The sequence below is a fragment of the Mercenaria mercenaria genome, chromosome 1 (assembly GCF_021730395.1).
Source record: "Mercenaria mercenaria strain notata chromosome 1, MADL_Memer_1, whole genome shotgun sequence".
Taxonomy (NCBI): Eukaryota; Metazoa; Mollusca; class Bivalvia; order Venerida; family Veneridae; genus Mercenaria; species Mercenaria mercenaria.
Genome location: NC_069361.1, coordinates 120,375,055 through 120,663,412, shown reverse-complemented (window position 1 = coordinate 120,663,412; position 288,358 = coordinate 120,375,055). Strand labels below are relative to the sequence as shown.

Below are 288,358 nucleotides of genomic sequence, written 5' to 3'. Positions count from 1 at the left end.
TTGTGTCCTTTGGGGCCGTAAATAAAATATAATAAAAAATATATACCAAATTGTCTCTACTGATCAGTCGTCATAATGCCATTTAATGTCGAATCCCCGTGCAATACATGTACTAATCAATTGGGTGTGTCTGTGTTCATGTGTGTTGGAGGGTGGGGGGTAGTGGAAGGGGGGGGGGGGTGAGTCTGTGACTCGCTATCCTAGCTAATTATATAATAAACTGAATGCTTCAAAATCGTTTACATGCAAGTATTCCGTGTTGGTTTTACAGACATATACTAACACGAAATACAGAATACGAAACTGAAAGTATGAACAGGGTCCCTGCTATGTCATGAAAGAAATTAACCGTCTGGCGATTTTCTATGGAAGTCACGCAAAATAATGCTGCTTGAAGACTTCAAAATGTCACATGAGACAGGAGGGGACTATAGGTTGGCCCCCGTCCGTGTGTCTGTCCGTCTGCCAACAAAATGATTTTCCAATTTAAAAAAAAAAATATTGCACCCACAAGTACGCTGCGGCTGGACATACCGGGGTGTATACTACCTCGTGATTTGACCATTATTTCTCATGTTTGAGATAATTTAAATTTGACAGTGATCACGCTTGCTCAGGCCGGGAATGTGTGCTTGCGGATTTAGTCGTTTTCACTGCTAAGCCTGTCTCAATACACTTCCGTTGGTCTAAAAATGACGAGTTCTACCTCGTCTTTGTTTTGATATCATTGGTAAATTCAGAATAGTTTAAAGAAACATTTAAATCGAAAGTTGTGTGCTATCTGGTACTTATAAATATGTCAAATCGCAGCGGGTAGTCAACAAGGCTGTTGTATATCCATTTGCCCCCTCCCAACTGTTGGGCTGCTTGTTACTCTCCTACTGGTTGAAAACCAGTTTCGGGGATTAAAGAAATGCGCTTTTCCGTCCCCTGCAATCCGCCTAAAATCATATCCTAAATCATCGTATGGCAAGAAGATTGTGCACATTAGTCAGATTGTATCACAGACCCGTTAAAATACCCATGAATTACAGTAAACGCATTAATAATGGCACAAAGATTTCAGGAAATGGGCCCCTTTAGGTTATAATGTAGTAATTCATCGTAATTACCTCCGTTGAAAGAAGTACCTTGAAAACCCTAAATTGTTCTTCTTTTTTGCATTTCTGCATATAAAGTGAGACTTATGACATTCGCAGAATGAATTTCCAGTAAAATAAGACAAGTTTCACGTTAAATTTCGTTTATTTAAGGCAAAGACAAAACTAAAATAGAGGTTTTTACTGTGCGACGCTGTCAAGAGCGACCAACACAGTGTTACTGGATTCAGTCTGAGGCCGTTTCACTACAAATCATCCCATTTACAGTTCATAATGTGACAGTTTATCAATTGTAGTTTGCCATGATAAATCGGTTTCAATAGTTTGAAATTATACAAAGTATACACTTGTGCACGACACATCGTCTCATGATGGTGAACATTTGTGCCAAGTTATTTCAGAATCCCTTAATGCATGAAGAAGTTATGGCACGGACACGAAAAATAGACGCTGTTTTACATTTGTTTGTCACATTAAACAGTAAAGGAAAACAATAAGACGGACATTTACTACATATTGCCGATGTTTGTGTGTAAAGTTTGAGAGAGGTAGGTGTAATAGTACTCAAGTAATTGCACGACTAAATTTATGAGGTCTCACATACAAACAGACCGAACAGAGAGACCTGATGGTGACTCCTATATACCAACCTCCTTCAAACTTCCTTTGCGGGTTATAATTATGAAAAAAATACTACAAGAATATAGGAGAAGCCAATATTATATAAATTAGTTAGTTGCAAACAGGCATGCAGTCTCTTTGACGAAAATCGCAAACCTTCGTAAAGTACTCAAGCAAACATGGTTACAGTTAGGAAATCAAACCGAATCTTCTTTCGTTGGCGGTAATAAACACATTCTAGATTTTAGCAATGATTTTATTTGATTTTACCATACTAGTTCGTTTCTTCATCCATGAAATAGTAGGATTTACATGCAGATCATTCTTCAAGCAAGAAAATATGTACTTCTGACGCCGACAATGTACAATGTCTGGACAAAATCATTGATCAATCGAATATTTGATATAATTTTATCTGTAATTAGACTAAATGCCATGAAAGCATATCAGTCACTTTAAAATGGTCTTTTTCAACTTTTAGCTGTCAGTTTATTGTTTTGATTGGTCGCAACAGGAAGAGTAGGAATACAGTCGTTTATAGGGTGTGGCTATTCTTAGCGCACACCACATAATACAGACTATTGACTATGCCACTCTATTTTATTCTTTGCAGTAATTAAAGTTTGCTCGATCGATATAAGAATTTTATCGGCTAGATTTTTGTATGATTTTTGAATTTTGGTATAATTCAGTATTTCTTTGTTCTTTCTACAGAATGTTGTAAAATGTTCACTTTTCGGCAAGATATTAGCTAGTTTGTCAGGCTAATTTATTACAATTTTCTGACTTTATTATTATTTATCGAAAGAAAATTCAAAAGTGTTTCTTTTGTTGAAATTGTGAAACTTGAAAATTAGCATGTAATTTTTGTCATAAAAACTATTTGTCAATCTGTTTGTGTAAATTATGGAATGCCGGTACTGCACTGTATTGTATTGCATGCTATACTATAAATGTATGGTTTTCCCAGTATAGTACGTATATTAAACTGCGGAGGTAAGTTGTACCTAAAGGAGCAGTTGTGTGCTTTTATTTGTATTTATTTTGGTGCTTACCATATGTTATATATTTTAGCTTCCTCCACCAGACGACATTTCCCTAGTGATGTCACGACCGGAAATGAAATACCCGTTTGCTTAACTCGTCTGGATAACCGTACCAATGACATTCTATAAGTAGTCTGAGAATGGAACATCTTATCTATAAAACATCAGCTATTGAGCTGAGTTTGTTCTTTTCTTCTACTTTTTTTTCTTATTTATTTATCTTATTTTTTCTGTAAATAAATTCGTTAGTATTGTATTTAGTGTTAAATTGTTCGTACAGTGTTTCTCCCCGGTTTGACTATCCTGTCACAACAATGTCTAAAAGGTGTCCTTTCAAATGCTTGTCCAAAGGATCACTGATCCCTGGAGCACTGGTCGACAAAAACTGAACTGTTGATAGATCATACAAAAATTCATATCTTGAGACACAAATTGAGATAGACATAGAAAAAGAATAAGTATTATAGAGAAAGAAATGTGCATCATGCATGAAGAACCTGTCCAACTTTTTTGAAATCTCAATTTTGTTTTTCATTTTCTGAGCATAATGTTATATACCTAAAACATGTAACATGGCTATAAGGATTTATACATAATTATATTATTCCAAATACAAATTTGGAGAAGTAGAACAAAAAAATGTGAATTAGGAAAAATGAAATACACTTCATACATGAAGAACCGGCTTTAGATCATGAAATTTGTTACTTCGTTACTGTGACAGGATGAACGAACCAAGGACAATAACTACCAGAACAACTTAACAACCATTACACTATTTATAAGTTTATTTACAGAAAATGATTATTTAAAATGAACGAAGCAAAAAATCTTATTATAAGAAAAGAACGAACAAAAAATAAAAAAAAATAATCTGAGCTCAGTATCTATTTTTAAAAGGTCCTGAAAAATACAGTTCCTTTCTATTTTGACGTATCACAGGTGTTTCCTTTTACTTCAAACTTAAAGTAGCACTTACTAAGAACTAAACGTAAAATAATGTCCCACTAAACCATGAAACGGTGACTCCTTTTTGGCTTCCTATGTTAGTAGGTGTTTATATCCCTGAGCTGTCTCAGTTGACTACAAAAAATCATCGTCTTAGCGGTTAAGGCACAGCCTTGGGACGAAAGCTCTGCGCTGGGAAATCACATTCAGGCGAGTACACTAAAGCGAAACGCGGGTATCGAACTTCCCGGTTTTGACATCAACACCAGGTAAAAAGTCGTCTAGTGGAAAAAGCTAAAATATATAACATATGGTAAGCACCATAACAACAAACAAATAAGGGCATAAATCTGCTCTTTTGGGTACACCATACCTCCGTAGTCTCCCGTAAATAATACGTCGTACTGATACAAAATATATGTGCTACTAAGTTCATACGTCATGTGATTACAATACGTCACTTATTACTTCCATTATGTCTCAAAAAAATTACTTACAAGTCTAAAGTTAAAGTATGAAAACAGATATGAAAAGTTTATGAAAAATTAAAGATAAGGAAATGATAAACTTCAGCTATTATTTACAACCACTAAATTAACACAATGCAATGCAAATTAAACGTTGTACAATAGCTGGTATGAATATAACATCAACATACAACAAACAACAAAACGGACAATGTATTTATAAGCTATAGACTGGCACACAATAATCTCAAATTATAATTACATATTAAATACACGGTACTATCCTTGCCAACATATACATTTATACATAACAATGTAATGCAGTACCGGCGTTCCATAGTTTACAATGAAAAGATTGACATATACGATTTATGACAAAGATAATCTTCTAATAATCATGTTCCACACATTTCAATATAAATTGTACATATTATGCTTAAGAAATATTTCAGAATCCTCTTTCGAATAAATGATTTAGAAAAGTCTGAAAAATTTAATAAATTAGCCTGACATATCGAAACTAGCTAATCTCTTGCACATAAGTAAACGTTTTACAAAACCCTGTAAAGGTAGAGTGATAAAATTTTCCACATTGTAATACATATAAAATTATTTAACTAAAATTATTTAACTCTTGGTTTCATATTTACGTATATCTGCACATAAGCACATCGGAAGCTACTTATTTCGTTCAGTGTATTTCATGATTTATTTTGTTTTAAGTTCATAGTTTTACGCTTCATACACTTTTATACCCAGTCTTTATACTGATTTGATACTGATTATACTATAAATCGGTATTTCAAGCACAAAACTTGTTCCACATTTCTATTAGTTTGTCGACTTTTTTTGGTATTTCTGTTTAATGTGTTGGTGGATCTTGTTAGTTTTATGTTACAAAAGCTTCTAGTTATTCTACTTGACGCATTGTATTTCATGGTCTATCAAACATTTTATATAAGCAATACTTTAGCTTTAAACGCCTTTTTTTAAAAAAGTATCTCTGCACTTAGATTCAGTGTTACTTTTTCAGGTCCTTTGGGACCACGGAGTCCATTCATTTAACTTTAATAGAATTCCGCTTAAGGGCATGAGAGGTGTTGCACATGAACAGACTCAAACAAACAAGTTTTGCTATTAATTTGATTGTTTCCGTTCTATGCTTCCGAAGAAGCTTCCTGCCGATTTTATTTATTTCATGACGTATTTACTACTTAGAGTTATCACGTAAAACCGACAAATAAGCTGAAATACTAAAAAATCTGGCATCTCAGTGAATGATCAAAGAGAAAATGTCACCAATATCCAACGGCCGCTGATTACGTGTATTTGATGGCAAGTAACTTTAAGACACTTGCTCTCAAAATTAAAACGATTGATAGATAGACAGATATATAGATTTATTTGCATATATGATATCATATGTTATCCCTACATTTCAAACATATCAAATAACATATCACATAGAATATATCACACAAATACTATAACCAGTTAATTGACAGATACCTATGGCTACATAAAACCGAGCCAATTTTAGTCTGTCTTGGAAAGAAAAAAAGAAGTGTACTGAGGAAGATGTATATATGCATTTAGTCCATGGAAGTCCAAGACCTATTTACAATTGGTTCCTCTTAAATTTATTATTATAGAATTGTTCTAAAAAATTTAAAAATATTATGAAAAAGTTGTTTATCATCAATTATCGGTCATAAAATTTGACCGTAAATAGAATACGAGAGTTTTTCATACAATTCTGTGTGGTACTTAGAAGCTTGTACATTTTTCGACGGCTTATTTATAAAAAAAGTAAAAAGAAATCAACTCTTATTTATTTCTATCTTTAATGTGCCCGGGTAGAGAATTTTAGGGCATTTGTGCTACAATGCATGTTACTGACAACATTTACTAAATAAAAATCATAATTCAAAAATTATACCAAAAATTTAATGATGAAATTTTTTACCACGATCGACCAAATTTTCTACTTAAAAAAATCAAAGAGATATAAATTCGTCGGTCTCTCAAAAAATGTTGTGCCCTATAGATATTTAGTCCAGTCTAATTTTAGGGTTTTGTCCCGCCAAATATTAGATTCACGGGACTCAACGACATAATCGTGAACTCTGACTATATACATTTCCACGGGAATCCCGTTATAGCCTGGAAATCCGACTTCTTTGGCGCGGATATGAATTTGACAATTTAAAGCCCGTGATAGTGGTTTTGGGGTTAAAAACATAAATTACTGAGGTTTACAAAATATCAACTTTCTTATTACTGAACCGAATTTAATAAATTTACATTGGAATTTAAGTTATAAAATACAGAAAAAAAAACATGAGAGGTATTTTATGCGTAAAATCTGATATTCACCTAAATAACTAAAAAATTTACAAAAAGATGATGCAATACCTGCATTTAAACTACAGATACATTGAGGCCAGTATTTCAGTTTGTGACACACGTCCCCCTTTGAAAGAAAATTTATAATTTTATTATATGAAAACAAAATGACATACTGTTAAGAACAAAAATATCACTGTCACTGTCTGTACACCATATAATATATGTCTACACTCTACTCAAATAATCTGCACCCACATTTTCACTACCAGGAATTGCACTTATTCTGATCCCATATGGCAATGCCAATGCCCATCTCATCGACCTGGAATTGCTAAGTTTAGCTTTATTCAAATAAGTGAGCGGCTGATGATCTGTTTCTAAGACAAAGGTCTTACCGAACAAATACCGGTGAAACATAGCCAATGCCTATACTATCGCTAAACATTTTTCTCTATCACTGAGTACTTTTGTTCTCTAGGTACCAATTTCCTACTAGCATATACTACAGGTAATTTCTCTCCGTCACGTTCCTGAAGCAATACAGAGTCCAAACCTACATCTGAAGCATCTACTCTTAGTATAAAAGTCTAATCTAAATCTGGCAACTTCAAGATTGGCGGATCAATTAGCTAGTTTTCAAAGTCTAGAAAGCCTTTTCATGACTTTCAACCCACTCTACAATATTTGGCTGACCCTTTTTCGTCAAATCTGTGAGTGTAACTGCAATGGCGGCAAAATTTGGGATAAACTTTCTATAAAATCCAACTACACCTAAGAACGAACGTATTGCCTTCTTAGTTTTTGGTCTCTCGGCATTCTGTATGACATGTACCTTATTTGAAACTGGTTCAAGGGTCTGGACATCTCTTATTATATGCCCTAAACATTCTAACTTCTGAAACCCTATAAAACACTTAGTCGGTTTTGCAGTTAACTTAGCCTCTATTAGTCTGTGTAACAACTCAGTAAGCGCAACAAGGTCCTTTAAAACCTTCCACATCAGTCTGCAAAACGTTGCAGGTGCGTAAACTATGGCATCATACGGATTTGGAACAAACCTTTCGGGGTTTCAAAAGCAGCCATGTTTTTTTCCCTTTTCAGACAAAGGAACATGCCAATAACCTTGGCTCAAGTCCCGCCACTTGCCGGCGGGTGGTGGGGGGATAGTAAATGCCGGCTGTATCTCCATTCAAAGGAGTATGACTCCCCCAAAAATGGAGCCACCCGTTTGCCGTGGGTGGCGTCCCGTAAGCCGGAGAGGAGGGTCCTGGATGTTGAGGTGCCCCATAGCACCCCGGGGAGGTGATGCATGCTCATTAATGTGTGCATCCTCTTTTCGGGGTGTGGGTACCAACACACATTTTTGGCCTCTAATTCGGTCTAGACGTTTTTGGCGGTCGTATTGGCCCGATACGATCAATCGGCTGGTCATGGCAAGCTCTAGGAAATTTCACTTTAATTACCCTTACATCTTCTTATTCGTCATATCAAATTGCATCTGTTTTTGTTTTTCCTTTTGACAATGCACAGTTATCCATCTTTTTGGGGGGAGCAAATTAACGTCACACACAATCAAATGCACTTTCCTTCAATCGTCATATTTTACTGCGTTAAGCAAATTTCATAGTACGTTCACACAAAATTATTGAACACGTCATTGCAATATGTATTATAATTTCTATTTCCTAGAAGGCGGTGGCTTAGGGTCAATTGGTTGGGTAAAGTAGCAATCCCTTGAATCCCCTTATTGCATTTCTGCAATACAGCTGATAAAAACAAGATTGTAAAATACCTGGCCGAGTTTATCACTACAGTATCCCTAACATGTTTGAGCTTGATATCCGTTCTGCTTACATGTTCCCTTGTGTGACTCCGCGGTGGGTGGGGCTGCGAATGACGAATCTTAACAATTACTTCATGGGAAATCAAAATAAAAACAAATGACCAAATACCGAAACAGACTCAGACGGCACGGAAGGTACGAATCCCTCTCACCGACCAAACAAATCCAACATGTCATTCCCAAGATTTCTCTTAATCCAGTCAACTGATGAAACTTTTAAAATGACAAGTCTTTCTCCATTCGTAACTGAAAAAAAAAACACTTCAAAGTATAGCTGGTGTACCGAAGTCCGTTGAAGTAGAAAAAGCAGCACATGCTCACAATTTACTTAAATGAACATCCTTCTTCAACCAACCATGTAAGTGCATTGCACGCCGCACTCTGAATTCCTCAAAGGGTGGGGGTGTCATCCGCTGTCCAGATCTTGCTTGAGTTTCAGAGTCGGAAATTGTGCACGGCCTTACTGATCAACATGTCATGGCTGCTAGACTATTCAAAATTAAACGAATAGGAAAAGAAATTAACACAAACACTATCATTCTTACTTTCGGCATACATTTCCTTCCTTCAATCATAAAAGTTGGATACCTCATGACAAAAGTTACAACCTATATTCCTAATCCACTTCAATGCTACTGCATTGGACACAACGAGAGAAACTGCAAAAAGGATCACATTTGCCCAAAGTGCTGTCGAGATGGCCATTCCCATGACAAGGACAAGTGCAGTTATCCAGTGCGTTGTGTGAATTGCAGCGAGCCACATTCAGCCAGGTCTCGCGATTGCAAGACATGGAAACTCGAGAAGGAGGTTCTTCATGTCAAATTCACATAAGGCATTGGATTTCTTTTCAGAAGCCAGGAAAATTGCCAATGCTAGATTTACATCTCCATCACTCGCACAAACTTATTCATCAATAACTAAATCTGTCGCTAACAAAACAGCACAGTGTATTGATGCTTTTACTCAAAAAGATTCAGTGACCGTTTCTCAAAATCCAGTCTCAAAATCCAGTAAACAACAATCAAATGTACAGAAAATTTTCAAGTTAAAGCTCCAGCCGCAATACAAAACATCCCTAATTACAAGCCGCAACAAAAACGAACAAGCAATTATATCTAACATTTCAACAAGTAATTCATCATCAGCAAAGGTGAATAAAACACCTAGTCAAAGAATTAAACAAAATACCAGTGGAGTGGGGAAGGGATCTAATGATCCCATTAACCACTACAACCGGTTTCAACATCTAGCGGTAGATGAAGATATGGAGGATGACGTTCGTCTAAGCCTCCTGTCATTTCTCCTAAATCTTTGACGGAGAAACATATTACTAAAATCCCTTCTCCTGAAAAGACTGAATATTGCGAATACCATGTTTCCAGACAGAACATACTTATGTCGAATAAAATAATCCAGTGGAATTGTCGTGTACTTAAAGCTAATTATAATGAAATTCTCCTTCTTCTGTCAAAATATAATTCCTCTTTGATATGTCTATGTGAAACGTTTTTGAAAGAAAGTGATAACATATCCTTTAAAAATTATTCAACGTATAACTTTATAAATAAAAGTTCAGAAAAGGATTCTGGTGGCGCATCAATTTTAATAAATAATGCATGTCCGCATAGAGAACTTGTTTTGAATACTACTATTCAGTCAGTTGCATTACATGTAACTATGGATCGACCTATTAGATTTAGTTCAATGTATATACCTCCTAAATATACACTTAATCTTGAAGACCTTGACAACCTAACTATTCAGCTACCGTAACATTTTATTCTGTTGGGAGATTTTAATGGTCATCACAAGTTTTGGGGCTGTTCTGGCAGCGATACTAGAAGTAAAATTATTGAAACCTTTATTGAAAGAAACTCTCTCTGCTTACTGAATGATAAATCCAGAACATATCTACGTCCTGCTACAGGACACTACTCTTCTCTTGATTTGTCAATGTGCCAACCAAGCCTTTTTCTTGACTTCGAATGGAGGGTGTTAGATGACCTACATGGGAGTGATCATTTCTCGATTATCTTATCAAGTATTAAATTTAATAAAGTTGACTGGCAGAAATATCAGTCTTTATGCAAAAGTGATCTTTCTTTGGATAATTTCACCATTTTTTTTATCCTATTCGGCCGACAAAAGACAATCTACAATCAGTTAAGATTCTTAGAGCAAAAGCTCACAGAACTATAAAACAAGTAAAGAAAAGGTCCTGGCATTCATACGTTTCTAAACTTAATTCTAGGTCATTGGTTAAAAATGTCTGGGAAATGATTCGTAAAATAAGTGGAAAAGAAAAACATTGCAAATGTTTCTCATCTTAAACAATCAGACCAGTCTATTGCATCTACCAAAGAGGACATTGCTAATACTCTTGGTGAAGCTCTTTTAAAAAAAAATCCTCATCACATAATTATGACCAAAGTTTCCAAAACATTAAATTAACTAAAGAAAGAAAATCTCTGAATTTTGATTCAAATAATGAGGAAGATTATAATAAACCTTTTTTGATCACAGAGTTACTTGACTCTCTAGACAAATGCCATGATACTGCAGCTGGTCCAGACCAAACACATTACCAACTTTTAAATCACTTACCACAAGAATCATTAGACCTTCTCTTTGAAATCTACAATATTACATTGAAAACTGGTATTTTTCCAGACTCCTTGAGAGAAGCTATTGTTATTCCCATACAAAAACCAGGAAAAGATAGCACGAACCCAAATAATTATAGACCGATAGCCCTTACTAGTTGTTTATGTAAAATTCTAGAACGTATGATCAATTCTAGACTAGTTTGGTATCTCGAATCGCAAGGATTAATTACAAACTTTAAAAGCGGCCTTCGCAAACAACGCAGCACAACTGATCATCTTGTTCGACTGGAACAGTTTATTCGTGATGCATTTATTAAATAAGAGCATCTGACAATACATGGAAATATGGTATTATGAGTGATCTTAACGGCATAGGTTTAAAAGGTCGTCTGCCAACATTTATATCACAATTTTTATCTGATCGAAGTTTTAAAGTACGTGTTGGTGATACCCTTTCTGACTCTTTTGAGCAAGAACAGGGAGTTCCGCAAGGTTCTATTTTATCTGTCACACTTTTTAGCATCAAAATTGTTAATATTGTGACATGTTTATTACCAGGGACAGACTGTTCATTATATGTTGACGATTTTTTGATATGTTATCGTTCAAAAAATATGTGTACGATTGAACGCCAATTACAATAGTGTTTGAATAAAGTTCAAACTTGGGCCATGGAAAATGTGTTTAAAATTTCCCAATCGAAAACCCAGTGTGTTCACTTTTGTCAATTACTGAAACATCATTGTGACCCTGAGCTTTTTCTAAATGGTGCAAAAATACCCTTTGTCGACGAAGCAAAATTTCTTAGTGTTATCTTTGATAAAAAGCTTTCCTTTGTGCCGCATATAAAATACTTGAAAGCCAAATGTCTGAAGTCATTGAATCTTTTAAAGATAATTTCAAATACTGATTGGGGAGCCGATCGCAAGGTTTTATTAAGACTTTATAGGGTTTTAATTAGATCTAAGCTAGATTACGGTTGTGTTGATTATGGTTCAGCAAGAAAATCTTATTTACAAATGTTTAATACCATCCATAATCAAGGTCTTCGAATTGCTCTTGGTGCATTCCAAACATCGCCAGTTGAAAGCTGATATGCTGAAGCAAACGAACCCTCTATTTACACACGCCGAGAAAAACTTTCAGTTAAGAGTGACTGCCAACAGATCTAATCCTGCTCATAAAATTATATTTAAACCAAAGCACACCGATTCATATGAGAAAAAAAACAAACAAATCAAACCGTTTGGCTTTCGCATAAAATCGTCTATGAATGAAACTGACTTTGAATTCGACGGTATTAAAGAAAATTCAATTCTAGATACACCACCATGGACCCTTCATGCCCCTACAGTTCTTTTCGATTTGAAAACTGCCTTTAGAAAGTCTGAAACAAACCCTGAAATATTCAAGTCCAAATATCATATAATCAAGTCAACTTTCAAGGACTGTTTTGCAATTTACACAGACGGTTCAAAAGATTAATCAAAGGTTGCCTGTGCTGCTGTCAGCCTCCTTCATCAGTCAAAATTACGTTTGCTAAATAATGCAACAATATTTTCAGCCGAAGCCAAAGCTATTGATTTAGATCTAAATTTTATATAAAAAATAGTGAAGATAAATTTATTATTTTTTCCAACTCGCTTTCTGTTTTACAGTCAATTCATAACCGAAATATGGAAAATCCATTCATTCAAAATATTCTTCTCAGGGTTCATGAACTATCTGTAAAAAGTCTATCATATATCGTTGGATTCCCAATTATGTTGGTGTTCCTGGAAACGAGGATGCTGATATTGCAGCAAAGAAATCCCTTTCATTTTCACAATCCAATTTGAAATTACCACATACCGATTTTTGGCCTAATATAAACATTTTATCTAAATGGCAATTGTCATGAAACAATGCTTCATTCAATAAACTTCATGATATCAAACCTACTTTAGGGGAATGGCACCAAAGGAACAGATTTGTTCGCAGGCAGGAATTTGTTCTTTCTCGCTGTCGAATAGGTCATATATGTTTGACTCATTCTTATCTTTTGAATAAAGAAGATCAGCCCGAATGTGTACCAGGTCAAATACCGCTAACTAGTAAACATATTTTAATCGACTGTGTGGACTTTGCTACACAACGCAGTACATATTATGACGTTCAATCAATGAAAGAGTTATTTGTAAACGTTTCAGTCGGAAATATTTTATCGTTTTTACAGCAGATAGGAATTTATCAAAAAATCTAACATTTCATTTTTTATTTACTTATTTTGCAATATTATTATGTATGCATCTGATATTTTAACACATACGTATATACATTTTACATAACTGCTTTTAGATATGCTTTACATTTGTACGTGGATGATTTTAGATATGCTTTACATTATGCAACGTGCTTTATATTTTTATATGGATGTTTTGGGTACGTTTTACATGTTTACATAAATGTTTATGCTTTACAGTTGGCGTTCCCAATATGGCTTCTTCTCGGCGATATATGACCATTTTGTGTCGATTCGCCGTAAAACTCAACTCACTCACTCACTTTGCTCAAGTCTAGTTTAGAAAAATATCTATATTTAGATAATTTGGAAAAAATCTCCTCCATGTTTAGATAGGTTCAGCTTCGAAAACTGTCAGTTTGTTGACCTGGTGAAAATCAATGTTGACCTGGCGAAAATCAATACAGAACCTGATACTGTTATCTTTTTTTCCTAATGAGGACAATTGGGGAGGAATATGGAGCATTTGATGGTTCGATTACTCCCAACTCCAACATTTTATCTACTTCCTCTTTTACTACTGGTTGCGAATGAAAAGGAATAGGATAACCCTTTACTCTTATCGGATCTTTAAATGACAACTGAATATCATGTTAACTCATTAATACCTGCAGCCATATCGCCGCTTAATTACTGGCATCAATTTTCCGATACATTCCTGAGACATTTATCAATTTATCTGCTTTGTATGCCTGTGAATTTTCACTGATAATCATGCAATAAACGATAAGATCTGGGCATCCTTTGATCGATATTAGGAACACACATCTGTTTATAACAGATGAATAAAACTGAAATTTTTACATCTGATACTACAAATTATGACCTATTCAATAATTTAAAATTTACTATTATTTTAATCTGCAAAATTGTTTCACTGGCATACTGAAGTAACACGAATATGGAAAACTGCAATATTCAAGAAAGATTTGACATAGAAAAACAGCCATTATTTGATTATTTGATATTTATTCAGATATCATTTATTGCTAAACTTTAAAGCAAATGACATTATAAAAGAACAGAATTATGCTTTAGTAAATAAAATTAAAAATACTGAATCAAAAAGAAAGAGTCTGCAGTATAATAGAATGAGAAGATAAAACAGGCAATACATAGAAATAACTTTCTAGTTTCGATATTTAGTGATAAGTATATTGAAAATACATGCTTAAATAATAAATATTTTTATTGTTTCGATCGCTTCCGGGTTTTATAAATCTTTAGTGTAAAATATTTCATTGGTTGACTTTGACAGCAGTCCAATCGTTAGTACTCTTACAAAGGTATCAGGCAGATAGCGCATTTATGCGATCCTCAGCATACACGCCTGTTATCTTTTGACGGATAAATACGACATGCGGTACTCGATAAGAGTTAAAATGAACGCATAACTGCGGTCTGCGTCCTTAATGAGTAAAGCTTAGTTGGTGTTTCCAGGAATATCTGAGAATGTTTCTAACAAATCTACTATTTCCTGCTTACATTCTAACGGTAACTCTGGATTTATCTCTACTTCTTTGTACGTTTCTGTACCCTGTTTTATAGGATATAAAACTATATCCTTTTCTACTCTACCCGAAAACTCATCAATACTTTCATTCGGATCTAATCTCTCGTAATCTCTTTGATCCTCGTCTACAATAGCTGTTCCAACCTTGCCTAATATACCCTTATCTGGTATAGACTTACTATCATCCTTCCGTTCACAGTACTTTTTCAGCATGTTTGCGTGAAAAGTTCTCAACTTTCCGTCTACATCTATGCTGTGATCTAGTCTATTCACTATCTCTACTACTACGAAGTAATGACCTTTCCAATGTAACAACAACTTATTATGTTTCGTAGGTAACAATACAAATACCTCACTACTGCCTTAAACCTCCTATTTCTAGCCTTCTATTGTAATACTTCTTGTACCTAGCACTACTTTTCACTAACTGTTGCTGAGCTATCTTACACGTATCCTCCAACTTTTCTTGCAAATTCATAACATACTCATAGGTGGTTTTCACCTCATCATTCTCCGTCTTACCAGCTCATAACTCTTTTTGAACAGTTATCGGTCCACGGATTGTTCTGCCGTTAAGTAAGACAAAGGGAGAAAAATCCCAAACTTTCTTGCGGAACTTTACGGTAAGCAAACAACATAGCATTCAAATACCTATCCCAATCTCTAGGTCTAACACATATGCTTCAACGTTTGCTTCAAACTACCGTTAAATTTCTCTACTAACCCGTTTCACATAGGGTGATACGGTGTTGTAGTTAACTGCCTTAATGACAATAACCTAATAGCTTCTGCCATAAGGTCTAAAGTAAACTGCAATCCACAGTCGGTAAGCATTTCCTCTGGCACTCCTATTTTACTATACATATCTAATAATGCTTCTGCTACACTCTCAGTTTTAATACTAGGTAGTGCTATGGCTTCCGGATATCCAGTAGCATAATCTACCATAGTCAAAATATATCTGTTTTTCCTATCAGTCAGAGGTTCGATCGGACCAACTATGTCGACAGCAACTCTCTTAAACGGAGTATCAATCAAAGGCATTTTTTCTGAAGGAACTTTGCTTACTCTACCCCTAGCTATAGTACGTTGACATATACTACATGTCTGATAATATCTCCTAACCTCTGCCATTACTCCTGGCCAGTAAAAATCACCTAATTACCTATCACTAGTTTTCCTTACAGTGACGAATCATGTGCAAGTTTCAGCACAGTTTCTCTAAGACATTTAGGTACAACCAACTGTGTACTTTTCTCTACATTTTGGGCATTATACTCTACATAACAACTTATTCATAACCTCAAATTTCACTGAACCTTTACCTCTACACTGCATACACGTACCTTCCTCGGCCTTCTTTCTACATAAATCTAAAATGCTATCTTTCTGTTGTTTTGTCCGAACATTCCTCTCTAGATATATCTAAAATCTGAGACGGAACTTTAAGCCGAACTTGCTTCTTAACTTTGGCTTGCTCTAGCTACATCTAACCTGTGTTCACTCCCATCTATGTACTTACATCTACAGGTTTTCTCTACAAACTGACTTGTTTCAACTAAGTCCCGTTTCACTATCACACATGTACAACCTGTATCTCGCATAGCGATTATATCCCTACCATTACAAGATTCGGCTTTTGTAGGACATGAACTTAAACTAAGCATACCTAACTCCTTAACATCACTGAGTTCTGTAATACAATTTCCACTCTCCGACCTATTAGACTACTCCTATCTCTACCTCTATTTCTATTTTCCTTACTATCTCTATTCTCCGCTTTACTACTCTCCTGTTCCTGCTCTACCTCTACTCTGCCGCTGCATTAGCACTATCTCCGAACAGTCCGCTTCACAGTAACATGAGCTATGCCCTAAACGATCACAATTAGTACACTTTAGTACACTAAAGGGTGGATAACCTCTACCTCTATTCACACAATTACTACTACCTCTATTAGCAGTGCCTGCATTTCTATTACTAGGAAAATGTCTCTGAGGCATTTCATACGGTTTATTTCCTCGGTGCTTATTGGTTCGATTTACGACATACCAGGGACCTTCACGAGTCTTCGCAAACAAATCTGCATCTTCTGCTACATCCCTAGCTTTAGCTAATCTCTTACTACTCAAATTCTGATACAGTTCTTTGTTACATACATCTAAGAATTGTCCACTAAGCATAAAATCTAACAACCCTTCGTACGTTTTGTCTACCTTACTTAACCTAATCCAACCATCTAAATACCTAATTATTCTAGCTAAAACATCAGAAACGTCTCATTATCACGGGGCCTTTCAGTTCTAAACTTTTTCTTATAGCCATCGTCAGTGTGTTCGAACTGACGAAACACAGCGGTTTTCAGTCTATCATTGTCCTTTCGATCTTTTAACGGAAGCCTATCAAAGACCTTTCTCGCCGTACCCTTAAAAGGAACGGTAATTTAAGAGGCCATATCTCTTTATCCCAATCCTGCAGAACAGCGTTCGTTTCGTACACATTCAAGTACGCATCCATGGAATCAATTTTCTCATCAAAATGAGACATCTACTATAGACTTGCACACAATAATTTCAAATTGCACTTACATATAATTAATCGGCACTATACTTGCCAACATATACATTTATGCATAAAAATGAATTGCAGTACCGGCGTTCCGTAGTTTACAATGACAATGAAAAGATTGACATATACGATTAATGACACAGATAATTTTTCGATAATCATGTTCCTCAAATTTCAATATAATTTGTACAAAATTAATTATACTAACGAAATATTTCAGATTCCTCCTTCGAAATAAATAATTTAAAAAAGTCTGAAAAATTTAATAAATTAGCCTTACATACCGAAAGTAGCTACTCTCTTGCCGAAAAGTAAACGTTTTTCAAAACTCTGTAGAATGAACAAAAATTTACTAAATAAAAATCGTAATTTAAAAATTATACCAAATATCTAACAATTAAATTTCTTACCTCGATCGAGCAAATTTTCTACTTAAAAAAAATCAAAGTGATATAAATTCGTCTGTCTCTCAAAAACTGCTGTGCCCTAAAGATATTTAGTCCAGTCTAAATGTAGGGTTATGTCCCGCCAAATATTAGATTCACGGGACCCAACGACCTAGGCGTGAACTCTGACTATTTACATTTCTACGGGAATCCAGTTATAGACGGGAAATCCAACTGCTTTGGCGCGGATATGAATTTGACAATTTGAGGCCCGTTATAGTGGTTTTGGGGATAAAAACATAAATTACTGACGTTTACAAAATATCAACTTTCTTATTGCTGAACCGACTTTTATAAAATGTGTATGGAAATTTAAGTTATAAAATATAGAAGAACATGAGAAGTATTTTATACGTAAAATCTGACATTCACCTCAATATCTCAAACATTTACAAAAAAGATGATGCAATATCTGCATTTAAACTACAGATACATTGAGGCCCATATGTCAGTTTGTGACAGTTACCTCAATGTAATAACCTAGTAGGTATGAGAGCCTTTTCTTCGGAATATACGTTTGCGGTTTGTCTGTCTTTATGTTTGCGGCTTATCAGTTGTGCCAGACAAAAAAATTGTATTAAACTAGGAAACACATATATCGTTTATTGGACAGTTTTTATCATTCTGTATCTGTATAATTATTACATATTTACGTTTTAAAAATACAGTAAATACTCCGAAAACCGGATCCACCAAAAACCGGAATCCTCTGAAAATCGGACGATTTTCAAAGTCCAAAGTTTTTCTCTTACAAGTTCAATTAAAAAAACACTCTGAATACCGGAAACGCTGAATTCTGAAAACCGGACGGTTTTTCATGGCAACACAGGAATATTATATAAAAAATCCTCTGAAAACCGGACAGTAAGTGTCAAAACATCTGCGTATTATCACCTCGAACTGATTTAAAAAACATAATTTCAAGCAGGTGACAATGTATTTACCAAAAAGCAGTCACAAACTAAGTAGGTGTGAAAATTTTTTATATGTGTGTTTTGTTTAATAAGTATAAAATATAAGCCTATAAACAGCAAAACATTTTAATCTTATAAGGAGAAGTTATATCGCCACAATAAGCAAAACATTCTTATATCATTTTAAGAAATGATTCTCTGTTAGAAATAATTGAGTTTTAATATTATAACAGAGAAATTCAATGCAAATTTTGGAAAAGAAAAAAATCTCATATAACATTGAAAATGATACAGTCAAATGAAATAAATAAGAATATACATACATAAATCCTCGCAGAAATTTGTGCAAAATCCTCTGAAAACCGGAATCCTCTGAAAACTGGACTTTTGACTTGGTACGGACAGGATCCGGTTTTCGGAGTTTCTACTGTAGTAGTATCTAAAATATCTTCTTTTAAAACTGTCCATGATATTTTCAATGAACTATTGCTTTTAGCATGTACTTATGACTAGAAGTAACCATAGTGGTTGGAAATGTGATTAAAATAAATTTGTTCTCATCGTCAACTTTTCCATAATTGAATGGTTTCAAATTACTTGGTACAGTAAATGAACATTACTAAATATATTGCTCAGATTTTTTTATTTTATAAACAAACATGTACTTTTCAGCGAAACATATGTAGTTTTGATATTCTGAATTCAAGACTTTTAAATGTTTGATTTCTAACGTATATATCATCTAAGGAAAATGAATATTCACAGAAAGTGACTACATCAAAACATGTGTAAGCTTAGTTTAAAAAATCTTCCTTTTTGCTAAAACTTTTGACTTTACACCACCGTCAAAAGTTAGCTGTACAGCCAGTGAAATTAACTAATTCTGGACGCAATCTAAGCTCTGCAAGCATCGGTTTGATATGTTTGCTCTCGCCAGATTCAACTTCGGCATTTCCAGTTTGGCTTGGAGTTTGATTTTCCTTTCGTCACGTTAATAACACTTCGACTGCACTAAGTAGTTTCCATATCGATTCATGTTGCCAGGTTTATATCATATCATATATTTTCATACATCTCTGACATGTGATGTGATGTCACCATACATCTGACATGTGATGTGATGTCACCATACATCTATGACATGTGATGAGAAAAATGTAATAGAATTAATAGGAATAATATAAATATATTATCAATTTTACTTTTCAATTTTTCGTTGGGTGCTTTTATTTACGCTTCGTTTCTTTGTAAATAAATATGTTATTTTTAACGACAATTCAATAAAATATCTAAATTGAAAACGATGGATACATCTTCCAAACATATATACTTTATCCTAATGCGTAATTTTCAAAATTCATGTTTTAAGCTGTACGATTTACTTTCTTCTGAAATGCACGTTATAACATTTGGATAAGTTTGTGCCGTAAGTTTGAAAAATTTTCCATTGATTTGTCAATTTTCATTTTATCAAGATTACCTTAGAAATTTCGTGCGTGGTAATTGTTAGACACATGCATTGGAAACATCGATTTGATATTATTTAAACACTAAAACTACACAGAATTTTTATTTTCACTGTGTCAAATTTTGATAATTTTGAAAACTACTAATTTTTAATCCGAGTAGGAAGCGGTTGCATTTCATCAGTTCGTCATTTGCCCTATAGCTCCGTCTTCAGCATTATCTTTCACTGATAGCAAGATGCGTACAGATTGATACAGGTAAGCATAGAATAACAGTGTGTTTCCCTAACTGACAAGCCTTTGACAGATATTTTCTATGATTGTAGTTGTGGCTACCATACCTTAACTGGCTCCATTTCTATTTTCTGATGGTCGCGTCATTGATCCGTTATAGCATATTAACATCTCTCTGAAGCTGAGATTTTTTAACTAATACGATTAAAGCAAAATTGATATTAGGAATCAGCGACTATTAAGGAACTATTCAGTTGACAGAATATCAAAACGTAAAATCTAGGTGACTTGTTTTGATCCAAGTTTGCCTACAACATTTTTAAATACAAATTTACAGACCTACCTGGCTTACGATAATGTTTGATGTATTTGTTCGTCAGAGGCATTTGCCTTAGTCCCAAATCATTTTATTATTTTCAGTTATTTTTCATCCCCGAATGTAGTTTAATATAATATGAGAAGCAGCGAAACAATATTCAAAAAGGAGGAAGATATTTAAACCTCCTTCTGTCCCTGTCAATAACTCACTATATTTGGCTTTTCTGTGTGAAATTTAGGTCTAAAAATACCACAATGAGTTTTATATATATATATAACTATATTTTCTACATACATTAGCGTTACATGAGTTAAAAAAAAAGAGCGTTTGTAATAAAGTTAAGTGATTCCTTATAGTCTTCGCTGACATGTGCTACCGATATAAATATAAAAACAGACGAGAGTGACAATAATAAAATGAGATTGGCATTAGGGGCCTCCGTGGCCGAGTTGTTAAGGTCGATGACTTCAAATCACTTGCCCCTCATCGATGTGGGTTCGAGCCGCACTTGGGGCGTTGGATTCTTTATGTGAGGAAGCCATCCAGCTGCCTTACGGAAGGTCGGTGGTTCAACCCAGGTGCCCGCTCGTGATGAAATAATGTACGGAGGGGCACCTGGGTTCTTCCTCCACCATCAAAGCTGGAAAGTCGCCACATGACCTATAAATGTGTCGGTGTGACGTAAAATCAAACAAAAAATGAGACTGGCATTTTTATCAAGAATGGAGAAATGTAAAATTAGTCCTCCTGATACAAAAAATCAACAACTATACTTATGACTGTTTCCTGACATTTATTATATATGTTAAGGTTTTGAATGTTTTTTGTATGTCAGTAATTGGTTCTTACCATTTAGCCAAAAAGGAACTTCGCTATAATAAAGCAATAATGGTCTCTTCTGTCATTAAATATGATTTTAATATGATGTGATATTCACAAGAAAGAAAGCCAATACTGACTGAGACGATGAAGGTATGTTATTTTATGTTATGAAATTTCTCCGCACGTTTCTGTCCTTATGTTGTGGCCGATCCCGTAAGTGTAAAAAGGGGTATTGTTAATTAACAAACAAAACTCTTAACACAGCTTGAGCAAATATTTCTAAAAACATTGTATGTTCAGGGTATCATGTACATATACTACAAATACAAGCATCGGGCGCTAACTAGCCTGAAACGTGAAGCTTGAAACTGTTTTATTTGATTAAACGCCTATTTTTTTACGTAAAACATGTTCAATGACGTTTTACAAACACATAAAAAACGTCCAATAATTAAGACATTTTAAAGATGTATGAAAGAAATGAGCATAAATATCATTGTGAGTAAACTATTAAGTAAGTATTAAACTAAATATCAGGCATCAGATAAGATTAATAAAATATTAGAATCTTAGGATACAGTAAGATTGGAGTTTTGTTGGTGAGTACGTTAAAGTGAGATATTGTTATATGTCCATAATTTATTACAAACAGCTGTATTTTATTTGTGATAAAATTGTTCATATTTGAATGTTTTTACACAGTAAAAATCATCCAGTTCATGTTACTATAATATCTTAGAAATCACAGTAACAGTCTGTAAAAGAGTGCAAAGTAATCTCCAAAAGTAGTTTAGAAAATACCGAAATTAGCGCGGTTTGACCTCATTTGACCTCTAACCCTTGGCCCAAACTGACCAACGCTGCCCAATTCAAAAACCCACAGGTTTTAACAAACTACTGTAAAAAACCTTTGGTTTGATAGACATGAGTTTCTGGAAGCTGGAAGCTCACACAATGTTAAAAACCACAGATTTTTTAACGAGAGCTTTATGCCCGGACTAAAAACAATTTACAAAATAGTTTAAGCCTCCAGTTTAAAACCAATATTGACTTTACTAGGTAGTTTTGTAATCATATCAGCAAGCGTGAACAAATATCGGTTTTTCCAGCATTTAAATATCGGTTTTCCAGCATTTAGATATAGCATTTACGAGAAGGATTTAAATATAGATTACTACACCGGGTTTCCCTGTATTTCATAAGAACTTATCTCTTTAGTTGATTAACAGCGTCGGAACATTGCTTGCATTAATAAACTACGGCTACTTTGTACGACGGGAAGAAGAAGAATTTAAACAACCTAAATGTAAGTTTTATTTTTGGTTCTTTTCACTAACTTCAGAAATATTATTTTGTGTTTTTAGAGATAAATTTTACTTTATCCTGCTTATGCTAATGCAATTGTTTTTTTTTTTTTTTTTTTTTTTTTTTTTTTTCAGGTATAACATTACAACAACAGAACTTTTAGGAGATTTGATAAATTTGACCGCCCATCTCGGGGATAATTACCAACAAGATCAAGCATATACAAAATGGACTGAAACATTTTAAACAAAATATTACTGCAAACTAGCGGATGCAATTCAACCTTGACCTAAGCGTGAAAGACAAGGGGAAGGTATAAAACAAATTTAATGTAGATACTTTAAACAAGGAGAAATGTGTCAAAAGTATTCAAAATTTAGATCAACAAATATGCAGGAAAAAATGACATATAGCTTTTTGTACATATAACATTGGATTCATAATTAAAGCAATAAAATTAACATGCCCAAATGATTGTGCTATAGGAGTTTCTGGAAGCTGGAAGCTCACACAATGTTAAAAACCACAGATTTTTTAACGAGAGCTTTATGCCCGGACTAAAAACAATTTACAGAATAGTTTAAGCCTCCAGTTTAAAACCAATATTGACTTTACTAGGTAGTTTTGTAATCATATCAGCAAGCGTGAACAAATATCGGTTTTTCCAGCATTTAAATATCGGTTTTCCAGCATTTAGATATAGCATTTACGAGAAGGATTTAAATATAGATTACTACACCGGGTTTCCCTGTATTTCATAAGAACTTATCTCTTTAGTTGATTAACAGCGTCGGAACATTGCTTGCATTAATAAACTACGGCTACTTTGTACGACGGGAAGAAGAAGAATTTAAACAACCTAAATGTAAGTTTTATTTTTGGTTCTTTTCACTAACTTCAGAAATATTATTTTGTGTTTTTAGAGATAAATTTTACTTTTACCTGCTTATGCTAATGCAATTGTTTTTTGTTTTTTTGTTTTTCTTTCAGGTTTAACATTACAACAACAGAACTTTTAGGAGATTTGATAAATTTGACCGCCCATCTCGGGGATAATTACCAACAAGATCAAGCATATACAAAATGGACTGAAACATTTTAAACAAAATATTACTCCAAACTAGCGGATGCAATTCAACCTTGACCTAAGCGTGAAAGACAAGGGGAAGGTATAAAACAAATTTAATGTAGATACTTTAAACAAGGAGAAATGTGTCAAAAGTATTCAAAATTTAGATCAACAAATATGCAGGAAAAAATGACATATAGCTTTTTGTACATATAACATTGGATTCATAATTAAAGCAATAAAATTAACATGCCCAAATGATTGTACTATAGGACTTTATCTTTATGACAAAGGTATACCTTACACAGATTTATATTGTCGGCACCTTGTTCTAGTTTATGATTTAATTGGAAAAACATCAAAACTTACTAAAATGTAATATAAATATTGGAGCTTTAATCAAAACAAGGAACCTGACTGAAGAAATATGTACAGAGTTGAATTGGTAACAAAATCAGATTTTAACAGTAGGAATTTGTATAAGGATTCCATGTACTACGTTTACGTTTATTCTTAGTAACGTTTACAGTGTAAACGCTTATTTTTAGATTTTAAATTCCATGTACTACGTTTACGTTTATTTTTAAAATTAATGGAATTTTTATGTATTCGTCACTTCCATGTACAATGTTCACTTTTATTTATAGTAACGTTTACAGTGTAAACGCTTATTTTTAGATTACTTGTTGTATTGAGATGTGAAATAGGAAATAATTGTTTGTTCATTTGCCTTTTGATTGTTCACTCTCAGTATTTTATACAATAAATTATAAATGTTTATACCATCTTGTAACATTTTTATGACAAATAAACAATAATAACCACACAATACACTTGTTTTGTCTTGATATTGTATGCTGTTATACTTTACTCCAGGTATATATTTGATTACGTCTTTCGGCGGAGGAAGTCCAAATGGGTCAAGGTATATTTTATTTACATAACATACCCAGTGTGTTCCGGATCCGACAGAGTTATCTAAATTGATAATTCCGCATTCAACCGAAGACTTTGTCTTTGATCCTTTTGTTTTTGGTAAATTATTTCTACTAAATACACCCCTAAAGTTTTTAATTTTTAATTGTTTTACCCATTGTTCAATTTCAAAGTTAGAAATTGGTTTGTTTATAAATTGTACTTTTTTTTACAATAGGAATTCGTCTGTAAGGTCTTTTTTAAGAGTCAATTTGTATGCCCTGGCCTTGTCGGTTGCTTGCAACACCCTTACCACTTAACAAAGATGTAATCAAAGGTATCCCGAGACTAACAAGAAGACTCAAGAATCCGCCGTCTTGTTTTCGTTTTTGTGTTGATTTCATTACACCAGTTCCCCTTAATTGTTTTCTTTGATCAGGTGTAAGATATGGTGATATCATATTTCTTTTATCATTAGCTACCGAAATCATACCATTTCCAAGTAACTTACTGACACCAGTACTGGCAAGACCAAACAGAGCTCCGAAGCCTTATATTTTTGGAGCTATTTTTGCAGCTATCGGAAGTACTGTCCGACCTAACAGACCAGCCAAAGCTCCTAAAAATCCGCCATTTTGACCTTGACTGACCATTTGTTTTGTTTTATGAAACTGTAATTTCTAATCCCTTCTTATTCCTAATAGACTTTTCAATTTGATTAATCTGTGTTTTTGTTAAAAGTAAAGGAAAGTTTCCACGCAATTGTTCATATTTTAATCTAAAAGTATGTGGAATTTTATTATTATAGGCTTGTGCCAAATTTTTGTTTCTGTCCATCTGTTAAATTTACTTTATATTCAATATAATTTGATGTCATTATATATTTTATATATATTTTATTTACACAATAACAAGTTCATTTCCAATAGTATTTTTTTCAACTGTTTCTTCATACAATACAAGTGCGTAAAAACGGATATTAGATGCTGGCGGAATATTTAATTGAGCTGTTAATGTAATATGCTTAGGATCTTCTGTTATTCCTTCCTTTTTAAATTCTAAGTTAAACTGAACAAATCCAAACAAGTTTTTAAAATTCGATAAATTTAAGAGACTTCCAGTGGTTTTGTTAATTTGTTTATGCAAATGATTAAGAGCATCATCATAAATTCTTGATATTCTCTTGTATATTCCGTTTCGGGATAAAAAAACACCATTACCAACTTCAAAACGGCAAGATTCCAGCCTTCAATTATCATTTGCTGCATTAATTTTAACTGTATCTAATAAATGTTGATTATGTTCTTGCGAATTACTTTTATCAGGTCGTTGTAAATAAACAAACACATGTTCGGTTTTTTTTTTACACCGGCTGTTATTCTAAAAGTTATGTTAGTCTGTTGTGTATCTGTTGATTGTGTTATCATTTCTCGAAGGTATTTCCAACTTGTTTCTTTCATATAGATTTCAGAAATTAAATTAATTCCATATATATTAAAAATTAAACGTGGAACCCACAAAATTAATTTAGTTACAATTACCCTACCTGCATCAGCAGCATTAGCTCTGTAAATTAATTCATCATCATTTGTTAATTGAAGCGTTATTTGGACTTGACTTGTTGGTAACATGTTTTGTTCCAAACCCTGAAAAAATGAATAATTATTTAACGGAATTTTAGCATTTACCTCATTACAACCCTGGATTAATAGCTTTCTAGGAGCAAAATCTTTATTATATCCAGCTTGGCCATCCCTGCTTTCAGCACGAGCGGTATCATCTACATAAATAAATTCATTTGTTCCAGTTGATTCTGCATAATCCTTAGACAGTTCAACTAAATGTTTTACATTTATTACCTTATATAAATTATTACAATCATACACAATTTTTCCATTTTGTTTAATTATTAGCTGATCAGTTAATGAAGCCGCATTATTAATTAAAGCAATGTGATCTACATCAGCATAATTATTGCTATTAGCAAGTTTATTAACTTTAAAACTTACTTGAAAATAACCATTAAACCAATCAAAATATGAACTTCTATCATTAATTGTAAAGTGATACCCACCTTTTTGCTTTTTAACATTATTTCCCAAGACAGAAATTAAAGGTGTATGTAATTGAATAGGAGTTAGTTCGTATCTTTCACTATACTGTTTTGTTCTAAACATGTATGTTATATATATATATATATATTTCTTATAAATTAATCTGTTAATACGTTTACGCCGAGCTGAAGTCTCAGATCCTGACAATAATTTATTTATTCTAATATCAATATCCTCCTCATTATTTTTACTATTATTTGTTTTTTGTAATTCCTTAGCAATTAAATTACCAACAGCAGGTGTTACAGGTTTTTTAAAACTTTTATTTTTTTTTCTTTAATTTTATCAGCAGCTAAATTTCCGACTTCCGTTCCAGTCTTTTTTGTACCATTTTCAAGTGCAGATTTTCCTGCAGTTTCCAGGGCTTTTTTTCCCAGCACTATCAATTGAAGATGCAACAGAAGATGAAAAATATTTTGTTAAAGTGTCAAAGATACCTGAACCTTGTATAATTTCTTCTCCGTTCCAAAGATTAACATAAATAAATATTCCTTTATTTTTGTCATAAACTTTTTTGTACATTATATATATATATATATATATATATATATATATATATATATATATATATATATATATATATATATATATTTTAATTAGTGTAAAACTTGTTTCAACTCCATTAAAATTAAATATTCTACCAAATACATCTGTATTCTGATTGAATTTATAATATTTTTTATTAATTTCAGAATATCCGACTCTGTTTGGCTCTTTTGTAAATTGATAAGCATAGATTATATCACTAAAATTACCATCAACAAGTGAATTATCAATTTGATCACAATGAATGTAAATTGTATCCACAGAGTTAGTTATATTTGGTGTTGTAGTTCCCTATTCAGTATTTTTCAAAGCTTTTTTCTCAAATCCAAGCAATATATGAAAATTTGACATTCTCAAATCCAACATAAAATATCATGAATTGAAATTAGGATTTTTAAACTACTTAAATCCAATTCCAAACTTGTTGGAACAATGTCTGATTTATCAAATTCAAAATCACCATTACTTATTAATGTTTCTCTGATATAATTATTGATGTCCGTATAACTGTAAGAACCATTTGTAAATATAAAATGTTTCCAATCTTCTGTACCATTATTATAACGAATTCTTTTATTATCGTATTCATCACTAATATTATGCCAAGAGTAAGTCATAGTGTTAATACTATCCAAACCGACAGCATACGTTTTATTTTTATCTAAAATTAAGGAACGGCTGAATTTGACTGTAAAATCGCTTGGAGTATTTTTATTATCGTTTTTAACTGCTTCAGAACATAAAACTATTTTTTGTTCCATTTATATATTCAAGAAAAATAATTTTTATATAACTTTTCATGTTGTTCTGGTAAAAATTTATTTATTTTTAATAGTTCATAAATTATTCTAATACCTTCATTTTTCAGTTCTTCATTATTATTTAAAGCATCAATTGAACCACAAATAAGCTCTAAGTTATTAACCAGTTCTTCTGAATTACACGGACAAACGTCATAAACTTGACCCCTGATAACTTTTTAAAATTTCATAGATCTTTTATTGATAGGTAATCCTGATTTTTCTGTTAACTCTTTAAATATTTTTCTAGAAAGTATTGAATGTGTTTTATTATTGTTATATCTTTTATTAATTAAATCAATTAAATCATTATCTACCTTAACGTTAATAACTTCTTTTCCAGTTCTTTGACCCTTAGCAATCAATTTGTTTTGACCATAAAGTTTATTAAGATCAATCAATAAATTACCATATTATCCATTTCGTGAAACTTTATATGTATTGTGTTGTCGTATTCCTTTTCCCTTTTTCTTATACTTTTTTATTTTAGTACTAATATCACTGAGCGAATCTTTATAACTCGACATATTATCTGCTTTATTTCTTAAATCTTTTATTTCTTCTAGATCAGCTTTTGTTAAGATTTTTCTTATTTTGTTTTCCAGTAGCTTTAGCGTTTAGATTTTTTTTTGTCTTCTTCTGCTTTTTCTATAATGTCTTTTATACCTTTCTCAGTTATTTCTTCTCTGCGAAATAAGTCAAAAACTTCTTGCGGCGTGAGATATTTTTTATCTAATAAGTTCAAATTAACACCTCCATCTGGGTCCAACTCATATACCCCCAGTTCTTCAGGACATTTTTAGCTTCTTCATACTCATCCCAATTAAGCTTACTTTCTAATTCATCTATTCATGTATTAACAATTGCTTTTTTTATCATCTTTTTCTTTATAATATGCTTCTTCTATTTTTATTTTATTTTTTTTTTTTGAATTTTTTTATGTATTTCTTCTTTTTCTTTTTCAGTTAATTTTCTTGTTGGTGGCTATAACGGTTCTTCGGCATATTCATCTCCCCAATCTTCCGAATGGAAATAGGGAGCCGGTTTTAAAGCTTGTTGCTTTTTATATTCATCCTGCATTCCTTTAGTTAATTCAGTAATACCTTGTGTCAGATCTTCTGATTTACTTTTCGGAATTAACGCTTATTGTTATTTGATTCCAGGTAATGCTTTTAACTGACTTGACAATTCTTCTTTTTGACTTTCTATTCCTTCTGTAATTGGTTTATAAATTTCACTATACATTTCTTGACCAGTGGCTTTTCTTATTTTTTCTCTCATTATTTCTTCTCTTTTAGCTCTTACTTTTTGTCCAACTAGGTTGTTTATTTCTCTCATTTCTTAAAGTTTTGCTAGCATTTAAATAATAATGTAAGATAATGTAAGATCTTGTAAGATAATGTAAGATATTGTAATATTATTATATAATGGAAATTCCTAATTATGATACTAAAAGTGATATATCTAATAACTTTAAGCAACATTATTCTTTTATGCCAGATTCATGTTTTAAAATGTTAATATGTGGATCTTCCGGATCAGGAAAAACAAATACATTAATGCATATGCTTCGAAAACCTCTTATATATTATGATAAATTATACCTGTATTCTAAAAATCTAGAACAATCAAATTATCAGGATTTAATAAACCACTTAAATGAAATTGCAAAAAGAATTAAAGTAGATCCAAATGAAATACTTGAATATTCTAATAATGAAATTGAACCTTGTAAGAATCTTTAATCAGAAAAACAAAAAGTAGTAATATTTGATGATTTTATATGTGAAGAAAAAAAGATTCAAAATGAAATAACAAAGAAACTTTATTCAAGGACGTCACAAAAACTGTTCTGTTATTTATTTAAGTCAGTCTTACTATAAAACACCAAAAGATATCCGAATTAATTGTTCACACTATATTTTATTTGAAAGTCCAGGTAAATAGGAAAATGATATGATTTGTAATGAACAAAATATCAATCGTGATTCTTTTGCTAATGCAACAAAACAAAAATATGATTTCTTACATGTTGACAAACCAAGGAAGTGTTTAAGGAAAAACTTTATATAATAATTGTATAATGGGAGTTTTTAATGATGTAAAACAAATAAGTGAACCCGACAGTATAAGTAAAGTTAGTATGATTAAACATGAAGAATTAAAAGACAAGATTATTAAAGCTGAGAAAAAGTTACAAAATATGTATCAGATAGAAGTCAGAACAGAAATAAACTAAACACTGACTTTACCAAAAGGTATCAAGATTTGTTGGATACATTTTCAAATAAATTTGCAAAATATAAATCTGAACTCAAAAAAGGCAGCTTCACAAAGAGGTGATTATCATGACACAGTATTAGATAAACTTAGAAAAGAGTTTAATTCTGACTTAAATTCGAACTAAGAAATTTTGAAGAAACAACTTCAAAACTTGATAAGTAATGTCGACGTACGTCACAATTTAAAGTACGCGGACTTAAGTACACTTACAGAAATATTACAAAAAGATATTAACGAATTTAATGCTAAAATTGAAAAAAATAAAAATGATCTGGACTTTGTAGTTGAAAAGTCAGTTAAACAAGGAGAATTAATTACCTCTAATGCTGAAGCAATTACCACTAATGCAGAAGAAATTACAAAAGTAAGAAATGCTTTTTTAAAACAAGAAACACGATTAGCTAAAACAAAAAATACTGTTGACAATTTGTCTGCTTCTGAAGTTGCTACAACAAAACGAGTTGATGATTTGGCTGAAGTAATTCTTGAACATGAAAATAAATATAAAGCAATAGAAGAAGAACTAGAAAAAGTAAAACGTGAAGTATTTCTTTTTGAATATTACAATAGCAGGCAACTACATGTAACGGCTTCTAGTGTATTATTATTTGATATTGAAGATAAACAGTTCCAACAAAAGGCATTAGGGGTTGAAAACTTGTTTGCATTATTTGGAATTCGGGTTAATAAGATTATAGATTATAAAAGTTCTATTAAAAAAGAAAAACATGGTGAATTTATAATTCAACAAGATGGGGATTATATAATTGAAATAAATATTATCATTGAACACTCTGCAAGAGAATTAGTTCGTTTTACTTTTTGGTGGGAGGGCGATCACACAAACGGACATGAGTATATAATACCTGAGGTTAAAAGTACAACAATGGGTTTTAAGACAAAAAATGAAATCAATTTAAGCAAAGGAGTGGCGTGTAGAATTTATCCAGTATTTAAACAAGGTGCTAAATTTACTATAGAACCAGGAAGTCCTGTTAGATTTTATCTGTTTAATCTAGTCAATTGATTTATTTCCATTTATTTCCATTTTATGTAATGGGAATATTCAATAATATAAATGAAAAAGTAAATAAAATAGAAAGACAAATAGTAAGAAAACCTCCTTTGTTTTTAACATCTGCAACAGAAGATGTTGCTGGATTATTTCAATGGAATGTTGATAATGCTAGTCCTGGTTTAGTTCAAGATGGTAATAATGTAACAATCAAACAAAATTGCATTTTAATTATTCTTATAGATGCAATTAAATTAGATAAAGGAGAAGCTAAATTGGAATTAAAAAACAATGCAATAAATAACAGAAAAAATGAATCTATTTCTATTAATTATGCTAATCAATTTCAAGCAAATTCAGTTATTTATATAGATGGTTTAAACGTTATAAATATTCAATTAACAACTTATCGTCCTGTAACTGGGCTGTAAGCTAATGTATTAATACCATTACCAAGAATATATCTTTTATCGTCATAACATGATAAAGATATTTTATTAATAACATAACTAGAAAGATTGTGCTTATCAGAACGAATAACTTTAAAGGTGTGATTACTTTGGGTTGAATTAGGTGTCTTTGTAATTTTCAAGAACTATTGTTTTCTTTACAACATGCTTTTTAATTCCTTTATGTTTTTAAATGTTAACTTCATTTTCTAATAAATATGAATACATTTTACTTCTCAATCCAGCAAATTCATCAATAGGAGTACCGGCAGCCTCATCTTTGAATTTTCCAGTTACCTTTATGTTGTAATCAAAATAAAATTCTGAATTACTATCATAATCACTATTATCAAACAGTTCTGAATCTTCATAAAAATCCTCATATGCATCTTCAGTATTTATTTCATAACATAATGAATCATTGTCAGTGAATAGTAATTTACAATTACCCTCATACTTTCCTTAATGTAATTATAATGAAAATCATACATTAAATATTTTGATAAATCTAGCATGCACATTCCGACATAACAAGGTCTGTTTAATAAAAAACTTTCTTTTATTCTGTGAATGCCAAACAAATTCTTATCAAACATTGTTGAACTAAGAAATGAAGGTTTTGCTATACTTCAATAAAAGATTTTCATCATGTGTTAATTTAATATTGACTCTTTTGCGAAAATTCTCCATCGTCTTACCGAATACAGAGTTCTTCATGAGTTTAAGTAAAAGTCTTTTTCAAATGAATTCTTTGCTTTAGATCTTTTCTTGAGTATTAAAATCAATATACATTTTTTAACCAAGGACTTTCGTCAAAAGTTAATATTCTGTGTATTTTTGTTATTTTTAATCCTAATTGTGTATAAAGTTCAAGATTTTTAAAATGGACAACATAGTTTTGTTTTTTCATTAAAGTTGGAACTATTCTTTTACATTACTTTTTCCTATTTCAAATTCTTTTTTAATATTTTTACTATAATTTGAAAGCCATTGATCTTGAATGAATATCTTTTCAGGAGTTAAGGGAAAATCATTGTGAATATCATGTAATTCTTTTGGATACTCAAGATCACATTCAATTAAAAAGTTAGTTTTACCTTTTGCAATTAATTTCTTATATGGTTTTAAAGTGACCCATTTCCAGAGGGTAAAGGTCGGCACATGGACCAGCCGTTAAGATTATTGGCGTCGAGGTACATAACATATTTAGATTTAAATTTTGGACCATAATCTTTCATATATTTATTGTTTGCTTTACTGTAACGACTAGCTATATAACTTATTCCTCCTCTCAGTCCCTTTTCAATAAAAAACATATCAATATCAGTTATTAAATCCAGATTTATTCTAGTCATATTTTACATTGCATCCTAAGCTAAACCAGGACTACTAAAGTTATGGCAAGGGTCAAGTTTATAATATTCCATACATAGTCTTCTAAAATTTTCAAAAACATCAGCTAAACGTCAGTTTTTAAATATAGATCATGAAATTCTCCCATTGTTTTAATTTTAAATTTATTCCAAACATTTTAGCATGCTCATATTCATTTTCAGATATATGCGTTTCGTTTAAAATTGAATCAAACTCTTCTTTAGGAGGTAATTCTGTTTCTTTGAATTTTTCAAATGTATCCATGTAATCATAAGGACAAATACCTTTTGTTTTTAATTAATCATGTTTTTTGTGAGCTTCCAGCTCCCAGGGATTTACGTACAGCTTTTTAATTTTTAAATTCTTGAGATGTGTACTTAAATTCTGGAATATTTTTACAAAGTTATCTAATGATTGAGACATAAATTGAAAACTATCTATAAAACTCAAATCACTTACCATAAATGCCATATATCTTTCCATATTATTAGGAATAACATCAATTTCCTTTTTAAATTTTCCAATTTGTTGCATAATAAAATGACCATCATAACCTCTTAAATTATGAAAAATTACAGGACTTTTGTATGTTAGTCTAAAATTAATATTACAGTCTTGATGAGCACTTCCTCTAAATTTTCCTGTTATATGACAGTGATCTCGAACCTTTGGTCCTTTCGAAAAACTTTGTTTTTCCATCTCTTACTTTGGTTTCATTTTTCTTATATTCTTTTCCACAAATATGACAAGAGGTTTGTTTTTGAAATAAAGCTTAATCTTTTTTAGACATTTTCAAGTCTTTGTTAAAGTTTTCATTAAATATTTCCTTACAATACTCTACTTCCTCAAGCAATTTTTCAATAAACTTATAAACTACATTAGGACCTCTGTAAACTTTTGTTGGTTTAGTATATTTATCATCATAACAACAAACAACTTTATAACTGTAACCACAATCTATATGTTTTTGATAAGGTTCAGTAATTGAAAATTCAGGTGACGGTAAAGCAGTTGATACTTTCTTAGTTATTGATTCAAAATCAGCATAAATTACAAAAGGTACTGCTAAGCCTTTATGATAATTTTTAAAATGTATTTTACTTCCCTCTTTTGGCATTTTCACAGCTTGAACGCCATTAATATGTAAACAATTTGGAATATGGTCATTTAATAATCTTTCTTGAGATAAATTTTGTAAACATGATTTGCCAAAAAGTTTTTATGTTGATCTTTGGTTTTGTTACACATTAATCGATTAAAGACTTTTATCCCAACATAATGGTTTATCTTATCTTTATTAATTAGCAATATGTCACAGTGTTCTTCATATTGATATTTTGAAATGTACAATGGATAAACATTATTATCTTCATTACCAAATATATTACATGAAATATCATTCTGAGTTTCTATTTCAGGTATTTGATTTATTGTAACAGGAAATTTTTTTCCTTTATAATTGAGTTCTTCTGTATGCATTTTATATTTTGTTACTCTTTGAGGGTCTTTTTAATAGAAAATTTGTAAGCTAAATGACACCATCTAAAACATTCATTATCATGCTCATTCTTTATATTTATTAATCCTTTCATTGGATGTTTTAATTGCTTTGGTAATTCTAAATAACTAGAAGCAGCTAATGGGTTATATTTATATCTATTTATATAATGAGCATCAACTGACTCTATTCTCCAGCCACTTTCTTCTGAAATCCTACTACCAATCCTATTTATTATTTCATCAAAAGCTTGACGTAAAGTGTTTTTTATTTCGTTTGTGTTAATAAAAATTAAAGCATTTGATTGAAAATAAGCTAATTTATATATTGCATCTGTTTTTCTAATTTTTGCAAAAGTAATTTTTAAATCAACATTTATTTTTATACCTTTTAAAGTTTTAAGTTCATATTTAAGAATATCAAATGAGTCTTCTATATTTAAATATAATTGATTTTTTGGATCTTGTCTATATGTAATTTTAATTTCAAATTTCTTAATATATTGATTTAAAGACCTCTCAATTTCTCTTACAGCCATCTATATATTATATTAAGAAAAAAAATAATCTTTAAGCAAACCAATTAAAAAATAAGTTTATGAAGAAATAAAATATCTAAATTGATATCTTTTTCCATTGGTTTTTGATATTCCACTTTTTAACTCTATTTTTCCCTTCACAGCATATTTTTATTAACCCAGAATTAATATCAAGGTCTTTAGATGCTGCGTAAATACTTTTATATGTTTTTTCATCATTAGTGTCACAATCGGTGGCAATTATCTTTTTATGATTGTTTCGATGATTATTCGTCTTCGTCTGGGGCAATCGCATAATATTTCATTATTTTGCTTTTCTGTTAATAAACAACCACAATCCCATTCAAATCTTTATTCTTTTCAAAAAGATAAGGATCTATAACATTTTCCAATCTATCAATTACATTATTTTTAAACTTTTCACTGGTTAATTGATTAAGCTTTGATTAAATAACGTTTCTATTTTTCCTTATTTTTAAAATTTTCACTGGTTAATTGATTAAGTTTTGATTTAATAACGTTTCTATTTTTCCTAACATTTTTATATAATTTTTTTCTTGTATTATTCCTTCATTCCATATTCTTCCTAAAGTACAAGCTAGTTTTATTGAAATATTATTATCTATATTTCTATTAGCCATTTATATAATATACTCATAGAAAAAAAATCTTTAAAAAAAACACGAATAAATAAATTCAGCAATGTAAACTTAAATCAACTCTTCTTCTTTTTTATTTTTATATCCGTTAAGTTTAAATTCCTTCATATACATTTCAAGAGGCGTTGAATAGTTTCTTTCTTTCTGCATTTCTAACATTATTGTAAAAATATCTTGAATACCTTTTTCTCAACTTCTTTATTTACCTTTCCTATTCATGCTTTTGTTATTAGTTGTTTTAATTTTTATGATGTAATTTTAAAATAACCTTTTTGTCTTCAACATTGAAACCTTTAATAAATATTGTAATTACTGATGGAACAGCGCCAGCAAATGCCACAAATATAGTTATAGCAGGAACAACCAAAGATACCTGCTGTAATTTGTAATCCTGTATGTACTCTTCCACAAAACTTGTAACTTTTTCTGTAAGCAGCAGCAAGTTTAGTCAAGTGATCTATTAATTGATCTATTGTTTCTATTCCGTTAGAAACTAAATTTGTATTACTCATTTATATAATATTTTTTTTTTAATTTAATTTAATATATTAAATTTCTTCCAATTCACTAAATGGTATCCAACTATTAAATTGTTCACTTTACAAAAGCTTGTTTTTTCTTATAGTCTCGTCTAAGAACTTTTTCTATTCTAAAAACCTCTTGTTTAGTAGGTAAAAGTTCTTGCTCATAAAATGAACCCTAAATTATTTCATTATTCAAATCTTTTATAGTGTATGTTCTGGGATTTGTGTTATTGATTCCATAAGTTATAAATATTTCCTCTGTCCAGTTTGGTGTATATCCTTTTTCAAACTGCCGTTTAAGTTTGCTTAAGCGAACTCCATCACCAATTTTAAACTTTGGTTTACTCTTTGGTATCTTTGAATTACCATATAAATTAAAGTAAACAGTACTTTTATTTTTACTGGCTTCTGTTGGTGTCAGTTTTATACTAGAATGTTTTGTTTTGTTATATTTATCAACCATTTCCTGTAAATTATTTAAATAAGTGTAAGTATTATTTGCTGTAAAGTATTTCCACATTATTCTTTTTAAACTTCTATTAAATCTTTCAATTACTACAGTTTTTCCATCGTTAAATGAATGATATATGTTAATCTCATTTTTATTCAAAAATGATTCAAACTTTTTATTATAAAATTATTTCCCTTCATCTACCCATAAATTTGTAGGTGTTCTACCTTTAGGCCGAGCGTGAAGCTCATCAGGAGCTGAAGCTCCAAAAAAGTATTTTTTCAAATGCTTCAGTAACAGATTCTCCAGTTTTATTCTTTAATGGAATAACCCAAGCATAATTATTTGCTAAACACGTCAATAACGGTTAACAAGTACTTTACACCTTTTATTATATTTTGAAAAAGCTTGCATATCAACTAAATCAGCAGACCAAGTATCATCAATATCACTAACTATCAGTCTTCGTTTCAAACATTTTCGTTTAATTGGTTTATGTAATTCTGCTAATTCTTCACTCCATGTTATTTTGGGGGCCTTTTTGAGTGAGCTTGTATTTACCCCCTTTTTCCGTTTTTTGAGTTTTTTCCAAGTGAGCTTCTAGCTCCCGAGGACCTACGTGCAAGTCCAAGTTTGCATTTCGTTTTAATTGCTGGTTTTACAACTAAATGTTTTGTAATCTTTTCTCCAAATGTTTTTGATTGAGTGTTATTTAAGTTGGAAAGCATTTTGCTTGTCACATATACCTTTTTGTACACCACTGTCGTAGCAAAAGTCATGGTCCATGTATACTGCGTCCAGTTCATTAACAGGAGGTCCATAATCTAAAGGATTTCCTGGTCAACAACAGTTATATCCTGGGAGTGTTAAACCTTTCTTAGGTAATAAAGGTAACATTGCTTTATGAATATCTAAATTACCTTCTGTACTTTTAACAAACTTTGATATCATTCTTCCACAAGATGAACAGGTAGCCATTATCATTTTTCTCCCGTTTTTTTGCTGTAATATAATGAGGCTTTATATTATCAGTAAATTTTCTTTCTTGCAAACAATATATTTTATTCTGTAAACTCATTTATATTATATGTATTTAAACCTTTTTATTTTTTTCACTGGGTTCAAAACCTGTGGGTTTTTGAATTGTGTAAGCTTCCAGTTCTCGGGGACTTACGTCCATCAAACCGGAGGTTTTTTTAATTCGTCAGCATTTGTCAGTTTTGGGCCAAGGGTTAGAGGTCAAATGAGTTCAAACCGCGCTAATTTCGGTCATTTCTAAACTACTTCCAAAATAATGAGTTTTCAACTTCCAAAGTCAAACTTTATCTGTATCTTATAATGTTACACCCATGTACCAAAACAAAAAAATCTGTCACTGGAGTGTTTTATGACTCCAATGGTGTATGAATATTGCACGATACCTTGAGTCTGCGTCAAAAAATATCAAATAATAAGAGACGTAGAGATAAAGTGTATCTAAACACAACCCCTAAGTATAATTCTAAGCAAAAAGGGGACATAATTCAGGGAATATTGGTGAGAGACTTTTTCATCTTGTGTCGTTTGATGTAAGTGATGATGTGGAACATCTACTTCAAGATTTAAACAAATGCATTTCGTAATAACTGAGATATAGTGTAAATACATCAAAATTAACTTTAAGTTCTAAGTAAAAGAACAATTGGTGTCAAAAGTATGCACCTTGTGTCACATGATGTGGTTAATAAGGCTGAACATATATATTTAGTCTGAATCAAATCATTTTGTAAATTGAGATATAGATTTCGGGACGCGACGGGAAACGACGGAACATGACGTGACAAAACTGACTCCTTTGTAGCCCCAGGGCACCCACCCGCCCCCACTCCCATTCCCAAAAGATTTGGTAGGGTGTATCAATTTTGCATTAAATGGAAAATTGATATACTAGTTACATCTTTTTCTTAACATTAAGTTGGTAATAAAATTCTGATAAGAAAATACCAGTTTAACCTGCAATTTTCACGAAATGCGAGTTTTTATGCATAGGTTAGAATGTGTCTGCTACTATTTTTATGGTTTAACGATAATGAATAGCATTTTCCTGTCAGAATTTTCGGCCTTTCACTTCTTGCGAGATTCATTCTCTTGAAGTTCTCTCCGTAAACCATAAATAAATAACAAAAATAATATTTGGTTTCCCATAATGAAAACAAAGAAAAATATCCAACAGGGAATGCCACGCACCAAAAGCGCAGCCTCCTCAAAACGAACCCCCCAGCACGCAAACGCGTGCACCACACACACAAAGCTTACACATCAGGACAAAACGAACAACACACACTCAAAGCCAACACATAAGGACAAGACGAACAATAAGCATACACACACGCGTGCACACAAAGTCAACACACAAGGACAAAACGAACAAACAAAGGAACACAGTGGGGCACCGCCTTGGAACGGTCAGTGGCAAAAACACCACTGGGGAGCTTAAACCGGTTTATGGTGCGCACCCAACCTCACTCTTACCCCCACCATGTTCCAAAGACATGGGAAAGTGTAAATAAAAGTAATCCCCTCCAGGTGAATCTCTAACACACGTAATTGAAACAAAAAGGCATGGCATGTAAAAACCATGCCCACGTCACTAATATACATGATAAAAACTATATAAACAGTACGTAGGAAGACATAAGCAGGAACCTACATTCACTTTTATTCTACCCAGCAGTTCTACACAAACTTGGAACAATAAAACGTTACGTAGCTTTTAATCATCCTTACAATAAAGTATCAATGCAACTTATATCTGGCTACCGAAGGGGAAAATTGAACTTTATACTAATATGGGCTACCTTTGGTGTGACCACATAGGTATAACCGGTGAATTACTACCTTCGTTTATTATTTGAATATTTCCTCAAAAATCTCCACTCTTTTCTTTAGTGCAGTGAATTGTTTCGTTGTAACAAAGACGTCAAACTCGCTTTGACGCTTTGCCTCATTTCATTTGTACGTCTTTTTGGTTATCATCTGCGTGTTTCTTTTTATTTATTTTTTCAAAAATATTGTTCAATATTTGCAAATGATTACGTGCAAAGTAGCAATGAATACAATTTGTCACGGTCCAGATGTTTTTTCCAAAAGCTCAAACATATTTTATGAGAAAAATGGCAATGGAAGTTTCATCTGAAAAGTTTCAGAAATTTCTATTTATGCCAACCTTAACATTTTATCAACTTTTATGTACAATGCTAGTTGGCACGGCTTCAACTTGTTTACAAAACATGTCAATGTTTAAATGTTTTACATGCAGAATTGCTCAATAAAGTTCGACACAAACAAATATTTGTATCGCGGCGGCATTTAAAAGACAATAAAATGTACAAACTATTGTTAACCTTAGCAAAAATAAAATGTTCTGACAAGTACTATTAATATCTCCACTGGTAAAGTTTCGTCAAAGTCGGCCTTATTTTGTTTATCCAAGAATCATACAAAATAATAACTCTTCTAATAGTGCACAGTCTTACGGCCTATTACCTACACTAAAAGTAGGGTTCAGGAAATAGGCAGACGATGTACACATTTCATTTGTCAGCAATCAGTGCCCAAGATTTTTATTTCAATGATTACTAAAATATATGATTATTTGTCAAGTTCGTTCTCAAAATAATCAGATCCAGACTTGCCTGGGTGAGAAAATGTGAAATGAGTAATATAATCATAATAGCCGGTAACCAAACGTTTTTTGACGTAAAAATTTGAACAATTTGGCAAGCATTTCGTATTTTCTGATTACAAATAAACTGTCTTCCAGATAATTTTCTTACTTATATATGTGTGTATTTAATTGCACGAGCATATCATATATACATTTTGTACATCCGGGGGACGAGAAAGTCGAAATATTATAACTGGATCTTGTTCAAATGCAGTTACCTATCCGTATGGGAAAATCAATTATGTAAATAAAATGACGAAAAGGTTATAAGAAAACAAAATCTAGGGAAATAAAGTCCATTATTTATTCTTTTGTGGTTGTGTTTAACAACATACGTCACTCCTTCTTTAGATTTAAAACAAAAATTGTGTTTGTTGGATTCTTATATGTGTATGAATGACAACTCAATTGTGTTTTGAATATAAGATTTACTGATAAAAGTTTTATGGGATGTTAAACAACCTAGATAATGAAATTTCGACATAAAATATTTTCTTCGGGTTTTAGTGCAGTGTCAGCAACTAGCTGCATTATTTCTGCTTCATGTGTTTTATTCATTTTTGTTACACTTATTTATCTATAACAAAGGAAGATTTCCCTGATTACTTTAGACAGATTACGAAGTCATTTAAGATATGAATAAATAAAAATGAAAATTTGCGAGTATTTCAATACTTTATTAACACATTTTTCAAAGGTTAACAAGTTTCTCCCCTGTGGTTACTTAGACTGTCAGTTTAAAGACAGTTTTTGGCATAAAAACTCTGACTGGCGCAGGTGAGAACTGTTTAGTGGTGATGGAATAGTCTTTCACAATATTACCTATGTCGCGGCATAAAAAATCACAGACACTGCAACAGTATTACAGAAACTTAAAATTGTCATTACTGTAAGTATTCCTGAACACGAAGTAATTAATGAACTTAAGATAAAACATTTGGTAGTGACTCGCACCCTTAATATTCCGACATCCGAAATCTGACAGGTTCTGCTTTAAGCTTAGTTAAATAATATTTTATTGTATTTGTTATCAAGACATATATTCAATTTATACCAATAGGTTGGGTCAAGAGTTATATCAATATCAACAAACGGCCCGTGAATTAACGGATATGTAAACAAAGTGACAGCTCATATGTCAATGAATAACCTATGAATGAGAGTACATGAATGGTTTTTAAAAGTTCATAATTCATGATCGGAAAAGGGTAAATAGAGAGAAAGATAAAAATAGTTTTGAATTGAGATTAGATACACACCATCAGTTCATTAAAAGCGAGAAAGCCAGTATTTTTATCCCCCGACGAAAGTCGGAGGGATATAGTTTTGGCGTTGTCCGTCCGTCCGTCCGTCCTTCCGTGCCCGCGAAATGATGGTTAAGTGACTGCATAACGGTACTTTCTCTTTGATGTCATTCATTCCGTTCTGTTTATGTGACTATTTTTCTTTTTATGTGACTGTTAGAACAATAGAGAGAACAATGGGGGAGTCACATAAAGACCGTTTCGTTAGAACTTCCGTCCGTCCGTCCGTGCCCGCGAAATGATGGTTAAGTGACTGCATAACTGTACTTTCTCTTTGATGTCATTCATTCCGTTCTGTTTATGTGACCTTTTTCTTTTTATGTGACTGTTAGAACAATAGAGAGAACAATGGGGGTGTCACATAAATACCGTTTCGTTAGAACTTCCGTCCTTCCGTCCGTCCGTCCGTCCGTCCGGAGCCATATCTAGGAAATGGTTGGGAATATTTATTTAAAACTTCATATACATGTTCACCACTATGAGTTCTTGTGGCCCGTCAAGTTTCAGTCAGATTGCCCAAGTAACACCAGAGTTATGGCCCTTAGAAGTTTCTAGTGTTAACTATATAGGGTACTATAAATATGGCAATTTCAGCATCATAACTTTTGATATATTTGATATAGAACTATGAGACTTAAACAGAATTTAGATCACCATAATGTGGTTGTGTACACACAATTTCGTTTGGATTTATTTGTAAATTAAGAGTTATTGCCCTTTAATTGTATAAAAATCCACATATTTGTACATAAACTTACCATTTGGTAGAATTTCATTAAATTTCTTTCATTTTTTTCCATGAACATTTATTGTAAACATGTGAAGTTGTGTACCAACACTGGTCACCCCCTTACCTTGATCGCACCCCTCCCCCTCCCGATCCCCCGACGCCCCCACCCCCCGGCCGCCCGGCCCCCCGGCCCCCAAAAATATAAATATTTTAAAAAAAAATTCATTCCTTATTTTAGATTTTTTTCAAACGAACTTCATATACATGTTCATCAATATGAGGTTATGGGGCCCATCAAGTTTCAGACAGATTGCCCAAGTAACACCAGAGTTATGGCCCTCAGATGTTTCTAGTGTTATCTATTTAGGGTACTGTAGATATGGCAATTTCTGCATCATAACTTTTGATAAATTTGACCTTGATCTATGAAACTTTAACAGAATTTAGAGCACTATAATGTGGTTGTGCACACACAATTTCGTATGGATTTCTTTTGTAACTTCAGAGTTATTGCCCTTTAATTGTCTAAAAATCCACATATTTGTACATAACAAACTTACCATTTTGCAGAATTTCATTAAATTTCTTTCATTCTTTTCTGTGAACATTTATTATAAACATGTGAAGTTGCGCTCCCACACCTGGTCACCCACTTGCCATGGTCACACCCCCCCCCCTCCCAACCCACTTCCCCGCCCAACCCCCCCCCCCCCCCCCCCCCCAAAAAAAAAAAAAAAAAACATAATTCATTTCTTATTTTAGATTTTTTTCAAACCTTCCATGATTATTTATCAACATACAAGTTGTACCATTCCCCCACCTCACTCCTCCACCAAGTCATGCCCCCACCCCCTAAAAAAATAAATATATATACATATAAATATTTCCAATCGTTTTTTTTTTTTTTTTTAAATGTTCAAACCTTCAACATGTTAAGTTGTGACTGCACAAACCTTGCCCTCAGTCATGTTTAAGATATCTTACCTGTGTTCTCTTAAGGACATCTGTTCTTTTAAGTTCAAATGTACATGTTAAACAGCAACACCTGGTGCCAAACCACTCAAAGACAATATTTCGTTCCAGTTAAACTTCAAGCTCATATTTCAATTAACTGCATTTAATTTTAAAAGCTAAGCTTATTACAGTAAGCATATCTCATTCAAAATAAATTCTGTAGTCAGGATCAAAGTATCATACATTTATTATGTACTCTTTAATTAAACATTTGTTTTCTGTTAAATTGATTTTGACTAATGAAATTATTTGCTTCTTATTAACATCCTTAACTTTTTGCCGGATATATTTTTTGCCATTCCTCACCACAAAACCTTTCGGCGGGGGATACCAATTCATCGAATTTGCTTGGGTTTTTTTTTCTTTTTTTTTTCGTTTTTTTTTTATTTGACCGCCAGCACCTTCATCAACGCACACACGTCATAAGCGATCATCATCTACATTGACTATAACATAAGAAACGGACGGAAGTCGTTAAAAAATTTAAAGTAGTAGAACGGTTTAGTATTCTTTTTAAAGTTTTGAAGTTTTGTTAATAGTGCAACATCTTATTCATTCGTACATTTACTTATTCCAAATAGTTAACGCGATTTAGCTCTGAAGCTAATTTGTGCCTATAAACTCTATAGCATATATTCAACGTATAGTAATAGATATTATACAGAAAAGCCTGACACTGAATTTCTTTTCGAGCTGTTGTGAAACTCGATGTATTTCCATAATTAGTTGATTTTAAAATTTTAGTGATCAGTGTATTGCATGCCGCACCAGATTATCTTGTTTTCATATCAGCTTGTCTTCGAAAAGTCGACAAAGTAACAACTTATTCAAATGCCGTCAAAATATAAAGCACGATTTCATAATTTTAGATAACAAGGGCTGGATGACACTGTTTTATTTGCCAAAATTTTTAGAGGAAACATCGGCAGATAAAGGGTATTCTTAAAAGTAGAATTTAATAAAGAAAATTTAATAAAGCTTTCCGAGGCGAGGATTCTTTACTTTTAAAAAATGTTTCTTAACCTTGTAAAAAACGACAAATATCCCTTACATAACATTGCTTTGCTTCTTTGGATGGAGACACTCAAGTGTTACGATTGTTCTTCGTTACATGATATAAGGGGGTTTGGAAGATGACTAAGGATATTTAGAGTGCAAATTACTGTTTGATTCAATGTAAATTCTTATGTTTAATGAACGGGCCTTGTGGCTTATGTACGTTTTTATCAAACAACACAAGGCGTAGTAAACTTGATCCAATGTCATCTGAAATTAATTTTGCTATTCCGTCTAGAAATAATTTTTGTCGAAAACAAACAATCAGAAAAACCCTGAATAATCCTCCAAGCTATCTAATCGATTGGTAAGGGTACATTAACCAAAGTAAATATGATGTGTTAGACGGGAAAAAATTCACCGCTGATATTGACAATGAATATGGTGATGTTGACATGTTTAGCCTAGAAGAGTCTCCAACATTGTCCGAACAGGAAGAAAGGCTGTATAAAGAGAAAACACTTATAAAGGACCTCTATTAAGAAGCCAATAAAGAAGTTGATCAAAATGACTAAGCTTACAAAAAGAATGATTTTTTATATGTTAAAGGCGCTGCTTTTTATTTTAATTGTAGGACTCAGAAAATCTAGAACTTTGAAATGGAATCAAGAATATGGACTTGATAAATTATAGGAAAGAGCTGGGTCTGTATGGAAAACTTCAAGATATATCTTTCCTATAAGTAGTATTCAGGCATTTTTATACAGAGTAAAACAGTTCATTTCACGCACTCTGTCAAATATAGATAGATATGGGATTGAAATACAAAAACATACATAAGGGGTTGGAAGTTTCATCGACCGATTGCGCATTTGAAAATGGGAATTGGAAAAGGAGAAAATGATTAACTTGTTATGTGAATTATTCCGAAACGGTACAACTGTATCTCTTTAATTGAGGATGATGAGGATACCCAGGGAAATGGGAGAAAAAGTGTAAGGCAGTAAATCTGTTCCTGAACAGGTATTAGATATTGCATATGGCAATATATATATCCTGTGAGGTTAAAACAGTGGCAGTCTAAAATTCCTTTCGCACCATGCTGTAACTTGAAGATTGACAATTACGACTTTCAAATTGAATGATATTCATTTCTGGAATTTAACCGAGCTACAAATGATCTATTGTGCAAGAACCTTGACTCACATCATTAACTCACAAACTTAGAAACAGAACAAGCACAACTGGGCTTTGAAATATATCTGCAAACACTTGGAAAAAATCTCGCTTCGTCATTTACCACTTATCATGCTCCTGCAATGGTAGGCAATCGACAGATATACAGAGCAAAGCATTTGCAAGAACACACTTTTCAAAAGAAGACGAGGATTAAATGATGAAAAATGAGAATATAAATGAAGCAGAATTATGTAGTTTGATTCACCGCTGGTATGAAATAGAAGATGAACCAGCTTTATCTGCAAGTGAAAGAGTCGTCAGGTGGCTTGTCTTACGGGAATACATATTGAAAGATGTTGATTTCGCAGTTTTCCCACCTGCTTCTTTATAAATTAAAGAATATTCTCTGATCGGATTTGAGTATTCTTTAGTTGGAGTTGGTACCAAGATGCAATTATTTCATATGTGTGGTTCTTTTTTGTGTCAGAACTGTGAGCAGCCTAACAGCAGAAACTGCTGTTGGAGGGATACAGGATATGAACTTCAACAAATCTATGTCGGTGAAAGCTAAAGATATTCCTAAACTTGTGTCTGCTTTGACAGAAGTCAAGGTCAAAGTTAAAAACTCAATCAATGAATTACGTGACTTTTTATACAGCATAATCATCCACGTGAAATTGTTGATAGAGCTGTTGAAAAAGTATCTAAGTTAAGCCAAAAAGAGGCACTAAATACTTCTGAAAATCTTATAAACTCTTTGATACCATTTGTTATTGAATACAACCCATCTTCACATGATATAGGAGCCATATTACACAAGTCCTTGGACTTGTTATGCCTAACAAAAACGGAAAGTGTCACATTTTTACATTCTTTCAAACCAGTTCTAGCATATAAATGTGCAAAAAATGTTTGAGACTTTCTAGTACGTTCTGCTTTCAGATCTTAAGAAGACAGTGATGAAAATTCCGCACAGACGTATAACAGGCGGAGGTGTACACACTGTAAAAATATTGTTACTGATAGCCAGTTTCATAGTGTTAATACAAACGAGTCATTTCCTCTAAAATGCTCAACAGATTGTACTAAGTGTACTACGAAAGAGGTTATGTATATATTATAACTTGTTAAAAAATGTCACAAACAGTATGTGCGACAATCAGCCCTCAGTTTTCAAAACGTAAGAATAGCCACGGTCATGACTTTAGAAGTTATTATGATTAATCTATTTCAAGCTATTTTCCATTGTCGCTGTTCACTTAAATGAAAATGATCATTGTCTTGAGAAATTTTCATTTTTGCCGGTTGATGTTATTCATGATGGTATAAAGAGACTATGCAAGGACGCGTTCTGGATACATAAACTTAAAACATTATATCCAGATGGTATGAATGCAAAAGTGATTTATCATGCTTAACTACTATTATGTAACAATATTATCGTTAGTCTCTATTTATCAGTTTTAGATCAATTTTATAGAAACATTTCGTATCTTGCTGACCCGATAGCCTGATATTACAACTGTACCTTTTGTTGTATTTTTCTTAAATGCGTTTTGCCGCTTATGTATGTAATGTTGTTAAGCGCGTTTGCGCTATTTTACACGCTGACGTTTCGTCAGTTCAGCTATTTATATATTGCCTTGATAAAACCTTTCGGCGAAACGTCGGTATATTACAATTGTAAAAGGTTTTCGTGTTTGGTGGAATTTTTCTACTGTATTGACAGAAGTCATGACATAAAAATGTAATCAAAACAGGTAAGTTTTTACTTCTTCATTACTTCAGTTTCTCATTATCAGCCACGTGCTCAAAATCCATCGGTACTTATCAGTCAAGTCTATAAGTAGATTCTACGAATCCGTAAAAAGGATTTTTTCATTGTGGATTTATTTTGCAGATCCAGATACAATAATACAATATTCTACATCCTTGTTTTTTTTTTCTTTTTTTTTTCAAAGAAAACAATTTAGTTTTCTCTATGTGCATTTACAAATTATAATATCATTTTAGAAAATTTACACAGAAATGTTGCTCTTACGCTGAATAAAATATCCTTAACGTTTTGATATTGCGGACAGTGTAGATCGTGATCAGACTACACTTCCATGCAGTCTGATCAAGATCTGCACTGTTTGCCATTCATTCAGTATCTTTTTTGTATGTAACCCCTTTTAACAGTTAATGGTACTGTCCAAATTGGAAGATGGACAATTGCATACTAGAAATTTGGCAAGGCAAGGGTTAAAAAGGTTCTAATTTCTTCATTCGAATGCTAATTATAATAAAAGAAAGAAGAAGAAGAACAACAACAACAATATTAACTATAATGATAATGTGAAGCTGATATATATAAACAAGTAACTAAAGTATGTGAAAATATTTACATGTATACAAGTACTCTTGGGAATTTATATTGATTGATGTTCATTATCACTGAGAATTTTCCGTGAAAACAGCTCGGTCCTCTGTATACCATGTAGTGGTTGGTAACAGCCCTGGTAATCTTCACGACAACTCAGATAATTTGGATAAACCAACGAAACAACTGGTACTCACAGCATCTACGTCACATGAAGATGAGGTGTTAAGAACAACAGATCCAAAGTGAGTATGACCTACATATAACTACAATCAATTCGGCTGTAGATCTATATAATAGCAGGTAAGCAAACAGTATGCGACTATTGGAGCAAAACTCTTCAATTTCAGTCTATCAAACGTTTCCGTAACAGTATACAAGCTATCGCGAGCATTTTGTTTTACACGCTTCTGTTATTGACTACATAAGCAACATGATTATATACCGAAACTATACTATACAAACTGTTAATAAACGGGTTTCCTTTATTTTTATCAGAGAATGAAACACACAAGTAGACATTCAAAATTAGTCAACCATTTTACATGGGAGAAAAACTCACATAAATCCGTGGTATCAACACCGACAAAAACATGTCGGATTACAGGAAAAATATCAAAAAATAAACGTAACAGACGAAATTATTTCATGATGCAATCAACAGGAAGTTGCCACGCACGAACATTTAGTATTCGATTAACCAAGACCATCGCCAGTACTCCAAAACTCCGTACGAAAAGCGCCAGATCACGATGAAAAAGCACGAAAATCAAGACCGCAAATCGCAAGATACTGGACCCATCCTGATCGCCAAATAATATCGCGTTCTCTATCGTGATCTCGTGACACATCATCTCGCGTGTCGCGAACTGTACAGACGAACACCATAGACTTGAAATGTCATCGTGAACGCGTTGAAATTGGCGTAGATAAGGAACATAGCGGAATTGTTCACATTAAATGGTTATAAATTATTATGATAATATTAGGAACAGTTTATTACCGCTCCTCAGTTCTGCGGCGAATAAGTCTCAGCATTGATTTAAGACACAGTATACGCATGTGGTTTTCTGTTCACACTGATGATTGAAAAATATTTGATGATAACAGATTCTGAACTAGCAACCCGACACAGTTCTATAACTAGCGCGCATAAAAACTCAATGTTTATCTATATTAAACTGGAACTAAGGGAAGGTTTTATGTCCGCTATTTACAGAAATGTGTCAGGCCAAGTATATTATTGAAAGTAGTCCGGCGGCATACACATCGGAAGGTACGATACGGAATTCAAAAGGTGCAATACGTTTTTGTTTTGTCAGTTCATATCCAATTGTGAAATACAAGCAGCATAATTTTACAAAATTAATATAGGTATGTAATAAAATACAGCATTCCAAATTTAGCTATTGTTATATTAACTCTATTATATGGTCCAGAATAGCACAAATTCGTGAAGAAAAATTATTATACGAAAATATATATTACATTTCTTTTTGAGTTATGTCCGTTCATCTGCATTTATTTTTTTTGTAATACATTTCTGGTCAAAATCTTATTCTCTGGAGTAGAAAGTACAATGCAGCAACCCGCTTGTTAATTGTATTTTCTTACATAACGGACAATATGGCGATTTTCATCTCTACGTTTGGTATATTGCTAATTCAAAGTCGGTCCTTGATATATATATTATGTTGAACAACAAAATAAATTGATACAGTGTGTCTTGTATTTAATATTACAATAAAACAAACGAAACTTTGAATTGAATAACTTCCCGTCATTTTTACTTTAGGCGTAAAAATGTTACCGGTATACCGACCTGCACTAAATATTTGGCCTGACCCTGAATGTTTTTTGGCCTTGGAGAATATTTGTTTCAACTTTTTTACAAAAAAAAAGCTGCAAAACTGCACTTTTATGCTTTAAACACTAATGTTTAAAATCAACTTAAGGATGCTTTAAAAGCATAACCTCCTCATTAGTATTCATTTTTGACACAAAAATATTTTCCAAAAATTCTCACTTAATAAAAAGAATAAAAAATAATTTCTACCTACCCTATTTTTTTTGCATGTTACCGGAAACAAAGAAATTTATAGACCTTATGAGAAATAATGATGCATTTCTGCTATTGCCAATTTAGAAAACAGGCATCAATATTTAAATCAGTAGAAACACAAACTGATCCGATATTGTCGATTTTAAAAGACAATGACAATGACAAATTTCATTTGCTCTAAGGCCAGCCCATGCAAAAGACGCTGTTGTGTACATGTATATGTGATCGTTCTGCACGCTTAACACACCGGAAGAGATGGCGTAAAGTAGAATAAAACCTTGATTCGGCTGAGGGAAATGAAAATAATTTTATGAATTTATGGCAAGCGGTGAGTTAATGTGTTACAACGGCAACACTATTATCTTTCTAGGTAATAATATTATATTAAAAGGTATAGCATGTTAAATAATTCAAAAATGCGTCTTAAATTCGGCTTGAGATGCGCGGATAAATTTAATCATAGGCAAATATCTCAGAAGATAGCTAGTATAGCGCACGGACCTAGTCTTTGAAAGGTTTCATTGAAATCTACACTCTATGGATTTTGCTCTCTGAACGGGAAACAAGTAACTACATCTACAAACACTATTCCCGTTTTGGAAATAGGACACGGTTAAATGATTTCTCAATTGACAGTTTCAACTGTAGCAAACGTTTCTCATTAAAAATATATGTTTGTAAAATTTAGTATTATTTTTTAATAAACTTTCTAATAGTACATGAAGATTAGTTATTTTGTTTGACAATATGATAATTTTCTTCGTTATAAGGTCTGAGAGATGAAAATTAAAGTGCTTTTTTCCTAAAAAGAGTACATACGAGAAAAAAATGGCGACTAACATATATTTATGTAAACACAGCATGTGTAACTTTGGTCAGCAGGTTATTTAAGTCCACCAATCAGTACTACAATTATAGAAGTCAAAGCCAAAGGGTAGATAGAACTAATGAAATCGCCTTTTCGCCATCTTGCGGCATGATTAAATCGTCAGTGCAGCGTTTCTTGTGGTAGTGCAGTGAAGCCCTTGGGCTGTATTTGTTTCCACATTTCTGACATTCCTACTAATTCGGGTTGTTGCGCACACATCTAATATGCTGCGCCTTTGCTTGAACTTTTTCCAGCATATGTCACATGTAAAGTAACTGGAATCATTCTAAAATTTTCTGACGTGATGTCTAGGTGAAAGAATGACTTTTTACATGTTTGACACTCCCTCTTTTCCTCGTGTGTTCTTGAATGTTTCCTTTGATGGTAATACCTTATGTTGCATGCATTGCATTCGTGCATTTTCTCAGGTTGGTGAGAATTTTGTATCGATCTAGGATCTAGGACTTACCCCTATGAAGATATAGCTGACATACAGCAATTAGAAAACATATGTAGCAACAACAGCCTACAGCTTGATTAGGAGTTTTTAATGTTGCTTCCAGTATGTTAAGACTTTATACTTGCTTTATCTAGACCTTTTATCAGACATAGGTGACTCAAAAAAATGTCATTGTCTTAAAGGAAGCATCCATAAAAAAGCAATTAGAGGATTTGAGTATTGGCATTGTGTCTCTCCTTTAACATCCACAACCCAGTTACTCTTGGTTACCTTGTGTAGTAATATTATTGCACTTTTTTCTGCGCAAATATTTTTTGTATTGATTACAGGAGTTAAAAACTTATCCCCAGTATGACATTATTTCTAACTGCGATTTGATAAATATTTGCCAGATTTCTCCATAATTCTCTCATATACTCTGCGTATAAAGTGAAGTGGAGGATTTCAAGCATATTGTCTTAACTTCTGTTGGCTATTTTTTCCTGATTGTTGGTAATAACAGTAGTTTGCAATTATTTTAAACAAGATCATAAGCAACTTGCATTCATAACTGATTTACTACTTCTATAAGAAAGAAAAAATGTATATAAAATAGATTTATAAGCTGAACGTGTTCTTGTTGTAGTATCCATCGTGCAGTATGTTATAATGTAATATATCTAAGCTTTGTCCGGTCCAGTCAGTCTATACAGATATCCTTTCGAAACTACTGGTAGAACCTTGCCTCAACTGAGTTTAACATCTGGACGTACAATTTTGGTACAGGGAATCAAAAGGTTATTCTGGGAAATTATTTCAAAATCGGGAGAGCAGTGTCAGAAAAGACTTTTTTAAATCAACCATAAGTATAATAAATTATGTCTTTAGACAAATAAAAACTTAATTTTGCAGGTCAAACAAAAGACTTTGCTACACAAATAGGGCAAGCAATTATTCTGTAGAAAATTTTCAAAACTCAAGAAACACTTGTGAACTTGAAGATTTTCCTGTTTAAGCTTGTCTTACATTTCTTAAAGACACAACCTGACAAAATTTTATGAAGATAAGCAAAGGATGTGGCCTAGAGATAGTTAAGATTCCTTTTTTAAACTAGTATTTAGAACTAATATTGGCCACTTGTAACCCAGTTCCGAATTTTACCTACAGTTCACAGATGAAAATTCTGACAAAAATGTATAATGATGTAATAAAAAATGCGGCCTCTAAATGTAAACAAGAGCTTTCTATGATTTGACTAAGTGTCTTGACCCCTATATCACGAAGAAACTAGAGTACTTGCTTAGCAAAAGCTGATGGTTTTGTCCTTTATAAGTCTTGAATGTTAACTTTTTCATCTACATCAGAACCTTGTATCATTATTTACCTGCAGTGTCATTATAACTGTTAATTTCTATCTGTTACATTTTTCAACTGAGGAAGAGGCGTGGCTATGAACAATAAAATGATTGATAAATAACACAAACATATTGTTCAGAGGCACTGGAGCCCGGATGGGTTAAAAAGAATTGCATCAGAATTGTTGAGCGTCCACATGCCTGACATAATATTTGGGCAACTGGAAAGACATGATAATTATGAGCTACAGTAACAGTGCAAAGTGTTCATATACTACCTAGACCGGGACCAAACTCTGCAAATATTTAGTTATTACAATAGTGCAGACATCTGGAATTTCGGAGTCAGAAGTGCCTGATCATCGATTTATCCTGATGAAAACCAGATGTATTTTTCGTGGTCTTAAACAAAATTAAAAGCTAAATTATTTGACTTTGGGCTATATCAAATTTTTGATGATTTCCAACACATTTCCTGTAAACTTTCAATTGTCAACACTATGTGCAATCATAAATTGTTTTACCTGCAGGGTTCGAATAAAGCACGGATACGCAAGGAACGAGTAAGTTACCGTTACCTAAACTCACATAAATTTGCGAATTCATACTCAGATGGAAGTGACGGCTAGTTTTCATGCATTTTGACATAGTGTGCGGACTGGCTACACGATAACGGTTTGTTCGCGTCTACAGGCGTATTGTGGAGTAAGTATGAAGTGTTTCTACAGTGGTAGTGTGGAGTAAGTTTGAAGTACGACTACAATTTTTTATGAAGTATGTATTTATTAAGTGTGTCTGCAGTTGTATGTTGTATGCTGTAGTAAGAATAAAGGAGATCTGCGTTTGCGTCTTAGAATCAATCAGAATGAAGGGCTTTGTCATATAGTAAGTATGAAGTGTGTTCATATTTTTGTCATGGAAAATGTATCAAGTATGAACACACTTGTATCATGGAATAAGTTTGAAGCATTTTATCATTGAGTAAGTATGAAATGTGTCTACAGGTGTTTGTTGAGATAAGTATGAAGTTTGACTATAGTTATATAGCATAGTATTTATAAAGTATTACAGCAAGTGTGAGGTATGTCTCAAGTTGTGTCTTAGAGTATGTGTGAAATATATCGCCGAGTAAGTATACAGTATCTGAACAGTGGCTTTAAAGTACGTATGAAGGAAATCCACAGTTTTGTCGCGGAATATCAAGTACGTCAACAGTCAAGTCAAGGAGTAAGTGAGAAGTAAGTCCACAGTTGAGTCATTGAGTAAGTTTAGAAAGAGCCTATAGTTGTGTTGCTGAGTAAGTATCCACAATTTGATTGTTGAGTAAGTATAAAATGTGTTGAAAAGTGGTATCATGAATGTTTTATACTCGCAAAAATTTGAAAGTACAAAAAAAACCCCCTTAAATTCTATCCACGACATGCACATTTGTATTAAGCTGTGGCATTTTAGTTTGTTGTGTCTGTGTTTGCAGAGCTGGTTTATTTCAGAAGACCTGTATCTGGATAGTGTGAAACACTTAAAATAATGTGTTAATTAATCGTACCTGTAGGATATAATTCCCCACACATATTTTTAATAAAGTTACATTTCAGTTTTTATCATTACATATGGTTACAGGTTTACGAGTCTTTGAATGTTACGATACAGTTACTGTTGTTTATGTTTCTAATACACACTCATATTTGACTTTTGTTTCAGACAAACATCTATGGATATTGGAACCATCAATTTGATTTACTATGTTTGAAAGGATATATCGTTGAAATCTCTTATTGATTTTTATCATTTACCACTTATCATGCTCCTGCAATGGTAGACAATCGGCAGATATACAGAGCAATGCATTTGCAAGAACACACTTTTCAAAAGAAGACGAGGATAAAATGATGAAAAATGAGGATATAAAGGAAGCAGAATTATGTAGTTTGATTCACCGCTGGTATGAAGCAGAAGATGAACCAGCTTTATCTGCAAGTGAAAGAGTCGTCAGGTGACTTGACTTACGGGAATACCTATTGAAAGATGTTGATTTCGCAGTTTTCCCACCTGCTTCTCTAGAAATTAAAGATCGATATTGGAACCATCAATTTGATTTATTATGTTTGAAAGGATATATCGTTGAAATCTCTTATTGATTTTTATCATACATAACTTGATTGGCCAGAAAGTGCTATTAGCATGACTTAACCAGGTTTTGTACAATTTCGTATCCCGAATACCAATATAGAGGTTTATGAGTGCTACAACAACGAAAGGAAAGCCAATTTTGGTTTAATGAGTCGTCTGTTATAAACCTTAACACAATATCAATTACTCTCTTGTTTGAATCAGTTAATCCTATAGAATGTCAACGTTATTGAAAGTTTTATGGACATGACACAGTTAGCTTAAATATCATGCTTCTGTTTATTTGACATGGGCTACAGGATTCCGTGTTATTCAGTTTATTCACTATTTAAAGTAACGTGTAAAGTGTGTTTAATACTCCCATATATCTTATATTTACTTGCATCGGGGATATCCATTAGTCCACTCCATATCTTAAACTAAAGGGCAAGGAATACCTGACAATCAGTTAATATGATAGCCATTCTCGAGGCTTTAATAACGCTGAAAGACTTTTTTTAAATCGGACAAGTGCTGAAAAGGATATGGTTACATGATTTTTTTTTTTAAAAATGCTGATCATGGAGGCAGCTATGTTAGTGTGTTTAGTGACGTCATTTACTCACTTCTGAATTCTTTATTTAGCAAATAACCTTTTAAATAGATTAGTCATATGTTTCAAATTCTTGAGTGTAAGATGTAAAACATGGCAACTTTATTTCATAATAGCTGGAACATACAAGAAACTCTTTTTCAGTGACAAGTAAATACAGTTCAAAAATGTATCCGCGCAATATGCTCTTGCTTTTTCATTTTCAAGCCGATTTTGAAAAAAATATCTTTCACTTCTTTAAGTTAGAACGTAGGCTAAGAAAAAAATAAGTAAGAAATGGAAAAGCAGATGTTATTGATAGCTGGGGAGTTAGAAAAAAACAGAAAGAAGAAGCAGATTGTAAGAAGTAAGAGATAGAATATAAGTTTAAGAGAGACATAGAAACAAAACAATGTGTAAGAAAAAAGGTAAAGGTTAAGATGCCCGCCCCACTCCACTTGAAAAGATTGATTCCATGGATGCGTACTTGAATGTGTACGAAACTTACGCTGTTAAGCAGGATTCGGAAAAAGATATATGGTCTTTGACAGTACCGTTCCTCCTGAAAGGTACGACGAGAGAGGTCTTTGATAGGCTTTCGTTAGAAAATCAGAATAGCTACGATAAATAAAAAGCTTGCCGTAAATCGATCCGACAAGGACAGGGGCAATAAACCATACGAAATCCCTCAGAGGCATTTTCCTAAAAGTCGAAATGCAGACACTTCTAATAGAGGTAGTGGTTATGATGTGAATAAAGGTAGAGGTTATTAACCTTTTTGTGTACTGAAATGTACAAATAAGAGTCGGAGAGTTGAAATAGTATAATAGAACTCAGTAATACTGAGGAGCTGGATATGCTTAGTGTAGTTTCATGTCCTACAAAAGCCGGTACTTGTAATATTAGGAATACAATCGCTATGAGACATACAGGTTGTACATGTGTGATAGTGAAACGGGATTTAGTAGAAACAAATCATATTTTAGAGAAAATCCGTAGATGTAAGTACATTTATAGGAGTGAACACAGGCTAAATGTAGCTTGAATAAATATTGACTGTCCGTATTTCAAGTGTACAGCTGAGGCGTTGGTTTTAGATAATTCTACTAATGATGCTATAATTTGCAATGTAGAGGGAACTGTATAGCCTCAATGTAGTAGCTTAGCATCAGCAGTAGAAACTAGGCCGCATGAAAAAAGTTTAGACGCAAGTTAAACTCACAAATTCTAGATAATTCTAGAGAGGAATTTCTGGAAAAGCAACAGAAAGATAGTTTTTTAGATTTGGATAGAAAGATGGCTGATGAAGGTACGAGTAAGCAATGAAGAGGTTAGGGTTTAGTACAGTTTGAGGTTAGAAATAAGCTGTTGAGAATACAGCGTCCAAAATGCAAAGAAAATAAAAAATAAACATTTGTTTGCACCTAACTGTCTTAAAGAAATTGTGCTGAAAGTTTCGCATGGTAGGTTACTGTCAGGTTTAGAAGTAAGAAAGACTAGTGATAGAATAAATCGTGAATTTTATTGGCCAGGCGTAATGGCGTAATGGCAGAGGTAAGGAGATATTGTCAGTCATGTAATATATGTCAACGTACCATAGCTATCGGAATAATAAGCAAAATTCCTTTAGGCAAGATGTCAATGGTTGATACTCCGTTTAAGAGAGTCGTCTTTGTTGGCCCGATCGAACCTATGACTGATAGGAAAAACATATATATTTTGACAATCTAACGGTAGTTTGAAGCAAATGTTGAGGTGTATGTGTAGTGAGAGACCTAGAGATTGGGATAGGTATTTGAATGCTATGCTGTTTGCCTGTCGTGAACTTCCGCAAGAGTGTTTGGGTTTTCTCCCTTTGAGTTGCTTTACGGCAGAACAATTCGTGGACCGATAACTGTTCTAAGAGACCATCCTGTCACAATTATGTAAATTAAAAGAATACTCCGCCTGTTGGTCATTTGAAAAAGGTAAACATAGCATTATCTACTTATAGAACCTATACACTTTATTCCAGTAGAGTGACGCTGTATAGATGTAAAAATTACCACATCATAAATCCATGCACACTTTCGAAATGACAAATGACAGTTTATGTAATAGTATTGTAAAATTACACTAAATTTGTTAAGTCTTAGGTGTTATTTTACAATAAACACATCAAATAGAACTGAAAGGGCAACGGTATTAAGACAATTTTGTTTTCTATAAACTCTTACTAAAACAATATGTCATTTTAAAAAAAGAAGCAATTGCTTTTGTAAATAAACATAAATTTGAAATATAATGGCGACCACAATGACGACCATCTTTAAAAATGATTCTGTCCGCTTTGGCAACTACGACATTGATGTCCTGGAAGTTCATATCATTGACTATTAAATAAAAGTTTTTTTAAAAATGTTTACTTTTGCTCTAAAAAGTATATCAAATTGCCCTATCCCTTGCAGAAGAATTTTTGTAGGGATTAATATTATGCTAAAATATGGTTTTTAAAGGGGCTATACAAGTTTTTCTTTCTACTATTGTACTTCACACTGACATACTTATAAATCACTCTCCTGCTTTTCATGTAGAAAAATGACCACAGGTGCCTCTCCGTGCATTTTGTATCACTGGCGTGTACCTGGATAAAGCCACCAGCCTCCTCTCCTGTTAAATTCAACGCTCCGAGGCTCGAATACACATCGGTGAAGGGAAAGTTATTCGAAATCTACGATCTTAGTCACTCGGTCAGAGAGACCTCTTTTTATACTGTAGAAAGCTCTTTTTATACAGTAGAAAAAGACGAGAACGGTTCTTGTAAATGTAGTATTTTAGATACTGAATATGATATAAACTATGGTTTAATTCCCGCTTCATTTCTACAATGTTCCCTCAGTTACCTTTGCCTTAGATTAGGTTCCCAGACTGTTGATTATCAAAATTATAAAAAGCACACTTACAAAATGTTGCAAGTATATTTAACCACATTTGAGTAACTATCATGCTGATTAAATCCAATTGATTTGTAGCTGAAAGTGTTTCTTATTACTAACAACTTTGGCATCGCTGATAGAGTGTCATAGCGCATATGCGAATATGCATTTGATTTTTGTTAATTTCGATCGTGTTATCCTTTTTTATTTTACATCAAAGTTCAAAGTTAAAATATCTCTCATGGTATAGGTTTATTATACACTCAATGTTCAACCGTGATAAACAGAAGTCAGTTTAGAACTGAACTATGGAAACAATTACCCCGAAAGAATATCTTATTTGAAAAAAAGAAATCATTGGTCGTATCCTAGCTTTGTATCCCATTTTATGCTGGCCATTTGCGATCAATTTCGACGATAGATAAAGCTTACATATAGAGTTCCCCTTCATAATTTTTATATTTACTACAAACACTCAGCAAAGAAAGTACTAGATCACATCATGTTTACTTTTTGTTAACATCATAAACAAATGAAAATACTTTCCACATTTAAATTCTTAAAGTGGTAGACACTTTTTGGACTTGTTCTGTAATTGTGTTAATATTTGACAGTGCTTTGACAGATTCATAGCGTACTTTGGAAAATGTGCCACATGTTGCCTTAATGGTTTCAATCTTCCCATTTTTGTATTTTTTTATTGGTGAACTGCTGTTCCACTGTGGTCTACATGTTCGGAAATGATGGAGCAATATTTTATCCGGATCAATGAATTCTCTACAAATTAGAAAAAAATAAGTAATACATAAATGAAATAACTGAGGAAACAAGTACGTAAAACAATGAGCCGATGATTAGTCCAAATCTATTGTGATCGTAACTTGGTTAATTTGTAGATTAAATTATAATAACTTCCATTGAAAACTTCATATGTCTACATAACGACAAATTACCTAGCTATAAACATATCGATACATGTGACTATGTAACAATATAAATGAAAGGTATGTTATTATTTGATATAAGAATGAGAGTTTCTAAATGACAGGTTATGCCTTTGTGAAATACCACAAAAATAACACACACACACTACTTTCCTTCGTTTTGTTAAAAAGCTTCTAATCGTTAATCAAAATACTGAACATATATGGGAACATATTTAATAAAACCATCGCAGACATTCGGACACTAACGTTTTTTTAAATTTTTGGACATCATGGTTAATGTCCATTTTAATTTACTAAACACGCTTCGATGTTAGGAAGTATACCCTATTTTGATATCTCAGAACATATGCTAGCAATTTGAAGAACGGAAACAAATATTATACAGCATACAGCACGTACTTTTGTAAACATCTCTTTTCTGATAAAACGTTTAATAAATCTACCAAAAACCAACTTGAAAAATGCTATGACCCAAAACTTTGCAAAGTTTGTAAATTAAATTACTAATTAATAATATAAGTATTTACGCAATATACGGGGCCCTGCTGCAGCGTCTTATTTGCATTTTATTTATAACGTTAATTGAAATCCTTAACACGACTACATATCGTTGGAAACCGATCTTTTTAGAAATATATATCCCATAGGATGATGCCTGATATCCCAGTCTAAGCTGGGAAATTCACAATATAAAATTCTTGTCATATGTCGTGTATGATATTATTATAGATAGAGAAATGCAAATCTAAATATAAATTGTTTTATCGAATCGAATTTTATTTAACTTTAGTTCCTGGGGATAAATTGTATCGACCAACAGAACAAAAAGCGTATTATTTGTTTTATGTTATCACCCAGATAGCATGATGTATTATTAAATTTAGTTATAATGTACTCTGCTTTTCTGGTGAAAATCTCAAAATAGAATCTCTTTCTAAGCAATATTGAACGAATCTGCCAAAAGGGATATACAATTTGTTTAAATGTGAACACCACTTACTTTAAGGAAAATTTGCATTTAAAAACCTGACGTAAATATTTATTTTTTTCATTATAAACGAAAGAGCTTTACAAACTTTGTTATATGTCCAAATAATCTTGTTTACAAAATGCAACAATTGAAAAGCAAATTTATCAAAATTGCAAACGAGAAATGTAGCTTACTTCCTGGCAATAGGGCAATTATGCGGTGTATAGAAGAAAAGACGAATGCAATGACTGTGAAGACATGTAATCATTAATTTCAAACATATCCAGATATTTACCAGAAAATATTACTGACCATAATAAGTGTTTACCGGGGTTCCTTACAATTTATTTCTGTATATTTTCACGTGCACTTTTACAGCAGTAAGACATGGTATAAATGGTCGAAATACTAGTAGTGGTAAAAGAGCTTGAATCGGCGATGAAGCGATCCTTAAATGGTTGTTAGTACAATTTAGGAATCCAATGCAAAGTTGGAAGTTTAATTTGCTGATCATCTATGCTAACTTTCAAATTTGAAAGAGCAGTGATTTGATCAGTGATAAAAAAATTTCCACAGAAGATCTCAATATATAAGTACAATCTAATTTGTTGCATAAACAGTTAATATAATGTATCGTCAAATCAGGTGTTTGATTTGTTGGCCGCCTTCTATGCCGGAACTTACTTTGAAATTCTTGGATTTAGTTTTTTAAGATGTCTTAAATTAAATTTCGATTTAGGCGGAAATAGGTGTTCATTTGTTCCAAAAAATGTGATACGAGAAGCAAAAATGTTTTAAAAAAAAGAGTTAATAAAATTTTTAGGTTTCCTAGACGTTAACGCATGAAGATAAGAATTCTCACGACAGCATCATTTAACTCGAAATGTTTCAAATAAAACAACATTTTGTCCCTTATGTTCAGGATAAGCTACATCAATTATTTCATTAATCGAATTTTCAATCATGTCAACAAAGTCTACTTTGATAGAATTTGCAAATTTTATTTAAATGATATATTAAGTTCTGATATTGAGGTTGTTCTAAATTTTAGCATAGATGTATACTTTATCATATGTAACACATGTATCAGATTATCTGTTAACAATCTTAGACACGAATCTGGCATTGAATCATATTACCTATATTTTTGCATATCATTAGGTTTATTGTTTTCTGTATGAATATCTCTATTCGTGGCCGAGAGGTTAAGGTCACTGACTTCAAATCAAGCTGGCCTACGGAAGTTCAGTGGTTCTAACCAGATGACCGCTCGTGATGAAATAATGCACGGAGGGGCACCTGTGGTCTTCCTCCCCCGTCAAAGCTGAAAAGTCGCATTATGACCTAAAATCTCATTCGGTATATCCCATGTTCCCGTAGAGGGATCAAACCCGATTTTCATCGCTACGCATGGGATCGATTCCCTATCAAATTAATGGTAGATTTTGGAATAAAAACAACACTTCCCATACTGTATTGCATTTTATGTTATTTCTACCTCTTGGATAGGAGGTATATTTATTTATGTGAACTGCGCTCATAGGTGATTCTATTTATAAGTGCACACTACGTATATACTGCATTTATATCATATATCTATATTCATACTAATGCGCAAGACGTTGCTATTGGAACATATTATGCGGACGCTTATTCGGCTCAAGGAAAAGGCGTACTTTTCAAAAATATCCGAAGTCAGACGATTTTTGCACATGCCGGAAGTACACATTTTCTTTTCATTTGATAGTATATATCTCATTAGGTATATTGCGTGTTACCGTAGAGGAATCGATCGACGCGACAAAAATCGGTAAGATCTATTCCCTATAATAGTGTCAATGCGACGTTAACCCAACAAAAATTTATGTTTATACAGTTGTCTTAACTTAAATTACGAAATGTCATTATTAAGGTAGAATACATTAGCTGATATATATAAAATGGCTGCAAAATTGATAATTTCAAAATCAGCACGAAGACACTGGAACGACAAACAGAATAATTATAAAAAAGCATTACCTGAGATAAAAGAACAACTAAACGTACTACCTAAGCGAAAAGAACAACTGAAGTTGCATTCAGAAAGTATTTGAACAAATGATTCCACGGAGTATTTCTGATTTGACCACAGGTTGGCAAGACACAGAGTTCGAGCAGATAACATTAGCAAAGAAACTTAGTCACGCATGCAGTAATGCTTGATTATGGCGTTGGCAGTGATGATGAATCTATTCCTAGATCCTAACGCCTTTTTTATGTTATGAATAATAATAATTTACCAGTAAAGAACGTAATATTTACAAAATGTCTCGGACTTAGACATAGAGCTGTTGCAGAACTTGTAGCCAAGTTGTTAACGTCGCGGAATTCAAATTACTTTCGATCAATGACTTTGGCTCGGATTTCACTCAGGTCATAGAATTCTTCATGTTAGGACCCATCTAGCTGGCTTCGGGAAGTTGGGCGATCTAACAAGGTGCCTGTCTATGATAACAAAATGCACGAAGGGGAACCTGGGGTCATCCTTTTCGATCAAAACTGAAAATCCACCATATGACCTTAAATTGTGTAGATGCGACTTTGAACCGAGCAAAACAAACAAACGCTTGTTATTGTAATGTTTCTTATCACTGTTATCGACAGGCCGGTCACATAATTACGGATAGTTTAAAAACAGTTAATGATAAATAAAATCTAAAGGTACAAAAGATAGAATTCCTTTGTGATCCAAAGAGATCCCAAGTTCTCACTTCGAAACCTACACAAAACTATGTCTAAGTTTCAAACGAATTTTGTCTTAACTCCTGCAGACATAGCTTCAAATACAATTATCATTATATGACGCTTTAACTGCAAAGAGAATATATAAGGGTAGATTTTTGGAAGCACATAGCACTAAAAACACAGCACAGAGCCACTCATTTGCAAAGTAGACCCACAACAAAAGTAAGCTGTAACTGAAAATATTATAGACTGGTTGCTTCAAAGATCTAAAAAGTACATACAAATTACGCAAAATATAGATAGAGGGGTGAGGGGGAGGGGGGGGGGGGTGTGGTAAGGGATAAAAAGGGGGAGGAGGTAGAAGGGGAAAGTATAACTAGGATGAATATGCAAAGGGAATGCTACGTTCCTTAATACCAGTTACACTACAACGTAAACCAAAAATAGCGTAGACATGAATGTACCAAAGATAAACGTACCACCATATTCAACTATCTAACATAGAAAAGCAGACAAGTAAGCAGCCAAAATAAAGGGGTGGGGGCAAGAAAACTAACTCATAGTAAAGGAAAAATAAACAGGGAAGCGCAAATGCAAGGGAAAAGGAGTGGGCGATAGGGGAAGTAGAAAAAAGAAAACGCTTACAACATACAAGAGAATATACGCAACAGAAAATAAGAAAAGACATAAAAAATGGAAATCAATTAATATATATGAAAACGTATAGCCACAAGATGAGAAAAAATGTAAAATGTCACGTAGATCAATATATAAATTTTTAGGTCAGACCTGATAACAATCAGTTGAAGCTCCCCATTTTGTTATTGGATCCCTATTTTACATAAAACCCTATATATAGCTCGATTTATTGCAGATAAACCTTATGCACTATAGATATATATCTACTGACATCTTGTCTGACCAAGTACAGATGTACTGCTCTAAGAAACATGAGTCGGGCGTTGATTTGTTTTGTTTCATCAAGAAATAAAGAATCAAAAGCCATAAAACAAACACTACATATGTTCGACTATTAGTACTCATAACTTTTGCAATATCTATAGTAGTTTTAACACTAAATCTCATAAAAGAAAGACTAGTAGCTTTACTTGGGGGAAACATTTGCAGGAGAAAACAAAAGTTAATTATTTTGCATGTAAGCATACTACAGCAATTTTTATAGTATTTTCACAAATACACCCTGTGGAATGCTGTGTTTTTGAAGCGGTAAGATTTGTTTAGATAACATATTTATTCAATTTGGCAATAAAGCTTATAGACAAGTAATTGGTATTCCTAGGTTGACTTACTGCGAACCTTTTCTTTACATTTTTACATGGATGTTTTTAGGTATGCTTTACATTTTTACATCAATGGTTAAGCTTTACAGTTGCCGTTTGCAATATGACTTCTTCTCGGCGATATATGACCATTTTGTGTCGATTCGCCGTAAAACCCAACTCACTCACTCACTCCTTGCTGATTTACTCTAAAAGTATTATAAATGCCACTTCCTGCTCACTTTGTCCCCTGAGACGCTGTGCTCTAGAGTTATATCTTAAGGAGTTAATATGCACGTTAGTATTACGTGACGTCTTTAAAGTAACATCTATGTATATAAATGTCAACGTCATATTTGTTTGCATGTTTTGATTTATATATAATTAAATCTCAGAAGCGTTAGTAGCTCTTGTTTTGAGTCTTAACACTTGCGACGAGGACATACGGCAATAAGATGACGAAAGAACATATAAATAAGATGTAAACATAGAGATATACTTGATAATCACCAGAGTACAGTTTATTATCAAGAAAGAAAGATATTGCAAAAGAATACCGAGGACACAGATTCCCGTAGAGAAGATTCCAGATTATTGTCCATGATTATTGTCGGCAAGATACTGGATTATTGTCGACTATTGATTCAAGAAACAGAAGAATAGACGATCGAATTAAAATTGCGACGGAAAACAGAAATTTGAGAACATTGCAGTTCATTCCTGACAGCGATCAACTTTCAACGTAAAAACAGCGGGTAGAATGGCTAGAAAGAAATGAAAGATAATTCAGTTTCTTTCTAGATTACGGAGCCACACAGGACAGCATAGACGCTTTGATTATTTACGGAGGAAAAAAATGAAAGGAAATCCTGATGACGGCGAAAAACATCAACTGAATGAATACCAAAAAATACGAAAAACTGAAAGAGAAGTTGAGTAATCATTATGCACCAAAGAAGAATAAACATTATTCAAGATGAATATTTCTGAAAGTGAGACCGATACACGAAGACACAACAACCGCTTATGCCGCCAAACTGCGTGACGGATGTGAATTTCCGAATGAAGACGACAGAATATTGGAACATATTATCTAAACAACGGACATTCAATCGCTTATTAAGAAAACAATCATCCAAACATAGTCTCCCCAGTGGTGGTTTTGCCACTGACCGTTCCAAGGCGGTGCCCCACCGTGTTCCTGTATTTGTTTGTTTTGTCCTTGTGTGCGAGTGTTGTTCGTGTGTGTCTTGTGGTGGGGGGGGGGGGGGGGGGGGGGGGCGGCTGCGTTTTTTAGAGCGTGGCTTTCCCTGTTGGATGTTCTTTCTTGTTTTTGTGTGTGTGCGCGCGCGTGTGTGTGTGTGTTTGTGGTGTGCACGTCTGCGTGCTGTGGGTTTCGTTTTTTTTTTTTTGTTGTTTTTTGGGTGGGAGGGGGTGTGGGGGGCGCTGTCGTGCGTGGCATTCCCTGTTTGTTATTTGTCTTTGTTTTTTAAGTGATATATTACAAAACGTACACCAGTTAGAAGATGCTTCAATACAAGTAAATGCTATTGCGAAAATCAACCGACGTTTAGACCAATGGAGAAAGTAAAGATCAAAACAAATAGACATCTTTCAAAATAGAAGTGAAAATAAGAAATTCTGCACATATTGCAGAAATTTTCATTCGAGCCGACGCCGTGAAGAGTGTCCAATCCGACATAATACTCTCTCACCGGTCATCAACTGTTGTTTCTCATAAAATGTAAAGAGCTCGAACTTCTTCTTTGTTTAACTGGCATTCAAATCTAGCCATATAAGAATATGGATTTAACGTCGATTTTCTTCAGTATCTCAGTTGCGAAACGGTGTGCAGCTTACCTTACCAATTTTTCTTGATTCCATACCAGTTGAAACTTGTTCTCCGCAAGTAACTGTTACGATCCCCCACTTTAATCAAGTAATTTAGAAACAAATATGAACAAAAAAGAGACGATTTTAAATTTGAAATTGTCAATCAAAAGGCGTCTTTATTTCAAAGCTCATTTGCTCAAAGTTATATGTATATAATAGTTAGGAAATGGAATAAAAAAACTGAAACGGAATGCCTTTCAAACACACTTGATCCTAGAAGAAAGCAATAACTTAAAAAAAAACAATGTATCCGAAAATATATGTTCAAAGAGTGTCCAATGTTAAATTATAAACCCGAGCGCTTTCGGATTTTGAAAAGTCCTTTTAAAGGGTAGCATCAATCTAAACAATAATGACGTATGATCTACCTTTATAGTTTGATATACAAATGCTAACTGAATATATCGATCGACAAAAGATCGAGTTAATTGATAACAGATTTCAGGCATCAGTTTCTGTCCTTGATAGTAGTTATTTAAAAATAGTACTCCTCTGATTTGTTTACGCATCTTCTACCAGAAGAGCAACGTGTGGTATGTTTAGAAATAAAAAAAAACACATCCTAGGGAAAAGTGAAAATATGTTTTGATGCTAAATGAGTTGTCAAAGTACAAATACTTTGTTCAATGGATGAGTTAAATTCAAATGAGGATTAATATATCTTTCTAAATAAGAATTATGTCAGAGCCGTTGGAGAATGTATAATTAAAACAATATCATTTATTCTCGAGTTGATGAAAATGCCGGTGCTTACTTAAAAATGCATTTGATGAAAGGATTCCGATACAAATAACAAAATGCCGACTGTAATTCAAGAAAAAAAAGCTACATAAAATTTCGTTTATGTACAAAGTAAACTGTCCTACATTTTGTGGAGTGTATAAGTTATAAAATGCCAATGTCAAAACAATGTACATAACACACATCAGATAAAAATATCAATTGATTTTTTTTCAGTTATGTTATTACTACTAATTTGGTTTGCATTAGGACTTTAACGGTGCTTTTTAGTAATCATAGGATTATACATATACCAATTCATTTATAAACTATTGAAAATGCGAGTTTCAACTTGAAAATATCGCACAGTGGCTTTAAAAGGGAGAAAAGAAGTAACAAATAAAAATGTTTGATGTGATAAATAATATTACAGCTTCTGTTAGGGTCTCGAAACTTGTTTTGTATTAAAAATATGTATTTTCTTACATCTATTCACTTAGGAGTAAGTATTCAATTAAGTAACAGGTTTCTTTGAAAAAAGTTTATATTGTGAATTGATGTATTCACTAAGTAACAAGAACATGCATATTAATGATTGTAAAGCTAAAACATTTACATTTTCTAGGGGTCTATGGCTGGCGCTGTCAAGCATAAAGTGAGTATGTAAAGATGCTAAACTTTGATTGCTTTGCTTCAGCTGAGAAATAGTGTTGCTTTGAGTAAATGAAGAAGTTTATAGGGAACCGGCAATAAAAAACCACTACCTCGAGGAAAGTTCGTAACATTTCCCGCCACATAAATCACATTTTAAACTTAGACAAAGAACTTGCATTTTCTCTAAATATCCTATAATAACTTAGTCAGATTTCATGAAAAATATTTCTTGTAGTTTGAAAGGATTTACCTTCTATTACTGATTGAAGTACAGACTTACGAAGCAGTGGATCAAATAGAATATGTATATTATATATAATGCTTTCTATCTTTTTCTAGGGTTTCATGTCTTATACTTTAAAGGTTATAACAAAGTACATTATGACTGACAAAATAAACAGACAACTAAACGAGAGGACGGACAAACAAAGAAAATAAATAGACACCGAGTTTTATTTTTTTACATTACCTTCTACCAAATCACTAAAAGATAAAATGTAAGGGTAGACTTTTCGGAAGTACAGAGCACTAAAAACACAATCCCAGGACCACGCATGTGCAAAGTAGGCCCACAAGAAAAAGAAGCTGTAATTTTAAAAATATTTCAAGTTGCTTCAAACATTCAACAGGAAAATATTAATTCATGCTAAATATAGGAGGGTAAGGGGCAAAATGGGGTCGGGGTTGGGGGTGGAGGGAGGAACTCGAAGATGAGAGTTGAGCAAGGACGCATAAGCAAGGGGAAAGCCACGTTCCTTAATGACAGTCATACTGCAACGTACACCACAATAGCGCAAACACATATACCAAAAATAAACACACAACCACACCCAACTAAAAAACATAGAAAACCGAAAAAACAACACATAAGAAAATAGTAGGGCACCGTTTTTTACTCACAAACATACAAACGCACCCACACAAGTAGGAATAAAAAAACGAAAGTGTACCATCTTAGGATTCCGGCAGCAAAAACAAAGGGGAGCCACGAAAACTTACATAAAGGGGGAGGGGAGGCAAAAAAATCGCGTAATTGCAACGGGAAGGAGGGGGCAAAAGGGGGATTGAGGAGGGAAAAATGCTTACAACAAACAAGAAAACATACGCAACAGACACTACAAGACAGACAAAAAAAAAACAAACAAGTCGAAAATAGGGACACCGCCTTGTAACGGTCGGTAACCTATATGAAGGAAACTGGCGGTTTTAAACGCGTTTGGGGCATGCCAACCTCGCACTTACCCACTTATTCCCAGGGCAGGTTAGACAAGGCAATGTTAATAAATTGCCAACAACAAACAAACTACATACGCAACACAAAATACGAGATGGACAGTTAATAAAATGGCAACAACAAACAAGACTACACACGCAATATTAAATACTAGAACCGAAAACAAATTGAAAATAGGGGCACCGCCTTGGAACGGTCAGTAACCTATATAAAGGAAACTTGGGGTTTAAACGCGTCTATGGCATGCCATTCACGCACTTACCTCAGTTTAAGCTAGTAAGTAAGGGCATGTCAACCTCGCACTTACCCCATTTTCAACAAGTAAGAAACCACGTTTCATGAAAACAGTTTGCTTTTTAAAAATATTGGTATATTTGATATTTCCTGTTTCCATAGTAACCATATTTGTTGCCAAAAATAAAAGGACATGCACATTTTCCATTTTCGGATCTAACTATGTATCTTTTTTTTTAGAATGATCCTACTCTGCAGTTTTTGTTTCTTCATTCATTGGGATTTTTTATGCATTTCAAATGAATGTCCATCAATCCAAGTTTCATGAAAAACCTCTTTTCCTTTTAAAGTTATCACATAATCCCACTTTGTGTTACTGGCTGACGGGTGGACTTAGTAAATGACACGCGAAGGACAAATCATAAGACACTTCCGACGACACACTGGAAATTGTTTAATTATACGTTTCTGTTATGTGTATGTAACATACATATGAATCCTAACAAACCAAATGTAATTTGAATTTCTCCTAACGAGTTCGATTCAATTTAACGATTTAAGTATTCGGCATAGAAAAGAGCAGATGATACAAAAGCCCTTTTCACCAATTTTGAGTCGATAATGTACTGATTCGTTATTTCCGCAGCTAAAATGATGGTAAGCTAAAAATACATATTCATATCAAATATATAAAACAAATTCAGGACATATTGAATTTAATATGATTTAGTGTTCATTGAAATCAGTACACTTTTATAGGGCTGATGTTTAAAACATTTTGATGTCAAAATGCTATTGTAAAATGCCGAAAAATTGTTACAGTTAAATGCAATATATTTCAATTTGCATGTGAGATTACTAATTAGTTATTTTTCTTTTCTTTTTTTTTTCTTTGTATTAACAGAATGAGTAATAACTCCAACAAAAATATCTGAGCATATATTTAATTATTGCAGACTTATTGTTTAATAGAAAAAAATGAAATTCATATTCTGAAATAAATATTTTCCATTTAAACCTTGAGAATTTAAAATTTCAAGTGTCAGTTGATATCTGAAATACTTTTTTCGGTGTTCATGCGAAATGAACGACAAAATATGGTCGGCAAATCCATGAATCGATTCATAGGTTCGTTAATTTCGCATGAACACCGAAAAAAAAGTTTCATTTCTTATATTTACATTATATTTCCTTTCCATTTGTAAAGTAAATAATAATTATGAATTGCATATAATTTGTAGCATTTAGCATTAAAAACCGCTTCCCGGACATTATGTTTGCCAGACGGAACAACTGCGGCGTCATCTAAGGAACGTTCCTCGTACCTATACGCGGACGTCTCCAAGCAGCGAAGACATACCTTTCGCGCCTTTCCTTTTGCTGTTTATACGAAATGAACGCTAAAAGTTTCAATCGAAAAACACAGGGCAGTTGTAAATATATCTTCTTTAGCCTTTTATTTGTTGATCGATTAAGCTACTTAGACTTTTAAGCACAAAAGCTGCAAAATATGTAACGTAATATAAGTGCACGTTTGCCAGAAAAACAGCTAAAATATAAAACAGCGTTATCATACAGATCTTAATCGGCAATGTTATATTCGGCGTGCGTATATTTTGTTTAATTTAAACATACATGTTGAACTGTAGAATGGTTTTATACTTGCCTAGTAAAACCTTCTTTGGGAAAGGTGTCATGTATATATCCTCTTTGAAGATAAACCCTTGATGGCATATAGACATTCTTTATCCTGTCAATAAGTGGATGTGTTGCATCTTCATACTGTCCAAGTAACATCGGATGAGTTGTATTTGTTGGTTTCCAGGACGTTATATGAACACTCACATATAACGATAATACACCCACTTTTTTCTGCTTGAACGCCTCCATCTTTTTAAAATTAAAGGTGCAGTGTAATTTTGAGGCCCAACAAAATACAAATATATAGACTATACAATGAGTCAATGGTGAACAATGAACGTGGTTGCTATAATTAAACCTTTCACTTTCTACGTAAAAACGCTTCAATAGCAAAAGTGACAAATATGTATTATTCAAAATATTATTATCTACTTTTTGGCGTGTTGACGTGCATAAGGATATATTCTATCAACTTTTATGCTAATAACTGTCTGAAATCAAACATATAAGTAAGTAATGCTTTCAGGTAGAGTACGTAGAGAATGTAATGTATAATTTCCATATGCATATTAATATAATGATTCAAAGTCCTAGTAATAGTCTTCCGTGTCATGAATGGTACAGCTCCAGTATATCTGAGGGAAATGTTTGTACCTACTCGACAACGGTACAGACTACGCTCACAAAGTGACACTAACTTTAACATCCCTAGATCGCGAACAAAATTAGCAGACAGATCTATGGCCGTCGTTTGTCCTAAATGGTGGAACGATCTACCTAGCTATCTGAAAGACATTCAGTCGGAAGCCAGCTTTACATCAAAACTGAAAACACATTTGTTTAGTCAGTTTCATGAACAATGACTGTACTCTTGTTAAAATACTAAATATCAGGTTTAAAATAGTATTTAAACATGTCTAAATCTCTAAATCGAAGTTCTGGAATCCTGTTCATATTTTGAATGTATATACTAGTATTCTAAATCTGCGTTATGTAATTGTAAAGCGTAATGGAATATTTTGTATTTTTTGCTCAATATAAATTGCAACAAGTTTCATATTTGTATTTATGCAATGCAACATGTTCCCGAACAACCCTTAGGTTTATTCAATTAATAAAAATATCTATAATGAAGAATAAAATGAATTTATAGTTTTATGTATTATTGCCGCCAGTTTCTTTTTGTCAAGCCATCAATTGGTAAATTCAGCCAATACTCAACGGTCATTCCGAATCCAATTTGATCGTTTTCGTTTTTACTTTAACCAAAATTGAACAGATTTGAATGAAATTTGGATGCGTTGTTTAATGATGAGTTCAGATGAATAATGAACATTACAACGACAGCCATTGAAAGTAGGTTCATAGAGCCGTTAGAGTTGCAATCATGTACTCAAGAAAAAATCTCTCACAAAAAGTGCACTTTGTACTGGTCGCTATGCAGCAATAGCGTCATCTACAGTATAAAATAATTTAACGGCCAACTCTCTTCTAGGGATAATGTACGCTCTTATCTTTGCATTGGATACTTGTTAGTAAGCATGCATTTCTAGACTAAGATTTTCAAACTTGTTTCCAGAAATATTCATTGCTCTGCAGTGGAGATTTTCGCGACATTAGCGGCGCAGTATCAATAGCAAGAAAGCGAGTGCATATTTCTCGATGCCAAGCCCATCATCGTTTTGATGAATATTTTTCTTTCAGTTAAAAATATAATACACATTTTGCTCGTTCGAGTGAGTAAACCTGACTGATGTTGGCGTAAATGTACTTTATGACGTCAAGCCATCAATTATTGAGGTGTCAAAATACAGACGGACGATCCATGTCGATCAAATGTAGCTGTAATAGCATTATACAATAATTTATATTTCATTAGCTCGATATATTCAAAGATTTTATTTACAGGTTAGTCGTTAGCAAAACCACTAAAATAACTTTATAGCTCTATTTTCTTAGTTTGTGTCTAGGTAACAACTATTAGATAGCTATGTTTCTAAGAATCGTTTTAATGATTTCATTATTTATCACAACAGGATCATTTAAGTGCCGTACGACGGTCATGAAATGTCTTCACGTATATGAATTCAATGTTAGAGTATTTCTGGTCCTTAAGGATCATGGTGTCCATTTAATATATGTTGCACCCTAAATTTACGGCTTAAAGGGGGATGTTCATTTCCCAGGGAAACATATTTGCACTTCAGCATGTCAATAATTAATAGTCATCTGCAAATTGGATACTCATTTAGTGGTCAGCCAGATATATTTATTTAACATATTAATTACCATCACATGTGTTTTATGGTTTGGCTAGGTGTTATCAGTATTTTCTTTTTTCAAGATAAAAAAGAGATTGAGAAAACGATGCTTGTTGCTGCTGTAGTATTAATTTTTTTGCAATGCCAGTCTCGCTATCAATTCTTTGAGGTCGTGTAGTCACAGTCAATTCGTCAAACGTATATAATTACTGAAACGAAATGCACGCACGCATTATTATGGATGCATTTCATAAAAATAGCATGATGTAATCAATGATTAATTATATTAATTAATTATGAGATTACTGTATGTATACGCTGGTCAATATCAAATCGTAAATGGTATGTGCACTGTCTGAAAATGTTCCGTATATACGACTTTTTAAGTTAAATTAAATTTCGTACTAGATCGTAAGTTGACATACACTTTTGAGGATGAGACGGGGCAGTTCAACCTTTGAACTGGAATCACGCCGATTGGTAGACATTTGATTCTGTGTCCATGTTAATAATTCAACATTACTTGGTATTCCCTTTTATGATATTATGACGGCACGTTTTGTATCTTTATAATCAAGTGAGTTCTTATGAATCTTATTTTAGAATAAATTTGCAGTATAAAATCCTCACAATATAATACATAGAATGATTTCAATACATTGTACACTCAAAATGAAAACCATGCAATGTGCTGGTATAAAACTTGAAAAAAAAGTGGCCCGGAATTATAACAAATACTTTCATTCAACACTCAAATTTCAAATATACAAAATGCGCTATTATTTGTCTAAGATTGCAAATGTTGATAAGAAAGACCTATGGAAATGTTGTAAGTGTATTGAAAATAAAATTTGGTACCTTTTTTGGCCTGGTTTACTAGTAATGATGTATCTAGATGTAATTATTTAAACTGAGAGCCACATTCCACACTCAGAGTCTGGTAAATTAGTTATACTATATAATTAAAATGTACTGAACTATACTTGAAAATGTAAAAGACTAATGTAACAATCACATATTCTTTCTCACAAAATGGTGTCATTATGCACCTCAAAAGAGGAAATTTCACATTTTATTCTTGTAGCTGTATTAATTACAGGATTACATGTACTTGATTATTAATGACAACCCTGCCGGTCAATTTTGAATTATATTTTCAAAACATGGTAATTGAAAAAAAAAATGAATAAACCATCAAATAAACAATAATGAGAACAACTATTTCTGATAAAAACCTAACGATTCGTCTCTGTAGAAATTGTTCTTGAAATGCATAAAATAAATATCTGGCATATTAGTGAACAGTGTGGTCCTTGATCACATGCGTTCTGGCTGAATACATACCGGCTACTTTGACCAGTTAGTATATCAATGTACTTTTGTTTTTCATTGCAAATATATAGTATACATGTATAATACATATTTCTGACTGATAGATAATCACAGCAGGTCAGATGGTCAAGCTGAAAATGGATTATCATGTTTGCTTCCAGTAGTCACTGGGTAATAAAACATATGAACCGATGATTCATAATAACCTGATAATAAGCCACATGCTATGACCACCAACCGCTAGCAACATCCCCCTTTAAGGGTCGTTGCAGCCTACATAAGCATTCATGGACAGACTTAATCAAATGATGTGATTTTCATCAGTAGAAAACATTAATTGCCGCGGCAACAGAAAGGATCCGAATACTGACTTATTCTAGTGAATAATAGTCAAAGTCACATTTCAGACTTGATAGTAGGAAACAAAATTTGACAAACCAAAAAACTAAAACTAAAACACATAACATATTTAAAACAAATGTATCTGACAACTGTCGTACGTAGATAATTTTTAAACACAGAAAAGTTGGCAAATAAAACATGTAGCATTAAAGAGATACAATTTCAGTGTTTATGCAAATTACCTCCTGTGTGATTCTTTGGAATACACTTCATTCTACTTAGTAATATTATTTTATTTTGTTAAAACAACATGGTGTACATTGAAAAAAGAAAAGCTGAGCTTAATTTTAGCGAACATTAAGGACACTTGAACGTTAGCTGCAGGTAAAACACAGTCACACTGGGAACCAATCAGCGTTCTACATACTAGAAAAGTCGTTATGCTACTTTCAGACCTTATATTCAATAGCGGGAAACTAAAAAGCAATGAATAAAATGTCTAATGTTTGCTACAGGTAGCAGTATTGACCAACAGGAAGAGACTTATTTTGACAAAATATTATTAGACACCTTATATTGTTTTAATGTCATATATACCCAGAAAAGCAAAGTACACTGCAACATTCAATATTGACCTGACCTTTCAGAATAAGTCCACATACTAAAGAAAGATGAATTAAGGATAAACTATGTGTTCATGCCTATTTTTATGTCCTAAAGAAAAGCAACGATGAAAATCCAATAAGGAAGCCGCGTTTCAGAAAACGCAGTATCCATAAACCGAACGTAGGCAGACTTTCACCCAGGCAGCACACATTTTGTAAGAGTAAAACACATTGCTGTCTCTAAAATGGTATCATTTATAAGTATTAGCTGTCGTTTAGTCATAACGTAAGTGTCATGTTTCTACATCTCGACTTCTTACAATGACAGAACTCTCCTACTGTCTATTACGTTATGACTGTCATAAACAAAACATAACAAAGACAAAGGCCGAACTGGGCAAATCACAGTCTATGATATGAACAGAAAGTTGCTGTAGGATGCATTTTATTTATAATAGCAATTTCTTAAACGACTAAAATAATAGAGTATAGAGGGGTTTTATTTCCAATATGTAAAATACACTGGGGTGGGGGGAAAGCTTTGAATTTTGTGCAGTTAGGTACGGTCATCAAGAATTATAACAGAATTTAATGCCAATACAGACAGAAGAAAGCAAAGCATAACTGCTAAATCAACAGGTCTTTATACCCTTATCAAGTAATTTTGATTTGATACTAAGATAGACAACTTTAAAATGGCCGGCAAAAATTGTTAATGAGTTATCAGCAGATCAAGCTTCCGAATAATATATGGTTTTGCCGAGACCTGACATTAAGTTCGAGCGAAAGGTTGTTTCAAATTATCCTTGATTGAGAAAATGAAGTTCGACAGTTTTTATAATTGGATGAGTAGTATAAATTCTGAGATAGTCAAAAATATTGCATTGTATATTATAAAATGTGACAAAACTTCTTTTAAACACACTGGATCCGGAAGGATACAAGAACATTAAGATAGAATCATAGATTATGAGAAAATATATGTGCAAACAGTGTCAATTAAACTTTTGACACTGAACATTCTCCCTCTCTCTATAGAGAGAGAGAGAGAGAAAGAGAGAGAAATATGAATATTTAAAATAACACTAATATGATTATAACGATGACTTGATGATACAATGTATTGTATAAATTAATGTTACGAGCAACATTTGCAACTTGCGGTAATATGAATATCAAAGTTTGCGTTACGGACTGGATAAGCCATTGGCATTCATACAGCTGAAGTACCTTTTTTTCGTAAGAAAAGATGAACACATTCAGTGTACAAGTGATGTGGTTCCGGTAACCCTTTAAATAACGGGCCTCCTGTTTATGAACTAGACACAGTATGCATTAGTCACGATCTTAGTTATGATAGTGATGCATAAAAAAGTAAGTGTGACAAGAAAATGTTATCTCATTTGAAAAAAAAAAAAAAAACATAAAACATTCAATCTAAATGAAACCGAAAAAAAAGCAAAATAAACCTAGCTATTAAACCACAACATAAATTATGAATTTGGGCTTGGACATAAGTCTTCGGGAGTTGAAGTTCAAGAGCTACGTGTTAAAAAAACAAAAACTATAAAACAAACAAAAAAAAGCACAAACGGAAAAAGGAAGAAACCTTCAAAATAAAATTTATAGCTAAATCCCTCAAAATAAACTAAAGTGATAAATAAGCAGAAAAAATATATTATTCAATTAAAATGAAAATTCCGAAACGCAGAGTTATAGTATGAAATATTTACAAAATTTTGTCAGTTGACCAAGTTTACATGCAAACGTTTTTTAAGGACAATAAAGGTATAAAGTACTTATTAGATATATGTTTTAGCAAATACCCTTGGGTTATTCCATTAAAGAATTTAACTGGACAATATGTTACATTTCACAAAGTAGTCTAAAAAGAAAGAATTCGGCAACGTTTATGGGTGAATGAAGGAAAATAGTTTTATAATCAAACTTTTAAAGCATATTTAAAGAAAAATGAAATTAATATGTATCACATATTTAATGAAGGAAAGGCGGTGGTTATGAAAAAAAAGAAGAGGACGCTTTTAAAGAACTATGAGGAACTACTTTACAGCAAATAATACTTACATTTACTAAAATATTTAAGAGGAAATGGTAAATATATACGACAGGACAAAGCATATTTGTAAAAAAAGAATGACACCGACTGAAGTCAATAAACATTCCAAAAAGGTACTGTTTCTTTAATTTGATTTAAAATAGTAGACGGAGTTTGTTTGAACAAAATCAAGAGCTATTTTAAAAAAAAGGTTACACATCTAACTGGACAGAGGAAATATTTGTAATTAATTGAATTCGCAACACAAACTTACTCTATAAGAGATTGAAATAATGAATCAAATATAGGTGCAATTTTATGTAGAAAAACGTTTACATACTAAATATGAAGTATTTAGAATAGAAATAAGTTATAAAAAAGACTTTAAGAAACAAAAGCCTGAGTAAATTATAAATGTTACCCTGACAAATTAAACATCAGTGTTTCGTATAGTAACCTCAAACAACTATAATGAATTTTTAAAAGATATTATATGAAGAAGTATAAAAGTTCTCGACATTATTCGATTAGAAACGACAGAACAATCAATTGTACACTAAGTCTTAACAAAACTTGCAGCTGCTTACAGAAAAACATTCTGTGGAAGAACAAATACAGCTTGCAGCTTGTATTATAGGGTGACACCTTGTATTATTGGGTGATCGGGTGCTTTAGCACTAAATCCTGATAATCCTGTATTTGCCAGGCCATTTAAATAAGTTCTGAAAACTATTTTAATATAGCATTTCAACAAAATAGAAATAACAAAATGTAAAAAAAACAACAGGTCGCCTAAACGATATGAACGAAAATGTTGCAGCCTCGCAGCAGCCTATTCATGGACGGTAGTAAAAATGTAAGCTACCGTCCACGCCCTCTAGCGCCGGGTTGAGCTGAACTCAAAACAGCATATTATTTAAGTCTGGATTTATCATTAAATCTAGACTTCAGACGTTTTGTGTTTTGAACAGGCTATAAGTGGTATTTCTTATATAATTACACAAATAAAGAGAACAGAAATGTCTCCCCAATCTTCCGTAATAACTAACAATGATTCCGTGGTAAAACTGCTTTCCTACTGCCTATAGTGTCGAGTGCTGACTGGAAACAAAACCAACTGCTTAGTGTTTACAGTTCAATTTCATGAATCAATATTGCTCTGGTAATTTAGATAACTCTGTCAGTCTTAATCACAGGAGTGAGCATCGCTAATGGGGCATCCGTCGTTGCATGTTGTTAGACGTTCAGGAATGACTAAGATGACTAATCCTTCTGTTTTGAGTTAGACGTTCAGAAATGACTAAGTTAGACGTTCCGTTAATAGGCCCCTTCCCCTCAGAAAAACTATATCAAATCATGCAGTTTCCCAAAATATTGACGTCAGGTTTTTTATACCCCTTTGCCCAAATACCGAGCTATATTTTTTTCTCAAATCACAGCCCTGGGCCCCTTCCCCCAATTGTAGCCAAACCATGCTGTGAGTTATCGTTATACTTAATACTCTGATATCCTAGCACTCGACCTTTTGGATTCTACCATGCTAGCAATAAATGTTAAACGGGACATATTCGCTACAGACACTTAGGCGGGGATGTCGAAAGAAACCAGTTTAAATCTAATGAATACAGTCTCCTGTGGCATGGTTTATTCAGACTTGGGAAAGGTAAGTACAATAAATTTTATCAAGATTTTTATTCAATCTTTTTTATCATGCTTTCCTGTAAGCAACGTAAATAAGTAGTGTTACCGATGAGGAGGTATTAGTTTTTTTGGAATTATAATGTCACCTCAGCGCAAAATGTGGGCTTATTGAAGTAAAGAAGCACATGTATACTCGCATACAGTTTTTGCGTCGAGATGACGATTTTTACCTTAATATATCTAATGTTGTATATATTTACTGGTGCTATCAGAGAATCTAAAAGTCCGTTTTCATCTAATGTTGTTCTTGTTCGAAAAAAGGACGGATCTTTGAGATTCTGCATAGATAATCACCGCTTGAATTTTCTGACGATTAAGGACGCCTATGACCTTCTCAGGATTGAGGAGACCATTGACAGCTTAGCTGGTACCAAGTATTTCTTCAAACTCGACTTGAGATCAGGATACCGGCAAGTTGCCATGAAGGAAGCTGACAAGTACAATACAGCATTCTCGGTCGGGCCTCTTGGATTCTTTGAGTGCAATCGCATGGGATTCGGACTTACCAACGCCCCCACCACGTTTCAGCGTGCTATGGGAGATCTGAACCTTACCGAATGTCTCATTTATCTGGACGATGTGATTGTATTTTCAAAGTCCAAAGAGGAACACTGCCAGCGTCTTACATCAGTTTGTCAGCGGTTGGAAAAGGCTGGCCTCAAACTCAAAGGATCCAAGTGCGAATTTTTCTGTACCAGTGTCAAGTATTTAGGCCATATTATCAGTGAAAGGGGAGTAGAGACGAACCCAGAGAAGATAGGTTTTTTGAAGAATTGGCCTGTTTCGAAATCCATCAAGGATTTAAGGAGCTTCTTAGGATTTTCAGTGTATTACAGGAGGTATGTCGAGGGATTTTCTCAACTAGCCAAGCCTTTGAATGACTTGTTAGTTGGTCATCCTACGAATACAGCCAGTACGTCCAAGAAGAAACCAACATCTTGGAGTTGGGGTCCTGAGCAGCAGTCAGCCTTCGATTCTCTTCTTGAACGCCTTAGTACTCTTCCCATCCTAGTTTATGCTAATTTTAGCAAGCCATTTTTGCTCAATGTTGATGCCGGTGGTGTTGGCTTAGGTGCTGTATTATACCAGGTTCAGGAAGGCAAGGAGAGAGTTATTGCTTTCGCCAGTCGTGGGTTAAGACCTAATAAACGGAATTATCCCGCCCACAAGCTTGAGTTCTTAGCACTCAAATGGGCTGTCACAGATAAATTCAAGGATTATCTTTACGGCAACTCTTTCAAAGTCCGTACTGATAACAACCCATTGATCTATGTTCTGTCCTCTGCAAAATTAGATGCTACCTCTCATCGTTGGTTAGCTTCTTTAGCTAATTTTGATTTTGAAATTAGCTATAGGAATTTTAAATCCAATGTTTTTGCTGATACTCTTTTACTGTTGCCATCTTCTGCTGAATCTCCTACTGTCATATTTTCTGATGTTGTTAAGGAACTTTGCCTCGGGACTTTAGTTTCCCCTCAGGAATATCCTCTTTTTGAATGTAATTCCTTTTCTCGGAGAGTATCTGAGCATACTGATGCAGTAGGAGATGAACCGTTTGACACACATTTCAGCCACATCGACTGGGCTTAAGAGCAGAGTAAAGACACCACCTTAGCACGTGTGATTGTGTTGGTTCAGACAGGTTGCAAACCCTCACTTCAAAAACACTTTTCTATAGAGGATCCTCTTGTCAGACAGTTTTTCAGAGAATTGCCAAATCTGTTTGTTAGGGATCACATTCTTTATCGCAAAGGTGTAGTTTCTGGTCATTCAGTTAACAAACTTGTACTTCTGGAGGTTTTCCATGAAGTAGCTTTCACAGGCCTACATGATGACGCTGGTCATCAGGGTCAAGAGAGAACTTGTAGCCTTTACAAATCTAGGTTCTTTTGGCCAGGTTTGGAACAGTTTGTTGAAATACGTGTTAGAAATTGTCCTCGTTGTATTTGTCGGAAGACACCATGTAAATTTTCTGCTGGTTTAGTTCCTGTGGAATCTTCTTATCCACTCGAACTCGTTTGTATGGATTTTCTGTCTTAAGAAATTTCTGCGGGGGGGGGGGGGGTATGACAATGTACTGGTTATCACTGTCCATTTCACCCGTTTCGCTCAAGCCATACCCACGAGGAATCAGACTGCCCGTACTACAGCCAAAGTCCTTTTTGAGCATTTTATCTGCCATTATGGCTTTCCAGCACGTTTGCATAGCGACCAGGGTCGGAATTTTGAAGGAGCAGTGATAGAGGAGCTGTGTAAGATTGCCAACATTGACAAGTCTCGCACAAATCCTTATCATCCACAAGGAAATGGTATGGCTAAACGTTTCAACCAGACGTTTATGAATATGCTAGGGTCCCTGGAAGCAGACCAGAAGAAGAACTGGAAATCTCAAAGTCCCACTTTAGTCCATGCCTATAATTCAACTAGACATGAAACAACAGTACTTACTCCTCATTTCTTAATGTTTGGGAGACACCCTAGGCTTCCTAGAATTGAGCCCGATTCTTCTCCATCCAATAAAAGCCATTCAGAGTATGTTTCCAATCTCAAGAAGTGGCTCAACTTCGCTTACAAGGTTGCCAACAGAGAGGCTAGACGTCAGTCCAAGCATCACAAACGGCGATATGATTTGAGGGTTAGGGACGCCAAGATACAGTCAGGAGATAGAGTTTTAATTAGGAATGTTGGGCTTAAGGGTAAGCATAAGTTGGCTGACAGGTGGAATAAAGATGTTCGTATTGTGATCGCTCACCGTCCGGCGTCCGTCCGTCTGTCCGTCCGTTTACGTCCGTCCGTCGTCCGTCCAAACTTTCCTTTTAACAACGTCTCCTCATAAACCGCTAAGCCAATTTCATCCAAACTTCACAGGAATGTTCCTTGGGTGAAGCTCTACAAAACTTGTTCAATGAATTGTATTCCATGCAGAACTTTGGTTGCCATGGCAACCGACAGGAAAATATTTAAAAATCTTCTTCTCAAAAACCAGAAGCCATAGAGCTTAGATATTTGGTGTGAAGCATTGCTTAGTGAACCTCTACCAGGTTTGTACAAATCATGATCCGGGGTCAAAATTGACCCCGCCCGAGGGGTCATATGATTTTACATAGGAAAATCTTAAAAAATCTTTTTCTCAAAAACAGAAGCCCTAGAGCTTAGATATTTGACATGTAGCATTGCCTAGTGGACCTCTACTAAAGTTGTTCAAATCATTACTCCGGAATCAAAGTTGACCCCGCCCCAGGGGTCACTTGATTTTACAATGATTTCTATAGGAAAATCTTCAAAAAAATTTAAACATCAGGGTCATGATGACCCTGGATCGCTCACCAGAGTAATATGAGCTACATGTTTCAAATGTCAAACTGATGATTTTTAGAATTTTTTTGGAAAATTTTCCGATGTACAATCAAGTAACCCCTGGGGCGGGGCCAATTTTACCCCGGGGTTCATGATTTGAACAAAGTTTGGAGAAGTCTACTAGGCAATGTTACATATCGAATATCTAAGATCTAGGCCTTCTGGTTTTTTTTAAGCAAATGTTTGAAGATTTTCCTATGTACAATCAAGTAAACCCTGGGGCTGGGTCAGTTTGAACCTGGGGTCAAGATTTGAACAAATTTTGTAGAGGTCCACTAGGCAATGCTACATGTCAAATATCTAAGCTCTAGGCCATCTGGTTTATTTTTAGAAAATTTTGAAGATTTTTCTATGTACAATTAAGTAACCCCATGGGGCGGGGCGAATTTGACTCCGGGGGTCATGATTTGAAGAAATTTTGTAGAAGTCTACTAGGCAATGCTACACGTCAAATATCTAAGATCTAGGCTAAGATTTTCCTATGTAAAATCAAGTGACCCCTGGGGCGGGGTCAATTTTGAACCAGGAGTCATGATTTGAACAAACTTGGTAGAGGTCTACTAGGCAATGCTTCACACCAAATATCTAAGCTCTAGGGCTTCTGGTTTTTGAGAAGAAGGTTTTCAAAATTTTTCATTTCGGTTGCCATGGCAACAAGAATTCTGTAAGGAATTCAATTCTTTGAATAATTTTTAAAGAAGACCATCCAAGAAACATCCCTGTGTAGTTTCATCAAAATTGGCCTGTTGGTTTAGGAGAAGACGTTGTTTAAAGGAAAGTGTGGACGGACGACGGACGGACGTAAACGGACGGACAGACGGACGGACGCCGGACGGCAAGCGATCACAATACGAGCTAAAAAAAACAGAAGGCCTAGAGCTTAGATATTTGACATGTAGCATTGCCTAGTGGACCTCTACAAAATTTGTTCAAATTATGACCCAGCCCCAGGAATCACTTGATTGTACATAGGAAAATCTTCAAAAGTTTTCTAAAAATAAACCAGAAGGCCTAGATCTTAGATATTTGACATGTAGCATGGCCTAGTAGACTTCTACAAAATTTGTTCAAATCATGAACCCCGGGGTCAAATTGACCCCGCCCCATGGGGTTACTTGATTGTACATAGAAAAATCTTCAAATTTTTCTTAAAAAAAACCCAGAAGGCATAGAGCTTAAATATTTTATATGTAGCATTGCCTAGTAGACTTCTACAACATTGGTTCAAATCTTGACCCTCAGGGTCAAATTAACCCAGCCCCAGGGGTTACTTGTTTGTACATATGGAAATATTGATAAATTTGCTGAAAATAAACCAGAAGGCCTAGACCTTAGATATTTGTAACATTGCCTAGTAGATTTCTACAAATTTTGTTCAAATCATGATCCCCGGTATAAAATTGACCCCGCCCCAGCGGTAACTTATATGTACATCGGAAAATCTTTAAAAAAAATATAAAAATAAACCAGAAGGCCTAGAGCTTAGATATTTGACAGGTAGCATTGTAGATTCGCTTTCATTTGAGGACAAGGCAGTGACAGTGTTTTCCCCACGTGCAGATAACAGAAAACACGACATCTTTAAATTTGTTGGTTAGCCATTTTTTGTTGAATGGTTTACTGAATAAAGAGATGTAGAGGTCTATCTGATAACTAAATCTAGAACGCGGGCTACCTTACTACTTCGTACATACGGTTGAACCGGTTAAATTACTTATAATGTTGGGTACGAAAATTTGCGTTGCCGTAGTTTCAGCCAGTAGTTAAGTTAATCAATGATGCGTTCCGAATTACGTTGAGGGTCATTTTGAGCTATAACGCACAAAATTGTACGTCAAGGAAAACCGTGCAAACAATATTGATGTTCTAGCATGATTTTTTAGGATATTTTAACATTTTTAATTGAAAGTCTAAATTTGCAAGTAGATTTTCAGATTTAGCAACAAGAAAAAAAAGCTACATGCTAAAATTTGCAATTGGTCAAAAAAGATAAATCTGAGCTCTGCAAATGCAAACTGAAGCCGCTCACATTACTTGTTGAAAGACTGTTCCGATGCATTCAATTCCTGTTCTCTTAGGAATCCCCAATCGAGCATGTCCTAAACAATATGATGAATTTCTTGAAGTATTTTGAGGGTATGAAACCGGTTGTTTTAATTATGGTGCAAAATTAAGATATTTTATGGTGCTTAAGTTTAGGCATGTGAAATTGGTGTCAGAAACTTTTCTATCTGGTTGCCAGAACGGGTTAGTTGAAATCTGAATTTTGTACACTGCACGCATACTCAGATACCTTTAAAGTTATACGTTTATGAATCATGGCGATCAGATACCAATAAACAATTGTAGCATTTTGTCGGCTCCTATGTTCATACTAAACTGAGAAAGGCAGAACAAATTCTTCTAGCTGCTTTACCAGTCTGTTTTTGCCTTTTAATGATATTGAGCAAACTGAAGGTCATAGACCACCAAGTCAAAAAAGTACATGGAATTCACTGGGATAAAGTAATGTTTGGCCGTTCTGGCTGCGGTCAGTCGTGTAAACAAACCCACCCATACAGTGATTTTTTTTTTCAAAACTGAATTTTTTTACCGCATTTACATTGTTTCATTATAGTTAATTTTGACAAAATTTGCTACTGTTTTATTTTCATTGGAAAAAAAAATATTTAACGAATTTCTCCCACCAAACAGTTGGTTGTCCATGTTTTCGTAATTTGCTCGTTTTTCACAATTTTCAGGCATCTCGGTCACAGAATGCTTTTTCCCTAAAATGAATACTGGGGTTATAGATATGGTCTATTATGCAGAGTATTGTTGTACTGCTCCAGTGTGCTTGTTGACAGACTGAAACCACTTGCTTGCAGTTCATAAGGTATTTATTTCTATCTTTCTTTTTCTTTATAGTTGCAGTTGTGGGAAGCAGTTTCAATCATTCAAAAAGCATGGTATACTGTAAAATCATTAGTATTTGTGTGGATAGATTTTTGTGGTTGAGTCAGTTTACACTCCATTTCATTTTCTTGAGGTGAACATCCATGATATGATATCTGAATGAAAAAGCATTTCTGGACAAAACCATAAAATTTTATACATGTATGCAAATTTAAACAATTATTACCTCACCTGTCACAGGGTGACAAGGTGAGCTTTTTTGACTTCTTGATGTCCGTCGTGTGTCAACAATTTGTAAAACAATCTTCTTCTTCAGAACCACTGGGCAGATTTACACCAAACTTCACAGGAATGATCATTGGGTGGTCCTCTTTCAAAATTGCCCAAAGAATTGAATTCCATATAGAACTCTGGTTGCCATGGCAACTGAAAAGAATATCTTCGAAAATGATTTTTTGTCAGAAATTGTTAGCCGGCAGGGCGTTTCATCCTTATATGACAAAGGCCGATATTCGGCCACTTCCCAATCCAAAAATATTGCATTTTTTCCCAACTGTGGCAGAGAAACTTCCCGAAATGCAAGGTAACTTTTCCCAAAAATCACATCAACAAATGGTTTAATTTTGTTTACATTTTAGTATTACCGGAGGAAGCGGTTCTTGGGTATCGATTTTTTGTCTTACTATAGCGCACAGTACTGCGTGTTACGCATTACCAGATTAATCCGTTATGTTCCGTGTCCTGGAATTTAGATTTTAGTCCGTGCTTCAGGGGAGATAAATTTAATTTGTCTTTCGGTGTTTACTTCTGGTTGATTATTTTCCTCACAAAATGTCATATAACGGGAAATATTAACTCATTCTGCCCGCGCGACGCATTAATGCGTCGACCAATTGTTATCTGAATACCGCGTGCCGCTTCTAGGCGGTGTTGTTATCTACATCTGGAAACCGCACGCCGCGTACATGCGGCTTTACAGTAATAGCATGACGCATTCAGTCGTCACATTTCACTGGTCTTAAATAAAATCTTTTAGTTCTTTCTAACAAGTTGGACCAATCAATTCTTTTGTTGCGTAACATTTTTAAAACATAAATAAAACCGGATGTTGTGAAAAAATAAATGCTTTCGTTGAAAAAAGCTGTAAAAGCGATCGTCGTTCGAGTTATAATTTGTGATTTCTCGAAGTCTGAAAATTACGGATGATTCTTTATATGATCGAAACAAAAAGAAAAAATGAATAAATAGATAAATAGATACCAACAAATATTCATTGAGAAATGACAATCGAAATAATGCAACCCAAAAGTATATACTTTTTCGCTTGTCGCTATGCGGCAAATAATGCCATCTGCGGGATCAAACAATTTTACGGCAAATTGAGTTTATTCTCATTATTATCATTCTTACGTTTTATTAAAATAAAATTATCATTAAACATTGTGCCAGAATTTCATTTAAATCTGTCAATATTTAACAGAGATAGATATAAAAACATAGCTATGGAGCTATAAAGGGCGTTGAGTATATTCTTTATAAGTACGGTTCTAAACATTTGAGAGCGGAAAAAAAAGAATTATAAATGATCGGGTACTGTTATAAAAAATACACTTCAGTAAAGACAGACGTACATAATTACCGCACAAAAATAACGTGTAAGTATCATACCGAAATGCAAAACAAAAATTTCATAGAATTATTTTACACTTTCATACCGCGTTAACATTGTCCCATCTTTGTGTCGTGACCGTGAACGCACACAACACTGCCTGAACAAAACTGGTAGAATTGTGGATTATATCATTGAAAAGAAAAGAACTAAAATATTTTCTTTTACATGTAAGATTAAATTATCTTCAACTCATGCACACCAGATCTTTAATTCTTACCTATGCGATAGAACAATGCTCATGTGTGTATAAAAAAGTAAAAACATCTTCGTTGGTATCTATCTATTTATTTATTTATTCATCTATTTATTTTGTTGTTAAACTTCGAGACTATCTCTTGATCTATAGAATAAAGTGTTAATAATAACTCAATTATTTCGACAGCTTGTTTGTGATACTTTAGAAACTCCACAAAATTGTTTCAAAATTCAAATTTTAATAAAGTACATGTTTTCTTAAAATTAGGCCAAAATAATCTCATTTTCAGCACAATAATTTCTGTCTAAAATAGCTAAAATATTCATTTTATTACATCTTCATACTAAACACATACGCTATTTTTTATGAGAAATAACTTTATTTTGATGCGTTTTGATTGCCTGGATGCGTATAAATGAGTAAAACCAGTGTTAGAAAATGACAATAATATGTATTTATTAAATTATTTTTAAGAATTGTTCATATTTATTGTTTAAATATGTGCATGATAAAATTTAGCATTTTATAAATGTTGTTTAGCCAAAACAATATCTGATGAGAGAACACGGTCATTTGTTTTGTGTCTTTAATTCAACAGTCTGTTAAAATGATTGTACTACAAAGCTGCATGAAATTAATTTTGTTGCATAGCTACTTCAATTTACTTACAAAGAGTGCAAATTCCATACCTATTAGCACATATCTGATGTCATATGTCACTAATTAACTACAATATCCGAAGCAAAAAAAATTACGAAATCCATGTTATCTCTCAAAACATCTCTCGGTATTCAGGGTAGATTGGCTTATCAGCCTCCTAGGTGGCTGAAAGATAGATATCAGCAGAGTAGAAGTGGAGATAACGGTTTAGGGCAGAATGAGTTAATGCAAATCAGTATCAAACACGTGGCAGTATCAAAAGAAATCAGAGGTCATCTTTCGACCGTGGGGTAAACAGGCGTAAATTTGAGGGTACGGATAATAATACCACCAAAGAAACGGCCTGTGATTAGATTTGAGAAACTTGAAGTCTGAAAAATGCTGTAGTCTAGTCTATTACAGTAAAAATTAAATTTGAGTTGAAAATATTTATTACTCTTCAAATTTATACACTAACACCGTCTTTTCATGAATAGCATTTCTTTCCAAACCGGACAGTTGTCGCGCAAAAATTTCTAAATTTTAAAGGCCTGGGCCTCTATCCAATTTGCTGGTGAAAAGCCCTGGCCGGATTTCAAAAATATTTTATGGAAATGGTCTCTAGGTGACCCTCTACCAAAATTGCCTTAGCCATTCTGTGTCGGTTAAAAGCAAGTTCCTCTACCAAGTTAGTTCAGATTATCCCCCTTGGGTCAAATATGGCACTGCCCTTTGGTCGTATGGTTTACATAGACTAGTTTAGGAAAAACTTTGGCCAACTCTGTATTGAAACAGCTGAAAATATTTGCCTGCTTTCTGAAAGCTTTGAGTATGAAAACATGTTTTTTTTGTTGGGGTCTCTTTTTATCAATTTACAATGTTTGATTTGTGTTTTACAGAGCAGGCAGCTACAAAATGGAAGGTCAACAAAACCAGTATACTTGAAAAGGAAGAAAGAAACACCAGAAAATATGAAAAGACAGAAGAACAAAGGAACTAGAATAAAAAAAAAAACTTTTAAAGGTAGGAATTCAGGATTTACTGGGAAACTAAATTTATATTAAGAACAGCAGTGATTGATTAAGCTCTGTTACTTTAAGAGATAAAATACTATTATCATATTGATTTTGTTATGCTAATAAAACATACTAAAGTTTCATTAATCTTATTTTAGATAATTGTTTTCTGGTTTATTTTGAAAAGGTTGTCTACTAATTAAGGCATCGCCACAGTCACAACTCCGTATCAGTTCATATTTTCAGGCCGAGTATTTTTCTCTTGAAAATTGCACTAAAGCCTAAACAGCTGGTCAAATTATCATCAACATAAGAAGCATATGATGATTTATAGTTAATTTGCTGCTTGTAAAATGTTTGAGTCTCATTTAGACCGAAAGTTTACCCCAAAATATTGAAATTTTATGTGCAGTCAAACTCCAATATAAAAAATATTACAAACACAAAATTTAGTTAATTTCATAGTACAAAATGTATACTGCAAACACTTATGGATTTTTGTCGAAATTGTTCCTGGTTATTGCATTAGACACAAAAAGACAACTCCATGTAAATTTAATTTCAAATGTTGTTTGTACATGCATCACTGACCACAGGTAACCAGGTAAACCTATACATAATCCTATAATATCACCTGTTTATATACATGTAAATTATGTGTGAACAGAAATTGGATAAATTGATGGTGTTGGGATTTTTGTGTATAATTCAGTAATCAAGTAAAATTTCAAAAAAAATTCTGAAGACTTTATTCTTCACAGTCTGCTTTACAATTGGCTGTAATTATCTTTGAAATGTATTGAATATATATTGAGTTTGACAGCACGTAAAATTCCAAAATTTTATCATAGAAAAATATCGAATAAAGGCATAATACAGGTATGTAGTAGTGAAATGCACATCCTTTTACTTGCATATGTTCACATAGTTATTTAAAACATAATTATGACAAATTTATTGACTTTATTGTTACCACTTAGTCATCTTTTATTTTTATGAAAATTTGCATGTAAAATTTTGAATCAAATATGGCTGCCACTGTTGGCGATGCCTTAACATAGTTATATTTAAGTAATATTTTCCATGAAATTTTAAAGAGAATGTTTTGTTATACCCCCATGTAGTAAGCTTGTCTTTTTTGGAACACAGGTGTAATATCAGAAAATACAGGTCAAGTTCGACTTTGGGGTCAGTAGGTCAAAGGTCAAGGTCACAGTGACCCTGAACAGTTAAATGGTTTCCGGATGATAACTTGAGAACGCTTTGGCCTAGGATCATAGCTTTTGTAACACATGTGTAACATCATAAAATACAGGTCGTTTGAATTTGTGGTCAGTAGATCAAAGGTCAAGGTCACAGTGACCCTGAATAGTTGAAATGTTTCCGGATAACTTGAGACCTTGAGCCTAGGATGATAAAGTTTGGTACACAGGTGTAACATCATAAAATACAGGTCAAGTTTTACTTTGAGGTCAGTAGGTCAAAGGTCAAGGTCACAATAAGGCAAAACAGTAAAACGTTTTTCAGATTAGAACTTGAGAATGCTTGAGCCTAGGATCATGAAAATTGTAAGGGAGATTGATTATGATCAGCAGGTGACCCCTTATGATGTTGAGATCAGTAGGTCACAGGTCAAGGTCACACTGACCCGGTTCTTTAAAACGGTTTTCGGACAATAACTTCAGAATGCTTGGGACGAGGATCACAAAATTTAGTACAAGGTTGGTCTTGACCAGCAGATGACCCGTTTGATTTTGAGTTCCAAAAGACAGGATGACCCGGAACATTTAAACCTTTTCCATACAACAACTTGAGAACACTTAGGCGGAGGATCATGAAACTTCATATTGAGATTGATCTGGACCAGCAGATGATCTGTATTGAATTTGAGGTCATTAGGTCAAAGCTGAAGAAAGTGCTGCTTTGACATTGGCTTAGTTATGTGATAAGGCCATATTGTGGGGGTATAATTCGTCACTCCTGTGACAACTCTAGTTTTTCATTTGTTTTTGTTGCAAGAGAAATGGTACATTGTAGAATACACATTACAGCAAGTCACATTTTCTTTATTTTGATAACACTTATTTCAAGCCTGACAAAAGCATCCTGTACTGTATGTAAAAGTTGTTATTCACAGTTCAGCTTTATTTCATGTATGGATAAAACAAATTATGTGATCTGTGATCATTATAAATGTGTATATGGATAAAACTTAAACATGTGGACAGTTTATTCAAAAAATAAAGTGTGATGCAAGTCTTTGTTATGTGTATATAAAAGCGAAATTAGGATTTGTTTTACCAAGCATGGTACTAAGAGCGAGTAATTTCAGAATTACAATTAACACAAATAGAAAAAAAATCAAGCCTGCACAAGAAGGCTAACATGTCTCCCTAGTCTGAGCTTTTAACCTGCCGTGATGCAAATAGATTTGTACATGTGTGTCTGTCTGTTACAATCTTGTTAACATTGAGTTGCAATCTAGTAACTTTTCAGTTTGTATGATATTTAGCTCACCTGAGCACAATGTGAGCTGATGTGATCACCCTAAGTCTGTTATTGTGCTTCTCAACAATATGCCTGTTAACACCCTAGTAGACAGTTTTTTTTTAATGTTATAGGGACGAGTTGAAGTCTGATCGATTTCCGATTGAGGCAGTGCCTTATGTCATATTATTTTACCAAGAGAGACAAAGATTTCAAGTCTTCACTTCAAAATCTACTCTGGCTGTGCGCATTCATTTCATGACAATTCAACAATTACAACAAAATGAATCAAATGATGAATGAGAAAATGAGGAATGATCATATTTCAACACAACATGTAAACAGTTTACCTGAAAGACACACGCAGACAGCAAATGTAATATTTTACCAAGAGAGACAAAGATTTCAAGTCTTCACTTCAAAATCTTTTCTGGCTGTGCGCATGCGTGACGAAAATTGGCGGTGATATCAATACATTCAAATTGAGACCCGTCACCGTGGTTAAATTACATGTTAGTTAATGTTATCAGAAAATGATATTTATGTGAATGAATAATGAATATGAAATGGAATTATAGGAATGAAATATAGGAGAAATGAGAAAAAAGCTTGATAGTAATTTATATAGGATATATACAGACAAATGACCCTGCGACATGATTAAAACATGTTAAACCGACTCAAGTTTTTATAGCCCTCGTGCAGTTTATCAATTCATCAAAGTATAGAGTCAGGGTTAGGGTTAGTGGAAACGTATGGTAGAAAAAAGAACAATTAAACAAACTTCTTGTCATATTTGTGGTGAAAAATTCGAAACGAGAGACACGAGCTGAAGTAAATGTAGGCGATCATTGTTATATAACAGGGGGGTTTAGAATAACAATACATTATATTCAAAGGATAGCACAAAAAAGAGACATGGAATCTTGTCAGGATTTGATGGTGGCCGGTGCGAGGCGTTACCAACGGTTAGGGAGGTAGTGTGCACCGCATGACTATAGCTAATCTTTACCTTGGAAACTAGCACTTAATTGTTTCCCTATATATTTTCGTGTGTATTTTTTTGTAGTTTTTCTGTATATTTTTCACTGTATATACATTATATACTTAAGCATGGTGACGTACTATTTACACCTAGATCAAACACACACAACAAACATTCTGTCTACAAGTATAACTAAATTTGCACCGCTTTTCGTCAAACTTTATCACATGTACGCAGGTATATATGATATGCAAAATATCGCAAGTATTACAATACTTATGCTCGGCCAGCACAAGCTTCAACCAACAACAATTCAAAACCAAACAATTAAACTGCAAAACTCAGAGCAAAATATATATTCGAACGATACCCCACAAACTTCAGAAAATCAATTTATACACCTCTAAAACTCAAAAGAACCCATCAACACACAAATTCAAACAGCCAACCAAATCATAAACTTCAAATTCGCAAAAGAACCAACAATTCCAACCGTCGACAACCAAGTATCAACTTCAAAACAAAACCGCAATTGAACAACCAAACAACCAAAATATTCGCCGAGCAAATCAACAATTATGTACAATAAAATGTACGCCACCAATCTCCAACAAATAAATCAAGAAACAAATCTTTCCTTCAAAAAATCGAGCCACCAATTGACTCTAAACAACATTAAAATACTGCATGTATAACATGCGTCTTTCTCTCGCTAAAGCGCGACCAAAACTGATAAACTCTCATAAAATTGTGTAAATTCCATGTACCTGTCAACACCTAATTATTTTGCCCACTCTCTCTCTCTATACTGCAGTGATTATTTTATCAACTAGGTTTAACAAGCCGTACAATATAGCGTATAGATAAACTTTTTTTAAGCTGCTGTTTAAGCTAGCATACAGTATAAATTTACAACTTATGGTTTAACGCCGTTTGCTACAAGCAACAAAGAATTATTCTGACAGCCCCCCACTCAAGAAAACACTCAACTGTTTTCCAAATACAAAGAATAATTCCCAACTAACCCCTCAGGTATTCAGTCTACTCAGGTAATCTGCACAGACGTTGTCTGTTCCTTTGACAGCCTCGATTCGGAACTTGTAGTTCTGCAAGAACAAGGCCCATCTCATAATTCGACCGCTTTCAACTTTACATTTTTGAATGTAGGTCAAAGGTGCGTGATAAGTTTGCAGTTCAAACTGTTGTCCGTACAAGTACTTGTGGAATTCCAAAAAACATAGCTAGGCATTCCCTCTCTATTACTAGACGCCTACGTTGATGAAATACAGTGTGCCCCAGGGATCAGTGCTTGGTCCAAAGAACTATATCATGTACACTAAACCCGTGGGTGCCATATGCAGACGTCATGGACTTCTCATCATTTTCTACGTGGTGACTCTCAATATACCAATCTTTTAAGCCGATAGAGGCTGTGGCCAGAAGTGAAGCTTTGCGCCGCATGAGAGCTGTCTGACTGAAATTGTCTCGTGGATGAATTCCAACATGCTGAAGCTCAATGCTGACAAACTGAGGTAATGCTATGACATCAAAGCGTAACTCCAAGTACATTGATGACGTTTCTGTGAAGGTCGGTGATTCTGTGATAAAATCCACGAAATGTGTTAGGAATCTTGGAGCATATTTGACAGCGGTATGGATATGGAACAACAAGTCAACTCGGTGTGCCGGCTGGATATGCACAACTTCGCAGAATAGGTCACATCAGACGGTATCTTACCAGTGATGCCACAAAAACCCTTATAAACAGCCTGGTTACTTCACGGTTAGACTACTGTAATGCCTTGTTAAGTGGTATACCAAACAGCACACTTAACAAGTTGCAACATGTCCAGAACACTGCAGCTCGCGTAATCACTAAGACGCCCGTCGCAATCATATAACACCGTTCTGAAGGAGCTTCACTGGTTGCCAGTGAAATAAGGTGCAGTACAAGGTTCTGACCCACACCTTTAAGGCGTTACACAATCAGTCCCCTGCCTATATTAGGGATATGCTAGAAGTGTATAAACCGGTCAGGACCCTAAGATCGCAAGACACGCTGTCACTGGTTATGCCAAAATCTAATACCATGATGTATGGCAATCGCAGCTTTCGTGCACTGCTCCAAAGCTTTGGAACTCTCATTCCTGTCAAAATCGAGGAAGCTGACACGCTAGCTGCTTTCAAAAGCCTGCTCAAACCCACTTTTTTGTACAATATTTTGTTAACTGACGATACATTTATTTTTTTTTATCTTGTTTTTTTTTAAATTATACTTGTTTTCATTCATGATTTTTGTTAATGTGGAATGCATTATCTTTGTATACGTATTTGTTTGTATTTTTGCAATTTATTCTGTAAAGCACTTTTGAACGTGTACAAGTGCATGAAAAGAGTGCTATATAAATGTGGTATAATAATAATAATAATATTACTGAGTAGTTCTTCTCCCGTTTCAAAAGCTTCTTGCTTGCATATGCAATAGGAAACAATCCGTCATCAAACCTTTGTAGAAGGGCTGCTCCAACCCCAGTACCCGAAGCATCACACTGCAAGACAAACGGTTTGGAGAAGTCTGGCAAACGTAATATCGGCGCACGAGTCAATAATTGCTTCAGTGTCCTGAAGGCGGTTTCATGGTCTGGCCTCCAGATGTTTTTGTTTGGTTGACCTTTCTTAGTAAGGTCTGTCAAAGGGGCGGCGATCTCTGCGAAGGACCCGATGAATTTCCTATAGTATCCCGCAAAACCAAGGAATGACCTAAGTTGCTTCTTAGTTTCTGGTCTCTCAGCACTACGTATCTTGTCCAACTTATCGTCCTCCATTTGCATCATGCCATCACCTACAACGTGGCCGGTAAACGAAATACTACCAAATCAAATCATACATTTTGATTGCTTTACTGTCAGTCTTGCTTCCTGTATTCTGGTGAATACATTTCTCTACATCATTACGTGTCTCTCCCAGGTTATAGTGTGTCCAAGGACATCGTCCACATAATTATCTGCATCTTTGATGCCAGCCAACAACTTTCTCATCATTCGATTGGATGTTGTCCCAGAATTTACCATTCCGAACGGCATTTTTTTCTGAACTGGTAACTGCCTTCTGGAGTAGTGAATGCTGTCAAATGCCTCGACTTTTCTTCTATTGGTATCTGCCAATAACCTTTGGTCAGGTCAATCTTTGTGAAGTAGTTGTCTTCTTTCAACTTCGCCATAATATCCTCTACGTTACCCATAGGTTCCGTGTCGAACCTCGTGAAAGAATTAATGCGTCTGAAGTCTATACAAAAGCGGTTTGTATTGTCTTTCTTCTTCACAAGAACAACCGGGGAGTTGTAATCTGAATTTGCTGATTCTAGGACTCCAGCTTCTAACATATTCTTAACTTCGTCTTCAACGTCTTTTCTCTTTGCGTAAGGTATTGTGTACTGTCTAACACCTATCGGTGTCTCATCAGTCAAATCAATCTTATGTTCTTCAAGGTCAGTTGTCCCTGGTACATCAGTGAATATATCTTTAAATTCTTCAAGCAGAGCATACACTTCAGCTTTCTGCTCTCTAGACAACTGCTCATTTACACAAACATCTCTGTACGTCTCTGTAACACTTGTGTTTACTAAGTTCAGTAAACTCTCATCATCAACTACCCCAGTTTCACGTTCATTCTCTGCTTCTATAACTGCTACACTTGCACAGACCTTATCTTCTCTCTCCTCAAATTTCTTCAAAAGGTTTATGTGGTAAACATCTACTCTGTCGCCTATCTTCACTTTATAATCAAATTTGTTTACAACTTCAGCTACTTCAAATGGACCCTTCCACTGCAACATGAGTTTGTTGTGAGATGTAGGCAGGAGGACTAAAACTTTGTCTCCTTGCTCGAGACTTCGTGCTCTTGCCTCTTTGTCATAATGATGTTTGTATTCTACTTGTGCATTGCTGAGGCTCTCCCTTGCAATTCTGCACGTTTCTTCTAGTCTGTTCCGTAGATCTAGCACGTATTCATACGTGTTCCTTGTTTCTGGAACTTCGATTTCTGTCCAACGTTCCTTAAGTGCCTGCATTGGACCTCTCACTGTTCTAACAATTCGAATGGCGAAAATCCTGTACTGGCTTGCGGGACTTCCCTGTATGCAAACAATACAGCAGATATATATCGATCCCAGTCTTTTGGTCTCTCTTGGCACATTTTCTTTAGCATACTTTTGAGAATTCCATTCATTCTCTCACAAAGGCCATTACATTTCGGGTTGTAAGGTGTCGTAAACAACTGTTTAAGGGACACGAGTCTGCATACTTCTTCCATAAGTTGCGATGTAAACTGGCTACCTCTGTCGCTTAAAATTTCAGAAGGAAAACCTACTCTCGAGAATATGTCTAACAATGCTTCTGCAACATTTTCTGTCTCTATTCTTGGTAAAGCAACTGCTTCTGCATAACGTGTAGCATAATCAACTACTGTCGAGATGTAACGGTTTCCTTTTTCTGAAACAGGCGAAATTGGCCCAATGAAATCAACTGCAACTCGTTGAAATGGAGCATCCATGATTGGCATTTCACCAAGAGGTACCTTCTGAACTTTTCGGTACTGTTTTCTGGCAAATATCGCATGAACGACAAAACCTTGTGTCGTCGATTGATATTCCTGGCCAATGAAAGCTTGACTATATTCTGTCTACAGTCTTGCGAACAGAAAGATGTCCACCAACTATAGATTCATGTGCTAAGGACATTACACGCTTCTGGTATATCTTCGGGACCACTATCTGCTTGGTTTCTACTTTCTTATCGCCCTTCACTGTCTCAAAGATCCTGTACAATACGTCTTTGCTTATCTCGCATCTGTACTTATTGCCACCTTTTGTCGACTTTATCTTTTTCTCTTTGGCGTATCTCCATAGTCTGTTCAATGACTTATCCCCTGACTGTGCTTTCTTAAGCAACTCAACCGTTATTTCATCTTCTTTAATTACAGGTACCTTAAGTGGCTTCATAGGCTTCTTCTCCTTCTCTGCTTGTGCCCTTGTGACTACAGCAGCTACATTTGTGCCATTTGCTTCTGTCTTACTGGCATCACGGCCAACCCATTTTTCATCTGGATTATTTAGCACGCCACTGATGTTGCCTAAAACCAAATCACAAATTACGGTTTCTAAAACCAAAGTGGTCCTTTAAATACTTTAGATAATCACAATAATACTAAAATGTTAAATCTATCTATAAATTAAAAACATGACAAGAAAATGGGACCTAGTTCATTACACATGAAAAATTTCATAAAAATTTCTTGTCATATTTTACTCCGGTCTCTGTGTTTATCTGTCTGTCTGTCTGTCACAAATATTGTCCGACTCTAAGTATAATATTTCTCATCCGATCTTCACCAAACTTGAACAAACTGTGTTTACAAAAAATTCTTCGCCGAATATCGATAACCAGCCAAATTCGCCCAGGCACTTCGGAATTTTGGCCCTTGGATTACCGTTAAACGATCAGGTCCTGGGACCTAAAAGGATCGTTATACTACGAGTCATAATATTAGGGCCCTTTACGTGCGCACTAAGTCCAATCTTCACCAAACTTGAACAATGATGTTTGTCCGTCAGTCCTCGGCCGAATTCGTTAATTAACTAAATCGTCCTAGGTTTTATGATCCTTGAAATACCGAAAATCGGCTTTTTTACTTTTCTTCGCACTCTAAGTCAAACATTTCTCATCCGATCTTCACCAACTTTAACAAAATGTGTTTGACTATAATTATTCTTCCATGTTTGATAATTAGCCAATATCATCAAGATTAGAAGCATTTCAACCGTCGACAGTAATATTTGTTTTTGGACTGGTAATGCAGTTTCTTGTTTTAAAAATGCAAAACTAATTACACTGATTGCTTCTCTATAGCTGCAAAGTCCATATTATTCCCTTATTTAATTATCATAGTACTATATTTACTGATATAATTTTAAAATTTATCTGTTAGCTTAAGTAAGATAGCGTCCGTTAACAATATTTACCAAGTCTTGAAGTTGTTTCCTAAGATGTATTGATTTTATCATTTAAGTCTTCAATGAGGTTACTGAATGCCCGAACTGCTTTGTTTATTTCAACGTCTTTCATGTCAGAGTTTTCAGATTCCTCAAGTGAATAGGACAAAGCTTTCATTTCTTTTTTTTCAGTTTTACATTGTAACTCAACTTTAACATTTTTTCATAGTGAATTCTTCAAAAGTTTTTATTTCTGTTTCAGGTGTTTGTAGAATACTTTTAATCTTCTAGTTTGTACTATTTTAGAATACTTTCTAAAACTTTCTATAAATAATTGTCTTGAAACTGCATTACAAGGCTCATCTGGATTTCCAAGATCAGTTATTTCATTACTACCTATGTCTGACGGTCTGTTCAATTTGTTTTCCAGTTGTTCGTTTTTCTTTCTGAGGATATGATTCCATTTCTCTTTTTATCTTGCCGCTTAGTAGCATATCCGCATAAGTCAATGTCAAATTTAACTTTAGGAACAAAGTCGTCAGTTCTTAAGCTTTTAATACTTTTGAAAATCCCAAGCTATATATTTAAATGCTTTAGAACAAATTAATTTGAAAACATAATAATTTTCGCTAAAATTTCTAGCAGTCGTATTGTACTTTTGATGCTTCTTTGAATTTTCCGTTATTAATATTTTGTTCTCCTGGTATTATATAATTTTCGTTTTTTTTTTTTGTTTTTTTTTTGTGTGTGGCATTCAAGTACAATATAAAGAAAAAAGCATAATATTTATCTTCTAGAGCTTTGTAATATGACTGAGTAAGATACATAATTGAACACACCTGATGTCAATCTCAAATGCAATACTTTATAATATTGTTTTGACTGGCTTCACAGACACTATCATCAAGAATAACTACTTTTTGAGTATCACCATTTTCGATATCACCGAAGTTAATTATTGAATAATTTTCAGATCGGTCTCGTGACGGATATAGCCGCCCTGTAGATCGGCCTCACGCTGCAGCCACAAATTCGAATTTGCCATTTGCGGATGCTAACTGCAATGATTTGCAACCCAAAATGACGATGAACTTGCACAACCAGAGCAGACTAACAACGAGCAGAAGCAAAGACAGAACTAAGAAGTCACTCTCTAAACTCATGAGGGAAAATCATACTACATGTGTATATATAACTTTATTGTATAAATTAAATTAACTTGAGAACAAATCCTTTTTTTATACTTGATAGTAGTATGTCAATATTACTTTGAGACAACCCCTATATTTACTCCGTACTCCGATGTCCGCTTTCCCTCCTCCGACCTTCGTCACACATGTCTAGTAGCATTACTAAACGGAGCCAAGAAATGCCTGAATAGGAATCAGCGGAAGGTGAATCAGCAGCTGAAGTAAGTCCAAAAGTGGTATTCAATAAAGATACTGATTTGGATATTTTGGTGGGCAAATACAACACACTGATACAAGTGTTTATTTTTTTCACACCAAATCAAAGATTCTGATGAAAAAGTGACTAGGGAAGAAGTAGAAAATATCTAACAGATGATATTAACTTTTTTAAAGGAAGATACAAATGTAAAGAAGAGAAGAAATTAACAGAAGATAAAAATGAAATTTACATGCAAAACTAAACTATGAAAGAGTCAACCTCAATAAATACATAAATGTAAACAAAGACATTGTTAAACATGGAGAATAAACGGGAAAATGAGTGAAATTCCACAATCAATACGAACTTACTACACATTGAAGATATGGTATTTCATTGACTGTTCTTAAGAAACTTTGTCGCAAAATGAACTAATTGCCAAGAATGAAGTCACTAAAGAAGAAATAATGGTTTTAAAGGCGCTTCATGCGCATGCACTTAGACAGTTTGCATGTGTATTCATTAACACTTCCATGTGGTGAATGACGGCTGCGTCAGAATGTGACTCTTCATGTTTGATTTTTTTTGTTTAAGATAAAAATTAAGAAAATTCTGAAGCATCTTAAGACTTTATATGCATTCTTTTTAAGGATTTCTACGCTACACGATGCTTTATACCACACATTACTTACAGCTTAGGCTTGACGCATCTAAAATTGTATGTTTGATACATAGGTAATAATAAAAAACCAGGATTATCAACATACAAAGACATTAGACTTCTTTTTGGGTAAAATCATCTCTAACACAATAACTTTTCTATCAAAACACGGGGACTATTCATGTAATAACTTTACTTTGCGTAACAGAAGGAATTTGGGCTGTTAGACCTTTACAAAGGACACGTGCAATATAGATGTATTATTTACTACGGATAACCTCTGGGGGGGGGTTTAAACTTGAAAATTGAAACACATTATCACAGGGGTTCGTTTTATTCTTAAAATATTAAATTCAAATGTTTTCGTCTAATTATTAAGGCACAGCAAATCTTTATAACTCTTGGTCGTGCTATCTTCTGCTGCTGCTTTACTGGTCCAATAGCTTTGTAGCATTTCAGTTCAGATATTAAATATTCAGCTGTTTATTTTTATCATTATTATTTTTTTTTTTATTTTTTTTTTTTTTTATCTTTTTTTTTTTTTTTTGATTTAGCACGCGTGCTGCGCTCTCGGTAACTTTGATCGTCTTGTGTGGATGTGAATGGCGTCACAAGCTGGTGTTTGTTAGAATAAATCTTGTCCCCAAAGAAAATATTGACGAAAACTTATATCTACATCTTGTGAAAATAAAATACTATGTTCAGTATAATAAAACGTTGCATACTTTTAGTTTTAATATTTGTCTTCTAACTGATTAATTTATATGTTTTGGTTTTGTAAATTATGAGAATTATTTTGCCAGTTTATCAACAAGCAACGCAGTAAAAGCAAATTTTCAACAGTTGATGTTTATTTTAGTGACCGAAAATGCTTTTCTTAAATAGGTCCTGATATACGCTAGCCATCCACCAAGTTTTGCGACAATGTGTCTTAATCTGAGCTAAATTCTTTTTCCGTTTATTGAAAGACGTTTCCAATTTCAGTTGTTGCAGAAAGAATTATTTCTTAACTATTTAGCGCCACCTTGAAAGTGTTGTAAGACACGCAACTTTACGGGGTTTAACCTTTATCCGTGTACATATTTAAAAATACCTTTCATTCATACTTAAACACTCAACAAAATTCCTAATTGGTCAGTTTATATTGTTTTACTATTTTGTTAATAATGCATGTATTTACAAGAAATTTCACATACCGACATTTGAATAAGTACTGCAGCTAATTAATGATTTATTTTTGGCCGATTCACGGCCAGCGTAACCGCATTAGGCGTTTAGACCAATATTGCATATTTTGCACGTGCAGGCATGCGCACCAATACGCACTTGTTAGTAAACACTTTTGGCATTACTTACGAAAGTCCTACTAGAAAAACACATACTGTGAAATCATTTAATTTCGTGAGCACGAAATGTCGTGGTTTTGGTCAAAACGGCAATTTCGTGGGGATATGAATTCGTGGATTTCAACTTTTGAACATAAAATGAATGGGAATTTTACTTGTCCGTTGGGATTAAATTTCGTGGATTGACTCAACCATGAAATCCACGAAAATTAGTCCCCCACGAATATTAATGATTTCACAGTATCATTGTGAAATTGACACAAGAGCAACGCGCACGGGCTGTAGGAATTTTACAACAAAACTCAAAATCGGTCACTTTAATGAATTGTCCTCGGGTTAAATTTTGCCAAAAGAGCCCGGATGGTAGATAACCAACGACTGAAGGTTCTTGTAAACAGAAATAAGGTTAAAAATGGAAATAACCATCAAAGTAACAGCTACAAACAAATTATATCAACATTCTTTTGAAACTGTAAAAATAATTGCACACATGTCTAAATGTGTCCCGGCTAGCAACATTCCGACAGCTCGATCGCGTTGCTCTTGTGTCAATTTCACCATGATGTTTGTGTTTCTAGTAGGACTTTCGTCAGTAATGCCAAAAGTGTAAACGAACACGTGCATGTTAGTGCACATGCCTGCACGTGCAAAATATGTAATGTTAGTCAAAACGCCCAATGCGGTTACTTTGGCTGTGAGTTGCCAAAAATTAATCAATAATTAGCTGCAGTACCTATTCAAATGTCGGTTTGTGAAATTTCGTGTGAATACATGCATTATAAACAAAATAGTAATACAATATAAACTGACCAATTAGGAATTTTGTTGAGTGTATATAATTAGATATATTCACAATTACAACAAGCTACCACGCTTCCTAAATCCCCACTCCGCGAAAATTTTCCAAAGTACAGGGTACGTTTACATTTCCATGTTCATGTCTGTGTCCGTTATAAAGGTCTATTGATAGATGGAAGAAAACCTGGACGGTATGCTCCGAAATACACCTATGCTCCTCGTATCGTAATTGAAAATGAATTAAGCGATGCAGAAAAATAACTCTTAAACACTACATGTTTACAACACGGATAAACAATCAAGCAGTATCATTCAGTATCGTTAGATCACGTTAATGTTTGTTAATTACGTTTTTCGCATATTTATGCTTATGTTTTTACGTAATCATTTACTCATAATATTCCGATCTGAACATATAAATAGTAACAGGTAAAACAAAATAATAAAAAGAAATGAAAAGATTGACTTTCTTACGACAATTTTGTCATACACTAGCCTATTAAATACAGCGCGGGAATTTAATTTCCGTACTAAGAATATGCGCCATGATGTTGCAAAAGAAATGCGAAGTAATAGCTCCTGATATGTGTTTTCGTAACATAGCGTTTTCGACTCGAGAAATATATAAAAAAGGAACAAGGAGGCACTATTAAGGTATATAATGAGTTTTCTTCTGTTTTACACAAAATGTAGTTATTGCATCATGTATCTACTGCACCGATGTAGATCACCATATCTCTTTTGCAGCACGGGAGTTACCTGACACCCTGGTTCTGATGTGATTCCTTATAAGTACTTCTACAAAAAAAAGTGTAATTCATTAAACTTATAAATCAAAATCTTACCAAAAAGAGTTTTAGTTCCTTTTCCCGGATAACATTTGGTACTAGGAATTCGTCTCGGTCTATATCAATCGCAAACTTGAAATGTCGGTGTCTTTCTTTGCAGTCGAGAAGTGCAAGGTGTTCGTCGTTGAAAAGATGTAACTTTTTTCTTCCTTCTGAAGTAAAATCGGAATATTTACCAAACTATCTAATTCTGGTAGTGGTGTGTATCTTTGACTATGACTATGACATGTTCTGTGAAAGATACAGCTTATGTTGTGGAGAGAGAGAGAGAGAGAGAGAGAGAGAGAGAGAGAGAGCAAAGACATAAAGGCAAACTGAAAAAAAGGAAACACAATTGGGTGATGCCTTTTCCCCACGATGACATTTGGGGTTAAAATGAGGAGTTTCCTCATTTGTGAACGACTTGAAGAGGAAAAACGTACTTACAAAGTACGTATTTTATCCTCTCCATGCTTTGTCATATCGATTCTACATCAAAGAGTTGAAAATGTACCGCCCTTTTAATCAAGCCGTTATTTGTTATCTTTGAAGGTCGAGGGGGAAATTAAACTGCCAAAACAGATATTTGACAATTATTTTCAAAGGTATAATTAATTATAGCAAATTTGAAGATAAGCAAATATTTTGGCATATATAGGGTTTAAAAATATGACTTAAATTTATTTCGACTGTTTTGCCCGTTATCTTTTCCAAAATAGTTCGGACTGTGAATGTTTTATAATTCAGAATAAACTAAGTCTATCAAGAAGCAAGAATGTGTAACTCCTGTGCCCGACGAAAAACAACAGAAAGTCTCAGTGTTTATTGACATAGTTTAAAGCCCGGTCAATATATACTACTGTTTGCAGATCAAATTGCCCTTTCGCCTTTTTTAAATCGATAGACTTTACCTTTACGTCACAAAAGCAGCGATGCTGAAGCTATTTTTGGATCTCGTCTACAGGTAACTCCGCCTTTCCGATACGAGTAAAAATACACTGAACGAACTTGTTTACATTGGCTGCATGACCGAGATATGCTGATTTAAATACTGTTGGAACGGGTGTTTAACTGGAATGTGACAGATGTACTAGATCTAATCTTCATTAAAATTTAAATGAATCTTGCCATAATGCACACTACATTTAGGTAGCGTGGACATTAAAGGCCTTTTTCTGCCTAAATTTCAGTACCTTTTGCTGCACACTTTTCTTTTAAATAATGTATCTCGTGTTTAGTTTTCACTATAATTATAAAACGCGACTGACTCGAGTTGTTGGATTCGCTCATCATTGATTGAACGGCATAACTTCGATTCTGGGATCCCGGAACCGACCATGCCTCTTTAGTTGAAAAATAGTCGACAATTTCTTACGGAATAATTATGTGAGTCTTAGTCTAACTAATTTGACGCGATCCAAGGAAACAGTTACGAGTTATTTTCTCCACTCGAAAGAAATTGCCATCGCTAGATTCGGGTTTAAATGCTGATTTTGTTGTGAATATGAGATAAATTCAAATAAAACTTATATGTATCAAAAGGTAGTCCAAATAATTGTACTCAAAAGTTGAATATCGTTATATTTTTTGACTGGTCTATATCCCCTTTAGGAAGACAACGTAAAATATCAAAATGTAAAATCGGGCTACCCGAGGTCTCATTATTTAGACTAATCAAAAGGGGGATTAAATTCCTCATTAATTTATGTAAAATTATCATAATTCCCCTTAACACGATTAACGTTACACATATGTGCAAACGATAAAACCAATAACTTTACATGACGGTGTACTGTGATTAATCCTCAATTATTTTACACGTAAACCCACCAAAAAATAAAATTAAAAAACTATGTCTATTATGGAGTTAGATTTGCGATAGTTAAGCTACGGAAGACTCTGAAAAAGTTTGAATATCAAATAAATCGGTTTTTATGGATATGATAATTAGATCTACAGGTGTTGCGTATCTTGAAGGTACAATGATAGAGTACCGATACTCTACCTTTCTATAAAACTTTGCATACCTTTCGTGGTTGGAAATTTCGTCTCTAATATCACATTATTGCACTTTACAATGTATGCAAGTACGGCGATACTTCAAAGATAGAGTCAAGATAAAGAAAAAAGTTTCACGACAAAGTGAATGAATAATTTATTGCAGATGAGGCGGTGTTAACCTGTCAGGATTACTCCAAAAAATAGCTTTTGCTTCACCGTTTTTGTGACGTAAACGTGCAACTCTATCGATTTAAAAAAAGTTGAAGGGGCAATTTGATCTGCAAATAGTAGTATATAGTCATATAATCATCTTTCACTGGTTGCGGGTAAAAATTTGAATATCCGGCACGAGGGTAACTGTTTAGGCGGTAACGAGGCTCCTGCCGAGTTACCAACTAAACAGTTACTCTAATAAATAAAAGGGTTTGTTAAATTTTGATATTGAAATAATTTCTGACTTCGTGAATTAAATTTAGAAATAAAGTTATGTAAAATGCACTAAATTAAGCATAATGTATAATTAGATGTACTTTAAAATAACACCCGCTAAAAAGCCAATTGTTAATTATGATACTGAATACTTTCTGACTTTGCAATTTAAATAAGAAATAGATTATGTCAAATGGACTAAATTTAAGGATTTTGTAAAACTAAACACACTTTCAAATAACTGGCGTATAAGTTTTATAAGTAGTCAAAACTACAAAAAACTTTTTCAAAACAAGTCACTTTATTTTTAATCAACGTTTCGGCTACATTAGCCTTCTTCAGAAACAATAGTGATTTGTTAAATATCATATTGAAATAGTTTCTGACAGTTCAAATTAGATTCAGAAACACATTTTTGTAAATTGAACTAAATTAAAAACTTTATAAAACTAGGTAAACTTTAACATAATGGCCGTTAATGAATAGTGATCTTTTATTGAAACTTATACTTAGGTGGATTGACTAATTTTCATTATGAAAATGGTCTTTCATTTATTCATTTGGAAGGAATTATAAAAAGGGAAAATAATTGCTGCCGTATCCACTCAAAAAGTCATAAAATGTTATAAGTGAACAGAAATATCTGGTTAATTTTAATGTAACATAGAAAGATACTATTATAATTATTCATAAATTACTTTCTTCGCGTATCACTACGTTAAATATAATTATCTTTCTCCTTGTAATCTGAAATCTGTCCTTGAAGGTACTCGAAGACCCAATTAAATGTGTATACTAGGTAATTATTTATTTGTCTCGGAGTCAATCGAAGGAATTCCGTCAAGTGACCCGGGAACAAGGGAACCAATACAGGTGTGTATTCCGCTTATTGGATTTCATCTCGAGTCACTCCAAGGATTTTCTTCGAGTGACTTAGCGTAAATTTTCGGAGTCAGATAGCGAAATTCCTTGACGGAAACTGGCTGACTTGATGTAACTTCGAGTCAGAGACTTGGTACCCGTTCTGGTCATCCTCCGAGTATCGAGTAGAATGGGTTTTCCGCGTGAGCTGATCCGTATATCATGTATGTATTTCATAAGGAAATTGTTACTGTGCTTGAGTTATTATTCAGCTTAGTTGCATGATGTAATTGATCAATGTTTGCCTTGTAGCTAGATCTAGTATTCTTGAAAGCCTGTGTTTTCTTCTTGACAATTATACGTTCCTTCGATTGATAGATTTTTAGTATTCCTGCATTCATATAGCTTTAACAAAAATACACTTTTATATTAAAAGATTTTGAACAGTCCTGAATTTTGCAACCTTATCCCAGTAACAAAGTGCGACTGTTTTTGTATTTTTGTTTAGCGGTTTGAGTTGTGTAAGAATTTCCAGGAATAGTATGAACTGAAAGTGTGAATCTTGAAACAGAAGGAGTTAATGTGTTCTTCTGATCATCCAGTAGTAGCTAAGCCTAAGGAATAAAGTACATGTGTGAAAAGACATTTTTACTTGAACTTAGCAAAAATAGCTAATATTTGTTGCAAAAAGTTGTGTGTTTTCATGAAAGCATGAATTGGACTGGTTTTTTTTTTTTCGCGTATGTAGACAGCATGATTCTTGTTTACATTCTGCAAAATCAAAGAAGGTACCTGTAATATGCAATATTTGCATGTTAACTCACAAATCTTTCTTGAATGGCAGTTATGTCATAAAATTATTAGTTTCACAATGTCAAATTATGTAAAATTAATTGATACTTAAACATGATCATTTTAAATCGTCGCTTTTTTTGCTGTTTTTTTTTTCTTGTTTTTGTTACAAAAACAAATCTGTATTGAAAAATACTTTGATTTTTTAGACATTGTTTTCAAGAAAATTTACAAAAAAATATATATACTTCTTTAAGGAAGAAGTGCACTGGTAACATTAATTTGATTTTAAATCATTTTGCCTTCATGACAACACCTTTCTTGTTTATATGCGATATCTGATATACTGTATTGCATAAGTCGTATTTTCATATGTAATAATTGCATCAACATTACACTATGTTACATCACAAATCTACCTAAAAATTATAGGAGTTGTAACTGAGACTGGCGTATCAACAAATCATATATATCATAGTTTAGTCATATGTTATTGCGTACATAAATTGGTTTGGACAGAAGTTATAATGATATTATAGGGACCTTCCCCTAAACTGCGGAAAATATGTTATTTACAAATACTGTTGTAATGTGATATATGAGGACAATGGCATATCCTCTTAAGAATGGTAAAATTGGATTTAAGAAGAAAGGCACAAGAAAAATCTACAATGACAGAATAAAATACGATGAAAATAAGTACTTTTGCCGTTGATATATGACAAACGCCACTCCCCTTTTTAATAATAGTTCAGGATATCAATACCAACATGTTTTTTATAATTAAATTCATCCTTTTATTGCTATAATAATGATCGGCGTCTATTTTCAGAGCGGCACACTCACATGCGTAGTTTGGAATTGTTATTGTTATACAAATTTGAATTAAGGTTGCTTTAGTTGTTTCTAATGCGTACTTGATGTATTGATAGTGAACGTCCACTACTTATAAATTATGGGGGGGGGGTGGAAAATAACTGTGATAAGTACAACTGCGATAGATGATGATTGCTTTGCAAACTAAAATTGATACCGTATAATGATTTTTGAATAGATACTAATATTGTTAAACCTGTAACAACAATATCAACTTTGTATAGATTCTTTCTTATAATTTGCACGATAATCCCATAACAACGAAGCATATTTTCAAGTCAAGTCAAGTAAATTTTATTTAAAACATGGGTGCAAATGTAACAAATGAATTAACCTCTAATGAGCTTTTAAAACCGACTTAAACAAAAATGAACTGTTATGCAAGACATACCTTATCAAAATACATCAATACGAACAAACTATAATATAAGAGATCATCAAGTATTAAAAATCCTTATCAGTTAAATAAATAAAATACTGGCTCTTAAAAATTAAGGTTAAGAAAATCCTAATTATCATAATATTATCCATTCTATCTAATATCACAGAGAGTGCCATCACATTACACATAATGAGCATCACTAACATGTCACATACTTATCACAGAACATTATTTTCTGGTAGTGATACTGATATACAGGGGATAGCAGAGTTTGCAAGTTACAATTTGGCACAATAAGCTGAAATACATATAATGTGAGCACCTGTACATAAATCAGACAAACATGACTACTTATCTCCCTCCAGAACTGCACGAACAACCAAAACCATCCCAGCCAGACATTAAACAATGGAACTGAGTAAAACTTGGTGTATCTCTGAACTCTTGAGGTAGAGAATTTCATAACTTACTAGCACCAAATCTGAATGATTTCCTACCATAACGTTCTGTTTGGTGTGCTGTTGTAGTCATGGAGAAATACCCTTCTATTTTGGGTTTTTGAAGTGATGTTATATGTTTTTGCATAAAAATGTATGAAGAGTGTTTGAACTTTAAACGAGCTATTTCATAGATTGAGAATTATTATGAATTTGAGAAAAAATGTCCAACCTCACATGTGTAAACACTTCACTTTTCGCAGCTGGAACATGTGTTTCCATAAAACGAGTTACTTATGGATTTTCAGTCGTCCTTGTTAAATGCTGTGATCCAAAGTAACGGGATAGACTGGAAGTAAGGTTACAGGATCATAGCCATAATCTGATTTAAATAGTCATATTACTGAAGTAAGGTGTTGCAGAGGCCTAATCATTTAGTTAACTGTCTTAATATAACAATGGACATGAAACCCGCAATAATTGGATCTTCTTGTCTGGATACAGGTCTACATATAAGCTGCATTTCCATGTGTTCATCTCAGTTTTATATTAACCACAGTGTATGCCATGCATACCCTGTATCTACTACGAAACGGTATGCTATGCATACCATGATTCTTCTTCGAAAAAGTACCCTGCTTATACTAGGAAAAGGATACCATGTATCTGCCACAAAAATGTATGCTATGCATATCCTGTTTATACTACTAAAAGGTATGCAATGCATACCATGTATCTACCACAAAAAGGTATGCTATGCATACCCTTCATATACTACTAAAAGGTATGCAATGCATACCATTTATCTACCAAAAAGTATGCTATGCATATACTGCTTACACTACGAAAAGGTATGCAATGCATACCATGTATCTACCACAAAAAGGTATGCTATGCATACCCTTCATATACTACTAAAAGGTATGCAATGCATACCATTTATCTACCAAAAAGTATGCTATGCATATACTGCTTACACTACGAAAAGGTATGCAATGCATACCATGTATCTACAACAAAAAGGTATGCTATGCATACCTGCTTATACAAGAAAAAGGTACCTCAACCTACAGTGTATGCCGTGCATACCATGTACCTACGATAACAGTGTATGCTGAGTATACTACTAAAACAGCGTATATAGTACTAATTCCTCCCAAAACAATATTTCGCCATTTTATTTGAACGCTAGAACTTAACATTTGTCAAAGACATCACTCACTGACCTATCTTAGACATTGTCTAAATACATAATAACTTTTATAAACAATTAAAACAGAATACAATGCCTTGGAATATACATTTTTTTATTAGTTTTGATTTATACATAACATGTCACACAATTTACAATTTATTGACATTATAACGAAAATGGGGGCAAGGGACAGTAGATATGAAAATTCCACAAATCTGCATCGATACCAATGAGAAAACAAATCATACACAAGAAGGCAAAGATGGCCTTAGGTCGCTCGCCTGAGAAACACACCATAACAGTGTAAACATCCATTTCAAATTCGTCCGATTTTTTCATGAAATAAACATTCTGCCCAAATTTCATGAACATTGGAGCACAAATGTATACTTTAGTGTAACAACAAGATTTGGCCTAGTGACCTAGGTTTTGACCCACAAGACCCAAATTACAAGTCGTCCAAGTTTTCATAGAGACAAATATTCTAACAAAGATTTTTAAAGATTGGAGCAAAATAATGGCATCTACAGTGTAAACAAGCCTTTCCTTTGATTTGACCTAGTACAGTGGCACCTGTGTGTTTGTTCCCCGAGTTTGCGTATAACGCGAGCAACTCGCGTGTTGAAGGCGAAACGTGAAACGTGTTGCACGGTTAGAAACGCGTGCATAAACGAGAAATAGTTATTGCGCATGCTCAGCGTGCAGCGTGCGCTGCCGCGCAAATAAATGTTCTCCTGCGCATACCCAGCGTGCCAAACCGAGAAGGTTAAATGCGCTTGCCCAGCTTGCAAAACCGAGCAAGTTAAATGCGTAAACGGTATACCGGAAAGTAGTGTAGACAGAATCTAGTAGACGTCAATGTTGTCTACGTCATAAAAAGACGGCAGTTCCACTGCATATCAAAGCGGCGACACTGAAATTCTATATCGCCAAGAATTGGATTCGCCTTCCATCAGTAAGTGTTGAAATGTTACTATAGTTACGCTTGATTTTATTGAGCACTATGTACAGTATGATAAACACAAATGTAAAATATACTTCAGTGTATCTCTAATAATTTCGCGAAAGATTTTTAATACAAGCGCGCAAATGTAATTTCAATCAAACTGACTAACCGTGGTGACTTCCCTTTAATAATTTTAATAATTTTACACCATTTGCTGTCAACGAAGGTTGTCATCAGCACAGGCACTTGGTTGCACTGATAGTATTTTTCTTATATTGGCCTGTACCTACTGTTTGTTGGTTTTAATACGTGCACCAGTGCGCCCTGTATTCAAAAACATGATTTACTGTAAGTGAATCCCTTTTATTAAAAAAGTTAAAACTTTAGGTTTTGGTATATTATTACATATAAGGTATGCCTGACGAGGCAACGGAAGTGTATGACCGGTGTATGACGGGTAATGAAAAGGTTTTGAACCACTAAATTATTTCCGGCTTTTGAGCGTTGATCATGACTGTTGTCTTTTTTTAAACTATGTAATAAAAATAAATTGGTTACACAAGGTCAAAAACAAGCTCACAACATTAAATTATAGAAAAAGAACTTATTCACAATGTACATGTCAGATATTTAATTTATAAAAATTGAAAATGTATTTCTGTATGAAAGGTATGTATATACTTCATAAGTGGCTGCAGGCAGGTATTAAAAATCTCTCTCTCTCTCCCTTCACCCCCCGCCCCCCTCTCTCTCTCTCATAATGTCAAGTCATCTCTCGACTGATAGAGACATGGGGTACACGTCGACTTGCTAGTTATGTTGAAAAAGAGTTCTAAAAGACTGATGGGTCCGACATCAGCTAAAATGAAAAGACTAAAAGAATGTTAGCATGGTAAGTGTGATTAAAAAGAACAAGCATTAAAAGATAAAAAAAACCCATAACACTCTGGTCTAGTACATGTACTTTATGGTTGCTACAACCACTTTGAAAGCTTCAAGGTCAGGGTGGTCAAGATTATTCCACAGAACATCTGAAACTTTGTAGTCAGGTTATTCTACAAGGTCAAGGTTATTCCATAGTATTACTTGGGTGCAAGATGGTATATGCATATTCTAGCTGTGGACGGACAAGTATTTGTATGCTTATGTTTTGACGTTTTCGTTTGTTGTTGCGATGATTATGAAATTAAGCGTTTATTAGCATTTAAAGATATATAAGTGATATTTTACATCTGTCACACTATTTTGCACTGACAATTAACCATAAAATATAGCCATGGAGTAAATATTTGGTTTTGATGACAGCTTTGATTTTTGTGACATGTAGTGCCTAATTTAGAAGGATTAAACTCCATGTCCCACTTATTTTCCCATTGTTCTATCTTGTTAAGATTTTCCTGGAGGATTTTGTTTCCATCCACAGAATTGATATCATAATAAGGTACATTATCGTCGGCAAAGTGTCGGATTTGAGACTTGATTGAAAATGGGAGATCGCTAATATAAAATAGAAAATACTGAGGTCTCAGGATGGACCCTTGTGGAAACCCAGATGCCATTGGTACTTCTTTGGAATTTCGCCCTCAAAAACTACAAATTGACTTTCTATCAAGTAGAAATGCATAATACCACTTGATGACTTGTGGACAGACACCATGATCTTAACAAAAGTCTTACTGAAGTCGAGTACAACTAAGTCAGTTTGTTTACGACTGGAAATGCTGTTAATCAGCTCACCTATTAACTCAATTGGTTGAGTTTTACAATATCTCCTTCAGAAACGCCATGTTGGAGGTCATAAAGAATGTTACGTTTAGAAAGGTGGACAGAGACATCGGAGGCATAGATGTGTTCTAGGGCAGTGTTGCTCTTTCCATTACTGCCCATGAACAGACTCAATCAAACCGAGTCTGCAATTTTCACTATTTGCTTTGTTCTAGGTGCTTCCGAGGGATCTACTTTCCAGATTTTATTTACTTCACAACAGCTGGTGTTAAGTGCTGTGTGGCGGCCGTAAAAAGTCGCCCCGACTTCATCTCAGTGTTGTTATATTTTCTGGTCCTTCGGGATCATTGATTTCAACTCATTTAGATTTGAAGATTGAATACTGCTTAAGCCGGTGCTAGGGGGCGTGGGCAGTATTGCTCTTTTCATTACTGCCCATGAACAGACTCAATCAAACCAAGTCTGCAATTTTCACTTTTTGCTTTGTTCTCGGTGCTTCCGGGGGATCTACTTTCCAGATTTTATTTACACAGTGAATGATATAACAGATAATTTGCCAAGTCATGCGGGTCCCCCTTCTTGAATAGAGGGCAAACAAAATCTTATCTCCATTTTGTGGGAACAGTGCCTGAGGAGAAAGATTATTGAAGATTACCAGTAGAACATCAACAATTTCATCATTAAGTTCCTGGAGGACAACTGGACAAAAATGGTCTGGTCCTGCAGCTTTGTCTGGTTTTAGGTTAGCTAGCAATTTGAGAATATCCATTCTATCGATGGAAATTTCAGATATTATGGAGGCAATGTTCAGAAGGCTATAGAATTTTAAGTTTTTGAAGTCAGTTTTGTCTAAGATAAAGTGGTGATTTGTTTAAATACGGATTGATAACTTTAAATTTGAAAATGAAATAGATTATTATAGTGTTTGTGGTCTTAAACCAGTAAAATGTCAAAAAGGTTATTCCATAACCCTACATAGTGCTGGTAAGTAAATATTTACACAGACTATCATCATAACTGAGGAGTTACATTTACATGCTCTTCACCAGTGTGGACTATACGTCCTGCTTTGGTGTAGAAATCTTTCGCTTGAAGAATTTATCCTGGTACATGGAAGGTTGGTGGTTCTAACCAGGTGTCTAATGAAGTTATACCTGCAGGCACACCTTATGTATTCCTCCAACAACATCAGATGTTTGAAAAATACCATGTCAAGAGACAAGAAAAAATAACTGTACAGCAATAGACCAAATCAGTTATTACCATTCATAATTTAATCATGTCCAAAACATTACGCAATGATACTTATTTCCACTTTGGTGATTATTACATTTCACTCGGACTTTATCGTAGACCCCTTTGTAAAATCTCAAACTTTAAACTAAAATAAAGGTATTAAATCCATATAATATTTGAACAAAACTTCAAAGTTTTGTTGTTTGTAGCATCATCTGAAGCATGTGCAGTGAAAAATCTTAATTTGATATCTAAAATAGTGTGATATTTATTTCTAGTCACTTTATTTTCATTGTAAATATACTTCGTTATACCCAAGTGGAAACTGGCAGGTACTCGAAAATGCAGCTCTCTGACTGGCCAGTTAGAACCCCTAACGTACGGTGATGTCATGTTAAAATTATAAATTTCTGGAGGTCCATCATGAATTCTGTGAAAAATTGTAATGATAATTCTTGTACAATCTTTGTCGACGTGTCTGTGTTATGGTTCTGGCTCTGTAGGCAAAAAGCGACATGTACTCCAGTTCGTTTTACAGTCTGTTCCATTGATCTGTTTTAGTAATACAGAGTTAATATATAATATTAACGCATGAAATAAGTTAGGTAGTTCTAGTTACCACGCCACGATAAATTAGTGGCTTACTACCGTCTGCAAAACCAGTCGACCGTAGTTCCGTTGCCGATAATGGCCGATAATGGCGGAGTGCAATTCCTTCTCTTTATATCTATCCTCAGACCAAATATTTAAGATTCTTTAAAAAGCGAATTTTCGACATACCGTCAGTGCAACCAAGTGCCTGTGGTCATCAGTTGTTGAAAATATGAAATATTCATGTTGGTTTTACTAGTTCTACGGTAGGTACTGTACCTCATTTTACTTTTTCAATGTATGTATTCCATTTTTCATGATGCTAAGCCTCCTAATAGTAATACCAGTGCTAACAGGGGCGTAGATATTACTCTAAAGTGTCAAGGGAAGCTGTTTTACAGAACTTCACCCAGTAGAGCACACACAGTAATTAACAGATCATATATAAATCAGTATATCGCCTGTAAATTTATATATCTACACATCTTTTAATCAATATTTCGGTAAGTAAGATTATTTACAGGGCTCCAGATAAGATGTGTATTAGCGTAAATTACGCTTTGAAATAATTCATATACTCATGTCTGATAATTTTTAAGCATATAAAAACGTAGATCTATATGAAATAACAGAAACGCACGCAATGACTTTTTATTGGCGTAAACAATATCTGAATCGTCCCGATGCTTTATGTAACACTGAGCACAGTCAGCATTAATTCGCCCACATTGAACATACACACGCATTGAATGGTACTCTATAAACCTAGGTTAAACTATTTTTACACTCAATGTCTGTGTATATCAAATAGTTGGGAATTTATATTGATGGTACGGTAGTGTATTTTAAAGCGGTGTCGATTTAAAATATCAACTTCCGGTGCGGAATAAACAAAAATGTCTCTTTCTAAGAATGTATAAGTGAACAAACACTACGCATTCTTTAAACCAACAAAACTGATCCCCAAAACATAGCTAAGGTATATTGAATATTCTATTTTATTCGGTAGCGAGTGTGAAGCCAAAGCAATTTAAGCCAAGGGAAAAAAAAGAAGCAAAAACTTAAATGATGAATTGAAAATAAACTGCAAACAAATGCATGGGTGTTACACCCAATAAATATGTTATAAAACTGATTTCTGTTTTTTTCACATTTATAAATTTTCAAGAGTAAAATTACTTGTAGCCAATTTCAGATTTTACCATTTTACCCATTCACAAAAATATGTTGAGTAAATACTCATTGGCCAAAAAAAATATCTGGAGCCCTGGTTTAGAAAAAAAATCACAGTCAAATCCGCACCTTTAAACGCACATCTGGGGTTTATTTTTTATTACACCAGCACATAAATTTGTAAAGTTTCAACTTCGAACGCTGCGAATTTTGCCTTTGGGGACATATTCTCAAAGAACTATACAAGTGACATACTTTAGTGTTATAATATACCCCAAAAATAAGTTGACAATTCGTTTCTCTGCCTTTCTGTCAATTCACCGGAATCATTTTGATGTTGACCGGTACTTTTCCATCATTTATTTTAACAAGCTGCTCATGAAATTGAATGACCATGTTATAAACCAGTCAAACATGACCTTCACCTCGGAAAAGAAAGGTGAAGAATTTCGACATTATTAGTTGAATAAGTTATATTTTGATATAGTTCTAGCATTTGAAACTGTTAAACATGCGTATGTGGTTTAATACAGATATGCTAATGCAGTTTATTTTACAAACACATCATGGGGATATTGCCCATATCCTTTCCACAGCCTTAACGTAATAAAACATATTAGCGTATGATGACCCTTTCACGCTTCCATAGAATCAACATTTATTAAACAAAATTAATTTTGAAAATATTTCTGAAATGTATAGGTCTGCAGTTCTCAAATATGGTTATATCTTACATCCAAGGCATATACTGACACTCTCAGACAACATCAAAAACAACCTTTTGAGCGATTTGATGAAGTTCCAAAATTATCAGTGTACCCCTGGTCCGTGACGGAACCATTTGGGATTTGTGGTTATTTGAGCTCAAATATCTTTTTGTAGATGAAAAGCTGACATGCAGTACTAAAGCCCAGGTAATTTCAGTTTCAATTTGTTAGAAAGTGCTGAAAATTGACACTTCAATAGCAAAAAAACAAAACAAAAAAAATAACAACAGAAGTCCATGAGCGTCCAGACGGGGTGACCCCTGCGCGTGACCCCTGACTATCTACGAATCAAATATGGCCTTCGTTTTCAAGTTTAGCATTTCTACTTTCATTTTCTTTCCTTCCGGAAATAGCTGAAGGTCGAGTGACATCATTTTCTGTGTTGTCAAAAACATATATATGCCTGGCGAGATTGCATAAATATGTGCTGGCCGTCCTAAGGTTATAAAAAAATATCTAAATATTTCCTTGGATCACATCAAATTGGACTAGCCCTGATCTCTACTCTAGACCGAATTCCGGTATTGTATGTCATGGTATAGGACTTGAATATTAAAACAGGGAGAAATTATGTAGACGGCCGTGTAGCTCAGTCAGTAGAGCATCAGAACGGTATTACGAGGCCCCCGGGTTTGAGTCCCTGTCTGGCTGCACATTTTTCTCACCCTTTGACATTTAGCGCCCAGCTTTGGACGGTGATGGTATTACACTGGCTAGTCTCCTACGCCTGTAATTGCTTATATATACTTAAGTACCTATAACTGAAAAAAATTCAAGGACAAATTTCAAAATGGTGGGGAAATATGTCACGGTATAGGACTTGAATATTAAAACGGGGAGAAAGTGTGTAGGCGGCCGGGTAGCTCAGTTGGTAGAGCATCTGAAGGGTATTCATAGGCTCTGGGTTCGAATCCCGGTCTGACTGCACTTATTTCTAACCCTGTGACGTGTATTAATAACCATTGTTTAAAGTAATTGCTTTACTAGTAATAGTTATGACTAGTTTTCATAGAATTGTCATTACGGGTTGTTTTTGTAAATATTTCATCTATAACATTAGCTCTCACTCAGGTTTAAAGTATACTTAAATAAGTAATTTTATCTGAAGAAAAGTCTAATTGAATAAAGAGAAAAAAGTCCCTCAGTGAAAAGGAATGAAAAATTCTTTTTTAAAGCCTTACTTTATTACAGACTGATAGATAAAATCTATAACTCAGTGTAAGTTCTGTAACTACCATTTATTGTCATGAATACAGTAGATTTGTTTTGACTGAATATTAACATTTTGGTATTGACTAAAAAGGTTGTTATCAGCTTAGTAGGTTAAATGTATATTTGATGCATTTTTTTTTTGTTACAGATGTGTGTGCCATTCCACATCTGAGCACTGTAAAGTCTGGCAGCAAAATAAAGATATATTCAAATGGATCTTGTGCTGTGTCTCCCATCTGACATCATACTAGAAAAGGGTATAATCATATCTTTGTTACTATTGCTTATCATGCTTATATCTTACTGTAACTTCACATAAACATTGTCCAGAATACAAGCAAAGTAAAGTATGTGCAGGGGCAGGGACCATTATACATAAGGACAAGGTCACCAAGGTGTTATATTTATGTTATTTTTAAGGCTAAAGTTTTTCGACAATCTTTGTTTTCCTGTCATATCTTTGTTACTATTGCTTATATCTTACTGTAACTTCACATAAACAGTGTCCAGCATACAAGCAAAGTATGTGCAGGGGCTGGGCCGGTATACATAAGGACAAGGTCACCAAGGTGTTATACTTAGGTTTTTTGTAACGTTAAAGTTTTTCGGCAACCTTTGTTTTTCTGTCATATCTTTGTAACTATTGCTTATATCTTACTGTAACTTCACATAATCATTGTCCAGCATACAAGCAAAGTATGTGCAGGGGTTGGGCCCATTATACGTAAGGTCAAGGTCACCAAGGTGTTATACTTAGATTATTTTTAAGGTTAAAGGTTTTCGGCAAATTTTGTATTTTCTGTCATATCTTTGTTAATGTTACTTATATCTTACTCTAATTTCACATTAACATTGTCCAGCATACAAACAAAGACTGTGCAGGGGCTGGTCTAATGTCAAGGTCAAAAAGTTGTTATACATGGAATTATTTTCATGTTATGTTTTTCAAAAGCTTCGTTTATAGACATATCTTTAGTAGCTTGAAATTAAAAATATTTCTTTATTATTATCATCTGCATGTGTAGTTACATTCCTCATAGCTCTGATTGTATGTCTTACAGAATTATGCCCCTTTCATACTTAAAGTTTTTGGCAATCTCCGCTCTGTGGATATAACGTTACTGCAACATAAGATAAAGATTTGAAACTTAAGATGTATCTTTATCATCATCATCTGCATGTGTGGCAACAATCCCCATAACTCTGATTTGTATTTTTGACCAAATTATGCCCCTTTCATACTTTAATGTTTTGACAAATTTTGTTTTCTGGGCATATTAAACTTTGGTACTTTATAAGATAATGACTTGAAACTCAAAATACATCTTTACCATCGTCATCTGCATGTCTGGTAACAATCCAAATAAGTCTTATTTGTGTTCTTGACAGAATTATGCCCCTTAGTGTATCTTCCTTTTAAAGTAGAGGTCTCTTATTGAGATATATATTCATTTTACTGTCAAACCGCCGAAGAGTGGAGCGCGCTGTCTTACGGACAGCTCTTGTTTAAAATTCTATTTTAAATGTAATACTTTGTCACAAGCAAGATCTAATTAGGTCAAATTTTGCTTCAGTTGAGCGACTAAGGCCCACTTGGGCCTCTTGTTTTCTGAAGTCTTGTTATAAAACTTACTGAATGATTTTCCAGTCAATAGTCTAAACTGTGATCTTTCAGTGCAGACCTCGGGCAAAACTTTTGACTGTATAACCTGCAAGATATGCAATAAGTGTATATTATCAGGACTCCTTATAATAGTTAATGCTGTCTGCTGTGTTAATAGTTGTGCACAACTCAAATAAGTCATTAACTTAAAAAAATAATAGAGTAACTGACAGCCATATATTCAGAGTTGAAATCGTTTGGAACTGAGGATTTGTTATTCGGACATTTAACCAACACTAAAGCAAATATACGTGAATGATGCAGTTCGGAATTTCCGTTTTGGAAATAGTCAACTCATTAAAACAACTAAGCAAATGTGACTGAGGCCATTTAGGTTTCGGGATTACAGACAATTAGAACAATAACTATCGGTAATTTCATTACGTCAGTCACCCAATGGATATCTCAAAAAATGGCATATAGCAAATTGTACTTTCATTTTCTTTAAATGTGCTGGTTTTCCTGTGTTCTAAATATAGTTTTAACCTTTACCCTGCTAAATTTCTAAAATGGACTAGTCTGTCATAAAGTTTGGGCAGTGTCATTTATTATTAGAAGGGGTGTTCACTCAAAATTTACTGACCGAATAGCAAACAATGCAGGCCAAGATCGGCCCGCACATCTTGGCCTGCACTGGTCGCAAAGGCAGAATAACTTGCCGCCAAAAAGTACATCATTTTGCTAAGGCGTAGCCAGGGGTTGTTCGACTGGTACGACCGCGTTGAACTTTTTTCCGGCTAAGTTTTTACTGATAAGATAAAGATACGTTTTCATGCCAATTGTACATTTTCGTGTAATTACAATTTGCCACTTTTTATTTATATGTAATATGTCAGACAGTCGGTACACGTTTCGGAAAGAAATCCAAAATATCTTAAGATTTCTATAAGTTTACGAAGATGTAACTCGAACTCCAAAATGACAAGTGTGCGTTATTAGCTCCGCTATTCAAATAATAGGTATATAACTTATATAGGGACAAAAAAAAATTTTGTCTGAAAGTTCAAGGCTTACACCTTTGATATTTGGTATGTAATATTGCCTAGGGGATTTCTAACAAGATTGTTCAAATTATGCCCCTGGGGTGAAAAGAGGACACACTTGTTATATGAGTTATATAGGAATAGATACTTCAAAAATTATCAGATCATATTTCCTACACTGTTTAATTATATTTACCTGATGACCCCGAGCTATAAGTGGTCACTTGACTATGACCTTGACTTACTGACCTACTTTCTTGTTTTTTAAGATGCAGCCTTGAAATTTGGATGACATGTACAGTTTTGCACGCTGATCTTAAAACTGACTTTCGGTGACCATGAATGTGACTTACTGACCTACTTTCTAATTCTTTAGCATCAGTTTGCCATTTTAAACATGTGGCTCATATTACTTAGGTGAGCGATTCAGGGTCATATGACCATGTTGTTTTGTAAAAAGATATTTTAATAATTCGTCCTATAACTGATTCTATTTTCTCGTGTAAGTTTGTATTCTACTTTATTTATTTTTCTATTACTCATTACCAGGGGCAGGTCATACAAATACAATGTTTACGACATTATTGTTCTTTTTACAGGTCATGTAAACGTAACAAAAAGTCATGCGAATGGACATCAAAATGTTGACACAGATCGGTATTTGAGACTTAAATCTTCAGGATATAACTTCATAAAACTGGCGGATAAATCAAACTGCGAAGTTCTTTCGAATGGCGAGTAAAACAGTTGTGTCTCTTCGTAGGAACGATGATACAATATTTACGTATGCATTCAAATGATGCTGTTCAAGGTAACAAGAAGAAGTTAACATTTGGCAGTGTGAGAAAGGAAATTTTCTTCTGCATGACGGGAAAATGATGTTTGCATGCATATTTTATCGGAGGCAGCTGCAAAACCACCAATAGGAAACTCTTTTTGAAATTATGTTGTGATAGACTGTTTGACTGTTTTCGGCCCGCTTTGGCGAGACGATATAACGATAGTTTTATACGAAAATCTGCGATAAAGTCCGGAAATCTCGCTTGTGGAGAGAAGAAACTTGATTATGATGTTCCCGCTAAGGAAACAAAATCTTGCGTCGAACCAGCAGCTGTGTGAATACATCCTCGAGAAGAAAGGTACAGAGTGATAGCCCCTGAAAGAGCCAGAATTAGCTTTTTTGACCTTTTCTGCACAATAGCAGCTTCATTTATGATTTGAATTAAATCAAGCTTGCACACAACTTGTGTCACCATAAGATCTCGGTTTCTTTCTTGAACTGGCCAGATCCCATCTTGGGTTCGAGAGTTATGGCCCTTGAAAGGGCCAAAATTAGCTATTTTGACCTGTCTGCACAATAGCAGCTTCATTTATGATTTGACTTTAACTAAACTTGCGCACAACTTGTATCACCACAAGATCTTGGTTCCTTTCTTGAACTGGCCAGATTCCATCATGGGTTCTAGAGTCATTGCCCCTGAAAGGGCCAAAAATTAGCTATTTTGACCTTGTCTGCACAATAGCAGCTTCATTTATGATTTGACTTTAACTAAACTTGCGCACAACTTGTATCACCACAAGATCTTCCTTCCTTTCTTGAACTGGGCAGATTCCATCATGGGTTCTAGAGTTATGGCCCCTCAAAGGTCCAAAATTGGCTATTTTGGCCTTTGCAACCATATAGAGATTTCTTTTATGGTTTGACTTGATACGAACTTCCAAAATATCTTCAACAACAATAAATCTTGGATTCCATGATTTATCATAATTATATCTATTGACCTCCCCTGATTGTAATAAAAATGGATTTATATCAGTAAGTACTTATAGGACTTATTTGAAATTTCATTATTGTCATTAGTTGGACTGAGACAATCAGGGTAGGTAACTATGGACTGATTTCAAATTACCTCCCTTTATTTGAAATTAAAATGGGTATATATCCGTAACTAATGAAGATACTGATCTGAAATTGCATTTATGTCAACAGATGGACTTGGACAATCAGTGAAGATACATATTGACTAAATTTATGACAAATTACCTCCCTCTTTTTTTATCTAAATGAATACACCTTAGCAGCTTCAAATGAGATTTGTTTGAAACGTTATTTATGTCTTTCATGGTAAGAAATAGTCGTATTAGGTAACTCTTGATAGAACATTTATCGATATGAATACTTTACTAATATATTGCTGTATAGGCTTGTACTCTGTATCTTCTTCATGCATATACCAATGCATGATTACCTCCCCTGATTTTAATAAAAATGGATTTATCTCAGTAAATGTTGATAGAACTCATTTGGAATTTCATTATTGTTTTTAGTTTGACTGAGGCAATCAGGGTAGATAGTATGGACTGATTTTATGTCAAAGTACCTTCCTTTGTTTCAAATTAAAATGGTTGTATCTCAGTAACCAATGAAGATACTGATTTGAAATGTCATTTGTGCCATCAGATGGACTCGGACAATCAGGGTAGATAACTTTTGACTGAATTTATGACAAATTACCTCCCTTTATTTTATGTAAACGAATATATAAGTACGTAAGGAATATCATGTTAGTACAAAAATGCAGCATTTGAGCCTAGGACCCTCTATGTCAAAACTTGATCATATCATTTTGAGCAATGGTACTGCGGTGAGCGATACAGGGCCATCATGGCCCTCTTGTTTATTTTTGTAATTGAAAAACGCACCACGTAGAGGTTGCTCATTACGAAAATGATATTTTTGTTTAAAAACTTAATTACTTTAAAATATTTTGTGTTTTTAGGATAGATGATACATCGGTTTTTATCACATGACGTGTTTAAAACATGTAAAGGTAGCTGTTCATGTTTTTTTTGCTTCTTACTGTATTTTCTTTCGATATAATAATATTTTATAGTATCAATAAAGTTGATTTATTTCATGTTGAGATTTTAAATATTTTCATTGCTTTGTTTGTCTGTTCGACCTTTACTCACATTTTGCTACTAATGCATTACCAACTTTTAGAAACATCTCTAAACCGATAAAGCGGGACAGCTCTATCTATCACGAAATCAAAAATCTAATATCGTCAGCGCTACCAGATGCATTCGTCGATTTCCGTATTAATTGTTGTTGTTGTAGTAACACGGGGATGGGGGTCGATAATTAACAGCTTTGGTCATTTTCTGATGCATTTTCTGGCGGGCGGTTTGCCAAACGATATACTTGAATGAAGTTTTAATAACATTAAAGTGTCGAAAATTTATATTATACTTTATCAGTTGTCAAATAAAAGTGGTATTTAGGAATACGAATATGTTATCTAAAATATTTAGAAATCGTTACATTTTATTCATCAAACACATAAATTTACGTTCTTTTCAATACACGAAACATCATGTTAAACATATATCTATGTACAAAAAAGAAATATTTACGCACAAGAAACTGTCTGTAAATAAAATAAATATTCAAGAATATGAATAGGCCATCTAAAATATTTTAAAAGCGTAACATTTTTTTAAAAAAAAATCTAACACATAAATTTACGATCAGTGTAGATGATGATCAGCCTGCACATCCGTGCAGACTGATCATGATCTGCACTGTTTGCCATTCAGCCAGTAACTTTTTGGTATGCACCCCTTTTCATAATTTATAGTACTGTCCAAATTGAAAGATAGACAAGTTCAAAATAGAAATTTAGCATGGTAAGGATTAATTTTCTTATATCGTGTTTAAATAGAAATATCATATTTGCGTGACTTGATTAAGTACTGCTGACAAATACTACTACCATAGTATATTTTAACTATAAATACATTGAAAAAATCAACATTAAATAACAATAACTTAAACAATAGCTTGATTTTAGAATAGCAGACTTAACTAAGCAATTACTTAAGTTTATTTCATGAAATTTGGGCCAGGATCTTTACTTAGTAAATATTTACGGAACAAATCTATTAACGATTTATGGTATAATCTAAATTCATAGATGGACAAGTATAATATATTTCTGTGAATTCTAAGTTTCCTGCTGTCATACGATTAATAAAATAAGGGTAAAAATCATAAAAATAACTCCCGATGGAAAGGGAAAAGACTACAGAAAAGACAGAAGAAAGTGAAATATATACATATCAACGCAAAAACCATAAAAATACCTAATAGTATCACTTAAAGTAATTGGGGTAACATATTTTTATGACCCGACTTGAAACAACACTGACCGGATATTGTTTACCCCTAGGCAATATTGTAATACACAATAAATATCAAAGGGTAATTTTAAAACATTTGTTACAATTAAATTATATTATGCTAAATGTGTGCAATCTTTGTACTAAAAAAATAATAGATAACGCAATTTTTAAACGAATAATTAAAAATGTACCAAAAATATGCATTAATTTAAGAATACAGAATAAATATTGCTTATATAGGCAATTTTATCGATTTTCCGACAGATCGATGTTACAAAACTTTCGTAATGTACAGCCGACATTTCATTGAAACTTAAGATGCACATAGATATCGTTGAGACGAAGTGCATCTTACAAGAACTTGATGTCTATGTTGAAGAGTATTCAGATTATTTCCATTTATGTAGCTAATATTTTCTTGTCCAAAAGTACTAAGAACATCTCGGACAGTTTAACTTACATGAGATGCAGAGCAGTACACAAGAACAGTTACTACGTTGAATGCATTTAAAGTTATCTCCATTTTGTACTTAATTCTTCCCGGTCCAATGCGTCATTTTCAAAAATGGTAAGAAGTTGAAATCGTGACGAGACAAGTAAATTGCACGAGAATCTTTACTCAATTTAGGTCATATCTGAAACTGTTTCCGTTTTGTCCTCTGCCAAAAGCGGAAGAATATTTTTCTTTTTCTACATCACGTATTATCCAACTTGACTCGGTAAATGCAGTTTATGCCCTTGATTTGTTTAATAAACATGAAAATAGTATTCAAGTTAAAATCACCAGATGTCATATAGTGATAATTTAGCATAGTGCAACTACACATTGGCTGATCATGATGTGTGTGCAGGGGCGGGGGTGGTGGGCTCTGTGGCCGAGTGGTTCGTGTCGTTGACGTCAAAAAATGATGCGTGTGCGTAACAATTTGTATGCTATTTCTAGGGTACGCCCCCTCGGAAAGAGATAGATATATCTCAAGTGGTGCAACCCGACGTACATATCATCTGATTGAGCCTTCTCTTTTGTCACAATATCATCTTTGAAGTCTGTAAATTCTAATGAAATCTCAAAGGAAAATGAAAGTTATATAATTGAACCTTCGTTACTGGAGAAATTTCTCGTTCTGCTGCCAAATACATAGAATAGCAATTTAGATGGAAAAGCAAATGGTAGAATTTGCTGTGGCCGAATTATTACGGTTCCCCTCCCATTTTTTATATCAAATGAAATATACATGTATCTGTATTGCAGAAATAGGCCTACAACTGTTTGAAAATTTTAGGAAATATATAAGTCAGGTGTGTAATACGTTTATATTTTTATAAGCCAGTAAAGCTTTTCGTCTGACGAGAAAATCATTCATCCCCCGCGTTTTATTAATGTTTGAACGTAATTTCCGATTTGATAGTAAAACTTGAAAACGTGATAAATATGTTAAACACACTAAAACAAACATTTTTGTTGAAGTTTAATGAATGACCTTTTCGGACCTCGGGCAATATTTTCCCACTTTTTTACCGGCAATTTCTAATTGCATCAGGTCAGAAATAAATTTCCTTCAAGTTACGAGTTCAGTACAGTAAAATATACTGTTGTACTTTAGACCGGTTAATAGCATAAACTGTGGGCCGACGACTTAAATAAGGTGATATTTTATAAAATTTATCCCTACACGAGAATGAAAAGGGTCCCCATAATACGAACACACAGTCAAAATATATTTGGTCCGTTTTGACATGACTTATCGCAGAATTTTCCATTCTTTCACATAATTCATTCCTTTCCCCAAATATATAACAGAGTGCACTCGCATGAACACTACGTGTTTAATTACAAAAAAAAGAGTTATTTTAATTGATACATAGACTAAGTGCGTTTATTTTATTAGAAGGGTTCGATTTTAACTGCATGAAGATAGTTTTAAACAGCTGGCCGTATCGGGAAAGTTTTCTTTAATTTACCCCAATATTTGCAATATAGAGATATTGCCCGAAACTATTCGAGACAAAAATGTACTAATTGTGAGACTCTCATTCTGATTAGGTAGATCACAAACAACACGTAACGTTTCGCCAAAGGCGGTATTGCACTTTGATCCTCTGACTGACAGGATGGGATACTGTGTCATCCGGTTTCCATTAATTGTTTAGCGGGAGTAGCATTTTGCGCATGTTTAAATATGTATAATCTTTAGTAACTATGATAGTGTATGTACAATTTTGCGAAAAAACTTCTTTTTATTACGATATTTTTAGAGACATTCCTTATGATAAATTTTCTGATTTTCGTTGAATATTATAGTTGAATAATAAATTACATATTATATAAAGTTACGCATTTCTCCATTTCTTTTTTTTTTTTTTTTTTTTTTTTTTTTGATTGATTTTAGACAGATGAGAGATTATAGTACATACTAGGAAGAAAAACGTATCTATTCTAATATACGCTAGCTCCCGTATAAAAGCTGTATTTTTTGCCCTAATGTGAATAATCTATCAAATCATCACACTAAAGCTAGCCTGTATTCTGTGACAGAGTTTACTCTCAGCGTAAATTTATATTTATAATTATTCATCCTAAAAAGTTATTTAAAATATTTCATACAAGAATAATTATGATAACTTTGTATACGCTCATCCTTGTAACAGTGGATTAAAAAACGCAGCAAAATCCATTAAAAATGTATAAGATCATCACCGAGGCATTTTGAAATATATGGATAATTTCACCTTATACTTCTTTTTATTATCTGTTCATACAGTATGTTTCTTTTGATTTCATTTTTGATGTGCGCTTGTATGTTCAGTCTGTCATAACAAGTAGTTTAATATGTACAGTAACTATAGGAGAAGGACAAAATAAGTTACACTAACTTTGTTTCCTAATCCTCATTTTATCTTTAGAACTGTTGTATCCATGTTATGCATACTTGTAAAAAAATACTGTTTAAACTTATTTCACCTTCTCATTTAATGACTTATGTAAAACAGCGTGTGTTTGAAATAATAGAGAAGTTCACTGAAATGGAATTAAAAATGTATTTTAACACTTGTTTAGAACGAAACGATATGACATAAAAAGAAAAAAAACTTTTATATTTGTTCTTAAAGACAAAGCTTTAATCGGTAATTAATGAAAAACAAAGACAAATATCAAACAGGGAATGCCACGCACCAAAAACGCAGCCTCCTCAAAACGAAACCCAGACCAATTAGTAAATATGTTTTGATTCCATTTAAACTTTGAAATGGAAGCAACAAAAGTTACAAAATTCCACTTGTGATCATACACAGGCATCATGCAGGCGACGCGAGCTGCGCATGCGCTTTACCATCTCCAATCTACACGGTGCGCATGCGTATAATGCAAAAAGCTCGTCTCCCGCTTTCGTACGCTTACACGGTTTAAAACTAATTTGATTGGCTGCACGATTAACTAAGCGTGTAACGTGAAACGTGTATGAATGGTGCCACGCAAGGGTTTAATCGTGTGCACGGGGAACCAACACGCGGGCGCCACTGTAACCTAGTGTTTGACCCCACGTAACCCAGATTCAAAATCCTCTAAGACTTTGTAAAAACAAACATTCTGGCCAAGTTCAATGAAGATTAAATAAAAAATGTGGCCCTAGAGTGTAAACAAGCTTTTTTTGACATGGTGACCTAGTTTTTGAACAGACGTAACCCTGATAAACAAATTCGAGATTTCATGGAGACAAACATTCTGGCCAAGTTTCATGCATATCAGATATAATTGCCGCCCCTATTGCACACACCAAGTTTTATTATAAGCTGACAGAGTGGTCAACTCTTTGACCCCATATGACCTATATTTCAACTTGACCTAGATTTGATCAAGACAAACAATCTGTTCAAAGTCCACGAATATCCAGTTAGAAAACGCAGCTCTAATTGCTTACACAACGTTTTTGACAGATTTGACTAGGTGACCTAGTTTTTAATGACAGATCACCTATATTTAAACTTGACCTAGATTTTTTCAAGAATATCACTCTGATCGAATATTCAGTGAAAAATACAGCTCCTATTGCACACACAGACAGTATTTTCTTTTTTTTTGACCGGGTGACGTTGTTTCTAAACCCAGATGACCCATATTTAAACTACTTAGATCTTACCAATCAATGTTAACGAATATTCAGTGAACAAGAGGGCCATGATGACCATATATCACTCACCTGTTAAACTTGGCCTTTGAATAATCAAGATAAACATTCTCACCAAGTTTCATGAAGATAGAGTCATAGGTTTGGCCTCTACAGTGTGAACAAGCGCTTCCTTTGATCTGAGTGGTGACCTAGATCTTTACTCCACATGTCCCAGTGTCTAACTTGGGACGAGAATCATCGAGAAAAACATTTTTACCAAGTTTCATGAAAGTAGGGTCATAAATATTGCCCATAGAGTGTAAACAAACCTTCCCTTTGATTTGAGTGTGTGACTTAGTTATTGATCCAACATGACCCAGTTTCAAACTAGGCCTAGGAATTATCAACATAAACATTCTGACTAAATTTCATAAAGATAGGGTCAATAGTGTTTACAAGCTTTTGCTTTTATCTGACCAGCTGACATAGTGTTTGACCCAATATGACATAGTTTTGAACTTGGCCTAGGTATCATTAAGATAAATATTCAGATTAAGTTTCATGAAGATAGGGTCATAAATGTGGCCTCTATACTTTGCTACACAACGCAGTAGATATTATGACGTTCAATCTTTGAAAGAGTTTCAGTCGGAAATATTTTATCGTTTTTAAACCAGATCTAACATTTCAAGCTTTTATTTACATCTTGCAATATAATTATGTTTGCAGCTGACATTTTAACAAATACGTTAAAACATTTTTACATAACTGATTTTAGATATGTTTTACATTATTCATAGTGTTCTTTACATTTTTACATGGATGTTTTTAGGTATGTTTTACATTTTTACATCAATGTTTATGCTTTACAGTTGGCTTTTGCAATATGACTTGTTCTCGGCGATATATGACCATTTTGTGTCGATTCGCCGTAAAACCCAACTCACTCACTCACTAGGTTGTTAACAAACTTTTCCTTTGATTTGACCTGATGACCTAGTTTTTGACCCAACATGACCCATGTTTGATCCTGGCCTAGAAAACATCAAGATAAACATTCAGAGCAAGTTTGTATCAAATCAAAGCATAAATTAAACCTCTATATGGCTAAAAGGGCCAAAATAAAATTTTGCCGCTTTCAGGGGCAGTAACTAGAATTCGTGATGGATTCTAGTGACTTAGTTTTTGACCCCACATAACCAGAATCAAACTTTACCTAAAAGTTATCAAGATAGAAAATCTGACTAATTCTCGTGAGTTTCAAATTTAAAAAGTGGTTTTCAGAGAGTTAACAAGATTTTCATTTAATCTATCCTAGTGACCTTGTTTTTGACCTCACTTGCACCAGTTTCGAAACTTGTCTAAAGATCATCAAGATAAACTTTCTACCCACGTTTCAGAAAGATAGGTTCATAAATGTTACCTCTAGAGTTTTTAGAAGATTTTCCTTTGATTTTGATTAAAACTGCTTTAAACTTATTGACGCTAGAGTGTAAACAAACTAAATTTTAACGGACGGACGACGGACATTCATCGATCCTAACCACTCACGATGAGCCTTTGGCTGATGACTTGAAAATCCATTTATAAAAATGCCAGGCAGGTGTAGAGCAGATATTTTCCGTATACTTAATATTTCATCACGTGACATTCTCAGCCTGCCAAGTCCGTTGTTTCTATGATTAAAACGATTTTGAAGATGTTATAACACAAAATGAACATGCGCTAACGCTATTCTAGCAAAAAGGGAGAGGAATAAATTAATACATGAATGCATTCTTCTCCAACATCATTTAATTTCCATGCGCGGGGATATCGGAGCTGTTTTTGTTTTTATTCTTGTTGACGTCATTTCTATTTAAATTATCTGTTTTGGGACCGTAATACGTTTACGCTTTATCCTGGAACGCGCATATATAAAAAAAAAATGTGTTATAGCAGCACCTGAGCGCGAGAACCACTCAGTTAACACACTTTTACTGTCCTGTTAAAACACCCATGTAAAGGGACAAGAGCAGCAGTTTAAACAGATTAATGCTAAATTCTAATATGCTTTTCTCTGTTAAAACACTCCTAGGTTTGAATCTTGCATGCATATAATAAAATATTGTATTCTTAAGAGTTTGAGCAGTAACAAATAAAAAAAGCATAGCATTTTATGACGAAAAATCCTTACTGCCTTTGGCGGGATTCGAATCCGTGTCGATCGGGTTCAAGTTCACTGCTCTTACCACTGAGCCAAAAAGCCGACTCCATTACGCTATTGTCAGAGATCGTCTTCAAACGTACAGGCTATGTGTAAGCGACCGTAGTACTTCCCATCTTCAAAGAAGGTCTCTTTTAAGGTGACGTGTTATCTGTTTTAGCATAGAAAGTGTCATTTTTGACACGAGATAAAGTCCGTATCTTGGAGAAGTTCCCATCTTACGGTGGTTTAGGCGTAACAAATTAAACAGCAATCATTTATGACCAAAAGTCAGAACTGCCTGTGGCGGGATTCGATTCCGGGTCGCTCTGGTGTTAGTCTAATGCTCTAACCAAGGAGCAAAAAGAGTCAATGCTTGACAAACTGTTGTCAGAAAATAGCCTTAAACATTATGTATAAGGCTCGTCGTCTCGTGACCAAGACATGATTAACTATACTCTTACGACATATTATCACGCGGCCACGAGTTAAATCTACCAGAAGAACAATCATTGTGAACTGTCTGCTTCTGCTTTTCTTACATGTTAATTTATCGCGTGATCTCTTGGCCAGGAGATAATATGTCGTGAGAAAGAAAGTTAATTACGTCGTGCGTGGCTGCGTGATAATATCTCTAGAAAACAAGATATGTTTTTCCGAGATAAATATCTCCATATCACGAGATAAAATAAAAAAAAAAATCACATGACCGCTCTATGCTTCTAAAGCCGACTTTGTATCATTTCACGATCCATCTTCTCCCCCCCCCCCCCCCCCCCCCCCCCCCCCCCCCCCCCCCCCCCCCCCACACACACACATCCCTAACCACCACTCCAAAAAATATAAAGCAATGAAAAACAAACGATGAACAAACATCTGTTCGGTTCCGCGATTTAATTTTTTTAACAGTGGCACATAAATGTTTGGTTTCGCGATTTTTTTTTCTTTTGAAAATTGCAACTGAAAAGGTGTTAGGGCTGCTACTGCACTCGTGCAATTTTTTAAGGTTAAAATAATTCGGACAGTTTAAAGACGCGCAATAAACATAATTATCTTACAGTGAGTATTTAATTCAATATACTCTCAGTCTGTAATGTAATAGGTTAGAAAATGTCTCATTAGAACCATTTAACTCAACAAAGGAACTTGAAAGCAGATTGAATGTTACTACGTGACATGTACTTGTAAAAAAGATCACGATACCAGTTGACTGGTATAAAATAGCGGACACATAATGACTTTCGGCAATTTTCGATGTATTCTCCATATGCTACTTCGGCTTCATCGATGGTCAGAAGCAAAATATGACTTTACGTACCTTCGGAAAATGTCGAAATCGCACATGGATATTAATATAACGTTAATAACCGGAAATTGCCGATTGTCAATACGGGTCTAGTTCCGTAGATAAAATCCGTGATACTGAAATACCTAATGTTAAAATGCAACTGCAATTATCCAACGTCTTCCTGCTCCATTTTCTCCCAAATATATCTTTTTTACATCCTGTGAAAATAAATTGAGATGCAAAACTTTATCAGACATAGGTTGAAATGAAATGCGAACTGAATTATACTTCGAAGTTCATGAATCAGTTGAAGCCTTCAAGAAAAAATATCAACTTGAACAACATTTTTGAGACAACGATATCATGCGCAAATCAAAAACATATAACATCTTGTCGCCGTTTTCACCTGAAATTGTTTTTTTTTTTTTGCAACTACCGATTTTTTTATTAAAAAGTGTTACATCTTATTCTGTTTTGTAACATCAGATGATATCCTATGCCCTGCTTGTTATTCATGTCAAAAATGGATAAAAAAATAATATATCATTTGAATTGATCATTTGTCTTTATTTTCATTTATCACTTGTTTGATGTCACGAGAGTGCAATAAAGCCATAACTTTAAAATGATAATACACTATAGTATAATAAAGCTTTGACGTCAACGTCGTTTATAGTATAGGAGACGTTGGTCGAATTGACTTGTTTATATAGTAAAAGAAAGTAGATTTTGTTGTGTTTCGACAGGAAAAGTCAACATGTGATAAAAAGAATTAAACATCTGTGACTTTTCCCATTTGAATTTATTAAACTCGTTGAATAAAATTGATAAAATGCTCGGCAGAGCCTCGCATTTTATTATTTTAGTCATCTCGTTTAATAAGCTCAATATGAAAAGACACCCATGTAATATTCTCTACTTATTACATTGCATACTGTCTTGTAAGATACTATTATACAGAGTCCACCCAATAAGCTCAGTAGGAAGCGAACCGATCTACGGATCGTGAGTTCGATCCACAGGCAAGGTGTATGTTCTTCCGTCAAGCTCCGTGATGACTGATAAAAGACATTGTGTCATAAATCAATCGTAACCTATTTCTGATTCGTGCGGGAAAATTGGAAACAGCTTAGTACTGGTACTGGTAGTCCATGAACACTGTTCAAGCCAGACATACACACCTCAGCACCTCTTTCCGATCTGCAAATGTATGCATATCTATCTTGTAACTTCCTGCGTTGATACACTTAGACCAGTGTTTGTTACTGTTGAATTAAAGAGACAAAACAAATGACCATAATCTCTCATCAGATTTTGTTTAGGCTAAATAACATTTAAATAATTCTAAAGTTTATCATGCACAGATATAAACAACAAATAAGAACAATTCTTAAAAACAATTATGTCTCCCCCTCTGGGGGACATATTGTTTTTGCCCTGTCCGCCCGTCCGTCCGTACATCACACTTCATTTCCGATCAATAACTGGAGAATCATTTGACTAAGAACCTTCATACTTCATAGGATGGCAGGACTTATAAAGTAGACGACTCCTATTGTTTTTGGGGTCACTCCGTCAAAGGTCAATGTCACAGGGGCCTGAACATGGAAAACAATTTCCGATCAATAACTTGAGAACCACTTGACCCAGAATGTTGAAACTTTATAGGATGATTGGTCATGCAGAGTAAATGACTCCCATTGATTTTGGAGTCACTACGTTAAAGGTCAAGGTCACAGGGGTCCGAACAAGGAAAACAATTTCCGGTCAGTAACTTGAGAACCACTTGACTCAGAATGTTGAAACTTTACAGGACGATTAGTCATGTAGAGTAGATGATCCCAATTGATTTTGGGGTCACTCTATTAAAGGTCAAGGACACAGGGGCCTGAACATGAAAAACAATTTCCGATCAATAACTTGAGAACCACTTGACCAAGAATATTGAAACTTCATAGGATGATTGGACATACAGAGTAGATGACCACTATTGATTTTGGGGTCACTCAGTTAAAGTTGAAGGTCACAGGGGTCTGAACGTGGAAAACCATTTCCAGTCAGTAACTTGAGAACCACTTGACCTAGAATGTTGAAACTTCATAGGATGATTGGTCATGCAGAGGAGATGGCCCCTATTTATTTAAGGGTCACTCTATTAAAGGTCAAGGTCACGGGGTGGGGCTGAACAGGGAAAACCATTTCCTGTCAGTAACTTGAGAACCACTTCAACCAGAATGTTGAAACTTCATAGGATGATTGGACATGCAGACTTGATTACCCTTATTGATTTTGGGGTCACTTGATCAAAGATCAAGGTCACATGGGCCTGAACATGGAAAACAAATTCCATTCAGTAACTTGAGAACCACTTGACCCAGAACGTTGAAACTTCATAGGATGATTGGTCCTGCAAAGGAGATGACCCCTCTTGATTTTGGGGTCACTTCGTTAAAGGTCAAGGTCGCAACGGATAGAAAATGGAAATCCATTTCCGGTTTATAACTTGAGAACCATTTAACCTAAAACCCAAAAACTTCATAGGGAGATAGGAATAATAGAGTAGGTGACCTCTATTGTTTTTGGGGGTCACTTCGTCAAAGGGCAAGGTCACAGGGGACTGAACATAGAAAACTCTTTCCAATCAATAACTTGAGATCCACTTGACGCAGAATGTTGAAACTTAATAGGATAATTGGACATGAGAGTAGATGATTTTACTCAGTTATATGCATACAGGCAATCAAAACGCATCAAAATAAAGTTATTTCTCATAAAAAATACTGTATGTATTTAATATGAAGATGTAATAAAATGAAAAAAAAAGTGAATATTTCAACTATCTTAAACAGAAACTATAAGTTTGAAAATGGGATTATTTTGGACTAATTTTCAGATATGAAAATTTGAATTTTGAAACAATTTTGTAGAGTTTCTAAAGTGTCAAAGTGATTGGGTTATTATTAACAGTTTATTCTATAGATCAAGATTAACACCAAATAAATAAATAAATAAATAACTAGATATCCACGAAGATGATTTTACTTTTTCATACACACATGAGCATTGTCATATCGCATAGGTAAAGATGAAAGGCCTCGTGTGCAGGAGTGGAAGATAGCTTAATCTTACATGTAAAAGAAAACATTTTAGTTCTTTTCTTTTCATTATGATATTATCCACAGTTCTACCAGTTTTGTCCAGGCAGTGTTGTGTGCATCGTCACGACGAAACTATGCGGTATGAAAATGTAAAATAATTTTATAAGATTTTTTTTTTCTTTTTTGCATTTCGGTATGATGCGTAACACATTATTTTTGTGCGGTAATTATGCACGTCAGTCTTGATTAAAGTGTATTTTTATAACGATATCCAATTATTTACAATTCATTTTTTTCCACACTCGAATGTTTAGATCCGTACTTATAAATAATACACTCAACGCCTTTTCTAGCTCCATGTCTTGTTTCTTATTTTTATCTCTGCTAAATTTTGACAGATCTGAAGATCCCGCAGATGGAATTATTTGCCGTGTAGCGACGAACGACAAAGTTTATATTTTTGGGTTGCGTTATTTCAATTGTCATTGCTCAGTGAATCTACGTTGGAATTTATTTATCTATTTATTTATTTATTCATCTTTTTACTTATTCTTTTTTGTTTTGATCATATAAAAAAAAATCATCTGTAATTTTCAGACTTCAAGAAACCACAAATTATAACTTGAACGACGCTAGCTTTTACAGCTTTCTTCAGTGAAAGCATTCATTTTTTTCACAACGCTTTTATTTATGTTTATTTATGTTTTAAAAATGTTATACAACAAAACATTTGATTGTTAGAAAGAACTAAAAGACTTTATTTAAGATCAGTGAAATGTGACGACTGAAAGCGTCACGCGCAATTCAGAGCTATTACTATAAAGACGCATGTACGCGGCGTGCGGTTTCCAGATGTAGATAACAACACCGCCTAGAAGCGGCACGCGGTATACAGATAACAATCGGCCGACGCATTAATGCGTCGCGCCGGCAGAATGAGTTAAAACTAAATATGTGTCACTGTGAGATGTTCATGACTTAAACACAAGTTCTTTTATTTCGTTTTTTTTTATGCAGAAACCAGTTTCAGCAACCATATTGAGATTGACGATTAAACTGTGCATACAGTCTAACCTGTATTAGCGCTCACCAGTATATAGCTTGATCCTACTAAGAACGGTCGACTTTTGGTCCCACCGTTGGAATTCCCTATAAAATGACCCTTTACTAGAATATAGCTTGACCCTGTATGTGAGTGTCTAAAGCGGTCAACAGACGTTAGAAAAGTTAGCAAAATACAGTGTAGCATTCTCTAAATCGCTCGTTTGGTAAAATAATAACTGAAGGTGATATTTTGTTGTAATGTACTGCTGTCATAAAATTCCTGTTAGTTAGTTGTTTTAACTAACATTGACAAACTATTAATGTGTGAGGTAAGGGAAGTGGGAGACAATATATATTTTAGAAAAAGAAAGTTTCATGAGGGTTATTGTAATTTAAGATAACAATGTACGAGTTTCTAACAAAGGTTTGTTGCGTACCAAAAAACAAGAGCTTGCGCATTTTATACATCTTATGTACATGATATTTAAGCCTACAATGTTGATGCCCTACATCAAAAATCTGGATATAGTAGTCATCTGTTTATAACATAAATGTTGTACACTTAAAGTCAGTCCGTGCAATGACCGTTTAACAGGTAAGACTATGCATATAAGAATCGTTCACTGGTTGCGGGAAAAAATGGGAATATTCGGCACGAGGGTAACTGTTTAGGCGGTAACAGAGGGAATTGTGCTAAATGGAGGTTAGAGACATATTATAGAATCTAATTATGCCATCAACAGTCTTAGAGCCAGGTATCGAGGGCAACAGAAATGTAAGTCACTGAAACAGCGAGGACAATCAATAAAAGATGTTTCAATATTAAAAATGCATTCCTAATTCATCAATCAGAAACAACTGCGAATACTTGAACGTTCAAAATTCAAAGTATTTATAATAAAAGTCGTAAAAGAAATTCATGAAATTTCCTAGATCTAGTACGGATTTGGTCGATCAAAGCACATATATTTGTAGTCTAAATAATGAGACATCGGGGCACCGATTTTACATTCTGATACATTTTTATATTTTATGTTGTCTACTCCACCAGTAAAAAAATATATCGACATTTATTTCTTGAGAACAATTATTTCGACTAAGACATTTGAAACCTATTGAATCTATAGAAATATATGCACGTCAGGTCCACATGGAATAGGCTCATATTTTTATGCTAAGTATATACTATTATAATATAGAAAGAGAAACAACTGTTTGTAAATCATTTTCCAGAAAACCAATTAGAATAGCTTGAACGTTTCATTTGTGTTGTTTTGGATAATCAACTATACAAACAAATACCAACTGCACCCACACGTGACAATGTTTAAGGAAACAACTGACACATGTCGGCACAGAATTGCAACATAAACTAGAAGATGCTTTTGTAGAAAAGTGCATGTCTCCCCAATGCAAAGTCATATAGACAAGAAATCAGTATGGGACAGGAGCAAAAATCAAAGAGACACTGATGGTTGGCTGCAATAGTGATCATCTACATGGCATGTCCAATCATCTCACTAAATTTAAACACTCTGGGCCTAGTGGTTCTCAAGTTTGAATTGAAAACGTGTTTCCATGTTCAGTCCCCTGTGACCTTGACCTTTGATCGAGTGCCCCAAAATCAGAAGGAGTCATCTACCCTTCATGTCCAATAATGCTATTAGATTTCAACATTCTGGGTCAAGTAGTTCTCAAGTTATTGATTGAAAAGAGTTTTCTCTGTTCAGCCCCCATGTGACTTTGACCTTTCATGGAATTATCCTGAAAACAACATGGGTCATCTACTCCGTACGTCCTATCACCCTATGAAATTTAAACCATGCTCAGTAATAGTTATAGTATGTGTGAGAGTGTGTTACCAGGATATATCAGAGCTAGGGGTACATCGAGGGTATTTTTCTCTACACATATCGTCGAGGCCGGTAGGCCGAGACAGATATGTGCAGAGAAAAATAACGAGATGTACCCCTAGCTCTGATATATCCTCGTAACACACGAGCATTACATATTATAACTGTTTTATCGCATAGTTTTATTATTAAAATTTATATATTATTTTCATTTAAATTTGTTTATTATTATTTTTACTCTTTTGATTCTCTTTCTGCGCCTCGCTGACTGAAACACTAAAACTTCTGTTTTAGAAAATGTGTTCCCCAGATAAAAGTATCCAACAGTATCCAACAGATTTCTGCATTGGTTTTAAATCTTTGCATTTCATTGGCCAGACATATTGTAAAACTTGTTGTTTTGTTTGTAAAAAAGAAATCAAAGAAAAATAAACATTTGAGAAAACTCAGAATTTCATATATTTCATGTATTTCTGAATTTGGCGATAACTATCGAGTTTTTGAAATAGTTTATTTATTCTTTTACTTTATTAATGTAGGTGTTTGTGATAATTCTTTCTCAGTGAACTTTAAATTGGAGTTAAAATCTTTTCTTTGAAAGGAAAAAAAATCATAATCCCTTGATAGGACCTCGATAGAGAAAGTGTTGCGATATATATCGGAACAGTTTTACTGTGCTGATATATATCACAACAGTTTTTTTTTTCTAATGAAACTGCAGAGATTTCTGTGTTGATATATATCATAACAGTTTTGTAAAATAACAGCACAGATTTCGTAGTATTAATGTGTGTTACCATGTTTAACATACTGTAAAGATCAAAGGAAAACTGTCGCACTATGCGATAAACTCCTATAATGAACTTGTCCATCTTCCAATTTAGATATGCAGGCTGATGATGATCTATACTGTCAAATCGCAAAGGCAGAACCAATGGTGTCCAGCATGGTATGGGTTAAACTGTAAAAAGATGCTAATTTACCACCCGCTTGAAGAAAACTTCTAATCGTCGTCCATACTTGATGGCGCGTCTCTGCATATTATGATATAGCATAGAAATGAGCCTATTCTTTTATATAAATCTCTTTCAACTTCAAGTGGAGTATGTCAAGTGGGAGGGATATGATAAATAATGGATATAATTATTGATAGAGCTTCTTGAAAGCGCCTGTGATCAAAAAGTATTTTTTACATTGACTATTCGGTGCCAAGTTGCTTCATAGATGTAACAATCCCTACGTTTTTCATGTAATATTTTACCGTAACAAAATCTTGCCACAAGATCAGCAAAGCGATCAACAAGAAAGTCGATGTTTTCACAACTGTCATCTCGAGATGGAAAGAACGAGAATACTTGCTTATGACGTCATTGTGACATCACTTATGACATCATCATGTAAACGAGTAATGAAAGGAAGAGCTGTTTACTCAAATTTAAAAGTGAAGATACATCAAGATTAAGGTTTTTTAATATATTGGGCAAAATATGCGTAGAATGTCCATGGTGCACACATGGTGTAGCTAGTGTTATCAAGGGGCGGATACAGGAGTTGGTGTTAGTGGAGGTTGTGGGGGGGGGGGGGGGGGGGGGGGAGCGCAAACTGTATTCGAGCAACTGGTCTGGAGTGGGGTCCGAAAACAATGGAATCATCTGGTGCATTCTGGGCGTTCTGAGGTACTTTATTTGATACTGAAAAAGAACATGAGGTTGAGCGTGATGTTACGCAAGCTTAATGTGTAAATATGCTTAATGTGTAAATTGTTGTTGTTGTTTGTTGTTGTTGTTGTTGTTTTTTCGTTTTGTAGTTTTAAAAAACTATTTGTAGGAAATGAACTAAAAAGAATTTGTGCATTCCCGGATTTAGAAATTTGTATTAGAGAAACAAATTGACAGCAAAGGCATGATCGTTGAGGCGCATAGTGCCAAGTGTAGGTATGTACCGAAGAGGGTATACTGAACAGTTTCAAATATAAGTACTATGTAATTGGTGGCCTACTGGTACTGATGATAAACCCGGACAGATGATAAAGTCGACCACCTTGGAATTATTCGATTGCAATCAGTTATTTATATTATTGAACACACCATCTAATAGCAACCACTTACAACACCAACTGGTGTAAATAAAAACAAAATTGGTAATATTCTGTATAAAAAATGACTTACATTTATCTGTATAATTATAAATTATTTATCCAAACTTACTGGGGAAGAGGGTGTTTTTTACGCATGCCCACTGTCAACACATAAAAGCCTGACAGTGGGTCACTTTTCATTATTTGATCCAGAATGACTGTTGCAGCATTTTTTGGAAAGTTTCAATATAATACTATGAGGAAAATTTTGTAAATGGCAAAGTTGTCGATTTTATCATCAGTCAACGTTCGTACAGTCCCCATTTTACGTACCCCTTTCAGGGCCTCACTTCTTGTAAGTTTGCTTACTAAATATAAATTATGTAAAGTTTTCAGCAAATGTTAAGCATTATTTTGATACCAACCATTGATAACATTTTGCAGAAATAAAAAAGCTAAAAAAAACCCCTCATTTTCTGCCCGGGTTTATCATTAGTACCAGTATGGGTGCATTTTGGGACTAGATTCTGTGCACCAAAATATCACTATTATCATGAACACTATTTTCCATTGTCTGTCTAGTCTTGACACATTTGAAGAAATGATTAGATATACGTTCTTTAAACAAAACATTTTAAAAGAGTTTCCTTTGTTAATTTTTAAAACAAGAGCAAAACCATCAGGCTTACTGTCAAAACTGAAAGCCAAACTGAAAATATCAGAAAGAACAATTAATGCAGAAAAAAAGACAGAAGCCGTATGACTAGGTTTTCCCGTCAGATAGGCAGCGCCTAATTTCATATTAAGACATATCTAACACAAGACAGAAATCATATTGATTAAATATATTTTAAAGTACATAAACATGCACGTAAACTACAGCTATTGAATAAATATATTCTATACAACAATTATCTTAAGGAACACATTTGAAGATAATTTGTAACAATTAAGCAAGTCTAACTAAATAAAATCTATAACTGATGATAGTTGGTGATATATTTCCATTATTCTTGGAAATCTATTCAAAAGTGTCATTTCTCCACATAGTGTATATCAATTACTTGAACAGCTAAAGCTACATTATAAAGGTAAAGTACAGTCGGTCCGTATAAAGAAAAAAAATAATTAAAAAATAAAAAATAATCTTCAAAATTCAGCCCGCCATCTACTTCTTTAACTCCCTGAGGCCGATATCAAAATATACATGCTGCGGCGAAATAAGAATTACCACCTGACGTCGGAGAACATTATCTGATCTTATCATAATCACACTCGCGTGCAGTTAATTGAAATCATGCATGGAAATATTATGGACACGGGTGTAAATCAAATTAATCTTATAAAATCTTCCAAGTTTGAACAAATATTTATATATATCCACTTTCCTCCGTAACTTATATCCAAATAGAATAATAATTTCACTTCGAAACATTCACCATTTTTACACACCTATTGCGTTTAATAAATATTTGAACATTTCAGATTTTATTACTTTTTTCACATGTAAACACAGTAAATTCCGGTAAACAGAAATACATTATTAACACAGAGTATTAACATCAGCATTACTCAAAATTAACACCCATTTTTGAGTGAGTATCGATGGTTTATTTTGATGTATAATTAATTTTTAAACATGTACATAAACGTTGTGTGACACGCACTGAGACAGTTAAGTGCAATATTTACACCCATCTTTGAAGAATTATTAAATTTACAAAAAGCGTTTATTTACACACATTTTTATGTATGAAACATGATTTGCTGTGTTATTTTTATCTTTTTGAATTTAATGCGATGTAAGTGTATGAATATTTCAGCTTTCTAAAACTTAACAATTTCCGACCATTCATTTCTCTGATAATGAAATTTCATTGTCAGAATCATCATCCGACGGAACTGATACGTTAAAATCAGCATGATAATGAATATTTTCTTCAATGTAAGAAAAATCCCTGGCAGCCGACATTATTTTAATCTTTTGAAATACAGTATGAATGAAACACAGCGAAGTTCGTCTTTCTTATTTCCTTTACCGCATATTTACAAACATTTGTTTTAACAAGGAAACTAATTATTAGTATAATTAATAATTATAACATCTAAGAAATAATAGCCGGTATGCAAAATAATTTTGCTTTTATCAGGATTATCAAAAATTAACAAGTACGTAACGCAATCAGCATGATCTCGGTGCCGCGACTATACTCGTCAATCGCCGTCCTGGGGAGTCCTGATAACGCGCGTATAGTCGGATATCGACGCTACAGGGGTAGAAAATATAGCGCCTTTAGTCGCATTTCGGCCCCAAGGAGTTAAAGTTTAATACATGTTTTACCAGAAAATCTGTTTTAATGAGAGTAGAACACAAAACTGAACGTCTTTTAGCCTTGTATCGTCTGCTCTACTGCGATCACGTGACCATGCCGGAAATAAACCGCAATTGGATAAAATCACGCGTGATGTAAACGAACGAAATGGAACTCATACGAGATAATATTTTAAATTCACAGAAAAACGTGATATACGCCGAGCGTTGGTATGCACTCAGCATTGGTCGGCCCACTCTAGGTCAAACATGTTTACACTGTTATGGTGTGTTACTCAGGTGAGCGGCCTAGGGCAATCCTGACCCTCTTGTTTAGTTTTTTTTTTGTTCGTTTTACCAGCGAAATATATACTATTATAATCACAGGATAGCGTGCACCTGTTAATCATTATCGTTGTGACACTGAATTTTCAAGCGTTTACCGGCTCAAAGATTGTTATAGCTTTACGCGAGGTAACTGAACATTTTTGTTGAATTTACGACATAAAAAGGACTCGCCCGTGTATACTTTGAGGTCCACCTGTCCTATCATGACTTGAGCTAGCCAATGCGAGCAGACGAGTGGAATTTTACACCCCTGTGTCGGCGAACATGTAAGGTATCATTAGGAAAAAGATTTCAAGACACCAGACAATTATTTTAGCATTGGAAGAAAGTATTGTTTTAAAAAAACAAATAAAGTAGTTAAAGATGTTTAGACATTTTCAAAAGGAATCGTTACAATACTTTAGACATTTTTTCTTTCATCTTCAGCTCCAGTAAGAAATCGAATAGGACGTCGAAAAGGACGAAACAGAAAGCTGCGACTTTGCAAGAATTATAAATAGGATGGCTGAAAAAGTAAACCATTACATGATTACACACAAGGGCATTTCCTTATCAACCATATACTGAAACTTCCCATCGCGTGAACCCGTACCAGACTACACTTGTTTTAAGAAAGAATTGAGCAAAGGATCCTGTAAGTTATGACAATAGGTTTTATAACATTAGATTTTTCTGCACAGTATGATTCTTGTCATGTAGAGATAGGCCCTAAAATTTTCAATGATAATATTGCATTAAAAAAGTCTAGAAAGTAATTTCCAAGTCCTTGAAATAACCCAAAATGATTTCACAAATGTGGAGTTTATGATAGTTTTGTTATTATCAATAACAGAAGTTTTAATTTTTAATTTAAAGTTGTGATCCACAACGAATGACAACTCTTGCCTTAGGCTAGTACTGTTAAGTAGAGATCTATTAGTTTACTTCTCTTGCAATTACACAATTGAGTGGAAAATGAAAACTGTTTTAAACACAATATCATACATTTTTGCACAACAAAATCATTAAGGATTTATTCATTTGTGTTTGATTTACCCCTCAAGACATGGTTCCTACGATTCTGTCAACTTACATATGGTAAAAAATTAACTTTTAACAAGCAAATAATAAAACGAAGTACCAGTAGGTAAATAATAGTGCAGATAATACAGTTTTGCTTGTATCAAAATGTCACAATAGATCCACTTTTTGTAATACAGAACACCTGGTAGGATTAGTAAAGGTGCAATTATATTGATCTCTATTTCCTATGCCTATGTCATGTGATAGAAACGATTTTTATACGCCCGTCTCTGAAAGAGCGGGGCGTATTATGTGAACACCCGTGGCGGAAGGCGGGCGGTCGGTCGGTCGGCGTCCAAAAGCATGTCCGCTCTCTAAGTCAATCAGTTTTCATTCGATCTTCACCAAACTTGGTGACAATGTCTGTGGGCATGATATCTCGGTCAAGTTCGATAACCAGCAAAATCGCTCTAGGCACTCTTGAGTAATGGCCCTTGAATTACTTAAAACCACAAATTTCAACCTTGTCCGCCCTCTAAGTCAAACAGTTTTCATCTGATCTTCACTAAACTTTGTGACAATGTTTATGGGCATAATATCTCGGCAAAGTTTGATAACCAGCAAAATCCCTCAGGCAGTCTTGAGTTATGGCCCTTGAATTACTTGAAAATCTGCAAATTTAGCCTTATCCGCCCTCGAAGTTAATCAGTTTTCATCCGATCTTCCCCAAACTTAGTTACAATGTTTGTGGGCAGAATATCTTACTCTTGGAATATGGCCCTTGAATTACTTGAAAAATTCCAAATTTAGCCTTGTCCGCTCTCTAAGTCCAACACTTTTCATTTGATCTTCCACAAACTTGCAGATAATGTTTGTCGGCATAATATCTCAGCCAAGTTCGATAACCAGCCAAATTGCCCTGGCACTCATGGATTATTGCCCTTGAATTATTCGGAATCTGCGAATTTAGCCCTGTCCGCTCTCTAAGTTAAACAGTTTTCATCCGATCTTCACCAAATTTGCTGACAATGTTTGTGGGCAAAATATCTCGGCCAAGTTCAATAATCAGCCAAATCGTCCCAGGCATTCTTGGATTATGGCCCTTGAATTAGACCAAATTCGATGACGGGGTGTATTTTGTGACAGTCTGCCGCTCTTGTTTTTTATCAAATAAATATATCAAATCGAGCTCAGTGGCCAGAAAGAATTGTATACTAGTATATGTATACCCGATTGTATGATTTATTGCCATTGAAATTAAGTATTAAGTAATGAATGTGTGATCATTTTGTTTTTATTAACTATTTTCATTTCAATATTTTTTTCTAAATAGCTTATTTGAAACGCCTTAAAATTACAGCCTTGGATCGACATGGATGGATGTTCCCTTTCTCAGTGATAGGAAACAAGACTGAAAGCAGGCTTGCAGAAATAACAGCAGATCAAAATCTTATGTGGCACGATGACAAGTAAAGATAAATATAATTTGAAACATTTTTGAGTCGTTCATCGATAAAATCTGTATGAGTGATAAATATATGGAAATCAAGAAAGCAAAACATTCAGGAAGAACAGTTGCAATACAAGCTTATTACATGCTTTTCAATGAATTATCAAAATATGAGCTTGAAATACATCTGATACTTTTTCAGTGAAATATATTATTAGGTTATTTAACATTGTTTCGTGCAATACGGAGATATATCTGGATTAGTAGCCAAGAAAACCACATTGGACGAGCCGCTACGAGTCCAAATATATCTCGTATTGTACAGTGCAATGTTAAATAACCTTTTTATTCTATATCTATTTTATTTTAGTTTGAAATGATTCTTTTGCCTTCTTGATTTCAAGATGCATAATCAAACACATAGAGCGCCTATTTCACCCGGTTTGCATTCGGAACATTTTCACACGTTTCGGGCTTTTCGTATATATTTAACATTGGACAGTTGAACCGTCCGAATAGGGAAAAATACAGGCTCTTTGTACGTATGTGAGTCCAATACGGTAATATATTATTAGGTCACGTCTTGCAAATTAACGTGCACGATTGGATAGATGAAACAGATATAAAATGATAAAGATATATAATGAATATTCAACTAGTAAGAGACTGTAAAATGGGTTCATTTTAGTAGAAAGGTAAAAGAAAAAGAACGTTTGTTTGTTGTACATGCAAGATCAAAATACCTTTCACTCTTGAACGTCATATGTTAAATTTTCACTCGTGGCAGTTCCACTCATGAAAATATCTGATGTGTACTCGTGAAAGACGTTTCAATCTTGCACTGAAACAAACAAATATCCTTTTATCGATGTCATAGTAATAATTGTATGGAACTTCTTCCTTCTTCATTTCAATATACAAATATTTAAAATGTTTGGACCTCATTTTCAGCACTTTGGAGCATTTCAATGGTATGTTAACCATATATGGTCATTTAGTATGACATGTCTTCTTATCAAAATTAGAAAAATATTGACATGTTATGATACATATTAGAAAAAAATAATCTGTTCTGAGAAACATCAGCCATTACAAATGCTCCCATGAAAATAGCCCTTTAGCAATTACGCGTATTTAGACATTTTCTCAATGAATAAAACTTATTCCGTGAAATTCACAATGAAAATAGTCTATACCTTTTCTCAATACAGTAAGCAAAAAAACTAAGCCAAAATCATAACTGCCACATCCTCATATGCCTCATACCAGATTTCATCAACAGCATGGAATTACATTTTGGACTACTTCACATGTAACACTGAGTAGTCACTTTCTGTTTGGTGTAATCAGTCCCTGTGCAGCTAGCGTGTTGCATAGATCTTTATAAATATATATTGGTTCTGCAATATGATGTGTATGTATGTAAATTATATGTATATGTATGTATTTATGTTTGTGTGCGTGCGTGCGTGCGTGCGTGTACATATTTAAATATACAGTAATTTTATTATTTTATCCAAAAATACACTGTCATATGGAATCAAAAGGCTTTTAAAGAGTAGTTCTGATATAAAAAAAGATCCACAAAGTAGAAACACAATAAAGGGCATGACTAAGCAGAAAAGGGGACAAATATCCAATTAGTCCGTCTCTTGCTATTTGCCATGGAGTCTCACATTTGACCCGTTCCAAGTCCTATATCTTACAAATTACACAAAAAGCATATATGATTAATGTGAACACAAAATGTTTCCATTGTATATGACACGTTCTAACATTTCAAAGATAGGACAGTAAAATGTGTTCATTTGTTATACGTTTCTACATTTCAGGTAAAAGCAAAGAAGTCAAGCACCGTCATAATAAGTCAAGTGCAAACAATGAAAAATGCAGACTGTGTTCTTTAAAGCAAAATCACTGATTTATCCCTCGTCCAATCTTTAGCGACGTTTGTATAGATATGTGTTCAACAAACCCTATTGGCTTAATAATCGAAGAAGTTATGTACTTTATGACAATTATAGTTTAGTCAAAAAACGAAGCGAACATTTACAGCGCTGTTCTACAACAGTACAAAAGGACCATGCCAGGACGTGTTACTGCCTGTATCAGCACAAGAAGTGGTATAAAAATTATTGCCTCACTATTAATTTTGAGAATATGTAGAGCTCTGGCAAATGCGTGATGTTAGTGTCAACGTTCAAGTTTGGTTAAGTTTATAACTCTATAACAGACCTAAGCACAAAATGCTCCGTGTGGACTATTGTGGTTTCGCTGTGTCCGTCAGCGAACAATTGAAACGTTAACACTATAGTGATCACAATTTTAATTTAATTGTTCATAATGTTACCCTTAAAGTAGTTCTGCACATTTGAAAAACCGGAAGTGGTGGCGTAATGTCACTTATCCGGAAAACGTAGAATAAAGCCTTAATTCGGGGTACGGAAACGAAATCATTATATAAACTAATGGCAACCCGTGAGTAAATTTATTACAATGGCACTGTTACATTATTTCTAAAGTTATGATATTAAAACATCTGACACGTTAATTAATTAAAAAAAGATGTATTTAAATTAGCTTTAAATGTGCGGTTCGCTTAAATCATGGTCATCACAAAAATAAGCACACGGACTTATACATGTTATTTCATCAAATTATAGACCAGATCATAAGTTTATTTACGACTGTGAGAAGTTTCATTAAAATCTATATTGTTGAAAAAATTTATTTTCAAAAATGTTATGAAAGTTGTTATTTTCCCACAGACTCCCATTATGAAACATTGTGTGAGATCCAAAAAATTCAAACCAGTCTAGCAAAAAATCAAGCACACGTCCCTAACATTTTTATGCCCAACTTTGGTGGGGGGGGGGGGTGCATATAGATTTGCCCTTGTCCGTCCGTCCGTCCTTCCGTCCGTCCTTCCGAGAATGTTGTGTCGCGCCTAGCTCCAAAAGTATTTGACGTAGAGTCACAAAACTTTACAGGAATGTTGGTCAGCATGTGTAGTTGTGCAACTAGGGTTTCGCGTCCAGATTCATCCAGTCATGTAGAAGTTATGGCCCCTGACTTTGTAAAAAATGGTCATTTTAGTGTTGTGTCGCGCCTAGCTCCAAAAGCATATGACATAGAGTCACAAAACTTTACAGGAATGTTGGTCAGCATGTGCAGTTGTGCACCTGGGGTTTCGCGTCCGGATTCATCCTGTCATGTAGGAGTTATGGCCCCTGACTTTGTAAAAAATGGTCATTTTAATGTTGTGTCGCGCCTAGCTCCAAAAGTATTTGACCTAGAGTCACCAAAGTTTACAGGTATGTTGGTCAGCATGTGCAGTTGTGCACCTGGGGTTTCGTGTCCGGATTTATTCAGTCATGTAGGAGTTATAGCCCCTGACTTAGTTAAAAATTTGTCATTTTAATGTTGTGTCGTGCGTAGCTCCAAAAGTATTTGACCTAGAGTCACCAAAGTTTACAGGAATGTTGGTCAGCATGTGCAGTTGTGCAGCTGGGGTTTGCGTCCGGATTCATTCAGTCATGTAGGAGCTATGGCCCCTGACTTAGTTAAAAATTGGTCATTTTAATGTTGTGCTGCGCGTAGCTCCAAAAGTATTTGACCTAGAGTCACCAAAGTTTACAGGAATGTTGGTCAGCATGCGCAGTTGTGCACCTGGGGTTTCGCGTCCGGATTCATTCAGTATTGTAGGAGTTATGGCCCCTGACCTGGGAAAAAAATGTCATTTTTATGTCATGTAGTTGGGGCATCTGTGTCCCATGGACACATTTCTAGTTATATGCTGTATTTTCTATTCGTATTCTGAAATTTTGAAAAAATTAGGGTTTAATCGAATTCTACATTGTAGAAAAAAAGCTGCAGAAATTGCAGAACTACCTTACTTAACCGTCTGAGATGAAACACTTGACCACTTGGCAAATTAATACTAAAACCTTGCACTCACTTTTAAAACCCACATTTTCAAACCCACCTTCACAATACTTTTTAACAATAATTGTCTCAACCACTGCTTAAACGTAATAAGCGACATACAGAGAATAAATACTCGGTTTGCTGTAGCAGATGAAAAAGGTTGATTCCATACATGATATTTTCATTTTGATGTAAATAAGTTGTTAAACGAATTTTTTTACAAATGTTTGGCACCATATAATTTCTCCTGTGTCTGCTGTGTTGGTACCGTAAATAAGATCAATATACATGAAGTAAAAAGCTAGCTCACTAGATTAAATTATACGAAAACATTGTTTTCACACTAGAGTTTAGGCTTTCTAATACTAGTAGATCTTCATAAAACTTTGTCAGAATGTTATCTGCATGAAATTTTGTCAGGTTTTGAACTGGTTTACCTGAGATCCTAAACTAGGTCACAATGTCAAATCATAGAAATACAGATTAACGATCTAGATGCCAAATATATCATTATTTTGATCATCAAGAAATGATAGAAATTAGTCAGAATTTTTGTCCTCATGAATTATTTGCCAAGTTTAAAATTGCTTTATCTGATGTCAACACTAGGAAACTTTAGTCTGCAAAATCCTTTTCTAGTTGATCATCATAAGTTATTGATTTCTCTCTATAAAAACTATGACAATTATCTGGATAAATATTCAGGTCACTAGGTTAGGGCGATTCCAGAATTAACTGTATGGGAGTGTCGGACGCCAACCGAATTTTCTATTTCTATGGACGGGTGAGGGTGGCCATCGGAAATTCATAATTATGGGTGGTGGGGCCTACAGAAAATCATAATTATGGGTGAGTGTCATCACAAAAATCGTTTTTATGGCTGGATTGTAAAAATATTAAAAATATGGGGACGGGGGGGGGGGGGGGGGGGGGGGAGGGGTGATCATCTCTCATCTCTCTTAATTACTTACGAACGTTTTCCTTTCCTTTGAACTACAAGTCGCTACTTTATTGACCGCGATACACGGAACGCAATTTTGAAATTAACGATCCAAGAAATATGCTCTTTTTTATTTCTGTTCATTAAATATTACATTTTTCTGTCTCGTTCCCGTTGAATTTGCAGTCAGCGTCCTTAATCGCCGAAGGTTTGTCAATCAACATTTCCTGACGTAATAGACTCGTGTCACCGATTATGTACTATATCTCGCACTTGTGTAGAATTCAATAAAATCCCCCAAGACCGATTGATATTTCCTTTTTTCCGCCTTTTATTCACACTCGTGTATTCTGACTGGCAGGTGACGTTTGTTATGCCACCAGTTACGGATGTTTCGCATACGCCGGGAAAAGAAATAGAATGTAGCTAAATAAAATCGAGGCTCGCCGAAACGAAAACATGCGTGAATTGAGTAAAAATACTCTGCATGAAGATCAGTCGAATTTTTCCATGCTCGCACAAATACAAAAAAAAAAAAAACTGGCGTACAGTTTTCACATAAAATCGTATGTTAATAAATCAATGGTATCGATTTCATTATCCGATGTCTACGTAAATAACATATCGTTATTATCCATATTAAGGACATATCTGACTCAGGTATTTCAATATATTTTTGAAGCACTAGCCGATTCGGAAACCTTTTTAGAAGAAATTGTGTAAGTCGCTAAGAAAACCAACATCATAATATGATAGTAATTCTCGTTTATAACTATGGGAAGTCACTACTGTCGCACACAATCATATTTACTGCTGTATTATGCAAATGTTTTCTTTACTGTTATATGTGGCCTAACATGTAATTAAACTATATATTTAAACTGCTGCACACGCGGTTTATCTATTTTTCTGTCGAATTGTTCAGTTTATCCACTTACGTATCAATGCAAAGTTAAACTGTAAAAAATATCGTGAACGTCAATTTCTTTAAAGCAGCATGCCTCCAGATTTGGCTAAAAATAGTTTTTCTTTCAAATTGAAGTTTGGTCATATTATGAACATTAGAATATGACTTTTTGTTTCTAGAATATTTTAAATGTTCCAAATCAAGAAAAAATGCTGACTGCGTCTGGAATCGAACCCCGGACCACCGCGGCAATAAAGACATTTTCCCGTCGTCGTAAGCAATAGCACTATAGCTGAAGAAGTGTATAAAAACTTCAAAATATAGTTATTTATAATCGAGACAGTTTACATGTAGAATTCAATAAAATCCCCCAAGACCGATTGATATTTCCTTTTTTCCGCCTTTTATTCACACTCGTGTATTCTGACTGGCAGGTGCCGTTTGTTATGCCACCAGTTACGGATGTTTTGCATACGCCGGGAAAAGAAATGTAGCTAAATGAAATCGAGGCTCGCCGAAACGAAAACATGCGCCGTAACCAATAGCACTAGGCCAAAAAAAAAATGTGTGGTTCCTATTACATGGCCACAAAAATAGGGTAGGTAGGTAGGTTTTTTTTTTTTTTTTTTTTTTTTTTTGTATTGAAACAATGGTGTATCAGTATATACCGGTGCTTTTTATGTACCCTTTGGTTACTAATCACTCCCTGCAGCATGTTAACCTTCTTTTCATGACATTTCCTTGCTACTATATTGCTTTCTTCTCCTGATCTGTATATTTATTTCGTTCTTTTAATTTTATGTTTGCAGTAACATAGCTTGCAAAGTGAATGTTTGACATGTGAAACATATTAACCATCACAGGACCTGGGTATTCAGGTTAGGAAAGTACCTATAACACGAGTCAAAGATGCAGATATATTATATATTTAGTTTATTTATGCATTCTGAATATTACTAAGTCTCAAACACAGGCCAGGAACAAGGAGCTGCGTTCAATAAACACTTGATGCTCCCGGTGGCATCCTTGTCGATACAAAGCAACGTAAGTCCAAAACGAGGTCAAGTTCAAGGTCAAGGTCAAACTGAGGTCAGGTGATGTCTGAAGATGAGGAATGGTCACAGGTTACATCTGCATTAGTATCAAGTCATTCTAGTAAGAGGAATTGATGCTAGACGAAACGGTCCCGTTTGGTTAACCTCGTACGGACGGACAGGACAATTACTGTATGCCTCCCGCATGTTTTTATTTTCGAAAAATGCTTCAATTTAAGAGCTGCTTTTGCAACAGTTGTCATATTTTTCTTAAATGCAGACTTTATTGACTGTTTATTCAGATTGCACTAGAAAATCTCGTAAAAAATGACAGAAATATCCGAAAATCACGATCGCGAAAACGGGTGACAAATACGGAAAAGCGAAGGAAAGCATCAAATTCTTGATAAAATACTTGTTTTCAATTTTATTTCTATTCAATACTTATGCTTTCTGCTTATTTAAAGCATTTTTATTCGGCCAAAATTATTTGTTATAGACCGTAACGACCGATCGGCACACATGATCGTATCAAGCACACAAAATAACGATTTTAATTATGCAATTTGTTGTTCAGTATAAAGTCGGCAAACCGTAAAACAATATAACATAAGTTGTAGGCAGGGGTCGCGCTGTCGGTCACCACAAAATCTGACGTTATTTTGGATCAGTTGGCGAGACATTTCTTTTTTCATTGACTCCAAAGATCATTCTACGTAGTCGCTGTAAAGTCGGCCACTCGGACTAATTATTGCCTCCGGGCGAAATCCAAATCGCCGAGTTTTTCAGACTGTTGTAATCTGTAAAATCTTGATTGTAAATTATCGCTAATAACAGTAGGCTATACCGCTAATTAACAAGTTGTACAAACACGATAACTGCTGCTTTTCGCATTGTTTATCAAGAAACTTTTACACATTGATCAATTAACACATGTATTTGAAAATGACGGGCATTATTGTACTAAATACAAATGCGAGATGACTACGTGTCAGCCGGCGCGTGGCGTGATTGACATTTGTCAGTAGCTAATTAACATACGACGCTCCGCCTACTGCCATACTTTCCGCTTGTGGCGGCGAACAATATTGAAATTCACCGGGATTTTGATTGACAAGAGGGAGAACTTTCGAACTCGAGACGCTTCAATATTTTTTTTTTTTTTTTTTTTTTTTTTGTGAACAATAAAAAGGTTAGGGTCGGCGGGAAAAAATAGGGTCGGTCGGGAAACCGGAACCACACATATTATTTTATTTAGCCCTATAGCTGAAGTAGTGAAAAATGACTTCAAAATATAGATATTTATAATCGAGACAGTTTACATGTAGTAAAAGCGTGACAAACGCTTTTCGATTTTCATCGCAAAAAATAGTAAAAACAGCAAATTCTCATGTGTTTCCGTAACATAAAGTTTGTCAGCAATTAAGTTTTAAAGCCTTCTTAAGAAATATAGCATTTATTTCGAGATATCTAAAAAAAATATTACTTTTTTGTTGTCGAACGATCTGGAGGCATGCTGCTTTAAAATACTTGCATGTTTTATGTTGAGCATGAACTTATCTTCTATTAGTTTCTAATCATATTATGCCCCCAGATTAATGCAAATGATAGACAGACCTATCATAAATAAGTGCATTCTTGCAGTTTAAAGAATTAATGACAAAGCCAGCATCGTAAATAGAAAACTTTTTTAAAACTAATTTTACGTGGAAGTTAAATAAATGTGACTTGCGTAATATGTCATATTTTTCTAAATATGACCATTCTTAACTTTTTCCATTATAAGTTAAACAGTATGTGAATAAAAAAATCACAAGATGTTACTTTCGCATTTAGCCATTTAAAGGCACTGACCTCCAGATTTTCGCTAAAAGTTTGGTCATATTTTGAACATTAGAAAACGATATTTTGTTTCTAATCTGTCTTAAAATGCCAAATCAAGAGAGAGAGAGAGAGAGAGAAAACATGCTCGAGTTGGGAATCAAACCCAGACCGCCGCGGCAATAAAAATTTTCCTGCGGTCCTGACCAATACACCACTGAGGAATATGCGCGTAACGGTCGATAAATAAATATAAAGGCAGTATACCTACACTATACCGATATTTTGAATGGGAAAAACATCGCAAAAACAACTAATTCTTTGGTGTTTCTGTAACATAATCTGTCAGCAACTAAGTTTAAAAACTTTAAGAAAAATAGCAATCGTTTTTTTGATATCTAACTTTTTTCTTTTTTGTTGTCGTACGATCTGGAGAACAGTGTCTTTAAAACAAGTTTACTAAAACATGTACTACGTGAAATCATCATTCTTAAAACGTTTGACAAAAAATCCATATACCATGTCCAAAGAAATGACAAGTCTTGTCGGCGTTGGGGCAGGATACGTGTATGATTTTATGACTCAACATGATTCTTCCGAAACCATATTTCAGTAGAAACTACTAGATTGATATATACATTTTCGTACATTGTTCGGAAGATTTTCCTAATGTTTGATTGATCACACCTACAGATGTGAACGTTAAGATGAAAACGTGAATAATAATAGAATGAATATGCGTAAGTATCAGGCTTCTTGATATAACCGGAAGCAGACGTTTCTTTCCTTGTATTTCGGCGGGAAAGCTGCACGTGCCTTCCATGATGCTCCTTCGGTAATGACCGCGCGATTATAGAAAAATACGTATTGGCGTTATATTTTCGCATCACCAGAAACGTTACTGTGTTAAAACTTTCACATGTAATTGTAAACAAAATGCTCTACAACCTCATAAAAATGCATGCTTAAGAGCTTGAATTTATATCGTGTCTGTACGCCCTTAATATTATATGCATGTGTTCAACTTTTAAAACGAAAGGATGTTAACGTTTACATACTAACAGGCATGCAATGACGTTTGTTTCATCGGTGAACGGACATGTTTTACGGGTGAGCTTATAATAAATCAGGTGGGTGGGGTATTCTAAGCGGAATGAAGCATTTTGGTGACTCTTCAACGTTAAAATTGAGAACGGTAAATACTACCGCCATCGGTTATAACAATAGACCTCTCCATGTTTCGATTTTTGTACATTTAATAATTATAGGTGGTGGGGGTTAGTGGAAAATTCATAATTATTTATTGGTAGTGGGGTTGGAGGAAAATTAAAACATCATGGGTAGTGTGTTGGAGGATAAAAAAATGGGTGGTAGAGTTTTTCAAAAAGTGCCTTCCGACCCCCATATAATCAGTCCCCTATTGGTTGAAAACCAATTTCGGGGACTACAGGAATGCGCTTTTCCGTCATTCTGTCATTCCGTCCGTCCGCAATTTCGTGTCCGGTCAATAACTCTTTTATCCATGAAGGGATTCTAATATTACTTGACACAAATGCTCCCCATGATAAGACGACGTGTCGTGCGCAAAACCCGGACCCCTAGCTTAAAGTTCAAGGTCACAATTGGAGGTCAAAGGTAAACAGGGCTTTTTTCCTGTCCGATCCATATCTCTCCCATCCATAAAGGGATTTTAATATCACTTGGCACAATTGTACCTCATAATAAGGTGATGTGTCCTGCACAACTTTCAGACCCCTAGCTCAAAGGTCAAGGTCAAACTTAGCAGTCAAATGTTAACATGGCATGAACATAGTCTGTTTCGTGTCCGGTCCATAACTCTTTCATCCATGTAGAGATTTTAATATTACTTGACGTAAATGTTCCCCATGATAAGACGACATGTCATGCGCAAATCCCGGAGCCCTTGCTCAAAGTCAAGGTCACAGTTGGGGGTCAATTGTCAATAGGGTTTCTTTCCTGTCCGGTCCATAATTCTGTCATCCATGAAGGGATTTTGATATTACTTGGCACAAATGTTCCCCATGATGTCATGCGCAAAACCCGGACCCCTAGCTCAAAGGTCAAGGTCACACTTTGAGATCAAATGTCAATAGGATTTTTTTCCTGTCTGGTCTATAACTTTGTCGTGCAGAACAGGACTTAAATATCAGCTGGCACAAACATTTCCCTAGATGAGACAACATGTTGTGCGCAAAGCCCGGGCCCTAGGTCTAAGGTAAAGGTCATACTTAGTGGCCAAAGGTCATATTCAAGAATGACTTTGTCTGGAGCATTTCTTCTTTCTGCATGTAGGGATTTTAATGTAACTTGGCACAAATATTCACCACCATGAGACGAATTGTTGGGCGCCAGAACCAGGTCCCTGGGTCTAAGGTCAAGGTCATACTTAGTGGTCAAATGTCAAATTCAAGAATGACTTTGTCCGGAGCATTTCTTCTTCATGCATGGAGGGATTTTGATGTAACTTGGCACAAATATTCACCACCATAAGGCACACATTTTTTAGAATTACGTCCCTTTGTTTTTACTATAAATAGTAATATTGTATTTTTTTTATTACTGGCCGTAGGGAAAAATAGAGACCACATTTCTGTGGTACAACATGCATGTTACATTCAATTTGTAGGTACATTTTGATCTATCTCTACCTGGTAAAGAGTTTCTTGTGGACTTATATTATATAGATTTCTTTGTAGGAATAATTTCACTTTGTTGTTACTATAAATAACTTTTATGATAACATTTTTTATAATCAGCCAGAAAACTTTCAAATGAAAACAACTGTACGTTCATATATATGCAAATTTTAATCCAAGTGCTTTGTTATATTATATTGTATATATAGTACAATATTGTTTATACATCATTAACAGATATCAGTTCATTATGTTATACTGCAGCAGAGAACATTAGGTGCCTTCCAGTAGGGGATTTTGTATTGCATGGCAATACTTCATTCACTTGTTAATTCTGGTACTGCCCTAAGAAAATAGAAAGATCTTGTGTCCACTCAAAAAGGCATCATTTTCAACCAGATCAGTAAGTAACGAACACTTTGCCCAACAGTTGTCAAACTTCACATGATAATTGTATATGTGCAGTTGATGAATCCTATTTTGGAGGGGGAGGGTCAGTAGGTTCAAAGGTCAAGGTCACAGTGAACGCGAAACTGAGATTTGTTTCCGTTCGGAAACGTATGAACCCTTCGACATAATATCTTCAAACTTTTTACGTTGACTGCCGGGGGTCAGTTAATGACCATTATTTCGGAGTCAATATGTCCAAGGTCAAGACCACAGTAGCTTTGACACTGAAAACAGTTTCAGCCTAATAACGCTTTTGAATACAGTCCACAAACTTTATAGGATAATTGTTCGTGGTCAGTAGATGACCCTATATTTTTGGAGGTTAGTAGGTCAAAGGGCTTGATAATCTTAAGGCTGAAAATGAGTCGTCAAGGATTATGGAGGAAAACAGTTCTTGTTGGTACATTTATATACATGTATTTCCCATTCATGCATATCGATCAAATTTTAGAAATCACCTTGTCGGAAAGCACTATGCCGATATCCAAATGAATTAACATTATTTTCCATGTACGACCTTCTGACCAAAATTGTTCACGTAAGTGGGTAGATCAGTATTCATTATTCAATGTACTGAAACTTTCCACATTCGTTTACTGTGATAATCTAACACAAGATGCACATTCTTATTTGTATTTACAAAAATGTTATAGCCTTTCTTAACGCTATAGATTTTTTTTTTTTAATATAAACTGTAAATGTGCTCTTTTAATTGAATGACATGAACATTTAAATAATATCCGGAAAGCCTTCAGGCGATCGACGTTGAAAGTTGAGTGTGTATATCAGGTTTAGATCGACTGCTATCCTACTCGTCCGGCGTCGGCGTTTTTTCAGCGTCCTGACCTTGGTTAAAGTTTTTACAATTTCTTTTTATCTTTGTTATTACTTATTGGATTTGCTTCTAACTTAAAATAGTTATTCCTCATCATCACCCACATAATATGGTACAAGGGTCATAACTCATGCACTAATATTTCGAGGGCTGAGCGCGAAACAATTGTATCTTGTTCTATATTTTTATACAGTAACAATAGTTTTGCGCTCAGCCCACGAATTCATGAAATATACGCCATTTTACTTAAAATTTCATGCACTTTAACTTTATCCCATTCACTGAATGCATTTGATTCAGATTTAAGAGTTGTTCCACATCATCACCTGCATCATATGACACAAGGTCCATAATGGCATCATATTTTCATGAATTATGCTCCTTTTTTTCTTAGAATTTTATGTTAATTTTGATGCATTTTTAGTAATTGTTCATCATCATCGCCTACATCATTTGATACAATGACCATAGCTGTCACACCTGTATTTTATGAGTTATCCCCCTTTTTACCATACATTTCAGATTATAGTTTTTTATGACATTTCACTCTCTTTTTTTTACCAAACTGATTTGATTCAAACTTTAAATTTTTATACCACATCACCACCCACATCATATGATACAAGGGCAATGGGGACGGCATTTTACACCGGATCTTCGTGAAATTTGACCAGAATGTTTGAGCGGATGCAGTCTAGGACATGTTCAAATATGGGTCATCTGGGTTAAAAAACACTAGGTCACCTGGTCAAATCAAAGAAAAGACTTTAGTACGTAAATGGGGCTGCATTTTACACTGGATATTTATTAAATTTGATCAGAATGATTGCCTTGATGAAATCTTAGTCAAGTTCGAACATGGGTTATCTGGGGTCAAAATTTAGGTCGCTAGGACAAATAAAAGAAAAACGTTTTGTATACTATAGTGGCTGTATTTTTCAATTGGAATTCATGACATTTGGTCAAAATAATTATCTTGATCAAATCTAGGTCAAGTTTGAATATAGGTCACCTTGGATCAAAAACTAGGTCACTAGGCAAAATCAAAGAAAAAATATTGTGAAAGCAACATGGGCTGCATTTTAACCCGATCTTCATGAAGTTTGATCAGACTATTTTTCTTGATGCAATCTAAGTCAAGTTAGAATATAGATTATCTGGGATCAAAATTCTACGTCACCTGGTCAAATCAAAGAAAAAGCTTTTGTACGCAATAGGTGCTGCATTTTACGCTGGATATTCATAAAATTTAGTCAGAATGGCTGCCTTGATTAAATACAGATCAAATTTGAATATGGGTAATATGTGGTCAAAACTAGGTCGCAAGTTCAAATAAAAGAACACCGGATCTTCATGAAATTTGATCACAATGTTTGTCTTGATGACTTCTAGGTCAGGTTTGAATCTGGATCATGTTAAGTCAAAAACTAGGTCATCCAGTCAAATCAAAGGAAAAGTTTGATAACACTTTGGAGGCCACGTTTATGACCATATCTTTATGACATTGGTCAAAATGTTTATATTGATGTTTAACTCATTAATACCTGCAGACATATCGCCGCTTAATTACTGGTATCAATTTTCCGATACATTCCTGAGCCACTTATCAATTTATCTATTTTGTATGCCTGTGGATTTTCACTGATAATCAATAATCGATAAGATCTAGGCATCCTTTGATCAATATTATGGACAAACATCTGTTTATAACAGATGAATAAAACTGAAATTTTCACATCAAATACAATTTATGATCTATTCAATAATTTAAAATTTACTATTATTTTAGTTTGCAAAATATTTCACAGGCCAACTGAAGTAACATGATTGTGGAAAACTGCAATATTAAAAAAAGATTGAACATAGAAAAACAGCAATTATTTGATTATTTTATATTTATTCAAATATCATTTATTGCTAAATTTTAAAGAAAATGACATTATGAAAGAGCAGAATTATACATTATTTAATAAAATTAAAAATACTGAATCAGAAAGAAAGACTCCGCAGTATAATAGAATGAGAAGATAAAACAGGCAATACCTAGAAATAACTTTCTAGTTCCGATATTTAGTGATGAGTATATTGAAAATACATGCTTAAATAATAAATATTTTGATTGTTTCGATCGCATTCGGGTTTTATAAATCTTTAGAGTAAAATATTTTCATTGGTTGACTTTGACAGCGTAAATTCACGTCACGCGGCATATAGTACTATCAGGCGGATATCGCATTTATGCGATCCTCGGCATACACGCCTGTTATCTTTTGACGGATAAATACGACTTGCGGTACTCGATAAGTGTTAAACTGAACGCATAAATGCGATCTACGTCTTTAATGAGTTAAAGTCTTGCATGATTTCGAATGTGGGTTCACGTTGAGCAAAAAGAAAAATAGGTTACTAGGTCAAAACAAAGGAAAATCTGGTACACACTCTAGAGATCACTTTATTTGCTCAATTCTTTCTGATACTTTTTTGTTCAGAATATTTGTTTCTATGAAATCTTGGACAATCACGAATCTGGGTCATGTGGGGTAAAAATCTAGGTCACTAGGTCAAATCAAAGAAAACACACGTATACCCTCAAAATGTTTGGTCCAATCTTAATGAAAATTGATCAGAATATTTGTTTCAATGAAATCACTAGGTCAAACATGTTTACACTGTTATGATGTGTTTCTTAGGTGATCGACCTAGGGCCATCTTGGCCCTCTTGTTTATGATCTTTTTCACTGGTATCGACGCAGTTTTGTAGAATTTTCAAATTTACTTTCCCTTGCCCCCATTTTCTTAATTATAATGTCATTAGACTTTAATTTCTGATAAAATTAATAGTTATTTTATGATGCTATGACTTTTATATTGTGTAACATGTTGTGTATAAATCGAAACTAATAAAAATGTATAGATTCAAGAATTTTATTCTGTTATAATTGCAGTTTAAGAGATAATAAATAGTAGAACCAAGTTTTTATGTATTAAGACAATGTTTACGATAGGTCAGTGAGTAATGTCCTTGACAAATGTTTAGTCCTAGCGTTCAAATGAAATGGCGAAATATTATTGTGGGGGATTATGGTATGTAGACATGGCAAACACTACTTAAGTAGATACGGGATATGCACGATATACACTATTTTAGTACATACATAGTATGCACAGTATACACTTTACAGTAGGTACATGTTATGCACGGCATACACTGTAGATCGTAGTACAAACAGGGTATGCATAGCAGACCTTTTCATTGTAGATACTAGGTATGCATTGCATACTTTTTCGTTGTATAAGCAGGGTATGCATAGTTTTTCATAGTAGATACAGTGTATGCATTGCATACCTTTTCGTAGTGTAAGCAGGGTATACCATAGCATACATTTTTGTGGTAGATACACGATATGCATTGTATATCTTTTCCTATAGTATAAGCAGGCTATGCATTGCATACCTTCTTTCGTGGTAGATACATGGTATGCATTGCATACCTTTTCCTAATAATTATAAGCAGGGTATGCATAGCATACCTTTTCGTGGTAGATACATGGTATGCATTGCACACATTTTCGTAGTATAAACAGGGTATGCATTGGCAAGGTATGCATTGCATACCTTTTCCTAGTATAAGCAGGGAACCTTTTCGAAGAAGAATCAGAGTATGCATAGCATACCTTTTCGTAGTAGATACAGGATATGCATTGCATACACTGTGGTTAATATAAAACTGTGATGAACACATGGTAATGCAACTTATGTGTAGACCTGTATCCAGACAATAAGAGTTTTTTCAGAGGCATCCCATTATTGCGGGTTTCATGTATTGTTATATGAAGACAGTTAACTAAAAGATTAGGCCTCTGTAACACCTTTCTTCAGCAATATGACTATTTAAATCAGATTATGGTTATGATCCGGTAACCTTACTTCCAGTCCGTCCCGTTATTTTGGACCACAGCATTTAACAGGGACGACTGAAAAATCCATAAGTATTTCGTTTTAAAGAGAGACATGTCCCAGCTGCGAAAATGTGTCCATAGTGAAGGGTTTACACATGTGAGGTTGGACATTTTTTTCTCAAATTGATAATAATTCTCAATCCATAAAATAGCTCGCTTTTACTAGATTATGCAAATAATTTGGATTTTGGGCGTAGAAGATTTTGAATGTTTCTAATGCAATATTCCTCATTCTATGATTTTCTAATCTAAGTCTAGATTTGACTACCAGCTCATAGACTATTATAATCATAGTAAAAAATGAACCGGAGTGCACACTCCAGATTTTATCCTACATTTTTATATAAGTTTCACCTGTGAAGTGGCAGGTTAATGTACAATACTTAAAATTCGATAGGATAAATGAGTGGTACATAGTAAATCTACCTAATCTGTTCAAATACTGTCCAATTCTCTTCATAACATTTGATTGTCTGAAGATGGTAAAGTGATTATCTAAACTTAGCATAAAATCAAATATGACTCCAACTAATTTGACTTCATCGTCGTAGGGAATTTCTATGTCTTTTTACAGATTTTATTGAAAGTTAAAAGTAAGATTTAGGGAATGCATCTTTTTGTCAAAAGCAATAGCCTGAAGGTTTTACGGGTTTGCTTTCATATCATGTTTAGAAAACTAGTCAACAAGCACAAGGGTTTCATCTTCCAACGTTTTTACAAGGTCACCTTCTGAGTTACTTGCATATGATCTGCATAGTTGTACAGACTACTATTGTGAATGAAGTTAAAAATACCATTTATAAAAATATAATAAGATACCGGGCCTAAGATAAAGCCGTGCAAAACACCTTTCATTAATTCTAGAATTCTACTTAGGTTGTTGCCTATTTTGACACACTGGTTCCTGATGGAAATTAGCATCTTACTAATTGTAAAACCTGCTAAGACAAATTGTAATGTCTTAGTTTAAGAAGCAATATCTCGTGAGGGAGCCAGTCGAACGCCATCGACAAATCCATTAGAATAGCAGCTACATATTTATTTTTATCTAAGTAGTACTTTTAATCTTCAGTGATTTTGAAAAGAGTGGTGTTACATCCATAGCTTGGTCTATAAGCACTAAAAGATGGCTTAAGAACAGTGTCAAAGTGTGACAAAAGGTGTTGATAAATTGTCCGTTCATAAATTTTGGATAAAATGGGCAAGAAACTAACTTGCCATTAGTTATTTTTATCCAGAGAACGGCTCTTCGTGTACTTAACCCTATTTTTTTATTTTGCTAGGAAAATGGTTCGGCTTATCAGTAATTCGATCTTGCACTTTTTTAGTAGAGACAAGCCATGAACATAAAATGATTGAATGTTATGTCAAATAGAAATCTGGATATGGAACACTGATTTTTCACACCTTCTCTTGTCAGGGGTAGACAACTCATATCAAGGATATTTTCAGCAAATTTCATTTTAATCGTCATATTTCGCTCAATTTTAATAAAACTTTAAGATTTTTTGGATGTAAGAGTTTTGTGTTAATATCTTTCTATTTATAGTATTAGAGGCAGGTTTACTCTCAAGTTTATTCATTCGCAACGACTTCCGTAATTTTGATACAAATGCACTTAGTAGTTGTATTTTTAATGAATACTGACAAAATTGTTATAAATCTTATCTTTATAGGAATGCAAAATTAAAATAATGAAAATAAATAATATATTTCAGAAAAAGACAAAAGTATTCATTGTGGTTTATAAACAGCTATCAGTCTTTCTTTTTATCAGAACTACCGTAATTTTTTTTTAATATGATATTGGTTTTCAATACGAAACAGTTCAAGACAACACTTTCTACACTTTTGTGACATTATCCGCGACCGAATATATTATTTTCCTGAAAAAAGAAATCGGTTAACGCAACTAAAAAGAAGGTAATCGGTAAATGGAAATAGATTGTGCATATTTGTCGCATTACCGTGATTAATGTTTTATAATATTGGTTAGTTACAAGTATCCAGGCACTTATGTATTTAGATTAAAATGATTGTTCTCTCGAAAAGAATATTTGATTGGAATCATACATGGCGATTTACCATTAAATTAATTGCACATTCTGACATAGCTGGATTTGGTTGCAAGTTAAACAAAAAAGTAGTCAGTCTCTGTATATTTAAGAGATAAGGATAAATATCACGGGAGCGAAGCTCGAGTGATATAATGATACGCATCAGATCGACAAACAATGAAGAGCAAATCACTAAATTAGATATATTAGTTCGATTCTAACACGCAACTAATGACTTTAAAAAACATCCTTGACGACATCCATCAAATGCTAGTATTTGCCTTTTTCCTGTTTTCTGTTGATTGCTTTTCCTGCGCGACTGTATGCCGTCTACCACTTTGACCTAATAATTGTGACGTCAGGAAAATGCATTGATATATAATAATACACAATAATCAGCTAGGCAAATGAATTCGGTTGTGTTAGAATATGCGATAAACAACGGTTGACGCGCGAAAAGTTTAGACAGCATTATGAAGTCCATTATGACGTCAAATGGTTGCGTTACATCCGCTTTATTACTAATTGGATAAATGAAGCCCAACCGGAATTTATCATAACAATTCAATGACCATGTAAGAATGAAAATAAAGAAGGCCGTCAAGTGGTTTTTCACCTGATTTATCACGGTTCAGAGCTCAGATTCGCAGGAATTGAACCGAACTATCTTAAATATTTCTAATTAAAATGCGCTATTTTTAACAACGATATTTACATAAAGACATGGGTGTGATATTTTAAGTTAAATGTTTCTATAAATCTAACAAAGCAGTTTAACTCCTTATAACGGCATGATGTGTGTATCATTCTGTAAATTTTTGCAAACTAACGTAATAAAAGATGTACTCAAATGAACAGTACTAAGTCGCAATATTTTTCTGACGTTAATCAAACTGTATTTATATCTGACTGATGAATATTTTTAGGTTGACAGAAAATTGACATCAGAACATAATTTAATCAAAAAAAGCATGAAAAAGTCTTAAGCAATCGTACATCCAAACGTTTTGATATTTGTAGCCCCGTTTTGGAAAGCCAATTAAGTTCGGTAGAACTATATATTTCATTTCATTTCATCAAATGCAATCGTTTTAGAGTACGAAGTTGTGTAAAAAATGCTTATGTTCATCTTACATTCCCTTTCATTAAGTAATAGACTGTGCTTTAGTTGTTCACATTTTGGTATGAAACATATTGACGTGTTTAGTTTATAGAGGCCGGTAGTTTTCAAAGGCGCTTTAAATAAAAATCATGTACCAATTTCTAAACCATGATGGTGATGTGTGACTTATACCTACTACATGAAATATTCAGTCTAATTCTACATATTTTTGATGTTATACTTCTCGGTTACCCTGCAGCAAACGTATTAATGCCGTATCACAATGTAGTTTTGGTCACTTCCGGTAACATACACATTTACCATACCGCAATGGTTCCACCTTTACGCAAAGTCGTATTAATGGTACATAGGTTTATTGTTTATAATGCAGAAGCAAGTTTAACTAGCCTGTTCAAATTGTAATGTAGTTTGTTGACTACAGTGATACGACGGACTAGCACAGTATATCATCTCACTGGAGAAATGCAGTTTAAATATGTTAGATCAAAGTCGCCACACTATAAAAAAAACAATTAAGCAATCATACATTTTTTCTCATTAATTTACATAATAGAATAATGTATCTCTGACAGGTGAAATACCCTAAAATGAAATTTAGTAAGGAAATCGTTTCAAACATGCGCAGATGTTCAGTTTTATTAATCAGTTAAAAAGTATATTTGGATGAGTACCCCCTCTCTCACACCTTCTTTCCGGATATTTTACCTATTGGGATCAACTTGCATTAGTTCGTGTCAAGACATTATCTCACATGCCATTTTTAAAAATGGAGGTCTAAACAAGATTTTTAAATAACTACAATAAACAATAAAATATGAGCTAGATACCTAGATAAATATATTAAGGTTTTAATTGAGCCGCTTCATAATGGGTTGAGGTTTTGATGTGAATAAAAGTATATGATATTGCATGTTTCAATTAGTTGTAATTTTGACATTTTACCAACAATATGCTTTTATAAATGAGTACACATATGTGCATGTAGTAACTTGAAAGGTATTTGTGAAAGTCTTAGTATTACGCTAGAAGATTTGGTAAGTGCATGTTGTCATACAGTTTACAGCTGTATGCATCATCGCGGTACAAATAAGATCTCTCTGACATATCCCTACATAAATTCTTTAAGGGACTATTCCTTCTTTCAGTTTTAAATACGTTCCTTGCTTTTTCACAATTAGAAAGGGTCTGCGTTTCATAGTAATTTATATGCCATCCCTTAGCCTAGCTCTGTTGCGAAACAGTCATGAAATTAACAGCTCTACATTGTTCTTCATTATGTTATATCAAGTAAAATATCCCTGCAAAAGTATAGAAAAGTATTGAATTCGAATTAAGATCCACGTATGAATTGATTGTTACATCAATACGAGGTTAAGTTCGTATCCACAAGAAAGAAATATTCAATATTTAAAACGAACAAAATATGAGACATCTCTCCCGTATGTGTGGAAAAGTTAAAATGACCCGAAAAGGCATTTATATTCGGAAGAATTCTAAAGCGACATCATCTAGTTATAAAGACAAGCTTCGTCTTTTTTAAAACACTATTTTATAAAAAAAATGTGTCTTTGTTTGAAAACGGGATGTAAAGTTTACGATTTGTGATCGGTCGTTTTAGATAATTTATCCTTGTTCATACAAATTATTCCCAAAGTAATCTTTCTTTGATATTTCTTAAAATAATGTAACTTTGAGAAGCTCTACATAGCCCATTTGTTTTGTCACCAGATTATTAGAAATTTAGAAAAGGGCGATACAATTTTATACGTTGCTGAACATGATCAAATTATATTTAAGAATTCATTTGTCCTAATGATGACGTCATAAAACAGTTTGTCCAGGCCTTCATGGTTGACTGATTTGAGTGTTCTATATCCAGAATTTATCTTCTGGTATTGTGTTTTAAGAAATGTATTATCTTAAGTCTCTACTAGAATGTGCAAGGTTCGGCCATATTTTAGGATTTATAAGCCGGGCTAAAAGCAGACTTCTCAATTTATTTATTTATTTTTGGTTGTGAAATTGCAGGGCTAGCTAGTTTAACCATCACAACCGAAGTCTTATCAAAACCTGTGCCTTTTTAGCACTCATTTTATGAATCTATTTGGACAAATTTATTAGTTTGAAAAAACACTAATTGAATATATATTCATTTCATAAATGTTCTTAATACTGTCATGACTTTCATCAAACGTTAAACATGGGTCCCCTATGTTTTTGGCAACATTAATATCAAAGCGATTAAATTTCGTGATTTCTCAGCGGTAGAAAAGTTTAATATTTTTCTTGTACATATACACCCTAGAAAAACAGCTCAATATATCATGAGGTCATGCATACATACAAGAAGTATACTTTATTCATAATGTTAACTGTATTTGATCTGAATTTATTGTTATTTATAAAAATGCTACTGAATACTCATATTTTATTAGCATTTACGTCTTTCATTTCATTTGATAAACATAATACATGTAATAATTGTTGTGTGTTGTATTGTAATGTAAAAAATTATCACTTATTTATGGTGACATATAGGTCCACTGGGTCGGGTTCTTTTATTTTGTAATTTGCTCTTTGATATAATTGGTTCTTTGCACATTTCACTATAATTAAGACATTTCTTGTCTTGTCTTATCTTATATATGTCGTAACGATACCGTATAAGTTGGCAAATATTTCTTTGATCTATAGATTCATTTCATGAAACCCATAAAAGTGGGCAAATGGTACCCGTAGATTTGGGCAGTAATCACGTGTGTGTGCGTGCGTGCGTGCGTGTGTCCGTGTGTGTGTGTGTGTGTGTGTGTGTGTGTGTTAAAACCTTAGTGTATGCATAGGTTAATACAGTTTTGAATGACTAAAATTATAATTGATATACATTGGGTTGCTATGCAGTTTTTATAAGTACCAAATAGATGTCATATGTTTTAAACATGTTTAAAACATTTTATAACGACATGTAAATATGTTAAGTGAAAAATGTCCCCAGGCGGGCCGTTGGTAACTGTTACAATTCCCACTTCTGTAAAATGTTCTACCATGCCATCTTGGTAATTTTCTTAATATCGATGATCATTTTTTTGTAATCGCAGGATGGATCCTTTTATCAGCTGCAAGGTGATAGTTCAATGAAATGGCATGGGTAAGGCAGTTGGTTTATTTTTGCCTCGAAAAGGAGGAATGATTTCAAACGGCGCACATAAACCTTATTTGAAACTAATATCTATATGCAACCAAAATTGGTTTCCAAAATATATTCGACATCGCCTTAAAGACTCTTTAACAATCGCGAACGTGCTACATTCTGGAGTATAACTATTATTTTTTTGTTAAACAACTACCCAGTCGGAATTGAGAATACTTAATTTCATTATTCTGATGACTTTCTGCATAATAATGTAAAAGTCGTATATATTTATCATTACTTTATTATTTTCATAAAAAAGTTAAAAAAAGCCCGCATTTAATTAGGAATAATTTTAACATTTCAATGCATAACAAGTGTTTTCACACAGTTCCAAGTTATGACTGTATTACCCAGACTCCAGGTACCAACGGACCAAAACATATAACTGTTTAGAATACAAATTTGCAGAAACTCTATACGGGCGCCATTCACCACTTAAGGACTTTGTTGTGACATTTAATGAAATAAGAAATTAGACGTACGGAACGCAATCAAGCAAAAGACTTTATTAAGTCTGTTCCAAAGAAGAAATGAAATTTGTAACTTCCCCAGCCGGTTTAATCCGAGTCCTAATAGACATTTACGGATTAAGTCTACGTGGACTGTGAACACCTAGGACGATCGATTTTTCAAGGGGACCGTCTCAACATAATAATTTTAATTTATGTTTGGTAGGAAAACATTTCTATAATGATGGTAAGGTCTGGCTTAATATGTCACTGCACAGGATAATACTTGGATTTGTCTGTCCGTCCGTCTGATCGCCAGAGAAATGTTTTGTTATACATATCGCAAAAAGTATTTGATCTAACGTCATAACACTTTCCTGAAATGTTTTTCAATATTATAAGTTGCGCATCTGCGACAAAGTTGAAAAGATGAGCTAGTCCGATCGCAATGTATCCGTATTCCATCGTCGTCGTCGTCCAACATACAAAAATCTAAACTGGGTCAGTTGGGATCAAAATGTAGGTCAGCAGGTAAAACATTGCGAAAACTGTAGAAAACGTAATATCTTGCGTCTCCATTCCTTTGTTGTTATTATACGCCCGAAGGGACGTATTTTGGGATACCACAGGTTTTCATTTGGCTGTCTGTCTGTTTGTCTGTCTGTCTGTCCGTCTGTCTGTTAACAATTTCGTGTCGACTCCGCTCCTTGCAGGATTTTAAACAAATTTGAAACAAATGTTATCCACATCAAGAGGACGTGCAGAGCGCCTGTATCAGGTGGATTGCTTTAAGGTCAAGGTCACACTTAGGGGTCAAGGTCGTATGACTTTGTTTCGTGTCCGCTCTGTAACTCTTGATCTGTATGAGGGATTTTAAAGAAACATTGCACAAATGTCCACCACATCGAGTCGACGTGCAGAGCGCATGTTTTGGATGGCTAGATACAAGGTCAAGGTCACACTAAGGGGTCAAAAGTCATATAACTTTGTTTCGAGTGCGATGTGTAACTGTTGAACTGCTTGAAGGATTTTAAAGAAACTTGGCACAAATGTTCACCACATTGAGACGACGTGCAGAGCGCATGGCTCGCTTCAAGGTCAATGTCACACTTAGGGGTCAATGGTCACATGACTTTGTTTTGTGTTTATGTTGCTTTGCATTGCGGTGCTCTTGGTTTTATTTGGCATACCCATTTTTTGTTCACTTACAATTTTTTTTATTGAATTACTTCCCTTTTATGTTACTATAAATAGGTTATTTTGTAACATTTTTATTATTGGCCGTAGGGAAAAAACCGATACCACTTTTCTGTGGTACAACATGGATGGTACCTGCAAAGTTAAGGTGTATTTTGACATATCTGTACCTGGTAATGATTTTAGTGGACTTAGAGTTTTTCGGGGAATTTCTTCCCTTTGTTGTCCTTTTCGTTTGGGCTTCAACAGTAAAGTTCTTTAAATTTTGCTCCCATCCCCTGATATAATCCTTCGGGCGTATATTGCCCCGCTTGGCGGAGCACTTGTAATTTCTGTATTATCCGCGTTAAAGACTTTGTATTCGTATAACTTTATTGTTTTAATTTGTCAGTAGTGGATGGACAAAGAGATGGACAGCTTTTTTACTAGATAAATGAACGGAAGATAGGAAAATAATCAAAATAAAAAATCTTCCGATTTATACTGTATTATGGCATAAACATGAATTAAATGAAATTCATTTCTTGTTTACAGTTTTCAGTTGATACACTCAATCCGTTATGTTTACTTCTACACACAAGGGATGCACAGACATGTACGTAGAAACTAGGCCTTCAGACTGTTGAAAAGGTATTTCTATGATATGACCTATCGACTGACTTTTATATCCCAGATAACTGTATTTTAATTTTTTATACATTTAAAAAGAGAAATGTTCTGTCTTTGGACTAAATTTCATAAAGAAAATGTGGCATCTAGAGTAAGTATAAAGTTTTCAAAAAAGGTAGATAATTAAAAAATGGGACGACCTAGATTATGGTTCCTTGTCCCTACACTCCTTCTCACTGACTTCTATCAGTTTGTAAAATATGAAATCTATCTTGCATAGTATTCGAGTTATGCCCCAAAGAAGGTTTAAAAATGGAGATTATCAAAAATGCGACCAACTACAGTTATGGTTCCTTGTCACTGCACTTCCTTTCAATGAGGTCTAACATTGTATAAAGTTACGACTTGGTATCTTCAATACTTATTTAGTTTATCATCCGGTCAAGAAGTGTCAAAAGGGAGATAATTCAAAGGTGCGACCACATAGAGTTATAATTTCTTGTCAAATCAGAGTTATGGGGGTTGATTTTCCTTGTGTAGACTTCGATAGTAAATAACTATTCTAAGTTTCAAGTCAAAAGCTTTAATAGTAACAGAGATATTTGAAATTATCAAAAATTTTAACAAAATGATCTAAGTTAAAAAAGGGCATAATTCTGTCAAAATCCAAATCAGAGTTATGGGGATTGCTTTCCTTGGTGTAGATTTCGATAGTAAATAACTATTTTAAGTTTCAAGTCAATAGCTTCGATAGTAACAGAGATATTTGCATTTATCAAAAACTTTAACCAAAAATTCTAAGTTAAAAAGGGACATAATTCTAACAAAATTCAAATCAGAGTTGTGGGGATTGTTTCTACGCGTGTAGACTTAAATAGTAAATTAGTATTTTAAGATTCAAGTCAATAGCTTTGATAGTAACAAAGATATTTGACTTGATCAAAAAAAAAAATAACAGAAAATTCTTAATTAAAAAGGGGCATAATTCTGTCAAAATCCAAATCAGAGTTATGGGGATTGCTTTTCTTGTTGTAGATTTCGATAGTAAATAACTATTTTAAGTTTCAAGTCAATAGCTTTGATAGTAACAGAGATATTTGACTTTATCAAAAACTTCAACCAAAAATTCTAAGTTAAAAAGGGGCATAATTCTATCAAAATTCAATCAGAGTTATATGGATAGTTTCTCCTGGTGAAGCCTTTGATGGGACATAACTATTTTAAGTTTCAAGTCAATAGCTTCGATAGTAACAGAGATATTTGCCTTTATCAAAAACTTGAACCAAAAATTCTCAGTTAAAAAGGGACATAATTCTAACAAAATTCAAATCAGAGTTATTGGGATTGTTTCTACGCATGTAGACTTAAATAGTAAATTAGTGTTTTAAGATTCAAGTCAATAGCTTTGATAATAACAAAGATATTTGACTTAATCAAAAAAATTAACAGAAAATTCTTAATTAAAAAGGGGCATAATTCTGTAAAAATTCAATCAGAGTTATGGGGATTGATTTTCCTTGTGTAGACTTCGATAGTAAATAAGTATTTTAAGTTTCAAGTCAATTGCTTTGATAGTAACGGAGATATTTGACTTTATCAAAAACTTTAACCAAAAATTCTAAGTTAAAAAGGGACATAATTCTTTCAAAATTCAAACCAGAGTAACGCAGAATGTTTTTCCTGGTGTAGACTTCGATAGTAAATCATTATTTTAAGTTTCAAGTCAGTAGCTTTGATAGTAACAAAGATATTTGACTTTATAATAAAATTTAACAGAAAATTCTTAATTAAAAAGGGGCATCATTTTGTAAAAATTCAAACAGAGTTATGGGGATTGTTCTTCCTTGTGTAGACTTTTATAGTAAATAACTATTTTAAGTTTCAAGTCAATAGCTTTGATAGTAAAAGAGATATTTGACTTTATCACAAACTTTAATCAAAAATTCTAAGTTAAAAGGGGCATAATTCTATCAAAATTCAATCAGAGTTATGGGGATTATTTCTCCTGGTGTAGACTTCGATAGTAAATAAATATTATAAGTTTCAAGTCAACAGCTTTGACAGTAACAGAAATATTTGACTTTATCAAAAATTTTAACCCAACGGAGACGCCGACGCCGACGCCGGAGAGAGTGCAATAGCTCTACTTTTTCTTCGAAAGGTCGAGCTAAAAACAGGCACATCCAAATTTATATCACCTACCGCATAGTGATGATTTAATAACTCAAACCCTATTACCGTTATAAACACTTTTTCATATCGCGCATAATATAACTAAACTATGTTGAGACGGTCCCAGTGAAAAATCTATCGCCTTAGGTGTCCACAGTCCACGTAGACTTAATCCGTAAATGTCTAATACCAAGAAACAGAGGATGGTAGTATCTGAACATACCACTGAGTATATAAAAAACTACAAAATATATGCGTTTACATAATTACCTGTTGGAGGACCTTTAAGTGCTAGCGTTTCCATGATACCTTCTCGTTCGTAGAAATGTATTACTCGTTTAGCAAATGGATCAAGATTTGGATGATAATGTACCGTGAATTTGTCAACTCCAAAAAAGCGATGAACTTCAATCCATTCCACTAGCCTTGTAGCATTTACAGATCGATATAAATATTTGTTACACATTGCCATTTTTTCTTCATTCTCACGTAAGAGAATCGTAGGTTTAATATAATGTTTATGATACAAGGAACAAGGAAAATTCAAAGTTGTTAATGATACCCGAGAAATTACTGAATTATCATCACCTATACGACATGCAACACGTCTCACCATGAGTGGAATGTCGTACCAACCTTTGTCGTCTTCAATTACTTCTAACATTTGTGGTTGTTTTCCATCGTTCAAAATGCAACATTTTAGTATTCGATGAATTACACTTCTTCTTTGCCATGCTAAAATAACAACTTTCTTCGCATCTTGTATTACTTGCGGATACAATTCACTATGAATAAATGCGGAATATAAGAATGTACTCTGGTTAGGCAGTTCAGTGTATAATCTTTTCTGGATATGTTTAAAATCCGAGGTCGAATTAGGTCTGCTGAATAAATTCTTTGTAGAAGTTAACTGTAAACAGATGACAGTAAGGAATTATGTGTTTGATAATAAAGTTATGAGACACTACAATGAAATGGAATAAAAGACACAAATAAACATCTATTTAAAGATAGTACATATTTATTTCTTTTCATTTTTAGTCACACTGACACAATTACATTCATATAGGCACTTTCCAGTTTTTATTATTTTGAAGGAAGGCATCAAGCGTCCCTCCAATGTGAAGCCATCGGTAACCGTACGCCATCTGGATGTCCTTCCCCTGAAACTTGAATATGCCATAATGTTAAAATAATTAAATAATGCTAAGAAAGGGAGTGTTTCTTGCTGACGAACGGAAAAAAGGAATAGGTTACATAACAATTCAAATGATACATTCGCTCAAAAAAGGTCTCTATCCTGAACCAGATTAAAATATAAACGGTATAGCCTTGTAGGACATAATTTCATATACATGGATAAGACAGAAAGATTTAAGATAGTTTGATCCGAATAATCTCTAAAATCACCAACATAAACCTTGTCAAGCAAAAGGACAAAACGAACAAATAAAGGCACAAAGCTGGGCAACGCTTTGGAACGCTCAGTGGCAAAACCAACACTTGGGAGCTTAACCAGGCCAATGGTGCGCACCTTGTCCTCACTTTTAACCCACTATGTTCCAGAGACACGTGACAGTGTAAATAAAAGTTATCTCCCTCAGGTGAAACTCTCACATTTCCAATGGAAACAAAAGGAGTGGCATGTAAAACACAAATATTGCTCCTGTATAATTATAATCTTTAAGAACCAAAAAATAAGTACTCAGTGCGAAGAAGGCAGAAAATCGTGAGGGTCCGACTAAACAGGCCAGAAAACAAAAATCAAAACAGTTCAGTCCTGGTTGAATTTGAAAACTGCTTATCACTGAGCCCCCCTCCCTTTCGTCAGCCATAATCAAATAGGGAAGCGTATCGTCCAACTGTAAACGGGTTGAACACCAAACATGTGATGTATCTCAAAACAGCTTGGTCAAAACCTATTTTAATAGAACGTTTTATAATTTTTCAAATACAGTTCGACAATTACTATGATCCAAAATTTTACGATGTTTGTTAACCCTAACGCCGTTATTGTTTTGATTTATGCTACCCTTGAAAAAGGTGTTGTTCTTTTTCAAAAAAAAGCCGACAGCACTCTGATTTGTAATTAAACTTTTGACACTGTTTGAACATATATTTTCTCATACTCTATAATTCTATCTTTTTGTTCTTGTATCCTCCCGGGATTCAGTGTGTTTAAAAGGCGTATCGTTGATGTTTTTTCTCTAATAACTCACTTATATACCTATTTAAAATAAAATCTTGTATCATCAGATTTGAAATCCTTTCTGTTAGTCATCCAAACATATCGATCACCTATAAATTTTAAAATGGTCAACTCTTCAGAGACACAACTTTAAAAAATATCTACTTGATTACAAAACTACAGAGTCATACTGACTTTCTTACTCAGTGTTTAACCCACAAGGTAACACCAAAAGGTCTTAGAATTTCTTTTATACCGCAAATGTCAGGACACATCTCGAATAGATTTCAATCAAAATGTAACGCAATACTAAACAATGCATCAGCAGTTCTTATAGCATTACTTATCGGTTAGCAAATTGGCACAGCAGGAAAGGCCAATTCAAAATAAAATCAACGACCTCTCACAGAAGCTACAAAATACCACTGATACAGAGACATACAACGCAATCATACAGAACTTATCAAGCAAAACAAATTTTAAAATATTTTACAAACAGCAAAACAAAAAAGCTACGTGCTTTGGGACTCGAAATCTCAAATCCGACCAGGGAAACAATTGAAGAGGCTACTACTACTAAGTCCAGCAGAAACCGACGTTTCAAACGGCGTGAAAGCAATACGGAGACCAGCCTTAACGTTTGCTCTACGAGTCCCCAATATGACCGAGTAAACCTAATTAAAGACACAAAGGCATTAAACCGAAAGCATAGACTAAAATCGCACTTTAAAAAACAGGACCTAAAATATGATAACACTTCGACACATCCCAGTCAATGCCTGTCACAGTCTGATTCCGATACACAAGATATTTCTTCACCTGTAAAGCAAATACTTTGCACAACTGAAGCATTTGAAAGTAATGTTGAAAAAAGGAAACTATCCAGAATTTAGACTTAAAAACACAGGGCAGCTCCCAAGACAATCTGTTGGCTTTGAGACAACTGAATTTTACACATCAAAATTTTAACCAAATTCGAAATGTCAAGATGACTTCACTTAATCTGAAAAAAAGCTCTTAAATCACTGCGAAGAAGAACAGACATTATTATCAAGCCAGCTGACAAAGGATCAGCAGTAGTAATTATGGACACAGAGCATTATTTGTCAGAGGCCGATCGCAAACTTAGTTACACTAGATTCTACAAACTACTTGATCACGACCCGACAGAAGAATTTGCTGCGAATGTCTCGATCCCTCGACAAACTGTACGATGGGGGCTTTATTAGTGAAGATAATTTAGAATATCTATCGGTACCAAATCCGAAGGAAGGTAGGTTTTATCTTCTTCCAAACATTCACAAAGCTGGAAACCCTGGCCGTCCAGTCGTTTCAGCAAATGGACATCCTACAGAACGAATCTCAGAATTCATTGATATGCATCTCAGACCACATGTAAGTAGCCTACCGTCCTATATGCAAGACACCACTGAATATATGAGAAAAATTGATTCTCAGTAGATCCCTAACGACACTTTACTGGTCTCGATGGATGTCAGGTCATTGTACAAAAACATGAGGACGGTATTGCTGCATGCAAAGAAGTATTGAACAACAAAATTGTTAAGATAAGATTACCCCTACTGAAATACTAGTGGAATTGCTCACTTGGTTCTAAAATGTAACAATTTTGTGTTCAAGGTCAAGCATTACCTTCAAATTAAAGTTACAGCGATGGGAACAAAATTGGTACCATTATACGCAAACATATTCATGGGCCGTCTTGAAAGGCAATAACTTTCGACGGTCACATTGAAAACACATCTATGGTTACTCTTCAAAAACGATGTAGATATGTAATGGACTTATGGTCGGGAATCTCTACAAACATTTCTTGACCATGCAAACAACTTCATCTGTCTATGAAGTTCACCAGCGATGTTTCAAATGAAAAAAAATCAGGTGTTTCTGGACAAAATTTTAAAACTTGAAGATAACAAAATTCTTGTTGACCTGTATTCAAAACCTATCGAAACACACCAGTATCTTCTCACCACAAGCTGTCATCCAAAACACTGTTGAAAAAAAAAAACATTCCCTAAAGTCAGGCACTGCGAATCCGCCGAATATGCTCAGACACAGAAACGTATCAGGAAGGAACAGAGGAGTTACCAAAACACATCCTAAAGAGAGGCTGTTCCTCAGATTCCATTCTCGCTGCTACCGAAAACGCACGTGCATTTTCAAGGGAAGAACTGCTACATTACAAACACAAAACAAACTGATTCAAACAAAAGCACACCTTTTGTAGTCATGTACCATCAAAATCTGCCAAATATACGTGCAGCTGTAGACAGACACTGGCCTACAATTGGGTAACAATTGAGTCGCAGAGGCTCAGTCGAATGTTCCCAGAGAAACCCCACATCGCATATAGAAGACCAAAAAGTCTGCGAGACATTCTTGTTCGAGCTAAAGTCTAGTCAGCTACAGACACAATCAGTTAAGGCCAGTCAGGTTTTGTAGTGCCCCAAGATGCCAAACATGCCAAGGACCAGTATTTTCCTTCCCGCCAATGAAAGTAAATCTACAGTTAAAGGAGTGGTTAATTGCAAAACAGAAAATGCCATAGAACTTATGACAAGCAAGAAGTGCAACAAAAAGTATGTTCGGAAAACAAAACAGACACTAGCAAAGCGAATGAATCTCCACAGATCTGACTTTAATCGGTTGCAGGTAGCTGAACATTTCAACATGGAGGGTCACACCTTTGCAGATATCCTGCTACGTTGCGTTGAATTTAATGACAGATGGACGGATACACAAAGGAAAGAATTGAGAAAGAACACTACTTGATCCGTTGTCTCAACACCTTACAACCTATAGGCATCAATAAAGGAGTATAGATTAGCCTGCTTAAACATTATTTTCCACACATAGTTTACATAACACGGAAAAAATATTCGTTCAATTTTCTCATATTTTTACATGCAAAGTCCCGAAACAGTTAACCCTATATATATGATCAATTCAATTTTAAATTTTATAAGAAAATTATCAGTATATTTCAGATTTCACAGCACTGATGGAAAGAGCTCAATTCCATCCTTGTAAAGAACTTACCACAGAAACTATATCAACACTATATCAAGTTTGCAGGAAATAGAAACATTAAAACCTGACCCTCCCCCTCCATCTTTTTCTTACAATAATTCCAAAGATATCTTTTTTAAAAACCTAACAGAATAATTCCAATGATTTTCTCGAGCGCGCCCGCTTAGCTCAGTAGTGAAAGCGTTGGTCTACGGATCGTGCAGTCGCAAGTTCGATCCCCGGGTGGGGCGTATGTTCTCCATGACGATTTGAATAAAGACATTGTGTCTGAAATCATTCGTCCTCCACCTCTGATAAATCATGTGGGGAAGTTGGCAGTTTCTTGCGGAGAACAGCCCGCCGTTACATGACTGAGATACTATTGAAAAACGGCATTAAACCCAAAACAAAAACAAACAAAAACTCCCTTTTACATAATAGAACCTGAATTATGCTTATACCTGAAATACCCATGCATCTTGTTTATTTTTACAACATTTTGTCCGTGTTTATTATTTGAGATAACCTTGACAAAAAAGGAATATTTGACACAGATCCCTCAGAAAACCCAGTTGTTTTCACTTTTAACAGAAAAACATGATACCATAACCACCGTCTCCTAATTTTTCCGTTGTTTCTCAACTTTTCCAATACATCGTAACTAGTAATTTAAATTTACATCTTATTTTTACAAGCAAGTATAATAGCTATCGTGTCCTGGTCGTATTATATTGAAGATAACGTCTGAAATTTACAACTTCCTTGTAAAAAACTAAACCTTGAGGCGCCAGTTATAGACTCCTATAATATCTGAATATAAAGAATTCAGCTATACATAATCGTATATGCCTGTTCCAGTTTCTGTTTGTGAAAACGTCGACCCGCAACGTAAACTTTTAATGAAAGAAATCGCTTCCTTCACCTAAATAGTTACGCCTCTAGGAGGACAAATGTAGTAAAATACATAGTTCTACTAAAAAATCGCAAATGACGGCTAACAATTTATTACGCACGGGCGTTCTTAGGACACTCATATGTTCCATTCGTTTTTCTCGCTATGTTTTAAAGTGGTATAGCCTATTTCCTTAATCAATAAAATAACTTTCGAGGCCCTAACATAATTAGTTCTATCATTTATAATATGACACAACTTTTGTTATCTGCTTAATATTATCATTTCTAAGTCGTTGTGCGTTATTCTCCCGCCTATGTCTTTTCTGTCTAAAATAGTGCTTATATAAACTTGAACCTCAGTAACAGGACCAGAAAATAAATTCGGCTAACAGGAATGTTCGGATTAGAAAGGCTCATATATTTGTAAAAATATGTTTTGCTGTTTGTGAAACATAATATGTAGATCAATTTCCTTGTGCATGGAATAATAAACATAGTTAACACTACTCCATGCATATGCCATTAAAAGGGTCATGAAATTGGCCTTAATTCAAACGTTTTCAACAGAGTTTTAACAGGTCACCATTAAAATTCACCCATTAGTTCTTACTATTTAATGGGATTTTCATGACCATAGTTTTAATGCCATACATTAAAAAGCCATGAAATATGTATATTAAAACACTGGTAAAATATACCTTGTTAAAATGACTTTGATGGCCATGAAAAGCTGCTTAAAATAAAACATTAAAATAAGTTAACAGGCTCCTTAAAACTCCGTGAAAATTTTTAATTGGCATGAAATTAATGTGCCATTAAAAAATACCCCTTAATTCCCCATTAATTAGTAAAAACTAATGGGGCCGTCAATATTTTTAATACTTTGTTAATGCCCGTTAATTATTAAAAAATGGATTAATGGTCTAATTAAATATGTCAGATTCAATTTTAATGGGTTCGTAATATTTTAATAGTATATCAAATTAAGGGCCATGAAAATTTGCCATAAGAATTAGACATCTTAAGATAATTTACTTTATATTTATTTTTGCCTTATTGATTTAAACTACGTATTACTACACGTGTAATAGTATCTATACATATGTACTGTTTTGTAAAATGCTAGAAGAATATTTGTTTCTTCTTTTTTCTCTCATTATTTTGTAATGTAAACACATGTAACAGCCTCGTACATATTGTCATATTGTATCCTTATTCTGTCATATGTTCATATGAAATGAGAAAAAAATGGATATTATATTGTATTGTATTGTTTTGTACAGAGAAAGGTTTACAGGTACCGGTTTAATAGATCAAGTGACCATGTGGGTAGTTTTAACTATTCAACATTATAATATTGACCAACATTCTGACCAAGTTTTTGTTGGTACAGACATTAGGCATCAGGTGTATTCAAAAAGCAACTGTTGATGACAATGTCAGCGCACAATGGGGAATTACAACTTAGCTCTACTTCAGTATTTTGTGCTCAGGTGCATGCACTTAAACAGCTAAGAGCAATTGTTTGAGGGATTGCATCACAAGTTCCGCCCCCATCCCCAATCAAGCGTACCACACTCTTTGAATCATCGGAACGAAGAAGCGATTGATCTGCCCATGCCCCAAATGAATTTAAGTCAGACTGTAAATCTTCACAATCATGTGTACTGTTCACTTCTCTATAAACCTTAGTTTCTACGCAAGGATTGGAAAATTAATTTGAAAATCTAAACTGGTCTGAGCACATTTTATAATGTAAATTCCTTACCCCATCCTTTTTCTTATACAAATGCTAATTATTTGGACAGGAAAAACAAAAAACAGAAAAGTGGCATGCATCAATACATATTTACCTTTACCAAAATAATGTAGATTGATGTTATCAAATAAATTAATATGTTTTCATCCGACTTTCATTGAAATAAATCCGATTTTTTTTAGGAACACAATTTGTCAAACATTTGAAAAACAATGGCGTAACTGCATCAAGGGGAAATAACTTTAATGCAACTAAATATAACATCATGATATATTTTAGATAATGTGTGCATAGTATGTATTTATTGTGATTAAAGTCCATTTTAGAACAATATGGGACTGGAATTATACGCATTCAATGGGAGTGCAAGCCAAAATCCAAAACAAGAAAATATACGAATCACATTTTACAGAATGAAGGATTTAATGGGCATCACATTGCTGTTAAGGGCCATTAAGTGAAATCGTACAGAACCTTAACATTTGATGGGCATTCAATCAATTTTTAGGGCCATGAATAATCCTGTTAAATTCAAAATATACAGAATTTTACTATTTTTTCAAAGCCATTAACTTTTTTAGCTACCAAACTTAATTTTTAATTGCATGATTCATGGTAAAAAATGGGTGTTTTAATGGTATTTTAACATGTAAACCATAAATATTGTGAAACCTGTTAAATAAAGTGATGCAAGAATTAATGGGGTTAATTAACGGTTTTATCTATTTTAATGGGTATTTTACAGGGTTTTAAACCATGTTTAATGGTATGTGCATCCAGTAGTGTAACGTATAAGTAAAATTTAGTTCTGATTATTGTGATGTCCATGACTGAAATGATATTTGAATTGGCTGTACTTATCACAAATATCTCTATTCTTATAAATTTCTGCGCAAGCAATTCACCTGCATTGATCGAGTCTGTGGTAACTCAATGCATCTCAAAACAAACATCTGACATGACTTATTATTACATGGTTTAGGGAGTCTATTGTTTCTTAAAGTGCTAACAATTTGTTCGGTTTAGAGATGTTTCTGGATATGATTGGTTTGGATTCCATGGTTCTAATGCAGTGTATTGTTTTGGACAAGAATTGCGCACTTCAGAATGGACAAGCATTTATGTACATTGAGAATAATTAGGATATTTTAAGAGCTTGTTATGTATGTTAAATTTTGCTACAAATTTTGAAACAGTATATGTTTGTTTCTGCTGTTTAGTCAGGTTAATGACTTCAAGACAGGACTGTAGCATCGCTAATTGTTTTATTATAAAGAAGGGTGAGTTTTCATGTTATTCATTGCGGTAGAACATTATTTCAATAAGAGGGTCGTATCTTTTTCCGCTTAACCTTGTCAGAACCTTTTCGAAATCGATCTGTAATTGTGGAAGGCCGTTGTCATAGAATTTTAACGTGATGTTTCATGTTCACATCTTATTCCTGATTCATTCTGGCGACTGTTAGTGTATTGAATATTAATTTCTTGAGAATCAGATTTCAGTGAATTTTTATTTGTATGACTTTGTACATAAACACATATTTTTATTCTTTTGATATCATCTTACTAAATTACAAGCAGAATAATTGTTATATATTTAACTTTACGATGCAGAATATACATATTGTATGATGTACTAAAGAGGTTTACTGAACAGACTCAATCAAACCGAGTCTGCTATTATTCTTCTTGGTTGCATTCTTGGCTTCCAAAGGATCTTTTTACAGATTTCATTACTGTTTGCCTTTTGTAGCACTTTCTTATTTTGTGGAAAGGGGGAGGGGGCTACAAATAGTAAGGTGTCCTCAAGGGTAATATTATACGTCGTGATATTGTGTGTCATGATATCATAGCCACGTATGTTTTCCGTTTTAGCTTTTCACCCGAGACGTTTATACCTAGAGCAAAATAACCAATACCTTGAACAATGTAGTTTTATCTTGAAAAGATTCTAGACTTAGTAATCAATTGCTTTGGCTCCATAAAATCCCTAAACCCAAAGAACCATCTGGTTCTTATGTATACTATCTGAAACTATACCGTCAGAGATGTATGGAAATGACTACAGAAGAAAAAGATCTTGTAGTGAAGTCCCTTCTGTTTTCTCACCGGCATACTGGTGCAAATATACAGACTAACGGAAAGAAATCAAAAGTGCGGAAAGTGCCTCCCAAGAAAATCATTTTATGGATTTGAGAGTTTGTGTGTCATTAAAAAAGCTTTGCTCACTATATTTCAAAAGAAAATATCTCTAAATGAAACAGGTATTGTTCCTCGTGTACACGTGAATAAAAACAAACCATCTCCAGTTAGTTTGATATTTGAAGAAAGAAATCAAATAAAAAAGTTCACAACGAAATATGCTACAGTAAATGCGTAACTGTTACCTGGTCGCTTACCAAATGCGCCTCAAAAGACAGTACTTCCTTTGCCACCAGACCGTAAGGTTGTTGATATATACAATCTTTATAATGAAAGTGCAGGTAAAAGTGGATGTCGTTCAATCTGTTTAAAGACATTTAGAAATACACGGAATGACCTATGCCCACACATAACTCTTCCAAAGCCTGCTACTGATTTATTCAAGCAGTGCAAAAAATACAGTTTCACTCCCAGTCTGTCAGGAAATTTGACAGAGGCAGAAAAACAAGATACTTTGCACAGTTATGGTGGACACATACAAAGAGCAAAAGGTCAGAGAATCCACTACAGACAATAGACAGACGAGAGCAAGCAGTAATATGTAAATACTTATCCAATGGAAGGTGTGATATAGTTTGACTGAATTTTCTATTTTTCACTTTTTTAAGTACAAAGTCATTTAGGTTAAAAATATATAGAGGGTATTTGTTTGTTTTGAGTGAATATGGAATATATCTTGCTCAGAAGTGAGAAAATTTTCACATTTTCATGAGCGCATGAGATATTCATGAAAAACAAACACATTTTCTCTTTATTCTATGCTAAATTTTATTGAGATAATGCATTTAGCAACAAATTCTCATGTTAACTTGAGAAACAGACGCGCGTATACGAACATGACGTCATACATGTTGTGACGTTAAACACGCTCAAAACATAAAGTTCCATTTTATTTTACTTCTAGTTGCATAATGTTTAAAAATTCACATAAAACCATTTGAATCGAGTTATACACTATAAAAACAAAGTGCGGCTACATTTTTCTTCCAAGTAGAACGTCGAAGCTATATATACAGTGAGTGATATGGTTTTTTTTTAACTGACAAAACACATTATTTCATTAATGAGCATAAAATAAATTATAGTAATTATTCTTGCAAGACATGTGGGATGAAACTTACTCATTTTACACCGATTGTAGAGTAGCGTTCTTACAACTTATATAAACTACTCTCAGTGATTGATTCCTGGAGTTCTGAGCATGTACTTGTGACTAAAAAAGGAATGGGAAGGCCGTTGTCAAATTCCAAGGAGGGTAGGAATCTGACGCTCTACCCACACAAAATGGTTTCCGGTGGGCAGTGGCTTTTTAAAATATAAACTATCTAATCTTACTCTACAAGCAACATGAAGCTACCGGCTGTCAGTTTTGAATCACTAAATATATACAGTATTGTAATACAAGCTTATAGATTTAAAGAAATTGTTTTGTCATGTTTCAGGCAGTCCAACAGGCACTCTGGATATTAAATAACATTATTCCTCGGATTTTGTACAGCAGGTGCAACAAGCTGGACCAATTTATTTCTGTACCCCAAAGAAGTGCCATGTGTTTGGTGTATTTGGAGAAGGATCAGATTTAAGAATAAAACATTCCTTTTACTAAGATCTAACAGTATTCAGACTTCAATACTGTATTAAACTCTAAGCACAGTAGAGGTGCTTATGTCAGCTTTTGCCACGAGTGAAGATCAAGATCAGGCTGCACATCTGTGTAGGTTGATCATGATCTGCACTCTTCGTAATGGGTTTAGTAAATTATCAATGAAAACCTCTATGAGCTGTAAAGATGGATTATTCCATCCTAGAAAACTAGCAGGGTAAAGGTTAAGAATTCTTATTCTCATTTTTTTGTACTCTGATTGTTGAACCTGAAAGTACTGTGCTATGAGATTTGAAGAAAACTCCAGAATGTTCTGATAGATTTCCTCCAGCAAGTCAGTGATGTACTTTAAATGTTGTGAAAATGAAAGTAGATGTCTAAATTTGCGGTCAGTGTAGAACAAGATGAGAGTTCACACCCATGCAGTCTTGTCCCCACAGTGTTTACTGTTCAGTCGTTAATGGTTTTATTAAGTCTCCTTAAAACTATAAACAGCATTGTCTAAATTGAAAGACATTGTAGACAATTAGCACCTTAATGATAAAATACATTATAAACATGTATTATGTAAATACAATATTTTTGCATTTTTATATTTCTTGCAGGAGGCTAATAGACTTTTATTTAATTAATGAAATCAGTGCACTGTGAAAGGAGCGGAAAGTGTGATGTCTTCGGTAATCATGATTTGCAGTTCTATGGCATAGGAGAGAAACATGCACAGGTTGTATTATACTATAACGATATATGTTATATCTCAATATCTTTTATTTTGGGCTTGAATTCTACTATTATGAAGAAGCGAGACCTGTTGGCAAATTGCACAATATAGAGAGAACAAAAAAATGCACAAAAAATCATCCGCAGGTTAGATATGGTTTATGACATGCTTTCAATATAAAACGCAGACATTGAATTGTGCAGAACCAAAACAACTTTGTCATTTGTTATGCCGTTTGGCATACTTTAATAGATAAGATTTTTAGTCTAAAATAAATAATTTTCTTTACATGTTTTAATGAGCCATGATTTATAACACATAAGTACATGTATTGCATGCATGTACAAGCATTTTAGTATGTCTCCAAACAAAGAAAGAAGGAAATGATAATGTACAGAGGCCATGTGTCTGTCTCCGGCATTAAATCTCACTTTAATTACGCTTACATCTTAGTATTCTTCACGTTAAACTGCATCTATATGTTTTCTTTTCTACATTACACAATTTATGTTATTTCTTGTCAAACTGACGTTACACATCATCGAATGTTCTTTCCTTCTCATGTCATATTCTACGGCGTTCAGCAAAATTCATAGTATGTTCACACAAATTCATTGAACACTTTATCGCAATATACATTTTAATTTCAATTTCCTAGAAGGCGGTGGCTTAGGGTCAATTGGTTGGGTAAAGTAGCAATTCCTCGAACCCCCTTATTGCATTTATGCAGTACTGCTGGTGATATAAATAAGATTGCAAAATACCTGGCCGAGTATATCACTACAGTATCCCTAACATGTATAAGCTGGATATCCGCTTTGTTCACATGTTCCCTTGTTGGACTCCGCGGTTGGTGGGGGCTGCGAGTGATAAATCTGAATCATTTAAATATGGAAAATATAAACAAAAGTAAACGACCGCATACGGAAACAGACTCTGACGGCAAGGAAGGTGAGAATATTTCTCACCGACCATTAGGTACAAACATTGCCTTCCCTAGATTTCTACTGATTCAGTCCACCGACGAAATATTCAAAATGGCAAGTATTTCTCCTGTTGTGATTAAGAAAACACTCCAGAGTGTCGCTGGTACTCCAAACTCAGTAAAGAAGCTGCGTAAAGGAGACTTGCTTGTGGAGGTTGAAAAACAAGCACACACACAGAATCTTCTTGGCATGACATCAGGGGCCTCCGTGGCCGAGTGGTTAAGGTCGCTGACTTCAAATCACTTGCCCCTCATCGATGTGGGTTCGAGCCTCACTCGGGGCGTTGAATTCTTCATGTGAGGAAGCCATCCAGCTGGCTTACGGAAGGTCGGTGGTTCTACCCAGGTGCCCGCTCGTGATGAAATAATGCACGGAGGGGCACTTGGGGTCTTCCTCCACCATCAAAGCTGGAAAGTCGCCATATGACCTAAAATTGTGTCGGTGCGACGTTAAACCCAACCCAATAAAATAATAAATGGCATGACATCGTTTTTTAATCACCCGTGTAAGTGTATACCGCACCGTTCTCTGAATTCCTTAAGAGGGGTCATTCGTTGTCCTGATCTTGCAGGGGTATCGGAAACGGAAATTGTGCGAGAACTTACGGCGCAACATGTCACTGCTGCCAGACGCATCAAAATAAGAAAAGCAAAGAAATCCATACAAACACTATCATTCTAACATTTGGCATTCCATTTCTCCCCTCTGTCATTAACATCGGATATCTGCGTACAAAAGTTACAACTTACATTCCCAATCCTCTTCAATGTTATAATTGTTTCAAGTTTGGCCATAATGAAAACAACTGTAAAGCTGATCACATTTGCCCAAAGTGCTGCCAAGATGGCTATTCTCATGAACATGACGCATGCAGATATCAATTGCGTTGTGTGAATTGCGGCGAGCCGCATTCAGCCAAGTCTCGAGACTGCAAGACATGGAAGATCGAAAAGGAAGTTCTCCATGTCAAATTCACACAGGGCATTGGATTTCCTGAAGCTAGACAAATTGCCAATGCTAAATTCGTATCTCCATCACTGACATCGACATATTCTTCCATAACAAAATCTAACTCAAACAAATCAACTCAATGTATTGATGCGTCTACGCAAACTGATTCTGTGCCTGTCCCAAATGTTCAAAACGAAAAGCCAAAAGTTGCAGCAAAACCTGTTCAGACACAAGTAGTTCAAATGCAGCTGCTAAGCCAAAGCTGCCACCAGCTGTACAAAATGTACCAACGTACTCAAATTTGCAGTCGTCAAAGCAAAATGCTATGTTAAGTACTAATCAACGTGGGGTGAGTCAAACACCCAGACAAAAATTTGACTTGAAAACTGATGGGTTTGGAAATGCATCTGATGATCCCATTTAAACCCATAACCGGTTTCCTCTTGATTTGAACCGGTTGACGGGGGAGGATGTTAACGATCCGCCATTATCTGCTCCGTCCAGTTTAACTAGCACTAAGGAGGGGAAGATCAAAAGGTTCCCTCCCGGGTCAATGCAGCACTAATACTTCTTTAAATATCCAGTCGTTCAATTTTTGTTTACTGTTGTAAATGGCAAGTAAAATTATCCAATGGAATTGCCGTGGACTTAAAGCAAATTATAATGAAATTCTCCTTCTCTTATCAAAATATGATCCTTCACTAATGTGCCTTAGTGAAACATTTTTAAAGGAAACGGACAAAATAGCTTTCAAAAATTATTCAGTGTATAACTTCATTAATACTAACACTGACAGAGCTTCTGGTGTACATCTATTATTATTAATAATGCATGTCCGCACAGACAAATTGTTCTAAATACAAGTATTCAGTCAGTTGCAATAAACGTTACATTGCATCGACCAATTACTTTCTGTTCGATTTACATACCTCCCAAATTTAAACTAAATCTTGAAGATCTTGATGATCTTATAAAACAATTACCACAACCATTTTTGCTTATGGGAAATTTTAATGGTCATCATGAATTTTGGGGCTGTTCTAACAGCAACACTAGAGGTCAAATTATTGAAACTTTTATTGAAAGAAGTGCCCTCTGTTTATTAAATGATAAATCCAAAACGTATCTTCATCCTGCAACAGGTAACTTTTCATCGCTTGATTTGACAATTTGTCAACCGAACATCTTTCTTGATTTTGAATGGAAAGTACTGGATGACTTGCATGACAGTGACCATTTTCCAATTATTATTTCAAATACTTCTAATCTGCCTTAAGACTACCCTTCATATTTCAAATTTAATAAAGCTGATTGGAAGCAATTTCAAACCTTATGTAAAAATGATTTGACTTCGGAGAATTTTACAAATTTTTATGATCCTATTGATCGGTTTTCGGTTCTTCTGTCCGATATTGCTGACAAGTCCGTTCTTAAAACTTCAAGAAATGGTGAACATAAAAATAAGCCTTAGTATAATGATGATTGTAAAACCGCTGTTCGAAAACGTAGAGCGACCATTATAAAATTCAATATACGGCAACAAAAGAAAATCTACAATCAGTTAAGATTCTGAGAGCAAAAGCTCGTAAAACTATAAAACAAGCAAAGAAAAGATCATGGCATTCATACGTTTCAAAACTTAATTCTAGGTCATCGGTTAAAAAAGTCACGGAAATGATTCGCAAAATAAGTGGAAAAGGAAAAACTTCAAATGTTTCCCATCTAACAAAATCAGACCAGTCTATTGCATCTACCAAGGAGGACATTGCCAATACACTTGGAGAAACATTTTCAAAAAACTCTTCATCAAACAATTATGATAAAAGGTTTCAAAACATAAAATCCACTAAAGAAAATAAACCTTTAAATTTTGATTCAAATAATGATAAAGATTATAATAAACATTTTTCGCTCACAGAATTGCTTGACTCTTTAGATAAATGTCACGATACTGCAGCTGGCCCAGACCAAATTCATTATCAACTTTTAAAGCATTTACCACAAGAATCATTAGACCTCCTACTTGAAATTTATAATATTACATGGAAAACTGGATTTTTTCCAGATTCCTGGAGAGAAGCTATAGTTATTCCAATACCAAAACCCGGGAAAGATATCACGAACCCCAGTAATTATAGACCGATTGCCCTTACTAGTTGTTTATGTAAAACTCTAGAACGTATGATCAATTCTAGACTAGTTTGGTATCTTGAATCTCAAGGCCTAATTACAAACTTTCAAAGCAGTTTTTGCAAGCAGTGCAGCACAACTGATCATCTTGTTCGACTGGAAAATTTTATTCGTGATGCATTTGTTAAAAAAGAGCATCTAGTGTCTGTCTTTTTCGATTTAGAAAAAGCCTATGACACTACATGGAAATATGGTATTATGAATGATCTTAACGACTTAGGTTTAAAAGGTCGTCTGCCAACATTTATATCACAATTTTTATCTGACCGCAATTTTAAAGTACGTGTTGGTTCTACCCTTTCTGACACTTTTGAGCAAGAACAGGGAGTTCCACAAGGTTCTATTTTATCTGTTACACTTTTTAGCATCAAAACTAATAATATTGTGAAATGCTTGTTACCAGGGACAGATTGTTCATTATATGTTGATGATTTTCTGATATGTTATCGTTCAAAAAATATGCATACGATTGAACGCCAACTACAACAGTGTTTGAATAAAGTTCAAACTTGGGCCATGGAAAATGGTTTGAAATTTTCACAATCAAAAACTCAGTGTGTCCGCTTTGTCAATTACGGAAACATCATTGTGACCCTGAGCATTTCCTAAATGGTACAAAAATACCCGTTGTTGACGAAGCAAAATTTCGTGGTGTTATTTTTTATAAAAAGCTTTCTTTTATACCACATATAAAATACTTGAAAGCCGAATGTTTGAAATCATTGAATCTTTTAAAGGTAATTTCAAATACTGATTAGGGAGCAGATCGCAAGATTTTGTTAAGACTTTATAGAGCTTTGATTAGATCCAAGCTAGATTACGGTTGTGTACTTTATGGTTCAGCCAGAAAATCGTATTTACAAATGTTGGATACTATCCATAACCAAGGTCTTCGTATTGCTCTTGGCGCATTTAAAACATCGCTTGTTGAAAGTTTGTATGTTGAAGCAAACGAACCCTCCCTTTACACGAGACGTGAAAAACTGCCATTGCAATATGCTCTGAGGGTAGCTGCCAACAAATCCAATCCTGCTCATAAAATCATATTTAAACCCAAGTACCAAGATTCGTATGACAGAAAACCAAAACAAATTAAACCTTTTGGATTTCGCATCAACAATTCTATGAAGGAAACTGATTTTGAATTTGATGATATAAAAGAAAACTTAGTTCTGAATACACCACCATGGACGCTTAATTCTCCAAAAGTTCCTTTTTATATAAAAACCGCCTTGAAAAAGTCTGAAACAAACCCTGAAATATTCAAGTCCAAATATAACGAAATCAAGTCGACTTACAAAGATCATTTTCCAATTTATACAGATGGTTCAAAAGATCATTCAAATTTTGGATGTGCCACCGTTAGCCATCTGCATCAATCAAAATTACGTTTGCCAAATAACGCTACAATTTTTTCAGCCGAGGCAAAAGCTATTGATTTGGCCCTTAATTTTATTTCAGAATATAGTGAAAAAAAGTTTATCATCTTTTCCGACTCACTTTCTGTATTACAATCAATACACAACCGTAATACAGAAAATCCTCTCATTCAAAATATTCTTCTAAGGGTTCATGAACTATCTTTTAAAAAGTCCATCATATTCTGTTGGATTCCTAGTCATATTGGTATTTATGGAAATGAGGGTGCTGATACCGTAGCAAAGAAATCACTTTCATTAAAGCAATCTAAATTGAAATTACCATATACTGATTTTAGGTCAAATGTCAACAAATACATTTTAACTAAATGGCAGTGTTCGTGGAACAATGCTTCGTTCAATAAACTTCGTGAAATTAAACCTACTTTAGGTGAATGGCACCAAGGAAATAGATCTGTTCGCAGGGAGGAGGTTGTTCTTTCTCGTTGTCGAATAGGTCATACACGGTTGACTCATTCGTATCTAAAATGAAGATCAACCTGAATGTGTACCATGTCAAACACCGCTTACTATTAAACATATTTTAATAAACTGTGTTGACTTCGATCCACAGCGCAATTCATACTATAATGTTGAATCGTTAAAAGAGTTGTTTGAACAAATTCCTGTCGGCAAATTGTTGCAATTTTTGAAACAAATAGGCATATATCATAAATTATGAACATTATTTGATTTTTTATTCTCAACTTTTTACATTTTTTATGTTTGCAACTGTTTTTTTTTACACTATATATGTATATACCGTTTTACTTTAATAGTTTTATATATGCTTTACAATTAACGTAATTCATTTAACTTTTTCTCGGCGATATATGATCTTTTTGTGTCAATTCGACGTAAAACCCGACTCATTCATTCATTCATTGTTCCCGGCATTCATGGATACCGTTTGAAAGTGAATTGAGTAGCTTATGATACCTGCTCAGATACATGTATGCAGGGTGATAATGGTTAAATTGTTCATATAAGCAGTGCTAAATGGCTTACGAAAGGTCTTGCCATTACACTGATTTGATGTAAAAGAAAGTACTTTCCAACATATTTGTCCAGACTTGCTTTACAAGTTTCTGTTTGAAGATGGCTGGGTACCAATTATCTTTAGGTTCTCTCGACAGATTTATGATACTATTATCATGCAAACTTTGGTCTCATTTTATGCTAAATGATTTTTCATGTTGTATTCGCCAATTCATAGAACAATTTAAAGAACAAATAAATACTACGTCGTACAAATAATGTCACGATAGTGAAGGCCGACGTATACGCCTGACGTGTAACCGCCCATCGTATATAACTAGTGTTAGACCACTCTTTTCCTATAAATTATATCTTAATTATGACTTTGCACTTGATATGAAATTACATCATTATATACAAACATTACAATCATCTTAAGACAAATATTTTATAAGCTGCTTCATGAGAAAAAAAAACAACAATTTTATTTACAACAAGTATGGATGCAGATACATTGGCTAATCTCAATCCATACTGGTCACAAAATCGTAATGATGGTTTTCCCTTGACCCTACTTATTTTTCTTAAAAATGCTGATTACAGTTTTGTAAGCTTAATTTTCAGGAATAATGAGACTATTGCATTGAGTATGTTGGTGGCAGGACACATAAAATTCGCCCCAGATTGGCATTTCAGTGTATTAAAAGTGAAGTGGAGAGATTCTGATGCAGAAACAATGATCCAAGTGGCTGACACTGTCAGAGAGTCATCGCGAGGGGTTAACAATGTTTTAGAATTAGTTGATGATCCTGACAAACATTGTTTTTTACAGCTGGAAGCCATTTCTTGAACAGGATTTTAAACCTTTTTGACAGTTGTCAAAGTACCATCATTTTTTTGTCAGTTCAGTTGTACCGGGAGTTGTATGTTGCAAAGAATATTTTGAATCTGAAGGTTAAAATATATATACTGAAGCAAGTGCCTTAGAAAAATGCAATGCCTGTAGGGGTCAGTTCTTTAAATCTGACCTTGCAAAAGATGCTGTTTGCGCCAAAGCTTTTGTTCCAAAAGTAGAAATTAAACTTGATATAGACTGTGATGCAAAAGTGGATGGTACAGACTGTAAGAGAAGGAGTAATTTAATGACGTGAGACTCATTTTGCAAGAGAGAAAATATCCTTTGCCATGAGATTAATGTGATATTAAATTAATAGCCAATGCTTCAATTGTCAATCACTGTATGGGTATCTATATTGCTGTACAATACACAAATAATTATGCAAAATAATTAATAAAATACATGTTTGTTGTTGTGCAAAAGTAGTTTAGCTGTTTGTGTGAAGGGACTATGTTCTTAGCTGTGCTGAAGTCTTTTTATCTTAGAAACTATGCTCTACTTTGAACAAAAATTGTCAAAATGTTTTTTGAAGACGTTGTGTCAAATTTCAATGCATTTGTTAATTCCTCATTCACAGTGTTAGACTTGAAAACTAATAAAGAAATACAGAACTACTGTCTGTTTTCTTGGCAATAAGATCTACTTTTTAAGAAATGTAAATGTGTATGCTAACAGTTATTTGCTTGAATCATGTTTGCATATCTCAAGTGATTATAATGTGTAGGCTAATAAATGGGACAGTTGTGAAATTGAGTGAGAATCGCTCTGGCAAGTTGATAATAGCTTGAGGGTTTTAGCCCGGGGGCTATTATTTTCTTCCAGCGCCATTATTACTCAGAGGCACCGCTCTATCATGTTTTTGCCTGTTTATTACGTGTTTACCTATAATATAGTAAGAAAAGTTTAGTGTGCATTTTTTATGGTTAGCACTTACTGGCATAATAACTTGCAGCTTTTCAGCTAACATTTTATTCAAGTATTAAAATAATGATTAAAATGTGTTACAGTACATAGCAATGAACTTATTTTACATATGATCTAACATTTTGAATATCATTTCAACAAGCCCACATTTAGATATATGTAAACTAATACTCTTACATCAGAGATTGTCCGCTATAAGGAATGTCAGTAAATAGAAGCATACGAAGAAATTGTATTTAACTCTTAATAAAGATAATATAATTTGTCTCGTTTGTGTCTATGAAAAAAAGCATAACATTACATAGATAAATAAGCGTGTTATTCTTAATGATAAATGTATATAACAGTGGAAAATGACTTGCAATGCAGGTGTTTTATAAACCTAAAATGAATTTAAAGCAAAACCAACACGATAATTCAGGGTTTCTTATTTATATCTTGGATGTCATATTTCAGATATTGGCGGTAGCCATTTTGGTAGCTGCCTTGAATTCAGAGACTTTGCCTACGGATACTGGCACCAGAACAGAAAGAATATGCCTCTGTACCTGTTATACCTTACCCCTAGGTATTCTATAAGAACCATGGTCATGAAGGGGAAAATATACTAACTCGTTTCAATCGGGCATTGTATACCTAAAACACGCAGTTCGGTAAATGTGTACTATGGATATCAAACAAGTGGTGATTTATCTTCCATTGTGTGCCGGTCACAATTCTTCAATACATCTTATCTTAGAAAAACAACGCGTAGTTTATAGTTATTTCAACGTTACACAAAAAACTTGCTTGACCTTCCCTGGTGAAGTTCCGTTCTAGATTACAAAACCATTCTGATTGGCTGTTGTGAAAATGTGTGTCAATCGTCATTTTACTACACGTGTTCGCTCAAAAATGTGAAAATGCAGCATAAATGTGCAAAATGAATAAAATAAACAGAACAGATGCAGACCAATGTACGATTTCAAATAAAAGATCATATTCAAGATGAATTTCATCCATCATTTCTAGTTTTAGTGTAAAATTGTGATTTTTTTTTGTTTTTTGTGTTTTTGTTTGTTTACATTTCGCCAAACATGTGCACACTGCCGTGACCTCTAGACCGGATGTTCATTAGGGAAGGTCACGCAAGTTTTTTCTGTAACGATGACGAAAGCATAAAATATGTTGATAATCTCAGCAATATGGAACATTGAGACAATGTGACTTGTGCACGATGGAAGATAAATTATCGCTTGTTCAATATACAAGGTACCCATTCACCGAACTGCGCGTTAAAGTTGAGAAATGTACGATTGAAACGGGTTAGTATATTTCCCGTTCATGGTTCTTATAGAATACCTAGGGGTAGGGTATAACATGTACAGAGACATTTTCTTTCTGGTCTGGCGCCAATGCCTACGGACTAGTAACTGGTATCAAATGGTTCCGCAGAAACCTGTAGACTCTAACAAATGTTTTGCTCTACAATAGTTAATCTGCACATTCATATATATATATATACTACCTAATACCTGTTTTGAGTTACTTATCAGGCAATCTTTGCAGCAAAAATGAGTACCCATGGGCAAAACGTATTGATATAACTTTCAGACAAAGGCAGTCGGAATATAAATACAATATGCACTATCATAGTTGGGAGGTGTATGACGATAAACTTTACTAGAAAACGTGCTTTCCGCGAAATGAAAGGGACATACAGGAAGACGATAGACAGAGAATTTAGTGATACTATACTGTGGATCAATGCTCTTGGTTACCCAATATATAGAACGAATAAGAAATTAAGGCGATTGATTGATGCTTTTTGAGGAAGCGTAGATATATGCGATACACAGTAGAAAACACTTGTTTGAAAATATTCTAAACAAGTACAAGCCTCCGGAAATAACCATATCATTATCAGTCAGATAGAGAGGAGGAGTTATACTACGTTGCAGACAGTCCTGTGCAACAGGTTGAGCGATTGGTAAAACGTGAAATAGAAATAATTATAAACTAGCAAAAAACAAGCGTTAATCGGCGTCGATTATATTTGTGTACAAAAAAAAAAAAGAAAGAAAAAAAAAACAATTATTATAGAATGACCTGTACCGAAGACTGCTTTCTATCCTTCGCGATATATTTTCCATTGTGGGTTTGTTGGCTAATTAGATTAAAAGAGGATCTGTTTAGATTCGAACAATGCATGAAGTGCAGTTTTCATCGCCTTTTTGACCTCAAAAAATTACAGAAGTGAGTTCAGTATTAGATTCTTTCTTCCTAAAACGTCTTAAGAAGGTCCAAAACAATTTGCATTTGCACTCTAAAACTTTCAGGAGGTGCTAAACTAGTTCATTCTCTCGTCCCTTACATGTTCATATCTCTTTGCAATGTTCTACAACAAATGCAGGTCCACTAGCAAGTTTTCAGGAGGTGGTGTTATATGCGTTTTCCTTCTATATCAATCACGAGTAGGTTCCAATCATTTTGCACTGCTCTGCAACAACACTTGTAGAAACACCTGAAGCTTTCCAGTAGGTGGTTCCGAAAATGCCATTTGTATACATGTCCATTGATAGAAGGCATTATGCTAATAATGTTCTCATTTTGATGATGGATAGACGCAGGTATCTTTCAGTTTATAGATCAAAAATATTTTCAAGGTTTGTGATATTTTCAGGAATACTAACAGACTTCCAGGAGGCGGTGTTAAACGAGTTCATTCTCTCATCCCATACAAGTTTATATTTATTTGCACTGTCTTGCAACACTTGCAGGAACACTAGTGGACTTCCAGGAGGATGCGCAGAATGAGTTCTTCTTTCTGAATCAATCACCAACAGTTTCGAATCCTTTTGCACTGGTCTGCAACACTTGTAGGAACACTTAGAAACTTCCAGTAGGCGGTGCCAAACAGGCCATTTATATACATGCATGTATCCTTATGCTAATTAAATTGCACTCTCAATATCTGAATGCCGTATGTCCAATTTCGTTTTTTGCATGACATTTAACTTTTTTTCGTATATCGTATGTCGTTTGTCGCACACTGTACGACATTCAAATTTTTCTGTCAAAGTTCGAATGCTGTATGTCATTATTTTTCAATTCATTTTTCTTCGGAAGTCGTACGCTAAATATCGCAAACTGAACGGCATTTATTTTTTATCTGAGAGAATTCAAATGTCACATGTACAGTTCCGTTTTTGCGGGACATGCAGTACTTTTTCGAATGTCGTTTGTCACGTACTGAACGACACTATGTTTTTTAAGTGGAAAGTCGTTTGTCGTTTATTCAGACAACTTTGCAAAGCTTTTTTATATTGTAAGCAGACCGATTGATCGAATTGTAAGTGTAGTCACTTTGAAAACACATTGAATGTATAAACAATAATATTGGAGAGTCAAGTACTTTGAAGAAATACTAACAGCTATCAATTTCAGTTATAAATATGGAGAATGGATGTTTTCAGTTATAAGTATGGATAATTGTCCCTCCAAATACAGCAACAACATACTTGTAATTATTGCGCCATTTGCATTTTACCACATTTTCTGTCAATTGTCTTTTTATATGTAAACTATACTTGAACGCAAAAGAAAGTGTGCAAGTTTTAAATTTGAATATTCTCTGTTCTAAAAGAGGTATCCGTCTACAATTTGCAACATACTTTGCTCGTAGCATTTGCTATTGATCTATCTTCAGTTTTATGATAAAAACTGGGTGGAGGCAAGATAACTAGCGTTAGTGGATTTTTGCACGATTTGCACGTGCTGCCCTAAGGAGATGTACCTGTCTAAAAGAACGTGTTTTATCAGTTTTCTTTTACCTTTGGTGTAACTCAGCGCATTGAAGCATGTGTTCGTACGTGTGTATGTGTGTAGGAATACTGCGTTTCCCTGTTGTATATTCAAGTTGGCTCCCCTTTCCCAAAACACCCGACCGTTTTATCTGCCCCTTTCCCGTCCCTTTTTTTCTGTATTTTGCATAAAATAAAAATGTACTTTTTGTTGGAGTTTTGAAGCAACCCGTTCCCTTTATGTTCCGTTACAGGTTCTATTTGTTGAAGGCCTAGTTTGCGATACATAGCTGTGCTTGAGGTTATCTGTGTTTCCTTGAAAGCTGCCCTTACCTTTAATCTATCATAAGTTTTAAAATATGCTGTCATAAACCAATGAAGTTCTCTTGAGACTGTGTAGGTAACGTATTGAGTCGACTATTCATACTGTAAATGACACCTTTGACAAATCTAACTTTACAGGTGAAATCGTAATACAAATGTATTTCTATTAATACCGAAACACTATTGTGTTGTGGTCACAGATACCATTGTTAAGGGGTAGCAACACCGTGTTGTAGGTTGGATTATTTTAACGCTATGTAGGGCAATTAAACTTTCTGTGGGGAAAAATTGCTACAATTCAGTTTTTCAGGTAATGGCTATTAGCAAAATAAACATTCTGTTTATTCTCTTTATTTCAGTTTTTATCAAAGAATATGAATGTCCATATAACAAAAGAAAATCTCTCAAAGCACAACTAGAATAGTTAAAACTTTGTAGCCACGACATGAAACAAAGAAGTATATGTTTTTCTTATTTACTACCTAAAATCATTGTCATATCGTTATCATTGAATTTAGATGAGGTATATTGTATATAATGTAATTAGCTTTAAACTTTCCATGGAAGTCTGCAGCCTAAAATACTTCTATGAGGTAGTAAAGTTTGGTAATCTACCGCCTTGAAAGCCGGCAAACGTAGCTTTATACAGAAGTTTCTCCGCGTACATGATCAAAGTCGGTCCAATTTTCTTCATAGTTAATTTCGTTGTCTCAAAATCGACGATGATCCATCACGGGTTTTCTGGACTGGCATTATTGTGACCCCAATAGAAGTGAGACATTACGACCCGGGATTTTGAACATTTCAAGGCAGACAACGTTTGAATGCAGTAACACGTCGCGTCAGACAGATGAAGTGTTTACGACATACTCAATTCAAAACATTCAACCTAGGACTGACTATGAAAATACCTATACATTCTTATTCAAGAATACATGTAGGTCTACGTTTCTCAGCATAATAGAAGCAAGGATGTCAGGCTTTTAAATGAAGGGGACAATATCAGGAAAAATTAGAGAACAATTTAAAAGCCGATACAGACAAGAGGCCAAAGAAAACATTTACAATGGCATTGCATCATAATTTAGTAAGCTTTTGGAAAATTTCTGGCTATGGCAGTACACTTGGCTTTTAGAACAAATACGAAACAAAAAGGTATAAGTTTAATTATTTACCTAGGGAACAATACCCCGAACATTGTGTGTTTTTGAAAGATTCTGCATTATATATCGTTTTATAATCATTTATCATCAGATAATACAGAAGATTATGATAGTTACAGCTTTTAATGAAGGATTTTTGGATTTGATTTGGGTTCTGTGGCGCACCAACAAAGTATATGTTATATAACACTACACATGATAGAAAGTATATGTTTCACATCTTATTAATATCGAAATAAGGCATCAGATATGGAATCGAAAGCTTTTATAACTACTGGAATCACAGAGATACAGAGAAACCAAATGTTCAGACACGTTTAGTCAGCTGTTATGGTCATGCAATGGTAAGACAGCGGTTTCAAGTCCTTTCATACCTTGATCGTCCCAGAACTGTGGAAGATAGTAAGCTAGTCTATTTTCAGATTACACTTCTTTGAAATTTGAAACACAGAGTAGTTATCGTTTTACAAGTTTTACTAAACTAACGTTACCAAGACATATGCCAACTCAAGTATTCTTAAGCCAATTTTTCAGATTACTGAAACAATACATCATATAAAAATTGTAGTTATAACACAGCTAAAGTCATTGAATAAATTATTCAAATTAGCAAATTTAGCCGTCTAAGGCATATAACGATCACCAAGCAATAAATTTAACAAGAGCTCCGCCACATCAAACATATATATCTATAATTATTTCCTTTTCTTCAATAAATTGGTGATGCATTTTTATTTTATTTTATTTTAAAATGCTTTAAAAGTTTTATTATAAAATTCTTTTCCTCCATCCATGCATATATGTTAAGAAACTGTTCGTTTTGGGACTATTTTATCAAATATTTCTGTAACACATCCAGTTTTATTTTTAATGGAGAACCACAGGCATATTTGCTAAAACATCTATCATAGTTGATAAGCATTTTATACCTTTATTGTTCTTAGAAAACGCTTGCAGGTCTGCTGACGAAATTTTATCATTAATGCTGACTACAACTCGTTTCTTTGGAAATGTCCGTTCATTTGGTTTAAGTAACTGAGGAGTTGCACATTTCGTTACCTCTTATGAACAGACTCAATCAACCAGAGTCTGCATCTTTTTGCATTCTATGCTTCTAAGGGATCTTTTTACATATTTTATTCTGCTTATACATCACGCCAGTTTATTTCGTGTGATTCAGCCATTAGTTCTATTTTGAAGGCTCCCCGCTTTTCTTGATTTCTTTTCGCGTCCAAGTCTAGAGTCTGAGGCTCTCGAGGACGGCTGTACCTGTCAGAGCCTAGGTTTATATTTCAAATTAATTACTGGATTAATTACTGGTTTAACAGCTAAGTGTTTTGCTGTTTTTACTCCAATTAATTTTGATTGAGTGTTTTTTTTTACTTTTTGATTAAGATAAAATTTTATTGTTGTAATTACTTTTATTAAAACCGCTATTATAACGAAGATAGTGACTCATGCATACTGGGTCTATTTCATTAACAGGATGCCCGTAATCTAAAGGGATCACAATACTTGTATCCTAGAGATGTTAAATATTTCTTAGATACAGAAGAAAACATTCCTATATGAATGGGAAATGTCTCTCCAGTACGTTTCACAAACTTTGTTTTAATATTACCGCAAGATGCACATATCGCTTTTAGCATTTCCTTGCCATTTTGTTGTTACGTATTGAAGATTTAAACTATCTATATATATTTCTGCTCGTTTACACAATATATTTGCTTTTGACTCATTATATGTATTTTTAATATTCATTTAATAAGAATGTTGTCATCTTTTCTTTCTTTGTTGGTACTATATTTTAATATTTGATTTCTGTATTATTTTAGATTGAGGGTTAAGGGTCAGTGGTCAGGGGTCAAAGATAGTTCAACAGCGCTTTGATTATAAAAACTTCCATAACTTACATAAAATGAAAATCCATGTAACACGTGACTATATCTCGATGTATACCTGCGCTGATATTCTGTGTACATCTGAATTAGTTACAAGTTGTTGCAGGCAAAAGTTCCGTCGTGTATTGGCAGAGCTCATTTTTTGTAATGTGGGCAGATGTGTTTGATAGGTCATTTATATATGATATAAAGTAAAGTTTGCAGCATTTACGAACATTTTGGTTGTATATATTGTAACGGCAGTTTTCTTTTCTTAAGTTAAATTACATCCTTTTAAAGGATTAATTAGTAAAAAGGTTGCAATATACCTGCTGTTCGGCGGTCATTTGCGGCTGTTAAAGGAAAAACATGTAACAATTGATAGAGACCAATTCTCTCGGCATTGAAAGATACTTAATAGTAAAGTATATGCGGATTTCCTGGACGCGTTGAGATGTTTGCCCTGTGCGGGTTTCCTGTATATGCGGTTTTGATACATCCTGTTTTGAGGATGGTCGGCCCAGGCGAGGATGCCGTATTCTTAGGGATCTGGGAGTGTGCATACACTGCGTTTTGTTGCGGAGGACAGGGTCTCGTACGGGAAGTACCACATACGAATGTGGGATTTATCAGTTCAAAATGAACTTTATGACATCATGAAGTATATGATGACTACCTCCAAGTGAGAATGTGCTACGGCCTTCTTTTGTACTTTCATGAAATTGCCTCGGTCGTTTGCTGCTATTATGAGGAACACAAATAACAAGTTATAGAGACAAATCTTCTCAACATAGAAACCCACTTTATAATGAAGACCAGTTTAAATGTCAGTCATGTGCGAGACACCTGTAATAATATATGAGGTGTTGAAACATCCTTTTGCCGGTGATGTTGAAGCATCGGATAATGTAGGTTGCCAGTAGTATAGTAATTGTTTGTTTTAAGCCAATCTGACCCACCTGACTCCTTCCCCATCTTTTAAAAAATTCAACACCGGCCAATTCAAATTTAAAAAATCCAAAACCAACCAGTCTTTAAGAGAAACACAGTTTCTATCTTTGATGGACGTAAGGTTGAAGGGATAAAATGAAAACCAAGGTCCACACAAATCAAAAACAACAATTAAACAGAAAAAAACGGAAGAAAATGTCCTATTAATTAAAATAATTTATAATTGTTTGTTCATTTACTCTTTGATTGTTAACTTTTAGTATTTTATATAGTAAATCATACAACGGTACTTTGTTTTGTAACATTTTTATGAAAAATAAACAATAGTAACCACAGAGTGTACTTGTTTTGTTTTGATATTGAACGTTGTTGTACTTTACATTTGGTATATATTCAATTACCTCCTTCGGCGGAGGAAGTCGAAATGGATCAAAGTACAAAGTATTTAAATAACAAACCCAATGTGTTCCAGGCCCAACAGAGTCGTCCAAATTTATAATTCCACATTCATTATTCAACTTTGATTTTGGTAAATTATTTCTACTAAATACACCCCTAAAATTTTTAATTTTTAATTTTTTAACCCATTGTTCAATTTCAAAGTTAGAAATTGGTTTGTTTATAAATTTTATTTTTTTTTTTACTATAGGAATTCGTCTGTACGACCTCCGTTGGGAATCAATCTGTAATCCTCTCCCACTTAACAAAGATGTAATCAAAGGTATTCCTAGACTAGCAGCCAGCATGCCCAAAAAGCCGCCATTTTGTCTCTGTTTTTGTGTTAATTTAATCACCCCAGACCCTACTAGTTGCTTTCTTTGATTAGGTGTAACATATGGCGATATCATATTTCTCTTATCATTAGCTACCGAAATCATACCATTCCCAAGTAACTTACTAACACCGGTACTGGCTAACCCAGAGAGGGCCCCGATGCCTAGAGGGGCTAATATTTTTGGAGCTATTTTTGCTGCCATTGGAAAAATTGTTTTTCCTAACAAACCAGCTAAAGCTCCTAAAAATCCACCATTTTGACCTTGGCTGGACATTCGTTTTTTTGAAATTGTAATTTCTAACCCCTTATTATTTCTAATAGACTTTTTAATTTGATTAATTTGTGTTTTTGTTAAAAGTAAAGGGAAGTTTCCACGCAGTTGTTCATATTTTAATCTAAAATTATTATACTATAAGCTTTTGCTAAGTTTTTCTTTTGACCGTTTGTTAAATTTACTTTATATTCAATATAATTTGATGTCATTATATACTTTATATTTATTTTAATTTTATTTTATTTTAATTTTATTTTATTTAAACAATAACAAGTTCATTTCCAATAGTATTTATTTCAACTGTTTCTTCATACAATACAATTGCATAAACACGGACATTTGCTGCCGGCCGAACATTTAATTTAGCTGTTAATGTAATGTGTTTAGGATCTTCTATAGTTACTTCCTTTGTATATTCCAAGTTAAAATGAACAAATCCAAATAAATTATTAAAGTTTGATCTATTTAGCAGACTTCCAGTAGTCTTATTATTTTGTTTATAATAATAATTAATTACATCATCATATATTCTTGATATACCTGTGCATTCTGTTTCTGGATAAAAAACACCATTACCAACTTCAAGACGACAAGATTCCAATGTACAATCATCATCTGCTGCATTAGCTTTAAATGTATCCAATAAATGCGGATTCTGTCTTTGTGCATTACTTTTATCAGATCGTTGTAAATAAACAAATACATGTTGTGGTTTTGTTACACCAGCTGTTATTCTAAAAGTTATGTTCGTCTGTTGTGTATCAGTTGATTGTGTTATCATTTCCGAAGGTATGACCATCTTGCTTTTGTAAATCTTTCATAAATTAGATTAAACCCAAATTCATTAAAAATTAAACGCGGAACCCATAGAATTAATTTTGTTACAATTACTCTACCAGCATCAGCAGCATTAGCTCTAAAAATTAATTCATCATCATCTGTCAGCTGCAGTGTTATTTGAATTTGACTTGGGGGTAAAATATTAGTTTCTAAGCCCTGAAAAAATGAATAATTATTTAGTGGAATTTTAGCATTTACCTCATTACCACCCTGGATTGATACCTTTCTAGAAGCAAAACCTTTATTATATCCAACTTGGTCATTCCTACTTTCGGCAACAGCAGTAATATCTAATAGATAAATTGCATTTGTTCAAGTTGATTCTGCATAATCATTAGATAATTCAACTAAATTTTTTACATTTTATTACTTTGTATAAATTATTACAATCATATACAATTTTCCCATTTGTTTAACCACTAACTGATCAATTAATGAAGCTGCATTATAAATTAAAGCAATTTGATCTCCGTCAGTATAATTAGCACCATCACCAGGCTTATTAACTTTAAAACTTACTTCAAAATAGCTATTAAACCAATCAAAATATGAGCTTCTATCATTAATTGTAAAGTGATATCCGTTTTTTTGTTGCTTAACATTATTTCCCAAGACAGATATTAAAGCTGTATCTAATTGAATAGGAGTAAGTTCGTATCTTTCACAATCCTGTTTTATTCTAAACATGTATATATTATATATTATTTTATTTTTTATAAATTAATCTGTTAATACGTTTACGAGCCCCCGATCCTGACAATATTCTATTTATTCTCATATTAATATCCTCCTTCTTATTATTTTTACTGTTATCCTTTTCTTGTAATTCCTTGGCAATTAAATTACCAACTGCAGGAGCCCGTTTCTTTTTAAATTTTTCAACAATTTTATTAGCAGCTAAATTTCCAACTTCCATTCCAACCTTTTTTGTTCCACTTTCTAGCGCGGCTTTTCCTGCTGTTTCCAGAGCTTTTTTTCCAGCTGTGCTAATTGAAGATGCAACTCCACTTGAAAACAATTTCGTTAAAGCGTCAGAGATACCTGTACCGTGTATGATTTCTTTTCCCGTGTGGGCATCAACATAAATAAATATTCCTTTATTTTTATCATACACTTTCTTGTACATTATATAAAACTAAATTTTAATTAATTTCTTTTAATATTAATGTAAAACTTGTTTCAACCTCATTAAAATTAATTATTCTACCAAATATATTTGTAATATATATTCTTATTGAATTGATAATATTTTTATTAATTTCAGAATATCCAACTCTTTGTGGTTCTTTTGTAAATGGATAAGCTCTTGTTAAATCTGCAGTACTTAAAGCATAGATAATATCACTAAAATTACCATCAACAAGCGAATTATCAATAAGATCACAATGAATGTAAATTGTATCCACAGAGTTAGTTATATTTGGTGTTGTAGTTCCCCATTCAGTATTTCTCAATGCTTTTTTCTCAAATCCAAGCAATGTATGAAAATTTGACATTCTTAAATCCAATATAAAATTATCTTTAATTGAAATCAAAATCTTAAAACTACTTAAATCAAATTCCAAACTTATTGGAGCAATGTCTGATTTATCAAATTCATAATCATCATTACATATTAATGTTTCCCTTATGTAATTATTAATATCAGTGTAACTGTAAGAACCATTTGTAAATATAATATCTTTCCAATCCTTACCATTATTATAACGAATTCTTTTATTATCATATTCATCACTAATATTATGCCAAGAATAAGTCATAGTGTTAATACTATCCAAACCAACAGCATAAGTTTTATTTTTATCTAAAATTAAAGAATGACCAAATCTGATTGTAAAATCACTCGGAGTATTTTTAATATCATTTTTAACTACTTCAGAACTTAACACTATTTTTTGTTCCATTTATTTATTTAAGAAAAATATTTTCTATATAACATTTCATGTAGTTCTGGTTGCAGTTTGTTCATTTTCAATAATTCGTCAATTATGCTAATACCTTCATTTTTATGCCCCCGAAGGGAGGCATATAGCTTTTGAACCGTCTGTCTGTCGGTCTGTCGGTCTGTCCGCAATTTTCGTGTCCGGTCCATATCTTTGTCATCGATGGATGGATTTTCAAATAACTTGGCATGAATGTGTACCACAGTAAGACGACGTGTCGCGCGCAAGACCCAGCTCCGTAGCTCAAAGCTCAAGGTCACACTTAGACATTAAAGGATAGTGCATTGATGGGCGTGTCCGGTCCATATCTTTGTCATCGATGGATGGATTTTCAAATAACTTGGCATGAATGTGTACCACAGTAAGACGACGTGTCGCGCGCAAGACCCAGGTCCGTAGCTCAAAGGTCAAGGTCACACTTAGACATTAAAGGATAGTGCATTGATGGGCGTGTCCGGTCCATATCTTTGTCATCGATGGATAGATTTTCAAATAACTTGGCATGAATGTGTACCACAGTAAGACGACGTGTCGCGCGCAAGACCCAGGTCCGTAGCTCAAAGGTCAAGGTCACACTTAGACATTAAAGGATAGTGCATTGATGGGCATGTCCGGTCCATATCTTTGTCATCGATGGATGGATTTTCAAATAACTTGGCATGAATGTGTACAACAGTAAGACGATGTGTCACACACAAGATCCAGGTCCGTAACTCAAAGGTCAAGGTCACACTTAGACGTTAAAGGTCATTTTTCATGATAGTGCATTGATGGGCGTGTCCGGTCCATATCTTTGTCATTCATGCATGGATTTTAAAATAACTATGCATGAATGTGTGACACAGTAAGACGACGTGTCGTGCGCAAGACCCAGCTCCGTAGGTCAAAGGTCCTTAACTCTAACATTGGCCATAACTATTCATTCAAAGTGCCATCGGGGGCATGTGTCATCCTATGGAGACAGCTCTTGTTTAGTTCTTCATTATTATTTCCAGCATCAATTGAACCACAAATTTACACCAAGTCATTAACCAATTCTTCTGGATTACATGGACAAACGTCATAACCCTGTCCCCTAATTACTTTTTTAAATTTCATAGATCTTTTGTTGATAGGTAATCCTGATTTTTCTGTTAATTCTTTAAATATTTTTCTAGAATGAATTGAATGTTTTTTATTATTGTTATATCTTTTATTAATCAAATCAATTAAATCATTATCTACTTTAGTGTTAATTACTTCTTTTCCAGTTATTCTATCCTTAGCAATTAATTTGTTTTGACCATAAAGTTTATTAAGATCAATAATTAAATTACCATAATGTCCATTTGGTGAAACTTTATATGAATTATGATATCTTATTCCTTGCCCATATGTAGAAGACATACCAAGAATATATTTTAACCGGTCTTTGTACTTTATTAATTCGTCTTGGGTATGTTTTAATTCTTTTACTTCTTCTTTCTTATTTGGATTTTTTGATTTTGATTTGTTAACTAGTTTACCATTTAATTTTTTGATATTTATAGCAACGTCATCTATTGTATCTTTAAATATGTTTTTATTTATTTTATCAGGATCAGATTCATCTGTAGTTAAAAAGTCAAACATTTTAGACGGTTTGTAATATCTATATTCTTCTAAAACACTATCATCCAGAAAAGCATCTAAATCTACTGTAGGTATTTTCTTTTCTTTTGGTCTTACACCCAATTCTTCAATGTATTCTTCAATTTCATCTTCATCATATGGATCCAACATATTCGACATAGATTCTTTTGAAAAGAATTTAACAGATCCATCTTCCATTTCTTTCGCTAGAATATAATTTTTTTTAATTCATTAATCTCTCCTTTTGATAAATTTCTAAGCTCTTTTTCCGTCATTATTACTTCTGGTGGTAGTGGTTTTGCGGCTTTATCCATCTTTTCTCTTCCATAATCTTCTAATCTCTTAAATTCATCTTCAGGAACCCCAACAAGTTTATCTTCCCAATCTACCGAATGAAAATAAGGAGTCGTTTTTAAAGCTTGTTGTTTTCTGGATTCTTCTTGTATTCCTTTAGTAATATTTTGTGTCAGATCTTCTGATATACTTTTTGGAAGTAACGCTAATTGTTCCTTAATTCCAGGTAATGCTTTTAACTGACTTGATAATTTTTCTTTTTGACTTTCTATTCCTTCAGTAATTGGCTTATAAATTTCAGTGTACATATCTCGATTTGTAGCTTTTTTAATTTTTTCTCTCATTATTTCTTCTCTAAGAGCCCTCATCTTTTGCCCGACTAAGTTTTTTCTTATTCTTATTTCATTAAGTTTTGATTGCATTTATATAATAATGTAAGATAATGTAATATAATGTAAGATAATGTAATATTATTATTCAATTTATATATAAATGGAAATTCCAAATTATGATACAAAAAGTAATAAATCCAACACCTTTAAACAACATTATCCTTTTATGCCGGATTCATGTTTTAGAATGTTAATATGTGGATCTTCTGGATCTGGAAAAACAAATACACTAATGCATATACTTCGAAAACCTCTTATATATTATGATAAATTATACTTGTATGCTAAAAACCTAGAACAATCTAAATATCAGGATTTAATTAACCACTTAAGCCAAATTGCAAAAAAAATTAAAGTAGATCCATATGAAATACTTGAATATTCGGCCGATTCCAACCAAATTGAACCTTGTGAGAATCTTGAATCAGAAAAACAAAAAGTAGTAATATTTGATGATTTTGTATGTGAAGATAGAAAGGTTCAGAATGAAATAACAAAATACTTCATTCAAGGACGTCATAAAAACTGTTGTGTTATTTATTTAAGTCAGTCTTACTATAAAACACCAAAAGATATTCGGATTAACTGTTCACATTATATTTTATTTGAAAGTCCAAGTAAACGAAATGTGATATGATTTGTAATGAACAAAATATTAACCCTAACTCTTTTGTTAATGCAACAAATCAAAAATATGATTTCTTATATATTGACAAACCAAGGAAGTTTTAAAGAAAAAACTTTACTGGTTATATATAGATGGGAGTTTTTAATGATGTAAAACAAATTAATCAACCTGACAGTATAAGTAAAGTTAAATTTGATATTGATTTAAGTGATTATGCTTCTACAAAACAATTAAAAAAACTTAAAAAAGAATCGGATTCATATCTTCACAGAAATAAGGAACTTGATAACACAATGAACAGAGCATTAGATATGGGAGGTAATAACCTTATAAACATAGGAAATCCAGATAAACCCAACGATGCAGTTTCGAGACGATTTATGTTTAAAAAAGTTCAAGGTGTAATAGATGATTATAATCTTGAAGATATCAAAAGTATAAAACAGACATTAGAAACAGAAGTAAAGAATATTGAAGAATTAACAAAAGATTTTAAAAAGAATTCATTATTAATAGTTCAATTACAAGATAAAATTGAAAAAGAAATGAAAGCTATGGTTGATTCTATTAAAGAACTTGAAGAGAAATCTGATTTGACAGACGAAAACATAAAAGAAGTATTTCGAGTCAATTTAAACATTTTATTCACTCAAATTCAAGAATTAAAAGATAGTATGATTAAATATGAAGAACTAAAAGACAAGATTATTGAAGCCGAGAAAAAGTTACAAAATATGTATCAGTTAGAAATCAGAACAGAAATAAATAAACTAAATACTAGCTTTACAAAAAAACACCAAGATTTACTCGATACATTTTCAAATAAATTTGCAGAATATAAATCTGAATTGGAAAAGGCAGCTTCGCAAAGAGGTGATGACCATGACACTACATTAAATAACCTTAAAAAAGAGCTTAATTCTAAAATAGATGACTTTAAAAAACAAATTCGAATTTGGATTAGTACTGTTGATAACCGTCATAATTTAAAGTATGCAGACTTAAGTAATATTACAAAAAAATTACAAGAAGATATTAATGAATTTAATGCTAAAGTTGAAGAACATAAAAATGAACTGGACCTTGTAGTTGAAAAATCAATTAAACCCAAGGAGAAGCAATTAACACAATTAATGATCAACTAAAAAATTTAAAGAAACAACTCCGGATCTTGATTAGTACTGTTGACACACGTCATAATTTAAAGTATGCGGAATTAAGTACACTTACAGAAATATTACAAAAGGATATCAACGAGTTTTATGATAAAATTAAAAAAAATAATAAATGATCTGGACTCTGCAGTTGAAATATCAGCTAAACAAGGAGAATCAATTACTGCTAATACCCAAGTAATTTCTACTAATGCTCAATCAATTTCTGCCAATACTGAAGCAATTAATATAATTAATGATCAGATGGATGTATATGATAAACAAGACGTTGTTTTTGAAAAAAGAATAGACAATATATATCATGAAAATAAAAGTTCTGGTGAAGCTACAACAAAACGAGTTGATGATTTAGCTGAAGTAATTCTTGAACATGAAAATAAATTTGCAGAATATAAATCTGAACTGAAAAAAGTAAAACGTGATGTGTTTCTTTTTAAATATAACAGTTGTTATAATGAAGGAGAACCAGATTCCTTTGCAGCACATTCATACATAAAAATGAAAAAGTATTTTGATCGCCACGGTGTCTGGATATATTCATTATATGAAAATATAATTAGAAGTGGTCAGGGATATTTTAATGCATTTAATTTGAAATCTGGAAATATCGTAGATTATAAAGATTTTATAAACACAAACCAAGAATATAAACTAGCTGTACCGGATTTGCTATTAAAAATGTGTTTTCAGCCAAAAAGGCTGGAACTTATGTAATATATATCAGGTTTTATTTAACGTTGCACGGGGAACAGTTGGAAAAATGCAAAATATCACATTTTCTTTTTAGGTGGTGGCAAGATGGTTTTACAGGTACATTTCCCGGTGGGGGTGTAAATATAACACCCAAGTTTTTTGAAAAAAAAGCTCGCATTTAACGACAATATATGTGTGTATCAGAAAAAAATTAAAATTTATTTAACAGAAAGGACAATGTTTGATATTCATCCTTATGACGATTCATCATCTACAGAAGTATCATTTGTTCTTATGACGGAGGGTTATGTCAAATTCTACATATTGGAGGAATATATAAATTATAAAGAAAGTAAACTTTTGAATTAAAATCTTAATTAAAACTTTAATTAATTACTGTATTTTTATTTAACTGGAATAATTAATATAATGGGAATATTTAATAATATAAATGAAAAAGTAAGTAAAATAGAAAGACAAATAATAAGAAAACCTCCATTGTTCTTAACATGTTATACCGAAGATACCGATAGTGGATTATTTCAATGGAAAACTGTAAATGCTAGTCCTGGTTTAGTTCAAAAAGGTAATAATGTAAGAATTAATTTTAATTGTATTTTAATTATTCTTGTTGATGCAATTAAATTAGGTAAAGGAGAAGCTACAACTAAAAAACAAAGAAAATATAATTCTTCAAAGTTACGATGTAAAAAATAACAGAAAAAATGAATCTATTTCTATTAATTATGCTAATAAATTTAATATGAATGATGTTATTTATATTAATTCTTTGAACGTTAAAAATATTCAATTAACAATTTATGGTTCTATTATTTAGGTAGAAACTTATGTTTCTCCTAAAACAATCATAAAAACAGAAACTTATGTTTCTCTAAACCGGAGCTAAAAATTGGGAAGTGATGTCCCAAAGAAAAATTACATCGTAAAAGATGTCCTAAAAATAAGAAACTATGTTCTTTCTAAAGTGTGAAAAATTACATCGTAAAAGATGTTCTAAAAATAAGAAACTATCTTCTTTCTAAAGTGTGAAAAATTACATCGTAAAAGATGTCCTAAAAATAAGAAACTATGTTCTTTCTAAAGTGTGAAAGATGTATAAATCTTTAATTTTTATGTATAAGCCAGGATAGTAACCCCGTCCTCGAGGATATATCTTTTATCATCATAACATGATAATGATGTTTTATTTATAACATAACTGGAAATATTATGTTTTTTCGATCTTATAACTTTAAATTTATGCATACTTTGTGTTGAGTTAAACAAAGTATCTTTGTAATCTTTATGAACAATTGTCTTCTTAACAACACTCTTGTTAATTCCTTTACATTTTTTAATATTAATCTGAGCTTTATGCTCACATGAATTCTCTAATAAATATGAATACATTTTACTCCGTAATCCAACAAACTCAACTATTGGAATACCGGCAGCTTCATCTTTAAATTTTTTCCCATTACTTTTTTATTATTACCGAAGTAAATTTTGAATTACTTTCGTAATCACTATTATCAAATAATTCTTTATCTTTATAAAAGTCTTTATACGCATCTTTAGTTTTAATTTCATAACACAATGAGTCTGTGTCAGTAAATAATAACTTTGCTGAATCTCCATACTTTTCGTTAATGTAATTATAATGGAAATCATACATTAAATATTTTGATAAGTCTAGAATGCACATTCCGACGTAACAAGGTCTATTTAATAATAAACTTTCTTTTATTCTATGAATACCAAATAAATTCTTGTTAAACATCGTTGAACTAACAAATGAAGGGTTTGCTATATACTTCAATAAAATATTTTCATCATGTGTCAGCTTAATATTAATTCTTTCACGTAAATTCTCCATCGTCTTACCGAATACAGAGTTGTTCATCAACTTAAAAAAGTCCTTTTCAAATGAATTTTTTGCATCAGATCTTTTCTGTGTATTAAAGTCAATATATTCTTTTAACCAGGGACTTTCATCAAAAGTTAATACTCTATGTATTTTGGTTACTTTTAAACCGAGTTGTGTATACAGTTCAAGATTTTTTAAATGAACAACATATTTTTCCTTTTTCATTAAAGTTGGAACTAGTTTTTTAACATCACTATTTCCAATTCCAAATTTTTCTTTAATATTTTTACTGTAATTAGATAACCATTCATCTGGTATTTTAATTTTTTCTGGAGCTAAAGGATAATCGCTGTGAACAGAATGTTATTCTTTTGGATATTCCAAATCACATTCAATTATAAAATTAGTTTTACCTTTTGCAATTAATTTCTTGAATTGTTTTTCGGATATGAATTTAAAGTTTCCAGAGGGTAAAGGTCGACACATGGCCCAACCGTAAAGGTTATTGGCATCGAGGTACATAATGTATTTACTTTTTTCTTTTGCATTGTAATCTTTCATATATTTCTTATTAGCTTTACTATATCTATTTGAAATATAACTAATTCCGCCTTTAAGACCCTTTTCAATAAATAAATACATATCGATATCAGTTATTAAATCTAACTGAATTCCGGTCATTTTAAGCATTGCATCCCAGGCTAACCCAGGACTACTAAAATAATGGCACGGGTCTAATTTATAATATGATAAACACAACCTTCTAAAATTTTCAAATACGTCTGCTAGAAGCAGTACGTCAGTTTTTAGGTAGAGATCGTGGTAATCTCCCATTGTTTTTATTTTAATTTTTTTCCAGATATTTTTAGCATGTTCGTATTCATTATCATAAATATTAGTTTCATTTAACACTGAATAAAATTTTTCTTTTGATGGTAATTTAGTTTCTTTGAATTTTTTGAATGAATCCATGTAATCATTTGGATAAACACCTTTTGTTTTTAATAAATTAAGTTTATTTTTAGAAAATTCGTCCAGAAGATATTTAAATTCTGGGATATTTTTTGATAAATTATCCAATGACTGCGACATAAATTGAAATGAGTCAATGAAAACTAAGTTGGAAATCATAAACGCCATGTATTTTTCCATATTGTTTGGAATGACGTTAATTTCTTTTTTGAATTTTCCTATTTGTTGCATAATAAACTGGGAATCATAACCTCTTAAATTATGAAAAATAACAGGAATTTTATGTGTTAATATAAAATTAATATTGCACTCTGAATGAGCACTTCCTCTGAATTTTCCAGTTATATGACAGTGATCCCGGACCTTTGGTCCGTTTGGAAAACTTTGTTTTTCATCTCTTACTTTTGTATATTCTTTTCCACAGATGTGGCAAGATTTCTGCTTTTTAAATACAATTTCGTCTTTTTTAGACATTCTTAATTCTTTGTTAAAGTGCTCTTTAAATATTTCTTTACAATATTCCTCTTCCTCGAGCATTTTTTCTATAAATTTATAAACCGCGTTGGGTCCTCTGTAAACCTGTGTTGGTTTAGTATATTTGTTATCATAACAACAAACAACTTTGTAACCATAACCACAATCTATATGTTTTTGATATTCTTCGGTAAATGAAGATTCTGGGTTTGGCAGGGTACTTGAAACTTTTTTAGTTATTGCTTCAAAATCAGCATAGATAACAAAGGGGACTTCTAATTGTTTGTGGTAGTTTTTAAATTCTACTTTACTACCTTCTGGTGGCATTTTAACACCCTGAACACCATTGATAGTTAAACAATTTTCAACATGTTCTTTTAATATTCTTTCTTGGGTAAAGTGTTGCAGGCAAGATCTAGAAAAATGTTTCTTGTTTGTATTTTTTGTTTTGTTATTCATTAATCTATTAAAGTCTTTTATCCAAACATAATGTTGTCGCTGTGTTATTTCGTTATTAATTAATAACATATCACAGTATTCTTCGTATTGATATTTTGATACGTACAATGCATAAATTCCCGTAGGTTCTTCATTACCAAATATATTAAATGATATTTCATTTAAAACTTCTGTTTTAGGTATTTGATTTAATGTAACAGGAAACTTTATTCCTTTATAATTAAGATCGTTTACATGTTTTTTATAATTTGAAACTCTTTCAGAATGTTTTGTTACAGGAAATTTATAAGCTAAATGACACCATCTAAAACATTCATTATCATCATTCTTTATATTTATCAATCCTTTCATTGGATGTTGTAACGGTTTTGGTAATTCTAAATAACTTGAGGCAGCCAGCGGTGTATATTTATATCTATTTATATAATGAGCATCAACTGACTCTATTCTCCAACCACTTCCTTCTGAAATCCGGTTACCAATTATATTTATTATTTCATCAAAGGCTTGACGTAAAGTGTTTTTTATTTCGTTTGTGTTAATAATTTCTAAAGCTTTTGATTGAAAATAAGCTGATTTATATATTGTATCTGTTGCACTTATTTTTACAAAAGTTATTTTTAAAACAACGTTTATTTTTATACCTTTTAAAGTTTTAAGTTCGGATTTAAGAATACCAAATGAGTCGCTTATAGTTAAATATAATTGATTCTTTGGATCTTGTCTATATCAATTTTAATTTCAAATTTCTTATAAATTGTTTTGTGGATCTCTCGATTTCCATCTATATATTAAAATTTAGAAATAAATCTTCAAGCAAAAAAGGATTAAAAAAAATAATAAAATAAATAAAGTTTAAGAAGAAATAAAATATTTAAATTTATATCTTTTTCCATTAGTTTTTGATATTCCACATTTTACTCAGTTTGTCCCTTCACAACATATTTTATTAACCCAGCATTAATACTAAATTGTTTGGATGCTTTGTAAGTGCTTTTATATGTTTTTTCCTCATTAGTATCACAATTGGTTACAATAACTTTTTTAGGATTGTTTCGATAATTATTTGGTCTGGGGCAATCACATAACCTTTCAGTATTTTCTTCTTCAGTTAATAGACAACCACATTCCCATTTAAATAAATTCCTTTCTAATAGATAAGGATCTATAACATTTTGTAATTTATGAATGACATGATTTTAATATTCATCGCTAACTATTTGATTAAGTTTTGATTTAATAATATTTCTTCTTTTAAGAACTTTTTTATATGAATTTTTGTCTGGATTCATTATTTCTCCTAAAGTGCTAGATAATTTTGACATAATCATTCTATCTACTTTTCTATTAACCATCTATATATAATATACTTATAGAAAAAAATCTTTAAAAACACATCTAAAGAACATTTAAAAAATAGGTAATATTATCTATATCTTTTGAATAAGATTTTAAAGTTATTTTTTCTAAATTGTTATCAACTGTTAAAATTTTAATACCTTCTTGAGACATTCTGTTTAACCATTCTTCGTGTAATTTGTGTAGTTGTTCTAAATAATCTAAACCAACTCTGTTTTCTTCAGTTCTGTTTCTTTTTTGAAGTCTTTGAAAACATATTTTAGGATCGGTTTTAACATAAATAAAAGCATCAATTGGGTTTTTTCCATGTATTTTAATAACATGATCAATTAAGAAAAGATTGTATACTGCCCACTCGGGATCATTTATAACACCGTTGTCGTGATATTGTTTTGTAAAAACGTTGTTGTTAGTTAAATAACATCGTTCAAGAAAAGAAACACCATCAAATTTTTTAGCAGAATTTAACATTTTTATGTGACTGTTTAAAGTTGCTAATTTGAAAAGGAAAATAATATTTTAGAGGTTCTTGAGCAGCAAGTTCAAAAAGATTATATGAATTTCCGCTTGGGTCCATAACATTTTGCCATTCATGAATTGGTTCTGGAATTATATTAAAATTAGGATTATATTCTTTAATAATACCTAAAAACGTACTTTTTCCTGATGCAATATTACCTTCAACTGATATAATTTTTCTCATTTATATAAAATACTTATAGAAAAAATATTTAATTAAAGTTAAAGTTAATATAACTCTTCTTCTTTTTTACTTTTATATCCGTTAAGTTTAAATTTTTTCATATATCTTTCAAAGGGCATTAAATATTTTTTTTCTTTCTGCATTTCTAACAGTATTGTAAAAATATCTTGAATAACTTTTTTCTCTTCTTCTTTTCTAGGATCATTAGGGTTATGAACAGCCAAAGCCGCAATCCGTGCTTTTGTTATTAGTTGTTTTATTTTGTGGTGATGCAATTTTAAAATAGCTTTCTTGTCGTTAAGTTTTAGTCTATTAATAAATATGGCAATTACTGATGGAACAACACCAACAGCTGCTACAAATATAGGAATAGCTGGAACAAGTGCTAATGCAGCTGAACAACTAAAGATATTTGTTGTAATATATAACCCAGTACTTACTCTCCCACAAAATTTATAACTTTTTCTGTAAGCAGCAGCTAGTTTAGTTACGTGAATAATTAATTGATCTATTGTTTCTATTCCATTATTAGAAATTAAATTTTTATTACTCATTTATATAATATATTTTCAATTTAAATTTCTTCCAATTCATTAAATGGTACCCAACTATTAAATTTTTCATTGTAACCTTTCCATTTTACTAAAGCTTGTTTTTTCTTATAGTCTCGTCTGATAACTTTTTCTATTCTAAAAACTTCTTGTGTAGTAGGTAAAAGTTCTTGTTCATAAAATGAACCCTGAATTATTTCATCATTTAAATCTTTTATAGTGTATGTTCTTGGATTTGTATTATTAATTTTATAAATTATAAATATTTCCTCTGTCCAGTTTGGTGTATATCCTCTTTCAAAATGTCTTTTAAGTTTGCTTAAACGAACCCGATCACCAATTTTAAATTTTGCTTTACTCTTTGGTACCTTTAAATTACCATATAAGTTAAAGTAAACAGTACCTTTATTTAAGTTTTTACTGGCTTTAGTCGGCGTCATTTTTATACTAGAATGTTTTGTTTTGTTATATTTATCAACCATTTCCTGCAAATTATCTAAATAAGTATAAGTATTATTTGCTGTAAAATATTTCCACATTATTCTTTTTAAACTTCTATTAAATCTTTCGATTACTACAGCCTTGCCTTCATTAAATGTATGGTACATGTTAATTTTATATTTATTTAAAAATGATTCAAACTTTTTATTATAAAATTCTTTTCCTTCATCTACCCATAAATTTTGTGGAATCCTTGCAGTCTTCGGGGACCCTCGTCCCTGAATTCTGCCTTTTAAAATTATTTTTTCAAATGCTTCAGTAACAGATTCTCCAGTTTTATTCTTTAATGGAATAACCCAAGCATATTTACTGAATATATCAATAACGGTTAACAAGTACTTTACGCCTCTATTATATTTTGAAAAAGCTTGCATGTCAACTAAATCAGCTGACCAAGTATCATCAATGTTATGAACAATCACTCTTCGCTTAGGAAATTTTCTTTTAATTGGTTTGTGTAATTCTTCTGCTAATTTATCACTCCAATTTATTTCGGGGTAGAGTATACCCCCTTTTCCCGTTTTTTTTTGACTTTCGTTTTTGTCCGAGAGCAAGTTTGTATTTCGTTTTAATTATAGGTTTCACAACTAAATGTTTTGCAATATTTTCCCCAAATGTTTTTGATTTAGTGTTATTTAAGTCGGAAAGCATTTGTTTATCACATTTTTGTTTACTTACTTCTGAACTTTAACAAATATCATGGTTCCTACATGCTGCATCTAGTTCATTTATAGGTTGCCCATTATCTAAGGCGTTTCCAGGCCCACAATAGCGGAAGCCGCCTGGCAAAAGTAGACCTTTCTTAGGCAATAAAGGTAACACTGCTTTATGAATATCAATTGCACCTCCAGAGCGTTTAACAAATTGTGTTTTTATATTACCGCAGGATGCACATTGAGCTCTTAACATAAGTTTGCCATTTTTTGTTGTAACATATTGAGGATTTATACTATCAGTAAATTTCCTTTCTTTTACACAATATATTTGTTTTTGATTCGTTTATATTATATGTATTTAAAATTATTAAAAAAAACCCACTTTTACCAAAAAAAAAAACAAAAGAAAAAGACCTCCTGGTCCTGGAATCGAACCCCTGGCCGCGGCGGTAATAAAAACTATTTCGTCCGATCTAACCGATTGGGCTATAAACTAGCGAAGCGTTTCAAGTATAATTAATCAAATACTTGGAATATTAAAGATAAATTAATCTTATGAAGTTGTGAAAGTTGTCCGACTGAAGTACGAATCTGTGTGGCTGGTAGCTTTGATCATGTTACAAAGAGAGAGTTTACCGCACGAAGTGACAATCATTACTAGCTGTCAATCATTTCTCACTAGAGAGAAATCAATATCATTATTGCCAGCGTAAGTCCATTGGTCAAAGGGACAAAACTCTACATGGCTTAGCTTATATAGTAACTAAAAAACAAGAGCGTTAATTCTCACTGGTGAGAAATCGATTACCACCTGCAGCGTGGAACATTTCTCATTAGTGAAATTTTTCGTACTAAAAGAGATATTCCCAGGTATATTCGCTTGTCCAAATTTTCCTTCCGGGTTTTTTACACCCATAATTTAATTCCACTTATTTCCGTTGTATATCCAACAATACAAGCTTATTTGTTTATGTACGTCTAGACATTTGCAAAGAATAATCTAGCATATCGATTGTCACTTCGTGCGGTAAACTCTCTCTTTGTCTGGACCAATATTTACTTCGCTTTATGAATGAATAAACGTAGTAAAAATCTAATGCTTTGTGTTTTACCAATAAGGGCACTTCTATTGAAAACTGTTTCTTAGTGTTTTAAATGAAATATATTTTATATAAAATATATGTTTTTTTTCAATGGGTACAAATACGCCGAGTTAGTATTTTAAGATAGAAACTCTGTTTCTCTTAAAGACTGGCTGGTTTTGGATTTTTTAAATTTGAATTGGCCGGTGTTGAATTTTTTAAAAGAGGGGGAGGGGTCAGGTGGGTCAGATTGGCTTAAAACAAACAATTACTATACTACTGTTGCCAGCATGGTGAGCTTAGGCAAGGGTGCCATATTCTTAGGGTTCTTGGAATGTGCATACACTAAGCTTTACAAGTGCTGGGATACTTTATTTATCAGATGTAAAGATGAAGCCTTAATATTTATTTTTTGCTGAATTTATTCCAGTTGGCAGGGTTATAGGACATTTGATAACATTTTATACGTTCCAGTTTATTTCATGTGTACAGTGATCAACTTTTTATCGATTCGAGTTCTTAATCATTGCTGTGATATCATACATCCTATATGCACTTTCCTTGCCTTGTAAAACAATTCTGATCGCACGCCTGTAAGATCAGTGTTAATGAACACGCATGAGTTGCCGCATTGATTTAGACCTATCCTTGCCTTATATACAGTATTTTGGACTTTGAATGATGAGAATTATGATTATGATGTGGTTTCCTTCTTGCTATATTTCTGTTGTCCTATACCATGTTACCCGTCAAAGTCAAACATGTGGACAATCTAAATCGAATGCATAGGCAATTTCTAAAATTTTACCGTCCGCAAATTCTTTGTTTAGGGGAAGAATGTTAACATTAGTAATGGCTATTTATATTTTTGACCCCATGAAGAATATTCATGAATAAAAATATCAGAAGCTGAATTTCAGGAATGCTACTGAATTGAAGACAGTACCATCGACTAAATTGCATTGCATGAAGCTCTAATTTTGTAACGTGCGTTCGCAATTTTCATTTTCTTCTTCTTAATGGTGACTTGTTTAGTTCATCCCAGCAAGAATGCCATCTGCAATTATTTAGACATTTGCGTCTTCAATTGGAGCATGAAAGTGACTCTTAATAGAACTGCTAATGACTGTACGTCTTCATTAGAAGGAATTATTTGACAATGTAGCGGAGAAAAATATCATCTATTTTTTGTTTTCAGTCAATGGTATTGAGTAATCAGCTATATCATTATCATTCTTGAGTTTTAAGTGTTACAAAACATTTGCTTTGAATAAATATTTTGCAAGGGGTCGGGGGAGGTATCTTTATAAATTTTTTCGTTTGTTTTGTTGCTTGTATCTAAATATAGATGGAGATTATGGGTCACATTTCATGACTTAAGTGCAACTTTAAAATACTAAATTCAAGTTACAGTTCAATAATTATAGAGCATATTGTCATAATTAATTCACATCATAGAGACCTCTTCTCGTCATTTATATACTTTTCCCAACAATCTTTGTTTACATTTTTCAGCTGCCATAATGGAAGCAAACCGAAGTAAACTGCAAAACTCTAGCTTTGTTGATGAATGTTCTTATAAAAATGCACTGATATTCTTTTAAATGTTTACTTCTTTTTAAAGAAATGGTGTTTCGCGAGTTTGTATTGACTTTAAAAGTTATTAATCTTTGGGTTTTGTATATACTTGTTATTAACTCCATTTTAGATTGGATTTAATGAATAATGATTACGGTATACCGATATATTTGCAATTTGTTAGAATGAGATATTTGCCATAAACTAGTTTTTTGGTTTTTCACCTCTTGATCGTACAATGGAACGAGCATAACGGAGAATAAGGGTGATTTATTACATTGTATGCCGTTTTGACCTGATTTCTTTTCTTTTTTTGAATATGCAATTTTAAATTGTTTTATGGTTACTTGAACAAAGCATGTGAACCAAATATGACATTAGCAGTAGATTATGAGTTTATAAACGTGTGTGTGTAAGGATTAATATTTTTTTACATTTTCTAGACGGGGTTTACAAGTAGCTCATTATTGTTTAACATCTTCTTCAACAATATGAACGACGGTGTCTTCATTGTAACTGTGAGCAAAATGCCCAACTTTATAGTACTGCCTCACTGGAATATTACACCGTAGACACGCGACATGAAACCCGACCCCGTCACATTACATTGACACCAGGCTGACGAGTCCTAGTACTATCCTCTTAGGGCTGGGCGTCAAGCGAGGAAGCTATTAGTTCCACTTTTAACGTCTTGGTATGACACTGCCAGGGATTGACCCCAGGACCTCCCGCACTCAAAGCGGACGATATACTACTAGGCTACCGAGGCGGTTTATAGGCAAGCCATTTTAAAATTACATCATCACAAATTAAAAGAACTTATTTTTAAAAATGTAAATGAAAGGACAGTAATGTTTTAAAGAATTTTTACAGCATTTCTAGAAATTCTAAACGAAAAGTAAACAATTCAATGCCGCTTGATATCCATATGGAAGAATTTAAGTTAGATAGATACACTGATAGTGATGATCGTACGGAACTCTGAAGTAAATTATACTTAAAGAATGCTTGCGTGCGTTTTAATAGTTTTTCTTTAGTTGTTATATACCGAAATGGTTAACAGACATATTGATTCTATCATTAAAACACAACTGACTTGTACTATAGCTGAAAATGACAAAGTCAGATAATGAAAACTCATATATATAGATACGAAAACAATAGAAACACTATTAAATCTAGACTTGAACAAATATCCAGCGATGAAATTAAAGTACATGCGATTAATAAATTTGAAAATGTAATAGATCCTTATTTTTTAAATAAAGAACTAGATAAATAAAGTTGTGGTTGTTAAATACCAAAACAATAAAGGACAAATAGGATATTGGATTGTCACAGACACATGAAACAAGAGCACTGCAATGCGGAGCAATATACGCCCGAAGGTATGACATTTGACCCCTAAGTGTTACCTTGACCTTAAAGCGAGCCCTTCTAAACATGCACCCTACACGTCGCCTCGGTATGAAAAACATTTGTGCCAAGTCTCTTTAAAATACTTTAAGCAATTCAAGTGGTACAGAGCGGACACGAAACAAAATCATATGACATTTGACCAAAACGTGTGACCTTGACCTTGAAGCGAGCAATCCGAAACATGCCTTCTGCATGTCGTCTCCATGTGGAAAACATTTATACCAAGATTCTTAAATCCTTTAAGCAATTCAAGAGTTACAGATCGGACAGTAAATTAGGTCAATTTGGGTGCTGCACACGTTCTATATATATATAGAGAGAGAGAGAACGTGTGCAGCATCCAAAGACCTTTGGATAAACTCAGAATTAATACAAAATGTGTTGTGAAAATAAAAATCGTGTAAAATGTAGATCTTCCAAATTAGATATTTTAAGTCAGAATTTCGGTTCTTAATCTTTGTTTTTGAGTTTTTAACCACATAATCAAACGCCTTTGTAAAATATACAAAAAAATGACTATTACTTTTTATTTTCATTTAGCATATGATTCTCGTGCAAGATAAATATATCGTCAACTGTTCTCAAGTTTTCTCTTAAACCCGCCAGTGACTTTTGCTCAGAGAAACTAATATAACACTAAAGATTATAAAATAATACGTTACTTCCGGTCAATGGCGGTCAAGAAACGTAAGTGGGACGGAAAAAGACTTTTCTTGTGGTTAATAGAATGTGCAATCGTCAGCATTTTGTCGTCAAAATTGTTGTAAGATGGCATATGCATAGTATGATACGGAAATTGACTCAGGTGCTAATATTGAGGTAAACGTACCAATACACAACAGGTATATAACAGGCGCTGGTTTGGGTGATGCATTTGAAAGTACCTGGTTAATTCGAAACAGCAGGAAAAGGAAGAACAAAATAGCAATGTTGACACCATTAATGTTTGAAACTGTCTACTGGCGATACTTTTTGAAACTATGAATAAAAACTTTTCAAAATGCGAATCACTGGAGGAGAAACATGAGTCATATTTTGGAGATTACATAAAATGTAAACGACAAAGTCAGCAGTGCGCATTGACGCGTGACATGGACAGAAAAAAAGTATTGATATACAAAATGAAAAAAATTAATAAATGTTTTCATATAAAACAATTGATTTAGAGGCTAGAGGTCGACGAAATAACTTTATATTCTATGGCCTGATGGAAAGACTGAACTTTGATGATAAACAAGTAGTAACCTGTTTTAAGTGGAGAACTGTTCTCAACAAATGATAACGGTACTATGCTCGAATGAGTTAATCGGCTAGGATCACACAGAAGTCCAAAATAAATAAAATAGATCCAAAATGCCCAATGATTGTACGATTCAGAGACTACACAGACACTGAAATTAATCTAAGTCATGTGTACAAACTAAAAGGTACCGCCTTCGGTAAATGTAGTTATTATCCCCAAGAAATCTTTGAGGCAATATAGACAATGAACAATTCAGAGCGAGTAAGGAAGGCTCGCGTGTCGAGAAAACCCTTCCAGATAAAATACCCTGCAAAATTTTACATCGATGGGCGAAAAGAATGTAATATGTTTCCAGATATGCATGACATATCATCCGAAAGCAGATCACGCGGTTTCGAACCGGCAGTTGATAAACATGAAAGTAATGATACGACTACTCTTGGGGAATTAGTGTATAGTTGCCACCAACTCTCTACAATGTCCTCTACAAATGATGAAGGTTTTCGAAAAAAGGACCCCTACAAAAAAGCCAACAATATATACCCAAGATCAAACCGGTCACAATGTAAACAATAACAGTAGTAAATCAGGTGTCTAGACACGTGACATTGCTCTTACGTCATTATATTGTAAATCACTTGAAACGGTCGTGAAACAGCCTTTAACAATACCTACACGATAGAGAAGTTTATCGAAAACGAAACAGGCTAATACATTGAAATCTGGAACAACAAATTTTTAGCTAGAAATCAAATAACAAACAAACAATCCCATCGGCTAGTTAACCGAGAAGTAGGTCATTATCTAAACATAGAACAACGGAAAACCCAATATCTGACAATACACAAATAGATAGCGTGCTACCTAGGACGGACAGGAGAAAAGTGAAATTGAAATTCAATTCCATTTTTATTGCTGAATGTGCAAGGTTTGGTAGGACGTCGATATAATAAACTCAATTTTCCGGAACTTATTGAAGATTTTGAAAATAATGAAGTAATTTTTTTTTAATGAAACCTGGTTAAATGATAAATATGATTGTAGTGTTAGTGGTTTTCATTATTATAAATTAGATAGAAAATTGAACCATAAATACGCAAAAAGAGACAGAGTTGATCTCATAGTATATATAACAAATAAAATTAAACAGAAAGTTTCAATGCTAAAAACTACTGATGACAATCTTTTATGGATTAAATTTGATAAAACATTATTTGACAAATATTTGACAAAGAATGTTTTGTTATGTTTGTGTTAACATGTACCTAAAGGCAGTAATAGAGAACTTCATAATGACCAAAATATTTTTGACTCAATTGTTGATGACATGCTATTTTTCCAAACTGAATTTAAGGAGGAATGTCACCTGCGCAGAAATTGAAAATAACGATTTTGCGCATGTGATATAAAATCACTGGGGAATATGATATATTATTCAAGTTAAACGAATGGGAAATTTGCATTGGAAATTTATGTGAGGTATAATAATCATATATATCGCGGTGAACAATTTTCATATCACCCTCTCAGGAATGTAATATTTATATAATGTCTGGTTATTTCAAGGAGTAGGAAATGAAAACCTTTTTATTAGTGAACTTATACTAAAATTAAAGGATACGTTTAGTCAAGACTGGAAAGCAGAATTAAGCAATTCAACACGCGCCTCAACTTCTTAATTGTTTATAGAATTTAGTTACAAGATAAATTTAGACACAATAAATATATAAAGAAATAGATATGCTTTGACAAGGTTAAGAGTTTCGGCACACATAGATTAGCAATCGAGACAGGAAGATGGCATGAATGTAGAAAGAAATGAAAGAAAAATGCCTATATTGTAATATATTAGTAGATGAATTTCATTTTTGTTTGAATGCGATCTATTTAAAAAGCTTAGAATTCAATATTTACATAAATATCATTGTAAAAAACTAATATCCCGAAATGTGTTGAACTGTTATCATCAGAGAGTCCGGCAATAATTAAAAGATATCAGTGTATACCTATAAATCATTTGAGAAAAAAAAACAATATATTTTACTATTCAGTTTTCTACGTTTGACCAGTTGTACGCTGCATATTTAAACTAAAGCTTTTCTCAGACTTAAAATAATGACTACTTGCTACTCTCGGCTATTATCTGTTTTATACCCAGACATTTGATAAACCATATCATTTGTAATTTTGTATCACTTAATGCTCTCAATAGACCCATAACATAAAAAGAAACCCAAAGACAAGAACTCACAAATCTTATATAATTATTAGACCAGCCCAGGCTGACATATTAAATGTATTATAGTGTCACAAACTGACATACGGGCCTCATTGTATCTGTAGTGTAAATGCAGGTATTGCATTATCTTTTTGTAAATTTTTGAGTTATTGGGGTAAATGTCAGATTTGTCGCATGAAATACCTCTCATGTTTTTCTGTATTTCATAACTTAAATTTCTATGTAAATGTTATTAAATTCGGTTCAGTTATAAGAAAGTTGATATTTTATAAACTTTAGTAATTTATGTTTTTATCCCCAAAATCACTGTAACGGGCCTTAAATTGTCAATTTCAATCCGCGCCAAAGTAGTCAGATTTCCCGGCTGTATCGTGATTCCCGTGGAAATGCAAATAGTTAGAGTACACGCATATATCGTGAGTCCTAAGAAATTCAGTATTTCGCGGGACATTATTCTACAAATAGACTGGTCTAGAAATGCCTAGTGCACACCACTTTCGACAATTTCGACGACAGATTTATTTTTCTTGGTAGAAATTTATGCTTGATTGAGGTAAGAAGTTTATTTGTTAGATTTTTGTATAATTTTTGAATTACGATTTTTATTTAGTAAATTTTTGTTAATTCTACAGGATTTTGCAACAATTACTTTTAGGCATGTGATTTTGGCTAGTTTCGCTATGTCAGGATTATTTCTTAAATATTTCAGGCTTTTTGAAATTATTTCGAAAGAGGAATCTAAAATGTTTCGTTTATATAAGCTGAAGATTTGTACTGAAATTTGTGTAACATGATAATTGTAAAGTACCCTTTGTAATAAACATATGTCAAACATTTCGTTGTTAATAATGGAACGCCGATACTGCATTGCATTGTAATGTTAAATCTATGTGGCAGGTCTAGTACCATGTATGTTATATGTTATTGTAATTTGAAATTATTCTGTGCTAGTCTATATACATACAATGTCCGTTTTGTTGTATGGCATTTGATATTATATTGATACCAGCTATGGTATAACGTTTGATTTGCATTGAATTTTGTTAATTTGTAGCTGTAAATAATAGCTGCAGTTTATTATTTCCTTCTGTAGAATTTTTCATCATAAACTTTTCATATCTTTTTCATACTTTAACTATAGACTTTTAAGTAATTAATTTTTGAAATAATGGAAGTAATAAGTGACGTATTTTAATCACGTCTGAACTTAGTAGCACCTATATTTTGTATCAGTAGCACGTGTTATTTATGGGAGCCTACGGAGGTATGGTGTACACAAAGGAGCAGTTTTATGCCCTGACTTATTTGTTTTGCTATGGTGCTTACCATATATTATATATTTTAGCTTCTTCCACCAGACGACTTTTACCTTGTGATGATGTCACGACCCGGAAGTACAATACCCGAGGTTCACTTGTCTTCACTCGCCTGGATGTGATTTTCCCAGCGCAGAGCTTTCGTCCCATGGTTGTGCCGTAAACCGCAAAGACGATGATTTTTGTGATCCACTGAAGTCAGCTCAGGGATCCAATCACCTATCATCATAGGGAGGCAAAACGGAATCAACGTATTCACGGTTTAAAGGGACTTGACTTGAAGATATGTTGTTTAGTTTTTGTGCTACTTAAAGTTCAAAGTTAACGGAAATATCTGTGTCAACGAACAGTCAGTGTTAGAATTCTATACTTGATAAAATAGTTACTGAGCTCAGATTTTTTTCTTTCTTTCTTATAATAGGATTTTTATTTTACTTTTCATTTATTCATTGTAAATAGTCATTTTTTTGTAAATAAATTTGTAAATATTGTAATGGGTGTTGATTTGTTCTGATAGTTATTGTCCCCAGTACGATCATCCTGTCACAATATAATTACAATGCACGACAAACTGTGCAGACCAAATAGCTTATTTTCCAAAATTTAAATCCATTTAACCTTAACATGGAAGTAACTTTGCACATTTTATCGTAAACTACTCAAGTGTCGTAAAGTAGGATGTTCTGTATAATTGAACAGAAAAGCTAAAATATATACTCAAACGCAAAAGAAACTTCGCACTTTTTAAATTTGAATATTCTTAATTCTAAAACGGGTATCCGTCTACAATTTGCAACATACTTTGCTTGAAGCATGTACTATTGATCTTCCTTCAATTTTACGATAAAAACTGAGTGGAGTCAAGATAACTAGCGATAGTGGACTTTTGCACAATTTGCACGTGCTGCCTATAGGAAATGTACTTGTCAGTTTTATACATTTGGTGAAAGGAAAAACACATTAGATTTCAAATCTGTTCTGTAATAAAATGCCACGACTTGGCAAAATTCGGCGAACTGAAGCATTAGCAATGCTTCAACGGGGAGACAACGTTATTTACGTCAGAAGAACGTTTAAGGATAACATGGTGTAATAGCCATATTTCATATCTTGTAACTGGATGGTAACATTTAAATGAAATTTGGTCACTTTAGAGACATTCAAAATTAAAATCTTTTCACCGAGAGATTTTTCAAATTTTATCTTTTCTGGGGGAGATAATCGGTATTGAAGTTAACATTGATGCCTATGGGAAATATATAATTTCTTTGATTATGAGAATCTAAACTTGAGTTTCGATAACATTTTGCGGTAGAAAGCTGCATTATATGATTCTGATACAAATATCAAAAAGAAATCTAAAATTCCCCGTAGGAAAAAAGGAGAAAATCATTTTTTCTAGTTTTCAGGGGAGATAACTCATGAAAAACCAAAATTATCAGGGGAGGTAATCTAAAGGAAATTTTTGAGAACTTCTGTCACTATATAACTTGTCAATATGCACCTTATTTCTATCGTTTGACATTTTTAAAGCTTACATTATCAAGTTGTATGTACGCTTTTTGTGAAATTGAGGCCTATATTACACCATGTTATCCTTAAGTGCCAAAGCAATGCCATAATTCTTTTGTACTAGTAATTTCAGCAAACTGGTCGAGTTGCTGTACGCCAGAGATCCAGCAGACCTTGTGTGACAACCGCTACTCAAGAATGGAATAAAATTCCTCGTGATGTCATTCTACTGTTAGGCCTAAGCGTTGCCATATCAAAGTTTGAATAAATAGTAGATGTGGTCACACACGATTTTTAAACAAAATAATGCCTGAGGAACATGCAGCTTTTTTATCATCTGACAAGAAAGAAATTTACAAAGTCCGTTTTTGACACCTGTTGGCTTTGAATAGCCGAGAATCCTAATGAATGTCAAAATTTTGAAAATAATCGAAACACATCAAAATGGCCATAAATTGCACTAAAGTCTGGTATCCAACATGACTTACTTTTAGACAAAATAATCTTCTTCGAACAACAAAATCTACTTCAGTTGACGAAAACCTGAGTGCTCACTTTATTTTGCGTTTAAGTAGAGTAAACATTTTAGTCATTTCCAAAGATAACGCTTTATACGATGATGTCAATTTAAACCTCTGTCGTTTTATTTCATGTATTTACATAATTTTGCATTTGCATTTCCGCATTTATTTACATGATGTCAATTTACACCATTGGTGTTTTCATGTATTTATATTATGTTTGCATCTATCTATCTATCTATCTATCTGTCTATCTATCTATTTATCCATCCATCCATCCATCCATATCTTATATATAGATGCCTCTAAGAGAGATTGATGAGTCTTGAAGACGATACTTAAAATAATCAAATTCACACTGCTTATAGACATGAACCGAGTGCATAACTATATTTAACTTTATTACACTTTATTATTATACTTAAATCTGAACTTAGACTTTAGAAATTATACGAATAAATGTTGATTTAAAAGTAAGATTTGTAAAGTTGTTGTTTATTTTGTCTTGGGTCTAACGCCGTTTTTCAAAAGTATTTTATACATGTTACGGCTGGGAGTTGACCTAGCTAGTGTTTCTGGATTCTGTACCGGTAATTATCTGCCAAGATCCCAACATGAATTATCAGAGGTGGAGAACGATTGATTTCAGACACAATGTCGTTTATCAAATCGTCGGGGAGAACAAACTTCCCGCCCTGGAATCAAACTAGCGACCCCGTGATCCGTAGACAAATGATCTCCCTACTAAGCTAAGCGGACCTTCTATCCAGTAAATAAATATATATAAATCAAGTTATATCCGATCAAAGGTTTTAGTTATTGTCAACGCAAATGAAATAAGAAACACTTAACGTCATTCATTTAATGGAATAATAAATAGAATTGGTAACTGGATTTCAGAAGGTAGTGGATGGAGAATAAAGTCAGTAATTGCTAATTTCATAAACATAGATTTGCATGAAGTCCTTTACCTGCTTCAAGGTATTTACAATTACCAAATCCATTACAACATCATATGAAAGGACTAATGTTTTAGATGTTGTCATTTAGCTTATTGAAAAAGAAAACAAACTCAAAATGTTTCTTCTAATTATAAAAAAGCAAAAAAACAACAACAAGAAAACATGAAACCTTAAGCACATACCTAAAATGATGATTAATATACTGACCCAGTTCATGTTTAGGGGTCTTTGTGCAGTTTATCAATTAATCAAAGCAGTACTAAAAGAAGGTAATGCTCACTCAGAATTCAACATAAATAAGAGACTTACAAACAAAATTCCTTTTAGTTTTCACAATTTTAGACGTTATGACCGTCGTTTCATTATACAACAAACGGAAGTTATTGGAAAGAAAATGAATGTTGTTTTAAACAATATGGATAAATATATGGCTTTTATGATAGTGAGTTGGCTTTTGTTGATAGTTTGCAATCTATTTTACAATCATTGAACTATCACCTTGGTAAAATACTCCTGAATGTAATTAATTTAAAAGAAATAAAAATGATCTTCTAAAACCAAATCCAAAATGGATTCATTTAAAAAATTGAAGAAACCCAATTAATTCCTGATACTACTTTTTCCATCTTAAATGAAATTTACATATCTGACAGTAAGTATGAACATTAAAACACATTTGGAATAAAATTCAAAATATAATCATTAGGAGAATATTTGCATTTTAAAAACTGATATTATACTTCTAGCTGATGTTTGTGAAATTTTAGGAAACTGTGCTTGGAATACTATAAACATGATCACTGCCATTACCGCAGTAGTCCAGGGATGCAATATCTGGAATAATTCTAGACTTAATGTCTGGTATTAACATGCATTTCTTTATTGAAACGGGTTTGAAATAGGAGGAACAAGTTATATAGCTAATCGTTAAAGCAAAGTAAATAATAAATACATGAAATACTACCATCCTAAATGTACCTCACCTTGACGCAAATAATCTCTATGGATGGGCAATATGTCAACATTTATCTTCTGGAACCATTAAATGGGTTACCGAAAAAATTGTGATAACTTGTTGAAGAAAGATTAGACACACTTTAACATTCAATGCAATCTTGAATATCTAAAACAACTGCATAACCTCCACTGCTGTTTCTGTTCATGTTGTTGTTATTTGTTCTGTTTGTTTTCTTTTTTGTTTTTGATCTTTTATCTCTGCCAAATGTTGAAAGATATAAATGACATTTCAAAAGTCACATAATAAATTAATTCCAAATGACAGCTGTACACTTTCAAACTATGAGGCTGATTCAATTGAAATTATCATATACTCACTGCTCAACTCGGTTAAATTGAAATGGAGCATCTATAAATTTTTCCAATATCAACATGTTAATTTCAGATAAGAATATGCAACACAATGATGATTAGTTTTGCATCTAGAAATATGCTGCAGAACATGCGCAGTATCTCTATACAAATCTGATAATCTGTATATGCACACTTCCAGAATATTGCTCTATATCAGGATAAGATCATATTCTATCCCTTGAAGATTGCTATATTGACTGCAAAATTGTTAAATCCCGCAAATGGCAGTACTTGCCGCATAGACAGCAGCAAATTGAATTCATTTTGTGACTTTTTATTTTTTGGTCACATTATTGAAACTGTCTTTGCTCAGCAAATATTATTGCAATTAAATTCATTGTTATGTTTTATTTAACTTAACTGATCATTTTTCCAATTTTCATTCAAATCTGTCGCAATCTGGCACAGATAAACAAACAGGGGTTGAGTTTTAAAAGTTGTTGAATATGTTTGTTCAAAATCAATTACATTCAAAGTACAGAAAAAGAAAACTTTTAACAATAATTATGAAGTAGCAAAAGCCAATGTGCATAAGCTTATTCCAACTTTGATATAAAATATGTTGTACATTACAGAATTGTTTAGCCCTTAGTTAGAACTTTATATAGATAAATAATATTGATAATAAAACACAGGAATAGTGAAAACTCAATTAGTTCTTTGTGTTGACAAACAATATTTTTCGATATCATAATTATTATGAAAAAGTTCATATTGAATAAGGTGATCTTTCCATTATATTTATATAGAATACTTACAAAAAGAACGGGAAAATGGTTTTCACATATTCATGCAATCACCATTATTTTAATATAAAACTACTGAGTAAAATCAAATTATTGTGTTCCATCTATTCTGTATTTTCAATTTCAGTAAGTTGCAAAAAGTGTACTTTTTTATGTTTTACTTTGTAACACTGAAATGCACATTTTGTTTTCAATTTTAGACAAATGTCATTAACAGTATTCTGCAAGCTTTGGATCAATGAAAGTAACGTTTTTTCTGAAATATCACAATTTTCAAGACAGAATTTGAAAAAATAAACTTGCTTATTTTCTAAAGTAATATTTCCTAAAGTAAGTTTCTCGTTATTTTATTATTGTGAAAATAAGATTCTTATTATTTTATTATTGTGTTTGATCAACAAATATTTTTCTTTACATAGAAATGCCAAAATAGGTATAATTTTTAAAAGTTATCAATATTTATTAAATAAATTACACTGTTTCCCCTTCTCACTAATTAATACACTTGTAAGATAGACTGACTCTCCAATAAACAATGACCCTAGTTTATTGGAACCATACTGTGATAGTCATTAGCCCCAAACTGTCCTGGTGAAAACAGAAATCCCTTGGCCCACTGCCAAGATTTTGGCCCTTAAACAGACCTAGCTATGTCCGATTGTTTGATCCGTATTTATAAAAGGGTTAATGTTTGAATTTCATTACAATTTCATTAAAGAGATGTACAAAGAAACAGGCAACAAATGCATTAACTTACACAGATAGCCTTTGTTATGAAACAAGCACAAACGATGCCTGGAAGGATGTTCACAAAGACAAGTATTTATTTGACAACAGTCACTTCAGTCCCGACTCACAATTTTGTTTCGAAAAAGATAAAAAGAAGTGATCGACATATTGATAGATGATTCTCCTGTTCTGGTATTCTCCTTGTGTAGTTCATATTTATTAGAAAATTAAATAAATATTTATAAATGGAAAGACGGGGAAGACAGCAATAGTAAATGAAAATTACATAAATAATTCGTTGAAAATGAAAACAAAAACGAAAACAGAGTAGCCATACCTGTAAAGTTATTCCTTCAAACCAGTACGACCTGATAAGTTATGTTTTTAATAAAACTCACTTGTTATTTTATAATGATCAAAAATATATTCTCAACAATGCTAGTAATACATTAGGTTATGGTTATTAGTCCCTAAGAGCTATGCGCGCGCACCATAAACAGTGAAATGAATATTGTTTAATTTAAGCTATCTATATAAATCACATCATTTTTTATCTGCATAATTCAGAACCCATCTAAATAATCGACCTTGTTTTGTAGTTGTTAAATGCAAAGAAAGTCTTCTTGTCGTTTGTCTTTCTATTTTATTTGTTTTTCATTGATATTAATAGATATTCCTATCTGCTCATTGACTATATAGACTCGTATATAACTTCCTTATTCTATAGTAAATTCAGCTTTAGTTAAACATAAAAAAAATTATTCACTTTGTGTTCAATGTTAAATCCCTTCTTGAATTTGCTGTTTTCTTCGTGATATTAGCTGAAATGTAATTTTCCAAATTGAAATTAACAGTAAAGAAATCGAGATAAATGGTGTTACCAAAGCTTGATTTCAATTATATTTTGCACACCCTCTTGGACATGGAACAGAAAGCATTTATTTACATGAAAGGTTTATGATCTAAAGGTGTACTGGCTTTGATTCCAAATAACTTGTAACAAATATCAGTTTTGTTATATATTTGATACTTTTTGTGATATCTGTAGCTCTTCAAGATCATAAATGGTTCGTTTTGGATACTTTTGCAAGTCAACTTTAATATGCTGTTGTCTGCTGTTGTAATATCAAAACGAAACCCTCAAGTTAACTGATCTTCTTCTAAAGCTTTATATTTTCGTTAAGTTCGATTAACATCACCTTAATCATCAATGCGTTTTGTTGTAGCAACATCAGAAGCAGTCAAAACCGTCGTCAGTATTTTTTCAGGTAATTTGTGTTTCTAACCTTTTTTGGTTGCTTCACCATAAATGGTGATTTCATCAGGATTCTTGACTTTATAAATGTGGCAATAATAATATAAAATTCTTATGGATGTTATAAGCAATCAACAAGTGTATATTTTTAATATTCCAATTTTAATCCAAACGTTGTGTTATATATATTGTGCAATATTGTATATTTATCATTGACAGATATCAGATCATTATGTTATACTGCATCAGTGAAAACAAACAAGAAACAGAATGCAAAATATTCACACTTACGCAATAGAATTCGAACTGATGAATGAAACTCATTTTAGAAATGATTTTAAATTTGAAAACATTTGTATTGTTAACTTACACTGCACATTTATGTTGCATTAACACCTTTTAGCGTACACGTATAGTTAAAGCGACTAACCCACACATCGTTGTGCAATATAAAAAAATCAAATTTGTCCTTTATTCGCGTATTTGATGTTCTAACAATATATTTTCTATCGAATTCCCACGAAAAGCATTCGTCTACAATTTCTAATAAGGGTGTTAAAGTTAAAATACTTTATACGAATATTTACGAAATAATTACCTTGCATATCAATCCTCATTTATTCTATGTGTTGGAAGAGTATGTTTGATTTAGCCCTTTCCGTATCGAGATGTGTTGAGAACTGTTTGAAAGATTCAAGCATGAGATTTTTATCATCATAAATATCTCCGGGGATGGTTTATTGAAATATTTTTATATTTTAGATATCTTAAATAACACAGTTTAAATTTCCATGCATTATTTCAAAAAGGATCTTAAATTGTGTGAACATTTTTAACAGTTATCAATAAATAGCTGTATAATGATGCAAAATGAGAAGAATCTTCGAGGGGTTTCGTCATTTATTTCATGGTAGATTCAAAGGTTCTTTGATTTTATTTTCTAGTACAATTTTATGATTCTTACAAATATATTGTTACAATTTACTGCAAGATCCTTATTAAAAATCAGTTATTTAGCAGAATAACCGGTTGAGGAATGAATAAAATATACAAGCTCAAATGGATTTGGCTATTTCATTAAAACCATATATATATATATATATATATATATATATATATATATATATATATATATATATATATATATATATATATCCAATATGTATTTTTGTCTACCTACCGCTTTCATATCATAATCATCAGACATATAAAAAATGTGTGTTGCTACACAACGTCACTTGTGTACACATGTGTACGCAACGTTATATTCTGACGTCATCAATATTCGTTTTGTTTGGGTTTAAAAATATCGAAAAAGTAACGTTCCTTAGACAATCTAGCTGAAACATTATTATTATGAAATTTATAAAAAAGGAAAAATTAAATATCGTGGGTCCATTTTAGAGCATAGATCTAAATGTTCTCTAACGGGCAATTGTCTTGTTGATGGGTCTTTTATTTGCTGATCATGGACTGTCCTTCTGTTTCCTAATTTATCACCTGTTTGACCGATATAAAACTCTTTGCATCCATTGCAAACCAAATCATTAAGAACATTTTGAACAGTATAATCCATGTTTATTTTATATGAAAAAGCGTGGCTCATTACATTTGGTAGCTGAAGGTGGGTTGACATTGTCATTAAACTCTGATTTAACTAGAATACGTTTAAAGTTGGGTAATTGTCTTTTACACTTGATTATTTTGGTATTATCTTCTTTTTTTTCATGTTGGAATCAAAATTTAAAATTTTCGTGTTACTTTATATAATTCCAAATAATTCTTTATTTTTAGAAATGAATGTAGAAATATATGGCGTGATTTTTTCTTCTTTATTTTCCTTTACTGATAATAAAGTACATTTGGGTATTTGCATAGCTTTTATAATTCCTGTTTTTATAACATATACTGGGTATTCATTATCAATCAAATTAGAAGCTAATTTTATTAATATTGTGTTAAGTATATTTTTGCCCGAAATAAAAGTGCACAGTCTACGAGCTAAAGAAAAAAGGAGTATTAGTTTAAGTATGCTTAGAGTGACAATATTTAAAATTTAAGAATTGTTTGGAATCAGTTACATTAAAGTAAATATCTGTTGAAATTACTATCCCTTCTTTTATAACTAAAATATCAAGAAATTGCAGACTATCGGCACTCTCTTGCTTTTTAAAACATATCTTTATGAAGTGAATTCAGCATTTTTTTAAAAAGTTCTAAAATCAAATGATAGTTTCCAAAATATAAAACAATCATCCAAGTATCTTTTCCACTGTTCCATTATATAATGAGCAAATTGTTCATCCTTTACTTGTTTCGCTTTTTCATATAACTGTTCTTCCAAAAATCCTAGGACCGAAGTGGCATATGTAGGTGCAACTTTTGTGCCCATAGCTGTGCCTTTGATTAAAAAGCAAAGAATTAAAAGAAAAACTGTTATTACTTAATAACAATTCGTCGCCTGAGTGGAACGATCCTCTACCATTTTTTAAAACGTGGCGAAAATCGCTTCCAGTGTTTAACTCTCGTCTAGTTTCTTTATTTCTAGGCGAAAACGATAATAAATATATCTACTTGTTCCTTGCGTTTAGTTCTTTCTGACTATAAATGCTTTTAAATACATTTCGTTTTTACTTTAGTTTTTCACTTTGGAGATAGAGCAAATTTGACAAAAATAATAAAGAATGTTAAAGGTGTATTGCTTTATCGGGAGATAGAGCACTGTGAATTTACAAAATTGGCCATAGAGCAAGATAATATTGATCACAAATGTATATTGAAATCAGGACAAGGGCTTTCGAATGACCTCTTAAACAGTAATGAAAGTCGCTATACTCATTTGAAATTCAAGGAGGATATGGGTTTGGTTTTAGTATCGTCAATCTGACACAATACTTTCAAGATTTTCATTGTGGATGAGGACTCTAGGTGCATTATTATTTTGGCACGGTTGGATACCTGGTACATGCACTGACTTTTTTCGTGTCAACTGGCTGGCTTCCTCACATGAAATAATTCTACACACCAAGCCAGGTTTCAAACAGTGGTGAGGGGCAGGTGTTCAGAAGTCAGAAGATTTGGACTGATTTGCCAACTCTTTACCATGCTGTCCAAATTGTTCAGGGTTAACTGAACTACTTCTACGCTACAGGCATAAATGGCTATTTAAACTAGGCATACTGGTCCCACGTACTTGCAGATGGGTATTCGTACAAACCATATCGTAGTATTGTGTTAAACAACAACACAAATATTTTGAAGTTTAATTTTTCAGTAACCGCAATAATTATTGTCAACAATGAATAACAGATCTAAAATCCTTTTAGTCGTAACTATTCTATTTGTCAAATACAACTAGCTTTTCATTACGCTTGAGTATTAAGTTTTTCCATGTTTTGTTATCAGTTAGCATAAAGTTTAACATAATACTTAGCATTATAACAATACCTAACAACATTGTTTTTGCAACTAAATATTATCAGTAATAACTTTATTCTTTTACAAAAACAACAGTTTTTTAATATTATGTTTAATTTCTGCATGTAACTGTACTTCTCAGTTATACCAGTTCTCTTTTACAAGACACAACCAATGTTATATTCATGTCTCTTTTTAGCTACTAGTATAGGTGGATTGTCCGGCATCCATCGTCCGTCTTCCTGCGTCATCATTGTACTTAAAATTCTTCTCCTCTGAAACTACTGGTTACATTTATACCAAAACTTGGTCAGTAGCATTTTGGGATAGATCTCTATCAAGTTTGATCAAATGGTTAACCTTGGTCCCTTGAAGGGCCACCAGAGTAAAAAAATAGAAATTAAAAAAAAAAACATTTAAAGAACTTCTCATGAACCGCTTGATGGATCTTCATCAAACATAGCCTGTTGCATCGTTATAACGTCCTTTCCCAAATTTGTTCAAATGGGGACGATTGGCCCCTTTGAGGGGTTACCAGAGCTAAAATTAGAAATGCCTTTAATTGATTTCTTCTCATGAACCACTCGATCTTCTTCAAACTTGATTTGTAGCATATCGTTATAAGAATCTTCACCAACATTTTTTCTGTTGGGGGCACTTGGTCCCTTTCAGGGGCTGTTAGAGTTCAAAATAGAAACACCTTTAAACGACTTCTTCTCATGAACCACTTGATGGATATTCACCAAACTTGGTTGGTCTAGAGATCAGTATAAGGTCCTTTCTCAAATGTGTTTGATTAAGGGCACTTTGCCCCTCTCAGGGGCAACTAGAGCTACAAATAGAAATATTTTCTTGCCATGAACCGCTTGACGGATCTTCAGCAGACTTGGCCAGTGGCATCATTAGACGGTTCTCTCCCAATGTTATTCAATGGAGGCTGTTTGCTCATTCTAGGGCTAAAATTAAAAAATACCTTTAACGACTACTTCTAATGAACCACTCAATGGACTGTCATTATTCTCTGTCCTTAGAGTCATTTTAAGGACCTCTCAAATTATTTTTAAATGTGGGGTGCGTTTTGCCCTCTTAGGGGCCACTAGACCTTAAACTACAAACGCCTTTAAATGACTACTTCTCATGAACCGCTTGATGGATCTTCATCAAACTTTATTAGGCCCTTTAAAAATTTATTCAATTGGAGATACTTGGCCCCTTTTAGGGGCTGCCAGAGTTGAAAATAGAGTTAACTTTTACTAAATTCCTTCCATTAACTGGATGGGTCTTCATAAAATCTTGTCTGGATCATCATTATAAGGTCCTTTACCATGTTATGTCTTATATCAAATCTATTCAAACAGGGACACTTTGGCCCTTTCATGGGCCACAACAGTAAAAATAGAAATAACTTTAAATTATTTCTTTCGATGGTCATGTGTTTTGGTGCGTCACAGCAAAATAATAATAAAAAAATAATGAACAGCTTAAAGGATTTTCACTAAACCTAGTTAGAAGCAAAGTCAAATAGTTAAGGTTTTCTTCAGTTGAAGGACTTCTAAAGGCCCATTTAGGCGTCTTGTTAACTTTTCACATATTTCTGACTATTAAATTAAGGCTCAAAGATATTACATTGCAAATTAGATTTCTCAGTCATACCTTTCAGATACACTCTTTGTATATATTCAATTTAGTTTCTGCATGCCGTACTCAAATCTGGTGACATACATTTCAACTTAATACTGAGCATCATTACTAGAATTCATAGCATTAATTTTGCAACTAAACATTCGCAGTCATAGCACACATGTTTCATATTAGATACAGTTACATCATGTGATACTTTAATAGTTTTGTTGATTCACACCGACCGTTCGGAAAACGTCTTGACTATTTAACATTCTAAGAAATAATCTATTATCTGTCACAAACACAATCGTTTTTTATATTCCTCACAGTTTCTTCATGTACATACTTCCGTCTAGTGACATGAATTTTTGCATTGACTTTAAGTCTTTAATTTTCTCTGGTGACAAGATTTGCAAGTTTCACGATAGGAATTTTGCGTCTGGAAGTAGAAATATTGTACTGCCAGTTCTTGTTGTCCTACGAATGCTGAATTCAGCAAAATTTGCATAGCTGAAAAGGTGATCAACAACAAAATAAGTTGGCGCCTTATTGTAATTTTGTAAAGTAAAATATGTTCTGTTTCGGTTTTATTTCTACTGTTCTTAATAGACAATAACCTAGCTCTAGTACTATCACAAATTTGCGTGTTTGCAAACATCGCTGTTATATTCAGTGGTAGTTCTTAAGATACAGTTTCAGAATGATGAAAATAGTTTCTATCCGAAATACACATGACTACAGGTCTGTTGAAAAATATTGCATGTATTTTCTTGCCTATAGCTTGACAACGCTATGTGTTTGTATAAGTAATAAAATGATAAAATAATATATGTAAGCTATAAAAAGCAATCTCACCTTTGCATGTCGTGTAGATAGGCATTCTAAGTATATTTCAAACATGCTACCAACTTTGCCTATCAGCCATATTTTGTTTTGATCACATGCATGTAATTGTGCATTCTATTGGTTAAAATGGAGTTAGAGCAATTCTGGATTAAGATACCTAGAGATAGAACACCCCTTTAGAAATTCTAATGATGATCACATGATGTTAGTTTATGTGTATGATTGGTCAGAATAATTTTTAATATTACAGTGCTTTAAGTCCTGGAGATAGAGTACTTTAATCGTCACTGTTACATTCAAACAGAGGACATGGAGCAAAGTATTATGCAGGATCTTCCTCTATGACGTCACAAGTTACGTTTTCTTACTCCAGAACGATGGGGCTCTGCAAGACAAACAAACTGATGTAAAAATCCCATTTTTTTCAAAAAATGGAGATAGAGCACTATAAGAATCAGGCGACAAATTTTCAAACTTTCAAGAATAAAGTGTTTATTGAACCTCTCATGATGTAAATGCGGGTGTCTATTTGACCTAAATGATATGGCTTCCAGACCTAATTCTTGTGGAATGTTAGAATTTAAACTAACACATCGAATGAAACTAATATAGTTTCTTGTGGCGCTGTTTTAGGTAAAAAATTAAGGAATTCTATATTATCCCGTAAATAACTTTGTGCTTTATTTAGAAATGGTTTACGTAAAGTATCTGAAAAACAGCTAAGGCGGCTTGTTTCACAGTTAGGGTCAGCTACTATTGGACACATTTTTCAACATCATTAAGTTTACGATTAGAAAGATTGTATTTATTTATTTGGGTTTTACGGCGCACCAACACAGTATAGGTTATGTGGTACCAAACATGACTACAAATTTTGGTTTCACATCTCATTTACATCGAAGTAAAAACATGAGGTATGGAATCAAAATTTGCATACCTGCTGGAATCACAGAGTTACAGCAAAACCAAGTGTTAAGACCCTATTAGTCGCCACTTACGATCATGCAAGGGTAAGGTAGTGGTTCCAATTCTTTTCATACACAGATTGTCCCAGAACCACATGGGAAAGATTGTAAAACATTTATTTGTTTCAGCTAGGTTACTCTCCTTTATAATTGGCTTCTCCAGTTGTGGTCCGCTTCTAGAAAAGAACGATAGTTATCAGGCGTAACCACTTCTTCTTCACAAATTATTTTAGAATTAATAGATCTGTCTCCTTCTCTTCCGCGATATAAATTTCTTTTCCAAGGTCCACTTCCTTTAGGCCTTCTTTGTTGCTGGTTTCGACTTTCTTGATCTTGTTAAAGTTTGAAACCATTTGCCCCTCATCGATGTGGGTTCGAAACCTCATTTGGGGCGTAGAATTCTTCACGTGAGGAAGCCATCCAGCTGGCTTACGGAAGGTCGGTGGTTCTACCCAGGTGCCCGCTCGTGATGAAATAGTGCATGGAGGGGCACCTGGGGTCTTCCTCCACCATTAAAAGCTGGAAAGTCACCATATGACCTAAAATTGTGTCGGTGCGACGTTAAACCCAACAAAATAAATAAAAATAAATTGTTAAAGTTTGATAACAGTTGTCGTAGCAGAGCTTCTATACTTTCATTTTGGTTTTGCGTGTTTTAGGAACATTTTGCTTTACAGCCTCTGCGTATGTTTTCCGATCCCTTTGTGTATTTCCTTGATTTGTACCTTTATTCCTAAAAATTGGATTAGCATTTTGATTCTTTACTATAAATTCGTCTTCGTATGATTTCAACAAATTTATTATTTTTCCATTTTTTATGACTAATTTCTTAACTTCTTGTAACATCTTTTCGCCAAAGTTCAACTTAAAAGTTGGCAACACTGCCTAAACATTTTGAAAGTATACATTCTTCCATTTCTTTGTCAATATTTCTTGCGCGCTCATTGCACGAGGCTTCTCCTAATTTTCTCATTTCTATCTCCATTCTCAAATAATGTAAAACGGCACTTTCTCTCAATCTTTTCTGATCTTCATTTTCATTCTGAAACTCAAACTTTTGAAATTTTCTTGGTATAAGTATAGGGTTCCCTTTATCAATTTCTCATGAAATTTCAAATTACCCTTATTTCTTACCATTCCCCAATAAGCGTTCTTTCTTGCATTCATTTTTTGTCCCATATGTTATCCAAACTAGCTTTGATTCTCATTCCTTCTGATTCAAAACAATTAAAATTTACCATCATTTGTGCACTGTTGCTGACAACTTCCTGCTTTCTACATTTTCGCCTTCCGAAACATGGAAAATCCTTTCATTCAAAATATTCTTCTCAGGGTTCATGAACTTTAAAAATAGTCTATCATATTTTGTTGGATTCCCAGTCATGTTGATATTCATGGAAAGGAGGATGCTGATACTGCAGCAAAGAAATCCCTCTCATTATCACAATCTAATTTGAAATTATCACATACTGATTTTAGGCCTAATATAAACAAATACATTTTATCTAAATGGCAATCGACATGGAACAATGCTTCATTCAATAAATTTTATGATATCAAACCTACTCTAGGGGAATGGCACCAAGGGAACAGATCTGTTCGCAGGGAGGAAATTATTTCATACCTGTTTGACTCATTCTTATCTTTTTAATAAAGAAGATCAACCCGAATGCGTACCATGTCAACTATTAAACATACCTTAATGGACTGCGTGGTCTTTGCTACACAACGCAGTACATATTATGACGTTCAATCTTTGAGTTATTTGAAAACGTTTCAGTCGGAAATATTTTATCGTTTTTAAAGCAGATAGGTATTTATCAAAAAATCTAACATTTCATAGTTTTATTTACATCTTTTGCAATATTATTATGTTTGCAGCTGATATTTTAACACATACGTATATACAGTTTTACGTAACTGATTTTAGATATTCTTTACATTTTTACATGGATGATTTTAGATATGCTTTACATTATGCAGTGTGCTTTACATTTTTACATGGATGCTTTAAGGTATGTTTTACAGTTTTACATAAATGTTTATGCTTTACAGTTGGCGTTTGCAATGTGGCTTCTTCTCGGCGAAACCCAACTCACTTATTGACTCACTTTCGATAAAAAAAAATTTTTAAAATCTCAAAACTCATAATGTGCGGGTTAGTCGCTTTAAAGGACGATTGACGAATATTGACTTATAAACCGATAAGAATATATTTGTTATCAAGACCGGAACTACATAAGAGAAGAATATCCAAGTTTTTCTTTAACGTTAACGGAAGCAGAAAATATACGGAGTTATGAGATACTAAGACTGTCGCGTGATGGAAAATAAATTACTTATCGAAAATGCAAAGTACCCATTTACCGGACAGCGCCTTTGAGGGGAGAAATGCCCGACAAAAATGGGTAAGTATATTTTTCACGCTCATGAGATGGTTCTTACAGTATGACTAGGAGTAGAAAGTAGCATTTACATTGTTATGTTCTTTTTGGTTAGGTGCCAGTTGTCTAACCATAAAAAACGTTTGAATTTAAACTTACCTTTTGATATATGTATCCATATTCAAAATATAAAACGATTAGAAGCGTTATTGTTATATGCCTACACAAGTATCCAGAATGTTTTATTGACATCTCCAACGCACAGCTCTAGAAGTTATATATTCCATTTAAGTTATACCCTAGAGATGGATTACAAACTCCGATTATTTCAGAAGATGCGTCAAACTATTTCGGCACCTAACTGCAATATCAATTAGTAAAAAAGTAATTAACTGAAAAGCTTCCTGCGAAATAGAGCGGAAAATACGAGGCAGTAGTTTTGTTAAGCCACTCTGATAGCGTTGGTATCTACTTAACTGTTAAATATCCATTACCATGTGAATCATGATCAAACAAGGTTTATATTGTACTTGCTTTAATTTTATACATCGCATATATCGTCCAAAAAATTTGAGGATATTTTCCATTGTATATTTATAACATTTTAACATAAATTATAATCTCGATTGCTGCCGATTTGATTCTTAAAAAATCTTCAGACGTTCTTAAGGTAGTTTTGCACGTTTGATTAACTGGAAGTACTGGCGAAACGACATTTATCCAGATAACGAAGAATACAGCCCGGTGTCAGAACACGGAATTAAATATTGTTTCATAAACTAAGATCGATTCTCTGCAAGGATCAAACAAAAATGAAAGAATGGATCGGATGGTTATAGCCTCAACATTTCTTCATTTATCGACCGTTTGGTACTACGATGACCGGAATATTTTGTAAAAAAGATATAAACTTCTGAGAGCCTAATATAACGTTTTTCTTTATTGAAAAAAGAACACTTACTTCTATGTTTGCCTGAAATGTATCCCTTAAGTATTGCTTAGTTTTGTAACATATCAAATGTTTTTGAAGCAATACTTTTATAACAGCCTCCGTTGAGGAATTAACATAAGCGATTCGTTTTGGAGATTTTTAATTGTTTTGAAAATCGTTAAAAACATGTTAGTTTTCACCAAACTCAATCATAAATTGATTATAGTTTAACCTTAGATAATGTTATAATTTAGACATCAAAGTATAGGTAAATATGAACATTTCAAATGTAATATTTTCTTAAGGTTTTACAGCCTTAAACGTTTTCGAGACAATGTGCTGTCAATATGGCAACATATATAGAAATTATTATTCAATTGTTCTAATTTAAAGTAATTGTTTGAACCAATATTTTATTCTATGAAACGTGAAAAATGCACATGGAAACAGACAAGACAATTCATTTGAGATATTAGCAATATTCTCTAATATGATATTAAGAAGTTACAACTGCAATAATGATCTATGAACCGATTTTAAAGCACGGTCAAAATATCAATTAACCGCCGCCATGTATGCCATTTACTTTCTTTTATGTCAAATTATTTGGAGTAATAATGCAATAAGAATACTTATAAACAGTTGTTGCTGGTCCTGTGGGTGTTGTATTATTATAAATCATTATTCTTTGTTCAAAAAGAAAGTCCGTTTTAAGTGAAAAACTTCCGACCAGTTTTACTATTTTGAAAATAGATCTAAACATGACTTTCACAGAATGGTATTGTTCGTATGTGCCTTTGGGGAGGCTGCGTTTTTGGAACGTGGCTTTCCCTGTTGGATATACTTCCTTGTTTTTTTCTGTAAAGTTATGACATTAAATTCTAAACAGGTCTTGATATTGTCTGAAAGTCAATACGGGTATACTCTTTCAAAGATGGCGGAGCAGGATATTTTATTCTATGTAATTGCATACAATACACATACCAAAAATTTACTCCAAGTTAATTAATAAACTGCTTATGAAAATTGTGACGATTTTCTGTACAATTAACATGGACAATAGATAACAAAAATGTATCTTGGAAAATAACCCAGTCAATTTTTCGTGATACATTTAGGACGTGTCTGAAATAATATTGACAGTTGGCATTAATTCATATCACACATTTTATGCCTTTATATATTATTATATATCTTGGACTGCACAAGTTTTGTCGACCTAATAGTCATTTATTTTTGTAAATCTGTCCATTTCCTGGATTTTTTACAATTATAATTGACTTATTGCCTTTACTACCACAAGTAACAAGTGAATCAGATGTGGAGAACCAGTACGATGTTAAACGAAATAATGTTGTTTTTTTTTTTCAAATTGTTACCATGCCATTGTAAACAGAGGTCTCGAAAAACAAACCTCTTAATTAGTAGTTCTCATTACTTTCACTGTCAAGAAGATTTTCATATCTTCTTTTTGGTGTGCGCGTAGTTTTTTTAGCACATTTCGTTGTGTCTTCCTGGTGCTAGCCTAATCAGGGTATATTAGGGTCGGATTGTTTTGTTTGCAGCGGGGAAATACATGAAGAACAGAAAGAACACAAAAGTTTCAGTATCTCTAGGAAAATATTAACATTTATATTTTAAATAATTCATAGTTTTAATTAGTTTACCTATATATTAACAATAAGAACACGCCTGCGTACAATTTTACCTGATTTCCTTTGTTAAAAAACTGAACTTTTATACATGTATCCTATAATGTTGTCATAATGTTATAAAAACAGAACAAAAATTTATCAGTAGTGCGATTGTTCCTTTGTTACCACCGTTACACCGATTGGTGTATATTCTTTAATTCTGATCGAGATAATATACTTGGGTGAAATGTCTAAGATTATTTTACCAAAAATGCACAATAGAACCCAATTACACTTTTTGTGTGTAACGCAATGGGCACTCACCATTTACTGGCTAGAGCTACAGTCACACATACGGATATGTCCGTGCGTTGAGGTACGGTACGGTGGGGATTTGTCTGTGGGAGGCGGATACGGATAAATACGGAGAAGTACGTCTTAGTAAGGGAAAATAATGAGAAGCGAGGAACAAAAAATACAGGACGCGATTAAATACTACGTTGAAGTTTCAACCAAATTGGACTAAAATGGTTACGGATCTCTCAAACTTTTGTGTATGTTCAAACGTTGGAGAAACTTGGAAGTTTGGGATAAGTTTTGAATACGTTCTGTCAAGGATTGATACCGATACACATCCTATAAACGACTATATTGTCCCTCTTCTTGTTGCGACCGATCAGGACAATAAACTGACTGTTAAAATTTAAGAAACACCGTTTTAAAAAGATTGATATGCTTTGTTTGTATGCATGTTTATGTCTAATTGGAAGCTGAACATGATTTTTTTCTTGATATAATGTGTAAGACTGATTACAGGTTAAGGTATAGCGAAACAAAATCGATTGATCATTGATTTTATCCAAAAATAGTACATTGTCGGGATCAAAAGTACATTATTTTCTTGCTTGAAGAATGATCTAAATGATAAATCCCACTGTTTCATTGATAAAGAAACAATACTAGTTTTGGTGAAATAATATAAAATCATTGCTAAAATCTCCAATTGCATTAGTTTTATACCCGTCAATGAAAGAAGATTCAATGTGATGTCCTGACTGTATGCATGTTTGCTTGTAGTACTGTACAAACGATTGCGACTTTCGTAAAAGAGACTGTATGCCTGTTAGCAACTGACTTAACCATACAATATCGGCTTTTCCCTTGCTCCTGTAGTATTTCTTCATTATTAGAACCCACAAACGAAGTTTGAAGGAGGATTGAATATAGGAGTCACCAAGCGGTCTGTCTGTTCGGTCTGTTTGTATGTGTGTCCTCATACATTTGGTCGTTCAATTACATGAATACTCTTACACCTACCTCTCTCAAACTTTACACACAATCATCGACAATATGCTGCCAATGCCCGTCCTATTATTTTCCTTTTCCGTTTGAAGTAAATGTGTCACTTAAAGGCAAAACAGGGTTAGGGTTAGGGTGCCAAAAAAGGAAAATTGAGGGTTTATTTTTAATGTACTTCTTTCAACGGAGGCAATTACGATGAGTTACTACATTATAACTTATAATATTTTTTTTTTTCATTATTAATACTTTTACTGTATTTCATGTGTGATTTAAAGGAGTCTCTGACTAAAATGCACATAAATGCCCCGCCCGAGGATCGAACTCACGACCCCGCCATCCGTAGACCAACGCTCTTACCTACTGAGCTAAGCGGGCGGGCTCTTAAACACGATGCAGTCCTATTCCTCGAACAATAACTTTTACTTATTTTGCTGTTTTTTTCTCTAAGAACTAATTGCTGGTCTTCTAAGAAACTTCTAATGAAATGTGCCCAGGCAACGAATTCCGCTTTTGTGGGTTAGGGTTTGGGTTAGGGTATAGGTAAAATACGAGATGAGATGAGATTGAATGAGATGACGGCTTCTCATTGGTTGATTTTATCACGTGACTTATTTGGTTTTTATTGGTTGAAAATGTCACGTGATGCGTGCGCACATCTTGTTTTTTTTAAATAACACTGTCGTTACATTTGTGATTTGGATGCGTTTAATAATACAGATTTTCTACTTTAATCTTTTTTAGTTGATGATTGTTAACTGTAGATAATTCAGTATAATTCAGTATAGCAGTAAAAGATAGTTAACTGTAGTAGTTAATAGCGGTTAATCATTAAGCATAAATTTTCATTTATCCCTTTAGTTAACGATAGTTAACTATAGTAAACTGGGAAAGTCAACCACCAAATTTAAAACCGTTTAACCAAGCATGTGTATCAGTTATCATGTATGTCTTATAGGTAACAGACATGAGTAAAGGCATTTTAATATTCTATGGGAACAGTCAGACCATTATTATATAAAAATAAAGCGAGTTAGTTTGCTAGCTATAAACAGAGTTACCTACTTAGGTTCTGAACAGAGTGACCTTAGCATTTTTAAATATTCAACATGCACACTTTTGATTGGTGTTATATTGAAGGCCACCACCCGTTATTAATTTCAGCCAATGAAATCAAAGTAAGACTTATTACCTTTTAGCACCTGTTTAGGTCAATTCAGTTGAATTCTCTCTCTCACTATGGGCACTCCTTCTTCTATAGTTCTTGTGTAGAGAAGGAACTTTCCTCTCTTGGACGCTTTTGTTTCTTCTCTGGCGATGGAGATGGTGGAGGTAGAGGTGTTTGGCCATTTAGGCTTTGGCTTCTGGGAACTGAAAGAAGTCAACCTGGTTGTTGAGTTCCTACTCAATGGCTCGGTTGACTTCAAACTGTTGTGTGAAGAGCCCCATGTGGTTCTGGGACAACCTATGTATGAAAAGAATTGAAACCACTGCCTTACCCTTGCATGATCGTATGAGGTTACTAATAGGGACTTAACACTTGGTTTTGCAGTAACTCTGTGATTCCAGCAGGTATGCAAATTTTGATTCCATACCTCATGTTTTTATTTCGATGTAAATGAGATGTGGAACCAAAATGTGTAGTCCTGTTTGGCGCCATATAACCTATACTGTGTTGGTGCGCCGTAAAACCCAAATAAATAAATAAATAAATGTTGTGTGAAGAAACATCTACTCCGCTTCCACCGCCTTCATCTCCAGAGAGTCCTCCGGGACCAGCTAGCCATCGGGATCGATCCGAAGGGGAGGAGTCCATTAACTAGCTTCAATTTTACGCGTCTGTTTTCAGTTTTCTAGTTTGTTTTCCTTTTATTTAACTGATTTATAGCTCCTTTGACTATGTTCAGCTACATTGATTCCATTTGATTTAGGGCTGGTAATCAACTGGCCCACCCTTTGCCATGTGTACCACCTTAATATAGAAGATGGGCAACGGCTATACGTAAGAGTTAGGGGTAATGAGTAAGAGTAATATAAAGGGTATGAATAAAGGTATGGATAGGAGCTGGGATGACGGGTATGAAAAAATGGTTAGGGTTAGGGTAATGGGTTATGGTTAGGGTTTAGCGTTAGGGTTAGGGTTAGGGAAGGAGCAAAATGACGAGTTGATGAATGAATTTTGAGGAAAGATGTAAACAAATGTCTCGTGATAATATGAGGATGATATTTCATTCAAACTTCCCATAATCAGGCCATTGACGGGAAGTGCAGTGACAAAGAACAATAACTCTTCTTTACCTTTTTTTAATTATCTCCCTTTATTATACAAAACAAGACCTTGTGGAGCATTTCTTGAAATTTAAGGCCATCTCATTGAAACTTCACAAAATGATAGAGGCCCTTTGCAGAAATTGAAGTGTCATAGAATCATAACTCTGTCTTATCTAATTTTTGAATCATTTCCCTTTATTATACAAAATACGGCTTTTCCTTAGCATAACTTTGAAAGTATTGACGGCATTCCCATGAAACTTTACAAAATGATAAACGCAATTGACGGAAATTGCAGTGTCAAAGAATCATTACTCTACCTTAGCTAGTTTTTTAATTATCTCCCTTTAATGTCATTAAAAGGAGAGGTTTGGAATGGCATAGACGCACTCATTTAAAATGACCGATCATCACGCAAGCGTATTTTTTTTATTAGAAATAGTCCTTAAAGATACCCGAGCAGTCTTTTTCTAATATAGTTGAAAATTGGGGGCATCACACCTGCGGACACAATTGTTATTTAAGGTATAGGCTTAAACTTGAAGATACAAGTGATTTTATTGACACAGTTTTGTTCTGAAATAAATTGTGAACTATTTGATTTTTTCATGTAAGTTTATACTTGAAGATACAAGTCATTTTATTGACACTATTGTTCTGAAATAAATTTTGTTAAACCATTTTATTTAGTTATGATTTAGTTATTGCATTTAAATCTAACTGTCAGTGATTAATATTGTAGATTCCTTGCAATTCTGTCCGCTTTATGATGATGTCTGCGTGCACTTATTTTAATGTGTGTTCCATCTAAACATCGAACGATACCAGGTAAACCGTTTTATTTTCATAGTTATCTTTGATACATTGCTTTTCTTGAGGCGTTGGCCAAGATATTAATTTACTTTTCAAATGTCTGATTGGTGCAGCAACTATTGAGTTTCTAGAATCGATTACTGCACTTTCCGATATTCCGAATCTGTCTGCGATACGATAAATTGTTTCCAGTGTACCCATATACCACAGGGTAATCAGTAGCTGTTTTATGATTAGAACTGTTGTCCGTCCCTCATTGCCCTCCGTAACTGCTAACTCATGACAATCCTTCAAATAATGGTAAACTGTATTGAAGGATTCCCTGGACATTCGAAAAGTCCTTTGAAAGGTTATGTCTGAGTAATTGGGAGCAATGTCTTCCACATAATTTTCCGCCCTGCATCTATCCTCACGTTTCCTGCAAATGTAATATCACAGAGTTAATTGTCTTAAACAATTAGTCATACAGTCAGTCCGGGGGACCAGGTGCCGTTGCTCTCAGTTTAAGAAACAGTAGTTTACGTTTACTCATTTTGAAATATAGCAAATAATGACATTTCTGTGGCAACCAAGAGGTGTTGTCACACAGGGCAGGCATTGCTAATGCCTAAATTTTCTGTGTTGTACTGAGTCCTAACATTTCATTACAGCACCAGTTTTAAATGTTATGTGGTTTTCCTATCACCAACGGTATAATGAAAATGACAGAATAATATTTTGCACACATGTACATTTCCTGTGAAGATCACTTGAAATATTAATTCAACCCAATTCAAAATCTCAAAACAAGATCGAAAGCACATGTTTTTAGAATTAATGATATTCAATTATAACATTGCTAACTTTCTTTAGTGTTTGAGTGTTAACTTTTACACTTACACTGAAACAATACACACCATTACACCTTTTTAACAAGTGATATGACAGGTATTTAAGCAGATTGTTATCTAATCTTGTCGTTATTTCTTATTTGAAAATAGCTTTAAAAATCCTTTGAAGCTAGCGTTCAAAGGGGTAAGCCTCTGAAGGAGGCCACCTTTGCTCGTTTTGAAAAAGTAATGAAAAAAACATTGTTTAAGAGAATTTGTTTGGTTATTTGCTTGGTTTAACGGAAGACCACAGGTGCTTCTTCCTGCATTATTTGGTCCTAAATGGCTTTCACAAATGAAGAATTCAACGTCGGAGAGGGGCAAGTGATTTGAAGTCAACGACCTTTACCACAAAAGTAGGTTGTTAATGTAGTTTCGCTAATTTTATAAATACTTGAGAGCAAGCCTTCGAAAAGAGTGTTAGCCTTTGGAGTAAGCTTCCGTTACTCGTATACAAACATTGTTTAAAACCATTGTTTTAAAGATAACGTTCTATTGGTTAATGTAGATCTACTAGTCTTATAAAGCCTTGAGAGTAAGCATTAAAAAGTAGGGTAAGCCTTTGGAGTAAGCCTGCGCTGCTCGATTACATACAGTAATGAAAACCATTTGGTAATAGAAAAGCTATATAGAGATGAAATCTAAGTGTGAGATTGTACATAAGGAGAGGTTATAATAGATTTGTTAGTCTTAAAATCCATACCCAGTCCAATATTACCACTTTATATTTTCGGAGTAGCGAACTGTGGCAAGTCTATATCTGCATGTAGTTCTCGTGTGGCTATCGGTGTGTAACATTAGCGTATTCGCATTAACCGTTAATTATAGGTTATAGCATTTATTTTTATCCATCGGTATTCAGGAAATAAGAAGTGTTAAAGAACCACCAATACCTAGTGGTCTACTCTTTCCTCCAACATGAACTTGGTGCAAATACTTCTGGTAATACTGGTATAATACAACTATTCTACAAGATGACAGGTGGACAATCTATGCCCTGTTTTCACAACTTCATCTGCAAACTTATTCAGCCATTCTCTTCTCAGTATAGTTTTATAAACATAGAATAAAAACTATCTTACACTGTGGTCTCACCTTAATACATGAAGTACCGTGCATACTACTACATTAAATGAATAATATATTTAGACATTCAATTCATTGTCTTAGCCTTATATCTGTTACTGTCAAATTGTAACTAGATACTTGTTATTTCTCATTTCTCAATACAAAACATGTATAATTACCATCATGGAAATACAAAAGATTACAGTTATTTTGTGATGTGTCTTTAAGGTAACTTGACAATAGCCACTACTGACCTTGACATTTTATAGAGAAAAAGACAAGTATATATAACTTTCAAAATAAACTAAGTATTTAGAATTGAAGCTCAAACAAGATCTGGCACTGTTTGTGACAAACGCACCACCCCCCCCCCCCTCCCCCTAAGTGTGTCCAAGAATGCTACCGTTTACGCGCAAAATATGCCAGAATAGTTTAGGTATAACTCATTTTGCGACCAGATAAAAAAGTTCTCCGAAGGTAGCCTTGACCTTGGAGCTAGGGTCTGGGTCTTGAGAATGACACACCAACTCATCATAGGGAAGAATTGTGACAAGTAATTTTTGATGAATGGCAGTGTTATTGACCGGACAAGAAACATACAATGTTAACATTTAACTTCTAAGTGTGACTTTGACATTGAAGCCAGGGCTCTTGGGCTTGTGTCTGACACGTCATCTCAATATAGGGAACGTTAATGCCATGTTATTTTAAAATCTCTTCATCGATGGAAGAGTTATGGAACGGAAAAGAAACACACCATGTAAACAGTTAACCTCTAAATGTGACCTTGACCTCAGACCTAGTGGTCTAGTTATTAAGCATGACACGTTTTCTCTTTATGGGGAATAATTATGCCAAGTAATTTTGAAATTCCTTGATGAATGACAGAGTTACGACCCGGACATGAAACTTACCCTATTTACCTTTGACTTGTCTTCTAAGATCTTGGAGCTAGGGTTCTGGGTCTTGCGCGTAACACATTGCCTCATTATGGTAAACATTTATGCCAAGTTGTTTCAAAATCCCTTTATGGATAACAGAGTTATATACCGGACACAAAAAAGACCCTATTAACCTATGACTTCTAAGTATGACCTTGACAATCGAGCAAGGGATCTGGGTCTTGTCCATGACAAATTGTCTGATTATGGTTACCATTTATGCCAAGATATTTCAAAATCCCTTCATGGATGGCAGAAATATGGACCGGACACAAAAAACAGACCCTGTTAACATTGAACTCTAAGTCTGACCTTGACCTTGGAGCCAATGACACGTCGTATCATTATGATAAACATATATGTTACCCGTGACAATCACCAAATATATGGGTAAAATTCGACACAAGACTAGGTATAGATTGATATTTGGGCTTTATTAAGCCGTTAGAGATGTAATGAAACAGGGTGAAATAAAAATCGAGTTATACAAATAGAATTTTAGACATATCTGGCCATGAAAATACGCCAGTAAGTGACAAACAAAATAAAATGTCAAGACAAATAAAAAATTACAAACATTTCTGATTTTAATTAAAAAATAGGGTGAGGTTGGGTGGGTAAAAGAAAAATATTGCAGATCCTTTCTCGTCCGAATTAATGTTAAACTAAACGCTGATTGGTTGCTATAAGTATCCAAGCTAATTATATGTACATAGTTAACTTGCGGCCGGACAGTAAGAGTCTGCGGGCCGAGTTAATATTCGTCGTCCGGCACATAAATAATTTTATGGCACATAAAATACATTTATGTTACCCGTGACAACCACCAAATGCTCATTAGAAGCTAGTATGGGTAAAATTCTACACAAGACTAGGTATAGAGTGATATTTGGGCTTTATTAAGCCGTAAGAGATGTAATGAAACAGAGTGAAATAAAAATCGAGTTATACAAATAGAACTTTAGACATATCTGGCCATGAAAATACGCCACAGCGTGGGTGGTTTCATAATCGGGAAACAACCCACAGACGGCCAGACAAGAATAAGCATTTAGTGAGAGGCGAGGATATACTTAATAAAACATACTCAGAAATAATATGATGTACCATTCTGGGAAAAGTATTTGAAATGTATTGAGAGGTATGTATACCTGTTAAGGTAATGTGACTAGATATTTAAATGTTCGTCTTAACAACACAAAGTAAAAATAGAGGTAAATGACTAGTGTATACATTGACTATCGAAATAAAACAATAAAATCATGTCCTGTTGCCTAAGCCAATCAGGATATAAAGTCCGATATAAACAGGATTGCACAGTGTGTGTTACAGTTCCTGTTGCCTAAGCCAATCAGGAATTAAAGTCATCTATAAACAGGATTGTCAAGTATGTGTTATAGTTCCTGTTGCCTCAGCCAGTCAGGATTAATAAAATAGCTACATGTAAGTGTTCATACACCTTGTGATTATATTCCAGTTCCAGTTCTTTAAGTGAGGTATAACAAAACATATGTGTAAAGCTTGAGCACCTATAAATGTAAACTGTCCTATCAACAGAACTCATCACTGTTATTTTGTCTTGTTGCTGTAGCCCGTCAGGCTTAAAATTAAGCTGCACAAAATAGTAAAACATTGATTCAATAAATTCACATCATATATCGAGATCTGTTGCTACAATCAGGATTTCAATTAAGTAAAACATAAAATTGCCTCATTCGATCAGGATTGAAAACAAAGCTATGTACAACCATGTCCATTGTTCTGTATGTATACATATATGTTTCCGGTTCATACATGGTACATGAATGATATTTTGCTGCCTTAGCCAGTCAAAATTTCAAATAAAATAGAAATAGGTGTATGGTGACACATCCCTTCATATACCGTTATTGGCAATAATGACCCTCAACACTTCTGTGAATCTTCTGGCCGGATATAAAGTTTATAAGCGTTTGATTTCCAACGGCCTAACTGTTGTAGTTGTGAGGGGGAGTACTGACATTTAAAGGCGTGGGTTGCTCCGCCTATCCTGAATGAGTGTGGTGTATATTGGAAAGGGTCTATTTATCTAAGCCTATTTTTCCACACAGTCCCTCAAAACAGTGCGTAGCGTTACACTGTACAGCGGACGGCCATGTTTTCGACAAAACAGTTGGCCTTGTTTTGAGGATCTTTTGCGAAGGAATCTATCAAGAGCAATAACTGGACAAAGTCGGTAGTTTTTATGTGACTGAAGGGTGATATTGGAAGGTTTACCATTGAAATGTTTATATTTAGGCATGTGAATTGTGGCCTTTAGAAGCATTTTGTTTTTCTGGTGCAGAACCAGATTGTCTATCTGTATGACGTTATGAGAAACTGTCCTAGTAAGAGTTATCTCCCCAATTCTTAGTAGACCAAAAAACGACACTAGGAAAATAGTCTTAAACAGTTGTCTATCATAAGATGACCTTACAACTTCTTTTAACGATCTTACAAGGGAGAGTAGGAGTCTCAAAGTAATCGGACGGCGGCAGTTTGTCGAAGAAGTTTTCGTTCTCAGGGCGTACATTAATTTTGAAATTAGGAATGTATCGACAGGGTTTTGAGCGTTGTTTATTTTATGCAGATATGCTAGACCGGACACTCTTGAAGGAATGGTTGAGTAGCGATAACCTTGTTTATGGCAGAAGGCTATGTACTGGGCTAATTTATGTTCTGTTATTGGGAGGGTGCGTTTGCCTGGATAAGTATGGATAGAAAATTCACAGAAATGTTTAAAGGCATTCTGGTATGATTGTTTTGTGGCCAATGATAAGGAACTGTTTAACAGGTCTAGTACTGTATAATCTAACACAGATCTAAAACTATTGACTCCACGTCTGTGGGGTCTTTGTCCATATGTGGTGCTGCAGGTTTGAACTGTTCGATCTGTAAACGTGGCAATAGATCGGGCAAATGATTTAATTTACCAAGGATATGTTTAGCTTTACTCAAAATGTTAAACCGCATGCAAAGTAGAACAAAACGTCTAACAAGATGCATTTAGGCTTGGTTTTTTGAAGATTGTTTGTTTAAGATATGAACTACTGCCTCGTTATCAGAATGTAAAACCAGACACTTGTTTTTTTAAAAACAAACCCCATTTTTCAAGGGCTTCAATAATGGGGAACAATTCTTTAAAGGTTATAGCCATCTCTTGAATAGGTTTCGGCCAGGTGCCGTAAAACCAACTTTTCCCAAAGATACACCCGAAACCTAATGAGCCCGATGCATCCGTAAAGATATGCAATTGTTGATCGGTAACCCATTTGCCATCAAGAAGGAGATTTTTCCCATTTAAGTGCGCAATGAATATAAGCCAAGCTTTGATGTGTTTTCTACTCTCAGAATTTAGAGTGATGTGATGGTTCGGGTTAGCTACCTTTTTAGTCAGATCTGTTAACCTGCGTAGGAAACACCTGCCTGGCGTTACTACATTGCAGCAAACATTCAAAAGGCCCAGCAAGATTTGCAATTCTTTTAATGTGATTTTTCTACGTTTTACTTGTGCTGACAACAAAACCTGTAGCCTAGATAGTTCATCCTTAGGTAACCTTGCTACCATATTGACCGAATCGATTTCAATGCCCATAAAAGTGATAACCGTGCATGGCTGCTGAGTTTTTCCTCTTTGATAGGTACACCTACAGAGTCACACATTGAAAGGAAGTTATCCAAATGTAGCTTACATTGGTTGGAATGTGGAGGTCCCATTATTAAGAAATCATCCAGAATGTGTAATATGAAAGTGATATATAACTTTTCCCTGGCTATCCATTCGAGACCTGTACTAAATCGTTCAAAAATAGAACAACTGCTTGATGCTCCCATTGGGAGACATCTGTCATAATTGTGTTGCCCGTTAAATTTGAAACCTAAAAGATTATAATCATCAGGATGGACTGGAATAATCCTGTAAGCGTCTGCAGTATCTGTCTTGCTGAAAAGCGCTCCAGGACCAATTTTTAGAAGGAGGTTGACTGCGTCATCAAAATATGTGTAGGAGACTGTAGCCATTTTTGGGTCTATTGAGTCATTGACTGAGGAACCTTCTTGAAAACTTAAATGGTGGATGAGACGGTATTGACCAGGGGTTTTCTTGTTGACAATTCCTATGGGACTGACTTTTAAATTGGGGATTGGTCGTTCTTTAAATGGGTCTGCTATTCTGTTGTGGGAAAGTTCCTTTTGAAGTTTTTCAGTGACTACATCTGGTAGATTGTAACAAGATTTCAAGTTTCTAGATTCAAATTCAGACCGAACACCTTGGAAACCTAGTTTGAAACCGTGTTTGAATCCTTTTATAATATATGTTTGGTCAAAATAACCATGGAGGAGACTTTGAAGGGGGTTTATTTTAATTGGCGTTGGAAGATTTTGGCAAAGGTTTGCTGGAAGATTGCCTGTTGGGGGCGGGGGCTGCTTTCCATGTGATTGACCGAGGAGGGACTGAGCTGCATGCTCTCTGTTTCGGAAAGAGCAAAGGCCGGAGTAGTGAGACTCTTTGCAGAAACCACAGATGTGGGGCAATGTGCAGTTTGGAATTCGACATTCCCCATGCCTGTTATAGGGCCAGCATGTATTTGGCCAAAATTTTGGCGACTGCGCTGTTTTTGGGGATTTGTTCCAGCGCCTTTTGGGCTGGAAATGACTCTGACCGAAAGGGCCGTTGTGAGGTCTGGGTATCGGGTTGGATAGGGTCTGTACAAGCACGTAACCACAGTTCATAGTGTATGAAGTCCCATGGCATGTTAGACTGTGATTTTAACATGCGAAATTGATTGTCATAAGATTGCCATGCAAGGCCAGGGCGGCGTGATGCTATGTCACGAACTATCTCGGCATATTTCATTGGAGATGCTGTTTCCTGTGGATACTTTTCTGAATACACGGCAACGAACCTGAAAAAGACTGAAGTCCATGTTTCAATGGAGTTGACCTTTTTTGACCTAGCTGTAGGGGCAATATTTATATTTTTATTAGCCACTTGAAGGGTAAATTGGTTCAAAGGCTGATTGTTGGTTTGATTTGATGGCAGAAGTTCAGCCATTTCGATAAATGAGTGGTTCCATATTTTCTTCTTTAACTTTTTGTCAATTTGAATAGAAATTGGAGTTGAAATGGGTGTACCAAAGGGAGTGCCACCATTATTTATTATTATTATTATTATACCAGATTTATATAGCGCCCTTTTCATGATAAACACGTTCAAAGGCGCTTTACATATAGCAACTGCAGCCACACAGGGCGCGAAATCACCCTCTACTAGTACAGACACAGAGCGATCTGACTAGAGGGACAGAGCGAGACAAAGCCCCCAGAACAGACAGAGAGAACTTTTCAGATACAGCCGTGTCCGGCTAACTTAGCCTAGCTCTTTTCGAATAGACAGTCCGGTTCTTTAACGTGCCCGGTGTATAGTACCGATACACCCGAAAAAAAACCAAAGAAAAATATCAAACAGGGAATGCCACGCACCAAAAGCGCAGCCTCCTCAAAACGAACCCCCAGCACGCAAACGCGTGCACCACACACACACACACACACACGCACACACACACACACTCAAAAGCTTACACATCAGGACAAAACGAACAACAACACACACACACACACACACACACACACACTCAAAGCCAACACATAAGGACAAGACGAACAATAAGCATACACACACGCGTGCACACAAAGTCAACATACAAGGACAAAACGAATAAACAAAGGAACACAGTGGGGCACCGCCTTGGAACGGTCAGTGGCAAAAACACCACTGGGAAGCTTAAACCGGTTTATGGTGCGCACCCAACCTCACTCTTACCCCCACCATGTTCCAAAGACATGGGACAGTGTAAATAAAAGTAATCCCCTCCAGGTGAATCTCTAACACACGTAATGGAAACAAAAAGGCATGGCATGTAAAACATAAAAATGCTCGTGTATAAATATATAAAAAGCAAACCTTAAGAACCAAAAACGTATGTACTCAATGCCTTTTCAGAAGACAGAGCAACAAGAGAAACACCCTTAAGAGCCCGACGAAACAGGCCAGAAGACAAATATCAAAACAATTCAGTCCTGGTAGGATTTAAAACTGCTCATCATAGAGTCCTCCCCCTCTTCCGTCAGACGCAATCAAAGAGGGAAGCGTAGTGTCCAACTGTAAACGGGTTGAACACTAAACATGCGGTATGTCTCAAAACAGTTGAGTCGTAACCTCTTTTAATAAAACGTTTGATAATCTTTCCAAATACATTTGGAAAATTACCATGACCCAAGATCTTACGAAGTTTGTAAACCACATCCCCATAAAAAACGGGTTTAGAAATACCTTCTCGCAGAAGTGTCTTTAAATTACTATTGAATTTTAAAACTAAATCAGAATTACGATAATATAATTTAGTAAAATATTTACGCAATTTGTAATAACGGTAGCATTGATGAAGAAGTTTACTTGTAATATATTGATTGCGTTCATTGAAATGCTTGACATGACTACACGCTCTGGCAAACCGAATTAATTGAGAAATATATACCCCATAAGATGTAGCCTGGGAAGCCGTCTTTCCTGGGAAGAACCAGTACAGGCCTCTAGTTAGGTGGGAGACATTCAAGAGCATCTCAGAAATTTCCAGTGCCTGGACCGGGATTCGAACCCCGGACCTCTGGATTGACAGTCAAGCGTGTTACCATTAGACCACCGACCCACCCTTATTTGTAAGAACTTCTGTGTGCTCAGATACAATGTCTCCCAGAGTTTCTTCATCTGAGTCTGAAGAGTTTTCACTGTCTGTTGGGATTGCATCTTCAGTAATCATCTCCGGGTCGAAAGTATCTTCATCCTCAGAGGATTCTTGTATAGTGTTCGTTTTATGCCTCCGTCTTGGTGGCGGTAAACGCCTACTATTAGTGTTCTTAGATGCAGTACGGTTTAACTTCGGAAGTGATTGTTTGTAAGTGTCTTTAAGTTTTACTAATGTTTGTTTACTAGTACATTGTTTGCTGACGCGACCATCTTTTACTTTCCCGATTTTGTCACATGCCTCTACCGTGCCAGTGTTTGGTTTAACAGGTGATTTGCCTTGCTGCTTTCTGGGTTTCATCTACAAATACGTGGAAAAAGTTATAAATGATGGTATGTAAGCACACATTAATTAACTAGATATAAACTATTGAACCGACGAATGTAAGTTTTCTACTTATATAATTTTATACTTTATATATAATCATATAATCCAAATGTCTAAGACGGAACGTTACATAACAAAACCATTGTTACACGTTTATGTGTACGTAATTCTGTATGTTTACATTTACTTATATATATATATATATATATATATATATATATATATATATATATTTGCTAAATACGTTTAAGATTTGTATGATATGATATCAGTAACAAAAGTTTAACCTTCAACTGAAGAAAGCCTAAACCATCTGACTTCGCTTCTAGCTAGGTTTGGTGAAAATCCTTTAGCCTGTTCATTATTTTTTATTATCATTTTGCTGTCACGCATCAAAGCACATAACCTTTGAAAAAAAATCATCTAAAGTTATTTCTTTTTCAACTCTATTGGCTCCTAAAAGGGCCAAAGTGTCCCTATTTGAATAGATTTGATATAAGACATAACATGGTAAAGAACCTTATAATGATGCTCCGGACAAGGTTTTATGAAGACCCATTCAGGAGTTAGAGAGGAATTTAGTAAGAAGGTATCTCTATTTTGCAATTCTAGCAGCCCATAAAAGAGGCCACACTAACTGAATAAATTAGTTAAAGAACCTAATAAAAGTTCGATGAAGATCCATCAAGCGGTTGAGGAGTAGTCATTTAAAGGCATTTGTAGCTTTAGGTCTAGTGCCCTTAATCCAACAAATTTGAGAAAGGACCTTATACTGGTCTCTAGACCAAGTTTGGTGAATATCCATCAAATGGTTCATGAGTAGTCTTTAAAGGTATTTCTATTTTGAACTCTAACCGCTCCTCAAAGGGACCAAGCGCCCCTAACAATAATTTTGGTGACGATTCTTATAATGATGCTATAAATCAAGTTTGAAGAAGATCCATTGAGTGGTTCATGAGATAAAATCATTTAAGGGAATTTCTAATTTTAGCTCTGATAATCCCTCAAAGGGGCCAATCGTCCCGATCTGAACCAGTTTGGTAGAGGATGTTATAATGATGCTACAGACTATGTTTGATAAAGATCCATCAAGCAGTTCATGAGAAGTTCCTTAAATGTTTTTCCTATTTTTTTTTTTTTTTTTGCTCTATCTGGCAGTAGTTGCCCTCAAAGAGGCCAAGATTAACCATTTGATCAACCTTTATAGAGATCTATCCCAAAATTCTACTGACCAAGTTTTGGTATAAATGTAACCAGTAGTTTCAGAAGAGAAAATTTTTAAGTACAATGTTGACTCAGGAAGACAGACGATGGACACCGTACAATCCACCTAAAAGGAGACATGAATATAACATTGATTGTGTTGTGTAAAAGAGAACTGGTATGACTGACAAATACAGTTAAATGCAAAAATTGAACATAATATAAAAACTGTTGTTTTGTGAAAGAATACAGTTATTAATGAGAATATTTAGTTGCAAAGACAATGTTATTAGGTATTGTTATAATGCTTAGTATTATGTATTATGTATAACTTAATGCCAACTAATAACTAAACACGGGAAATCTTACTCATTGTAATGAAAAGCTAGTTGTATTTGGCAAATAGAATAGTTACGACTAAAATGATTTTAGAACTTTGTTCGTTGCTGACAATAATTATTGCGGTTACTGAGTAATTAAACTTCAAAATCTTTTTGTTGTTGTTAACACAATACTACAATATGGTTTACGAATACCCATCTGCAAATAAGTAGGACCAATGTGCCTAGTTTAATAGCCAATAGTGTCTATAGCGTAGCAGTTCAGTTAACTCTGAACAATACGGACAGCATGGTAAAACCATTGGCAAATCAGTTCAAATCTTCTGACTTTGAACACCTGCCCCTCCCCACTGTTTGAAACCTTAATTTTTTCATGTGAGGAAACCATCCAGTTGACACAAAGAAAGTCATATACCCAGATATCCGTGCGTGCCAAAAATAATGCAACTAGAGTCCTCCTCCTCAAAGAACATCTTGAAAGTTGCAATATGGCCTATGATAGTGTGTCAGTTTGATGATACTAAAACCAAATCCATTCCTCCTTTAATTTCAAAATGAGAACTGTGACTGTCTTTACTGTTTAAGAGCTCTCGCACTATTTTCAATATACAATTTAAATAAATATTATCTTGCTCTATGTCCAATTTTGTAAATTCACAGTGCTCTATCTCCCGATAGAGCAATACACCTTTAACATTTTTTTCTATTTTTGTCAAATTTGCTCTATCTCCAAAGCGAAAAATGTATAATTGCAGAAAAGTAAAAACGAAATGTATTTAAAAGCATTTACAGTCTGAAAGAACTAAGCGCAAGGAACAAGTAGATATATTTATCATCATTTTCGCCCAGAAATAAAGAAACTAGACGAGAGTTAAACTTTGGAAGCGATTTTCGCCACGTTTAAAAATGGTAGATAGAGCACCGTTCCACTCACGCGACGAAATATCAAACAAACTGTTTTCGGTTTACACTCATTTTTGTACTTTTATGATCAAACAACGAATAACAGAAAGCCTAGTTTCTAGATCATATTATTTTGTGTTTCACACATTTTCAAACTCAAGTGTCTTTGAATAAAGATCATATCGTAATTCAAATCATAATATACTTCTTATTTGATCTTTCATAGGACCTACTTCCCTAGCATATTTAAACTTGTACGTATACCATTATAATTCTTGGTTTCGGACATTAAATAGTATAACTGATGTTTTTGTGTGAAGTTATCATTTAAAGAGATCAAAGAAGATTGCGTCACTCCTTGAAGTAATAGATCCAAAGTGTGTAAAGAAGAAGGACACTTAAATTATCAAGGACAATTCAGAAACAGTACAGATCTACTTAATTTTTGTTAGCCCCGAAGTAAATCAAAGCGCTGAAAGCACAGAGAGGTTGAAACCTTTCGGTAGGCTGTTAACAAATTATAATCTGAAGAAAAACATGTTGTTCTGGTAAGGAGTGTGTATGTAGCCTTCACTTACTGCAAAAGAGTTGTAACTTTACATACAACTTTTTTTCAATAAGCTTGATCAATGTATCTGAAACAGATCTGCTCGCCAAAGAGTAGTAAGTCAGGTTACAACACTTTTGCGGTTAGAAATTGACTGTTAAAAGTTTTAAAAAGTCATGCAATATAGGTGTAAGGAGATGTAAGTCAAATATTTCGGATAAGTATAACTCTAGAATAAAGAATTTCTTTTCTTGAGTCATTTCAACTTTTCCAACACATCTTCAGATTTTCTCAAATATGCTTTTCCATCTCAAATTGGGTAGTATTTTGCTTTTCTTGAAAACTTTTCAAAAATGCAGGAACCGCAGTTTTGCGGGCAACCCTCTTTTACTTGGCACAAATGTTTGCCATTATCAGACGACACTGAGAACCCTAACTCAAAGGTCTTAGTCACAGTTGGAGATCAAACGGTGACAGATTTTCTTGCTTTCAAGTCCATTACTTTGTCATACAGAAAGGTTTGAATAATAGTTGGCACACATATTTCCCAGGATGAGACAGTGTGAGACAACGTCTCATGCGCGATTCCAGATCCTAGCTCTGAGGTCAATGTCAAACTTGGAGGCCAAAAACCAAGGGGGCTTTGTTCTGTCATGTCCGGTCTGTATATTAATAATCCTTAAAGGGACTTTAAAATTGGCAAAAATATACCCTATAAAAAGACGAAATATCATGCGCAACAACTAAAACACTAGCTTAAAGGTCAAGGTCACTCTTAGAGTCAAATAACAATAATGATTTTTTCCTGTATGGTCAATAGCTCTGTCATGCATTCAGAAATTTTCAAAATACTTAAAAGAAATATTCCCCATCATCGGACAGTGTTTCACAGGTGATACCCGTACCCCTAGGTCAAAGGTCAAGCTCAAATTCGAAGTTCAAATACAACATTGATCTTTTCTTTTCTCGTATGTAAAATATTTTAATATAAGCAAATGTGTCACATGGACCAAATTAAAAAAAATGTTGCTGTATTTCCTTCATAGTTACTTCTCTTAATTATGATTTCTTACATCTTTTTTTCTCATATTGTCCCATCAATATCAAAATAAAGTGATAACCACAATTGAAATTAAATCCTTTTTTCGCATTGATCGATGTTATAAGTAATCAACTATCAGAGGAATTTTAAAGTTCAAATATCAAACCTTTATTTGATGAATATGTGGGATGATAAGTAAACGTTTGACATGCGGTTACCATGACACCTTTCTGAGCAATACAATCAGTTTATACATGTAGTCTCGCTATCTTTTATCCATTTATTTATATTTGTTTCCGTCTGGACAGTATCGATATGGTCATCTAAGGCTCTAGAGGGAACCTGCTTCGCTGTTATCCAAAGTATATGGGCGACTTTTACCAGGTAAATATAATGGATTCTAAGTGACTGTCTTGGTCAAGAGGTTTACCAATTTGTAAATAGGAATGCAAAATGTTCCAACAGTTGTCCTATTAATACATGAGATTGTAAAATGAAGTTGAAAAGAAATAAAGATTTTCAGGAAGTTCAAATGTCCTTTCCTTGAAATAGATATTCAAAATTCGTTGAAGTATTTGAATGGAAGATGTTTCTTTGAAAGGCGGAGTAAAAATTGTATCCCATTTTTAAATTTAAAAAAAAACCGAAAAAAAAAACAACAACATATAAGTATCAATGTAATAAAAAGTAGAAAAAATGTCCAAAGTAACAGTTCATACAGTCTGCATACGGTCAGTCTATGCAGGGCCATTTCATATAGTCTACATATGGTCAGTTTATGCTGGGCCTGCTAATAAAGTCTACAGATGTAGGGCCAGTTCATAAAGTCTACACATGGTCAGTCTATATAGGGCCAGTTCATAAAGCTTACATAGGATCTGTCTAAGCATGACCAGTCCATGTTGGATTTAACGTTGCACCGACACATGATAGGTCATATGGCGACTTTCCAGCTTTAATGGTGGAGGAAGACCCCAGATGCCCCTCCGTGCATTATTTCATCACGAGCGAGCACCTGGGAAGAACCACCGACCTTCCGTAAGCCAGCTGGATGGCTTCCGCACATGAAGAATTCAACGCCTCGAGTAAGGCTCGAACCCACATCGTTGAGGGGCAAGTGATTTGAAGTCAGCGACCTTAACCACTCGGCCACGGAGGCCCCTCATAAAGCCTATACTAGTATAGGTCTTATGGCCTGGTCTTACGGAATATATAGAAAATATATAAATGGCAAATTCATAAAATCTACACATTCTACGTAAGGTAAGTCAATGCAGAGCCAGTTAATAAAGTCTACATAGGGTCAGTCTATGCAGGGCCAGTTCATACAGTCTACATAAGGTAAGACCATTTAGGGCCAGTCCATCTGGTCTACACAGGGTCAGTCTGTGCGAGGCCTGTTCATACAATGTACATAGGGTCAGTCAATGCAGGACACTTAAAAACAACAACAGTCAAATATATGTATATAGGGGCAGTATATGCAGTGCCAGTTCAGAGAGGCTACATATGGTCAGTCTATACAGGGTCAGTCCATAAAAAATAGTGTAGATCTATGCAGGGCAAGTCCATAAAGTCTACATAGGATCAGTCTACGCAGAGCCAGTCCATTAATTTAAACGTAGTGTCAGTTTATACAGACCAAGTTCATTAAGTCCACACAAGTTTAGTTTATGCAAGGCCAGTTCATACAGCCTACATGTGGTCAGATTATACAGGGTCAGTCCATAAATCAAGATAGGGCAGGTATATGCAGGTCAATTTCCTAAAGTCTACATAGGTTCAATATATGCAATGCCGGTTGATACATTCTACATAGGATCAGTCTATGCAGGGACAGTTGATACATTCTACATGGGAGGCCTGTTGGTTAGGGTTAGGGTTAGGGTTAGGTTTCAAAGTCTTCATAGGATCAGTCTATGGAGAGCCAGTTTATAAAGTTTAGATACGGCCTGACTATGCAAGGCCCGTTCCTACAGTCTATACAAGATCATAGAATCTACATAGGGTCTGTTCGTTTCAAAGACAGTTCATGCAAGTAGAGTTCATAAGGTTTACACAGGGTCAGTCTATGCAACATCAGTTCATCAAGTCTATAGAGTGTAAACCTATACAGTGTCATTCCATAAAATCTACATAGGTTCTGCCTATGCAGGGTCAGTTCATATAGTCTACTTATTGTTCGTCTGTACAGTGCCAGTTCATAAAGTCAGCATAAGATCCTTCTAAGAAGGGCCAGTTTATACAGTCTACATAGGGTCAGTCTGAATACGGCCAGTTCATACAGTCTACATTGGGTTAGTCTTTGCAGTGTTGGTCCATAAAGTTTATATAGTGTAAGTCTATGCAGCGCCTTTTCATAAATTCTACATACGGTCAGTCTATGCAAGGCCAGTCTATAAAGTCTATGTAGAGTCATTCTATGCAGAGCCAGGTCAAAATATCAATATATGGTCAGTCTATGCAGGGCCAATTCATAAATTATACATACGGCCAGTCTATGCAGGGCCAGTTCATATGTCTACGTAAGCTCATTCCTTGCATGTCCATTTCATAAACTCTACTTATGATTAGTCTATGCAAAGCCAGTTCATAAAGTTTACAGTCAGTCTATACCGTTAAATACATTATGTGTTTCATTTCTTTTCTTTGCTACATCAAATGAAACGTCGTCGTTAACACGTAATCAATTATCTTATCCATCTAGTTTCTATTGTCAGGCATGCTGTAATGAATAGCTTTTTTATATTTATTCGAAACTTTGAAAACCTAGTTATGAAGTTGCTGTAAGTTTTAAGTTGCTGCCTAAGCTTTCATTGTTTGAAAAAAAAAATTGTTCTGTAGTTTTGTCAGTTTGCTCTCTGGTATATTTCATTGAACCTTTCGTTTAAATCATGTAAATGTTGTTTTCTATTTTTACAGTCAAGCCTCAAGGGTAAGGATTCACCCTGTGATATACAATGCTTTCATGAAAGGAGAAACTATCACTACTAATATTGTCAGTACCTCTGAACTTCTAGATAGAACTCCAAAGGGAATCGCTGAACTTGTACAGTGGGGGAGTTTAATATTGCTCGACTTTGAAGTGCCCATGGAGATAGGTATGATATTGGTCAACTTTCTAACTGCACATAACAATAGGTATAATATCGCTAGACATTTTAATTGCCCGTGTCGTTATGTATGATATTACTCAATTTTAAATTGCACATTTCAATATGTATTACATTATTGTTTGCGTATAAATATCTGTTAAGGGGAAACATAGATCTTAAATCCGAATGGGATCCAGAGTTACTTTTATTTCTGTCTTCTAGCCTCCTTCGGCGGTTCCCTTAGTAATATAAGGAATACCGCTATAGGTGTCGTGGATATCCTGATTTTATTTTTATCTTACCTTATTTATTCACACATTGGATATAAAACAAAAGTAAAACTTTATTAACAAAATTATTTCATTTAATTTTTATCCATTCATTTTATCATGAACACAACCTTCCGTAATAACATCCAACTTATTTCGAGTAACCACTAAGTCGACTGAAGTCATTGTATTTATAAAAGGCTTTTTCCGCCATGAAGACTATTTAAAACAAAAGAAAGGAACGAAAAGCATGAAAACATGTTAAATGCAAACCACGAATATAATATAAGAGCCGACGGAGAACTTAAAAATAAAATGATAGGGTCCGACGGAAAATTCAAACAATACATATTAAATACAATCGCTAAGTCTGCGACACACCCGGCGACCAAGAAAAATACAAGTATCATAAAATCATAATTACTGAAACATCTGAAATATTTCTTAGTTACATCCTTTTATCATCACTATTATTACATCTTACTAATGCAACTTTCAATATTATTAATATCAAATTACATGAAATTCCAAAATCATTACACTTAATTGAAGCATATGATCATATCATATTTTCCATCATTCTGCCTTAAGTACACTTATAAATATTCATTTTTTTTCACAAAGTCCGTACCAGTTTATATCAGTTATAAATAACTCATCTGTCAACACTCACATAAGTCTCTTCACCGATTATCTCTTCACCTCTGTAGGTATAAATCATCTTCTATGTTATACTTTGGTAGAGAGCTACTCTTCTAATATCTTGGACATTGTCTATGTCAAATGATGTAACACTATCGACGTCATCATCGTGTACATTAAAAACGTCATCACCCTGCACGTCATCATCCTGCACACTTTTAATGTCATCATGTACATCATCATCTTGCACACTTTCTATGTCATTCTGCATGTCATCATCCTGCACACTTTCTACGTCATCGTGTACATCATCACTCTGCAACCTTTCTACCTCATCCTGCATATCATCATCCTGCACACTTTCTACCTCATCCTGCACACTTTCTACATCATCCCGTACGTCATCATCCTGCACAAGTTCTACGTCATCCTGTCCGTCATCATCTTGTACACTTTCTACGTCATTCTCCAGCACGTCACCGTTTATGCTTACATCAGGCTCACGATCATCAAAGTCCGGTAACACTTCGTTTCTATTATCATCAATATTGTCTTCAGCCACTAATCTGTCATTCATACTGCGTTCATTTGCGTCTAGCATAACATCAATGTCAAAATCATTAATAGCGTCATCCATCACGATAAGTTCTGCGCATCTCCTTTGATGTATCCTCTTTTAATGTTAAACATATATCGGTTTACGTCAGCTCCTGAAACACCGTGTATCATGGATAGATAATTTTTAAGATATCCTTTACGAATGAATGATGATCTGCAGTTTTCAATCACACACCAGTATTTTTCAATGTAACTGTGTTATTTTATAAGACATGTCGTCTTAGATTCCTGTAGTTTGTGTATTGTCTCCGACATGTATCACATTGGTACATATTTTTTTCTTTATCTTAATTTTTCACAAATTTAAACTTCAATAATGCACACGACTACCTGTCGGCCAAGAATATGAATGAATAATTACACAATTGTCTAAACCCAATAAATTCGTGCTTTCTATTCAATAACTTTCTCCGGTGGAGTTTATTAATGCATTGTGTAAAGATGATTCCCGCACTATTAAACATTCATACACTTTCACGTGAAATTGTGTTTTTGTTCAATTTCACTATATCTGTACTCGCAGTTCCCTAAATGAGACAGTCCTATAGTACTAAATATAACACTTTAATTGTCAAAGGTTTGTTTTATTTTGTCTGTCGCAGTTTTTGCGGCATTTCGCTCCGATTTTCTTGAGGAGCTATTTCATAACTGTAGATTATCATGACCAGTAGTATTTTTGATACCTGCTGTTATTTTGTTAGTAAATTGTGCAGTTTCTAGTTGAAATAATAGTTTCAAAGGTCGACGATTCGTCCTGACGACAACATCACTTTTGCTGATCTAATTTCTCCGTCAAAACTCTTTGGCAAGTCAATTATTTTTCCGTATTTCCAACAACCGCGAGGCAAATCTTGCTTTATAAGGACGACCTCACCGTTAAACGGTGTTTCTGCTGATTGCAGTTTTCCAGATTTCAGTTTTGATTGAGTTCTTTCTCCCAAACTCAGGAGAAACTCATTACGCCAGAGTTTCCAAAAGGAATCTAGAAGTCTATGACCTTTCTTCTACAACTTCAAAATTTCTTTCTAAGGCAAGTATTTTTCGTCACCTTTGTCTCTTTTGACTGTTTCTGGAAGACCAAGATTTCTGTTTAACGAAAGAAATGACTTCGACGTACACGAGGGGTCGAGAATTTAATACAGCTTCTGTTCTTTCAATAATGTTTGCATTTGCATGTTTGTAACTAGAGTACGACCGATTGTTTTCGGGAGTGTTCGTTTTAGCAATCCTACAAATCGCTCGTAGTACCTTCCAATCCAGGGTGAAACTTCGACGATAAACACTAGGACATTTAAGTTATTTAAGCTTCAAATGCATGACACTTAATCAGTGTTTACTTCATCATAACTGATTTCAAAACTTTCATAGGTAAGTAATACAATACTTGATTTTACTAGGTGTCTTAACGAGGTTATTTGATGTGCATTACCCATAAAGATTAACGGAGTACTGTTAGACAGAACAGACTAAATTAGAAATGATTAAAGAAATAACACAAAGAACGAAACGACTTTTTAAAACATTAACATGGCACTAAAACTGTTTATGACATTGAATAAAGTGTGTAAGAATATTTTTGGCAGCCTTAAATGCCAATCCAGTGAGATGGATAATATTCAGTTCTGTTGACACGCCGATCTAAAGGATACCCTGGCCTCGGGAATCCCTTGAAATAAATAGGCGTTCTACCTGAAAGCCATTCACCCCACCAACCAAAAGTTCCAGATGTAACAACTACGTTGTCACACAGTGCCATTAAAGCCATATCATCTCTAGATTATGTGAAGTTACTGATCACATTCCCTTTTTACACCATTCCTTGTCATTGGATAACACTATACATTGTACTTTGGAATACTTTTTGAGAAAGATCTCCTTAGCTCGTTTAATATACGCTAGATCTGCAACAGAAAACCCTCTCTTTATTTGTCTTTCATTCAAAAAGTCTTCTCGTCGAATATGAATACATACTTTTTTATAACCATTTTTGTCGATTCACGCATAAACTGATCATATTGTGTATTCTTTTTAAAGTTAAAACTTTTCTTAATATCTCTTGTGACTTTTCAAAAAACAGGCATGAATGGAAACATCCATACATAGTTATACTTGACTTCATTTGAATTCAAAACACCATCGGGACATTTGCTAAACAAAGCTGTGCACTCATATCTAACCATATTATCTTATACTTCCTTTTTGTCAACAGCATTTGGCAAATCGATATATTTAGCTAAAAGACATTGCTTTGGTAGAACTGGTACAATGCCATAAGTGTATGCCACACCCAACACAGCAGCAACTTGAAACATTTGATTTCCAAGTCGTCCACGACTTTCTGATGTCACAAAACGCTTGCAAATATCTGATCTGTTTCTTGCTGTTTTAGATTCATTGACCGCACTTAAGTTTTTTTCCGATTTGAGTATGACAATTTCTCTGAGTGTCTTCAGTTCTAAATCAGTTCTCCAAGACAAATAAAAGCAACCTTTGTTGTGATAATCTATTTCATCAACGGCTGTTGTTTTACTTTCCTGTGATCTAAAAGTCCATTGATGTAATATGGAAACAATGGAATACCCAAATATATACACGATTAATACACATCCATTGAACGGTGAAAAGGACGCGCTCTTTCTTCGCTGAGACATAACTTCGTTTGCTTTTTTTCTAAATGGTTATTATTTGGAATGAAAGTACATACTATGTCACAATACGATTGAGATTTTGAAACTGTTTTACATTATCATTATCCAATCTGAATATACTTGTATAGACGGACAGGTGTTATTTGTTTTGCTTTTGTCAAATTCGTCAATAAATGTTGTTGTATATGTTTTATGCAACTACAAACTGAAACATTGATGATTCTTTTTTTTTTTCAACGCTTCCGTGCAGTATCAGTAACAGTTACAATGCCAACTGTAAACAATTTAATTTCTACAGTTTATCGTTAGTGTAAAGATTATGCCTCATTTCTTATATATTAGGTGAAATAAAACTCAATCTGGATGTAACATAAGAACTTTCGACGAGTTAATTTTACATTACTGATTTACAACGTATTTGTTACATTTACAAATAATGAAAATTGAATAATTCTTTCAATAGATTAACAATCTTGTACATAACTGAATAAAAAAGAAGATATTGGCAATTAGATATTTACAACTGGTCACAAAATGCATAAAATAATAAAAGGTTCATGTATGATAAGGGGTGTTTTGGCCCCCGATTAAATTTTGTTTTTAGATGCATCATTAGGTTATAAAATATGTCTATTTTCTTGATTTAGTTGCCAAATATTTGAATAGAGTCACTATTTTTTTTAAAAAAGATACTGATTTATATATACATACGTCCAAGTGTGTGAATATTTGCTTAATGAGGGAGTATGCTTTAAAGAAATGCCATATTATTTATTTTAATTAGAAATTTACCTGATCATCCATTGCTAATATAGTGTGAAATTTATTTTGATATTTAATACCCAATATAATACTTGAATAAGAAAAAAATGTAAAGGGAGAGAACTCTTCTTTACTCAAAACAGCTGAATATTAAGGTAAAAATTAACTAAAATGTGCATGTTTCCAAAGTTCCACAATAAAGACGCATCAAGGAATGGTAATTGTTTTATATCTATTTTATCTAATTTTGTAAGTTTAGAAATTGTCATGGTTACAAATCTAATGACTTGTTACCATGGTTACAGATTGATTTTTAACGCAGTTAAGAAAAAGGCATCTATTATTTCGCCTCAATTACTCAAGTTTGGTTTGATATATTAAAAAGAAACTTCTATAGGTAAACTATAGTAAGACAAATGTGTTGGTGTCCTATGGAGTCTGTGGAGTTAAAATAAAGACAAGAGGACCATAAAGATCCTAGATTACTTACCTGAATTACACTGCTTGCTTGAACAATTTTGGTAGATGGTCATGCAAGAAAAATGTTTGTCAAATTATTTTGAAATAGGGTATGTATGTTCTGACAAGATGAATATAAATTTCCACTAAACAAATATGGACAGGTAAGGTGTTTGTAGGGGATAACATATGAGACTAAAAAAAAGAGAGACAAAATAAAAAAGTGTAAAAAACTAGACGGGGTGTTTTTTCTTTTAGATTTACCATAGTCATACACAGATAACTAGCCCCATCTTTAAGCAGTCATGATTTTTAACAAACAACTTGGCTTGAAGGAATTTGGTACATGGTCACGGAACACTGCTGGCAAATTAGTTTGAAATCGAACCAGCAATTTGAGAGAAAAAGGGATTCGATTTTAGAATTTTTCATATAGACATATAGGAGAAACCAGTCCTACCATTTGGTTGCTTTATAGGAACAATATGATCTGAAGTCGGTAAAGAGTCACTAAAGAGACATTTCTATAAAATTATTTCCTTTGGTTCCTGGGGTTATTCCTTTCAGTCTCCATAGGAACAAGAATTCAGCATGATTTAAAGGAATCCGAAAAGGAACCACACAAGGGCCATTCCTGTGAAGTTAAGTTGAAATTGGCGTAGTGGTTTAAGAAGAGAAGGATGTTTATTTTTTATTTTTTAAAGTGTTGACGATCCTAACACTCCATGCTCTGGTAAGTTAAAACTAATATTTAGACATAAAACTTCATGTTGATAATGTATACCAAGTTTCATTTTAATTTGATGGAAACTGTGCCAGTCAAGAACACAATATTTCAAACACAATATATGCCTCTCAGGTTATCAAAACCAGTGGTCACAAAAAAAAAAACGTAATCGAAATGACATCAACAAGAGCTGTCAAAGGAGACTGCCCGCTCGACTATTTTGATGCTGGATATTTAAACTGTGCACATCTCAGGAAGCTGGAGTTGTCACTGAAGTGTTTAATGACTCCAATATGGATGAAGATATTGGGCAATAGCTTGAGTCTGTGTTAAATGTGTTAACAGAGATAATGTAAACATAAAATAAGCATAATTCTGAGCTAAAAAGGAGGCATAATTCATAAAATATTGGTGCAATGTGTTAACAGAGATAATGTTATCAAAACATAAAATAAGCATAATTATGAGCTAAAAAGGAGGCAGAATTCATAAAATATTGGTGCAAGAGTGATGTACCTTGTGTCATATGATGTGGGTGATGATGTGGAACAACTAATTTAAGTTTGAATCAAATCCATTTAATAATTACTGAGATAGAGTGAAATGCACGAAATATTAACCTGAAGGTCTAAGTAAAATGGGCAGATAATTCAAGAAGTACTGATGCTAAAGTTATGGTCCTAGTGTCATTTGATGTGAGTGATAGTGTGGAACAACTATTTTAAGTTTGAATAAAGTCTTCTCTGTAATAATAGAGATATAATGAAAATGCATAGAAATTAACTAAAAGTTTAAGTGAAAAGAAGGCATAATTCATGAATTATTGCTGCTAGAGTGAGTGAATGAGTGAGTTGGGTTTTACGGTGAATCGACACAAAATGGTCATATATCGCCGAAAAGAAGTCATATCGCAGAAGCCAACTGTAAAGCATAAACATTGATGTAAAAATGTAAAGGATACCTAAAGACATCCATGTAAAGATGTAAAGAACACTATGAATAATGTAAAACGTATCTAAAAACATCCATGTAAAAATGTAAAGCATATCTAAAATCAGCTATGTAAAAATATATATATGTATGTGTTAAAATATCAGCTGCAAACATAATAATATTGCAAGATGTAAATAAAAATATCAAATGTTAGATTTTTTGATATATTCCTATCTGCTTTAAAAACGATGAAATATTTCCGACTGAAACGTTTTCAAATAACTTTTCAAAGATTGAACGTCATAATATGTACTGCGTTGTGTAGCAAAGTCCACACAGTCGATTGAAATATGTTTAATAGTTAGCGGTGTTTGACATGGTACACATTCGGGTTGATATTCTTTATTCAAAAGATAAGAATGAGTCAAACGGGTTTGCGAGAAAGAACAACTTCCTCCCTGCGAACACATTTGTTCCCTTGCTGCCATTCCCCTAGTGTAGGTTTGATATCATGACGTTTATTGAATGAAGCATTGTTCCATGACGATTGCCATTTAGATAAAATGTATTTATTTATACTGGACCTAAAATCGGGATGTTGTAATTTCAAATTTGATTGCTGCTAGAATTATGGACCTTGTGTCTTATGTGGGTGATGATGTGGAACAAAAATTTAAAGTCTGAATCAAATCCATATAGTAATAACTGAGAAAGAGTTAAACTGCACCAAAACTAACCTTAAATTCTAAGTAAAAAGGGGACATAATTCATGAAATATTGGTGTACGGTTAATTGTCCTTGTGTCGTATGATATGACTGATGATGTATAACAACTATTTGAAGTTTGAATCAAATCCTCTCTGTTATAACACAGATATAATAAAATATTGCTACTAGAATTATGGACCTTGTGTCATATGGTGTGGGTGATGATGTGGAACAACTTTTTTAAAGTTTGAATCAAATCCATTTAGTAATAACTGAGACAGAGTCAAAATGCATCAAAACTTTAACCTTAAATTCTAAGTGTAAAGGGGGATAATTCACGAAATATTGGTGTGGGAGTTATAGCCCGTGTGCTGTATTATGTGGTTGACGACGAGGATTAATTCTAAGCTTGAAACAAAGCCTTCAAGCAATTACTGAGATAAAGAGAAAGTGCATTAAAACTTTAACCAAGGTGCGGACGGGGAAAGACGCCGAGTCCGAGTAGGACAGCTCTCCATACTCCATACTTCGTATATCTGAGCTAACAAACATAAATGTTTCCGTGTTACATTGACCTTTGAATTAGGGCATCGCATCTTGCATGTAACAAGTTGGTTGAATAATACCGGTTATTGATTATCAATCCAGAAAAATAAATTATATACAGTCCTCGAAGAATTGCACTCTCTGGACCTTCAAATGTCACCTTGCTCTTGGAAAAAAGTAGTCGAAATCCTGCAAGTAGTCCATCACCTTGTTAAAAGTTTTTTGCAAAAATAACTAAAAATGATGCTTCATTATATTTTAAAAGTAATGTCTGGACACAAATCTGACTGACTGGACTAGCTAACAGATGGTACAGCAGAATACTGTATGTATAAAAAACACACTTTCAAATGTAAGGAGTCTAATAACAACACATTTAATTTTTTTTTGGTTGGATTTAACGTCGCACCGACACAATTATAGGTCATATGGCGACTACATATTTAATATAAGTCCAGTAATTCTTTTAAAATAGCTAAACATGATGAGTACTTGAAACATTGTAAAGTGTTATTAGCAATAATAAAACTGACAAAGTGATGTTTGATAAATCAACTGACAAGCAATATATTATACAACAGCTTTTTAAAATAATAGTTTGTTTATTCTGTTCAGTTCGACATTATTTCAGTTTGGTATGACAGCCTGTATTTACACATCTTATTTATATTTTAGGGCATTGTCAATAACCCAAGTTATGAATTAAACACAAATCCCTTCTTGACACCCTAATTCAAATCCTTAAAATTAAATTCCTGTTAATAACCACTGTTTTCACACATAAAAACATTCCATTTTAAATCCTGAATCAACTTTGCTCGTTTTCTTTCCTGTTGTAGTTTTGGTATGTCTTTGAGGACTTGTTATAAGAAACAAAATAAATCAAGTTTTTCTTTATGGTATGAGTTCCATTTATATGAAAATAAAACATTCTCATAGTCTCAAACAATGTGTAGTTTCTGCAGCCTGAAGTTGTTTGTTTCTATATGTTATTTCTGTAACACAAATTTATTTCTGAAATATAAAGTGAAAACTGAACAGCACATTATCATTTAAGTATTTGTTTAATTAAAACAGTTTATTGCAGAAGAAAACAAGAGGGACATGATTGCCCTATATCGCTCACTTGAGTAGAGTTCCTTGCTTGAACAAATTTCTTAGCTAAAGCTTTAAAAACAAGACAATTACGGGAGTGAGTCAAGGTAAAGATTATGCAAGATTACTTTTGAAAACAAGAAAGTAGGGCAGTAGGTCAGACTGATGATCACTGAAAGCCTGTTTAAAGATCGGCATGCAAAACTATACATGTCATCCAAATTTCAAAGCTGTATCTTAAAAAACAAGAAAGTAGGTCAATGGGTCATATTCAAGGTCACTGAAAATCAGTTTTACGATCTGTGTGCAAAAATGTACATGTCATCCAAATTTCAAAGCTGTATCTTAAAAATCAAGAAAGTAGGTCAGTAGGTTACAGTCAAATGACCACCTAGTTACTTGGGGTCATACAGTAGTTGTAATTAGACATCCTTGGAAATATGATCTGATACCTTTTGAAGTACTTTTCCTTAATAACTCATATAAAAACAATGTGACCCTAGGGGCGGGCCTCTTTTCGCCTAAGGGGCATAATTTGAACAATCTTGCTAGAGAGTCATTAGGTAATGTTACATACTGAATATGAAAAGCCTAGGCCTTGAGCTTTCAGTCAAGAAGATTTTTTAAAGACGTTTTCTTCCAATGTAAGTCTATGTAAACTTAGGGCCTCTTTTTACCAATAGAGGCATAATTGGAACAATCTTGGTAAAGGACCACTAGGCAATGCAAAATTCAAAAGCATAGGCTATGCAGTTTCAGACAAGAAGATTTACTTTTCCTATATCAGGCTATGTAAAACTTTGGTCCCCAGGGACGTGGCCTCTTTTCACAGCAGGGCATAATTTGAACAATTTTTATGGAGGACCATTTGATGATGTCACATGCCAAATATTGAGGCTCTATGCCTTGTGGTTTTGGACAAGACCATTTTCAAAGTTGTCCCTATAAAAGTCTATTTAAACCATGTGACCCCCAGGGTGGGGCCATATTTGAACCTAGGGGAAAATTTGAATAACTTTGGTAGAGGACCACTGGTTAATGCTACATTCCAAATATAAAAGCCCTATGACCTGTGGTTTTGGACACGAAGATTTTAAAAGTTTTTTTCCTTTCGGTTGCCATGGCAACCAGAGTTCTACATGAAATTCAATTCTTTGAACAATTTTTAAAGAAGACTATCAAAGAAACATCCCTGTGAAGTTTCATCAAAATTGACCTTATGGTTTAGGAGGAGATGTTGTTTAAAGGAAAGTGTGGACGGATGGACGGACGACGGACGGCGAGCGATCACAATAGCTCACCAAGAGCCTTTGGCTCAGGTGAGCTAAAAAGAACAAAAGATACACAAGAAAAAGTTGTAAGTATAATCTTTATACTCTGCACATACTTACACTGGTTCCAAATGTATATATCATTCAGTAGTTTCAAAAATAATATCCAGAAAGCAAAATTGTCATTGACCCTAAAGTTTACAAGGCTTCAAGTATTGTATAATGGTACAAGTACATTGTTGTGTTTCTTCTATGTTAGCCTATATCATATACAAGGTTTCAAAGTGTTTATGCCCCCACCACTTTGGGGGGGGGGGCATATAGATTTGCTCTTGTCCTTCCGTCCTTTCGTCCGTCCGTCCGTCCTTCCGAAAATGTTGTGTCGCCCGTAGCTTTGAAAGTATTTGACGTAGAGTCACAAAACTTTACAGGAATGTTGGACAGCATGTGTAGTTGTGCACCTGGGGTTTCGCGTCCGGATTCATTCAGTCATGTAGAAGTTATGGCCCCTGACTTTGTAAAAATTGGTCATTTTAATGTTGTGTCGCGCGTAGCTCTGAAAGTATATGACGTAGAGTCACAAAACTTTACAGGAATGTTGGTCAGCATGTGTAGTTGTGCACCTGGGGTTTTGCGTCCGGATTCATTCAGTCATGTAGAAGTTATAGCCCCTGACTTTATAAAAATTGGTCATTTTAATGTTGTGTCGCGTATAGCTCCAAAAGTATATGACCTGGAGTAACAAAACTTTACAGGCATGTTGGTCAGCATGTGTAGTTGTGCACCTGGGGTTTCGCGTCCGGATTCATCCAGTCATGTAGGAGTTTTGGCCCCTGACTTAGTAAAAAAATGGTCATTTTAATGTTGTGTCGCGCATAGCTCCAAAAGTATTTGACCTACAGTCACCAAAGTTTACAGGAATGTTGGTCAGCATGTGCAGTTGTGCACCTGGGGTTTTTGCATCCGGATTCATCCAGTCATGTAGGAGTTATGGCCCCTGACTTAGCAAAAAATTGGTCAATTTAATGTTGTGTCGTGCGTAGCTCCAAAAGTATTTGACCTAGAGTCACCAAAGTTTACAGGTATGTTGGTCAGCATGTGCAGTTATGCACCTGGGGTTTTACATCCGGATTCATTCAGTATTGTAGGAGTTCTGGCCCCTGACCTGGGAAAAAATTGTCATTTTAATGTCATGTAGTGGGGGCATCTGTGTCCCATGGACACATTTCTAGTTTTTATATATAACTTAAACTTATAGTAAGTACATGTCATACACAGGGGCTTGGCCTTTTTGACCTTAGGGCAAATAATTGGGGGAATTATGGTAGAGAGTCAAACCCTTTTATCATATGCCAAATATCAAAGCTGTAGAGATAAAGCATTCTAAATCAGACCGGCAGTTTATGTGATGAATTTTTTTTCCCACTTTGGCTGCAGTGGCAACCGGATTTCTGCATTGATAACCTAGATTTGCAGTGCATGCCCCCTTAAGTAGATACCCACAGGCAACATGTTGGGCCCGCTCTTTGACCTCTGTTACCCTGACCTTTGAGATAGGAACCTGTGGTCTGCACAAGACACTCTGTCTTACTGAGGTTAACATTCCTGCCAAATATAAACACGATTACTTCATGCATGTCAAAGTTATGGTCCGGATAAACAAATTCGGACAGACGGACGGACGCACATACACTGAACAGCCATTTGGACAACTATGTCTTCGCTTCCGCAAGCAAACCTGACAAAAATATATGTAAAGTATTTTACAATACTGTCATAAAAATCGTGCTGTTTAATGAAGGTTGTAACACTGATTGCAGTATCTTTATTTGCTCAAAGTCATTATACAATGTATCATACAGGTTGCTGAAAACAAAAAGAGTTATAATGCATTTTTTCTTCTGAACAATGAATTTATAGATCAAGAAACTGCTTTTAAATTTCAAGGTAGTGAAGTAAATTTTCAACTGTTTACTTTCTTCAATGTAACTGGCCATTTTATGCAGTGAGGTGGAACGTGTCTGCAATATGCGAAGCTACGCTTGGTACTGATCACTCCTGTGGAGTTTCGTTGAAATCAAGCCAGCAGTTTGACCTAAGAAAGCCGGACAAACTTAATTTGAATGGACAGACAGACGGAAAGACCGACGGCGAAAGCAAAAACTGTATGTCTCCGCCATGTGACATAACTATTTTTAATGTAAGCTTCATGAACTTGTAAATGACAATAGAATTATATGATCAAATGACGTATAATGTTAATTTAATATAGGAATATTTAATATTTAAGTTTTCAATTGGTTCTTAAATATTATTCATGATACCCTTTCTAGCAAAATTCATAACTCACACAATTCAATCATGTGAAGATCAATGAGGCAGATCATGAGAAGAAATTGTTCAAAGTTTCTTTTCTAGCTTTAGCTCTGGCAGCTCTTGAATGCAATCAGACTTTCTCACAATGACAGGTCCTCTGAAAAAGATTTTTTTTTATTTTATGAATAGTTTTGGTAACGTAACACTATGCATTCTTTCTGTAACTTCCGAGAAGGTACGCCACTGAACACTCCCTAGGAAATATGTACCAACACGCGGAATTTGCTAAGCTACGTCCCTGACTGCTGGAATGTATTTTTACAAGAAATGTGATGGTTTTCATGTCTATGACTAGTTTTTATATAAAACTGAAAGTAGGCATTAAATGTGCTGACAAGAGTTGACATATGCATCTTATAAGGTAGCGGACCACCACTGACCAGCATTTCAAAAGGAAATATTCAACTCCCTGTTTTCTTTCTACATTGTTTTTTGTATTTATTGTTGTCAATTTATGATTGTGAGAATTTCTTGAAAAGTGTGTGTAACAAAAAGAAGAGATGCTACATAAAGATGCATATATAAAATCTGAAATGTTTGTATATTATATGTCATGAAACAATTAAAGATTTGAAGTAGTAATCTTTAATCTGTATAATAGTATTCTGAAACAGGTTTTTACGGATTATCCGGACAATAAATTCATAAAAATACTTCAAGCAAATATATACACTCACACAATTCAGTAATGTACTCTCAGTGGTTTATGAAAAAGTTGTTGAAATACTTTTGTAGGATTTCATACATAATCAGGCAGCTCCAAAGTACAATCAGACCATCTCAAAATACCTTTTCCACTGAAAAAGAAAGTTATACTTATTTATTAAAGTATTATGAAAGTGTAACATAACAATAATATTTTGACGAGGATCATATCTAATGGCATTTTATTTTTGTATATTAAAAATGTATTTTTGTGCTCATGCGACGTCATAAGCATGCTTAAAGCGGATTTTATCACAATTATCTTTACTTTCTGTGAATCAAATCTTCAAAAGCTATGGTAACAGGTTTTACAAGGTCACTATACAGAACGAAGTGGAAAAGTGACTGAATGGGCTATTTGCCGTATAGTTGCGAGATTTTTCCCTTATGTTGGAAGAAGGGAATGACAAGTAGATGTTTGAGAACGGCTCACACTCCTCTCGGAAGCTGGCGAGAGTTATGAAAAAAGAGGGGACTGGTATGGTAAACATACTTAAGCAAGTTTTCCAAGGTCAATCTGCAGAACAAATTGGAGAAGTGACAAAAAGGGCTAATTGTTGCATAGTTGCTAGATTGTCCCCCTTTTTTACCTGCTAGAGGCTTAAGAGGTGCATGAACAGACTTGATAAGTCTGCTATTATGTATATAATAGAAATCCGATCAAGCCTGCTTCAAAATTTGTATTGAGGTGCAACTAGCAGGAATTTGTGTAAACGACCACCGCTTCTCTCGAAAAGTGGCGATAGTAATGGAAAAAGAGGGGACAGGTATGGTAAACATACATTCAGCAAGTTTTGCAAGGTCACTCGTCAGAACAAATTGGAGAAGTGACTAAAGGGCTATTTGCCGTATAGTTGCGAGATTGTTGCCTTAGGTTGCAAGAAGGGAATGACATAGGTGGACGGATAGCTCAGTGGTTTGCACACTTCAATCCTGAGGTCGGGGTTCGATCCCTGGCGCCTACTCGGGAATTCGCAACGAGCTAGGCTAAGTTAGCCGGACAAGACTGTATCTGATTTCTGATCTCTCTGTCATGGGGGCTTTGTCTCACTCTGTCCCTCTGGTCAGATCGCTCTGTGTCTGTACTAGTAGAGGATGAATTATGCGCCCTGTGTAGCTGCTTTTGAACTATGTAAAGCGCCTTTGTACGTGAAATTGATCATGAAAAGGGCGCTATATAAATCTGGTATGATAATCATATATAATAATAATAATAATGACATGTAAATGTGTCAGAACGACCCCGACCCTCTCGGAAGCTGGCGAGGGTAATGAAAAAAATAGGGGATTGGTATGGTAAACATACTATGGGCCCGTCTTATCAAGATACTTACGAGAATATTTCTCGTATCTTTCTCGTAAGTCTCTCGCAAGGTTCTCGTAAGTCTGACAGGTGTCTTATGAAAATTATCGTAGCTACGATATCGTAAGTTTCTACATAAAATCCTCGTAAAGTTACGAGAGGGTCAGGGGTCTCGTAAATACTTACGATATCGTAAATAAAATGGCGACACCCGTGTGAGCAACCACGACGAAACATTTCTGCCAAAAATACTACAGATTGTTCTGCAGTAAAACTTGATTGTCCGTGTACATGTTGCACAACGGTGGATGAACTACGTCATCGATCATACAGCACGCGTTTTGGGTCAGTGCGACACGAAGCGGAAGCGAGTGTTAAAAAGGAAATATTGAGCTCAAAAATTCTGTTTATCTTCGCTTCCGGTGTTGACAGATCAATTGGAGGAACATGCTGGTAATAATTATTGTAGAAATATTCGGTTATTTAGGTATAATTTTATTAGTATCGATATTGCAGACATTCATCATCAACGGTTATTTGGGGTCGACTCGTACCCTGTTTACTGTATCTGTGTTTTTTATCATCTATATAACAAAAGAAACTGAATGTGCACGAGACTTGATTTACAAGTTTTAATATAAAAATAAATTAAATAGGCATCAATGACCTATATTCAGTACAGTACTTTAGGGTATAGTGGATTTTAGGGTATAGAGGATAGATTGATAAATTTTATATTTAGACTTGAATTATTGTATAAATTTTCATATCATTCTTTTACTTGCATGCAAACAGACATTCTGACATACATTTTAAATATTTGCTTGTTGTGTTATTTTTCATATGTCATCAAATGTAAAATAAAGCTATCCGCTATAGATTAAATCAGTGTATATGTAAAAAACGTCAGTGAATGAAAAGTATTTGATAGAAATTTAAAAAGCTGAATGTTTTTGAAAAGAGAATACAGTATATTATTATTCTGATTTATAGTAAAGAAATCTTGGAAAGTTTGTCAAGATGTGGATTTCAAACTAATGATGAAAAAAATGACCAAAGCTATCCTGTTCACTCTAAATCAGCGCATATGTAAACAATGGCTTGGAGGGAAAAAACACATGAATTTCTATTAAAAGCTGAATGTTTTAAGAGGAATAGATGTTTTCTGTCTAATATATTGAAAAAAAAACTACCATTTTCATTTCTTTGAATTGGAACGCAGGAAAAATTAGTTAGCTATCCGCTATACCCTAAAGCACTGTACGGACACATGCGCGGATCCAGCCAATAGGGGGTCTGGCCGGCCCCACTAACCAAGACCAGGAAGGTCTAGCTAATTACGTATCAATCGTTCCAGCTATGGCAAACATGTGTCTTTATACACTAAATATTTTGATGGTGTGTTTTTTGTGTGTTTGGTAAGCTAGGGGGTCCGGGGGCATGTCCCCTCCCCACCCCCGCCCCCTTCCCTGGAAAAGTTTGAAATTCAGTGCTTCATTTCCTGCATTCTGGGGTATTTTAGGAGCATTTAAGAACACATTTTTCGCTGCAATTTTATATACAAGATACTCTTTATTTTCACAATTTTAAGGACTAACATGTTAAGTGTGGGAAAATAATAAAATTAAGTTTTCTTAAAGGTAAAATTCTTAGTTTCTTTGAGATAATTAACATAAATATGTCGGGGGTTGTATGTAGCAGCTGCCACATACACTTTAAATGCAGTCCTAATGTTGCTTTTTCGAAAAACCATTTTTTCCTTCTCTTCTTTCCTTTTTTTTTTTTTTTTTTTTTTTTTTTTGATTTTCGAGGGGGGTCCGGACCCCTCTCTAGATCTGCGCATGGGACAAATGCCTACAATCGAAGGGTTTGTTTGACAGTATTGCAACTAATATCACCTGTCTGTATTGAACATATGTTTACTGGATATTAAAGTCAAGGAATTGTCTTGCCCTCCAACAAATTAACTGAACGCCGCCTAGCCTGCATAACCATCAGGTAACTCGATGCCTATCTGGCTTAAAATCTTGATTTGACATATTTGTGATATTACAGTGTGTATAGCAGTTCGGAATCACCTAACAGAAAACGTTCAATATGTCAAACAGAATTGTGTCCTTTGGGGTTTAGTGTTCATATGGCAAGATGAAAAAATAAAAGGTATAATTTCATTTCTGGGATTACTAGTTTGGTTACAGGGTACATACTGATTTTCGTCGAAAATTTGCAAATAATTGCCAGTCTAAAGAAAAATATACAGAATTATGAAAAATACGCATTAAACATTTCAAAACATAGCCATGACTGTTTATTTCCATCTGCTAAAAGTTATTTTGAAAATAAGAAAGCCTTCAATTTTATATGAGGTCATTTCCAAACGTAATCAGTCAAGTAGTTCCGGATCACTTTTTACAACATTTATCTCCCCTGCAAGAACAATATAACACGCAACTTCTCAAAAGTTTGTGGTATTATTCATGTTACTAAGGGACATTCAACTGACAAAACATTTACATTTTATTGAAAATATGTGAAGAAAAAATTGAAGTGTTTCGGAACTGCTATACACACTGTACATATGTCATGCAATGTAAGTTACAAATGAAACATTCTTATCACACAAGTTTGGTATCACAGTTTATTATAATGTCTTTAAAACTTAATTAATGTTGCAGAATGCCAGAAGATATTACAGACAACAATACTGCTCAGTGCAGTAACCAGACCTGGAAAAAAAAAACACTGCTCAAGGCAAACTTTTGGGACAGAGTGCTGCATACATGGGTTTACGCACAAACTGAGATTTTGCAAGTCAACTGTCAAAGTCATAAAGGGAGGTAATAAAAGGAGTGGAATCCATAATACCTTTTAAACTGTTAAGCAGATATTTAAACCTATGACAAATATTTTGAGTTATTATTGAGATAACAATTATAGAAAATAGGAAATAGCAAGAAATTGATAATTTTTATGTTCATAATAAAAAAAAATATTGGCTGCCAAATTATAACCAAAGTCATTATAACCCTTCAAAGGTAGTTTGTCACATTAAACCAACTCTTTCTGTTTTCATAATATTGTATTATAAATAAAATTCTGAACAGTGACATTATTTTTGTAACAGATGGTGGACAATGTTGAACATTGAGTTGAAGTCCTGGAATCTCGGTCAACTGCAGATAGCAGCATGGCGTAAAGCAGACGTCTTGTTTCCCAGTCCAATTTTAGTCAGGTATTCTTGGTGGTATGTGACAAAAAAAAAATTGAGGGTTTAGCTTGACTATTCGAAGAATAGGGGAGCTATCCTACTCGCCCCGGCGTCGGCTTGAGCATTAGCGTGAGCGTCACACAAATGTTAAAGTTTGCGTACCACCCCAAATATTTTCAAAGTCCATTGAGATATTGCTTTGATATTTTGCATACTTGTTTACCATCATGACCCAGTCTGTAAAAAGGAGGAGGCAACTCTATCAAGCATTTTGACTGAATTATGGCCCCATTTCAACTTAGAATAAATGTTAAAGTTTGCGTACCGCCCCAAATATTTTCAAAGTCCATTGAGATATTGCTTTGATATTTTGCATACTTGTTTACCATCATGACCCCAGTCTGCAAAAAGGAGGAGGCAACTCTATCAACATAGACATTTTCGACTTGAATTAATGGGTCCGGGTGGGCGACTTTTTCCGACCTTTAAGGAAATAAATTGTTAATAGAGTTGTGCGTACCACCCCAAATATTTTCAAAGTCCATTGAGATATTGCTTTGATATTTTGCGTACTTGTTTACCATCATGACCCAGTCTGTAAAAAGGAGAAGGCAACTCTATCAAGCATTTTGACTGAATTATGGCCCCTTTTTGACTTAGAATAAATGTTAAGTTTGCGTACCACCCCAAATATTTTCAAAGTCCATTGAGATATTGCTTTGAATTTTTTGCATACTTGTTAACCATCATGACCCCAGTTTGTAAAAAGGAGGAGGCAACTCTATCAAGCATTTTGACTGAATTATGGCCCCTTTTCAACTTAGAATATGCTTATTGTAATGTTATAGTTTTAATCATAGCTTATATTATACTATCAAGCACTGAGAATAGTCGAGCGCGCTGTCCACTGACAGCTCTTGTTTTCCTTCCTCTTGAATTCATATATATAGAACCAGGGAAAATGTCAATTAAAGTTTATAAAATGTTCAAAATGAAGTAATCATACAATTCCTTCATTCTAAAGATATATGTCTTTGTCTGAATTATAGTAGCAAATATATATATTCCTTCTTATCTTAGAGTGATAGTAATAAATGTATTGCACATTATAAATAATTTAATAATTCTTTATATTAAAGCAGATTTTATTGTTTGTTTCTGAAAAAACAGTTGACAGACCATATTACTGATATTACATTTTGTCATAACTAGCTTTAATAAACCAGGATAAGTTTGAACATTAGCTTTACTTTTTCAGGTATGAAACCTGCAGTCAACACAGGCTTTTAGAGGTCTGCAAGTACAGAGTTTTAAATTGTGAAACAAAGTAAGTTATTTTTGTCTTTCCTAAGACCTTTTGAGCATGTTTAAGACTTATACATGCTATACATATTCACTTTTACTTCTCAGAATTCATCAAATAATATGTCATACCAGATAGCACAGAGTACTGTTTGTCCATATAGAGTACACCTTTTATTTGCTTGAAAATATTTTGACTTTTTGCAACTGATGCGGTATCAGTTGCCCTTTGTTGCTGTGCATTTGAAACTCACTCTAGGGGTATAGCATTCTTTCATGCAGGAAAGTTATAATCCAGCTAGTTTACATAGTGTTGGTTGTTAAAACAAGTGCCTGCTCTTGCCTGAAACAATACCTGGGGTCTTCTGCCAACATCAAAAGCTTGAACGTCATACTTAAAACATAAGTTTGCTACCTTTAAGTTCCTTATGTTTTGATGTTAACAAGAAAGCAGTAACATTACACACCACAATGAACTGAAAATATGCTTATATAGCTTGATGAACTAAATTAGATTTTAGCTGAAATTTCTACAATTTAAAAATTAATCAATCATGTTTAATAATGTGCCACTGGAGTTTTACATGTCAGCAGGTTTCTAAAGCATTACTTTATGAAATGCTTTAAAAGGTCAGTCACACATGTCTTCTTCATCATTAGTTGATCTCACAGACAGGTCACATAGAGCTCTGTAGCTTTTATTTTGTCAGAATTGTGCCTCTTTTTATGCCCCCGAAGGGAGGCATATAGTTTTTGAACCGTCTGTCGGTCTGTCAGTCTGTCCGCAATTTTCGTGTGGAAAGGTCCGGTCCATATCTTTGTCATCGATGGATGGATTTTCAAATAACTTGGCATGAATGTGTACCACAGTAAGAGCCAGGTCCGTAGCTCAAAGGTCAAGGTCACACTTAGACGTTAAATGTCATTTTTCATGATAGTGCATTCGTGTCCGGTCCATATCTTTGTCATCGATGGATGGATTTTCAAATAACTTGGCATGAATGTGTACCACAGTAAGACGACGTGTAACGCGCAAGACCCAGGTCCGTAGCTCAAAGGTCAAGGTCACACTTAGACGTTAAAGGTCATATTTCATGATAGTGCATTGATGGGCGTGTCCGGTCCATATCTTTGTCATTCATGCATGGATTTTAAAATTATTGGGCATGAATGTGTACCACAGTAAGACGACGTGCCGCGCGCAAGACCCAGGTCCGTAGGTCGAAGGTCCTAAACTCTAACATCGGCCATAACTATTCATTCAAAGTGCCATCGGGGGCATGTGTCATCCTATGGAGACAGCTCTTGTTAATTTAGAGATTTTGGTAACAGTTTTGCCCGTGTCTCA

General features: G+C 33.9%; 2 protein-coding genes and 2 long non-coding RNA genes across 5 annotated transcripts in view; 2 read left to right on the top strand and 2 right to left on the bottom strand.

Moving 5' to 3' along the window:
* Positions 1 to 53,634: 53,634 nt before the first annotated feature.
* Positions 53,635 to 246,030, bottom strand: LOC123524872 (uncharacterized). 2 transcript variants are annotated; one of them, XM_053522050.1, is made up of 5 exons: positions 243,493 to 246,030; positions 173,385 to 174,024; positions 103,587 to 103,741; positions 71,040 to 71,263; positions 53,635 to 59,494 (listed from the first exon to the last, which is right to left on the bottom strand). In XM_053522050.1, the coding sequence occupies exons 1-5, from the start codon at positions 243,583 to 243,585 to the stop codon at positions 59,269 to 59,271; spliced, it is 1,338 nt and encodes a 445-aa protein (XP_053378025.1). In that variant the 5' UTR covers positions 243,586 to 246,030; the 3' UTR covers positions 53,635 to 59,268. The 2 variants fall into 2 exon arrangements, with proteins under 2 accessions (XP_053378025.1, XP_045159350.1); XM_045303415.2 differs by lacking the exon at positions 243,493 to 246,030 and adding an exon at positions 233,181 to 233,456.
* LOC123566226 (uncharacterized) lies at positions 115,250 to 121,902 on the top strand. Its single transcript, XR_008366828.1, has 3 exons — positions 115,250 to 115,305; positions 118,340 to 118,448; positions 121,437 to 121,902. It is a non-coding gene; the product is annotated as an uncharacterized LOC123566226 (long non-coding RNA).
* A 22,401-nt stretch (positions 246,031 to 268,431) lies between the features above and the next one.
* Positions 268,432 to 268,986, bottom strand: LOC128552395 (coiled-coil domain-containing protein 1-like). Its single transcript, XM_053533440.1, has one exon. It carries the CDS (start codon positions 268,984 to 268,986, stop codon positions 268,432 to 268,434), a length of 555 nt encoding a protein of 184 aa, XP_053389415.1.
* Positions 268,987 to 286,780: 17,794 nt separating this feature from the next.
* Positions 286,781 to 288,358, top strand: part of LOC123525264 (uncharacterized) — a 3,426-nt gene continuing 1,848 nt past the window's right edge. Inside the window, exon 1 of the long non-coding RNA XR_008370026.1 lies at positions 286,781 to 287,035. This is a non-coding gene — a long non-coding RNA (uncharacterized LOC123525264). The remainder of the gene's footprint in view (positions 287,036 to 288,358) is intronic.

Bases quoted from the DNA above. Each gene is read 5' to 3' on its own strand.
- LOC123524872 (XM_053522050.1), bottom strand. From the start codon at position 243,585: ATGTCAATAAAACATTCTGGATACTTGTGTAGGCATATAACAATAACG. The intron at 71,264-103,586 runs GTAAGATTTTGA...AATTTTAAAAAG, and splicing joins AGGAACTAAAACTCTTTTTG to ATGGAGGCGTTCAAGCAGAA. The intron at 59,495-71,039 runs GCAAGTATAAAA...TCTAATTTGTAG, and splicing joins CCCAAAGAAGGTTTTACTAG to AGAATTCATTGATCCGGATA.
- LOC128552395 (XM_053533440.1), bottom strand. From the start codon at position 268,986: ATGGATGACGCTATTAATGATTTTGACATTGATGTTATGCTAGACGCA.